The 288,358-nt window shown below is 40.1% G+C and overlaps 3 protein-coding genes, 4 non-coding genes and 2 pseudogenes across 7 annotated transcripts; 5 read left to right on the forward strand and 4 right to left on the reverse strand.

Moving 5' to 3' along the window:
* The first annotated feature begins 14,514 nt into the window (after nucleotides 1-14,514).
* Nucleotides 14,515-14,586, forward strand: trnaa-cgc (transfer RNA alanine (anticodon CGC)). Its single transcript has one exon. It is a non-coding gene; the product is annotated as a tRNA-Ala (tRNA).
* Nucleotides 14,587-18,619: 4,033 nt separating this feature from the next.
* LOC148825555 (antigen WC1.1-like) lies at nucleotides 18,620-238,609 on the reverse strand. Its single transcript, XM_088926325.1, has 16 exons — nucleotides 238,279-238,609; nucleotides 237,562-237,876; nucleotides 236,116-236,337; nucleotides 235,795-235,893; nucleotides 234,687-235,001; nucleotides 233,412-233,714; nucleotides 232,597-232,650; nucleotides 232,117-232,422; nucleotides 36,303-36,310; nucleotides 22,627-22,747; nucleotides 22,242-22,340; nucleotides 21,771-21,842; nucleotides 21,363-21,449; nucleotides 20,777-20,863; nucleotides 20,517-20,588; nucleotides 18,620-18,795 (listed from the first exon to the last, which is right to left on the reverse strand). Exons 1-16 carry the CDS (start codon nucleotides 238,607-238,609, stop codon nucleotides 18,620-18,622), a joined length of 2,667 nt encoding a protein of 888 aa, XP_088782451.1.
* On the reverse strand, nucleotides 50,839-50,910 carry trnaa-ugc (transfer RNA alanine (anticodon UGC)). The gene has a single exon. It is a non-coding gene; the product is annotated as a tRNA-Ala (tRNA).
* LOC148825557 (uncharacterized) lies at nucleotides 54,457-68,599 on the forward strand. The gene is made up of 2 exons (XM_088926202.1): nucleotides 54,457-55,036; nucleotides 65,439-68,599. Exons 1-2 carry the CDS (start codon nucleotides 54,457-54,459, stop codon nucleotides 67,424-67,426), a joined length of 2,568 nt encoding a protein of 855 aa, XP_088782328.1. The 3' UTR covers nucleotides 67,427-68,599.
* On the reverse strand, nucleotides 89,801-107,261 carry LOC148825558 (uncharacterized). The gene is made up of 5 exons (XM_088926136.1): nucleotides 107,114-107,261; nucleotides 94,519-95,549; nucleotides 93,762-93,945; nucleotides 92,805-93,258; nucleotides 89,801-90,068 (listed from the first exon to the last, which is right to left on the reverse strand). Exons 1-5 carry the CDS (start codon nucleotides 107,259-107,261, stop codon nucleotides 89,801-89,803), a joined length of 2,085 nt encoding a protein of 694 aa, XP_088782262.1.
* trnas-gcu (transfer RNA serine (anticodon GCU)) lies at nucleotides 161,415-161,496 on the forward strand. The gene has a single exon. It is a non-coding gene; the product is annotated as a tRNA-Ser (tRNA).
* trnat-cgu (transfer RNA threonine (anticodon CGU)) lies at nucleotides 168,119-168,190 on the forward strand. The gene has a single exon. It is a non-coding gene; the product is annotated as a tRNA-Thr (tRNA).
* LOC148825561 (uncharacterized) lies at nucleotides 203,712-210,211 on the forward strand (annotated as a pseudogene).
* Nucleotides 238,610-273,777: 35,168 nt separating the features above from the next.
* On the reverse strand, nucleotides 273,778-275,440 carry LOC148825562 (uncharacterized; annotated as a pseudogene).
* Nucleotides 275,441-288,358: the final 12,918 nt, after the last annotated feature.

Raw genomic sequence — 288,358 nt, forward strand, 5'->3', positions numbered from 1 at the left:
TTTTTTCTAATTGATCAATTTGTCCCAAATTTTTATCCAAGCTAGTAGCCACCTAGAACAAGGTTTTCAAATCATTCCCAGGCCCTTGACATGCATATAGTTGAAAAATCTGACCTCTGAAGACCAAAAAAAAAATGTTCGCCAGCTGTTTTTTGGTTTTTTTTTCATGTTTGTCTGCTGAGTGGACACATTAAGAAATATAAGAAACTTAAAGCCAGGGGGGTTAGCTTCAATTTTAATACCTGAACCAGGCTCCTGCTATGTTCTGCTGCAGAGATATAACAAATGTTTAAGGGGGGGAAATTCCAGGCGGACATTGGCTAAATATGTCACTGGTACTAACAGGTTAACAATGACATCAGAGATTGGAAGCAAGGTTGTTTTCCATTAAAGGTTCAAGGAAACCTATATATCTTTGCTAAAAGTATTTCAGAATCACAGTGAAATCTAGTCTGATTGCTGCACAGATCTGCAGTCTGCAATTAGAATACTGTTTGTGCGTTGTATAAAATATGCTGTTCAAACTTTTCCAAAACAGGAGAGGTTTCGAAATGCGTCTTCCTGTAAAAATAAAATATCTACACGAGCACTATAAGCAGAATCTTGAGCCTGTTCTGCAGAAGAACTGTATTCAGAGGGCCAAAGAAGAGAATATTGCACCAAGTGAGAGGAAGCATCTCTGAAAAAGGAGGTTGAAGCGTCATAGCACCACAGAGTCAGACTATGAGTGCTGAAAAGCCGCTATGAATGGTAACTGGTAATTGGCTGGATTAAAGCTCCAGTCTCTTCATGGGCGTGAGTTGGAATCCCACTGCTGCCCCAAATCTCCTTGTTAAGAATCACGGTATTGTTTTTGTTGCTTCCATGCATTTTATTAAACTTTCAGTAGAATTAATTTAAACAATCATATAATAATTATATTTGTTTTATTCCCTCATTGCAATTTGTACACACAGATTTATTTTCTTTTATTTTAAAAACGTGATAGCCTTGATGGGAAATAACATGGAGTGTGGTGTCCAAGCAGTAAGATGTTGCTCTTGTAAAGTGAAGAGTGCGGGTTTGAACCCTCTCCTTGCCTGTTGTGTTTACTATGACATTCCTTTATCTAAGTCATCGATTGTCTTGTAATGTAGAAATCTCTGTAATAAGAGGAAAAGAATTATCGGTAGTGGTAAATAATCCTTCTGTTGTTCTAGCATAATTTGCCCTGATTTTGAGTTGACAAAGCAACGGGTGCATTCAAAACACCAACCTCTGTTGCTTGTCAGGATGGCTGGGTGGTCTTAGGTGCCAGCCACAAGGACTCTTGTCTTTTCATGTTGCTTATGTGCACCTTGTGGCACAACGGTAACATGTCTAACTCCCCTTCAGAAGGTTGTATGTTCAAATCATGTCAAAGTCACCTGATGTGTTTTCTGGTTCTGTTGGTGCTGAACCAGGAAAATATACCAGGCCATTGAGTTTTATCTGTACACCACATAGGTAATCTGAACGAAATAACAGAGCAGTACAGAACATGCAGTCAGGAGCGAATCATCTTGAACACGACAAGAGAAAAGGCACACTGCACATCCGCGAAACACCACGTCCGACTTTAGAGACAGTTACATAACAGAATGGAAGTTCTGACCCCTTTTTTATCACAGGTTCAAGGAAACCTGAAAGTTAGGGAGTTTTAGGTCACTTTTGTATTAAAAAGTGTCTGAAGCCTGTAAATATAATTTGCCCTTTTTTAATTGTGGATGAAATTCACTCCCATGTACCAGGACCTTACAGTATATTCATGTTAATTAAAATGACTAACCCTATTGGACATTAGCTGGTGCTATTTGTAATGATTGCTATTTCATGCTGGAGAGAAAGGAAACCAGACCCAACGTTTGCTTTCAGGTGCTGTTCATTTATATAATGGACAAGTTTCCAACTCATTTCCTTAGTCTTGTTTACCTTGAATTTAAGCCACGAACCAGGTTTCTACTGTACATGTAAAGGCACAAGTAATAGATTCTGAGATCACAGGCAGAAACAATCAACACACTGAAAACACTAAGTTATTCCTGATCGTAGTCGAAGATGCGCAAAAATAAATTTCCTGATTACTAAAACCCAATAAAGTCCATGTAAAAGTCTATTTTCAATCCCAATCCCAAAATAAGCTACTTAAGGCACAAGAAAACAAAATAAATATAACAACCCTAAACCACCAACATAAAATATATTCTGATCTTATCTTTCTCTATTAGGAGACACCCCAACCTCAGAGCCTAAAGTACAGGTCCTCCTCTCGCAGTTCCACAAAGATGTTATTTTTTAAGAAGATCCTGCGAAAGTCGGCCATCCGCCTCTCAGCCCTGCAGTAGGCCAGGCTGAGAGAGAAGCAGTCCTTCACCCTGGCGATGTACAGCCTGACAAGGTCTGGCTTCAGGCTATTGTACATCACCAGGTTCCTCCTCTCCCAGACAGCTGCCCTCGCTAGGCTGAGGAGGAGGTTCGCTAAAATGGCATTAACCCCCTCCTCAGACCCGCGGTACCCAAAGAGGAACAGCTCTTTCCAGGGCACCCTGTCAAGAACAGCTCCTCGAACAGGCCATCCAGCAGATCCATCAAGTACACCTTCAAATCCTTCAAATCATCACAACTGACAAAGAGGTGCAGCAGCCCCTCCGTCCACTGTTCGCACACCGGGCAGAGGGAGTCCGGGCAGGAAAGGCAGCCTCAAATGTGCCCAGATCCATGCCAGCTCGGATCTGGGCACGTCTCACCCACAGCTCTGGCCAAGCCGGGCCTGCTGCCCCGTCTTATGGACAGAGCTTCTCCAGCCAACTGTCCGGAAGACCGAGTTTGAGCTGCTTGTAATCCTGATGGATCTTACTGTTTTTAATGTATAATCTTGCTTATCCTTTAATGGCAAAATAAAGTGGTTTCATGTTCTAAAAAGTTACTACAATTTTTTTTTTACTTTGAAAAATGGTCACTTTGTATTTATAGACTGAGAAAATACTGCAAAAAAGTGCAGTTAATATGTGAAAATGTGTTTGTACCATTGAATGTGTAAATGGGTATGTCTCATTAGTTAATTAATGAAGATCTAGTAGCTTCTAACATTATTTCTAATATAATATTATTTCCAGATAAACCAACTTCGGAGAGTAGGCGGCAGTGATGTCAGAGAAAGTGTGTTCACAGTCTTGTCAAGGTATTGCTTGTTGATTTTTAAAATGTTTTTACATTATATTTTTACTTTGATCAAGTTAACATATCCACAGAATTGAGCTTATAGATACCTATGTGTTAACCTCTGAATGTGCAAGGTGTAAAACTGCAAAATTGTCTTTTAAAATATAAGGATTACAGTACTACATTTGATCCTAAATATTTGAGTAAATAAATGCTGAGTGGAAACTTACTTGAAAAAATGTCTAAACTCAGTGAGAATTTGGTTTTCAGACTCATGACAAATGAACTGATGACAGAATTGAACTTTGCTGGCATAAGCCGAAAAGATAAACAACAAAAAAGTGGCCTGGGAGATACAACTCTTTATACAGTAATTAAAGGTACTCCTATTCTATGTTGTACTTTCAAACTTTGGGTACTCTTTAATTAGGACAGACTTTATTGCTCAACTGCTATGATGCAAGCCAAATTTTATCCGTTTATTTCAGCTTTGAGCTTAGTAGACCTTAGTAACCTTAGTAAATGGTTCATTTTTGAGATTATACTCAAGAAGATATTAATCATCATTTATTTGAGTAGTAATATTATATAATTTTCTCCTAGCTGCGGTGCTGAAGTCCCACCCTACATTGACAGAAAAAGAAATAAAGGAGCACGCAATGCGTTACTTGAAGAATGCATATGCAAGGCAGGGGGCCAGGAGATCTGGACACTGAAAATAATAGGTTTCTGGTCCTGTTAGGACAATTAGACAGGGTTTGCAAATGGTTGACAAAAACCATCTTAACTTCCATTGTAATATTTTTTTTTTCTTGGAAATACAGAAGTTGTACATTTTAAAATTTATATTTGAATCAAAATGTGGTTTTGAGTTAGTGTGTTAATGTAATTAGTTTGTGTTTGTCATTACTATACTGTTAATTGCCATGTTACCAGAATTTGTAGCTGAAGTTTAAGACTAACTAGTTATTTTTTTATGATTATTTCCCATATGTTGATTGTTGATTGATTGTATACAATGTATAATTTGAAATACATATTTTTCAGGTGTGAATGTGTATTTTCAGAATAAATTTCTAAACCAAATCATTTCTTGGTTTACTAGTTTCTACACCTATAAAACCTATCTTTGATGTATAATAGACCTCTAACCATGTATGTATAATAGTCCTCTAAAGTTATCCGTATAATAGTCCTCTAAAGTTGTCCGTATAATAGACCTCTAACTAGGGCTGGGCGATATGGCCAAAAACATTATCATGATAAAAAATTTCATATCAGTCGATATCGATAATTATCACGATAAATCTTAAATCATTATTTCTTTCAAGTTTAAAGGCAGATTTTTTCTCCTGAGTGAAAGTTGAAGAAACACTTAATTGGAAAATTAAACAACTCTTTATTTTAAGAACACAACAAACACTTGCCAAACAGCAGAAACATTAAACAAATGAATAGAGTGTATTCAAGTCTTTTTTATGTAAAAATATGCATGAGTAAAATTTACAAATATCTTAATAGAAAAATTAAATACTGCAGTGTGATAAAACACACATAGAAGATGGCTCAGACAGACTGCAAAGTTTAAAGTGCTCTGTTTTATGTCTGATCGTAAAAAGCCAAAATATCTCCAAATATCTCCAAGGTTGAATGACCTTTTCTGTTGACAATGTCATCGTCCTTCGAGCTGGTCGTTGGCAGCACTACATTTGCTTCAGTGTCGCTCATTTCTCCACTCTAACTACAATCCTGTCAGCCACCACCGTGTGGGTAAACAATGTGTGGGTAAACCATGTTAGCTGCCCGGTCTGCAACACGCACGCAGACACACTCGCGCAGTATTTTGTGCGCATACGCATACCATGCGCAAAGCATAAACGGATATATCGAACATTTATCGAATGTTAAAAAATGTTTTGTTAAACTTATATCGAGGAAAATTTCATCGCTATAATTATCGTTATCGAATTATCGCCCAGCCCTACCTCTAACCATATATGTATAATAGTCCTCTAAAGTTAACCAGAACACCAACCATATATGTATAATGGTCCTCTAAGTTTATCCGTATACTAGAACTCCAACCATTTATGTATAATGAACATCTAATCACAGACGTATAACGATAGACGTATATTAGAATTTCATTCTAGACGAATTGCGGACCACATTTATACGTCTAAGGTATGCGTTTAATAGACATATATTATATGTCTTTTGCCCACTGGGTAAATACTCTAAAGCAAGTACATCACTCATACGAATTAAATTGATATCAACTGGCATTGAGGTAACAATTGAATTCTCAAGCTGTAATGCAGAATGTTGAATACTCATCCGCTCTATAGGGATTCAGATCTCCCGCGGACGCAAAGAAGCAGTGGCAGGCTGTTGCCGTGTCCAATCGGCGCTCTGTGACCCGGTGCAAGGCAGTGCTGGTTCGACGTGAGAGAAGGAGAAGGAGGGAGAGATTTCTGCTGCGGTGCGCTGCTAATGCTCTCTGAAGACCGGCTAGTTAGTGTTGGCTGAAACTAGCAGAGTTTGCACACAGAAAAGTCACAATCTTTAGACAGGAAGAAGACTGGTTCGTTCCCGATGTAGCGCGAGTTCTGAATACTGATATACAGCTGTCCACAGTTCCGACCGTAGTTCACTCGTTGATCAGGTGAGCGTTTGCGGTGGGTTCACGAGGCTTGCTGCTGGGCTAACCTCGGGTGGATCCTTTGGTTACACGCTGGCAACCTCCGTTCTCAACTCTTAGAACACGGAAAAGTCCTGGCACTGGGACACACTGGCCGTTACGTGACTGTCTGAGCTGAGTCTGAGGATGTCCAGGAGGACCTGGAGTTTTACCTGGAGAACTACAGTCGCAAATTGGTTGCCTACATTTATTGGTGCCCCGTGTCAGGATGAGTAGCCATGAACTCTGACCTTGGGGTTGTAAACCACTTGGGATGAGACTCTCCCTTGGAATCTCCCAGACAGTGAGGCACCAGAGATTACCATTCATTAGGGTGGCTGATGTGTCTCAGCTTTGGGAGTTGTTCCTTATCAGGACACTCTATCAGCTACAAAAACACCTTAAATGTGAACCAAATGGAATGGCCTCTCTCTATCAAGCACCACTTGAGATGAGGGAGAGAGTAACCTTGCCGCTACAATGGTATCTCTCCTGTGTGAATGCGCTGGTGGGTTTTTAAGTCACTTGACCGACTAAAACTCTTCCCACACTGACTGCAGCTGAACGGTCTCTCTCCTGTGTGAATGTGCTGGTGGGTTATTAAGCTACCTGACTGACTAAAACTCTTCCCACACTGACTACAGATGAACAGTCTCTCTCCTGTGTGATTGCGCTGGTGGGATATTAAGTTACCTGACTGACTAAAACTCTTCCCACACAGACTGCAGCTGAATGGTCTCTCTCCTGTGTGAATGCGCTGGTGTGATTGTAAGTGGTTTTTCCGACTAAAGCTCTTCCCACAGTGACTGCAGCTGAATGGTCTCTCTCCTGTGTGAATGCGCAGGTGGGTTTTTAAGTGACTTGACTTACTAAAACTCTTCCCACACTGACTGCAGCTGAACGGTCTCTCTCCTGTGTGAATGTGCTGGTGGGTTTTTAAGTCATCTGACCGACTAAAACTCTTCCCACACTGACTGCAGCTGAAAGGTCTCTCTCCTGTGTGAATGTGCTGGTGGGTTTTTAAGTCACCTGACCGACTAAAACGCGTCCCACACTGACTGCAGCTGAATGGTCTCTCTCCTGTGTGAATGCGGTGATGTTGTTTTAAGATGTGTAATTGACTAAAACTCTTTCCACACTGACTACAGTGAAAGGTCTCTCTCCTGTGTGAATGCGCTGATGCCTTTTTAAGTGACTTGACTTACTAAAACTCTTCCCACACTGACTGCAGCTAAAAGGTCTCTCTCCTGTGTGAATGCGCTGGTGTGATTGTAAGTGGCTTATTTGACTAAAACTCTTCCCACACTGACTGCAGCTGAATGGTCTCTCTCCTGTGTGAATGCGGTGATGTCGTTTTAAGATGTGTGATTGACTAAAACTCTTCCCACACTGACTGCAGCTGAACGGTCTCTGTCCTGTGTGAAGGTGCTGATAGGGTTTTGAACTGCTAGACTGACAGAAACGCTGCTCCTCCCTGTGCCATAATGGCAGTTTGTCCACTCCATCTGAGCAAGGCCTTGAGTGATTCTTCCTCATCCTCTGATCGTGCTGGGGTCTCTTATTCTGCAAATGCTCCATGGAATGGTCTTGCTCTATGTGATGAAAGTGAGATTTGTTTTCTTCATTACATCCCTCAGTGTGCTGCTCAGCAGTGTGAATCATCTGGGACTCCATCTCCAGCTCTCTGAGACTTAAACCATCCAGTTCATTCAGTTGTTCCTCTCTTTGCCCAAGAACAGACACACTCTCCACTTCGTTAAAACTTTCAACGATTTTCTCAGTAACCAGATTATTAAACCTGTGTGTAAAGTCATCAGATGCTAAGGGATCATATGATTGTTTGAGACTGTGCAATGACAGTCTCTCCACTTGAACAGAACAAGGCCTAATTATCAAGCCCTGTAGGAGCTGCTGTTGCTCCTCCCTGTACTGACTCTCCTCTCGGTGCTGTATCTCAACACTGTTCTCTTCACCAGGTACATCAGTCTGCTGCTCTGCACAGTCAATCAACTGGGGCTCCATGTCCTGCTCTGTAAGATTAAAGACATCCAGTTCTTCACTGTGCTCTTGTACAGAGACACAGCCCAGTTCATTACAACCTTGTGTAATATTGTTCGAGTCCAGATTATTCATCTTCTCTGTAAAATCATCACATACTAAGAGCCCAGGTGTCTCACTCTCAGGGTCTGTCTTCATCGTGGGCACAGAGTCCAGATCCTTGACACTCTGTCTGCTCTCGGTGTCCTGCTCCCTGAGTTTCTCTTTCTCTTGTGCAGCAGTGAGCACTGTCTCCTGCATCAGACTGGAGCCCCACTCCTCCTCACTGTGCTGCTGTTCAAGAGGAGCCCTTTCCCCAGCTTCAGAGAGCGTACTGGCCTCTGAGCCTGTAAACACAGGACAAGAAAACAAGACCTTTATAATAATAATAAAAAAACTATTTTATATAGCACCTTCTCTGACCAGAAATACAGATAAAATGACTGAGCTAATCGTTTCATGTTTGTGCATAAGACCCCTGTAAATACAAACACGTGGATAATGCCAGTTTTTCCAAAGAACCTAGATATATGTTCACTTCTGTTCTGTGAAAATAAAAATAATTTCCAATATTGCCACGGTGTTCATGTGTGAGATGATAGACTCTTGTTTCTCGGTTGTGTTATGAACTGTGTAAACTTTGTACATAGTGCCCCTTTAAAAAAAAAAGTCCTGAAGTCCTGGTTCCTTTTCACTTTGGCTTTGCATAAAAAAGAGCAACAATGGTTCAGAATGTTCCAAATTCAAGTCTTTTTAAATACATGGCTCGACAGACAGGTCGAATCTTCACACGTCCCTTGATGCCTGTTTATTTAAGAAGGAGACAATGCGAAACTGATTACTTCTTATGATTTTTAAAAAAGCTCACCGCTACGAGGTATTAAGATGTGTTCGTTAAAGCCTTTTTGTAAGAACATACAATTTCGCTAATGTCGCTTTTTAAGGCTACACTTGAAACTCTTCTAATTCGGGTATGATATTGGAGACAAATTTAATTTTCTTGTTCACACAAAAGCATAGAAGATAATGATATTAAATGCAAAATCCACCACGGCCCCCCCGTACCTGGGCAAACAGAGGAACAAAGTTGCAGAATTGTTACTCTCGCGCTGGTAACAGAGCGCTTGAACTCGGTTGACGGATTTACTCGAGGTCAAAGTCACCATGCATGGTCACGTGATCAATGGAAAAACAAGGCGCTCTGGAATGAAAGCAGCACAAACGCTATTTTTAACAGCACAAACCGACGCAAACATAGCACTAACGAATGAGGTAAGTTTCATCGTTTGTGCTGTCTGTAGGGGGGCAGCTTTACGGAGCTAATTAACCCCCCTCTCAGTGCAGTGTTAATGTACTGGAGTGTCCAGTCAGTGTGTCTGTATGAACCCCTCTCTCACTCAGTGCAGTGTTCATGTACTGGAGTGTCCAGTCAGTGTGTCTGTGTGAACCCCTCTCTCTCTCAGTGCAGTGTTCATGTACTGGAGTGTCCAGTCAGTGTGTCTGTATGAACCCCTCTCTCTCTCAGTGCAGTGTTCATGTACTGGAGTGTCCAGTCAGTGTGTCTGTATTAACCCCTCTCTCTCAGTGCAGTGTTAATGTACTGCAGTGTCCAGTCGGTGTGTCTGTATTAACCCCTCTCTTTCTCAATGCAGTGTTAATGTAAATGTCATGTATTACTATTATTTCTGTAATCTTACTTTTTACACGGTAATTAGGTTTCTGACAAAGCTTGTATATCTAAAATCACGTATTATCAGAAACCCACTTAAACCCTCTTATTCCTCTGTGCTTAAACAACCCAAATTGATTGCAAGTATACTAGACGTGTGTTGTAGCAATTGTTTGCTAATGTCGCTTTTTAAGGCTACACTTGAAACTCTTCTAATTCGGGTATGATATTGGAGACAAATTTAATTTTCCTGTTCACACAAACGCATAGAAGATAATGATATTAAATGCAAAATCCACCGCAAACAGAGGAACAAAGTTGCAGAATTGTTACTCTCGCGCTGGTAACAGAGTGCTTTAACTAAGTTGACGGATTTACTCGAGATCAAAGTCACCATGCATGGTCACGTGATCAATGGAAAAGCAAGGCGCTCGGGAATGAAAGCAGCACAAACGCTACTTTCAACAGCACAAACCGGCACTATCCCAGCACTAACGAATGAGACCGGTCCGGTTCTCCTAAGACGTTGTAGGGGGGCTGAGTGACGTCACAACCCCCCAAAAAGAAGGCGCTATATCTCGTGAAAGAAAGTAGCTGGGAAGTTACTTTCAACGGCACAAACACAGCACTAACAATTGAGACCGTTCCGGTTCCCCAACGACGTTGAAGGGGGCTGAGTGACGTCACGACCCCGAAAAAACAAAGCGCTATATCTTGGGAACGAAAGCAGCACAGAAGCTACGTTCAACGGCACAAACATAGCACTAACGAATCACGTGTGTTTCATTGTTTGTGCTGTCTGTAGGAGGGGCAACTTCACGGAGCATACTATTTGAATGCAGAATCTCTTCCTGCGTGTTAAAGTGTTTAGAGAAAATTCCCACGACACTACTAAAAACTTTGCCCCTCTACTGAGCATATACTATATTTTCCTGATATAGGAAACAGAGCAAATAAAAGAATCACCATTTAATTACATGCAATACCAGATGCAATCTCTTACCATCTTAAGAGCAAGAGTTCACATGAAAGTACATCAAAACCTGATAGTTTCAACAAAAAAGTGTCTCTTGTGGGACAAATATTCAGGAAGCCGCTACAAATAATCATCTGGTACCAATTTTTCTATGTATATCACCATTCCCTCTTGTGTGTTAGACTTTCAGCGATCCACAACCTTGAATTACAATAGAAAATGGTTTTATATATATACTATGTACCAAGATCTCTCAGTAACAAAAACAAAACCACAATGATATTATAAGAAGAAGGAGACATGTTCTCCTGGTTCTGTGGCTGAACCATATATATACACACAAGAATATGCAAAAACTTTGTTTTAATCTGAAATTGTATATACAAAGATTTTAAAGTCACTACGTACAATAGATATTTATCATTAAAATCTTAAAATCATTCACTGATGATAACTTCTCAGTAATATGTATATTATATTGAAATTTATATTGGTTATATATACATATCACAGCGTGTTAAATATTCACTTTAAATTCATGAGCTCTTAAGCCCGTAGTGGTAGTGAGGACGAATCAGATGTTAAATCGAGGAAGGGAGACAGTAGATTGAGCCCCACCCCCCCAACAGTGCACTGAGAGAGAGAGGTTCATACACACACACTGACTGGACACTCCAGTACATGAACACTGCACTGAGAGGGGGGTTAATAAAGACACACTGACCAGACACTCCAGTACAAGAACACTGCACTGAGAGGGGGGTTAATAAAGACACACTGACCAGACACTCCAGTACATTAACACTGCACTGAGAGAGAGAGGGGTTCATACAGACACACTGGCTGACTGGACACTGCTTTAATGTACAATAAGGTACATAAACACTGCACAGAAGAGATAGTTACCGCCACGTCGATAAATAATCTGCCCACAACCATATTTCCAAGACTCCAAAGTCTCCTTTGAAAGAAAGTGTATTAGATGATGACAAATTCAATAATACTTAGACAAAACCGAGTTTCTGGCCACATTCAAAGAACAGCAATAACCTTAATGAGAATATAACTAGACCACAACTAGTTTAGTTCGCAGAAAAGAATCCCTCGGCAACATCACAAACCTTTCCTACTTCGCTCTGCATCTCTCCACTACAGATTCAACAGTGAGGAAGTTAAAAACACCGTTTTTAAACACAGACATTACTACGTAAGTCATCGCACTTACCCGACAGCTCCGTTTCTTCATTTGTTTCTGCAGTGATTTCACAGGGAGGCATGAGTCCAACATGATCCGTCTGTCCCTGATCTCCTCCTGCTCCCGACTCCTTCTCCCACAGCTGCAGTCGCACTTTAAAGGTCTCGTTTTCCTTCATTCGCGTTATTTCTGTCCCGAAACTGTCCTCCACACACTGTGTGATATTAATCACATTTTTCTTTTTACAACATTTCGAATACCGTTAATTTAATAGAAACATCTACCTTAATTTCTTATTTATTCCGCACATCTGCAGTCACTGTTTACATGTCTGCATTGTTTACTTGTACGTTGTCTACTGTTTGTACAGTATATTGTCTTGATGCACTGTCTGTACTTTGTGTAAAGTATCTATATCTATGTTCTCGCAGTCTCCTTCCTCACCGCTCCTGCTCGTTCGACACTCAGTCTCTATGCCTGGGTTAGTTGAATCTCTGTCCAAGTCTTTTGGATCTTAATGACTATATGAACAAAAAATAATTTCAGGTTTACAAATTTGACAATATTTCACCTATAAGGCTCTGCATGGCTTGGCACCTCAGTACCTGTCTGAACTATTATTGCCCTACTCCCCACCTTGCAACCTTCTCTCTTCTAATTCTGCTCTCCTAACTGTTCCCCAAGCCCATCTACATTGTGTGGGTGACAGGACCTTCTCCTGTTATGCCCCAAGCCCTGGAACTCTCTCCCCAAGGATATCACAGAGTCACCTTCTCTAAACTACTTCAAATCCAGACTCAAAACCCTCTTCTTTAGAAAAGCCTTTACTGAACTGTAAACTGTAGGGAGATTCTTCACCCCTCTGCTTTTCTTAGTACCACCATCCACGGTCTCCTCTATATATTGTAATTGTGTTTTATCTTGTGTATTTTTATTTATTGTTGTTGTCATTCTGTAAAGAGCTTTGAGAAGCCACTTTTTAAGGCGCTATCCCCATGTACCCCATGTATTAAGAAGACCCCCCTATTCCAGTATATTACCTGTAGTGTTATATTCAAAAAATCATAACAAAATAAAGAACACTTTCACAACCCAAAGCAAGGTTGTATGAGGTGAGGGGGGCTGTCTGCTGTGTAAAACACTTGGTTGTAGCATTGTGAATGTTGTGCTTCAAATGCTATTGAGTCATGAAGAGGACCTCCCTATCCCAGTGTATTGCGTGTCTAATAGGTGCCGTATTGAAAAAGTCATAACAAAAACTGAAAGAGGTTTCACAACCCAAAGCAAGGCTGGGAAAGGTCAGAGGACCTGCTTAGTGTGTAAAACACTTACTTGCAGCATTGTGGGTGCTGTGGTTTAAATGCTATTGGCGTGTGAACAGCATCCCCCTATCCTAGTGCACAGTGCCACATTCAATAAAACCATGAGAAAAAGAGATTCACAACCCAAAGCTCTGCCAGTCTTCTGTGTAAACAATCATGGACATCATGATTTGAACATCATGGGTGCTGTTTTTAAAAAGCTGTTGAGTAAAGAATAGGAATTTTCCTGCAGAATGAAAACAGGAAATAAAGAAAGGGTTTCAGAAATAAAACAAAGCTTTATTCCCGTGCTGACAGTCTGGGTAATTGTAAACTGCTGTTCTGCTTCCTATGGTCATATATGGGTTTTTCGCATGAAACTCTATTGAGCAGTATTTCTGCGTTGTGAACGTATGTATGTATACAGCGGTCCCCCAGTGTTCCAGATGGTGCGTAATTGCGCATCAATCAAAACCCCGACTGTCAGAAAAGGATAATTAGCTCACTGATATGTTTATGGAGGGGTTGTGAGTCGTGGTCTTTAAAATGCATTTGGTTTGAAGGCGTTCTGTGTTATATGATATGTGATATGGACACAAGAATATTCGTGCGTGGAATAAAAAAGACAAACTGAAGGCTGTGAGAACATTCACAATGTACTTTATACACAGAGCAATTGTATATACAAAGCAATTGTTTCATAAAAACGCTACAGGCGTGCCAAAATCGTTTTTGAACTTCAAGCTTACTTTACCCCGGTCAAAGTGATGAAGACACAGACATTCAATGAAAACGAATTTAATTCACTCAAGGCTCCGCTCTTTTGTTGTGATGTCATTTTAATTAATGTTAGCTGTGATTAGGCGTCGTTTTTGTCTCTTTTAACTTAAGAGTTAAAGAGTTTAAGAGTCTGCTCCTTTCTTCCTGGTATAGAAATAACATGTTCCATGTTTACAACCACCACTATAAATTATTTGTTCAGCTCTAACGCCTGTCTGCGTTGACAAGGCATCTCAAAATTACATATTAAATAAGAACACGATCCTTCTGGTTACCATTCCTGTGGTTGGAGCGTTGTTTCGCCCTTTTTCGTTCTTCTACAATATTTACAGACAGGGCTTTATCACTGTAGTTGTACAGAAGAAGTGTGCATCGGTCCATGAAAATCATCAGTACTGCTGTTGTTCTATGCGTAGTTTAACCGAGAGCACTTAAAAGATGCAAAAAGCTTTCAAAGAAAACAGAATTGAAAGACAGTAGAGTAAGGAGGTAAATAAGCACACCCCATCGAGGAATTAACCACCGTCGCCCGTGTGACTGGATATAAAAATAACTGATTCGTTTTTTGCCCAGTCTCTGGAAGCTTCAATGTGATTATTTTTCCTTCCTTATTTCTTCATTCCCATGAATTTACTCTGTAGTAGAGGAAACACGAATGTGGGAAATTGCAGGCATTCTCCATAAGCACACACCACTGGGGATGTAGCTCGGTGGTAGAGCGCATGCTTCGCATGTATGAGGTCCCGGGTTCAATCCCTGGCATCTCCACGTGCTTCATATTATTGTGCTCACATCGCAATCTTCTGTTGAGTGAGAACTCTTTGTCGGTGTTCATAGAGAGCCAGGTTTACACAATTAAGTTCAGTCACACATGAAGTGCTACAGTGTTGCTCTGCTGTTTTAAATGTACCTCCAAAGCATTTAGTTCTGTTAACTATAACAAATTATTTGAACTATTTTAACGTCATATTCAGGAAATCCAGAGAACGTCTCCACACTTGTCGTGGCTGTTGAAGAAATCACCTGTTAAATCTCACCTGGGATTTCTTGAGAAATCATTCAGCGAGCGAGTCCTCCCTCTGGACTCCGCACTAAACTAAAAGCTGCGCGAATTCCTCACTGCGTGTCCTGTACTGTTACAGGTGCTCTCGTGTAGATGTGGAGCACAGCCATAAGGACACTTTGAACTTTTTCCGTATGTGAAGGAAAAGGCAAAATAGCATGAATAGTATTAATCATATAAAATATCCATGGTACAACTCGAGAAAGTACTGAAGGACTAAACAACGACTTTTGATGATTACAAGAGATTCAAGAAACACAGCCGTCCGCACACAGGCTTGGATCCTGAACGCTTAAGTTAAGACAAAGCGAAGGATACGAACTGTAAACTCTCTTCACGTCTTACCGTTTGTGAAATAAAAAAAAATCTTACTTTCTTAATAATTTCTTACTGCTGATAGACAATTTATTGCATTTTAACAAAATCACAATTACAAACATTTTGGGTTAAACTGTTATTCACATACTCTAACGAAGATAAACGTTAGTGTCTTCCGGTGTGTGAGCCCATTTCTAATAAGAATAAAAAATAAGTTATATAAATTGAATTGTTCTACGTTTTATACTTACATAGTCTTATTAATATTTCAGTTAAATATTTTCTTCTGTAGTAATACTAGTCTCGATTTACAATTTTTGGACATGGTGCATCTTAAATAATTTTGTTATTAGTCTCGGTTTTGGAAAATCGCGCCTAGAAGCTACCAAAACTGGTAATGTTCACAAGATGTGTAATGCAATAGCAGCCTTCTGGATGGAAAACAAAAAGTATTTCTTGGTATGAATCCTAGCTCATTTATAGGCGGCATTCTAGGACTTCTCGCTTCAGAAATCCTGTCAACGCATCGTACGTTTCTACTCCATCAATATCAGCAGTGTTATCACTACCAAACGCTACGCACATGGGTCTTTTTCCGCTCTCCTGCTCCCCACGGTTAGTCCCTTTGGACGTCCGTGACAGAATGCTGAGCCACTTACTGACCCCGCGAGCGGCGCTTTTTGTCTTTCCGCAGTTTTTTCTTGTTCTCTGGGCTGTTTTTTTTTCAGTTCCTCTATTCTAATCGCTGGATATCACTCTGATCTTCCCTGCCTGTGAGCGGGTCCTGCACCTGGCTTTCCTCGGGTAGATCACTCCGATATCAGTGATTGAATGTTGAGCTGGCTTGCCTATTCTTATTACTGGATATCACTCCGAGCTTCTGTGTCTGGAGCGGGTTTTCGTGCCTGGCTCTTCCTGGTCTTGCTCTCTCCGATATCAGTGATAGAATGGTAAGCTTTCTGCCGTTCCTCCATTCTTTTCGCTGGATATCACTCCGGGCATCTGTGTCTGTGAGCGGACTTCGGTCTGGCTTTCCTCAGGTTGTCCACTCCGATATCAGCATTAGAATGTGAACGTGCCAATTGCCCAGTCTGCGGTATTTTTCCCCGGGGTTTTTTGCTGTTTTTTCTTGTTTTTTGCCTTTTGTTTTGATTTTTTTTTTCTTCCTGGTTTCCCCTCCTTTTTGTTCCCCCCTGCTCCCTGTGTCTCGGAACTTTGGTTCCTATCTGTTTTGTGTGGTTTGTCTCCCTGGTCTATCCCAGGTTTTTGTCTGTTGTGTTTGTGCTTGTGTACTTTTTTGTTTTAAGTCTCCGGAGCTCTTCTCTACCCCCCCTTCCTCCACCCAATAAAGGTTTATACCCCGGAGGAAGGGGTAGCTCTCAGCCGTGGATTCCCGGAGGTTTCCTTTCAGTTAAATGAGGTTTTTCCTCCCCCCAGTGCTGGGCAGCTCATTTATTTGTATGGGCGTCGGGAGCCGCCCATGAAGGGGGGGGTACTGTCACGCCCTCTGCAGCCAGAGGGCGCTCCTTCTCTGTCCTGTCCCTAGTTTCCGGTCTGCTGTCCTTCCTGTCCCTCTCTTTCCCTTGGGCTATATATTTCCGGGTCTTGCACTCTGTCCTCGCTCAGCATTGACGTTCGGATGTCCTGAGACCCGCCTAGCACCAGAGCGCCCCACGTCCGCTCCCTGAGGGCATAGGTTTCTATACGGCATTCCTGAACTCTTTGCACTATGAGCCCAGGCCTTTTTCCCGTCTCGCCGCTACGCACATGGGTCTTTTTCCGCTCTCCTGCTCCCCACGGTTAGTCCCTTTGGACGTCCGTGACAAATAGATCCTGGCAATACTTCATGAGATCTTCGTTGGAAAATTGTTTATTTTATTTGAAACAAATATTTTCAATACCATCCAAAAAGTCAAAAGTTTCAATTGCATGCAACTGATGAGATCTCTCTTCGATGGAAGTTATAAGTACATCCAAAACACGTTTCTTGTGGATCCAGAAGAGGATCATTATGAGGCTCAAAACATGCCTGTCTCTTCTTTTTTTGAGGACGATTATTGAGGTGTAATCATTGGTTCAAAACCCAAATCATCTGCTATTGCTGTTGTTTCTTTGATAGTTTCTTCAAATCCTTCAATTGATCTTCGATATCGAGGGATAATATCATACAAATTGTGGTTTTCTTTTACTCACCAATTTTATTAAAATTTCACCTTCTTTTACTGATGTCTTGCATTTATCACAAGATATAACAGTCCCCTTGCGTCCTCAGGTAAAATGTTTTAAAAAGTACAACAAAAGTACAATATACTGAACAGCATTTATGGTTAAAATGAAAGTACATATACCAAGATATTAAAATACAATTGTACAGATTTTTGAAGTTTTCCACCAAATCTGCACTGTAATTTTGAAGTATTACAGCTGAGAATGCAAGGTGAGTATGAAGATCAAATTCAATGAGTGAAAATGATTTTCTTGGAAGTTGCCGATGTTGCTCATTATTGATCATTCCAGGTGATATTGACTTAGGTCCTCAAATGTTTACTTGTTGTAGCTTGAAATGTGCAAAACACTCACATTTCTTTCAAATATGAAGATGTTTTACTGTATCTAGTGCTCTGTACTCGTCAATCTGGGTGCTATAAAATACCTATGGTTTGAGGTGCAGTATAAAGTGAATATTGGGGTGTCTCTAGTGCTGTGGGATGCTGCGTTTTAAATTGAGCAGCTCCTGAAGGCAGGACAAGGAGTCTTAGATAGATAGATGCAATTTCTTCTCATGGGATCAATAGAGTATCTATCTATCTTAACCTTTTGATTTGAAGGGAATGTAAATAACAGCCAGGTTGTCTCTTTGGTAGTGTTGTATCTGGCTCTGTCAACAGTGCCTTTTGCTCCTTGTGTGGATTAAGTCATACTTATGAATTGATCACAAACATTTAGGCATTCTCTCCTTCTGGGGTTGATTTTATCATTGTGAGTGGCCAAAGGTTCCTTATATATTTAATTAAAAGTCTTTAATTGTACAAAATTAAGAAATTACAAATGAATGACAAAATGGTTTTAAAAAGTTTATTTTTAAAAAGGAAACGTAAAGAATATGTCTATACATTTCTGCACATCAGAAATGTTACATTCAGAATTCTATATCAATTAATAGTTTTATTTCAGAAACATATTGTACAAGAAAAAAGACTGAGTGGAATAGGGAACTTTAAGGTCTCCCTGTTTTAAAACACAAACTGCAGGTCCTGTAGACAAAGTCAATGAGGACAGTGACTCACTGGTCAGAGCTCTCAGGTGACAGACAGTGTCAGTGTGGAAGCAGTGGAGTGAAGTGGACTCAGGTCACAGACAGTCTCAGTGCTCCGAGCTGCTGTAAGACTGTGTGACTCTGTTGGTGAAGCTCTTCTGTGTCTAGACCTGCTCGAGGAGGTTCTCCCAGACAGCCCTGTCAGTCTCACAGCGCCCATCCTCTCCCCGAGAGTCATCCCCAACATCATCGTAGTCAGTCCTGTCAGGGGCAGGGGCTCCTTCTTCAGAGGGCAATGTAGGCAGGACCCTGTTCACTCCAGGGCCAGGCTGGAGGACACCTGACAGAGAGACAGACTCATGATTTGTCAAATGAGCCAGTTATTGAAAAATATTGTTACATATAAGGATTATGAAAATTGTGAATATCAAAAATGACTGAGTAGATAAATTAAAAAATAAATTAATCATAACCCCCAACTTTTAAAGATTTTGCCAAGAATATACCCAAGCATTTGGTATAGTTAAAGGCACATAAGAGATTTGTTCTTTGGAACAGCTTTATTGAAAAAAGCACAATTAGTTAAATATTTGTTATTAACAACACTACACACACGAAATTACACACAACATAGATATACAGCACGCAATTACAAATTTGCTAACAAGGTGTTTTAGACACCTACATCCTAACCACCCAGAAAATCCTCAAACTGCTACCAAGTATTCAGCTTTTACAGAACACCTATATAAAAGAAAGAGAAACCAAACCTTCTAAACCTAAGACATTACAACCAACAGTTAAATCTCTCTTTGTGAACCCAATTGTTACAAAATGAATGGGAGCCTATCTCCCTGTTCTAAAGATGCTCTCACTAGCCAGGAGAGGCACTTTTTAACCAAGGGATTCTCTAAACAAGAAATTAAAGTTTCTAAAAACAACAGAAAGGCAAGCTCTCTTTATGAGGGTCAAAGACTAAACTCCAATCTGGTCTTTCCAGTTGATCTGGACAAGTAGTAGAAGCAAGAAGTAGCTCTCGCCTTCTATCATTCCCGGACAGTTGATTGACAATCATTTATCCAGAACTTAACTAAACTTTATGGTTGCTTTGATCACTGAATCTCACACCTCAACATCTCAGCAAACATCTCCTTGCTTTGCAGCCCCTAACCGTGTACTGTAATTGGAATTGGAATTGGAATTGATGACATTAGCCAGGTGTACCTAGATTTTTTAAAACACTTACGTAGTCACAATAGTGTAGTGAATGGGGATTTTAATTTTCTGTAACAATCAGAAATTATACCAGTATATTTTGAGAGTACTTGTAGACTTTTAGGAACTAGTCAAACATAATAATCTATAGTCTCACACGTATTCTAACCAAACAATATACAATTTATTGATATAGTCATAATTTGCATAACAAAAACAAGCATAATAGAACATATCTAAGAAGTAATCTGCTTTGATATCAATGGCTATTAGTGGACTAACGATTATAGTATACAGAATAGATGTTACAATATTGTAGTCAAAAGCGTTTAATAGGATCGTTTTAAAATTAAATTGTATCTTTTTGGAAGAATTGAAAATTCAGTGCAGAATTCACTTATACTTATGAAGTATCAATGCTCTAAAACCACAGTGAGGAAGACCTAGTAATTTCTGAGCCTAGTAATTCTCTCTGCAGTCAGAAAACAGAATTCCTGGTCTTGGGGAACCTAAAGCTTTGTTCTGCCCAGACCTCATTCCCTCATCATTAATCAGCTGCTGATCAATTTAAATCAATTTAAATCTGATTGGCTGGGTGTGTCAGTAGGTGGGTTTCAGTGACACTCTGATTTTTGTGATCTAACTTTGTACAATTCAGGTCTCTCAGCCTTTATTAGCTGTTATTGATCCTTGTAGGACATGATAGGGTGAAGCTACCGCTACTGCAAAATGCCTGATTCCCCCCTGTCTTGGATGACAGTGCAACAGAGATGGATTACTGGAGGTTATCTTTCCCATCCCTGAACTACCTAACCCACACTGCCCCCTGGGTGTAGCCCCTTTTACCTGAAGTGGGGTCTTCCTCTCTGTCGAACACATCACTGTACCCAGAGGGTGTCTCATCAGAGAGGAGTCTCCCTGTGAACAGAAGAGCAGGTCAGTAATGGCTCTGTCATTCTGACACAGACTGGCCAGTAAGAGACCTCTTCTCTTCCAGGTAGTGTTTATTTGCAGATATGAAATTAGGTTGAGACTAAGTTCTAATGACAAAGGCTACTGTGGGCTGGTACAGGGGGTACTCCTTAGTCTTATTTATAATAACTCACCTGACACAGTGTCTGGACTCTGGGGCACAGTGATGGCATCATCATAGTACTCAGGGGCCTCTTCTTTCACAGAGGACATAAGCTCTCCTAAAGCACACAGAGCACAGCATCACTGTCACACATCAGCACACTGAGTTATCTAGAGCACAGGACTGCTGGAGCTCATCAGAACACACTGATTAACTGAACATCACACAGGATCTAAAACTCCAGGCTCTAAGTACAGGAGATCAGGGGGAACCTGATTTCCAGTCCTATTCACAACTGTAATAAATGTAAAACAATTCCTAGATTTTCAAATAAGATGTTGAAGGAAAACAGGGCAGAGAAAGTTTGGCTGTATTTGGACAGAGAGGGTGATGATGTGAACCCTATGAGATACTGAATAGGAGCCGGACACTGGCAGCAGTGACCCAGACTGAGTGTGCAGGGCTGAGATCACAGAGAGAGAGTCAGATTCATGTAACTGGTGCAGAATAGTACAGACTCCGTATTCAGAGGCTGAGATAGAAGAGAGAGTAGAGAGATTCAGACTCAGTGGGATTGGTGCAGAGATTCCCCATGTGACTGGACTGAAATAACCCACCTGACAAGGCATCCGGACTCTGAGGTACAGTTACTGCATCATCATAGTACTCTGGGATCTCTTCTTTCACAGAGGCTATTGAGTCTCCTGAACCACACAGAGAGACAGAGAATGTACACTTCAGGACTCAGACTTAGTTTGACCATAGAGCTGCAAAGTAATTGTAAAGTGTGATCTTAAATGTTTTGTGGTGTATAGTTAAGCCAAAACTCTAGGGTCGCTGATTAATCTGATCTGAAAGGCAGTTTTTACAGCATGCTCTTCCGCAGTCTCCTTTTCTATCAAAACCAATTAAAGAAGCACCCTGTTTACCACCCCAGTATTGACCAGATCTAGTTTTGCTCAGCATCTGTGATTTGCTGAGATAAGGCTAGTGTGAGGCAACACTGAAGAGCAGACTCCCCTCACCCGGTATTGGGTCTCCCTCACTGTCCTCCAAATCATCGTATCCAGAGGGCAGCTCGTCAGAGAGGAATCTCCCTGTGAACAGGAGGACAGATCAATATTACCTGCAGTCAGACAGCAGACTCATTGTCTTCCGCTGGCTGTGGAAGAAGCCAGGGTGTGAACAGTATCTCAGAGTTTGTGTGTATAAGGCAGGTCAGGAACTGTGAACTGTGGTGTCAGTTACTTTGACACCAGTTGAGAAAAAAAACCCTACAGTCAGTCAGCACTGTCTCTTACTGGGAGAGAAGCCAGGTTGTCAACAGAAACACAGAGTTTATGATGCTTTTCTTCACTTACTTTGACAGCAGTTGAGAAAGAAAACTCTACAGATTTAAAACCAGTATGGTGAGATTTTCTACAAGTGTTAAGTCCTCAGATCTTCCTCAGAAGGAAGCTGGAGACTAATCACTCCTGAAGACTCTCTCCACTCACCTCTCCTGGGGGCGCTGTAGGTTCCCTCTCTGGCCAGTTTGTACTCTATTTCCTCGTAAACGGCATCATGATAGGGGACAAGTGCTCCCTTAGATAGGGCTTTGTGAGAAAACAGACATTCAGGGTTAACATGCAGGGAGAGGAGTATAAGATCAAACATTGACTACTAAACCTTCTTTGGACATTACAGCACCTAAATGTTATGCTTCTGGATTTGCAAATTTCCTGATATCTCCATCTTTAATTGTTGATAATCTTTCTTAAACTTCAAATGGTTTTCTCTACCAGGTTTATTCCTCAAGGTAATTATGTAAATATAAGTTCCATGTGAGTGACAGAACTGACCACTAGAGGTCACTATGTGGATGGATAGTTCCCTCCCTACCTTTCCTCAGATTCCTGTTCTGGATCAGCTGCCCCACTAACAGGGCCAGCACCACGAAGAGCAGAGCCCCCAGCAGCAGGAGGACCAGGGGCGAGGCAGACAGGCCTCCCAGTGGCTGTGTCTGGGGTGTTGTCCTGGTTCTGCCTGAGAGAGGGGGGAGACAATGGATGAACAGGGATCAGGAGAGGTGCTCTTGGGCTCATATACACTTCGACACATGTCCTGTTCTCCTCCTGTTCCGATATGTGGCTATCATGGCTTCAGGGTGAACCCAAGATCAATGAAGAATAGTTAAGGATTCCCAATCTAACCCATCAGGACTATCACTAAATCAATGAGGAAAGAGAGGACACTAGCACAAGATCTACACTGGAAATCTGAAAACACTGATCTTCACTCTGAGAGAGGAGAGGAGACACTACAACAACACTGGGAATCTGAAGAGACACTGATCTTCACCCTGAGGGAGGAGAGGAGACACTACAGCTACACTGGGAATCTGAAGAGACAGAAAGACAGGAGTTATCAATGACAAGGAAGATTTCTGTTCACCTGTACCTGTTGCTGGACTGGCTGTTGTCTCTGACAAACCTGTAAAAGAGATAGGAGAACTGTCATTATTTTGCCTTTGGTTTTAAACCAAGTTGAATCCAGAGTGGTCTTAATAAAAAAAAAATCTTTACATTTGTTCCTTGAGGTCAAATCTAGGATTGCAGGATGAATGGTGTCTTGCTCAGAATTAAAGCCTAGTGCTGTTCACACACACATGGCTACAAAACATCCAAATCTTGTGAATGATGATCTTAGTTGGATTAGTTAGATATTAAGCAGTGATAGAGTATGGGTGACATCAGTCTAACTTCTCCATTGATCTGCTACCTTGTTCATCTACAGTTCTAAGACTCTCCTCACCTGTACAGGTAACCCCTGCATCCTCCTTGTGTCGACAGTCGCTCTTATTCAGTCCAGAGTGACAACAGTCCCACAGGTGAAGCTCACTGCCTGTGCAGTTCACCTCATCCAGCCAGATTGGTGCCATTTCCTGGTCCGAATGAGGCCTCTATTGCTGCACTCACTGCATCCCCACAGCCCAGCTGTCTGCAGACCACCTGGGCATCCTGCAGGTCCCAGGAGTCGTCACAGACTGTCCCCCAGGAGCCCTCATACCGCAGCTCCACCCGGCCAGAGCAGTTAGTGCCTCCAGCCAGGCGCAGAGCCAGGGGGACTGAAGACAACAGTGAGGTTACTGAGTGTCATTAGATCTGTGACTGTAGACAAAAGCACAGAGGCTTCTGAGTTTCTTTAGCTCAATGACTGTAGTAGAGATTAGTGAGGTATTGAATGACTCTAGAAGAGAGCTGTAAGGTTCCTGTTCCTCAGCTCAGGGCTGCAGTGTCTCTGACTGTTTTACACACTGAACTCACCTGGGCAGTACAGCTGAGGCTGCTCTTCCTGAGGGGCTGGAGTGCTTCTGTCAGCTTCTTTTCTAGGACCTTCAAAGATTAATATTCATATAAAAACATTATTATTATAAAATGAAGAACAATGACATTGATTTCATTTTTATACGTTTGGATATACATTGATAATAATTTAGTTGAAAGCTCTTATTCTGTTCTGAACATGGCAAAACACTAATCTGCTGAGCTGCTCAAGATATAGACATGTCGAGAAAGCTCATGACCAGACAATCACTGCAGAGCTGCTCAAGAGGAAGATAGCATCACTCTTCACTTTCTACCTGAGCAGGTGATCTCAGCAACTTCCCTGTCTTCACACTCATTCTGACCCCAGGGGGAGGAGGGACACTGCCACAGGGCAGTTTGCGACAGGAGACAGAGTCCAGCCATTTGGGATCAGGGCTCAGCCTGGAGTTTGTCTCTCTGATGGTACCCTTGTCTCCACAGCCCAGCTGTTTACAGACCACTGCAGCTGTGATGTCTGTCATGTCGTTGGCACAGATGCTGCCCCAGGTGCCATTGTAGTAAACTTCTGCCTGTCCTGAACAGCCTGCAGACAGCCTCAGAAGAGTGTGAACTGCCAAGACAGCAGGGAAAGTCAAAGGAAACAAACCCTGACAAGACAGCCCAACGTTTCATTCTGAACTGGAAAGAAACAACAAGCAAACAATGTGAACAGCAACTAGTCTCATTTTCTGTACTAATCCAGTTATAACTGACTCACGTAATGAAACAAGGACAGCTGTACAATGACACAGCTGACATGAAGGTGACAGGAGTGTGTGGTTCTGTTCATTCAGAATCTGGACAGTGCATCACACAGAGCTTTAAAATCCCATTACATGTTCAGGTTCTGATCCAAAACGTCATTCTGATCAGCTTGGCTACTTAGCAGCAGCACAACTAAGAGACTGAGGCATGAAAGTAGAATGCGTGGCTCAGGGTGAGTGGTGCTGCGCTGTGAATGGAGATAACGAGGCTCAGGGTGACATTTAACACCGTGTGGGTCATCAGGATCTGACCGGAAGCCATTCTTGGAACAAATCAAAATGAAACATTTGAGGCAGAAAATCATGAAAGGCAATTGATGTGAGACGTTTGAAGATTGGATCCTAGATCTTACTGGAGGACTGAGATAAATATATCCCCATTCACTAGTGGAGGGGAATTTACGTTCAGTGCTAGAGTTTCTTTATTTCTTTTTTTTTATTTTTGCTGGGATGTGAATATGTGCATTCCCAGCTGTATCATAACTATATCTCAGTCTGTTTTTACAAAGCTCTATGTGATCCTAGCCCAAAACATTTGAGTGATCTTTTAGTCCCTTATAATCCCTCTTGTACACTTCAATCACAAGGAGCAGGTTACCTAATTGTTCCTAAAATTAAAAAAGTCACAGCTGGCAACAGAGCAATTTCTTATAGAGCTCCCCAATTCTGGAATAGCCTCCCCGCAGATGTGTGGAATTAAGACGCACTCCCAATGTTCAAATCTGAGTCAAAAACATATTTGTTTAGTCTAGCCTTCCGATATATATTTAGGAAAAGCAAGCCATGCAACCTACCAGTTTCTGCTTTCATTGTCATTCACTTTATTTCTTTTCTATCCATCCAATCTGAGGTGGACTTTTTGGAAGCCCAGGCCCAGAATCCAGCTCCTTCTACCTGTCGAACTCAACCTCCCAGAGAAATTTCAACCAAAGGAAACTACTGAACATTCTGGACATTTCTGGACTTTACCATACATTACTGAACTAAAAATACCAGTCTGCTTTTCCACCATGTAATATAATATAGATGACTTTCATATCTGTTCATTTTAATTAACCCGGTGCCGGCCAGAGGAGGATAGTGTCACGGATGTTGGAAGGGACGAACCGTGGAATGGCAGGAGAGCGAAAATAGACCCTATGCGTAGCAGCAGGACGGGCTCAGCTGTTCAGGAAATGCCATATAGAAACCTACGCCCTCAGGCCATGAACAGGAGTGACCTGGAGCTAGGTGGGTCTCAGGACATCCGAACCTCAATGCTAAGCGAGGAGCAGAGCAGAAGCAGGAAGTAAATAGGCTACACAACAAGACACACCAGAAAGACTTGAATAATCACAGGGAACTAGGAACAGGACAGAAGTGGAGTGCCCTCTAGGTGTACTGGGTGTGACAGATAGGCTCCCCCTTTCGAGCCTTGGTTCCTCTCAAGGTTTCTTCCTGCTTTAGTCTAGGGGAGTTTTTCCTTGCCACTTTCGCCTTAGGCTTGCTCACTGGGGGTTCAGGCCTGGAAATCTGTAAAGCTGCTTTGTGACAATGTCCGTTGTAAAAATACAAATAAAACTGAATTGTACTGAATTGAATTTTTCTCAGTAAGATATATTTAAACACTCTTAATGCAAACCATATCCACAATGTGGAATTCGAGAATATGGATATTTTATAAATAAAATATAAATAATATTTTTTTTACCTCGCTTACCAGAGCACAGGATTCTCACATCCTCCTTGTGTCCACAGTCATGCTGTCCCCACCTTGCTGAGGGACACTCCCACAGAGACAACTCGTTCCCCAGGCAGCCCACCTCGTCCAGCCAGATGGGTCCAGTTCCCTGGCTGAAGGAGGCTGGCACTGGGGCACTGAGGGCCGTCCCACACTGGAGCTGCCTGCACACCACCTGAGAGTCTGCCAGGTCCCAGGAGTCATCGCAGACTGTCCCCCAGGAGCCATTATGATAAACTTCCAACCTCCCAGCACAATCATCTCCTGCCCCAACCAGCCTGAGGGAGCGCTGGGCTAGGAGAGAGACATTATGCAGTGATACAGACACATATCTATAAACATTAATGACACAATCCCCTCCTACCTCTACCAGCCTGAGGGAGCACTGAGCTAGGAGAAACAATACCCAGTGATATAGAGACATATATCATTGTGGCTGGTGTGGTGCCATTAAAGCTAACATTAGGTTATTAGAAAAAAAAATTAAGAGTGTAAAATATAGTAGTTTAGAAAGATGCAGGACTGGTAAGCAAGAAGAACAAAGGGAATCTTTTGGCTTACTTTACCTCGTCATTAGAATTGTCATGAGTCGAAATTCACCGGATGAAATATAAGAAAAGACAGAGTAGAGAGAGGTAACAGGAGGAAGGAAGAGAGAAGAAGCATGTCAGATGAAAAGAACTGGAGTTCAGATTCTTGTTAAATAATGTGAACCTTGTTTAAGAGAGCTCTCAGTCTTGTAATTGTAAGAAGATCCTGGTTTTCAATATTGTGCAATCCTCAGGCTGAAGACATTCTCTTCTAGTTTGTGATGGAGGTTTAGAATAGAAATATAGTAGTTTTTCATTCACTTTTGGGCATCATATTAATGCTGTTCTGTTAATTTATGATGCAGGGTAAATCTCTGATTGCATTATAGAGGATTTCATATTATAGAGTTATAAGGGAAACATCTTTTCTATAAGAAGGGGAAAACTATGGATTTGTAGCCTATTATCAAAGTGACTGCCTACAGAAAATCTGAACAGACAGAAATAGCTGTCAGTCAGCTATTTCTGACCATTCACAGGCTTAGGGAGATTAGGGTTAGGGTTAGGGTTAAAACCGAGGTCCTGACTCTCTGTGGTCATTAACAATCCCAGGGAGTTTCTCAAAAAGAGTAGGGGTGTAACCCCGGTGTCCTGGCAAATATCCCACTGGCACTTACCAATCATGGCCTCCTAATAATCCCCATCTATGAATTGGCTTCATTATTCTGCTCTCCTCCCCACTGATAGCTGATGTGTGGTGAGCGTTCTGGCGCACTATGGCTGCCATCGCATCATCCAGGTGGGGGTGCACACTGGTGGTGGTGGAGGGGAGTCCCCATTACCTGTAAAACGCTTTGAGTGGAGTGTCCAGAAAAGCGCTATATAAGTGTAAGCAATTATTATTATTATTATTATTATTATTATTATTATTATTATTATTACAGATGTTCAGGGCAATTCTGAGCAAAAGCCAAGCTTTTCTTTACTTTTCTTTGTCAGCCTGTTAGTCAAGTGAAGATCAATCAGATTCTGATTAGCGATCAGTTAGTAAGAACCTTTTTTTTACTGCTTAAATGCTATATACTGTAGACGCTATCTAGCTCTGCCAGTGCTTTTTATATTTTTTATTTTTTTTATATATTTTTGGAAGGTGAAAAAACATTCCAGGTTCTGTCTCCATAAAAAATATGCAGATGATTTTTTAAATATTTGTTCAATCTGTCTCAAATTTCTATCCAAGGTAGTAGAGTCACAGGACCAGGCCTACATTCTCCGCTTTCTCAGAGTGCCACAACATGAAAAAAATAATTCTGAAGAAAGAAAAATGAAATGTGTTATGCATATTTCTTTTGAGTGAGTACACACAGTAAGACAGAAGAAATCTGATGATTCAGACTCATAGTAATACCCAATGGATAAGCTTCAATTCAAATTTGAACCAGACCTCTGTTGTCTATACTAAGCAAGATATTGCACCCCAAGATGCTTAAGATCCTTCCAGCCAGAAATTGCCCCTGGATTCTGTGACAACCAGAGACTCTCTCTCCAATACAGTTGTTAGGAATCTGAATGTTTTAATAGTTACTTTCCTGTCATATCCATGGAAGTCCAGATCATTCAATATAAAACATTACATATCAGTAATACAACTAAAAAGGTTTCTTATGGACCTAATGAACCAGTACTTTTCAATACTCTGCTCATGATGTAGTAAGTGCATCTACATCAATACCGGTATTGCCCATCAATTATTCTTTTTCAAAAAAAGAAATAGATAAAATGTTTATTTTCTTTAGGCTGGAAGCTTTCATTGTTCCCATCTTTTTTAATTAATCTATTGACTTGTCACGCAAATATTCTCAGTTTTCATCTCTGTTGCTCACAACTGCAAGAAAGGAGATCTTAATGAATTTGAATTACAGGCCTCACATCTGTGGTCTGCAGTGCATTAACCTGATGACTAAACACTGTATCTCTACAGAATGGGATGACTGGATTGAACAATATATGGAATCTCTTCTACAATTATACTCAAAATGTCAAACATTTATCCCTGGTTTATTACCAGTCCATATTAATGGACTTAAAATAAAAACAAATATTACTTCATACAATATATTAACTGTTGTTCACAGGTCCAGTTGTTAAATTCTGTGACAGATATTTTAGGGTTTGTGTTTTATGTCCTACATATCAATGTGCATATGTTAAAAATAAAAAAAAATACTTTGAATGGCTCCTACCTGAGCAGAGCAGGGCAACATCCTGTCCAGTGTTGCAGTTGACTGTCTGTGGAGAACTGCAGTTCACCAGGTGAGACTCATCCCCGGAACACTGAATACCTGTCAGACACACTGTCATTGTCCCATACACAGAGGAGTTATAGACTTGTACTAGCCAGCAGCCATATCACCCTGCAACTCAACAACAGGCAACCCACTGAAGTTAAGCAGGTGTGAGCCTGGTCATTACCTGTATGGGAGACCTCCTGGGAAAAACTAAGGTTGCTGCTGGAAGAGGTGTTAGTGGGGCCAGCAGGAGGTGCTCACCCTGCGGTCCATGTGGGTCTTAATGCCCCAGTATAGTGACGGGGACACTATACTGTAAACAGGCGCCGTCCTTCGGATGAGATGTAAAACGGAGGTCCTGACTCTCTGTGGTCATTAAAAATCCCAGGGTGTTTCTCAAAAAGAGTAGGGGTGTAACCATTGCGTCCTGGCCAAATTTCCCATCGGCCTTTATCAATCATGGCCTCCTAATAATCCCCCTCTATGAATTGGCTTCATTACTCTACTCTCCTCTCCACTAATAGCTGATGTGGGGTGAGTGTTCTGGCGCACTATGGCTGCCGTCGCATCATCCAGGTGGATGCTGCACATTGGTGGTGGTGGCGGGGATCCCCATTACCTGTAAAGCGCTTTGAGTGGAGTGTCCAGAAAAGCGCTATATAAGTCTAAGCAATTATTATTATTATTACTACAGAGCACTGAATACCTGTTAGACACACAGCACTGTCGCCTGTCTCAAACACAGAGGAGTTGTATATTTGCACCACTGAGCCACAGCCCAGCTGTCTGCAGACCACAGAGGCCTCTCTGTAGCCCCAGGAGTGCTGGAGGAGTCTCCCCCAGGTGCTGTTGTAGTGAACCTCCACCCGGCCATCACAGTGACTCTCTCTTCCTGACAGCCGGACTCCACCGTCTAGAGTTGACAGGGAGGAATCTGTAAAAATGAATCATCATGTTTACTGTCGTTCACACATCAGAATAATAACAGAAGGGTTATCAGGAACAACATTTTTTTCATATAAAATTAGCATGACACACCCCAGTTTATTAAATCAGAACATATTGTCATAAACATATTCCATATAATTTTCAAAATGGTTTCAGACATTTGGCAAGACAATCGAGTTCTAATGTCACACTTCCTCTCTGTTCAGTATAAATTCTGGCTGGCTGCCCACAACTCTGCACATCTTTTTTAGTTTCCCTTCCTTCACTTCAGCTGCATCCATGCAGCAGCTTCCTCATGGTTGAAGAGGATGTGCCAGTGCTGGGCAGGTCAGTTGAGCCCACATGTAAGGGGATGGAGGGATTCTCAGCACCTCAGCAGGTGACTTGAACACTAGATGGTGCACAAACTGCAGTGTGGACATCTGTGGAAGAAAGGGCTGTGAATGAGGAATGTGAATGTGGACTGACTTGGTGTTTGATAACACAAGGAGGGTGGAGCTGGGAATTAGCTGCAGGGCAGGCTCCTGTAGAACAGCATGAAGAGGTGGGTAATGGAAGGAAAAGAGAAAGCAGATAAGGATGGAGGAAATGATGGAATGAAGGGTGGTCTTGAGGTCTTGAGAAGTTGTGCTGGACCTCTGTGGAAATGAGAGAGGATTATGGGAATAAAGGTCTGGGTGAGAGGTGACTATGGTTGTGCTGGAAGTCAGGACAGTTTGAAAAGGAAGGGAGGCTTGGTGATTCCAGTAAGAGGACTGCTTTCAGTGGCACCTTGAACTGTTGGACTGGTGTAGCTGACTTGGATGTAAATGGATTCATGCTTCATGAGTAAGTGGGAGAGATTTGGATTTGACCTCTTACTGATCTTTTGTTTGAAGCTTTATTAATTCTGAAAATATAAATATGTGTTGATTCTTACTAGAACAAATGACTCCAGCGTCCTGCCCATGAGAGCAAGCCGCTCTGCCCCATGAAGAGACAGCACACTGAGAGAGATGTGTCTCATTGCCCCGGCAGTCAAACACATCAACCCCCCTTGATCCACTGCCTGGTCCAAACCAGGCCTGTCCTGGAGCTGCTACAGCCTCCCCACAGCCCAGCTGCTGGCAGAGAACACTGGCATCTCACAGGTCCCAGTACTGGTCACACACTGTCCTGTATTCACTGCGGTACTGCAGCTCCACCCGGCCAGAACAGGAGTCAGGGCCGCCCATCAGCCTGTAGCCACTGTATTCTGCAGACAGAACAGGTGACTCAGGAGCTGTAGAACATTAACACCACTCTAGACTTTATACAAAGGACGGGGGAGTCAGGAGCTGTACTGTATGAATGCAGTGTGATTTTAACAGTGTGTTCATTATACAATAACTTCTCATAGTTACACATAATTATTGAATATTTAACTTCAGTACACAAGAGTAATTATCTGTCACACTGTGACAAACAAAGATGAATCAAGCAATGTGGAAATCACATGACCACAAGGCCACTGCCTGCTGCAGCTCGCTGACTGATCCAAAGATATTAGTTTGGGGTGCAATATACGGTGGCCCGAAACGCAAAAGACAAACAAATAAACATTTTTTAAATATTCTTAAAATTACTAAATACCTTCAAAAAAGCAAGGACATACACACTAATGACTTTTGCCATTTTGTCTTTAGGTATTTAATTAAAAAAGATGATGTCACTGTAGAACAGACAATGCTCTCAAAGGTTAGTGGGCAAAGCTATGATGAAGAGAACTTATTAGCCCACACAGCCCAGAGTGAGATACTGAGGTATTTACATAAGTGGGGATCAGTATAGACAGCAGTGCTCTCACCTGTACAGACCAGGCCGATGTCATTGCTGTGAGAGCAGCTCAGAGTGAGATATTGAAGTGTTTATACAGCTGGGGATCAGTACAGACAGCAGTGCTCTCACCTGTACAGACCAGACTGATGTCACTGCTGTGAGTGCAGCTCTGATGCTCCCTGGTTGAGGTGGGACAGTCATGGATTCTGGTCTCATTACCCCAACACTGGATCTCCTCTGTCCTGATCAGCCTCTGCCCCTCTCCGAAATGAGCCCCTCTCAGCAACTCTGCTGGAAATCCGCAGTCTAGTTGGCGACAGACGACCTCCGCATCCTTCATGTCAAAGTCGGCTTCACAGATCGTACCCCAGGACGTCCCTCGCAGAACTTCGACTCTGCCAGAGCAGAGACTCCTGCCCCCTGCTAACCGCACTCCTGTACCTGAAGAGGCATTAACACTTAATCTTCACAAGGGCGCAAAATATAAACTAAGGTTCTTATTAGTTTCCTTTCTAGTATTTACTTCATTAAAAACACCAGAGTGAACCCTCTGTGTGTTTGATGTGTCTCATTCTACTCTGGTGTGACAGAAATGCCTGCTAGTTGTAATCTCAGTCTAGATTTACAGTTAGGGACACATACCTGTACATCTACGTCCAGTACAATAGACTTGATCAGACATGTGACAGATGTATAAACAAAGCATTTGACAAATTGTAGCAGTATTAAAGCACATTTACAGTGTGCGTAACATGATACAGTAAATTAAAGAGATAACTATGTGTAGATCTTCTGTATTAAATATTTTAATTCTAAACTTTAAACAGCTTGAAAACATCTTTTTTTATTCAGTCTAAAAGTTTCTGTAACATTTCTAAATGCTCAGAGACATAAATCGTTAAATTAAACTTTTTTTAATTTGAGATAATTTTACATAGTCACAGCACCCTCTCATCCAGGAGGGGGTGCAGAGGGACAGTCAGAGAGTTGGACTGGACTCTGTACAGACCTGAGATCTTGAGAGAGAATGAAGCAGGACTGAGATCTAGACAGACAGTAGGAGCAGCTCCTGGGGTCTCAACAGCAGTCAGAGAAACTGAAGCCTCATGCCCAGATCTACCTTGAGATATGAAGCTTTAGCAACAATTAAAATCATCAGATAATGTGTACAAGTTGTACAAAGCCTGTATTCTGTAGCTCTTGGGATGTGGTAGCTCATAAAACTGTCAGGTCTGGAGGTACATTGCTGGGTTTAAATCTACCCAAGTGAATCCAATTGACCTGCTTCTAGAAGAGCTGCATTAAATCAAACTTAAAAATGTCCATACTCCTGAGTCCCACAGGCTGTCCAATAAAAAAGAAAATGTCCAGTAAAAAATACAAAAACATCTTGTTAAATGATGAAATCAGTCTGTTCCCTTTCCTTGGATATGATGCTGCCAGGGTGTTGAGAGTTTGACAGATCTCTCACGTTCCCTCCAGCAGAAACATTTATTACTACAATATTAAAAATCTTTGGTTTATGGTGTTGTTTTGTTTTTAGTTTTCTGTAGAAAAGGTTAAGTGTTTAATCTTAAAACTGCAGTGTGGGGTGAGGCAGTGTGGAAAGTCTTTCCACCGCACACCACTAGAGGGCACTCCAGCTCTACCCTCTCTAACCAGTTTTGCATGAAAATGGGAATAAGTATCACCTGGGTCCTCATTAGAGAAACCTACAAAACATTCTCATGTGATTCCCCTTGTGTTTGCCTCAGAACCCCAGCATCAGCTGCAAGACAGCAGACATCTGTATTACTTCACGATCAGTGCCCAAGAGTCTCTCACTATTTGTTCAAACTTGAGGACAAGAAGAAACACATCTCATAGACTGTGTGTCAGCTCTCTGCTTCTACTAGAAGTATCAATCCTCCACTGGGCGAAAAGGCAGCCCGAAAACCCACTCTGACACAGGGGTCTTATTACAGCTCTTGAGTAAGAAATGAAAGAGACTAGTGTGTCTGAGTGCAGGATTTTCAAGTATTTCTCTTTGTCATCACCAGGGCCATAGATACTGCTGAGGAGTCCAGTGAAAATCTGTTAAATGTTTCCCAGAATCAGCTGAGACACAGGTCAGCATTCAAACTGGTGTCTTAACTAAGCTCCAGTTCCAACAAATTAAGCATTTAAACTATTATTATAATTCCTGCTGCTCAGCATGTCCATAGATATTACTGAACTGCTGAAAAAGAGAACTGCCCGTGGAAAAAAAAAAATTAAGAACAGTTCATTCTCATGCTGTCAGAGCAGCATGTTTTTCTAGGTGTCACACAGTCCAGAGACTAGAGCAGGGACTGTCTGACCTGGGCACTGACACACACACTGGACAAGACCAGGACTGTCACAGCCTCGCACTGGTGGAGCAGGACTGTCTGACCTGGGCACTGACAGACACTCTGGACAAGACCAGGACTGTCACAGCCTGGCACTGCTGGAGCAGGACTGTCTGACCTGGGGACTGACAGACACTCTGGACAAGACCAGGACTGTCACAGCCTGGCACTGCTGGAGCGGGACTGTCTGACCTGGGCACTGACACACACTCTGGACAATATGACAACACACACTAGCTGAGGGTAAGACACAGTAAAGAGAAACAAACCCTGAGGAAGTATAGGCTCAATTACCAAAGCTCACTTCTATTAAGATTAATAGAAATAGTATTATTCTTCATGTATTTACAGTATATATTGGCTACAGATGTGTGCATATGTGACCTTATTTCAGGTACAGTGCCTACATATTATTTTCTAATTTGTAAAGGGATGAGCATGTGGAGACAAGAGAAGATTGTGATTTCTGTCAAACCCATGAAGATTGATCTGCCATCCTCAGTCACCTGTAAGGTGACATTTAAAAGCAGGAAGCAGTTCACCCAGATGAGATGGGAGCAGAAGGAAGGGACTGATCACTTTTGAGAAAGATATTAAAGAGCTGGTAAGCAGCTTAACTACCTGTTGTATTCCTTCATGTGAAGATGCTCATTCAAATGTTTAGCTTTAGTTTTTTGTTCTTGGGTTGTTTTTATTGTTCTGTAAATAATGAAACACTACTTTGGAAATGAAGGCTTTATTTGTGTTCATCCAAATAGCCGCCTGTATACAGCAGCTGGCTTCTGGGTTTGACACTAACTTACAAAGCGTTTTTATTTTCTGAAACCTCAACCCTGGAAAACATAAAACAGAGGGGGAGGGACATTTTTCCCTAGAGAAACAGAGATGTTATATCAGATTGTTTAGTTATTTTTTAAGAATGTGAATGTATTCATGATGTATTTAAAACATTCCATACTGTATGTACACTGAGAACTGAGGGCACCTTTGCTAAAGGATTGTAGGAATATGGAACAGGTTACCAGATATCCCAGCTTTCTTGAAGAAACAGTGGATGAGATCCTTGGATCAATACTGACTACCAAATGGACCAGGAAGCTGAGAGATCTCCTCTACTTTGTATTAGATTAAATTTTGAGAATACATATCAGTCATATTGTTTTTATTCTATAGTTTTTATTTCTATAGTTTTTAGATATTGTTGTAACTAATTTGTTTCACTCAATCTCACAGAATGCGGTCGTTGTTGTAATGTTTGTAAATCTATCAGAGAAAAGCAACTGATGTTCAATGTCAATGCTGTACTTCTTTGATCAATACAGCTCTTTGAATCTGAATTTAAATAGAGAAAAGGGAGAAGTAAGAGAGACACAGCAGAACTGTAAGTGAAAATGATCCTGATGAATTACAAGGAGGACAAACTGGAGTTTTCAAATCAAGACCAAGAATAAATTTGTTTATACAGATCTATCGGTCACATACTGTAAATTTATTTGTAGATTTATAGCCTTATGATCAAACACTGTCCTTTGGCCTCTTTATTGATCAATTGTAAAACCTAACAGGAATCATACAGGTGGGGTTGGGGGTTTCAGACAGTTTTCAATATGTTTTCTACACACTGCAGGAAATACAATCCAGAAGGAGAAAAGACACACAGTGACTGTGAGGGGTGCTGTCACAGATTGTCGCAGCAGCAATGGGAGGATGGACAAATGATGAAGGACTCTAGATTGGTGCAGGAGTTTTAATTCTCCTCAGTGCTGGAGACTGGAGAGAGTCTGTGTCTCTTACCTGAACACCTCACTCCAGCATCATAGTCATGATCCTGATAATAGCTAATCTTTTTCACTTCTTGTTTTCCACAGTCCCTCAGAGCAGCCTCTGACCCACTGCAGGAAACCCCACTCAGCAGGACTGATCCAGACCCTGGTCCGAAGTGAGCTCCTCCTGGTGCTGAAACAGCAGATCCACAGCCCAGCTGTCTGCACACCACTGCAGCATCATTGATATCCCAGCCATCTTGAATTACTGTCCCCCACTTTCCACCATGATACACCTCCACTGTCCCCTCACAGGGACTGGCACCATTCACCAGCATCACATCAGCACTGCCTGCAGAGAGAGAGAACCAATCCCTATCACCATGTCTACAGGATATTTTTATATTAAGACATTTTAGAAATACACCTGGAATTTTTATTTTGTTTTACCTGTTTGATTGGATTGCTAGTCTCTCCCATGGGGAACAAGAGACAGTGGAGTGACAGGAAGTCCACCAGCAGCCATCTCACCTCTCCCTCCACACACCTGTGTCCAGATCCTGTTATAAATCTCTCTGTCCATATCACTGTGTGACTGCAGAGGGCTGTTCTGCTATGGTTACTACAGTGGACAGTAGCTGTAAAGACTGTGCTCATGTGTTTCTTAAAGCTGTGGTCAGTAGAGTGGACAGTGGTTGTAATGACTGTGTTCCTGTGTTTCTGGGAGCTGTGGTCAGTACAGTGGGCAGTGGCTGTAATGATGGTGTTCCTGTGTTTCTGGAAGCTGTGGTCAGTATAGTGGTCAGTAGCTGTAATTACGGTGTTCCTGTGTTTCTGGAAAATGTGGTCAGGACAGTGGACAGTGCCTGTAATGAGTGTGTTCCTGTGTTTCTGGGAGTTGTGGTCAGTAGAGTAGACAGTGGCTGTAATGACTGCATTCCTGTGTTTCTGGAAGCTGTGGTCAGTACAGAGGCTGTAATGATTGTGCTCCTGTGTTTCTGGAAGTGGTCAGTTGGCTGTAATGATGGTCTTCCTGTGTTTCAGGAAGCTGTGGTCAGTAGAGTGGACAATGGCTGTAAGGACTATGTTCTTCAGTTTCTAGAAGCTGTGGTCAGTATATTGGTCAGTTGCTGTAATGACTGTGTTCCTGTGTTTCTAGAAGCTGTGGTCAGTACAGTGGTCAGTGGCTGTAATGACGCTGTTCCTGTGTTTCTAGAAGCTGTGGTCAGTAAAGTGGTCAGTGGGTGTAATGACTGTGTTCCTGGGTTTCTGGGAGCTGTGGTCAGTACAGTGGTCAGTGGGTGTAATGACTGTGTTCCTGTGTTTTTAGAAGCTGTGGTCAGTACAGTGGACAGTGGCTGTAATGACGCTGTTCCTGTGTTTCTAGAAGCTGTGGTCAGTAAAGTGGTCAGTGGGTGTAATGACTGTGTTCCTGGGTTTCTGGGAGCTGTGGTCAGTACAGTGGACAGTGGCTGTAATGACGGTGTTCTGGGTTTCTGGAAGCTGTGGTCAGTATAGTGGTCAGTGGGTGTAATGACTGTGTTCCTGTGTTTCTAGAAGCTGTGGTCAGTACAGTGGACAGTGGCTGTAATGACTGTGCTCCTGTGTTTCTGGAAGCTGTGGTCAGTACAGTGGTCAGTGGGTGTAATGACTGTGTTCCTGTGTTTCTAGAAGCTGTGGTCAGTACAGTGGACAGTGGCTGTAATGACTGTGCTCCTGTGTTTCTGGAAGCTGTGGTCAGTATAGTGGACAGTGGCTGTAATGACTGTGCTCCTGTGTTTCTGGGAGCTGTGGTCAGTACAATGGAGAGTGGCTGTGGTGTCAGAAGGCTGAATCACTGAAACCAGGTTTGGTGTATCTGGTGTATCTGGGTCTCAGGCCCCCCATGTACTTAGCAGTGGGCACTGACCACATGTCTGTATCAAGTAAGAGATTTAAACACTGATAAGTCTTTTCAAAATTCTACTTTGAAAATAAGTTATAAAATCCAAAACAGAATCAATACAAATATTTTCTTAATACATGGATGCTTCACAACTTATGCTGAAATATGTGAACTGTAATGCTGCAGAAAGATGGAAAATCTGCAGCAGGAGATATAATTGAAGCCCAGAAGCAGGACTTTGAGCTCTTTCAGAGTTTGAATGATCAGGGAGTAACAGATCGAATGCAGGCTGCTGGGCTGAATTAAAAAGGTGAGCAGAAAGAAAAAATAAAGAGGGACACCCGTATCCCAGCTGAAATAAAGAAAAGAAAGGCTGGAGAGTCAGCGAGGAAAAGGAAAGAATTAAAACAGAGAAAATATTTCAGGATCGAAGAGCAGGAGTAGTGAGAAATTAAAATAACCGAGTGATAAACTTGACTATGAGAGGAATGTGATTGCTAGGTTCACAAGGTTTGGCTCTAATGAAGGAGATTCGGTGTTCTGAACAGTTTCAAATAAAAAGGTGATTAGTGTGACTGGGAGCCTGAATGAAAGACTGAAGGTTTAATTGAAAGACGTCCTGACCCAGTCTGAATGACAGGGTGAGCGCTCGAGGGAATGTTGCTGTTGAGTCAGTCCCAGCCCAGACTGTACGTGAAGTGTGTATACTTACTGTCCAGGGCACATTTACAGTAACTAGATTTGTTCTTTTTGATTTTCAATCACCTTCAGTTTGGAGTGTGAAATATTTTTTTTCCATTACACATTATATGCTACAATTCATTAAAATACTTCTTTTTATTCATATATTTTTTTGCTATTCTTACATTATAAATATGTGAACAATGTGTTTTAGCTTTTACCTCTCAAGATATTAGTACATAATTCACAGATTGAATTATAGTTGCACTTAATGATATATTCTAGAATCACAGTGCACAGGTTGTTTTTATTAATCTTTTTTTTTTAAATTCCATAATGTAAGAAAAATTATCCCTATCATTAGTTATCTAAGACTTACAAACAACAATTCATTTAGCTGTGAAGTATCAGTCAAATGCAGAATAAACATGGAACAAGAATTAACCTCTGAACAGATCCCAAAGTTTTGTTTAAAGTTGAAAAAACTACAAGATTTGCCTCAGGACTCCTGTGCTGTTACTGAAACTGGACATTGTTGTCTAAAAGCACCCAGTATGGATTCAAGTCAGAAAACTACAACACACTGCAATACAAATACCTATCACCTGAATGTGACTGTTATAACAAATAAACACAACTATATGTCTTGTCCTCAATCATGTTACAATGTTAGATCCTTCTGTAATATAATTACCATAGTATCTAAAACTACTGTAATCATTCTCAAAAATAATCATGGATCAAAAATATTTTAATACATTTACCTTCAGTACTCTTATTTGTATTAGCACATTCACCTGCAATAGTTACTAATATTATTTGTTAATCGGAAACGTGCCTTAAATATACTTTTATCTCTGATCACCTGTCTGTAATAGTTCTTTGCACTAAAATTGTCACCTTCTCTCAAAATACTCTATTTTTTAATAACATTTCCATAATGTTATAATGTTATCATTATTAATGTTACTTTAATAATACAGTAAATACAAAATGTGTCAATAGTAATAATACTGGAGTCTCAATAATACTCTAGTATTTAATAACACACTTATCTCAGTTAAAATATTAGTCTAAAAATACTCCAGTGTTTAATAACACATCAGTTAATTACTGTAATAAAACATATTAATTCATCAGTGTGTAAAATAAAATATCAGTCCGATCAATACAACAGTGTTTAAAAACACACTGATCTCTGTTAATACACTAGTCTGTTATTATACCTGTTAGAGAGGGCAGAATTGAGCACAATGAAATAAACAACCCCTGGTAAATATTTTGAAGACGTTGTATTATTGTTAAAACATTTGTATTCCTTTTTGTTAGCAAATGGGAAAAATTCCACAAGTCCTAGCACATGACCCAAATTACAACCAAAATTTGGTATTTTAATTTTTATGGTAATAGATAAGGGATTGTCAAGTTGTACAACATTTGTGATAAGGTTGCTAAATATCTACAATATTAATAGTTATAATAATTATATGTTAGTACTTAAAAAAACATTATCCTTAGACTGTGTTGTGTGTAATAGTGTATAACTGCATATAAAACTATTAATACAGCATTAATAAAAAATAGTTTAAAAAACATATAAGCTGAATTAATATTATGATTAATTGTCGAGGTGAAATTCTTGTTAATACTGCAAATTGTTTATTATTTTTCCTTATTTATAGCACCAGAAGAAAATCAATTATAATTTTAAGGAATATCCATAAAGCTGAGTTTTAAATTAAACAGAAAAGCACTTCTGCATGCTGTGGTCACTACGGTGGGCAGTGGCTGTAATGACAGTAGAACCTCAGATGGCTGGTCCTGGGTTCCAGGAGACTGTGGTCACTGTACTGGACACTGTACTAACTCTGTGGATTCCAAGTCCTGGGACCAGTGTTTCTGTGTTAGTGGGACCTGTGGTCACAACAGTGGTCAGAGGCTGACAGGTACTTCACATGTTGTGCTGAAATGTGTGTGAGGTGTATATTCCCATTGTCTGTATGTGAATTGTTGACAATGATTTTCTAGTCTTTACCTGCCAACATCTAAACTTAACACATGGTCATCGGATTAAATTATATTAAAGAACAACATTTTTCAAAAATACCAGACAGGTTTAACATATAGGCACAGATACATTTATTGTGATGTTGTCCTGAGCAACTGCTCAAAAATCTAAACTTGAGTCCTGTGATTACGAATTAATTTTTAAATATTGCATTTGTATGATAACATGTAATTAAATATTTAATTTGTATTACTCATACTTATGTAATTGCATTTGATAATAATTTCAGATTTCGAATGTAGTCAAAAACAATAAAGCATTCTTATTAAAACTTCACAATTCACAAAAAACCCTGTCATTAGATAACTAACCTAAAAACACCTAAAATTAAATTATTTAGCTGTTAAATAATAGACAAATACTGTATAAACACAAAACACAACTACCATTTTTTAATTCTTCCTGTAATGCCACAATGTCTTGTAGTTGTTAAATTATTAATGTTACACCTCAGTTTCTGATGAGACCCCAGTTAATAATAATACACCTACAATACTAAGAATTTCCACAATTTTGTTAATATTTTTCATTTTATAGCTTATAAACCAATAATGAATGTAACTTTTATCAGCCTGTGCTTTTCAATGTGAAAACAAGCAAACCTGGTCTTTATGAACCAGGTTATACATACAGTATACAAATTTTATTTTCCACTATAAAAATACAAGAGCTAATTGTCCTATGACTGAAAATGTTTTACATTTTCAAAATGTAATTGTACGTCTTTAAAATGAAGAATTCACATTCATAACTTCCTATCATATTGGAACACATATTCTTATAACACCTAGAGGAACTACTTGTTTTCACAGCAACTGAATATCACACAGCTTAACGATAGAAACCTGGACTGTCTGAATACACCAAAGATATAATGGCAGCATTAAAACTCCAGTCTTAATTCTCTAGCATAAACACTTTAGGTGGTAATAACACATTTACTGTATATCTATTAATACATCAGTCTGTAATAATTTAATATCAGTCTCAATAATAATTGACTATTTAATTAGAGATACACTAAAAACACGTGTATCTCTATTAATGCACCAGTCTGTAATAAGACAATACAGAGGAGTCAGAATTGAACACAATAAAACAATAAACAACCCAGGGTATTTCTGAATCATCCTGTATAATATGATATTATTCTAGAGACATTTTTTATTGCTCACACTTTTTTTGTTTTCGAGTAAATGAAGACTTTTTCACATGTCACAGCATATCACTCAAATTATCACTTATATATAAAGTTGATTATTACAGTAACGAGTAAGTTAAATAACTTTTTAAAGATTTTATACACTCCATGTTTTCACAAATTATCAATAGAGGGTGATAATGGCCAGCTTCTGCTGTATCCATCTATAACATTATTATTATATAATGTTTAGAAATCTTAAGAATATTTTTAAAAAATCCAATACAAATTAAAAGCAACTAATTATATTTAGACACAGCTAATTATATTTCCTTACTTACAGACCAAGATAAAATACAGTTATAATATTTTTGATGAATACCCACAAAGCTGAATGTAAATTAAACATTTAAAAATTGTTTAACCCACTTATTGCTCCATTTCCATCAAAACTTTACTTAATTTAATTCCAGTTGTTGTCTGTCTGTCTGGACAGGAGAAGACTGGTCACTTACTGGCTGAGCTGTGCAGCACCAGGACAGGGAGAGAGAAGATGGACAGGCAGCTCTCCATTGTCATCAGGACAGAGCGCAGCTGAGACCCCTGTCTTCACCCCTGAGCCCACAGGGCAACAGGGCTGCTGCTCCGCACCCCAGACCCCCAGTAACAACACAGCCTCCCGCCCCGCCAATCACACACAGCACTGCCTTTTCGGACTGACAGCAGGAACCTCTCACACAGGCGGGACGGCCAATCACACAGGGCCCTTTCAGTCTTCTCCATATATATCAGAGACACATCACTGTTTCCTCTCCCTGAAGACACTCCCAGCAGCGCGGAGGAGAGGAGAGACAGGAGCAGCTCTGTGTCTCACTGGAGGAAACACAGATACAGATACAGACAGCAGGGCCGCAGGTGCTACAGGGGCAGGAAGAGATCAGATATTAAACTAAAAAAATTGTAGACAAGTATTAAATTTTTAAATCAGTATCAAGATAATTATTATGTATATATGGTCCTGTAATTCTTGCTGTCTGTATCAGGAAGTGTCTAGAACGTGGTCCTGTCTTTCTGTCTGTGTAAGGCAGTGTCCAGTGACTGGTGTCCTGAATATGGTCCTGTCTTGCTGTCTGTGTAAGGCAGTGTCCAGTGACTGGTGTCCTGAATATGGTCCTGTCTTGCTGTCTGTGTAAGGCAGTGTCCAATGACTGGTGTCCTGCAGTGACTCACAGAGTTGTTGTGTCTCCAGACAGTAATGTCTTCTGGTCATGGTCAAGGGCAGTGTGAGGAGAGCCTGTGCTCAAGGTGGCAGTGAGGTCACTCAGGTCAGCACAGGAATACAGAGACAAGGTGGACTGAATAAGAACTGGCTGTCCTGTGACTGTGATCAATAATTTAAATGAAAAAGAAAGAAAAGCTCAACAGTGATTGTCCCCTCTGTACTGAGCCTGGTGGACAGCAGCTCTTCCAGTTGAGTCCCTCAGACCCTGTGTCTGTCTCTGCGCAGCTCCAGTCCACAGAGATGTTCCAACCCCTCCAGCTGTGGCCCCAGTGTCTCTCTGTGTGGAGCCAACTGCATGACTGAGACTCTCTAACAGCACAGTGGAGCTGAACTGATACTGATACACTGATACACCACCAGTCTGAACAGTGTGAGGGCACAGCTCACATCCTCTTCCTTATCATTATGGGTAGTAGGAGCAGCAGTAGGAGCAGCAGTAAAATATTAGTAGTAGCAGTAGTATCAGTGGCAGCAGCAGTTGTGATAGCAGTAGTAGTATTAGCAGTTATGCTGTATTTAAACTCTCCTGTTCAATATAGCAGAGTTCTTGTGTTACAGCTTCACCATAATAGCTGCAGCAGCAGGAGCCACAGAGCAGGAGTCAGTTTCAAATTTGAAAAAGCAACAAAATTATGAAATAAAAAAAAATCATAATTTTTGTTAATGGTTAATACAGCGGTGATTTAAGGCAGAGCTGTACTGGAGCCTCAGGTCAGACCCTGCAGTGAGACTGTGGTTTTTGCTCCTCCGAGCTCTTCCAGCACAGGAAGCCAGGCTGTACTGTGAGGCTGTGGGTGTCAGTGTGATGAGGCAGCTGAGAGCTGAGCTGTACAGGGAGACAGTATTCAGAGCTCCAGTGCTGCACAGGGAGACACAGGAGAGTCCAGTGTTCAGAGCTCTACAGGGTGACAGGTCCTCTCCCCACACAGCTCTCTCAGTGTGTCTCTCAGGGCTGAACAGGAGGGGCTGTTCCTGTCAGAATGGAGGCTGACTCTCAGAGCCCCAGTGTCAGTATGAGGAGAAGCTCTCAGACCTGACTGCTGCCAGAGCCTCTTACCCTGAGTGGCCATGAGCACTGAGCTCCTCAGCAGCTGAGAAAAGCCTCCTGTCTCCTGTGGTCAGTGTGGTTGAACACCTGCACTGTCTTCCTGCTCTTTCTCCTCTCTCTCCCCCATCCTGTCTCTCTCGCTGTGTGTGCTCTTATCTGTCCATCTCTCTCTCCTCTTCTCTCACTCTGACAGTCTGTGCAGAGTATCTGAAGGGGATGTTACATTGCTTGGCAAAGGAAAAGACTTCTCAGAGGCAGAATAAAACAAAAATATTTTCTCCTCTCTGTCAGATTCACAGCTCAGATTCACACACAGAGCTCTGAGTCCCTCAGTACTTTACCCAAACTCCTCCCTCCTGAACAGACAGAAGCTCATCTCCATCCTTCTCTTTATCCCGACAATTCAGAACCAGAGGACATTCAGACAATCAGTGCTGCTCCATGAATAATATCAGACAGAACAGCCTGGACTCAGGTCACATCTCCCCCTTTTCTCCTTCCTCACAGCCTCTTAGTGTCAGAAGTGTTTTACTGAAAATTGAGCAATATGTGTTTATCTATTATTATTATTTTTACTGATTTAATGAACAGCAGTATTGCTACTCTTATAAGTGTAATATGATTAGCAGCAGCAGCAGCAGACTGATGGTCTTGTCTACAATAGTGACCAGTTGACCAGTCTGTAGCTCTGAGCAGTGGGACTCAGATCACACAGAAGACCTGTCTGTGTGTTATTCCACACCAGCCCTGGGATACAGCGTCTCCCACACGTCTCTCACGGAGAGTCCTATAAATATACAGTTAAACAGAGTCTGATAACAGTTATACAGTTAATTAAATCATCAAACTGGCTGAGGAACTGAGAGCTCGAGTGGAAATAAAACCAGGAGATGCTCTTCAACCTCCAGGATCAGGAGTCTGATCCTCCTGGCTTCTGTTCTGTGGAGATTCGTGTAAAACGCTTAAAAACGCTTATTACAGGGACTTGTGCCCTTTCTCTTCTGCTCTACGGGAGTATGCTATACAACGCATTAGTCTGCGAAGTAAACTATTTTTTTTGTTTCATAAATTTTATTCCTCGGTTTTGTCGCTCTCCATTTCCAGCTGTTATGAATCGCCTTTATTTTTGGTGATGTTATATCTGTAAAAAAAGCCCCCCGGTCTCCGGACAGGAGTCTCGTCCAGCGGAGACGCGCTCTCTGCTCTGTCAGAAAGAGCGCTGTGACGTCACAGACACCAGCCAGAGCGCCGGGATCAGAGAGCGAGACCGCGGGAGGCGCGCGGAGCGCACGGATGAGACTTATTGATCACTTATCTATCGACAACCAATTAATTCAACTGAAGAACCGTAGAATAATCGATTAACTTCACTGATTGGTGAGTACTAATTCTTTTCCCGTTTTGACCCTGTTTTAAATATCTAGAAAACAGTCAATAAAGCCTGTATCGATCAATTACAATAGCGCCTTTAGTGTTAATAATGTTCAATCCGAAATTAAATAATTATTATTCAAATGATTGTTTAGGAATTGTATGCTAGAGCTTAAAAATTATATTCCAAGTTGATAAATTCTTAAAAACTATATTCCAAGTTGATAAATTTGTGTAAGTAAAGCTTAAATGTATTTTTCCACTGTTTACAAATCATAAGAATGGTAACCACGGCGACAGGCGCCACGTCACTGTGCACCGCTAGGTGTCTCGCCTTCGTCACAAAGAGCGGTGTGACGTCACGGATAGCAACTAATACTAATATTGTCTTCATGTTAATATTAGTGTGAGTACAATCAGTAGTTTTAACATTAATGCTAGTGTTCATGTGAGTATTAATGAGTGCTACTGATTCTTTTAATGCTAGTATTCTTGTTAATATTAGTGATAATTATATAGATAAGGTTAGATTATTTACACTAGTAGTCATGTTAGTTTTATTGATAGCATTACTGTTATTATTAGTATTATAAGTGTAGTAGTATTTTGTGTCAGTGTTGGTGATGATGATAGTGTAAGTCTTAGTGATAGTGTTACTGTTGCGATATAATTGGTATTTGTATTAGTGTTATTTATAGTGTATTTGTAGTTATGAGCGTATGTGTTTGTGAGTGTGTGGTGTTTGTGAGGAGTGTGTGGTGTCTGTCAGTGTGTGAATTTGTGTTTGTGAGTGTGTGGATGTGTGTCTATAAGTATTCGTAGTGTATATGTGTGTGTCTGTGAGTCTGTGTAGTGTCTGTGTGTGAGTGTTTGGATGTGTGTCTGTCAGTGTGTGATAATGTGTGTGAGTGTGTGGGTGTATATCTGTCAGTGTGTGTGAGTGTGTGTGTAGGTGGACTTGGGCTCCACTGGTGTGTCTGACAGAAGTGATCCATCAACAGGTCTTGAGGTCCAGAGCTGTTTGCGAATGGAACCACTTTCTAGAGTCCAGACCCACATCCACAGATCTGTGAGTGCCCTGTTTTATCACTATTACTAGTAATGACAGCAGTAGTAGTAGCAGGGGTATTAGTATCAGAATTAGTATAAGAATCTGAAGTCATGGTGGTAGTAGTAGTAACAGTAGTAGTATTAGCAGCAGAAGCAGTAACAACAGTGGCAGTTGGATTATCCAAGCAGTTACTTCAGAAACTACGGTTTTACACATTTATACTCTACTTTCCTATGCATGTTTTGTAAAGTGCCTTGATGCTCTGGATTAATTAAATTAAATTAAATTAATTTTTATATAGCGCCTTTCACAATAACCAGGTTGCCCCATGGCGCTTAACAAAGGAAGTGACTGTACAGTGCATATAAAAAGTCTACACACCTTTATTGAAATTGCAGGTTTTTGTGATGTTAACCCAGAAATCAAGATAAATCATGTCAGATGTCTTTCCATCCTTAATGTGACCTTGCAACCAATAAAATTCAAGAGAAAATTTTTGGAAAAATAATTGAAACTAATAAACCTACAACACCCTGGTTGCATAAGTGTGAACCCCCCCCAACCAATACTTTGTGGAAGATCCTTTTGCATTTATTACAGCAGTAGAGTTTGTGAATAAGTCTCCATGAGCTTTGCACACCTGGACTTTGCAATTTACTCTGTAGACAAGCAAATCTGTTCAAGGAAGAAACTCAGTTTAGTGAACTACTGGTGAATTCAGCACAGGTTTTGTCATTGCTTGTCAGGATGGCTGAGGGGTCTAAGGTGTCAGACTTGAGAACTGATGTCTTCCATCTTGGTTGGGTGTTCTGGTCTCTGAATGGAAACATGGGATTAAATCCTACTCTGACAGCTACTTTTTTTATTTTTTGTGCATTGTTCCTGTCTTATTGTGCTGACAATGACAATAGGAGGAAAACAGAGAAACCACTTTTCAAGAACATGATGGGCAGGAAAATGCTTCGTCAATACTTAAATGTGATTAGCAGAAAGGAACTTTTAGATGGGGTCCGATTTCTGCCTTAAGAACTTTTTGAGCTGTCTGTAAGTGAAGAAAGATTTCCGGTAAGGTATGTATTCAAAAGTCAAAGACCGAAATATAAAAGCAGCAACACCGTGATTTGTGAGTGTTCCGTACTGTTAAAATCCACGGGTTTCCATGTTTCTTGGATTTCTTAGCCCAAGAAATGATTCCTGTTTCATTTTCTATTCGCAAGCTCGATTTGCATTACGCTCCTCAAACCTCAAAACCGAATAACAAACGCTAATCAAAGTTGCACAAGGGCTACACTACTTTGCCTGTCTAAATACCATAATGTGAAATTAAGAAACAGCAGTATTTTGACAAAGTGCGGTCTTCAAACAGTAAACGCTCAAGTGTTTATATTTACTTGTGAGCACACCAACCTTGATTTAGGAAAGCCTTTGCTCGCCCCTTGCTTTAACAACGATATCTGAATCGAGCCCCAAAGTGGTAAGAAAGCTGAATTACACAAAGCACATAAGACATTGGGTTGTCACTGTATGCTATCACGTCTTGCTTGCACTGTCCTACTAAAAGAATAGAGGGATCAGAAAGGACACAAACAAACCTTGAATCCACAATTCTGAACTTAAGGGTCACCAGCTCTACTGACTGCACCTCTCTTGCTCCTCTACTACAACAGTAATATTACTAGCGTTGGTTGAACATGGTATAGTAGGCTGACAGCTGAAACACATGGCTCACAACCAGTGACAGTATCATCATCAGATATCGCTGCAGCATATTGGTTTGGGAGCAGGAGTAAATATCCCATGGAAACATGTATGCCTCCATTAACATCGTATAGTAGGTGGACATCTGGGCTATGAGAGTTCAAACCCTGTCCGTGCTTCTTCATTCTGCACCACGTTTCTTTATCTAGGTCTTCAAATTACTTGGCAAAACATTGGTTCTTGTTACTCTTTCTCTTAAGCGGAAGATTGGTAGTTCAAGCCCACCTAGAGGAGCACGTCTTGTGATTCCCATGTAAGCATAATATCTGCTCAAACTCGATTATTGTTCTCAGTGACACCTAAAACATCTTGATATTTGCAAGAAATGCAAATATTGTGCACGTTTCAAGCTACAAGAAGTAATCAATTTAGTACTTAAGTGAATATGATTTGGAATGCTCAATAATGACCAACATCAGCAGCTTCCAAGAAATTAATTAGAATTTGATCTTCATACTCACCTTGCATTCTCAGCTATAATACTTCAAAATTACAGTGCAGATTTGGTGGAAAACTTCACAAATCTTTACAATTGTATTTTAATATCTTGGTATATGTACCTTCATTTTAATATACATGTAACCATAAATGCTGTTTAGTAAATTGTACTTCTGTTGTACGTTTTAAAACATTTTACCTGAGGACGCAAGGGAACTGTTATATCTTGTGATAAATGCAAGACATCTGTAAAAGTAGGTGACATTTTAATAAAATTGGTGATTAAAAGAAAACCACAATTTGTATGATATTATCCCTCAATATCAAAGATCAATTGAAGGATTTGAATAAACTATCAAAGAAACAACAGCGATACCAGATGATTTGGGTTTTGAACCAATGATTACACCTCAATAATCAATTCATCCTCAAAAAAAGAAGAGACAGGCATGTTTTGAGCCTCATAATGATCCTCTTCTGGATCCACAAGAAACATGTTTTGGATGTACTTATAACTTCCATCGAAGAGAGATCTCATCAGTTGCATGCAATTGAAACCTTCGACTTTTGGGATGGTATTGAAAATATGTTTTAAAATAAAATAAACAATTTTCCAAAGAAGATCTCATGAAGTATTGCCAGGATCTATTCTTAGCGTTTGGTAGTGATAACACTGCTGATATTGATGGAGTAGAAATGTACGATGCGTTGACAGGATTTCTGAAGCGAGAAGTTCTAGAATGCCGCCTATAAATGAGCTAGGATTCATACCAAGAAATACTTTTTGTTTTCCACCCAGAAGGCTGCTATTGCATTACACATCTTGTGAACATTACCAGTTTTGGTAGCTTCTGGGTGCAATTTTCCAAAACCGAAACTAATATCAAAATTATTTAAGATGCACCATGTCCAAAAATTGTAAATCGAGACTAGTATTACTACAGAAGAAAATATTTAACTGAAATATCAATAAGACTATGTAAGTATAAAAAGTAGAACTATTCAATGTATATAACTTATTTTTTATTCTTATTAGAAACGGGCTCACACACCGGAAGACACTAACGTTTATCTTCGTTAGAGTGTGTGAATAACAATTTAACCCAAAATGTTTGTAATTGTGATTTTGTTAAAATGCAATAAATCGTCTATCAGCAGTAAGAAATTTTTAAGAAAGTAAGAAATTGTTTTATTTCATAAACTGTAAGACGTGAAGAGAGTTTACAGTTCGTATCCTTCGCTTTGTCTTAACTTAAGCATTCAGGATCCAAGCCCGTGTGCGGACGGTTGTATTTCTTGAATCTCTTGTAATCATCAAAAGTCGTTGTTTAGTCCTTCAGTACTTTCTCGAGTTGTACCATGGATATTTTATACGATTAATACTATTCATTACTTTTTTGCTTTTTCCTTCACATACAGAAAAAGTTCAAAGTGTCCTTATGGCTGTGCTCCACATCTACACGAGAGCACCTGTAACAGTACAGGACACGCAGTGAGGAATTCGCGCAGCTTTCAGTTTAGTGCGGAGTCCAGAGGGAGGACTCACTCGCTGAATGATTTCTCAAGAAATCCCGGGTGAGATTTAACAGGTGATTTCTTCAACAGCCACTACAAGTGTAGAGACGTTCTCTGGATTTCCTGAATATGACGTTAAATTAGTTCAAATCATTTGTTGTAGTTAACAGTACTAAATGCTTTGGAGTTACATTTAAAACAGCAGAGCAACACTGTAGCACTTCGTGTGTGACTGAACTTAATTGTGTAAACCTGGATCTTTATGAACATGAGCAAAGAGTTCTCACTCAACAGAAGATTGCGATGTGAGCACAATAATATAAAGCATGCAGAGATGCCAGGGATTGAACCCAGGACCTCATACATGCAAAGCATGCGCTCTACCACTGAGCTACATCCCCAGTGGTATGTATTCACGGAGAATGTCTGCAATTTCCCACTTTCGCGTTTCCCCTACTACAGAGTAAATTCATGGGAATGAAGAAATAAGGAAGGAAAAATAATCGCATTGAAGCTTCCAGAGACTGGGCAAAAACGAATCAGTTATTTTTATATCCACTCACACAGGCGACGGTGGTTAATTCCTCGACGGGGGAGTGCTTATTTACCTCCTTACTCTACTGTCTTTCAGTTCTGTTTTATTTGAAAGCTTTTTGCATCTTTTAAGTGCTCTTGATTAAACTACGCAAAGAACAACAGCAGTACTGATGATTTTCATGGACCGATGCACACTTGTTCTGTACAACCCCAGTGATAAAGCCCTGTCTGTAAATATTGTAGAAGAACGAAAAAGGGCGAAACAACGCTCCAACCACAGGAATGGTAACCGGAAGGATTGTGTTCTTATTTAATATGTCATTTTGAGATGCCTTGTCAAGGCAGACAGGCATTAGAGCTGAACAAATAATTTATAGTGGTGGTTGTAAACATGGAACATGTTATTTCTATACCAGGAAGAAAGGAGCAGACTCTTAAACTCTTTAACTCTTAAGTTAAAAGAGACAAAAACGATACCTAATCACAGCTAACATTAATTAAAATGACATCACAACAAAAGAGCGGAGCCTTGAGTGAATCAAATTTGTTTTCATTGAATGTCTGTGTCTTCATCACTTTGACCGGGGTAAAGTTAGCTTGAAGCTCGAAAACGATTTTGGCACGCCTGTAGCGTTTTTATGAAACAATTGCTTTGTATACAGTATACAATTGCTCTGTGTATAAAGTACATTGTGAATGTTCTCACAGCCTTCAGTTTGTCTTTTTATTCCACGCACGAATATTCTTGTGTCCATATCACATATCATATAGCACAGAACGCCTTCAAACCAAATGCATTTTAAAGACCACGACTTTGAAAATTTTCACAACCCCTCCATAAACATATCAGTGAGCTAATTATTCTTTTCTGACACTTGGGGTTTTGATTGATGCGCAATTACGCACCATCTGGAACACTGGGGGACCGCTGTATACCATGTTCACAACGCAGAAATACTGCTCAACAGAGTTTCATGCGAAAAACCCATATATGACCATAGGAAGCAGAACAGCAGTTTCCAATTACCCAGACTGTCAGCATGGGAATAAAGCTTTATTTTATTTCTGAAACCCTTTCTTTATTTCCTGTTTTCATTCTGCAGGAAAATTCCTATTCTTTACTCAACAGCTTTTTAAAAACAGCACCCATGATGTTCAAATCATGAAGTCTATGATTGTTTACACAGAAGACTGGCAGAGCTTTGGGTTGTGAATCTCTTTTTCTCCTGGTTTTATTGAATGTGGCACTGTGCACTAGGATAGGGGGATGCTGTTTACAAGCCAATAGCATTTAAACCACAGCACCCACAATGCTGCAGGTAAGTGTTTTACACACTAAGCAGGTCCTCTGACCTTCCCCAGCCTTGCTTTGTGTTGTGAAACCTCTTTCAGTTTTTTTTAATGATTTTTTCAATACGGCACCGATTAGACATGCAATACACTGGGATAGGGAGGTCCTCTTCATGACTCAATAGCATTTGAAGCACAACATTCACAATGCTACAACCAAGTGTTTCACACACCAGACAGCCCCCTCACCTTATACAACCTTGCTTTGGGTTGTGAAAGTGTTCTTTATTTTTTATGATTTTTTTGAATATAACACTACAGGTAATATACTGGAATAGTGGGGTCTTCTTAATACATGGGGTACATGGGGATAGCACCTTAAAAGGAGGCTTCTCAAAGCTCTTTACAGAATGACAACAACAATAAATAAAAATACAATTACAATATATAGAGGAGACCGTGGATGGTGGTACTAAGAAAAGCAGAGGGGTGAAGAATGGAACCAGTTCAGTAAAGGCTTTTCTAAAGAAGAGGGTTTAGAGTCTGGATTTGAAGGGGTTTAGAGAAGGTGACTCTCTGATATCCTTGGGCACAGAGTTCCAGAGCTTGGGGGCAGAACAGGAGAAGGCCCTGTCATCCACAGAATGTAGATGGGCTTGGGGGACAGATAGGAGAGCAGAATTAAAAGAGAGAAGGTTGCGAGGTGGGGAGTAGGGCGATAATAGTTCAGACAGGTACTGAGGTGCCAAGCCATGCAGAGCCTTATAGGTGAGCATGAGAAATTTCATGTGCATTTTTTCCCCTCTGTAACAAGAAACATGTGCACTCTGAATTGAGTGGGTGTCAAATTTGTAAACCAGAAATTATTTTTTGTTCATATAGTCATTAAGGACAGAGATTCAACGAGCCCAGGCATAGAGACTGAGTGTCGAGCGAGCAGGAGCGGTGAGGAAGGAGACTGCAAGAGCATAGATATAGATACTTTACACAAAGTACAGACAGTGCATCAAGACAATATACTGTACAAACAGTAGACAACGTACAAGTAAACAATGCAGACATGTAAACAGTGACTGCAGATGTGCGGAATAAATAAGAAATTAAGGTAGATGTTTCTATGAAATTAATGGTATTCGAAATGTTGCAAAAAGAAAAGCGATTTGTTTTGTAAAAAAATGAGAGATGATTTTTACTTTATACAGGAAAGGCATGTGCGTCAAGTTGATCTTTTTGGATTGCACCATTTGAAAATATAAATTGGAAGTTAGTTTGGACAACTCCTGTTGGATATTGTATTACAAATAAAGTTAAAAAGATATCATTTAAAATTGTTCATAGGTTTTATCCAGTTAAATGAGTACTCTCTAAAGTACTTATTTAAGCATAAGCAGGATGATTTGTGCATTGTTTGTCGGGCTGAAAGGGAACCTTTGGTACATTTAGTTGTAAGGTGTGTGTTTGTGAAGTTGGTTTGGACGGACTTGCACAATTTTGTTTGTAGGCATTTAAAGGTGTTTTTTTTAGGTTTAAGGACTTTGATATTGTACTGTGTAAGATAATTTTTTTTAAAAAGCATTTATTGATACCAAATTTATTAGTCATTCTTAGTAAATTTAACATTCATAAAATCAAAATGGTCCAATAATACTCCCCTTTTTAGTACTTTTCAGATGGAGTTGAAATATTATTTAAATTCTATAAAAATGAAAAAAATGCTAAAGCAAGGAAAACATTTGATATATGTAAAAAATATAATTTACATCGTTACCTCTGGCAGTTAATTTTTTTTTTCTGTCCGTGTTTTTTTTCTTGTATCCATTTCTGCTCCTGTAGTTGTATTTGTAAATTATTTACACATTTAATAAAAATAAAAAAAAATGTCGGCCGTATACGTTACACTATAATATAACACAAATATCTATTCTGGACTATTTTTTTCAGATTATTTTTATTCGACTAATATTTTTGTGGTTCATAGCAACGGTCACTAAGGAAAGTTCATCTGATAACCCGGAAGTCCTCTGTTTGACCACGTTTCGCTTTCTGTGTTCAAACCCACGTGTTTACAGTGACTGCAGCTGCAGGAATTGTTTGTGTTTTTCAGATCGACTCTGAAAAAAATGGAGAATCTGTTGCTTAATCTGGAAACTGAGGTGCACTCTTTCATGGAGACTGTGCTTAGATCGATCATGCACGAAGTTTCAGAAGTTTTCCGAAACCGGACAGATGATTCCGAGAAGTCGATTGAAGAAAAACTCCGCCGGATCTCCCAGGTTCTGGCGAGACAAGTCTTGATTAAAATCATGTCTGTCGACAATGTTTTCGGGGCCGAAATCGCGCAAATGAAGCAGGAAAACGAGCTTCACTGTTTCATGGAGGTTTTGCTCAAATCGTTCGTGTATGAAGTTTCAGAAGTTTTCCGAAACACGATGTCTGACTCCCAGGTCTCGTTTCAAGACAAACTCCGCAGCGTCTCCCAGATCCTGGTGAGTCGGGCCGTGATTAATATCACACAGTGTGTGGAGGACAGTTTCGGGACAGAAATAACGCGAATGAAGGAAAACGAGACCTTTAAAGTGCGACTGCAGCTGTGGGAGAAGGAGTCGGGAGCAGGAGGAGATCAGGGACGGACGGATCATGTTGGACTCATGCCTCCCTGTGAAATCACTGCAGAAACAAATGAAGAAACGGAGCCGTCGTGTAAGTGCAGTGACTTTTAATTAGTAACCTTTGTGTTTAAAAACGGTGTTTTTAACTTCCTCACTGTTGAAACTGTAGTGGAGAGATGCAGAGCGAAGTAGGAAAGGTTGGTGATGTTTCCGAGGGATTCTTTTCTGCGAACTAAACTAGTTGTGGTCTGGTTATATTCTCATTAATGTTATTACTGTTCTTTAAATGTGGACAGAAATATGTCGTCAATTGATACACTTTCTCCATGTGAAAGCCAATTTAGGAGACTTTGGAGTCTTGGAAATATGGTTGTGGGCAGATTATTTATCGACGTGGCGGTAACTATCTCTTCTGTGCAGTGTTAATGTACCGCATTGTACAGCAGTGTCCAGTCAGCCAGTGTGTCTGTATTAACCCCTCTCTCAGTGCAGTGTTAATGTACTGGAGTGTCCGGTCAGTGTGTCTATATTAACCCCCCTCTCTCTCAGTGCAGTGTTAATGTACTGGAGTGTCCAGTCAGTGTGTCTATATTAACCCCTCTCTCAGTGCATTGTTAATGTACTGAAGTGTCCAGTCAGCCAGTGTGTCTGTATCAACCCCTCTCTCTCAGTGCAGTGTTAATGTACTGGAGTGTCCAGTCAGTGTGTCTGTATGAACCCCTCTCTCTCTCAGTGCAGTGTTCATGTACTGGAGTGTCCAGTCAGTGTGTCTGTATTAACCCCTCTCTCTCAGTGCAGTGTTAATGTAATGGAGTGTCCAGTCAGTGTGTCTGTATTAACCCCTCTCTCTCTCAGTGCAGTGTTAATGTACTGGAGTGTCCAGTCAGTGTGTCTGTATTAACCCCTCTCTCTCTCAGTGCAGTGTTAATGTACTGGAGTGTCCAGTCAGTGTGTCTGTATTAACCCCTCTCTCTCTCAGTGCAGTGTTAATATACTGGAGTGTCCAGTCAGTGTGTCTGTATTAACCCCCCTCTCTCTCAGTGCAGTGTTAATGTAATGGAGTGTCCAGTCAGTGTGTCTGTATTAACCCCTCTCTCTCTCAGTGCAGTGTTAATGTACTGGAGTGTCCAGTCAGTGTGTCTGTATTAACCCCTCTCTCTCTCAGTGCAGTGTTAATGTACTGGAGTGTCCAGTCAGTGTGTCTGTATTAACCCCTCTCTCTCTCTCAGTGCAGTGTTAATGTACTGGAATGTCCAGTCAGTGTGTCTGTATTAACCCCCCTCCAGTGCAGTGTTAAATACTGGCAATTTAGACAGAACAAAAGTTTTCGCGAAATTACATCCCCGACTGTCCTCCGCTGCCCTTTTCAATTTTCTGGAGAGCACAAAAGAGTCTTAAGAAAATGATTACAACTTTGTTCGGTCAGCTTCTCCTCCTTGACCCTGTTAATTGCTATGATGAGTTGCTTTGTGCTCTGTTTTGCCGTCTTCTGAATATAGTCTGAGGAATACCCAATGAAGAGGTGATGTAGCTGGTGTAGTAAAGCAGGCTTAATTATTATAGAACCACTAATGTCAAGACAGCGCTCGCTTTCCCCCCACAATTGGAAACTAAAATATTATTTTTTACGGTTTTAAAACTTGCATATTTTATGTAAAACAAAATTACATAAATTCGACTACCTTCGGTTCAGGAACAAGTAAAGGTTTATTCCCTGCCGGAAAGAGAAGATACAACATTTCAGCTGTGGAAGAAGGTTTTGACGCCTGAAGAAGGCTCCACAGCCGAAATGTTTCTTTTTTTTTCTTTTCAGCACAGGAATATACCTCTACTTGTTCCTTTGCAGCCTACGCATACTGATGCAGCTCCCTACGTGAACTACTTTAGGTATTCATGCTGTATGTATTATTTACATCTGTAGATTATGTATTACTTTCAGATTCATCCTGTTTGTGTTCTAGGTACAATGTTTTGACGTACAGATTTGATTTCGCCACCCCATTTTGGTGAATATAATATTGGTTAACCTGCAGTATATTTTGTAGATGGAATATTTAATAGTAGACGTATTCAGTAGTACAAAGCTTTGAGGTTCAGCCTAGTTTGCATTGAAAGAAAGCGAATGAATGTTTTTCCTCCTACTGTCATTTGTGTACTGGGATAGTCGAGTTGAAATGTCTTTAGTAACACAAAGCCGCGGATAAACAGGGCGATATCACCGAGTTTTTCCTACTTTACTTTGCCCGTTTGGAGTCGAGTCTGCTCAACACGAATGAACACAACGCGTCACTCCCTTTTGGTTCAGGGATAGACGCGGTGAGATTCAAGTTCATCAGCCTGCGAATGGTGAAAGGATAAAAAACATATTTAAGAAATTCTGTCCACATGCACTCAGTCACTGCAAAAGCAGCAGCAACCACAGGAAGCGTTTTGACCCGCGTAACAAACCGGTGACGTCACTTGGGGGTTGTCCCATGCCCCCCTTTTTGTAACGGTGCCTCTCAAATCCTCATGTACTTGAAGTCCACACTTCTTATGCTGTGTCATGGAGGTGTGGACCTGGAGGAAGGACTTAGGGTACAGTTTGAAAATTGGGACGTGTTCTTATAATGTTAGTGAATAGGCAGGACAAGTTACGCCATGAATCAATAAAAAAATGTGTGTTGAATGTCTTATAAAACCTCTAACATTGACACAAGAGCAGGATTTGTGGCTTCTGCGGTTCGGAGCCTTGCATTGTCAAATGTGCTCATCTGTGTGACAGTGAACCCTTTCTCAGTCTGTCTGGAGGGTGGGGCTCAAGCTACTGTTCCTCAATTTAACATCTGATTCATCCTCACTACCAGATAGGGCTTAAGAGCTCATGAATTTAAAGTGAATATTTAACAGGTTGTGATATGTACAGTGGTGTGAAAAAGTGTTTGCCCCCTTCCTGATTTCTTATTTTTTTGCATGTTTGTCACACTGAAATGTTTCAGATCATCAAACAAATTGAAATATTAGACAAATATAACACAAGTAAACACAAAATGCAGTTTTTAAATGAAGATTTTTATAATTAAGGGAAAAAAAATCCAAACGTATATGGCCTTGTGTGAAAAAGTGATTGCATTATACATTTGTATAAAAAATTTCAGATTAAAACAAAGATTTTGCATATTCTTTGTTGTATGTGTATATATATAATTCAGCCACAGAACCAGGAGAATATGTCTCCTTCTTATAATAATTATTGTGGTTTTGTTTTTGTTACTGAGAGATCTTGCTACATAGTATATATATAAAACCATTTTCTGTTGCAATTCAAGGTTCTGGATCATAGAAAAAATACTTTTCCTTGCTGAAAGTCTAACACACAAGAGAGAATGGTGATATACATAGAAAAATAGGTACCAGATGATAATTTGTAGCGGCTTCTTGAATATTTATCTCGCAAGAGACCCTTTTTTTGTGGAAACTATCAGGTTTTGATTTACTATCATGTGAACTCTTGCTCTTAAGATGGTAAGAGATTGCATCTGGTATTGCATGTAATTAAATGGTGATTCTTTTATTTGCTCTGTTTCCTATATTGGGAAAATAAAGTATATGCTCAGTAGAGGGGCAAAGTTTTGAGTAGTGTCATGGGAATTTTCTCTAAACACTTAAACAAACGAGCAGATAGAGATTCTTCATTCGAATAGTAAGCTCCGTGAATTTACCCCCCCTACAGACAGCACAAACAATGAAACTCACCTCATTCGTTAGTGCTGGGATTGTGCCGGTTTGTGCTGTTGAAAGTAGCGTTTTTGCTGCTTTCGTTCCCGAGATATAGCGCCTTGTTTTTCCGTTGATCACGTGACCATGCATGGTGACTTTGACCTCCAGTAACCCCGTCTGCCGAGTTCAAGCGCTCTGTTACCGGCGCAAGAGTAACAGTTCTGCAACTCTGTTCCTCTGTTTGCCCAGGTAGGGGGCGGTGGTGTATTTTGCATTTAATATCATTATCTTCTATGCGTTTGTGTGAACAGGAAAATTACATTTGTCTCCAATATCATACCCGTATCAGAAGAGTTTCAGGTGTAGCCTTAAAAAGCGACATTAGCAAACAATTGTATGTTCTTACAAAGAGGCTTTAACGAACAAGTCTTAATACCTCATAGCATTGTCCTTTTTTAAAAATCTGAAGAAGTAATCAGTTTCGTATTGCCTCCTTCTTAAATAAACATAGGCATCAAGGGACGTGTGAAGATTTTTATCTGTGTTTCTGGTCAGACCTTGGTAAAGAATACAGCGTGAGGGCACACCTTGACCACTGAAGATACAGATTTGATTGTCTTTGTTAGATCATCAAATTTATCCCAGATGAAGTCGTGTCTTTTGCAGTATGCAATGTAATGACCTAGGACATGTTTGCTGGCAAGTGGGCAGACCGCAGTGACACCTCTTAATTTGAAGGTCTTCCCATTTAATTCTAGGTTATGTGGAAAATCTGAAAGTTGACTCTCAAAGATATTTTGAGACTGGACAGTGTTTTCTTCATGACTCAGCCAATCTCCCATGTCACCAATTTGAGAGAGACATTTGGATTGGCTTAATTTAATTTGTTTCTGTACAGCCTCCTATAGCCCTGTTACTCCTCTTGCTCTCAGCGTATTCAAATCTACAGAAACAAATGGGATATTGCGTGACTCCACAATGGAGGGGACAACTTGGCGATGAGCGCCGACTCAGTGCTACCACACTAGGCACTGTTAAGAACACTTTTGCTATGATTTCTGAAATGTTACATTCAGCCCTCACTTGTTGTAGCCCTGACTATTTTCGTTGCACCAAAAATGTCCCTCAAAATTTTAGCTCTTAGAACATAAACATCTTTGTGCACACCTTTCTGTGCCAAATGTTTCACCAGTTGAAATATTTCTATGCTATCTACAGCCTGATTAACATAGCTGCTAGAAGTCCTGCTACCACAATAGGCACTGCATAGGCACTGACATCAAATGCACAAGTGTTCAGTACACTCCACTCACTTTTACTGGGGGCAGGTCTCTGCTGCTTCCATTCCTCATCAGAGCCACTACAGCCTTTTTCACAGGAATAGAACAATCTATGTTGTAACCACTCAGAACGAGGCACAAGATAAGAAGATGGTTTCCATTTTTTAGGTGGTGCAGCAAGCCCTCTCCAATTTTCCAAACAACTCAGATTTGATGGATACACCAGTTCTTTGTCCTTTTTGAGCTCTGTCTGTTTTTCAGAACTCATAACAAGTGTTCCGCTCTGCTGTTCTAGAGAGCTGGATGTCTCTGCCTCACAGGTGGTAGCACTGATAACGGCCCTCTCACACTGCTGGGAAACACCATGAGCACCCATTGATATTCTCATACCTTCTATGGGTGCTAGGTGCTTCATAAGGAACCTTTCAACTCGCATTGGCAGAGTGTCATGCTTCAGCACTGATTGTATTAGGTTTTTGAAATCCGCCTCCTCATTGGCTGAACTTGCAGTGATGTTCACACTTTTGAAAAGTGGAACCATTAAGCCTATCCAGAGTGGGAGATAGCAAGCAAGCCTCGTGAGATGAGGAACAATCTCTGGTAGGAAATGCAGGTTATCTCTATCACCACTGTCCACAGCAAGCAACCTGCATTCTTCACAGATTTCTGTTACCCAGTCTTTCAATGCTGTCGGGCATGCATCAAGGGTACAGCTTGGCTCTTGGTCCCCAGTTACACCTATTTTTTCTAAAACTTCATCAGAAGGAAAAAACATCGTATCCTTGTGCTATTTTATTGTTCTAAGTGTGAGGTTTTAAGTGTGATTTTATCTGTTATGCATGTATACATTGATTCTTTGTTACCTTTGCAGCCCTGCAGCACTTGGGTATATTCTTTTGTCAGGTTATGTCTGGCAGCACAGCCTGAATGTTAGTACTGTTAAGTTCCTACCCTCCTAACAGTGCCTGTGGGTGATGAATCCTGGAATGAAGGGCAAATATGTAGAATGAGTACTATGGTGCAACAACATACATTGTTTAAAATACAAAAAAAAACAAATCCTGTCCTCACATCGACTTTCGTAACCAAACAATGTGTAAAATGTTTAACAATGTCAGAATAACAATGAACAATGCAGAGCTTTAATCCAGTACATTTCCTTGGTCTCTTAAGTGTGGTAACAGTGTAACACACCAGATGATGCAATTTTATACCAACTCTGTACTTTCTTAATATACTCTGTTGTGTGAGGGGATAACTTAATAAAGCTCACAAAACTCATTTTATCCTGTTCTATGCTCTGTGAAGGCAGACCTTAATCCATTGTCAAATGGTTAACTCTACTACATTTACTACAATAGTGGAATCACCAGTTTCGTGCCTGCTGCTTCTGGGACATGATACAATCAATGTAAACAGTGCAAACATTCCCAAAGATGCTCAGAACTTCACAGAGGCAGGTACTTCAACGTGCATTATAAACCCCCTCTCCCTCTCTACAGGTAATCGAACAATAGAAAGGCAACAGCTCCTTAATAAGCTATTGCATGCAGTAGGTCTGATATCTACTTTCATACACAATTAAGAATTAACAATCAAAAATCACAAATATGTAGTGCATTACCTGGAATCGGACCGCTCAAGGTTTTAAAAAAATCAAGCAATTGATGAGTAGTTTAAATCCCCAGAAAGAAATAAGGATGAATGCAAAACACTGTATATTGCTTAGAACTGAAGTCTCAAACAACAAATCGTGGCGAGCTTTACACTTCTCTTTTGTTAGCTCCATGATGTCACCCTTTAATCTTAGTGTTCATGTGATGGCCGAATCCCTAGCTAGACCCATGGCCCGGGTATTATGGGAAATGTTTAATGCAAAGTATAGAGAAGTCCGATTAACACTCAAAAATGTAACAAAAAATGAATTTCACCAAACCTGGCTTAAACTGTGCTTCTTCCCAATTTTTACGTGATTTATAATAATATCCTTTCAGTTACATAGTGCTTCTCTGGAAACCCCAGTGAAAGCGCTCTACAGGTAATGGGGACTTCCCTCCACCACGTAAATGAAAATAACTAAGTTTTTTACATTGTTATGGATTACAGTTTAAGTGCACATCAAAAGGTCTCTGTATATGTAGATAGAAATTGATAAATTAATATTTTTTAGACCTGCCTACTCACGTTAACTGCAATACCAAGGCCCATCACCACTTCTTTCGTTTATGATGTTTTTAAAGCATTGCATTCACCACTTAATCATTTCTGCTTTCACATCAGCAATTTGTAATATGTTAGAGATTTTTTGGGGTTCAGTTCTCCTTGTAAAACTTACAGAAACAAAACATTATAATTTAAATTCAGAAGTGTGACAAATCCTTTCAAGTTTCACTTGCATGTGTAGAAATATCATGATAACGACAAATGAAGCTTACTAATTTTTGTGGTATTCCCCGCGATATAAACAAGTTTCTCAAATATCTTTACTTTAAAATAAATTCATGGGAATGTCAACGTAGCATCATAATTACAGTATAGCATTTCTAGTTTGTAAAGTAACTTACGATTTGGAAGAAGAGGTCTTCGCCAGAGATGCAGATAATAAATCAAACATCAACTGCAAAGCCTGGGGTCAGCTGATCAAGAGATCACAATTGAAAGATCTGGTGGTCTTGAACTTACAGTTTTTGTATGGTGCCAACGGCACAGAGTGACGTCAAGGCCAGAAAAAGAAGGCGCTATATTAAAATGTAAAACATCCACCCCTGCCCGACCAGACAGAGTCGGAAAACAAATTGCATTCATTGTTTTCATCACATCCAGTAATTTTAGTACTGAGTGTGTTGGTACCTGTAAATGTCCTTGTAGTCATATTTGTGTATTCAGAGGTCAAGGTGTGCCCTCATGGTGTATTCTACTCCAAGGACTGACTAGAAACACAGATAAAAGAACTGTGAGCTAATCGTTTCATGTTTGCGCATAAGACCCCTGTAAATACAAACACGTGGATAATGCCAGTTTTTCAGAGAACCTAGATATATGTTCACTTCTGTTCTGTGAAAATAAAAATATTTTCCAATATTGCCGCGGTGTTCATGTGTGAGATGGTAAGACTCTTGTTTCTCGGATGTGTTATGAACTTGTGTAAACTTTGTACATAGTGCCCCTTAAAAAAAAAAAAAAGTCCTGAAGTCCTGGTTCCTTTTCACTTTGGCTTTGCATAAAAAAGAGCAATAATGGTTCAGAAAGTTCCAAATTCAAATCTTATTAAATACGTGGCTCGACAGACAGGTTGAATCTTCACACGTCCCTTGATGCCTGTTTATTTAAGAAGGAGACAATGCGAAACTGATTACTTCTTATGATTTTTAAAAAAGGTCACCGCTATGAGGTATTAAGACTTGTTTGTTAAAGCCTCTTTGTAAGAACATACAATTGTTTGCTAATGTCGCTTTTTAAGGCTACACTTGAAACTCTTCTAATTCGGGTATGATATTGGAGACAAATTTAATTTTCCTGTTCACACAAACGCATAGAAGATAATGATATTAAATGCAAAATCCACCGCCGCCCCCTACCTGGGCAAACAGAGGAACAAAGTTGCAGAATTGTTATTCTCGCACTGGTAACAGAGTGCTTGAACTCGGCAGACGGGGTTCCTGGAGGTCCAAGTCACCGTGCATGGTCACGTGATCACCGGAAAAACAAGGCGCTCTATCTCGGGAATGAAAGCAGCACAAACGCTACTTTCAACGGCACAAACACAGCACTAACGATTGAGACCGGTCCGGTTCCCCTAGAACGTTGTAGGGGGGCTGAGTGACGTCACCCCCTGAAAAAGAAGATGTTATATCTAAGGAACGAAAGTAGCTGGGAAGTTACTTTCAATGGCACAAACCGCCACAAATGCAGCACTAACGAATGAGACCAGTCTGGTTCCGCTACGATCTTGTAGTGGGGCTGAGTGATGTCACGACCCCGAAAAAACAAGGCTCTATATCTCGGAATTGAAAGCAACACAAATGCTACTTTTAACGGCACAAACGTAACACTAACGAATGAGATGAGTTTAATCATTTGTGCTGTCTGTAGAGGGGCCAACTTCACGGAGCCAATTAACCCCACTCTCTCAGTGCAGTGATAATGTACTGTAGCGTTTGGTCAGTGTGTCTGTATGAACCCCCCTCTCTCTCTCAGTGCAATGTTAATGTACTGGAGTGTCCAGTCAGTGTGTCTGTATGAATCCCTCACTCTCAGTGTAGTGTTAATGTACTGTAGTGTGCAGTCAGTGTGTCTGTATTATGTAAATGTAGTGTATTATTATTATTTCTGTATTCTTACTTTTTACACAGTAATTAGGTTTCTGACAAAGCTTGTATATCTAAAATCACTCATTATCAGAAACCCACTTAAACTCTATTATTCCTCTATGCTTAAACAACCCAAATTGATTGCGAGAATACTAGACGTGTGTTTGTGTAGCTTAAAGCTTACAGCTTTAGCTTGAAGCTTTTAAGATCACATGGCCTCAGCTATCATTACTATGTTAATGTTACTCATTTATACATCCATACCAAACCTTATGCTGATGTGGCTGTCTCTATTCTAATTGCATCTCTGACATAAGAACTTGGATGACTCAAAATGTCCTTTATCTTAACTGTGACAAGACTGAAGCCATGCTTATTGGCACCACCCATCAACTTTGTAAAATCAGTGTGAAACCCTATCTGTAGATGGTCTTGTACTTGAGCTTCAGTCTAAATTGAAAAACTTGGGGATGATATTTGACGTTCGACCCACATGTGCAGCGTGTTGTCAAAACATCTTTCATTCCCCTCACAAATATTGCTCAACTACGCCCTGTGTTATCACTAACTGTGACTGAAAAGTGTTGTCTAATCTTGAATCGACTACTGTAATGCTCTACTCTCTGGGGTTTCTAAATCCACATTGAACAAACTCCAGTATGTCCAAAATTCAGCAGCCAGAACCCTGACCACGTCTAGTGCAAATGATCACATTACTCCTATCCTGGAGTCCTAGCACTGGCTTCCTGTCAAGTTTCATATCCACTTAAAAATCCTCCTGCTCACCTATAAGACTCTCCATGTCTTGGCTTGGCACCTCCATACTGGTCTGATATTATCACCCTACTCCCTACCTTGCAATCTTCGCTCTTCTAATTGTGTTCAACTATTTGTTCCCCAGTCTGTCTACACTCTATGGGTGACATGGCCTTCTCCTGTTTAGCCCCAAGCTCTGGAACTCTCTCCCCAAGGATATCAGAGAGCCACCTTCTCTAAACTCCAAATCCAGACTCAAAAACCTTTTCTTCAGAAGAGCCTTTACTGTCTACTGTCTCCTTTAACTGTGTATTCTCATCATGCTAATTTTCTGTATTTTTTGTAATTGGCATTCTGTAAAATGCTTTGAGAAGCCACCTCTAAAGGTATAAAACTATAAAATAGTTTTTTCTTATAAAGGTCGTGTCTTCTTGTCCTGTGTTTACAGGCTCAGAGGCCAGTGTTCTTTCCGACGCTGGGGAAAGGGCTCTCCTTGAACAGCAGGAGGAGTGGGGCTCCAGTCTGATGCAGGAGACAGAGCTCACTGCCGCAGCAGGGAAAGAGGCACTTAGTGAGCAGCACACAGACAGCAGACAGAGTGTGAAGGATCTGGACTCTGTGCCCATGATGAAGACGGAGCCTGAGAGTAAGACACCTGGGCTCTTAGTATGTGATGATTTTACAGAGAAGATGAATAATCTGGACACAATCAATATTACACAAAGTTGTAATGAACCGGGCTGTGTCTCTGTACAAGAGCACAGTGAAGAACTGGATGTTTTAAATCTTACAGAGCAGGATATGGATCCCAAGTTGATTGACCCTGCAGAGCAGCAGACTGATGTCCCTGGTGAAGAGAACAGTACTGAGTTACAGCACCGAGAGGAGAGTCAGTACAGGGAGGAGCAACAGCAGCTCCTACAGGGCTTGATAATAATTAGGCCTTGTTCTGTTCAAGTGGAGAGACTGTCACTGCAGAGTCTAAAACAATCATATGATCCCTTAGTATCTGACGACTTTACACACAGGTTTAATAATCTGGTTCCTGAGAAAATTGTTGAAAGTTTTAATGAACTGGAGAGTATGTCTGTTCTTGGGCAAAGAGAGGAACAGCTGAATGAACTGGGTGGTTTTAGTCTCAGAGAGCTGGGGATGGAGTCCCAGATGATTCACACTGCTGAGCAGCACACTGAAGAACACGATGGAGAAAACAAATCTCAGTTTCAGCACACAGAGCAAGACCATTCCATGGAGCATTTGCAGAATAAGAGACCCCAGCATGATCACAGGATGAGGAAGAATCACTCAAGGCCTTGCTCAGATGGAGTGGACAAGCTGCCATTACGGCACAGGGAGAAGCAGTGTTTCTGTCAGTCTAGCATTTCAAAATCCTATCAGCACCTTCACACAGGAGAGAGACCATTCAGCTGCAGTCAGTGTGGGAAGAGTTTTAGTCAATCAACTAATTTAAAAACCCACCAGCGCATTCACACAGGAGAGAGACCGTTCAGCTGCAGTCAGTGTGGGAAGAGTTTTAGTCAATCAACTAACTTAAAAACCCACCAGCGCATTCACACAGGAGAGAGACCGTTCAGCTGCAGTCAGTGTGGGAAGAGTTTTAGTCAGTCAAGTACCTTAAAAACCCACCAGCGCATTCATACAGGAGAGAGACCGTTCAGCTGCAGTCAGTGTGGGAAGAGTTTTAGTCAGTCAAGTAAGTTAGTAACCCACCAGCACATTCACATAGGAGAGAGACCGTTCAGCTGCAGTCAGTGTGGGAAGAGTTTTAGTCAGTCAAGTAGCTTAATTATCCACCAGCGCATTCACACAGGAGAGAGACCATTCAGCTGCAGTCAGTGTGGGAAGAGTTTTAGTCAAATAAGCCACTTACAATCACACCAGCACATTCACACAGGAGAGAGACCTTTCAGCTGCAGTCAGTGTGGGAAGAGTTTTAGTCGGTCAAGTGACTTAAAAAGGCACCAGCGCATTCACACAGGAGAGAGACCGTTCAGCTGCAGTCAGTGTGGGAAGAGTTTTAGTCAGTCAAGTACCTTAATAACCCACCAGCACATTCATACAGGAGAGAGACCGTTCAGCTGCAGTCAGTGTGGGAAGAGTTTTAGTCACTCAAGTAGCTTAATTATCCACCATCGCATTCACACAGGAGAGAGACCGTTCAGCTGCAGTCAGTGTGGGAAGAGTTTTAGTCAGTCAAGTAGCTTAATTATCCACCAGCGCATTCACACAGGAGAGAAACCTTTCAGTTGCAGTCAGTGTGGGAAGAGTTTTAGTCAGTCAAGTCACTTAAAAAGGCACCAGCACATTCACACAGGAGAGAGACCATTCAGCTGCAGTCAGTGTGGGAAGAGTTTTAGTCAGTCAAGTAGCTTAATTATCCACCAGCGCATTCACACAGGAGAGAGACCATTGTAGCGGCAAGGTTACTCTCTCCCTCATCTCAAGTGGTGCTTGATAGAGAGAGGCCATTCCATTTGGTTCACATTTAAGGTGTTTTTCTAGCTGATAAGAGTGTTCTGATAAGGAACAACTCCCAAAGCTGAGACACATCAGCCACCCTAATAAATGGGCATCTCTGGTGCCTCACTGTCTGGGAGATTCCAAGGGAGAGTCTCATCCCAAGTGGTTTACAACCCCAAGGTCAGAGTTCATGGCTACTCATCCTCACACGGGGCACCAATAACTGTAGGGGTTTTTGCATTTACTGGGACAATTGTTAATTGTAGCAGTAAGTCACAAAATGATTCTCGAATGCCCATGGAACTTTCAACCAATGAGCAACCGTAGTTCCTCCAGGTACAACTCCAGCTCCTCCTGGACATCCTCAGACTCAGCTCAGACAGTCACGTAACAGCCAGTATGTCCCAGTGCCAGGACTTTTCCTTGTTCTAAGAGTTGAGAACAGAGGTTGCCAGCGTGTAACCAAAGGATCCACCCGAGGTTAGCCCAGCAGCAAGCCTCGTGAGCCCACCACGAACGCTCACCTGATCAACGAGTGAACTACGGTTGGAACTGTGGACAGCTGAATATCAGTATTCAGGACTCGCGCTACATCGGGAACGAATCGGTCTTCTTCCTGTCTAAAAATTGTGCAAATTCTGCTAGTTTCAGCCAACACTAACTAGCCGGTCTTCAGAGAGCATCAGCAGCGCACCGCAGCAGAAATCTCTCCCTCCTTCTCCTTCTCTCACGTCGAACCAGCACTGCCTTGCACCAGGCCAGAGAGCGCCGATTGGACACGGCAACAGCCTGCCACTGCTTCTTTGTATCCGCGGGAGATCTGAATCCCCATAGAGCGGATGAGTATTCAACTTTCTGCATTACAGCTCGAGAATTCAATTGTTACCTCAACCTGAGTTGAAAGCAATTTAATTCCTATGAGTCATGTACTTGCTTTTGAGTATCTAATGTACAAGTTGTAACAAAGTTTATTTACAAAACAGTCTAAATGAATGATATTACGGAATGTATGTCTCTTGTAACTCTTCGTGATTGAATATATACCTTTTGTATACTGCTAACCCCCTCTATAAGATCTGTTATGTTTATGCACATTTTTTGAATTAATAAATGTATTGTTGTGTATTAGCATTTGCGTGTGTACGTTGTTTGAGTTATCCTGCAAGGTTGATTCTAATAGCCATCAAAAGAATAATTTTTGTGACTTGCTGCTACAATTAATAATTGTCCCAGTTAAGCACAAAACCCCTACATTTACTAGTGCCTCGTGAGAGGATGCCTATAGAGTGAAGGACAGGAACATGTAAGATGATTAATATACATTAATATACCCATCCACTCGATTCAGGGTTGTGGTTGAACTGGAACAATCCTGACAAGCAGTTGGTGCAAAGCACAGTATCGCCCATAATGTGACACCAGTCCACCTGCAGCACCCAGGGGTGGTAAAGAACATGACAGTAAGAATACTTTCAAACAACAAAAAGAGTAAATTACATATATATGGGATTTTTACAGTTTGGTGTATTCATTTTTATTTTCTCACTATTACAGGTCGAGGTATGGATGCAAAGAAAGTGTTGTGTCAACACGTGGGCACAAAAATGGTAATAATTGCTTTTAAAGAGCACAAAACCTCAAACAGCAGCTATCTTCCTTTGCATTGAGTGAAGACGAGGAACATCTAAGTTGATGGCTACATTAATATACCCATCCACTCGATTCAGGGTTGTGTTGGAACTGGAACAGTCCTGGCAAGCAGTGGGTGCAAAGCACTATCGCAGATCATGTGACACCAGTCCATAACAGGACTCACTCACACCATGGCCAATTTTCATAGAAGCCCATTAAAACCCATTTCAATACAGAACAACAGACCTCCACCTCCATAGCTTCCATGTTGTACAGTATTTTGAGAAAATCTGGAATGTACCTTTCTTGCATTTTAATTGTGTTTTATCAGATGTTTAATCTTAAACTAAGCTGTAATGCCCAGGTCAGCAGCTGTAAAGGGAGACAGAGAAGTTTTTCATTTCATCTGCGGGAAAGCCAATTCACAGTCCTTCCAAAGACTTGAGAAGACTGCATGAGAAGTAAGCAGAATAATATATTACTTTAATTTCTGTGGTGTCATGCCCCACACTCTACCTCGGAAACGCCGTTCTATCCCTGTCACACCCCACACTCTCCCTCGCAAACGCCGTTGCATTCCCAGAACCACTGTTTCATAATCTCATCCCTGATTGAACCCATCACATTCTCACATGCACCAGATTCCTCAAATTCTCACTCCCTAACCAATTATACAATCACACCCCTTTCCTTTCAGTATTTAAACTCCCCTCACACACACATCCCTACGCTCTCTATTGAGAAGCCTCTTGTAGTATTCTCCAGTGCGTGTTTCCAAGCCTTTTGACTGATCTCCTGTTACGAATCTTCTGGCTCTGCCTTTTGACTTCACTTTCTGGATTTTGTCTTTTGGATTGTTTTTGGATATCTCTCGTTACCGGACCCTTTGCCTCCCTTAATGACCCAGCCTTTGGATTTCGTCTTTGGATCTTCACTTTGCTACTTTGTGTTCTGTGGGATTCTGGTCACGCATAAGGATCCTCCAGTTCTTTACCTATAGGTTCCCTGACAGACGAGGGGAGTTCTGGTGTCCGTGTGGCAGCGCAGCTGGTAAAAACGCTCCCTGTGCTGTGTGAGTTGGGGGCTGCTGGTGTTTCCGAGAGAAACGGGCTGTTTGTGTGGGAAGATGCTCTTTCCTCAGGAGGGGAAAAGTCCGTCTGGGGCTCAGCTGGAAGAACCGAGCGGAAGGAAAGTTCTGGAAGTGCACGTCTCCTCTTCATCTGCTTCAGTCCCAGTTACTGCGACACCAGGACAGAACAGGAGTGACGGGCGAGTCTTCTTTTGTACACGGGGTATTAGAGGGGTTTTTAGGAAACAGCATGGAGAGAGAGAGAAAAGGACACCAGTGGGAGAGAGTCCTGAGGCTTATTGATGAATCTCTCAGTTCTTGTCTTGATCCAACTTGTACCCCGTCCCAGTTTAAACTGGTTTACAATGTGGGATTTCTGCACTGACACAACCCTACATGTGTCTCCACAGGAGATGGGAGTCCTGTAACGTGTTTTTAGACAGAAACCCGCCAGAACAGACACATTAGAAGTGACCTGGAGGAGAGGTCAGAGCGGGGAGAGTTTCTGGACAAGTATAAAAACCGGAACTTCGCTTTTTATAGCCACACTTTCTGATTAAAGTGTCCCGTTACTTCAATCTCAAGAAAACTATTTAAAGTTTCCAGAAATGGATTAGTCAGGTGATTTCCAATTTTATTAGAAAGAGATATGATCTCCTGACTCTTACTCTCACTTATATAATAGTATGTGTTGTTATCATTACAGTTACTCCGACATCGGGACACATTACAGCTCATGACATTAATTACAATTAATTAACTCTTTATCCTGAGTGTCTTCAGTCGTGAACAGAGGTCCGTCCAGTTTCTATGCGCTGTATCCAGTACAGTGTCGTGTCTTTCACACTAATGAAATGTAAAGAATGAAAACACATTGAAACAAGCAGTAAAACGAGGGAATTTATTAAAATGAGACTGTATTAAATACGAGTGACCCAGTGGGCAAAAGATGTATAATATACGTCTGTTAAACGCATACCTTAGACATATAAATGTGGTCCGCAATTCGTCTAGAATTAAATATACGTCTATCGTTATACGTCAATTATACATCTATGATTATGTGTTCATTATACGTAAATGGTTGGAGTTCTATTATACGGATAAATTTAGAGGACTATTATACATCAGAGATAGGTTTTAAAGGTGTAGAAACTAGTAAACCAAGAAATGATTTGGTTTAGAAATTTATTCTGAAAATACACATTAACACCTGAAAAATATTTATTTCAAATTATACATTGTATACAATCAATCAACAATCAACATATGGGCAATAATCATAAAAAAACACAACTAGTCTTAAACTTCAGCTACAAATTCTGGTAACATCAATATACAGTATAGTACTGACAAACACAAACTAATTACATTAACACACTAACTCAAAACCACATTTTGATTCAAATATAAATTTTAAAATGTAAAACTTCTATATTTCCAGGAAAAAAAATATTACAATGGAAGTTAAGACGATTTTTGTCCACCATTTGCAAACCCTGTCTAATTGTCCTAACAGTTAGAACCAGAAACCTATTATTTTCAGTGTCCAGATCTCCTGACTCCCTGCCTTGCATATGCATTCTTCAAGTAACACATTGCGTGCTCCTTTATTTCTTTTTCTGTTGATGTAGGGTGGGACTTCAGCACCGCAGCTAGGAGAAAATTATATAATATTACTACTCAAATAAATGATGGTTAATATCTTCTTGAGTATAATCTCAAAAATAAACCATTAAGGTTTACTAAGCTCAAAGCTGAAATAAATGGATAAAATTTGGCTTGCATCATAGCAGTTGAGCAATAAAGTCTGTCCTAATTAAAGAGTACCCAAAGTTTGAAAGAACAACATAGAATAAGAGTACCTTTAATTACTCTATAAAGATTTGTGTCTCCCAGGCCACTCTTTTGTTGTTTATCTTTTCGGTTTGTGCCAGCGAAACTGAATTCTGTCATCAGTTCATTTGTCATAAGTCTGAAAACCAAATTCTCACTGAGTTTAGACATTTTTTCAAGTGAGTTTCCATTCAACATTTATTTACTCAAATATTTAGGATCAAATGTAGTACTGTAACCCTTATATTTTGAAAGATAATTTTGCAGTTTTACACCTTGCACATTCAGTGGTTAACACATAAGTATCTATAAGCTCAATTCTGTGGATATTTTAACTCGATCAAAGTAAAAATGTAATGTAAAAACATTTTTAAAAAATCAATAAGCAATACCTTGACAAGACTGTGAACACACTCTCTCTGACATCACTGCCGCCTACTCTCCGAAGTTGGTTTATCTGGAAATAATATTATATTAGAAATAATATTAGAAGCTACTAGATCTTCATTAATCAACTAATCAGACATACCAATTTACACATTCAATGGAACAAACACATTTTCACATATTAACTGCACTTTTTTGCAGTATTTTCTCATCTATAAATACAAAGTGACCATTTTTCAAAGTGAAAAAAAATTGTAGTAACGTTTTAGAACATGAAAACACTTTATTTTGCCATTAAAGGATAAGCAAGATTATACATTATAAACTAAAAATATGAACGTATGCCAGAGATGGATCATATTAATCAGATGTAGGCTATAAAATTATGACCTCTCTGAAACCTAGAACATTAGTAGTGAATGTTTTCTACACCACAGTGAGAATATAATATCATACCAGCAGGTTTTGATTGTCCATGCTGTCAAGTGCTTGCTAGTATGCACAGAACTCTTCCATTGTGGTCAGCCTCCTGATGTGGAATTGGGAGTCCACCGGTTCTGTGGACCTACCCAAACGCCTCAATTCATCCCTCATCTCTATTAGGAGGCCCAATACCCGCTTCTGAAACTCTGAAATTATTTACATTTTATATCAGCATTTAAAAGGAATTAGGTTAGGATTTTCTTACACTATTGTCACATTAGCATAACTGTAGTGTTGCTAATGTGCTACATGCAATTTATAATCTTAAAAAGTAAAAATTCCCACATCTGTAGTTCATTTTAACTGTACTTCCTTCTGAAATAGGATATCTCTCTCTCTTCTCTTCTGGTCTGGACGTGGTCTTCTGCCTGGGAGACTCTGAAAAGAATTCAGTTATGGAAAACATTTACTTTATCACACAACTTTATATTTCAATTTAGTCATTTAGTCTGTCATTGAACTAGGATTCTATAAACAATGTCAATTAAACTCCATTGGCGTACTTCAATTTTGAATATGTTTGTGTCGTTTGTAGCATTGCGGTTAAACACAACTTATTTTTATATTGTATACGAGCCTACACATAATTAAAATACATTCTGTGTAAAACTATAATATGGGTGGTTTTATTTATTACTTTATACAATAAAAAAGACGTACTTTTTGACAGTCTTCCAGGATCATTTCTGCTATCTGGCCAATCCTGGTTTGATACTAGAAATTAAAAAGTTAATAATCTCATACTTAACAAATCATTTGCAGAGGGATCATAAACTATTCTTAAATTTAATAATTTAATTAATATGATACAAGTAATGTACTAAGTACTTCGTTTGAAGACTTTGGTCTTATAACTTGCTTAGGGCTTCAAACTTTGCGTGGTGAGGTCCCAGTTTGGACTACCTGGGCTGTTAATATAATATTGCAGATTAATTTAATATTTAAGTATGGACGTAAAATGTTCACCAGTCCAATAATCTTTGAATATAATTTGCTTATGGTAGACAGTTCTCCAGACTTAGGAAAGTACAGTGACAAAACCTCAGATGTAATAAAAAAAATAACTTGTGAATTTCATCTCAATTTCATAGAGTAATTAGATGTAGGCAAAAAATGTAGTAATAACTTAAGGAATGTTGAAGCCAGAACTCAGCACCATTTTTTTTCCTTGGGGAAGTTCTCACCTTTGATGGTTGGGCTTCAATAACATAAAGAATGGTGTTAACTTGTCTTTAAATATGATTGATGATGGTTATCTTCTAAGGACATTAAGAAAACATTTTAACTTTGATTGCAATAACCTACCTTTAAGCGTACTTGAACAGCTGAGTGAGCTCTGGGAGACACTCTTCCTAGGAGAGAACCTCAGTTTGGGGGGTAGCACTGGCAGCTTCAGTGGCTTCTTCTTTTCTAAACAGAAAAGATATGGCAGTAAAATATTTCATATCAAATTAAATTATTTAATCAACTTGATCTGTAAGTTTTTACAATAAATTCATTTCCTTTATTTTGGGAACTTTGAAGGCAGAGAAATGGACGTACTTGGAGTACCAGGATCAGAATCAAAGTCTGTAATTAATAGAAAATTATCATATTTCAATATAATACTGAAAACTAGTTTAACAAAGCTAACCAAAATTCTTAGCAATTTCCATGATCAACAAATATGATAAGATTTTTAACATTTTCATACAGAACACCTGTATCAATCAAAATGACTTATTTTAAAGGGTTGTAAAAAAAATCAATAACAAGGTACAAGCTAAATGAGGCATCAGTTGATATTAATAACTGGTTAAAAATCTACCTATTGAGATTGTTACTTTTTCATACCATCAACGTAATCGGAGAACACCCGCTTCTTACTTTTGCGTTTTGGATTGGGTGTCTCATCCTCGTCTTCAGCATCCGTAACAGAGGTGGTTAAATCAAAGTGATCACATTCTGATTTCTTGTCTACAAATAATTAAATTTACATTACATATGATCAAATATGAAAAAGGTATTGTTGCACTAATACATGTACATAGACAGTTACTGTAAATATTCAATTGGAATTTATAATAATGAACAGGAATTTGCTCTTATTTTCAAAGAAAGCTATACCTGATGTATGTTTAACTTGAACGAGCTTGAAGGTAACCCAAGTATCTTTATTAGGGTTGGCCTTCTCTTTGTATAGTTTTGTGGCCTGCTTTGGATCATTCGGCCACCACACAAACTCTCTTCGGGCATCCACCCAGTTTGAGGGCAGGACTCCCTCAACCTCCCCCTCCTGCTCTATCCAAACAGCGCGTGTCCACATCACCTGAAACAGACATACACATTTTAATTTTGAGTCTTAATTCAGATTGTGGTGCTGATTACTACACTTGTGTTCACTTATAATGATTATACTCAATGAAACACATAATTCAATAATAAACATTCTGCTTTATTTATACATTTGTAGTTAGATGGTATTCACTACATGCAATTCCTCACAAACTTTAAAATTTAAACTTCACCATGAGAAAAGAGCAGACAGAAGCATCCTGTGTGAATCAAAGTTCTATGCCATGTAGAAGAGGGAAAAGGACATAACCAGCACCATACAGATGCAGCCATTCAAAATGCGCGGGCCATACCGCATTATTTTGCGGTGCGCTTTACGCAGTCTACCGCGAGTTACCGTAAATTCTCCTATAATACCGCAAGCAAAATAATAGTATCCGGAATTTCCACAAGGTGGAGCTAATAAAGCTCAACCTCTCATGTTTGAGCTGTCGCCATCAAAGTCTTTAACAAAGATATTACTGATAGTATTAATAATGAATGACCTTGGACAAGCTGTAAACTCAAAGTATTACCCTGGTCCACATTCTTTTTTTCATTGACCGTCTTTGTAAAAGTAACACCACAGCATTTCGCAATCACGCATTTTTTTCCAATCATGCAAAGTACAGTAATTTTTGAGAATCCATTCACCATACCTTTCACATGCTCATAAAAGAGATTGATTTAGGAACATAAACATATTACTGTATGCAAACTGTACTGTATACAGTATGTATATGTATATTTAATGTCTTAACTGTGCCCGTTTAAGTATTGAATATTTATATGGGATTTTACCACTAAGGGAAATCTTAGTGCCAAAGCATAAAAAGAATAGGAGCATACTGCAACGCGTGTGAAGGCCATAAACGATATTAATTTTGGAACATAAACATACAGTATATGGCTGGTCTCTGTACTTTAAAGAAAACATACAGATGCAGCCATTCAAAATGCGTGAGGTATTTCGCGGTATACCCCGGTGGGCGTGTCACAGTATCACGCGGTATGACGCAGTTAACGTGGTGTCACGTGGTTAACTATCCGGCGTCGCCTTGTAAAACCGCCAGGGGGAGCTTAACCTCTCATGTACAGCATTTGAGCCTTTAATTTTGAACTGTGTATTACAGCATGTTAATCATCAGTCATTAAAATGTTGGTATATTTTATGAAAGCAAGATTGCTCAGTTGGACAAAAGTACACAGCCTACCTTTATCATAAATATTTATGCATCAAAGCCTTTACTGAAGATATTACTAATAGTATTAATAATGGATGACTTTAGACAAGCTGTATACTCAAAGTATAATTTCTTTAGCACATTTGTACAAGCACTTGGAATCTGTCCAAGCCATACTTTGTCAGGCATTTTGTTTTACTTCAACGGGCATAAAAACTTCCTTGCTTTTAACAGGGCGTTTCATAATTTCTAACTACGAAAATGATTTAAAATGCGACACTTATCATTCAACTAGAGCTTAAAATATCACAAGGATCCTCAAGAGCACAGCAAAGAGTGTATTAAAAGACACTTGTATTTATCAACGCTTTCTTTTCCGTATACCAGATTTTATGGAACCACTTCAGAGGGGTGTCAGCCAGTCAGATTCCAGGATTCGGCACTTTAAAGGAAAAATACACACCGGTATTCCATTTCTCCCTAACGATTTTAAGCATCGAAGTATTTAACTAGCATGTGAAATAGCGTGTGAAAAAGTGGTAGTTTTAAGCTTTTCTGCTAATATAATATGGAATCGATATTGATTTAAATCGTGTTCTGATTTAAATCGCAAACGCGTGTTTAATTATATGTGTTTTTTAATCATAATCAGGCTAATGCAACATAAATTGATACAGTATCTTTGTCTTCTAAGCATCTTAATAAACTTTCAGCATAGCTTTCTACCCGTCAAGATTTATATTTCTTGGGATTTTGGGATCAAACGTGGAAGGATTAGATTATAATCGTTTTTATTTGTCAAATACGTGATTGTATTTCTGAATGTTATGTGACACCTACAGTAGTTCACTGCTTTAAATACATCGAATTAAGAAAGTTATGTGTAGCACTTTAGATCTTTTTTCTGAACCAGGGAAAATCTGATCATGTTTCTCTATAACAATAATAAAAAAAACTTTATTTTACATATCGCCTTTAAAAGTGGCATCTCAAAGCAATACAGTAGATCGAAAAACAGTTAAAAGGGACCAGATTAAATACCAGACAATCGCAAACGCATTTTCAATAAAATTATTTTATTCATTCAGCAGTTTGTGAGAGGAACATCCAGCAGGGAGAGACACACACACCGGTTTTCATTGACAAAATTGTTTTTTTTCAATTCCTTTTGTCTAACAGGAATGTTTTGTTTGTGGACAAACTGTTAGACAAGAGGAAAAGACCGCCTCCTCCTACGAAGCATTAATCGCGTATCTAAGGAAAATTGCAGTATACCTTTGTTCATGCACATCATTATACAGTACAGTATCTCAATTTGTATTTCGATAAAAAAAATCGTTTGCCCAGCCACTACTGTTGTTATTGTTTTTATCCTGTAAAGCGTTTTCTTTTTCTGCGTTTTCCATTTCCTTTTTCTGATCACTCGCTTTCTGGATACACATCTCACCTGTCCTGTTCTTTGTTTTCCTGGTTTGCTGATTATGCCTGCTGCGGTCCACTCCTACCCTCACACCTAAAGAATACTATTTTAAATTTCTTGGCGCAGTTCATTAACCCTTGTATGTGCTGTCCGCGCCCAAAATGCAATTAAAAAAAAGTAAAAAACCGCGCTCAAAATGCAATTTAGAGCTTAATAAGATACACTCCACAGGCAAAATTAAAGACAAAATTAAAGACGATTAAAATCTGTAATCTTTCCACTTGTACTGTGAGTCATCGGACAGTTTCTGCTTTGTGTAAGGATGGTGAGAAAGCTGTGTTCAATGTATTTAAGGGACTCAGAAGTAAAAGAAGATGCTTCATATTGCGTGACTAATTTTAAAAACCAAGTTATAAATGCAGACGCTCCCTCGGTGCCGCGCCGGGTGTAAATATCAAAGTATACATTCCCAACAAGAATTGTACCCATCTGTCAAACAAATAAAACACCTTGAATTGAATTGAGGGAGAGATGGGGGTAGTGGGACAGAGATACTGTAGACAGACTCAAGGCAAATAAGATACTTATGGGTACGCAGGCATTCACGACAGCAACATACGAAACGTTTGCACGTACTGTATAGTTAAGTTATTACTTGGTTTTCAAAGTGCAACGAAATACAATATTGTTGTTGCTGCTGTTCTGGTTGTTTTTATCCCGTAAAGCGTTTTGAGAAGCCACCTTTAAAGGCGATATATACTGTAAAACCACTGATTCTTATGGAATGTGCTCCGCAGGAGATTCAAATTTTTATTTATTTATTTTTTAATCGCGTATCTTAGGAAATCTCAGTATAACTTTGTTCATGAACAGTGGCATGTTACATTATCATTCGTTTTTTTAACAAGGCTCGCCAGCTAATGTGAATCGAAACCTGTCTTGCTAGCTTTTAAAGTCGTGCATGTGTAAACTGTACTAGAGGGCATGCAAGTTACTCTGCCCCTTTCAGCGGCAGGGAGTCCCTCTGCTGCAACACACAGCAGACAGAACGGGAGACTATTGCCTTTCATATCTGACACCAGTGAAGTAAAAGGGGTGTCTAAAGGGGTGATTTTAGACCACATTTTAGTTACTTTATTTTGTTTACTTTTAACATTTCTGTAATTTACAGTAGATGTCACAATAGAAGCCCGAAGCCTATTATACTCAGTCTAGCCTTGGATCCTCTGAGTCCCTTGACTCAGTTATTGCATATTAATTTCTTGAGATACGCGATTCCATATTATATTCCCTTTTAATCAAATTCTAAAAGTATGCTTGTTGACTCCGGTATCGCGTTACTTAAAGACTTCGATGCTTAAAATGTTTAGGGAGAAATGGAATACTGGTGTGTATGTTTTCTTTAAAGTACCGAGACCAGCCATATACTGAACGTTTAAGTTCCAAAATTAATATCGTTTATGGACTTCACACGCGTTGCAGTATGCTCCTATTCTTTTTATGCTCAGGCACTAAAATCTCCCTTCTGCTTTGTGTAAGGATGGTATCAAGAGCAATCTTAAGTGGTGAGAAAGCTGTGTTCAATGTATTTAAGGGACTCAAAAGTAAAAGAAGATGCTTCATATTGCTTGACTAATTTTAAAAACCAAGTTATAAATGCAGACGCTCCCTCGGTGCGCTGCTCTGGTGCGCCGGCTGTTACACAGTGCCTGTCTGCCGTAAGCGTTACAATATACATACCCAACACTGCTTGTACCCATCTGTCATGCAAATAAAACACCTTGAATTGAATTGAATTGAGGGGAGAGGGGGGGAATACTAAAGCCAATACTGGCTCAATACCCTCAATGGGCTTTGACGTGCTAATGCGTTGGTTTAACAGTCCGGGTGTGGCAGGCTTCCAATGTCAACTCGACTCGATTGGAAGACAATGAACGTATTTTAGCCCTAAATGAATTAATAGCAAACATGGTTTACATAAAATACATTTTTCCAAGAAAGTTTATAATAATACGATCTATAGTTGAAATCTGAGCCTACTTTAAAAATAAAGGAAAAGCATTTTCAGAGAGTAATCATGCTGTGTTTATGTAGAAAAAGCGATTAGGTTTACGAGCAATCTAATTACCTATTCGCTTAAAACGCTATTAAAAATTTACTCTGTTGCACACACACACACAATAGAAGCAGGCACCGCTGTCAGAAGGGAAGATATGTTCAAAATATCGCAAATATCGATCATGTTGCGATATTTTGAAATATAAAAGTCAATTGATTGTCCATAATATCGCTATTCTATTTTTTCGAAGAAATGTTTGTTAAAAGAAAAGACCAGCACCAGCTGGATTCGAAAACACAACCTGTCAGCTGGTAGTCACGTCTACAAGACAGCTCACATGAACAGGCAGGCGAAACAGCCCTACACAGCCCTGTCGCAGCACACGAATACCATTATTAAATTCTTTAGATACGCGATTCCATATTATATTCCCTTTTAATCAAATTCTAAAAGTATGCTTGTTGACTCCGGTATCGCGTTAGTTAAAGACTTCGAAGCTTAAAATGTTTAGGGAGAAATGGAATACTGGTGTGTATTTTTTTCTTTAAAGTACCAAGACCAGCTATACACTGTATGTTTATGTTCCAAAATTAATATCGTTTATGACCTTCACACGCGTTACAGTATGCTCCTATTCTTTTTATGCTCAGCTACTAAGATTTCCCTTCAGTGGTAAAATTCAATACCTACAACGGGCACAGCAAAGACGTTTACTGTCTTTCTACGACAGACCAACGGACCACGAGTGCCCCTGTCGGTCAACCAATCACGTACTGCGGTGCCCCGCGTCATCTTGCGTCATACTGAGCGACGTCACCTGCGGTACGTGTCTGTAACGCGCACTTTGAATGGCTGCATCTGTACACGAAACATGGTTTCATTATGACCAGAATCGGTCTTGAGATATTTTTAACTTGATTTACAGTATTTGAGAGGTATGTCTTGACACCGATACTACGTAAATACTGCTCACATATATGTTTCTAGGTTTATATTATGCATTTCATACGGTCAAATTACTTTTGAGCAACTGATAAGAAGCACGAAACGGTATGCCCAGGGTGTTCTAGTTTTCGTTTTGTTTTAATGCAGTGCAGTGGATTGATTAGAGATATCAAGTACATACAAGTCATTTTTTAAATGTTGTAGTTCGTCTTGTAAAAATGTTATGAGTACATCATCTGTCAACAATTACACTGGTTCTGTTTCCATATTGCGGATTTTGGTTACGTAATATTATTTTCTAATTTCACGTTGTGAATATATGATTTGGGCAAACAGAGCCGCAAGGAAGTACATTATGGGTTGTTGTTTTTTTTTTGCAGTTTTATCTAGAAAAAGCGATGCTTAAACCTTTGTCTGATTCTTGTGAAACTATCCACACGACAGTTACCTAGGAGTTGACTTCATTGATGTCACTGATGGGATGTTTCTAAAAATCCATCCTCTGTAAAACGTCTTCTCCAGTTGTCCTGCATATGTATTCACTAATGAAGCTGTGTGTTCTGAGCCTGGTTCTCTACATTTCTGTATGAACCAGCTTAGAGGGCTAAAGACAGCTTGTGTTTAAATTGAGTGTAAGGTAATTTATGCTTCTAAAGTCATGGTCAGCATTTATTATTGTACTGTGCTGTAAACTTGTTCTGTGCCTAATTACATTATTTTATAGCTTTATCAAATCTGTACATTGTCTGTCGATAATGTTTCTGTAGTGCTTTTTCAGCCCTCAGCATGTGACTGCGCTGGTGGCGCTGTGGGTTAGTTTCCTGACTCCCATGTCACATGGTCTGTGATTGAATCCCATGGAACTGTGACTTTATTTTTTAACAAACATTTCTTTGAAAAAATGAAACGTTTCCCCTGGTCAGAGATTAAATAAAACCTCACTCGCACCAAACAAATTTATATTTCTAAATATCACAACATGATCGAATTTAAGTCTTTTTGATAACAATGAATAGTCACCTATGCGTTTCAAAATAAACATTTATATTGATTTGAATCGTGTTTTGATTTAAATCGTAAACACGTATTTAAATATAGGTGTTTAAAGGCGATATACTGTATAAAAGCGCTGATTCTTATGGAATGTGTTCTGCCGGGGATTCAAAAAATTTATTTTTTTTAATCGCATATCTAAGGAAAATTGCAGTATAACTTTGTTCATGCACAAACAGTGGCATGTTACATTATAATTTGGGTGTCTCCTCTTGCCAGGAAGCTCTACATTGCATTTTGAGTGCGGTTTTTGACTTTTTCTAAATTGCAACCCATAAATAAAGCTGATACAGTTTAGACTTACTGTATTCTAAACTGTATTACAACAGCACATTGGACAATGCAACGTAAATTGCGAAAATGCACTTGGAATCTGTCCAAGCCCTACTATGAAAATTATTTAAACTGCGACACTTATCATTCATCTTTAAATAAACTTTATTTTATATAGTGTTTTAAGCGAATAGGTAATGAGATTGCTCATAAACCTAATCCCTTTTTCTACATAAACACAGCGTGATTGCTCTCTGAAAATGCTTTTCCTTTATATTTAGGCTCAGATTTCAACTATAGATCGTATTATTATAAACTTTCTTGGAAAAAAATGTCTTTTATGTAAACCATGCTTGCTATTAATTCATTTAGGGCTAAAATACATTCATTGTCTTCCAATCGAGTCGAGTTGACATTGGAAGCTTGCCACGCCCGGACTGTTAAACCAACGCATTAGCAATGTTAAAGCGATTTCATTGAGGAGCCTAGCTACTAGTTAACACTGTAGCTTCCTACTTTGAAAATACCTGTGAAACCGGTTTAATTCGTCACAGCCAGCACTCCGGCAGAGAGGGGGGTTGTACTCGTTAATGTCCGATGACATACAAGTGGAAAGATTACAGATTTTAATCGTCTTTTTTCTGAACCAGGGAAAATCTGATCATGTTTCTCTATAACAATAATAAAAAACTTTATTTTACATTATTTTACATATCCCGCTTACACATTGCACGACTTTAATAAATCTATTCTTTATTAATACTAAATAAATAATACTAAAGATACTACAGCAAAGAGGTCACTTGATTTTTGGAATAATTCCAAATAGCACAATGATCCACTGGCATCCCTGAAGTCTGTTTAGTCCATAATCTTCCAAATACAATCACTAAGCAATTATAAGAATTATACCATCCTATTTCTTTGTAATGTCCTGTAAAAACTAAACTTATTTTTATAAGGCTTTTACTCAAAAGATTTCCAAACACACAAAGCATTTGTGAAGTACTATAGTATTTCTAAAGGTTACTGGCACAACATCAATCATTAAAGCTTAACAATAAAGTTTAGATTGCTGACTATGGACTAACTACATTAACTAACTACAATGCAACAGTAGACATTTTACAAGTAAGAATATCTGGTTGAATTCTTGCATTTGTAGCCAATTTAATGCGAGAGATTTTAAGTTTTAACAGAAGAAAACTACGAATATGAAAACAGCCATAGCAACAAAAAAATACTATGCAAATATCAAAAGGCTACTTCAGTAATGAAATAATGATCACAGTAGAAACCAGAAATTGTTTACACCATATTGTTAAGAAAGACTCAAGACAGAAATGTTCATGTACAGCTGGAAAAAACAACTTCTAAAACAACAGTGAAGGCTGCAACATTACGCCCATGCTTTTACACACTTGTAAGGATAACCTTAAAACTTAGGCTGTTGAGTCCAATCAATTAAAGCTGGAGTTCTGCAGGTTGTACAGGCTTAAAAGGTAGATCGGTAGTTTATCTGCAATATAGTCCAGTACTTAAGGTGTTTCTTGGTTTAATTTTCCTGCTTATTAATGCTTACTTTCCTACATTTCCAATGCAGTTCACTATCATTATACACAAAAGCCAAACCATAAACTTTGAAGCTTATGGGCATACCGTTTCGCGCTTCTTATCAGTTGCTCAAAAGTAATTTGACCGTATGAAATGCATAATATAAACCTAGAAACATATATGTGAGCAGTATTTACGTAGTATCGGTGTCAAGACATACCTCTCAAATACTGTAAATCAAGTTAAAAATATCTCAAGACCGATTCTGGTCATAATGAAACCATGTTTCGTGTATGTTTTCTTTAAAGTACAGAGACCAGCCATATACTGTATGTTTATGTTCCAAAATTAATATCGTTTATGGCCTTCACACGCGTTGCAGTATGCTCCTATTCTTTTTATGCTCAGGCACTAAGATTTCCCTTCAGTGGTAAAATTCCATATAAATATTCAATACTTAAACGGGCACAGTTAAGACATTAAATATACATATACATACTGTATACAGTACAGTTTGCATACGGTAATATGTTTATGTTCCTAAATCAATCTCTTTTATGAGCATGTGAAAGGTATGGTGAATCGATTCTCAAAAATTACTGTACTTTGCATGATTGGAAAAAAATGCGTGATTGCGAAATGCTGTGGTGTTACTTTTACAAAGACGGTCAATGAAAAAAAGAATGTGGACCAGGGTAATACTTTGAGTTTACAGCTTGTCCAAGGTCATTCATTATTAATACTATCAGTAATATCTTCGTTAAAGACTTTGATGGCTACAGCTCAAACATGAGAGGTTGAGCTTTATTAGCTCCACCTTGCGGAAATTCCGGATACTATTATTTTGCTTGCGGTATTATAGGAGAATTTACGGTAACTCGCGGTAGACTGCGTAAAGCGCACCGCAAAATAATGCGGTATGGCCCGCGCATTTTGAATGGCTGCATCTGTATGGTGCTGGTTATGTCCTTTTCCCTCTTCTACATGGCATAGAACTTTGATTCACACAGGATGCTTCTGTCTGCTCTTTTCTCATGGTGAAGTTTAAATTTTAAAGTTTGTGAGGAATTGCATGTAGTGAATACCATCTAACTACAAATGTATAAATAAAGCAGAATGTTTATTATTGAATTATGTGTTTCATTGAGTATAATCATTATAAGTGAACACAAGTGTAGTAATCAGCACCACAATCTGAATTAAGACTCAAAATTAAAATGTGTATGTCTGTTTCAGGTGATGTGGACACGCGCTGTTTGGATAGAGCAGGAGGGGGAGGTTGAGGGAGTCCTGCCCTCAAACTGGGTGGATGCCCGAAGAGAGTTTGTGTGGTGGCCGAATGATCCAAAGCAGGCCACAAAACTATACAAAGAGAAGGCCAACCCTAATAAAGATACTTGGGTTACCTTCAAGCTCGTTCAAGTTAAACATACATCAGGTATAGCTTTCTTTGAAAATAAGAGCAAATTCCTGTTCATTATTATAAATTCCGATTGAATATTTACAGTAACTGTCTATGTACATGTATTAGTGCAACAATACCTTTTTCATATTTGATCATATGTAATGTAAATATAATTATTTGTAGACAAGAAATCAGAGTGTGATCACTTTGATTTAACCACCTCTGTTACGGATGCTGAAGACGAGGATGAGACACCCAATCCAAAACGCAAAAGTAAGAAGCGGGTGTTCTCCGATTACGTTGATGGTATGTAAAAGTAACAATCTCAATAGCTATATTTTTAACCGGTTCTTAATATTAACTGATGCCTCATTTAGCTTGTACCTTGTTATTGATTTTTTTTTTTACAACCCTAAGTCATTTTGATTGATACAGGTGTTCTGTATGAAAATGTTAAAAATCTTATCAGATTTGTTGATCATGGAAATTGCTAAGAATTTTGGTTAGCTATGTTAAACTAGTTTTCAGTATTATATTGAAATATGATAATTTTCTATTATATTACAGACTTTGATTCTGATCCTGGTACTCCAAGTACGTCCATTTCTCTGCCTTCAAAGTTCCCAAAATAAAGGAAATAAATTTATTGTAAAAAGTTACAGATCAAGTTGATTAAATAATTTACTTTGATATGAAATATTTTACTGCCATATCTTTTCTGTTTAGAAAAGAAGAAGCCACTGAAGCTGCCAGTGCCACCCCCAAAACTGAGATTCTCTCCTAGCAAGAGTGTCTCCCAGAGCTCACTCAGCTGTTCAAGTACGCTTAAAGGTAGGTTATTGCAATCAAAGTTAAAATGTTTTCTTAATGTCCTTAGAAGATAACCATCATCAATCATATTTAAAGACAAGTTAACACCATTCTTTATGTTATTGAAGCCCAACCATCAAAGGTGAGAACTTCCCCAAGGAAAAAAAAACGGTGCAGAGTTCTGGCTTCAACATTCCTGAAGTTATTACTGCATCTAATTACTCTATAAAAATTTAGATGAAATTCACAAGTTAATTTTTTTTATTACGTCTGAGGTTATGTCACTGTACTTTCCTAAGTCTGGAGAACAGTCTACCATAAGCGAATTATATTCAAAGATTATTGGACTGGTGAACATTTTACGTCCATACTTAAATATCAAATTAATCTGCAATATTATATTAACAGCCCAGGTAGTCCAAAATGGGACCTCACCACGCAAAGTTCGAAGCCCTAAGCAAGTTATAAGACCAAAGTCTTCAACCGAACCCAAGAGTCACCATGCCTCCTCAGTACTTAGTACATTACTTGTATCATATTAATTAAATTATTAAATTTAAGAATAGTTTATGATCCTTCTGCAAATGATTTGTTAAGTATGAGATTATTGTTAACTTTTTAATTTCTAGTATCAAACCAGGATTGGCCAGATGGCAGAAATGATCCTGGAAGACTGTCAAAAAGTATGTCTTTTTTATTGTATAAAGTAATAAATAAAACTACCCATATTATAGTTTTACACAGAATGTATTTTAATTATGTGTAAGCTCGTAAACAATATAAAAATATGTTGTGTTTTACCACAATGCTACAAACGACACAAACATATTCAAAATTGAAGCTATGTTTTTAAAAAATACGCCAATGGAGTTTAATTGACATTGTTTATAGAATCCTAGTTCAATGACAGACTAAATGACTAAATTGAAATATTAAGTTGTGTGATAAAGTAAATGTTTTCCATAACTGAATTCTTTTCAGTCTCCCAGGCAGAAGACCACATCCAGACCAGAAGAGAAGAGAGAGAGATATCCTCCTTCAGAAGGAAGTACAGTTAAAATGAACTACAGATGTGGTTGCATGTAGCACATTAGCAACACTACAGTTATGCTAATGTGACAATAGTGTAAGAAAATCCTAACCTAATTCCTTTTAAATGCTGATATAAATGTAAATAATTTCAGGAGTTTCAGAAGTGGGTATTGGGCCTCCTGATAGAGATGAGGGATGAATTGAGGCGTTATAGGGTAGGTCCACAGAACCGGTAGACTCCCAATTCCACATCAGGAGGCTGACCACAATGGAAGAGTTCTGTGCATACGAGCAAGCACTTGACAGCATGGACAATCAAAACCAGCTGGTATGATATTATATTCTCACTGTGGTGTAGAAAATATTCACTACTAATGTTCTAGGTTTCAGATAGGTCATAATTTTATAGCCTACATCTGATTAATATGATCCATCTCTGGCATACGTTAATATTTTTAGTTTATAATGTATAATCTTGCTTATCCTTTAATGGCAAAATAAAGTGTTTTCAAGTTCTAAAAAGTCACCACAATTTTTTTTTACTTTGAAAATGGTCACTTTGTATTTATAGACTGAGAAAATACTGCAAAAAAAGTGCAGTTAATATGTGAAAGTGTGTTTGTTCCATTGAATGTGTAAATGGGTATGTCTGATTAGTTGATTAATGAAGATCTAGTAGCTTCTAATATTATTTCTAATATAATATTATTTCCAGATAAACCAACTTCGGAGAGTAGGTGGCAGTGATGTCAGAGAGAGTGTGTTCACAGTCTTGTCAAGGTATTGCTTATTGATTTTTTAAAAATGTTTTTAAATTACATTTTTACTTTGATCGAGTTAAAATGTCCACAGAATTAAGCTTATAGATACCTATGTGTTAACCACTGAATGTGCAAGGTGTAAAACTGCAAAATTGTCTTTTAAAATATAAGGGTTACAGTACTAAATTTGATCTTAATTTTTGAGTAAATAAATGTTGAATGGAAACTCACTTGAAAAAATGTCTAAAGTGAGAATTTGGTTTTCAGACTTATGACAAATGAACTGATGACAGAATTCAGTTTCGCTGGCACAAACCGAAAAGATAACAGAAGAGTGGCCTGGGAGACACAAATCTTCATAGAGTAATTAAAGGTACTCCTATTCTATGTTGTACTTTCAAACTTTGGGTACTCTTTAATTAGGACAGACTTTATTGCTCAACTGCTATGATGCAAGCCAAATTTTATCAATTTATTTCAGCTTTGAGCTTAGTAAACCTTAATGGTTAATTTTTGAGATTATACTCAAGAAGATATTAATCATCATTTATTTGAGTAGTAATATTATATAATTTTCTTTTACCTGCGGTGCTGAAGTCCCACCCTACATCAACAGAAAAAGAAATAAAGGAGCATGCAATGTTACTTGAAGTATGCATATGCAAGGCAGGGAGTCAGGAGATCTGGACACTGAAAATAATAGGTTTCTGGTTCTAACTGTTAGGACAATTAGACAGGGTTTGCAAATGGTGGACAAAAATCGTCTTAACTTCCATTGTAATTTTTTTTTCTTGGAAATATAGAAGTTGTACATTTTAAAATTTATATTTGAATCAAAATGTGGTTTTGAGTTAGTGTGTTAACGTAATTAGTTTGTGTTTGTCAGTACTATACTGTATATTGATGTTACCAGAATTTGTAGCTGAAGTTTAAGACTAGTTGTGTTTTTTTATGATTATTGCCCATATGTTGATTGTTGATTGATTGTATACAATGTATAATTTGAAATACATATTTTTCAGGTGTGAATGTGTATTTTCAGAATAAATTTCTAAACCAAATCATTTCTTGGTTTACTAGTTTCTACACCTGTAAAACCTATCTTTGATGTATAATAGACTTCTAACCACATATGTATAATAGTCCTCTAAAGTTATCCGGAACTCCAACCATATATGTATAATAGTCCTCTAAATTTATCCGTATAATAGAACTCCAACCATTTACGTATAATGAACATATAATCATAGATGTATAATTGACGTATAACGATAGACGTATATTAGAATTTCATTTTAGACGAATTGCGGACCACATTTATACGTCTAAGGTATGCGTTTAATAGACGTATATTATACGTCTTTTGCCCACTGGGTCACTCGTATTTAATACAGTCTCATTTTAATAAATTCCCCCATTTTACTGCTTGTTTCAATGTGTTTTCATTCTTTACATTTCATTAGTGTGAAAGACGCGACCCTGTACTGGATACAGCGCATAGAAACTGGACGGACCTCTGTTCACGACTGAAGACACTCAATATAAAGAGTTAATTAATTGTAATTAATGTCACGAGCTGTAATGAGTCCTGGTGCCAGAGTAACTGTAACTGATAACAACACAGACAGTATTATATTAGTGAGAGTAACAGTCAGGAGATCAAATCTCTTTCTAATAAAATGGGACATCACCCGACTAATCCATTTCTGGAAACTTTAAATAGTTTTCTTGAGATTGAAGTAACGGGACACTTTAATCAGAAAGTGTGGCAATAAAAAGCGAAGTTCTGGTTTTTATAGTCGTCCAGAAACTGTCCCCACTCTGACCTCTCCTCCAGGTCACTTGTAATGTGTCTGTTCTGGCGGGTTTCTGTCTAAAAACACGTTACAGGACTCCCATCTCCTGTGGAGACACATATAGGGTCGTGTCAGTGCAGAAATCCCACATTGTAAACCAGTTTAAACTGGGACGGGGTACAACTTGGATCAAGACAAGAACTGAGAGATTCATCAATCAGTCTCAGGACTCTCTCCCACTGGTGTCCTTTCCTCTCTCTCTGTGCTGTTTCCTAAAAACCCCTCTAATACCCCGTGTACAAAAGAAGACTCGCTCGTCACTCCTGTTCTGTCCTGGTGTTGCAGTAACTGGGACTGAAGCAGACGGAGAGGAGACGCGCACTTCCAGAACTTTCCTTCCCGCTCGGTTCTTCCAGCTGAGCCCCAGACGGACTTTTCCCCTCCTGGGGAAAGAGCATCTTCCCACACAAACAGCCCATTTCTCTCGGAAACACCAGCAGCCCACAACACACACAGCACGTGAGCGTTTTCACCAGCTGCACCGCCACACGGACACCAGGACTCCCCTCGTCTGTGTCAGGGAACCTATAGGTAGAATTGGAGGATCCTTATGCGTGACTGGAATCCCACAGAACGCAAAGTAGCAAAGGGATGATCCAAAGACGAAATCCAAAGGCTGGGTCGATAAGGGAGGCAAAGGGTCCGGTAACGAGAGATATCCAAAAACAATCCAAAAGACAAAATCCAGAAGGCGAGGTCAAAAGCCAGAGGCAGAAGATTCGTAACAGGAGATCAGTCAAAAGGCTTGGAAACGCACTGGAGAATACTACAAGACGCTTCTCAATAGTGAGCGTGGGGATGTGTGTGTGAGGGGAGTTGAAATACTGAAATGAAAGGGGTGTGATTGGATAATTGGTTAGGGAGGGAGAATTTGAGGAATCTGGTGCATGTGAGAATCAGGGATGAGATTATGAAACAGTGGTTCTGGGAATGCAACGGCGTTTGCGAGGGAGAGTGTGGGGTGTGACAGGGATAGAACAGCGTTTCCGAGGTAGAGTGTGGGGCATGACAACACGGAAATTAAAGTAATATATTATTCTGCTTACTTCTCATGCAGTCTTCTCAAGTCTTTGGAAGGACTGTGAATTGGCTTTCCCGCAGATGAAATGAAAAACTTCTCCGTCTCCCTTCACAGCTGCTGACCTGGGCATTACAGCTTAGTTTAGGATTAAACATCTGATAAAACACAAATAAAATGCAAGAAAGGTACATTCCAGATTTTCTCAAAATACTGTACAACATGGAAGCTATGGAGGTGGAGCTCTGTTGCTCTGTATTGACATGGATTTTAATTGGCTTCTGTGAAAATTGGCCGTGGTGTGAGTGAGTCCTGTGATGGACTGGTGTCACATTATCTGCGATAGTGCTTTGCACCCACTGCTTGCCAGGATTGTTCCAGTTCCACCACAACCCTGAATCGAGTGGATGGGTATATTAATGTAGCCATCAACTTACATGTTGCTCTTCTTCACTCAATGCAAAGGAAGATAGCTGCTGTTTGTGGTTTTGTGCTCTTTGAAAGCAATTATTACCATTTTTGTGCCCACGTGTTGACACAACACTTTCTTTGCATCCATTCCTCGACCTCTAATAGTGAGAAAATAAAAATGAATACACCAAACTGTAAAAATCCCATATATATGTAATTTACTCTTTTTGTTGTTTGAAAGTATTCTTACTGTCATGTTCTTTACCACCCCAGGGTGCTGCAGGTGGACTGGTGTCACATTATGGGCGATACTCTGCTTTGCACCCACTGCTTGTCAGGATTGTTCCAGTTCCACCACAACCCTGAATCGAGTGGATGGGTACATTAATGTATATTATTCATCTTACATGTTCCTGTTCTTCACTCTATAGGCATCCTCTCACGAGGCACCAGTAAATGTAGGGGTTTTGCGCTTAACTGGGACAATTATTAATTGCAGCAGCAAGTCACAAAAATTATTCTTCTGATGGCTATTAGAAACAACCTTGTAGGATAACTCAAACAATGCACACACGTGGATACTAATACACGAAAATACATTTATTAATACATAAAATGTGCATAAACATAACAGATCTTATAGAGGGGGTTAGCAGTATACAAAAGGGATATATTCAATCACGAAGAGTTACAAACCAAGAGGGACATACATTCTGTAATATCATTCATTTAGACTGTTTTGTAAATGAACTTTGTTACAACTTGTACATTAGATACTCAAAAGCAAGTACATGACTCATAGGAATTAAATTGCTATCAACTCAGGTTGAGGTAACAATTGAATTCTCGAGCTGTAATGCAGAATGTTGAATACTCATCCGCTCTATGGGGATTCAGATCTCCCGCGGATACAAAGAAGCAGTGGCAGGCTGTTGCTGTGTCCAATCGGCGCTCTCTGGCCCAGTGCAAGGCAGTGCTGGTTCGACGTGAGAGAAGGAGAAGGAGGGAGAGATTTCTGCTGTGGTGCGCTGCTGATGCTCTCTGAAGACCGGCTAGTTAGTGTTGGCTGAAACTAGCCGAGTTTGCACGCAGAAAAGTCACAATCTTTAGACAGGAAGAAGACCGGTTCGTTTCCGATGTAGCGAGAGTCCTGAATACTGATATTCAGCTGTCCACAGTTCTGACCGTAGTTCACTCGTTGATCAGGTGAGTGTTCACGGTGGGTTCACAAGGCTTGATGCTGGGCTAACCTCGGGTGGATCCTTTGGTTACGCACTGGCAACCTCCGTTCTTGACTCTTAGAACAAGGAAAAGTCCTGGCACTGGGACACACTGGCCGTTACGTGACTGTCTGAGCTGAGTCTGAGGATGTCCAGGAGGAGCTGGAGTTTTACCTGGAGGAACTACGGTTTCTCATTGGTTGAAAGTTCCATGGGCATTCGAGAATCATTTTGTGACTTACTGCTACAATTAACAATTGTCCCAGTAAATGCACAAACCCCTACAGTTATTGGTGCCTCGTGAGAGGATGCCTACATTTACTGGTGCCCCGTGTGAGGATGAGTAACCATGAACTCTGACCTTGGGGTTGTAAACCACATGGGATGAGACTCTCCCTTGGAATCTCCCAGACAGTGAGGCACCAGAGATGACCATTCATGTGTCTCAGCTTTGGGAGTTGTTCCTTATCAGAACACTATCAGCTAGAAAAACACCTTAAATGTGAACCAAATGGAATGGCCTCTCTGTATCAAGCACCACTTGAGATGAGGGAGAGAGAGACTGGCAAGGGAGCAGCAAACTTCCTGTATTTTAATAAACCTTGCCACTACAAAGGTCTCTCTCCTGTGTGAATGCGCTGGTGAGCTTTTAAGTGACTTGACTGACTAAAACTCTTCCCACACTGACTGCAGCTGAACGGTCTCTCTCCTGTGTGAATGTGCTGGTGGGCTATTAAGCTACTTGACTGACTAAAACTCTTCCTACACTGACTGCAGGTGAATGGTCTCTCTCCTGTGTGAATGCGCTGGTGGGTTTTTAAGTCACCTGACTGACTAAAACTCTTCCCACACTGACTGCAGCTGAACGGTCTCTCTCCTGTGTGAATGCGCTGGTAGGTTTTTAAGTGGTTTTTCTGACTAAAGCTCTTCCCACACTGACTGCAGCTGAACGGTCTCTCTCCTGTGTGAATGCGCTGGTGCCTTTTTAAGTGACTTGACTGACTAAAACTCTTCCCACACTGACTGCAGCTGAAAGGTCTCTCTCCTGTGTGAATGCGCTGGTGTGATTTTAAGTGGCTTTTCACACTAAAACTCTTCCCACACTGACTACAGCTGAACGGTCTCTCTCCTGTGTGAATGTGCCGGTGGATAATAAAGTTACTTGACTTACTAAAACTCTTCCCACACTGACTGCAGCTGAAAGGTCTCTCTCCTGTGTGAATACGCTGGTGGGTTTTTAAGTCACTTGACCGACTAAAACTCTCCCCACACTGACTGCAGCTGAACGGTCTCTCTCCTGTGTGAATGTGCTGGTGGGCTATTAAGCTACTTGACTGACTAAAACTCTTCCTACACTGACTGCAGCTGAAAGGTCTCTCTCCTGTGTGAATGCGCTGGTGTGATTGTAAGTGGCTTTTCACACTAAAACTCTTCCCACACTGACTACAGCTGAACGGTCTCTCTCCTGTGTGAATGCGCTGGTGGATAATTAAGTTACTTGACTTACTAAAACTCTTCCCACACTGACTGCAGCTGAAAGGTCTCTCTCCTGTGTGAATGCGCTGGTGGTTTTTAAGTCACTTGACCGACTAAAACTCTCCCCACACTGACTGCAGCTGAACGGTCTCTCTCCTGTGTGAATGCGCTGGTAGGTTTTTAAGTGGTTTTTCTGACTAAAGCTCTTCCCACACTGACTGCAGCTGAACGGTCTCTCTCCTGTGTGAATGCGCTGGTGCCTTTTTAAGTGACTTGACTGACTAAAACTCTTCCCACACTGACTGCAGCTGAAAGGTCTCTCTCCTGTGTGAATGCGCTGGTGTGAATTTAATTGGCTTTTCACACTAAAACTCTTCCCACACTGACTACAGCTGAACGGTCTCTCTCCTGTGTGAATGTGCCGGTGGATAATAAAGTTACTTGACTTACTAAAACTCTTCCCACACTGACTGCAGCTGAAAGGTCTCTCTCCTGTGTGAATACGCTGGTGGGTTTTTAAGTCACTTGACCGACTAAAACTCTCCCCACACTGACTGCAGCTGAACGGTCTCTCTCCTGTGTGAATGTGCTGGTGGGCTATTAAGCTACTTGACTGACTAAAACTCTTCCTACACTGACTGCAGCTGAAAGATCTCTCTCCTGTGTGAATGCGCTGGTGTGATTGTAAGTGGCTTTTCACACTAAAACTCTTCCCACACTGACTACAGCTGAATGGTCTCTCTCCTGTGTGAATGCGCTGGTGGACTATTAAGCTACTTGACTGACTTAAACTCTTCCCACACTGACTACAGCTGAATGGTCTCTCTCCTGTGTGAATGCGCTGGTGGACTATTAAGCTACTTGACTTACTAAAACTCTTCCCACACTGACTGCAGCTGAATGGTCTCTCTCCTGTGTGAAGGTGCTGGTAGGGTTGTGAAATGCTAGACTGACAGAAACGCTGCTCCTCCCTGTGCCATAATATCAGTTTGTCCACTCCATCTGAGCAAGGCCTTGAGTGATTCTTCCTCATCCCCTGATCGTGCTGGGGTCTCTTATTCTGCAAATGCTCCATGGAATGGTCTTGCTCTGTGTGCTGAAAGTGAGATTTGTTTTCTTCATTATGTCCCTCAGTGTTCTGCTCAACAGTGTGAATCATCTGGGGCTCCTTCTCCAGCTCTCTGAGACTTAAATCGTCCAGTTCATTCAGTTGTTCCTCTCTTTGCCCAAGAACAGACATACTCTCCAGTTCATTAAAACTTTCAACAATTTTCTCTGTAACCAGATTATTAAACCTGTGTGTTAAGTCATCAGATGCCAAGAGATTACATGATTGTTTGAGACTGTGCAATGACAGTCTCTCCACTTGAACAGAACAAGGCCTAATTATCAAGCCCTGTAGGAGCTGCTGTTGCTCCTCCCTGTACTGACTCTCCTCTCGGTGCTGTATCTCAACACTGTTCTCTTCACCAGGTACATCAGTCTGCTGCTCTGCACAGTCAATCAACTGGGGCTCCATGTCCTGCTCTGTAAGATTAAAGACATCCAGTTCTTCACTGTGCTCTTGTATAGAGATGCAGCCCAGTTCATTACAACTTTGTGTAATATTGATTGTGTCCAGATTATTCATCTTCTCTGTAAAATCATCACATACTAAGAGCCCAGGTGTCTCACTCTCAGGGTCTGTCTTCATCGTGGGTACAGAGTCCAGATCCTTGACACTCTGTCTGCTCTCTGTGTGCTGCTCACTGAGTGTCTCTTTCCCTTCTGCGGCAGTGAGCTCTGTCTCCTGCATCAGACTGGAGCCCCACTCCTCCTCACTGTGCTGCTGTTCAAGAGGAGCCCTTTCCCCAGCTTCAGAGAGAGTACTGGCCTCTGAGCCTGTAAACACAGGACAAGAAAACAAGACCTTCATAATAATAACAAAAAAACTATTTTATATAGCAACTTTAAAGGTGGCTTCTCAAAGCGTTTTATAGAATGACAACAACAAAAAATACACAATATAAGCACGATGAGAATACACAGTTAGAGGAGATAGTAGATCGTGGTACTAAGTACAGTAGGAGCAGAGGGGTAAAGAACAGTTAAATAAAGGCTCTTCTGAAGAAGAAGGTTTTGAGTCTGGATTTGAAGGAGTTTAGAGAAGGTGACTCGCCGATATCCTTAGGGAGAGAGTTCCACAGCTTGGGGGGATAACAGGTGAAGGCCATGTCACCTATACAATGTAGACGGGCTTGGGGGACAGTAAGGAGAGCAGAATTAGAAGAGCGAAGGTTGTGAGGTGGGGAGTAGGGTGATAACTCAGACAGGTACCGAGCCATGGAGAGCCTTATAGGTGAGCAGGAGGATTTTTAAGTCGACAGGAAACTTGACAGGAAGCCAGTGCAAGGACTCCAGGACAGGAGTAATGTGAACACTTGCACTAGATCTGGTCAGGATTCTGGCTGCCGAATTGTGGACATACCTGAGTTTGTTCAATGGGGATTTAGAAACCCCAGAGAGTAGAGCGTTACAGTAGTCGATTCAAGATTAGACAACACTTTTCAGCCACAGTTAGTGATAACATAGGGCGGTCGAGGAATATTTCTGAAGTGAATGAAAGATGTTTTGACAACATTCTGCGCATGTGGGTCGAACGTCAAATATCATCCCCAAGGTTTTCAGTTTAGACTGAAGCTCAAATACAAGACCATCTACAGATAGGGTTTCACACTGGTTTTATAAAGTTGATGGGTGGTGCCAATAAGCATGGTTTCAGTCTTGTCACAGTTAACAAGAAGGACATTTGGAGTCATCCAAGTTCTTATGTCAGAGATGCAATTAGAATAGAGACAGCCACATCAGCATAAGGTTTGGTATGTATATATGAGTATCATTAGCATAGTAATGATAGCTGAGGCCATGTGATCTTAAAAGCTTCAAGCTAAAGCTGTAAGCTTTAAGCTACACAAACACACGTCTAGTATTCTCGCAATAAATTTGGGTTGTTTAAGCATAGAGGAATAAGAGGGTTTAAGTGGGTTTCTGATAATACGTGATTTTAGATATACAAGCTTTGTCAGAAACCTAATTACCGTGTAAAAAGTAAGACTACAGAAATAATAGTAATACATGACATTTACATTAACACTGCACTGAGAAAGAGAGGGGTTAATACAGACACACTGACTGGACACTCCAGTACATGAACACTGCACTGAGAGAGAGAGGGGTTCATACAGACACACTGACTGGACACTCCAGTACATGAACACTGCACTGAGAGAGAGATGGGTTCATACAGACACACTGACTGGACACTCCAGTACATGAACACTGCACTGAGAGAGAGAGGGGTTCATACAGACACACTGACTGGACACTCCAGTACATTAACACTGCACTGAGAGAGAGGGGTTAATACAGACACACTGACTGGACACTCCAGTACATTAACACTGCACTGAGAGGGGGGTTAATTAGCTCCGTAAAGCTGCCCCCCTACAGACAGCACAAACGATGAAACTTGCCTCATTCATTAGTGCTATGTTTGCGTCGGTTTGTGCTGTTAAAAATAGCGTTTGTGGTGCTTTCATTCCCAAGTGCCTTGTTTTTCCATTGATCACGTGACCATGCATGGTGACTTTGACCTCGAGTAAATCCGTCAACCGAGTTCAAGCGCTCTGTTACCAGCGCGAGAGTAACAATTCTACAACTTTGTTCCTCTGTTTGCCCAGGTATGGGGGGGGCGTGGTGGATTTTGCATTTAATATCATTATCTTCTATGCTTTTGTGTGAACAAGAAAAGTAAATTTGTCTCCAATATCATACCGGAATTAGAAGAGTTTCAAGTGTAGCCTTAAAAAGCGACATTAGCGAAATTGTATTTTCTTACAAAGAGGCTTTTACAAACAAGTCTTAAAACCTCGTAGCGGTGACCTTTTTTAAAAATCATAAGAAGTAATCAGTTTCATATTGTCTCCTTCTTAAATAAACAGGCATCAAGGGACGTGTGAAGATTCAACCTGTCTGTCGAGCCACGTACCATTCTGAACCATTGTTGCTCTTTTTTATGCAAAGCCAAAGTGAAAAGGAACCAGGACTTCAGGACTTTTTTTTTTTTTAAAGGGCACTATGTACAAAGTTTAAACAAGTTCATCACACATCCGAGAAACAAGAGTCTACCATCTCACACATGAACACTGTGGCAATATTGGAAAATATTTTTATTTTCACAGAACAGAAGTGAACATATATCTAGGTTCTCTGAAAAACTGGCATTATCCACGTGTTTGTATTAACAGGGGTCTTATGCGCAAACATGAAACGATTAGCTCACAGTTCTTTTATCTGTGTTTCTGTTCAGTCTTTGGTGTAGAATACAGCATGAGGGCACACCTTGACCTCTGAATACACAGATATGACTACAAGGAAGTTTACAGGTACCAACACACTCAGTACTTAAATTACTGGATGTGATGAAAACAATTAATGCAATTTGTTTTCCGACTCTGTCTGGTCAGGTGGGGGTGGATGTTTTACATTTTAATATTGCGCCTTCTTTTTCTGGCCGTGACGTCACTGTGCCGTCGGCACCATACAAAAACTGCAAGTTCAAGACCACCAGATCTTTCAATTGTGATCTCTTTGCAGATGATGTTTGATTTATTATCTGCATCTCTGGCGAAGACCTCTTCTTCCAAATGGTAAGTTACTTTACAAACTAGAAATTCTATACTGTAATTATGATGCTACGTTGACGTTCCCATGAATTTATTTTAAAGTAAAGATATTTGAGAAACTTGTTTTATATCGCGGGGAATACTACAAAAATTAGTAAGCTGCATTTGCCGTTATCATGATATTTGTACACATGCAAGTGAAACTTGAAAGGATTTGTCACACTTCTGAATTTAAATTATAATGTTTTGTTTCTGTGTTACAAGGAGAACTGAACCCCAAAAAATCTCTGACATGTTAGAATTGCTGATGTGAAAGCAGAAATGATTAAGTGGTGAATGCAATGCTTTAAAAACATATCATAAACGAAAGAAGTGGTGATGGGCCTTGGTATTGCAGTTAACGTGAGTAGGCAGCTCTAAAAAATATTAATTTATCAATTTCTATCTACAGAGACTTTTTGATGTGCACTTAAACTGTAATCCACAACAATGTAAAAAACGTAGTTATTTTCATTTACGCGGTGGAGGGAAGTCCCCATTACCTGTAGAGCGCTTTCACTGGGGTTTCCAGAGAAGCACTATGTAACTGAAAGGATATTATTATAAATCACGTAAAAATTGGGAAGAAGCACAGTTTAAGCCAGGTTTGGTGAAATTCATTTTTTGTTACATTTTTGAGTGTTAATCGGACTTCTCTATACTTTGCATTAAACATTTCCCATAATACCCGGGCCATGGGTCTAGCTAGGGATTCGGCCATCACATGAACACTAAGATTAAAGGGTGACATCATGGAGCTAACAAAAGAGAAGTGTAAAGCTCGCCACGATTTGTTGTTTGAGACTTCAATTCTAAGCAATATACAGTGTTTTGCATTCATCCTTATTTCTTTCTGGGGATTTAAACTACTCATCAATTGCTTGATTTTTTTAAAACCTTGAGCGGTCCGATTCCAGGTAATGCACTACATATTTGTGATTTTTGATTGTTAATTCTTAATTGTGTATGAAAAGTAGATATCAGACCTACTGCATGCAATAGCTTATTAAGGACCTGTTGCCTTTCTATTGTTCCATTACCTGTAGAGGAGGAGAGGGGTTTATAATGTATAATGTAGCATCTTTGGGAATGTTTACGTTGTTTGTATCATGTCCCAGAAGCAGCAGGCATGAAACTGGTGATTCCACTATTGTAGTAAATGTAGTAGAGTTAACAATTTGACAATAGATTAAGGTCTGCCTTCACAGAGCATAGAACAGGATAAAATGAGTTTTGTGAGCTTTATTAAGTTATACCCTCACATAACAGAGTATATTAAGGAAGTACAGAGTTGGTATAAAATTGCATCATTTGGTGTGTTACACTGTTACCACACTTAAGAGACCAAGGAAATGTACTGGATTAAAGCTCTGCATTGTTCATTGTTATTCTGACATTGTTAAACATTTTACACATTGTTTGGTTACGAAAGTCGATGTGAGGACAGGATTTGTTTTTTTGTATTTTAAACAATGTATGTTGTTGCACCATAGTACTCATTCTACATATTTGCCCTTCATTCCTGGATTCATCACCTACAGGCACTGTTAGGAGGGTAGGAACTTTACAGTACTAACATTCAGCCTGTGCTGCCAGACAACCTGACAAAAGAATATACCCAAGTGCTGCAGGACTGCAAAGGTAACAAAGAATAAATGTATACATGCATAACAGATAAAATCACACTTAAAACCTCACACTTAGAACAAAAAAATAGCAGAAGGATACGATGCTTTTCCTTCTGATGAAGTTCTAGAAAAAATAGGTGTAGCTGGGGACCAAGAGCCAAGTTGTACCCTTGATGCATGCCCGACAGCATTGAAAGACTGGGTAACAGAAATCTGTGAAGAATGCAGGTTGCTTGCTGTGGACAGTGGTGATAGAGATAACCTGCATTTCCTACCGGAGATTGTTCCTCATCTCACGAGGCTTGCTTGCTATCTCCCACTCTGGATAGGCTTAATGGTTCCACTTTTCAAAAGTGTGAACATTACTGCAAGTTCAGCCAATGAGGAGGCGGATTTCAAAAACCTAATACAATCAGTGCTGAAGCATGACACTCTGCCAATGCGAGTTGACAGGTTCCTTATGAAGCACCTAGCACACATAGGAGGTATGAGAATATCAATGGGTGCTCATAGTGTTTCCTAGCATTGTGAGAGGGCCGTTGTCAGTGCTACCACCTGTGAGGCAGAGACATCCAGCACTACCTAAAAAACGGAAACCATCTTTTTATCTTGTGCCTTGTTCTGAGTGGTTACAACATAGATTGTTCAGTTCCTGTGAAAAAGGCTGTAATGGCTCTGATGAGGAATGGAAGCAGCAGAGACCTGCCCCCAGTAAAGGTGAGTGGAGACACTGTGAGTGTACTAAACACTTGTGCCTTTGATGTCAGTGCCTATGCAGTGCATATTATGACAGCAGGACTTCTAGCAGCTATGTTAATCAGGCTGTAGATAGCATCTACAACTGGTGAAACATTTGGCACAGAAAGGTGTGCACAAAGATGTTTATGTTCTGAGAGCTAAAATTTTGAGGGACATTTTTGGTGCAACGAAAATAGTCAGGGCTACAACAAGTGAGGGCTGAATGTAACATTTCAGAAATCATGGCAAAAGTGTTGTTAACACTTGTTCAAATTACAGATGTGCATAACACTCTGATAGAAAAGCAAGTTTGTGACCCAGCTTTATCAGAACACATCTTGTGTAATGGTACTGTAGAGCACAGCTTGTCAACTGGGCAACATCCTGTCATTGACTGTGACGTGGGAGATTGGCTGAGTCGTGAAGAAAAAACTGTCCAGTCTCAAAACATCTTTGAGAATCAACTTTCAGATTTTCCACATAACCTGGAATTAAATGGGACCTTCAAATTAAGAGGTGTCACTGCGTTCTGCCCACCTGTCCTGGGACATTACATTGCATATTGCAAAAGACACGACTTCACCTGGGAGAAATCTGGCGATCTAACAAAGGCAGTCATATCTGTGTCTTGAGAGCTCAAGGTGTGCCCTCATGCTGTATTCTACACCAAGGACTGACCAGAAGTACAGATAAAAGAACTGTGAGCTAATCGTTTCATGTTTGTGCATAAGACCCCTGTTAATACAAATACGTGGACAATGCCAGTTTTTCCAAAGAACCTAGATATATGTTCACTTCTGTTCTGTGAATATAAAAATAATTTCCAATATTGCCACGGTGTTCATGTGTGAGATGGTAAGACTCTTGTTTCTCGGATGTGTTATGAAACTTTGTACATAGTGCCCCTTTAAAAAAAAGTCCTGAAGTCCTGGTTCCTTTTCACTTTGGCTTTGCATAAAAAAGAGCAACAATGGTTCAGAAAGTTGCAAATTCAAGTCTTTTTAAATACGTGGCTCGACAGACAGGTCGAATCTTCACATGTCCCTTGATGCCTATGTTTACTTAAGACGGAGACAATATGAAACTGATTACTTCTTATGATATTTAAAAAAGCTCACCGCTACGAGGTATTAAGATGTGTTCGTTAAAGCCTCTTTGTAAGAACATACAATTGTTTGCTAATGTCGCTTTTTAAGGCTACACTTGAAACTCTTCTAATTCGGGTATGATATTGGAGACAAATTTAATTTTCTTGTTCACACAAAAGCATAGAAGATAATGATATTAAATGCAAAATCCACCACGCCCCCCCCGTACCTGGGCAAACAGAGGAACAAAGTTGCAGAATTGTTACTCTCGCGCTGGTAACAGAGCGCTTGAACTCGGTTGACGGATTTACTCGAGGTCAAAGTCACCATGCACGGTCACGGTCACGTGATCAATGGAAAAACAAGGCGCTCGGGAATGAAAGCAGCACAAACGCTATTTTTAACAGCACAAACCGACGCAAACATAGCACTTACGAATGAGGTAAGTTTCATCGTTTGTGCTGTCTGTAGGGGGGCAGCTTTACGGAGCTAATTAACCCCCCTCTCAGTGCAGTGTTAATGTACTGGAGTGTCCAGTCAGTGTGTCTGTATGAACCCCTCTCTCACTCAGTGCAGTGTTCATGTAATGGAGTGTCCAGTCAGTGTGTCTGTGTGAACCCCTCTCTCTCTCAGTGCAGTGTTCATGTACTGGAGTGTCCAGTCAGTGTGTCTGTATGAACCCCTCTCTCTCTCAGTGCAGTGTTCATGTACTGGAGTGTCCAGTCAGTGTGTCTGTATGAACCCCTCTCTCTCTCAGTGCAGTGTTCATGTACTGGAGTGTCCAGTCAGTGTGTCTGTATGAACCCCTCTCTCTCTCAGTGCAGTGTTCATGTACTGGAGTGTCCAGTCAGTGTGTCTGTATGAACCCCTCTCTCTCTCTCAGTGCAGTGTTAATGTACTGCAGTGTCCAGTCGGTGAGTCTGTATGAACCCCTCTCTTTCTCAGTGCAGTGTTAATGTAAATGTCATGTATTACTATTATTTCTGTAGTCTTACTTTTTACACGGTAATTAGGTTTCTGACAAAGCTTGTATATCTAAAATCACGTATTATCAGAAACCTACTTAAACCCTCTTATTCCTCTGTGCTTAAACAACACAAATTGATTACGAGTATACTAGACGTGTGTTGTAGCAATTGTTTGCTAATGTCGCTTTTTAAGGCTACACTTGAAACTCTTCTAATTCGGGTATGATATTGGAGACAAATTTAATTTTCCTGTTCACACAAACGCATAGAAGATAATGATATTAAATGCAAAATCCACCGCCGCCCCCCCGTACCTGGGCAAACAGAGGAACAAAGTTGCAGAATTGTTACTCTCGCGCTGGTAACAGAGTGCTTTAACTCAGTTGACGGATTTACTCGAGATCAAAGTCACTGTGCATGGTCACGTGATCAATGGAAAAACAAGGCGCTATATCTCGGGAACGAAAGCAGCACAAACGCTACTTTCAACAGAACAAACCGGCACAATCCCAGCACTAACGATTGAGACCGTTCCGGTTCCCCAACGACGTTGAAGGGGGCTGAGTGACGTCACGACCCAGAAAAAACAAAGCGCTATATCTTGGGAACGAAAGCAGCACAGAAGCTACGTTCAACGGCACAAACATAGCACTAACGAATCACGTGGGTTTCATTGTTTGTGCTGTCTGTAGGAGGGGCAACTTCACGGAGCATACTATTTGAATGCAGAATCTCTTCCTGCATGTTTAAGTGTTTAGAGAAAATTCCCACGACACTACTAAAAACTTTGCCCCTCTACTGAGCATATACTATATTTTCCTGATATAGGAAACAGAGCAAATAAAAGAATCACCATTTAATTACATGCAATACCAGGTGCAATCTCTTACCATCTTAAGAGCAAGAGTTCACATGAAAGTACATCAAAACCTAATAGTTTCAACAAAAAAGTGTCTCTTGTGGGACAAATATTCAGGAAGCCGCTACAAATAATCATCTGGTACCAATTTTTCTATGTATATCACCATTCTCTCTTGTGTGTTAGACTTTCAGCGATCCACAACCTTGAATTACAATGGAAAATGGTTTTATATATATACTATGTACCAAGATCTCTCAGTAACAAAAACAAAACCACAATAATATTATAAGAAGAAGGAGACATGTTCTCCTGGTTCTGTGGCTGAACCATATATATACACACAAGAATATGCAAAAACTTTGTTTTAATCTGAAATTTTATATACAAAGATTTTAAAGTCACTACGTACAATAGATATTTATCATTAAAATCTTAAAATCATTCACCGATGATAACTTCTCAGTAATATGTATATTATATTGACATTTATATTGGTTATATATACATATCACAGCCTGTTAAATATTCACTTTAAATTCATGAGCTCTTAAGCCCGTAGTGGTAGTGAGGACGAATCAGATGTTAAATCGAGGAAGGGAGACAGTAGATTGAGCCCCACCCCCCAGACAGACTGAGAAAGGGTTCAATGTCACACAGATGAGCACATTTGCAAGACAATGCGAGGCTCCGAACCGCAGCAGCCACAAATCCTGCTCCTGTGTCAATGTTAAAAGGGTTTATAAGACATTCAACACACATTTATTGATTCATGGCGTAACTTGTCCTCCCTATTCACTAACATTATAAGACCACGTCCCAATTTCCAAACTGTACCCTAAGCCCTTCCTCCAGGTCCACACCTCCATGACGCAGCATAAGAAGTGTGGACTTCAGTGCATGTGGACAGAATTTCTTAAATATGTTTTTGTTTTCCTTTCTCCATTCGCAGGCTGATGAAATTGAATCTCATTGCGTCTGTCCCCGAACCAAAAGGGAGTGACACGTTGTGTTCATTCGTCTTTAGCAGACTGAACTCCAAATGGGCGAAGTAAACAAAGGAAAACATGGTGATACCGCCGTTTTTGCGTAACTAAATACATTTCAACTCGACTATCCCGGTACACAAATCACAGTCTGGGGAAAATAACTCATTCATTCGCTTTCTTTCAACACAAACTAGGCAGGACCTCAAAGCTTTGTACTACTGAATGCGTCTACTATTAAATATTCCATCTACAAAATATACTGCAGGTAAACCAATATTATATTTATCAAAATGGGGTGACAAAATCAAATCTGTACATCAAAACCTAGAACACAAACAGGATGAATCTGAAAGTAACACATAATCTACAGATGTAAATAATATATACAGCATGAATACTTAAAGTAGTTCAGGTGGGGAGCTGCGTCAGCATGCGTAGGCTGCAAAGGAACAAGTAGAGGTTTATTCCTGTGCTGAAAAGAGAAAAAAAGAAACATTTCGGCTGTGGAGCCTTCTTCGGGCGTCAAAACCTTCTTCCACAGCTGAAATGTTGTTTCTTCTCTTTCCGGCAGGGAATAAACATTTACTTGCTCCTGAACCGAAGGTAGTCCAATTTATGTGATTTTGTTTTACATAAAATATGCACGTATTAAAACCATAAAAATAATATTTTAGTTTCCTATTGTGGGGGAAAAGCAAGCGCTGTCTTGACATTAGTGGTTCTATAATAATTAAGCCTGCTTTACTACACCAGCTACATTAGTTCATCATTGGGTATTCCTCAGACTATATTCAGAAGATGGCAAAACAGAGCACAAAGCAATAACTCATCGCAGCAATTAACAGGGTCTAGGAGGGGAAGCTGATCGAACAAAGTTGTAATCATTTTCTTAAGACTCTTTTGTGCTCAGCAGAAGATTGAAAAGGGCAGCAGAGGACAGTCGGGGATGTAATTTCACGAAAACATTTGTTCTGTCTAAACTGCCAGTATTTAACACACTGACTGGACACTCCAGTACATTAACACTGCACTGAGAGAGAGGGGGGTTAATACAGACACACTGACTGGACACTCCAGTACATTAACACTACATTGAGAAAGAGGGGTTCATACAGACACACTGACTGGACACTCCAGTACATTAACACTGCACTGAGAGAGAGGGGTTAATACAGACACACTAACCGGACACTCCAGTACATGAACACTGCACTGAGAGAGAGAGGGGTTCATACAGACACACTGACTGGACACTCCAGTACATTAACACTGCACTGAGAGAGAGGGGTTAATACACACACACTGACTGGACACTCCAGTACATGAACACTGCACAGAGAGAGAGAGAGAGGGGTTCATACAGACACACCGACTGGACACTGCAGTACATTAACACTGCACTGAGAGAGGGGTTAATTAGCTCCATAAAGTTGCCCCCCTACAGACAGCACAAACAATGAAACTTACCTAATTCGTTAGTGCTATGTTTGTGTCGGTTTGTGCTGTTAAAAATAGCGTTTGTGCTGCTTTCATTCACGAGATATAGCGCCTTGTTTTTCTGGTGATCACGTGACCATGCACGGTGACTTGGACCTCCAGTAACCCCATCTGCCAAGTTCAAGCACTCTGTTACCAGCGCGAGAGTAACAATTCTGCAACTTTGTTCCTCTGTTTGCCCAGGTAGGGGCCGGCGGTGGATTTTGCATTTAATATCATTATCTTCTATGTGTTTGTGTGAACACTGCACTGAGAGGGGGGTTAATAAAGACACACTGACCAGACACTCCAGTACATTAACACTGCACTGAGAGAGAGAGGGGTTCATACAGACACACTGGCTGACTGGACACTGCTTTAATGTACAATAAGGTACATTAACACTGCACAGAAGAGATAGTTACCGCCACGTCGATAAATAATCTGCCCACAAACATATTTCCAAGACTCCAAAGTCTCCTAAATTGGTTTTCACATAAAGAAAGTGTATCAGTTGATGACAAATTCAATAATACTGTAACGCTTACGGCCGACAGGTACTGTGTAAGAGCCGGCGTACCAGAGCAGGTGACGTCACCGCCCTTCCCTGTGATAGCAGGACTACAGCTACTGGGCGGTGGAGAGTTCTCTCTTTAGCTCACGGGGCTGGGTCGCTGCAGAGAGACGCGGAAGTCCCGGGTTCGAGCCCCGGACAGTGTGGGGCCGACCTGATGCAGCAAGGGCGCCCGCCTGAGCCCCCGTTGCGTTACAATACTTAGACAAAACCGAGTTTCTGGCCACATTCAAAGAACAGCAATAACCTTAATGAGAATATAACTAGACCACAACTAGTTTAGTTCGCAGAAAAGAATCCCTCGGCAACATCACAAACCTTTCCTACTTCGCTCTGCATCTCTCCACTACAGATTCAACAGTGAGGAAGTTAAAAACACCGTTTTTAAACACAGACATTACTACATAAGTCATCGCACTTACCCGACAGCTCCGTTTCTTCATTTGTTTCTGCAATGATTTCACAGGGAGGCATGAGTCCAACATGATCCGTCTGTCCCTGATCTCCTCCTGCTCCCGACTCCTTCTCCCACAGCTGCAGTCGCACTTTAAAGGTCTCGTTTTCCTTCATTCGCGTTCTGTCCCGAAACTGTCCTCCACACACTGTGTGATATTAATCACGGCCCGACTCACCAGGATCTGGGAGACGCTACGGAGTTTGTCTTGAAACTCGTTCTCAGAGTCAGACATCCTGTTTCGGAAAACTTCTGAAACTTCATACACGAACGATTTGAGCAAAACCTCCACGAAACAGTGAAGCTTGTTCTCCTGCTTCATTTGCGCGATTTCGACCCCGAAACCGTTGTCGACAGACGTGATTTTAATCACGACCCGTCTCGCCAGAACCTGAGAGATCCGGCGGAGTTTTTCTTCAATCGACTTCTCGGAATCATCTATCCGGTTTCGGAAAACTTCCGAAACTTCATGCACGATCGATTTAAGCACATTCTCCACGAAAGAGTGCGCCTCAGCTTTCAGATTAAGCAACAGATTCTCCATTTTTTTCAGAGTCGATCTGGAAGACACAGACAAGTCCTGCAGCTGCAGCGGCTGTAAACACGTGGGCTTGAACACAGAAAACGAAATGTGGTCAAAGAGAGGACTTCCGGGTTATCAGATGAACTTCCTTAGTGACCGTTGCTATAAACCACAAAAATATAATTCGAATAATAAAAATCTGAAAAAAATAGTCCAGAATAGATGTTTGCGTTATATTATAGTGTAACGTATACGGTCGACATTTTTTTTATTTTTATTAAATGTGTAAATAATTTACAAATACAACTAGAGGAGCAGAAACAGAATCAAGAGAAAAAAAACACGAACAGAAAAAAAAATTAACTGGCAGAGGTAACGAAGTAAATTATATTTTTTACATATATCAAATGTTTTCCTTGCTTAAGCATTTTTTTCATTTTTATAGAATTTAAATCATATTTCAACTCCACCTGAAAAGTACTAAAAAGGGGAGTATTATTGGACCATTTTGATTTATGAATGTGAAATTTACTCAGAATGACTAATAAATTTGCTATAAATAAATTCTTTAAAAAAAAGTTCTCTTACACAGTACAATATCAAAGTCCTTAAACCTAAAAAAAACACCTTTAAATGCCTACAAACAAAACTCTGCAAGTCCGTCCAACTTCACAAACACACACCTTACAAGTAAATGTACCAAAGATTCCCTTTCAACCCGACAAAAAACGCACAAATCATCCTGCTCATGCTTAAATTTAGACAGTACTTATTTAACTGGATAAAACCTATGAACAATTTTAAATTATATCTTTTTAGCCTTATTTGTAATACAATATCCATCAGGAGTTATCCAAACTAACTTCCAATTTATATTTTCAAATGGTGCACTCCGAAAAGATCAAATTGACATGCACACCTTTCCTGTATAAAATAAAAATCATCTCTCATTTTTTTACAAAACAAATTGCTTTTCTTTTTACAACATTTCGAATACCGTTAATTTAATAGAAACATCTACCTTAATTTCTTATTTCTTCCGCACGTCTGCAGTCACTGTTTACATGTCTGCATTGTTTACTTGTACGTTGTCTACTGTTTGTACAGTATATTGTCTTGATGCACTTTCTGTACTTTGTGTAAAGTATCTATATCTATGTTCTCGCAGTCTCCTTCCTCACCTCTCCTGCTCGCTCGACACTCAGTCTCTATGCCTGGGCTCGTTGAATCTCTGTCCAAGTCTTTTGGATCTTAATGACTATATGAACAAAAAATAATTTCAGGTTTACAAATTTGACAATATTTCACCTATAAGGCTCTGCATGGCTTGGCACCTCAGTACCTGTCTGAACTATTATCGCCCTACTCCCCACCTCGCAACCTTCTCTCTTCTAATTCTGCTCTCCTAACTGTTCCCCAAGCCCATCTACATTCTGTGGGTGACAGGGCCTTCTCCTGTTATGCCCCAAGCCCTGGAACTCTCTCCCCAAGGATATCACAGAGTCACCTTCTCTAAACTACTTCAAATCCAGACTCAAAACCCTCTTCTTTAGAAAAGCCTTTACTGAACTGATTCCATTCTTCACCCCTCTGCTTTTCTTAGTACCACCATCCACGGTCTCCTCTATGTATTGTAATTGTGTTTTATCTTGTGTATTTTTATTTATTTTTGTTGTCATTCTGTAAAGAGCTTTGAGAAGCCTCCTTTTAAGGCGCTATCCCCATGTACCCCATGTATTAAGAAGACCCCCCTATTCCAGTATATTACCTGTAGTGTTATGTTAAAAAAATCATAAAAAAATAAAGAACATTTTCACAACCCAAAGCAAGGTTGTATGAGGTGAGGGGGGCTGTCTGCTGTGTGAAACACTTGGTTGTAGCATTGTGAATGTTTTGCTTCAAATGCTATTGAGTCATGAAGAGGACCTCCCTATCCCAGTGTATTGCGTGTCTAATAGGTGCCGTATTGAAAAAATCATAACAAAAACTGAAAGAGGTTTCACAACCCAAAGCAAGGCTGGGAAAGGTCAGAGGACCTGCTTAGTGTGTAAAACACTTACTTGCAGCATTGTGGGTGCTGTGGTTTAAATGCTATTGGCATGTGAATAGCATCCCCCTATCCTAGTGCACAGTGCCACATTCAATAAAACCATGAGAAAAAGAGATTCACAACCCAAAGCTCTGCCAGTCTTCTGTGTAAACAATCATGGACATCATGATTTGAACATCATGGGTGCTGTTTTTAAAAAGCTGTTGAGTAAAGAATAGGAATTTTCCTGCAGAATGAAAACAGGAAATAAAGAAAGGGTTTCAGAAATAAAACAAAGCTTTATTCCCGTGCTGACAGTCTGGGTAATTGGAAACTGCTGTTCTGCTTCCTATGGTCATATATGGGTTTTTCGCATGAAACTCTATTGAGCAGTATTTCTGCGTTGTGAACGTATGTATGTATACAGCGGTCCCCCAGTGTTCCAGATGGTGCGTAATTGCGCATCATTCAAAACCCCGACTGTCAGAAAAGGATAATTAGCTCACTGATATGTTTATGGAGGGGTTGTGAAAATTTTCAAAGTCGTGGTCTTTAAAATGCATTTGGTTTGAAGGCGTTCTTATATGATATGTGATATGGACACAAGAATATTCGTGCGTGGAATAAAAAGACAAACTGAAGGCTGTGAGAACATTCACAATGTACTTTATACACAGAGCAATTGTATATACAAAGCAATTGTTTCATAAAAACGCTACAGGCGTGCCAAAATCGTTTTTGAACTTCAAGCTTACTTTACCCAAAAGTGATGAAGACACAGACATTCAATGAAAACGAATTTGATTCACTCAAGGCTTCGCTCTTTTGTTGTGATGTCATTTTAATTAATGTTAGCTGTGATTAGGTGTCGTTTTTGTCTCTTTTAACTTAAGAGTTAAAGAGTTTAAGAGTCTGCTCCTTTCTTCCTGGTATAGAAATAACATGTTCCATGTTTACAACCACCACTATAAATTATTTGTTCAGCTCTAACGCCTGTCTGCGTTGACAAGGCATCTCAAAATGATATATTAAATAAGAACACAATCCTTCTGGTTACCATTCCTGTGGTTGGAGCGTTGTTTCACCCTTTTTCGTTCTTCTACAATATTTACAGACAGGGCTTTAACACTGGAGTTGTACAGAAGAAGTGTGCATCGGTCCATGAAAATCATCAGTACTGCTGTTGTTCTATGCGTAGTTTAACCGAGAGCACTTAAAAGATGCAAAAAGCTTTCAAAGAAAACAGAATTGAAAGACAGTAGAGTAAGGAGGTAAAAAAGCACTCCCCCGTAGAGGAATTAACCACCGTCGCCCGTGTGACTGGATATAAAAATAACTGATTCGTTTTTGCCCAGTCTCTGGAAGCTTCAATGCGATTATTTTTCCTTCCTTATTTCTTCATTCCCATGAATTTACTCTGTAGTAGAGGAAACACGAAAGTGGGAAATTGCAGGCATTCTCCATTATCACACACTACTGGGGATGTAGCTCAGTGGTAGAGCACATGCTTCGCATGTACAGATGCAGCCATTCAAAATGCGCGGGCGCTACCGCATTATTTTCCGATATGCTGTACGCAGTCTACCGCAAGTTACTGGTAAATACCGCAAGTTACCGGTAAATACCGCTAGCAAAATAATAGTATCCGGAATTTCCGCAAGGTGGAGCTAATAAAGCTCAACCTCTCATGTTTGAGCTGTAGCCATCAAAGTCTTTAACGAAGATATTAATAATAGTATTAATAATAAATGACCTTGGACAAGCTGTAAACTCAAAGTATTGCCCTGGTCCACATTCTTTTTTTCATTGACCGTCTTTGTAAAAGTAACACCACAGCATTTCGCAATCACGCATTTGTTTCCAATCATGCAAAGTACAGTAATTTTTGAGAATCGATTCACCATGCCTTACACATGCTCATAAAAGAATGATTTAGGAACATAAACATATTACCGTATGCAAACTGTACTGTATACAGTATGTATATGTATATTTAATGTCTTAACTGTGCCCGTTTAAGTATTGAATATTCATATCTAATTTTACCACTGAAGGGAAATCTTAGTAGCTGAGCATAAAAAGAATAGGAGCATACTGCAACGCGTGTGAAGGCCATAAACGATATTAATTTTGGAACATAAACATACAGTATATGGCTGGTCTCAGTACTTTAAAGAAAACATACACGAAACATGGTTTCATTATGACCAGAATCTGTCTTGAGATATTTTTAACTTGATTTACAGTATTTGAGAGGTATGTCTTAACACCAATACTACAGTGCTTAAGTACTGCTCACGTATATGTTTCTAGGTTTATATTATGCATTTCATACGGTCAAATTACTTTTGAGCAACTAATAAGAAGCGCGAAACGGTATGCGTTTTAGTTTCGTTTTGTGCTGGGACCCGTGGATTGATTAGAGATATCAAGTACATACAAGTCATTTTTTAAATGTTGTAGTTCGTCTTGAAAAAATGTTACGAGTACATCATCTATCAACAATTACACAGGTTCTGTTTCCATATTGCGGATTTTGGTTACGTAATATTATTTTCTAGATTTCACGTTGTGAACATATGGTTTGGGCAAACAGAGCCGCAAAGAAGTACATTATGGGTTGTTGTTTTTTTTTTTGCAGTTTTATCTAGAACAAGCGATGCTTAAACCTTTGTCTGATTCTTGTGAAACTATCCACACGACAGTTACAGTACCTAGGAGTTGACTTCAGTGATGTCACTGATGGGATGTTTCTAAAAATCCATCCTGCATATGTAATCGCTAATGAAGCTGTGTGTTCTGAGCCTGGATCTCTACATTTCTGTATGAACCAGCTTAGAGGGCTAAAGACAGCTTGTGTTTAAATTGAGTGTAAGGCAATTTATGCTTCTAAAGTCATGATCAGCATTTATTATTGTACTGTGCTGTAAACTTGTTCTGTGCCAAGTCACATTATTTTATAGCGTTTTTATAGCGTTATCAAATACAGTGGCGCTGTGTGTTAGTTTCCTACTTGAATCCTTCTAAACTAAAAATCAGTGTTAGTGAGTTCTAAATAAAGAAGTATCCAGGTAACAGTGAAACGGGCGGACAGTGTGGGGAGATCGCCCGTTTTCCATGTAAAAAGTTCCCTGGTTCCGCACCCCTTGGTGTTTCTCTCGCTCTCTCTCGGGTCACCTGATCATTAGCTCGAAAGATTTGAGTGCTTTGTGTATATTCTAATGGTAGTGGGGGCAGGGTGTGTGGGAACAGGTTTGGTTGAAATTGCATTGGAGATGTATGTTCTTCACACCTGAAACATTTTCTCTGAAAGCATTTTCTTCGCAGTTTAACCGATCTTGTTACAGCATGTTACAGTTTACTATTATTAACCATATTAATTTCAAGTGCTTAATGTAAAATCTTGTAAAAATATATTTTCATTGTTCAAATATACATTAAGTCTGACTATCATATAATAAGTTAAATACAAAACTAAAGAAAAAATAGGGTTAAATATAATTCAAAATATTTTGCTAACAATGTTAACTGTTTATGAATAATAAAATGTATTAACTAAGGAGTAGGATGGCACAGTTGTTAGTATGTTTTTTGTTTTGTTTCTTTTTCATAAATACAACAGTAGTACCTGATGTCTCAGTGACTTTCAAAATTAAATTATGCATGCAAACCTGTAAACTAGAAAGATAACTAAGATATCCATCCATTTATAATGGTGGCAAAGTGGTTAGCATTGCTATCTTGCAGCACTGGGGTCCTAGGTTCAATTCCTGCCATCCTGTGTGTGTGGGGTTTACATGTTCTCTCTGGGTTACATGGTTTTTCTCCATATGTGTGATATGACTCCCTCTCGCACTCCAAAACATACTGGTAAGTTAATTGGTTTATGGGAAAACTGGCCCTGGTGTGTGTGTGTTTGTGTCTGTCTGTCCTGTGATGGACTGGCGCTATGTCCAGGGTGTATTCTGCCTTGTGTCTGTTGCTTACTGGGATAGGCTCCAAATCCTCTGTACTGGATAAAGAGATTAGAAATGGAAGTAAAGGCACTGTGTGGATGGAACTATACACAGTGTTAGAAACCCACTATGAAATGGCAGCATCTCACTGAGAATAAAATATTTTATAGTGTTGGCTTAAGGAAACAGCCTTTCCACCTCTCTTGCACATCAGTATCCATACCTAGTTATTTAAACAAATTGCCTCTAATTATAAACATCTTAATATGCTGGCTCTGTGGATCCGCATCAGCTATGTTTGCCCATTCCTTCAATTCATGTGCATCCAACACACAGTTCAATGCCAGCAACTACACATAATCTAAAATACAATCCTTATTTCAGTATCTATGTAAACATATAGTCTGTTAACTTCATCATCTTCATCAAAAGTATGCCTAACCCCATTAGGAAGTGTTCTTGTTATAAGTGTATTCCTCAGCTTTCCCCAAATTATCTTCTTCTTGCCAACATCTCTAGTCTTTTATCCTGCAATAACTCAGCCAACACTTAAATCTCCAAAAGCTGCTTGTGTTAATTTCTTTAAATCACAAATATCATGTGTAAATACTGGCCATGTAATACTCTGCATTGTGGAATAATAGTTTATTTTAAAGGGAACTAGAGAAACTAAGAACTAGAGAAATCAAGAAAGGCTTTTTTTCTAGAATTAATAAATGCACATCCTGTTCACTGGGGAAATTAAATCCACACTGAGCATCTTTAATATGTTCAGAATTTGACAGCAAGAATCCTATCAGGGATGCATTACACCTGTTTTCAAGTCCTTGCACTGGTTACCTATCAGATTTCGAGTCAACTTCAAAATCCTTATCCTCCTTATATACTGTCCTACAACTGTTATTATTGATCTCAGAATTATTGTACTTGACATGACTTCATTCAGCCTTTCCTGAACGTCTATGACAGGCAGAGAGAGTGCTGTTTCTGGTGCGATCTTTTGCAGCTGACATTTCACTGTTTTAAACGAACAAGAAATTAGATTGCTCATAAATCACTTATTCTATATAAACACAGCGTAATTGCCCTCCGAAAATCTTCTTTTTCTTGTTCGTTTTAGAGACCTTGATCGAAACTGATTTTAGATGTCAGAAAGGATTTATTTTCTCTGTATTTCCTACATTGCTTTGTCGAGATTTTAACTTTATATCTAACTTTATATCTAGGCTCAGATTTCAACTATAAATCGTACAGTAATTAATAGCAGTAAATACTGATGTTTATACATAAAAAAGTCATGCCTTGGAGTATAGACCCCCAAAGGAATGCCATAGACTCAAACTGCAAAATAAACACATACAGAAAGAAAGTATTTGTATTGTAATTGCAAATCCTGGTACTGTATGAGTGATTGGTATGACTTTCCTCATTACAAAACTCTTATTAGAATTTAAATTTCTCTGTAACTCCAGGTCAGAACAGAGAAAATGTAACTGCCTTAAGGAGTTTACGATTATGAAAAATAGAAGGATAAGCATGATACGTATGTCTTCTGTCATTTTCTAAGTCATGTTACTGAGCACCAAATCTTATTGAGAATATGAATCCATTTAAGGTTTATACCATTCAAGTAATGGTTTATTCCATGCTGAAAATGTTTGTACCAGACTTTTTTGAGGCCTGTTTAATTGTGTCTGAAGTCTGATGTTGTAAATTTTATTGTTAAAAAGATCCATGAAAATGTCACTACTAAAGTTAGCTGGTACTGCTGGTACTGTAAGTGGCAAGTAGAGCTCATATTTTAGATTTTGTGTAGTTGCTAGCGTTGAACTGTGTGTTGGATGCACATGAATTGAAGGAATGGGCAAACATAGCTGATGCGGATCCACAGAGCCAGCATATTAAGATGTTTATAATTAGAGGCAATTTGTATGGATACTGATGTGCAAGAGAGGTGGAAAGGCTGTTTCCTTAAGCCAGCAATATAAAATGTTTTATTCTCAGTGAGATGCTGCCATTTCATAGTGGGTTTCTAACACTGTGTATAGTTCCATCCACACAGTGCCTTTACTTCCATCCATTTCTAATCTCTTTCTCCAGTACAGAGGATTTGGAGCCTATCCCAGTAAGCGACGGACACAAGGCAGAATACACCCTGGACATAGCGCCAGTCCATCACAGGACAGACAGACACAAACACACACACACCAGGGCCAGTTTAAATCTAACCTCAGAACCTTTCTTTTCAGAAGACTTAGTGTCTGTATCTGCTTCATTTTCTAATTTTGGTAGCACCTCTAACTGCTTGTCTTTCTTATATGCATTTACTTTGTAATCTGTGGTCCTTTTATCTGTTTTTACATCTACTGTATTGCTTTGAGATGCCACCTTTAATGGTGATATATCAAATAAAGTTTTTTTATTATTGTTATAGGGAAACATGATCAGATTGTCCCTGGTTCAGAAAAAAAGATCTAAAGTATACTAGTTTGTCACTCTTCTAATTCCCTTTGCTAAATGACTTTTCATACTAATCTGATCAATCTAACTGCAAGTTTTCTGTGCTTTCTCTATCCTGCTAGATTTGCAATTATTCTGAAAATTTTCATCTTGAAATAACTCATTTCTAAATACCTTTTTCACTGTTAACATCTTGCAGCAACTCTGAGACAAAATATACACTCTGACAGTTCATCCTGCTACCAACATTAAATAAAACAAATCTTAAGATTTCTATATTTATGTCTTTATTTAGTGGTTTCATTAGTGACAAAGGCTAAACTTTCTTGGAAAAATGTCTTTTATGTGTTGCGGAAAAAACTGACTCGCTTTAACAAAATATGTTTACAAATCCTTTCACCTGGCATTTTTGTAGTTAGAAATTATGGAACGCTCTGTTAAAAGCAAGGGAGTTTTTATGTCCGTTGCAGTTCTTTTGCAACATGAATATAATTATATCGTTATTAATTTCTTGAGATACGTGATTCCATATTATATTCCCTTTTAATCAAATTCTAAAAGTATGCTTGTTGACTCCGGTATCGCGTTAGTTAAAGACTTTGATGCTTAAAATGTTTAGGGAGAAATGGAATACTGGTGTGTATGTTTTCTTTAAAGTACCGAGACCAGCCATATACTGTATGTTTAAGTTCCAAAATTAATATCGTTTACGGACTTCACACGCATTGCAGTATTCTTTTTATGCTCAGGCACTAAGTAAAAGGAGATGCTTCATATTGCTTGACTAATTTTAAAAACTAAGTTAGAAATGCAGACGCTCCCTCGGTGCGCTGCTCTGGTGCGCCGGCTCTTACACAGTGCCTGTCTGCCGTAAGCGTTACAATATACATACCCAACACTGCTTGTACCCATCTGTCATGCAAATAAAACACCTTGAATTGAATTGAATTGAGGGGAGAGGGGGGGAATACTAAAGCCAATAGTGGCTTAATACCCTCGATGGGCTTTGATGTGCTAATGCGTTGGTTTAACAGTCCGGGTGTGGCAGGCTTCCAATGTCAACTCGACTCGATTGGAAGACAATGAACGTATTTTGTGATATTTAGAAATATAAATTTGTTTGGTGCGGGTGAGGTTTTATTTAATCTCTGACCAAGGGAAACGTTTCATTTTTTCAAAGAAATGTTTGTTAAAAAATAAAGTCATAGTTCCATGGGATTCAATCACAGACCATGTGACATGGGAGTCAGGAAACTAACACACAGCGCCACCGGATTTAATAATGCAATAAAAACGCTATAAAACAATGTGACTAGGCACAGAAAAAGTTTACAGCACAGTACAATAATAAATGCTGACCATGACTTTAGAAGCATAAATTACCTTACACTCAATTTAAACACAAGCTGTCTTTCTGTATGAACCTCTAAGCTGGTTCATACAGAAAATGTAGAAATGCATTAGCCTGATTATGATTAAAAAACACATAATTAAACACGCGTTTGCGATTTAAATCAGAACACGATTTAAATCAATATAAATGTTTATATTGTAACGCATACTGTCCAGCCTCCATTTCTCTATAAAAATTTACTCTGTTGCACACACACACACACAATAGAAGCAGGAACCGCTGTCAGAAGGGAAGATATGTTCAAAATATCGCAAATATCGATCATGTTGCGATATTTTGAAATATAAAAGTCAATTGATTGTCCATAATATCGCTATTCTATTTTTTCGAAAAAATGTTTGTTAAAAGAAAAGTCCAGCACCAGCTGGATTCGAACACACAACCTGCCAGGTGGTAGTCATGCACCTAGACCAGTCGGCTACAAGACAGCTCGCATGAACAGGCAGGCGAAACAGCCCTACACAGCCCTGTCGCAGTACACGGATATAATCATACCGTTATTAAATTCTTTAGATACGCGATTCCATATTATATTCCCTTTTAATCAAATTCTAAAAGTATGCTTGTTGACTCCGGTATCACGTTAGTTAAAGACTTCGAAGCTTACAATGTTTAGGGAGAAATGGAATACTGGTGTGTATTTTTTTCTTTAAAGTACCAAGACCAGCTATATACTGTATGTTTATGTTCCAAAATTAATATCGTTAATGACCTTCAGATGCGTTATGCTCCTCTTCTTTTTATGCTCAGCTACTAAAATTTCCCTTTAGTGGTAAAATTCCATATAAATATTCAAAACTAAGCGGATTGAAATGTGCACAGTAAAGACATTGAATGAATAAATCTTTTCACTACCAACCAATGCACCACGAGTGCCCCTGTCGGTCATTTTGGCCAGCCAATCACTTACCCCGGTGCCCTATGGTGTCTTGCGGGTTGGTTACTGCACCACGGGTTTTTACCGCTCATTTTGAATGGCTGCATCTGTATGAGGTCCTGGGTTCAATCCCTGGCATCTCCACGTGCTTTATATTATATTATTGTGCTCACATCGCAATCTTCTGTTGAGTGAGAACTCTTTGTTGGTGTTCATAGACAGCCAGGTTTACACAATTAAGTTCAGTCACACACAAATTGCTACAGTGTTGCTCTGCTGTTTTAGATGTACCTCCAAAGCATTTAGTTCTGTTAACTACAACAAATGATTTGAATTAATTTAACGTCATATTCAGGAAATCCAGAGAACGTCTCCACACTTGTCGTGGCTGTTGAAGAAATCACCTGTTAAATCTCACCTGGGATTTCTTGAGAAATCATTCAGCGAGCGAGTCCTCCCTCTGGACTCCGCACTAAACTGAAAGCTGCGCGAATTCCTCACTCCGTGTCCTGTACTGTTACAGGTGCTCTCGTGTAGATGTGGACCACAGCCATAAGGACACTTTGAACTTTTTCCATATGTGAAGGAAAATTCAAAAGAGCATGAAAAGTATGGATTGTATAAAATATCCATTGGACAACTCGAGAAAAAACTGAAGGACTAAACAACGACTTTTGATGATTACAAGAGATTCAAGAAACACAACCATCCGCACACGGGCTTGGATCCTGAACGCTTAAGTTAAGACAAAGCGAAGGATACGAACTGTAAACTCTCTTACAGTTTGTGAAATAAAACAATTTCTTACTTTCTTAATAATTTCTTACTGCTGATAGACGATTTATTGCATTTTAACAAAATTAAACTGTTATTCACACACTCTAACGAAGATAAACGTTAGTGTCTTCCGGTGTGTGAGCCCATTTCTAATAAGAATGTAGCATTTGCAGGTTCTTTTTCAGAACTAAAGAACAGTGGAGACGCTATTAACCTTTTTTCTTTGTGGGCTTGAACCCAGGTCCGCACTGCCCGCACATTAGTCTGGGGACTTGAACCCAGACTCTCACCGCCCGCAGACCAGCGCGCTACACGACGAGCCACAGCTCTGACTTAACCAAGCACTGACTTTATTTAACAACCACACCAAAACCAAACACAGGATCTACACACACATGAGGAGACTGACGGAACACGTACACATGTTTAGGGTGGTAATTACCTAACAACACACTGCACTTTTACAGGACTACACAGGGCACTAGAATTACTAGGACATTATTTACACAGGTAGGGTCAGCCGCTGGTCATCGTGCTGACCCTCAGACTCTTCCCGGCTACCACTCCCAGCATGCCCAGCGGTACTACGAGGTAGGGGCACTTCCTCCTCACCACCAGGCGAGGGCGTTACACTGCCCCCACCTGAAGCGCCTGGCGTCTCGCCGACGTCGAACACCCCCCTCAGGCTGTACTCGTATTCGGCTAACTGCTGCGGAACCCTGCGTGAGCGGCCGCTGCGCCGCGGTGACGGCTGGCGATCCACGGACGCCCCACTATCGGCCGGCTCCGGCCCCGGCTGCTCCTCTAGAGCCTCCCCACACGGCTCCTCCTCCCGGGCCCGGTAGGGGGCCAGGCGGTCTCGGTGCAGGACCACCACTCTCCCCCGTGTTCGCAACCGGACACGGTAGCAGACTTCGCCCACCACCCCGAGTACCTCAGCGGGCCCCTCCCACGACGGCGCCAGCTTAGGGCTGAGGCCTTTGCGACGGCGCGGGTTGTACACCCAAACCGAGTCCCCGGGCTGGAAGGTAGGCCCCCTGCAGCGCAGGTCGTAGTGCCGCTTCTGCCGGACCCCCGCCTCGTAGTCCGGTCCAGCCCGCAGTGCAGACCCGTCTCCAGGCGGCGGGCCGAAGACCAGGTCCACCGGTGTTCGCATTTCCCGGCCCAGTATGAGCGAGGCCGGGGTGCACCCGGTGGATTCCTGGACCGCGGTCCTGTACGCCCAGAGCGCAAGGGGGAGGTGGCGGTCCCAGTCCCGTTGGTGCCGGGACACCAGGGTGGCCAGCTGGGTGGCGAGCGTCCGATTAAACCGCTCTACCAACCCGTCACTCTGGGGATGCAGCGGTGTGGTCCACATCTTAGTAATCCCCAGGCGCTGGCACGCTCTGGCGAAGACCTGGGAATCGAAGTTACGTCCCTGGTCACTGTGTAACTCCTCCGGCACCCCCAGCCTGGCAAACATCCCCTCCAGCAGTGCATCGGCCACCGTGGGGGCACTCTGGTCCGGGAGGGCGTAGGCCTCTGGCCACTTCGTAAAGTAATCCATGGCCACCAAGACGTAGCGGTTCCTGGCCTCGGTGCGCGGAAACGGGCCCAAAACGTCCACTCCCACCCGCTCCATAGGAGCCCCGACCTGGTGTTGTTGGAGGGGGGCCCGAGAGCGCTCGGGGGGACCCTTCTGCGCCACGCACACCGCACACATTCGGCAGTACCGCTCCACGTCCTGGTGGCAAAGACCCCAATAAAAATGGCCTCGGAGACGCTGCAGGGTTTTTTTACCGCCGAAGTGCCCCATGCCCGGCTGGCCGTGCACCGCTCGGAGCACCACCCCGCGGAGCGACCGAGGCACCACCAGCTGCCACCGTACCTCGCCACTGGAGGGTACCCGCCACCCCCGGCGCAGCACCCCGTCCTTTACCTCCAAGGCCTCCCACAGGGCGCAGAGGGCCTTGACGGACTTTGGGTGCGGGGCGAGCTCCTCTCGCGTAGCGCAGCGGAGCACAGGCCCCACGTCAGGATCAGCTGCCTGACGCTGCGCCAGGTCTGGCAGGCCCACCCCCAGCGGCCCCTCCCGGGCTGTGGCCGTGGTGCTCACCCCCGCCACGGTGCGGACAGCCTCCTCACGCTGCTCCCGCCGGGCGCAGTGATGGCAGTCCGCGGCCTCGCAGGGGCGCCGCGAGTGAGCGTCGGCATTGAGATGGCGAGACCCTGCACGGTGCACGACAGTGAAGTCGTACTCCTGCAGGATCTCTATCCATCGCGCCATCTGCCCCTCTGGATCCTTAAAGTGGAGCAGCCAGGTGAGGGACGCATGGTCGGTCCTCAACCGGAACCGGGTCCCGAACAGGTACGGCCTGAAGTGGTGGACTGCAAAGGTTTTTACAGCGCTCTCCGGAGCGGGGGTTGAGGTGTTCAAGGGCGGCCTTCCCCGCGCTGAGCCGCCCCGTTCCCGTTTCCCGACGCCGATCGGGGAGTGCGAGGTTCGGGTGCCCGGCAGAACCGGGCTCGGTGTCCTCTCTTCCCGCAGGGGTTGCTGCATGGGCTGGCTCCTTTTCCCCCTCGCTGGATTCCTCCGTCGTCGCTTCGGTCAGCCGGCAGGGCGAACTGCGTCTGCTGGCGCTTCCAGTCACCCCGAACACTGCCTCAGCCCGTGTAGCAAGGGCCAAGGCCTGCTCCAGCGATGTTGGCGCGGCCAGTTGCACGTGGCGCCGCAGCTCCTCGGGTGAGAGGGCCTTGAGAAAGGCCTGGAGAGCCATCTCCCGTTGCGCCTCCCGGGGGAAAGTTGGGTATCCTCGGCGGGCGAGGAACATGACATCCGCGGCGACCGGGCCCAGTCGCTCTCCCGGTCGGCACCGCCGCAGGGCCAGCCTCTCCCGCATCAAGTCCGGCGCCTCCTCTACACCGAAGCGCAGCTGGAGGGCTGCTGCCAGCGCCGTGTAGTCGCCTCTGTCCTCCTCCGGGACGTCCAGGAGCACCTGGCAGGCCGCTCCTTCCAGCGCCGCCGCCATTCGTCCGGGCCGCGAGCTGGAACTGCGCCTCATAGGTCTTCCAAGGCGCTTCACCATCGTAGCGACCTGGTCGCACCCGCGCCGATGGGTGTGGGAATCGCTGATCGGCTCCGGCAGGGAGGGCATCCTCTCTCCGGGGCAGCCGCCCCAATTCTACTGGCGGGACCACTACTGGGTAGCCCTGGTAAGGGCTGTGGCCACCTGTTGCACCCAGGAGTTGCTCAGGCTCCCTCTGTGCGCCGCCGATGGGTTCTGCGTCTTTCAGTGTCAGCCGGCGCTTTACGGAATCGGGTAGTGTCTGCCACGAGTTGTTCATTCTGCCCGCTTCTGACACCAATGTAGCATTTGCAGGTTCTTTTTCAGAACTAAAGAACAGTGGAGACGCGATTAACCAAGCACTGACTTTATTTAACAACCACACGATCTACACACACATGAGGAGACTGACGGAACACGTACACATATTTAGGGTGGTAATTACCTAACAACAGACTATACTTATACAGGACTACACAGGGCACTAGAATTACTAGGACATTATTTACACAGGTAGGGTCAGCTGCTGGTCATCGTGCTGACCCTCAGACTCTTCCCGGCTACCACTCCCAGCATGCCCAGCGGTACTACGAGTGCCTAGGGGCGCTTTCTCCTCACCACCAGGCGAGGGCGTTACAAGAATAAAAAATAAATAAAAATAATTGAATTGTTCTACTTTTTAAACTTACATAGTCTTATTAATATTTCAGTTAAATATCTTCTTCTGTAGTAATACTAGTCTCGATTTACAATTTTTGGACATTGTGCATCTTAAATAATTTTGATATTAGTTTCGGTTTTGGAAAATCGCGCCCAGAAGCTACCAAAACTGATAATGTTCACAAGATGTGTAATGCAATAGCAGCCTTCTGGGTGAAAAACAAAAAGTATTTCTTGGTATGAATCCTAGCTCATTTATAGGCGGCATTCTAGGACTTCTCGCTTCAGAAATCCTGTCAACGCATCAGACGTTTCTACTCCATCAATATCAGCAGTGTTATCACTACCAAACGCTAAGAATAGATCCTGGCAATACTTCATGAGATCTTCATTGGAAAATTGTTTATTTTATTTTAAAAAAATATTTTCAATACCATCCAAAAAGTCGAAGGTTTCAATTGCATGCAACTGATGAGATCTCTCTTCGAAGGAAGTTATAAGTACATCCAAAACACGTTTCTTGTTGATCCAGAAGAGGATCATTATGAGGCTCAAAACATGCCTGTCTCTTCTTTTTTTTGAGGACGAATTGATTATTGAGGTGTAATCATTGGTTCAAAACCCAAATCATCTGGTATTGCTGTTGTTTCTTTGATAGTTTCTTCAAATCCTTCAATTGATCTTCGATATCGAGGGATAATATCATACAAGTTGTGGTTTTCTTTTAATCACCAATTTTATTAAAATGTCACCTTCTTTTACAGATGTCTTGCATGTATCACAAGATATAACAGTCCTCTTGGGTCCTCAGGTAAAATGTTTTAAAAAGTACAACAAAAGTACAACATACTAAACAGCATTTATGGTTACATGTATATTAAAATGAAGGTACATATACCAAGATATTAAAATACAATTGTACAGTCCAAACCTAATAATGCTTGTGAAGTTCTCCACCAAATCTACACTGTAATTTTGAAGTATTTTAGCTGAGAATGCAAGGTGAGTATGAAGATCAAATTCTAATTAATTTCTTGGAAGCTGCTGATGTTGGTCATTATTGAGCATTCCAGATCATATTCACTTAAGTACTAAATTGATTACTTCTTGTAGCTTGAAACGTGCACAATATTTGCATTTCTTGCAAATATCAAGATGTTTAAGGTGTCACTGAGAACAATAATCGAGTTTGAGCAGATATTATGCTTCCATGGGAATCACAAGACGTGCTCCACTAGGTGGGCTTGAACTACCAATCTTCCGCTTAAGAGAAAGAGTAACAAGAACCAATGTTTTGCAAAGTAATTTGAAGACCTAGATAAAGAAACGTGGCGCAGAATGAAGAAGCATGGACAGGGTTTGAACCCTCATAGCCCAAAAGTCCACCTACTATATGTTAATGGAGGCATACATGTTTACATGGGATAGTTACTCCTGCTCCCAAACCAATATGCTGCAGTGATATGTGATAATGGTACTGTCACTGCTTGTGAGCCATGTGTTTCAGCTGTCAGCCTACTATACCATACCTACTATACCATGTTCAACCAACACTAGTAATATCACTGTTGTAATGTAGGAGCAAGAGAGGTGCAGTCGGTAGAGCTGGTTACCCTTAAGTTCAGAATTGTGGATTAAAGGGTCATTTGTGTCCTTTCTGATCCCTCTAATCTTTTAGTAGGACAGTGCAAGCAGGACGTGATAGCATACAGTGACAACCCAATGTCTTACGTGCTTTGTGTAATTCAGCTTTCTTACCACTTTGGGGCTCGATTCAGATATCGTTGTTAAAGCAAGGGGCGAGCAAAGGCTTTCCTAAATCAAGGTTGGTGTGCTCACAAGTAAATATAAACACTTGAGCGTTTACTGTTTGAAGACCGCACTTTGTCAAAATACTGCTGTTTCTTAATTTCACATTATGGTATTTAGACGGGGCAAAGTAGTGTAGGCCTTGTGCAACTTTGATTAGCGTTTGTTATTCGGTTTTGAGGTTTGAGGAGCGTAATGCAAATCAAACTGGTGAATAGAAAATGAAACAGGAATCACTTCTTGGGCTAAGAAATCCAAGAAGCATGGAAACCTGTGGATCTTAACACTACAGAACACTCACAAATCGAAGTGTTGCTGCTTTTATATTTCGGTCTTTGACTTTTGAATGCATACCTTACCGGAAATCTTTCTTTACTTACAGACAGCTCAAAAAGTTCTTAAGGCAGAAATTGTAGCCCATCTAAAAGTTCCTTTCTGCTAATCACATTTAAGTGTTGACGAAGCATTTTCCTGCCCATCATGTTCTTGATAAGCGGTTTCTCTGTTTTCCTCCTATTGTCATTGTCAGCACAATAAGACAAGAACAATACACAAAAAATAAAAAAGTAGCTGTCAGAAGTGGGATTTAATCCCATGTTTCCATTTGGAGACCAGAACACCCAACCAAGATGAAAGACATCAGTTCTCAAATCTGACACCTTAGACCACTCAGCCATCCTGACAAGTGATGACAAAAGCTGTGCTGAATTCACCAGTAGTTCACTAAACTGAGTTTCTTCCTTGAACAGATTTGCTTGTCTACAGAGTAAATTGCAAAGTCCAGGTGTGCAAAGCTCATGGAGACTTATTCACAAACACTTACTGCTGTAATAAATGCAAAAGGATCTTCCACAAAGTATTAGTTGGGGGGGGTTCACACTTATGCAACCAGGGTGTTGTAGGTTTATTAGTTTCAATTATTTTTCCAAAATTTTTCTCTTGAATTTTGTTGGTTGCAAGGTCACATTAAGGATGGAAAGACATCTGACATAATTTATCTTGATTTCTGGCTTTACATCACAAAAACCTGCAATTTCAATAAGGGTGTGTAGACTTTTTATATCCACTGTACAGTCACTTCCTTTGTTAAGCGCCATGGGGCAACCTAGTTATTGTGAAAGGCGCTATATAAAAATAAATTTAATTTAATTTAATTAATCCAGAGCATCAAGGCACTTTACAAAACATGCATAGAAAAGTAGAGTATAAATGTGTAAAACCGTAGTTTCTGAAGTAACTGCTTGGATAATCCAACTGCCACTGTTGTTACTGCTTCTGCTGCTAATACTACTACTGTTACTACTACTACCACCATGACTTCAGATTCTAATACTAATTCTGATACTAATACTCCTGCTACTACTACTGCTGTCATTACTAGTAATAGTGATAAAAACAGGGCACTCACAGATCTGTGGATTTGGGTCTGGACTCTAGAAAGTGATTCCATTCGCAAACAGCTCTGGACCTCAACACCTGTTGATGGGTCACTTCTGTCAGACACACCAGTGGAGCCCAAGCCCACCTAAACACACACTCACACACACTGACAGACACACATCCAAACACTCACACACAGACACTACACAGACTCACAGACACACACATAGACACTACGAATACTTATAGACACACATCCACACACTCACAAACACAAGTTCACACACTGACAGACACCACACACTCACAAACACATACGCTCATAACTACAAATACACTAGAAATAACACTAATACAAATAACAATTATATCGCAACAGTAACACTATCACTAAGACTTACACTATCATCATCACTAACACTCACACAAAATACTACTACACTTATAATACTACTAATAACAGTAATGCTATCACTAAAACTAACATGACTACTATTGTAAATAATCTAACCTTATCTCTATAATTATCACTAATATTAACAGGAATACTAGCATTAAAACAATCAGTAGCACTATCATCATTAATACTCACATGAACACTAGCATTAATGTTAAAACTACCGATTGTACTCACACTAATATTAACATGAAGACAATATTAGTATTAGTTGCTATCCGTGACGTCACACCGCTCTTTGTGACGAAGGCGAAACACCTAGCGGTGCACAGTGACGTGGCGCCTGTCGCCGTGGTTACCATACTTATGATTTGTAAACAGTAGAAAAATGCATTTAAGCTTTTACTTACACAAATTTATCAACTTGGAATATAGTTTTTAAGAATTTATCAACTTGGAATATAATTTTTAAGCTCTAGCATACAATTCCTAAACAATCATTTGAATAATAATTCTTTAATTTTGGATTGAACATTATTAACACTAAGGCGCTATTGAAATTGATCGATACAGGCTGTATTGACTGTTTTCTAGATATTTAAAACAGGGTCAAAACGGGCAAAGAATTAGTACTCACCAATCAGTTAAGTTAATCGATTATTCTACGGTTCTTCAGTTGAATTAATTGGTTGTCGATAGATAAGTGATCAATAAGTCTCATCCGTGCGCTCCGCGCACCTCCCGCGGTCTCGCTCTCTGATCCCGGCGCTCTGGCTGGTGTCTGTGACGTCACAGCGCTCTTTCTTACAGAGCAGAGAGCGCGTCTCCGCTGGACGAGACTCCTGTCCGGAGACCGGGGGGCTTTTCTTACAGATATAACATCTCCAAAAATAAAGGCGATTCATAACAGCTGGAAATGGAGAGCGACAAAACCGAGGAATACAATTTATGAAACAAAAAAAATAGTTTACTTCACAGACTAATGCGTTGTATAGCATACTCCCGTAGAGCAGAAGAGAACTTATTGCTACTCTTATAAGTGTTATATGATTATCAGCAGCAGCAGACTGATGGTCTTGTCTACAATAGTGACCAGTCTTTAGCTCTGAGCAGTGGGACTCAGATCACACAGAAGACCTGTCTGTGTGTTATTCCACACCAGCCCTGTAATGAACGCTTTTAAGCGTTTTACACTAATCTCCACAGAACAGAAGCCAGGAGGATCAGACTCCTGATCCTGGAGGTTGAAGAGCATCTCCTGGTTTTATTTCCACTCGAGCTCTCAGTTCCTCAGCCAGTTTGATGATTTAATTAACTGTATAACTGTTATCAGACTCTGTTTAACTGTATATTTATAGGACTCTCCGTGAGAGACATGTGGGAGACGCTGTATCCCAGGGCTGGTGTGGAATAACACACAGACAGGTCTTCTGTGTGATCTGAGTCCCACTGCTCAGAGCTAAAGACTGGTCACTATTGTAGACAAGACCATCAGTCTGCTGCTGCTGATAATCATATAACACTTATAAGAGTAGCAATACTGCTGTTCATTAAATCAGTAAAAAAATAATAATAAGAGATAATCAATTTTTCCGTAAAACACTTCTGACACTAAGTGGCTGTGAGGAAGGAGAAAAGGGGGAGATGTGACCTGAGTCCAGGCTGTTCTGTGTGATATTATTCATGTAGCAGCACTGATTGTCTGAATGTCCTCTGGTTCTGAATTGTCAGGATAAAGAGAAGGATGGAGATGAGCTTCTGTCTGTTCAGGAGGGAGGAGTTTGGTAAAGTACTGAGGGACCCAGAGCTCTGTGTGTGAGTCTGAGCTGTGAATCTGACTGAGAGGAGATACTTTTTTTTATTCTGCCTCTGAGAAGTCTTTTCCTTTGCCAAGCAATGTAACATCCCCTTCAGATACTCTGCACAGACTGTCAGAGTGAGAGAAGAGGAGAGAGAGATGGACAGATAAGAGCAAACACTGCGAGAGAGACAGGATGGGGGAGAGAGGAGAAAGAGCAGGAAGACAGTGCAGGTGTTCAACCACACTGTGATCACAGGAGACAGGAGGCTTTTCTCAACTGCTGAGGAGCTCAGTGCTCATGGCCACTCAGGCTCAGAGGCTCTGGCAGCAGTCAGGTCTGAGGGCTTCTGCTCATACTGACACTGGGGCTCTGAGAGTCAGCCTCCATTCTGACAGGAACAGCCCCTCCTGTTCAGCCCTGAGAGACACACTGAGAGGTGTGTAGGGAGGGGAGAACACTGAGGGTCACCCTGTACAGCACTAGAGCTCTGAACACTAGGCTCTCCTGTGTCTCTCTGTGCAGCACTGGAGCTCTGAACACTGGACTCCCTGTGTGTCCCTGTACAGCAGTAGAGCTCTGAACACTGGGCTCCCCTGTGTCTCCCTGTGCAGCACTAGAGCTCTGAATATTGGGCTCCCTGTGTGTCTCCCTGTACAGCTCAGCTCTCAGCTGCCTCATCACACTGACACCCACAGCCTCACAGTACAGCCTGGAAGAGCTCGGAGGAGCACAAACCACAGACTCACTGCAGAGCCTGACCTGAGGCTCCAGTGAAGCTCTGCTTTAAATCACCGCTGTATTAACAAGGACTGAACTTTTTTTATAATTTTGTTGTTTTTTCTAATTTGAAACTGACTCTTGCTCTGCGGCTCCTGCTGCTGCAGCTATTATGGTGAAGCTGTAACACAAGAACTCTGCTATATTGAACAGGAGAGTTTAAATACAGCATAACTGCTAATACTACTACTGCTACCACAACTGCTGCTGACACTGATGCTACTGCTACTACTAATATTTTACTGCTGCTCCTACTGCTGCTCCTACTACCTATAATAATAAGGAAGAGGATGTGAGCTGTGCCCTTACACTGTTCAGACTGGGGGTGTATCAGTCTATCAGTATCAGTTCAGCTCCACTGTGCTGTTAGAGAGTCTCAGTCACACAGTCAGCTCCACACAGAGAGACACTGGGGCCACAGCTGGAGGGGCTGGAACATCTGTTTGGACTGTAGCTGCGCAGAGACAAGCTCAGGGTCTGAGGGAGTCAACTGGAAGAGCTGCTGTCCAACAGGCTCAGTACAGAGGGAACAGTCACTGCTTGGCTATTCTTGTTCGTTTAAATTATTGATCACAGTCACAGAACAGCCAGTTCTTATTCAGTCCACCTTGTCTCTTTATTCCTGTGCTGACCTGAGTGACCTCACTGCCACCTTGAGCACAGGCTCTCCTCACACTGTCCTTGACCATGACCAGAAGACATTACTGTCTGGAGACACAACAACTCTGTGACTCACTGCAGGACACCAGTCACTGGACACTGCCTTACACAGACAGAAAGACAGGACCTCGTTCTAGACACTTCCTGATACAGACTGCAAGAATTACAGGACCATATATACATAATTGATTATCCTGATACTGATTTAAAAATATAATACTTGTCTACATTTTTTTTAGTTTAATATCCGTGCTCTTCCTGCCCCTGCAGCAACTGCAGCCCTGCTGTCTGTATCTGTATCTGTGTTTCCTCCAGTGAGACACAGAGCTGCTCCTGTCTCTCCTCTCCTCCGCACTGCTGGGAGTGTCTTCAGGGAGAGGAAACAGTGATGTGTCTCTGATATATATGGAGAAGACTGAAAGGACCCTGTCTGATTGGCCATCCCGCCTGTGTGAGAAGTTCCTGCTGTCAGTCTGAAAAGGCAGTGCTGTGTGTGATTGGTGGTGGGGCGGGGGGCTGTGTTGTTACTGGGGGTCTGGGGTGCGGAGCAGCAGCTCAGTTGCCCTGTGGGCTCAGGGATGAAGACAGGGGTCTCAGCTGCGCTCTGTCCTGATGACAATGGAGAGCTGCCTGTCCATCTTCTCTCTCGCTGTCCTGGTGCTGCACAGCTCAGCCAGTAAGTGACCAGTCTTCTCCTGTCCAGACAGACAGACAACAACTGGAATTAAATTAAGTAAAGTTTTGATGGAAATGGAGCAATAAGTGGGTTGAACATTTTTTAAATGTTCATTTTACATTCAGCTTTGTGGGTATTCATCAAAAATATTATAACTGTATTTTATCTTGGTCTGTAAGTAAGGAAATATAATTAGCTGTGTCTAAATTTAATTAGTTGCTTTTAATTTTTATTGGATTTTTAAAAAATATTCTTTATTATTCTTTTTTCTTTAAAAAATAAGATTTCTAAACATTATATAACAATAATGTTATAGATGGATAGAGCAGAAGCTGGCCATTATCACCCTCTATTGATAATTTGTGAAAACATGGAGTGTATAAAATCTTTAAAAAGTTATTTAACTTACTTGTTACTGTAATAATAAACTTTATATATAAGTGATAATTTGAGTGATATGCTGTGACATGTGAAAAAGTCTTCATTTATTCGAAAACAAAAAAAGTGTGAGCAATAAAAAATGTTTCTAGAATAATATCATATTATACAGGATGATTCAGAAATACCCTGGGTTGTTTATTATTTTATTGTGTTCAATTCTGACTCCTCTGTATTGTCTTATTACAGACTGGTGCATTAATAGAGATACACGTGTTTTTAAATAGTGAATTATTATTGTGACTCATATTAAATTATTACAGACTGATGTATTAATAAATATACAGTAAATGTGTTATTACCACCTAAAGTGTTTATGCTAGAGAAATAAGACTGGAGTTTTAATGCTGCCATTATATCTTTGGTGTATTCAGACAGTCCAGGTTTCTATCGTTAGGCTGTGTGATATTCAGTTGCTGTGAAAACAAGTAGTTCCTCTAGGTGTTATAAGAATATGTGTTCCAATATGATAGGAAGTTATGAGTGTGAATTCTTAATTTTAAAGACTTACAATTACATTTTGAAAATGTAAAACATTTTCAGTCATAGGACAATTAGCTCTTGTATTTTTATAGTATTAAAACTGATATATGTACAGTATTACCTGGTTCATAAAGACCAGGTTTGCTTGTTTTCACATTGAAAAGGACAGGCTGATAAAAGTTACATTCTTTATTGCTTTATAAGTTATAAAATGAAAAATATTAACACAATTGTGGAAATTCTTAGTATTGTAGGTGTATTATTATTAACTGGGGTCTCATCAGAAACTGAGGTGTAACATTAATAATTTAACAACTACAAGACTTTGTGGCATTACAGCAAGAATTAAAAAATGGTAGTTGTGTTTTGTGTTTATACAGGATTTGTCTATTATTTAACAGCTAAATAACTTATTTTGTGTTTTTAGGTTAGTTATCTAATGACAGGTTTTTTTGTAAATTGTGAAGTTTTAATAAGAATGCTTTATTGTTTTTGACTACATTCGAAATCTGAAATTATTATCAAATGCAATTATATAAGTATGAGTTATACAAATTAAATATTTAATTACATGTGATCATACAAATGCAATATTTAAAAATTAATTCGTAATCACAGGACTCAAGTTTAGATTTTTGAGCAGTTGCTCAGGACAACATCATAATAAATGTATCTGTGCCTATATGTTAAACCTGTCTGGTATTTTTGAAAAATGTTGTTCTTTAATATAATTTAATCTGATGATCATGTGTTAAGTTTAGATGTTGGCAGGTAAAGGCTAGAAAATCATTGTCAACAATTCACATACAGACAATAGGAATATACACCTCACACACATTTCAGCACAACATGTGAAGTACCTGTCAGCCTCTGACCACTGTAGTGACCACAGGTCCACTAACACAGAAACACTGGTCCCAGGACTTGGAAGCCACAGAGTTAGTACAGTGTCCAGTATAGTGACCACAGTCTCCTGGAACCCAGGACCAGCCATCTGAAGTTCTACAGTCATTACAGCCACTGCCCACCGTAGTGACCACAGCATGCAGAAGCGCTTTTCTGTTTAATTTAAAACTCAGCTTTATGGATATTTCTTAAAATTATAATTTATTTTCTTCTGGTGCTATAAATAAGGAAAAATAATAAACAATTTGCAGTATTAACAAGAATTTCACCTCTACAATTAATCATAATATTAATTCAGCTTATATGTTTTTTAAACTATTTTCTATTAATGCTGTATTAATAGTTTTATATGCAGTTATACACTATTACACACAACACAGACTAAGGATAGTGTTTTTTAAGTACTAACATATAATTATTATAACTATTAATATTGTAGATATTTAGCAACCTTATCACAAATGTTGAACTTGACAATCCCTTATCTATTACCATAATAATAAAATACAAAATTTTGGCTGTAATTTGGGTAATTTGCAAGGAAATTTTCCCATTTGCAAACAAAAAGGAATACAAATGTTTTAACAATAATACAACATCTTCAAAATATTTACCAGGGGTTGTTTATTTCATTGTGCTCAATTCTGCCCTCTCTAACAGGTATAATAACAGACTAGTGTATTAACAGAGATCAGTGTGTTTTTAAACACTGTTGTATTGATCGGACTGATATTTTATTTTACACACTGATGAATTAATATGTTTTATTAAAGTAATTAACTGATGTGTTATTAAACAATGGAGTATTTTTAGACTAATATTTTAACTGAGATAAGTGTGTTATTAAATACTAGAGTATTATTGAGACTCCAGTATTATTACTATTGACACATTTTATATTTACTGTATTATTAAAGTAACATTAATAATAACATTATAACATTATGGAAATGTTATTAAAAATAGAGTATTTTGAGAGAAGGTGACAATTTTAGTGCAAAGAACTATTACAGACAGGTGATCAGAGATAAAAGTATATTTAAGGCACGTTTCCGATTAACAAATAATATTAGTAACTATTGCAGGTGAATGTGCTAATACAAATAAGAGTACTGAAGGTAAATGTATTAAAATATTTTTGATCCATGGTTATTTTTGAGAATGATTACAGTAGTTTTAGATACTATGGTAATTATATTACAGAAGGATCTAACATTGTAGCATGATTGAGGACAAGACATATAGTTGTGTTTATTTGTTATAACAGTCACATTCAGGTGGTAGGTATTTTCTATTGCAGTGTGTTGTAGTTTTCTGACCTGAATCCATACTGGTTGCTTTTAGACAACAATGTCCAGTTTCAGAGTCCTGAGGCAAATCTTGTAGTTTTTTCAACTTTAAACAAAAGTTTGGGATCTGTTCAGACTAGGGTTTTATTTGAGAAATGTGTCTATTATGTTGGAAGAAATTGTTTATTTGACCCGGAAGTCCTTCATTTTGAAGAGAGAAAGGTTTAATTATTTTTTCCATGTTTATTCTGCATTTGACTGATACTTCACAGCTAAATGAATTGTTGTTTGTAAGTCTTAGATAACTAATGATAGGGATTTTGATAATTTTTCTTACATTATGGAATTAAAAAAAAAGATTAATAAAAACAACCTGTGCACTGTGATTCTAGAATATATTATTAAGTGCAACTATAATTCAATCTGTGAATTATGTACTAAGAGGTAAAAGCTAAAACACATTGTTCACATATTTATCATGTAAGCATAGCAAAAAATATATGAATAAAAAATAGTATTTAAATGAATTGTAGCATATAGTGTGTAATGGAAAAAAAATATTTCACACTCCAAACTGAAGGTGATTGAATATTTAATCAAAAAGAACAAATCTAGTTACTGTAAATGTGCTCTGGACAGTACGTATACACACTTCACGTACAGTCTGGGCTGGGACTGACTCGCGTCAACAGCAACATTCCCTCGAGCGCTCACCCTGTCATTCAGACTGGGTCAGGACATCTTTCAATTAAACCTTCAGTCTTTCATTCAGGCTCCCAGTCACACTAATCACCTCTTTATTTGAAACTGTTCAGAACACAGAATCTCCTTCATTAGAGCTAAACCTTGTGAACCTAGCGATCGCATTCCTCTCATAGTCAAGTTTATCACTCGGTTATTTTAATTTCTCACTACTCCTGCTCTTCAATCCTGAAATATTTTCTGTGTTTTAATTCTTTCCTTTTCCTCGCTGACTCTCCAGCCTTTCTTTTGTTTATTTCAGCTGGGAGATGGGCTTCCCTCTTTATTTTTTCTTTCTGCTCACCTTTTTAATTCAGCCCAGCAGCCTGCATTCGATCTGTTACTCCCTGATCATTCGAACTCTGAAAGAGCTCAAAGTCCTGCGCCTGGGTTTCAATTATATCTCCTGCTGCAGATTTTCCATCTTTCTGCAGCATTACACTTCACATATTACAGCACAAGTTGTGAAGCATCCATGTATTAAGAAAATATTTTTATTGATTCTGTTTTGGAGTTTATAACTTATTTTCAAAGTAGACCATTAAAAAGACTTATCAGTGTTTAAATCAGTGTCTGATACAGACATGTGGTCAGTGTGCACTGCTAAGTACATGTGGGGCCTGAGACCCAGATACACCAGATACACCAAACCAGGTTTCAGTGATTCAGCCTTCTGACAAACACAGGAACATGATAATTACAGCCACTGTCCACTGTACTGACCACAGCTCCCAGAAACCCAGGAGCACAGTCATTACAGCTACTGACCACTATACTGACCACAGCTCCCAGAAACCCAGGAACACAGTCATTACAGCTACTGACCACTATACTGCCCACAGCTTCCAGAAACACAGGAACACAGTCATTACACCCACTGACCACTTTACTGACCACAGCTTCCAGAAACCCAGAACACCGTCATTACAGTCACTGACCACTCTACTGACCACAGCTCCCACAAACACAGGAACACACTCATTACACCCACTGTCCACTGTACTGACCACAGCTTCTAGAAATTCAGGAAGACCATAATTACAGCCACTGACCAATATACTGACCACAGCTTCTAGAAACACAGGAGCACAGTCATTACAGCTACTGACCACTATACTGACCACAGTTTCTAGAAACTGAAGAACATAGTCTTTACAGCCATTGTCCACTCTACTGACCACAGCTTCCTGAAACACTGGAAGACTATCATTACAGCCAACTGACCACTTCCAGAAACACAGGAGCACAATCATTACAGCCACTGTACTGACCACAGCTTCCAGAAACACAGGAATGCAGTCATTACAGCCACTGTCCACTTTACTGACCACAACTCCCAGAAACACAGGAACACCATCATTACAGGCACTGTCCACTGTACTGACCACAGCTTCCAGAAACACAGGAACACCGTCATTACAGCCACTGACCACTATACTGACCACAGCTCCCAGAAACACAGGAACACAGTCATTACAGCCACTGACCACTATACTGACCACAGCTTCCAGAAACACAGGAACACAGTCATTACAGCCATTGTCCACTGTACTAACCACAGCTTTTAGAAACACATGAGCACAGTCTTTACAGCCACTGACCACTGTAGTAACCATAGCAGAACAGCCCTCTGCAGTCACACAGTGATATGGACAGAGAGATATATAACAGGATCTGGACACAGGTGTGTGGAGGGAGAGGTAAGATGGCTGCTGGTGGACTTCCTGTCACTCCACTGTCTCTTCTTCCACATGGGAGGGACTAGCAATCCAATCAAAGAGGTAAAACAAAATAAAAAATCCAGATGTGCTTCTAAAATGTCTTAGTATAAAAATATCCTGTAGACATGGTGATAAGTCTTGTTTCTCTCTCTCTGCAGGCAGTGATGATGTGAGGCTGGTGAAAGGTGCCAGTCCCTGTGAGGGGACAGTGGAGGTGTATCATGATGGAGAGTGGGGGACAGTAATCCAGTTTGGTTGGGATCTCAATGATACTGCAGTGGTGTGCAGACAGCTGGGCTGTGGATCTGCTGTTTCAGCACCAGGAGGAGCTCACTTTGGACCAGGGTCTGGATCAGTCCTGCTGAATCAGGTCAACTGCAAGGGGTCAGAGGCTGTTCTGAGGGACTGTGGAAAACAAGAAGTGAAAAAGATTAGCTTTTATCAGAATCATGGCTATGATGCTGGAGTGAAGTGTTCAGGTAAGATACACAAACTCTCTCCAGTCTCCAGCACTGAGGAGAATTAAAACTCCTGCACCAATCTAGAGTCCTTCATCATTTGTCCATCCTCCCATTGCTGCTGCTCCTGTCCTGCTGAGAGCTGTGACATCACTCCTCCCTGTCACTGTGTGTCTTTTCTCCTTCTGGATTGTATTTCCTGCAGTGTGTAGAACAGATATTGAAAACTGTCTGAAACCCCCAACCCCACCTGTATGATTCCTGTTAGGTTTTACAATTGACAAATAATGAGGCCAAAGGACAGTGTTTGATCATAAGGCTGTAAATCTACAAATAAATTTACAGTATGTGACCGATAGATCCGTATAAACAAATTTATTCTTGGTCTTGATTTGAAAACTCCAGTTTGTCCTCCTTGTAATTCATCAGGATCATTTTCACTTACAGTTCCGCTGTGTCTCTCTTAAGTCTCCCTTTTCTCTATTTAATTCAGATTCAAAGAGCTGTATTGATCAAAGAATTACAGCATTGACATTGAACATCAGTTGCTTTTCTCTGACATATTTACAAACATTACAACAACGACCACATTCTCTGAGATTGAGTGAAACAAATTAGTTACAACAATATCTAAAAACTATAGAAATAAAAACTATAGAATAAAAACAATATGACTGATATGTATTCTCAAAATTTAATCTAATACAAAGTAGAGGAGATCTCTCAGCTTCCTGGTCCATTTGGTAGTCAGTATTGATCCAAGGATCTCATCCACTGTTTCTTCAAGAAAGCTGGGATATCTGGTAACCTGTTCCATATTCCTACAATCCTTTAGCAAAGGTGCCCTCAGTTCTCAGTGTACATACAGTATGGAATGTTTTAAATACATCATGAATACATTCACATTCTTAAAAAATAACTAAACAATCTGATATAACATCTCTGTTTCTCTAGGGAAAAATGTCCCTCTCCCTCTGTTTTATGTTTTCCAGGGTTGAGGTTTCAGAAAATAAAAACGCTTTGTAAGTTAGTGTCAAACCCAGAAGCCAGCTGCTGTATACAGGCGGCTATTTGGATGAACACAAATAAAGCCTTCATTTCCAAAGTAGTGTTTCATTATTTATAGAACAATAAAAACAACCCAAGAACAAAAAACTAAAGCTAAACATTTGAATGAGCATCTTCACATGAAGGAATACAACAGGCAGTTAAGCTGCTTACCAGCTCTTTAATATCTTTCTCAAAAGTGATCAGTCCCTTCCTTCTGCTCCCATCTCATCAGGGTGAACTGCTTCCTGCTTTAAAATGTCAGCTTACAGGTGACTGAGGATGGCAGATCAATCTTCATGGGTTTGACAGAAATCACAATCTTGTCTTGTCTCCACATGCTCATCCCTTTACAAATTAGAAAATAATAGATAGGCACTGTACCTGAAATAAGTTTACATATGCACACCTCCATAGCCAATATATACTGTAAATACATGAAGAATAATACTGTTTCTATTAATCTTAATAGAAGTGAGCTTCGGTAATTGAGCCTATACTTCCTCAGGGTCTGTTTCTCTTTACTGTGTCTTACCCTCAGCTAGTGTGTGTTGTCATATTGTCCAGAGTGTGTGTCAGTGCCCAGGTCAGACAGTCCTGTTCCTGCAGTGTCAGGCTGTGACAGTCCTGGTCTTGTCCAGAGTGTGTGTCAGCGCCCAGGTCTGACAGTCCTGCTCCAGCAGTGCCAGGCTGTGACAGTCCTGGTCTTGTCCAGAGTGTGTGTCAGTGCCCAGGTCTGACTGTCCTGCTCCAGCAGTGCCAGGCTGTGACAGTCCTGGTCTTATCCAGAGTGTGTGTCAGTGCCCAGGTCTGACTGTCCTGTTCCAGCAGTGTCAGGCTGTGACAGTCCTGGTCTTGTCCAGATTGTCTGTCAGTGCCAAGGTCGGACAGTCCTGCTCCAGCAGTGCCAGACTGTGACAGTCCTTGTCTTCTGCAGAGTGTGTGTCAGTGCCCAGGTCAGACAGTACTGCTCCAGCAGTGCCAGGCTGTGACAGTCCTGGTCTTGTCCAGTGTGTGTGTCAGTGCCCAGGTCAGACAGTCCTGCTCCAGCAGTGCCAGACTGTGACAGTCCTGGTCTTGCCCAGAGTGTCTGTCTTTGTAGAAGTAAAGGCTATTTCATTTCAAGTTCCAGGTCAGACAGATGTCCCAGCAATGCCAGTCTGTGACAACTCACAGTGCCTGTCTGTGGTCTTGTCCAGAGTGTGTACCAGTGCCCAGGTCAGACAGTCCTGCCCCAGTAGTGCCAGGTTGTGACAGTCCTGTTCACAGTTTTTGTCAGGGGGCAGGTCAGGCAATCCAGCTGCAACAGTAGCTGGACTGGGTATGTTAGGCTTGGTTTTCTATAACCTCTGCACCACTTTGGACGTGATGTCTAAAACAACTTTATTAAAAATAATTTACAATTTTTGAATCCAATTCCCTTTATTTTTTATATGTAAGTGTTCATTTCTGCTTTATATTGAAGGACATTGTTTAGTTCCCGGGTTTTCTTCAGGTTTATCAGGAAGCTTTGGGGTAGAATGTGTTCTTCATCTTGGTTCAGGGTCTCAGATATCTGCAGATTAATTAGTTGTGTTTCACAACCAAATTCCCACTTTGAAGCCCAGAGTTCTAGGATGTCAGCTCCAATGACACAGTGGGGTGTCCAGAGGTTCTGATCATTTAAATTATTTTTCATTGATCTCTCAGTGTTTCTGTGACAGTGACTTGATCTGCAGTGAATGTGTGCTTGATAATTTACAGATTAATTTTTGGCTGAGCAATTTCCCAAAATTCCAAAACAGTGTATAGTTTTAGTATTCTTTAGAATTCCTCACAATTTTGTTCAAATAATGAATACTCACTCTCTATTACTGCTCTCTTTTCCTATCTTTTCTTATATTCAAGCATATCGAGTGGTCAGGGACAGTGATCTCTGTTATTGTTCTGATATTCCAGCTCATCAAGGGGTCAGACTGGTCAGGGGCAGTGATCTCTGTTATTATTCTGATATTCCAGCTCATTGAGTGGTCAGAAAGGTCAGGGACAGGAATCTCTGTTATTGTTCTGATATTCCAGCTCATCAAGGGGTCAGACTGGTCAGGGACAGTGATCTCTGTTATTGTTCTGAAATTCCAGCTCATCGAGGGGTCAGAGTGGTTGGAGGCAGTGATCTCTGCTCTGGGAGACTGGAAGTGCAGCACGGAGAGACCTGGGGCTTAGTGTGTGACTCTGACTTTGACTGGCAGGATGCAGAAGTTGTCTGTCGAGAGCTGGACTGTGGGGTTCCCTCACAGGTGCTGAAGGGGGCTCATTTCGGGAAGGGGGAGGGACAGGTCTGGAAAGAGGAGCTCCAGTGCCAGGGAAGTGAATCGCACCTGTTCTTCTGTCCAAAGTCCTCCACAAAGACACAGAGCTGCACCCATGAGAATGATGTGGGACTGGAGTGTTTTGGTAAGAGGGGGATAATTCATTTCATTTTGTTTTTAATGGAGCTCAAAACTGAAGCTTAGAAGAGAAACAGATAAGTGTGTCTATAGCTCTGATTCAATACTGGGGATTGGTGTTTAACCATGAAAACTCAATATGATGATCTTCTGATCACCAGTAGCTTAATTAAACCATAAATTACTAGCCTTGCTGATGAATAAAGTACTTTAGATTGAATTGGGTTGAACAGTAACACGTTAGTGAGATACTTATATGACAGTAATTTAAAGCTCAGTATTGTAAGTATACTTGAAGATGCCATTGAATGAAATAGCTGGTTGTTATGTTGTGAATCTGGGTCTCTGCTCTCTCCCCTGTCCTATCTGCAGGATACACAGGGTTCAGGCTGGCGAACGGCTCTGACTCCTGCTCTGGCCGAGTGGAGTTACAGTGGCTCTTCGGGGACTGGGGGACAGTGTGTGATCTCTACTGGGACCTGAGAGATGCTAGGGCTCTCTGCCAGCAGCTAGGCTGTGGGGAGGCTGTAGCAGTGCCAGGACTGGCCTGGTTTGGACAGGGCAGTGGACCAGTAAGAGCTGATGTGTTTGACTGCAGGGGGAACGAGAGCCGTCTCTCACACTGCACTGTCTCTTCATGGGGGAGAGCAGGGTGCTCTCATGGACAGGATGCAGGAGTCATCTGCACTGGTGAGAATCGTGTGTTTAAAACACAGTGACACTCCCTCTGCTTACACACAGCAGCACACTGTTTTCATTATTAACTGAATATCTGCTCTGTTGCACACTGCCAGTTATGTAAGAGATGCAAAGATGAAAACACATATTCCTAAAAACGTGAGTGTGTTTTAAAAATATCATATCTAACTCAAATATTCCCTCAAGGGGTTATTAGGTTGTCATTTGCTTTCTGATGGATAGATACACAAATACACTGATGACTAAAAATCAGTTTTATATTTATATTGATTTCACTGATGGTTCTAAAAGATTAAAGAAAGTTCTGTACCTCAGTATCCTGTAATTAACATCTGACCTGCTTAATTAGTTTAATTAATAAAGCCTAACCAAACAGGAGCCTGAAAAGAAAGTGAATCTCAGAAAGTCAAGGTTTACAGATGTTATGTACACCTGAGCCCCACACACAGCTGACACTCCACTGGTGAAACATCACTCCTGTGGACAGAAATGAGCTGCTTCCTTCTCTTTTACAGACTCAAATATGACCAGAGATTCACCTGGAGCAGGTAATAATAATAATAATAATAATAATAATAATAATAATAATAATAATAATAATAATAATAATTGCTTACACTTATATAGCGCTTTTCTGGACACTCCACTCAAAGCGCTTTACAGGTAATGACAGGGACTCCCATCCACCACCACCAATGTGCAGCATCCACCTGGATGATGTAAAGAGTAAAGAGAGAATGAGGACTGTCTTAATCACATCAGTGCTGTTTTAATTGTAGTTTCATTTCTGGTGTTAAATTGCTCCTCTCACACACGGTTCACAGTCTGATTTCTCTCTCTCTGTTTGTTTTCCTTCTTCAGCTGTTCCCTCTTCCAAAACACCAGGTATGAATTAGCCCCTGTTTTGTTTCTCCAGGGCTCTCAGTGTGTGCTGATGTCTCTGTTGCTGAGTGGAATCCCAGCTCAGTCTGTGAGGCAACAGCTGTGTGTGATCAGTTTGTTCTGTGTGTCACAAACACACTCAGGTCTTTGGGATCTACGGCAAACACATCTATCTGTATACTGCAATACTGCTTATATATATATACTGCTTATTGAACTTGAACTTGAACTTTATTGCCACATGTAACCGGTACTGGTACAATGGAATTCTTACTTACAGAAAGTCTCTCGATTGTAAAACAAGTGTAAAAAACAAAACAAAGTGCAAACAGTGCATCAAGGCAATATACAAACAAACAGTAGACAATGTTCAAGTAAACATGTAGACAGTTTGAATGTAAACAATACAGACGTGTAAACAATGACTGGAGATGTGCAATAGATAAGAAATCATAATGAGGTAGATGGTGATGGTGTAGGTGTGGTCCGAGGGGGATGGCTAAATGTGTTCGCCAATCACACTGCTTGTGGGTAGAAGCTATTGAAGAATCTAGTGGTCAGTGTCCGTATGCTCTTATATCTCTTGCCTGAGGGTAGTGGGGTGAAGAGCTCATGCCCGGGGTGGTGACTGTCCTCTGTGATGGCCAGAATTCTACCACGGCAGCGGTCCTCATAGAGCTGTTTAATCTCGGTGAGGCCGCAGCCGATGCTGTTCTGGGCCATATTGACCATTCTCTGCAGTGCCTTTCTTTCTCGCGAAGAGGTGTTGCCATACCACACGGTGATCCCGTTGGAGAGGATGCTCTCGATGGTGCAGCGGTAGAAGTTCACCAACACATGTATTGGCATCCCCCATCGCTTGAAGCACCTCAAGAAATAAAGGCGCTTATGAACAATCTGTTACAATAAGTGTATATATTAAAATTAATCAAAAGTCAAGAAACACTGTACTTGAACTGTATCTGCTGTGCCTTGTAAGCTGAGCTACTCTTCAACTTGTAACAGCAGGTCATGGTGATCTCTTAAAACTGCACTGACCTCTGACCCCTGACCTCTGATTCTCTGCTCCTAGATCAGCTGTCCCTCAGGCTGGTTGGGGGAGGAGATGACTGTGCTGGGAGGCTGGAGGTTTATCATAATAGGTCCTGGGGGACAGTCTGCGATGACTCCTGGGACCTGGCAGACTCTCAGGTGGTGTGCAGGCAGCTCCAGTGTGGGACGGCCCTCAGTGCCCCAGTGCCAGCCTCCTTCAGCCAGGGAACTGGACCCATCTGGCTGGACGAGGTGGGCTGTCTGGGGAACGAGTCGTCCCTGGGGGAGTGTCCCTCAGCAGGGTGGGGACGACATGACTGTGGACACAAGGAGGATGTGAGAATCCTGTGTTCAGGTAGGGGAGATAATTAAAATTACAATGATTCAGATTCTTTAATCCCACATTGTGGATATGGCTTGCATCTAGAGTGCCTAGATATGTTTGACTTGTGAGGATGTGAGAATCTTGTGTTCAGTAAGTTAACTAAATAAAATAATCCACATACTGGAATTCCACATTGTGGATATGGTTTGCATCTGGAGTGCTTAAATACATCTTACTGAGGAAAAGACTGAGCTGGATGTAGAATTAATTTTAAAATAAATATTTATATTTATGATACAGTTGTGAATGCACATATTCACCTCCCAGCAAAAATAAATAAAGAGAGAAAGAAACTCTGGCATTCAAGATAAATTCCCCTCCACTAGTGTTTGGGGATATATTAATCTGAGTCCTCCAGTAAACTCTAGGGTCCAAACTTTAAACTTCTCACATCAATAAGACCTGTTGTCTGTTTGGGTGTATTTGTCTTGGCCATGATCTTTCATGATTTTCTGCCTCAAATGTTTCATTTTGATTTGTTCCAAGAATGGCTTCTGGTCAGATCCTGATGAACCACTTGGTGTTAAATGTCACCCTGAGCCTCGTTTTCTCCACTCACAGCGCTGCACTGCTCACCCTGAGCCACGCATTCTACTTTCATGCCTCAGTCTCTTAGTTGTGCTGCTGCTGAATAGCCAAGCTGATCAGAATGACGTTTTGGGTCAGAACCTGATCATGTAATGGGATTTTAAAGCTCTGTGTGATGCACTGTCCAGATTCTGAATGAACACACCTGTCACCTTCATGTCAACTGTGTTATTGTACAGCTGTACTTATTTCATTATGTGAGTCAGTTATAACTGGATTAGTACAGGAAATGAGACTGGTTACCATTCACATTGTTTGCTGGTTGTTTCTTACCAGTTCAGAATGAAACGTTGGGCTGTCTTCTCAGGGTTTGTTTCCTTTAACTTTCCCTGCTGTCTCGACAGATCACACTCTCCTGAGGCTGTCTGCAGGATGTTCAGGACAGGCAGAGGTTTACTACAATGGCACCTGGGGCAGCATCTGTGCCAACGGCATGACAGACACCACAGCTGCAGTGATCTGTAAACAGCTGGGTTGTGGAGACAAGGGCACCATCAGAGAGACAAACTCCAGGCTGAGGCCTGATCCCAAATGGCTGGACTTTATCTCCTGTCGCAAACACGACTCCACCCTGTGGCAGTGTCCCTCCTCCCCCTGGGGTCAGAATGACTGCACAGACCGGGAAGTGGCTAACATCACCTGCTCAGGTACAGGGTGAAGAGTAATGCTCTGTGAATTAGTGTTTTGCCATATTTAGAACAGACAAAAGCTTTAAACTGAATTCGTATTAATTTATATCCAAGCATGTATAAAAATGAAAGCAATGTCATTGTTATTCATTTTATAATAATAATAATAATAATAATAATAATAATAATAATAATGTTTTTATATGATTATTAATCTTTGAAGGTCCTAGAAAAAAAGCTGACAGAAGCACTCCAGCCCCTCAGGAAGAGCAGCCTCAGCTGTACTGCCCAGGTGAGTTCAGTGTGTAAAACAGTCAGAGACACTGCAGCCCTGAGCTGAGGAACAGTAACCATACAGCTCTCTTCCAGAGTCATTCAATACCTCACTAATCTCTACTACAGTCACTGAGCTGAAGACACTCAGTAACCTCTCTGCTCTCGTCTACAGTCACAGATCTAATGACACTCGGTAACCTTTCTGTTGACTTTCAGTCCCACTGGCTCTGCGCCTGGCTGGAGGCACTAACTGCTCTGGGTGGGTGGAGCTGCGGTATGAGGGCTCCTGGGGGACAGTCTGTGATGACTCCTGGGACCTGCAGGATGCCCAGGTGGTCTGCAGACAGCTGGACTGTGGGGACGCAGTGAGCGCAGCAATAGAGGCCTCATTCGGACCAGGAAATGGTGCCATCTGGCTGGACGAGGTGAACTGCACAGGCAGTGAACTTCACCTGTGGGACTGCTGTCACTCTGGACTGAATCAGAGCGACTGTCGACACAAGGAAGATGCAGGGGTTACCTGTACAGGTGAGGAGAGTCTTAGAACTGTAGATGAACAAGGTAGCAGATCAATGGAGAAGTTAGACTGATGTCACCCATACTCTATCACTGCTTAATATCTAACTGAATCAACTAAGATCATCAGTGACAAGATTGGGATGTTTTGTAGCCATGTGTGTGTGAACAGCACTAGGCTTTAATTCCGAACAAGACACCATTCATCCTGCAATCCTAGATTTGACCTCAAGGAAAAAATGTAAAGATTTTCTTTTTATTAAGACCACTCTGGATTCAACTTGCTATAAAACCAAAGGCAAAATAATAACAGTTCTCCTATCTCTTTTACAGGTTTGTCAAAGACAACAGCCAGTCCAGCAACAGCTACAGGTGAACAGAAATCCTCCTTGTCATTGATAACTCCTGTCATTCTGTCTCTTCAGATTCCCAGTGTAGCTGTAGTGTCTCCTCTCCTCCCTCAGGGTGAAGATCAGTCTTTTCAGATTCCCAGTGTTTGCAATAGTGTCTCCTCTCCTTTCTTAGGGTTAAGATCAGTGCCTCTTCAGATTCCCAGTGTTGCTATAGTGTCTCCTCTCCTCTCTCAGGGTGTAGATCTTGTGCTAGTGTCCTCTCTTTCCTCACTGATTTACTGACAGTCCTGATGGGTTAGATTGGGAATCCTTAACTTTTCTTCATTGATCTTAGGTTCACTCTGAAGCATGATACCCACATATGGGAACAGGAGGAGAACAGGACATGTGTCGAAGTGTATATGAGCCCAAGAGCACCTCTCCTGATCCCTGTTCATCCATTGTCTCCCCCTCTCTCAGGCAGAACCAGGACAACACCCCAGACACAGCCGCTGGGAGGCCTGTCCGCCTCGCCCCTGGTCCTCCTGCTGCTGGGAGCTCTGCTCTTCGTGGTGCTGGCTCTGTTAGTGGGGCAGCTGATCCAGAACAGGAAGCTGAGGAAAGGTAGGGAGAGAACTCACCATCCACATAGTGACCTCTAGTGGTCATTTCTGTCACTCACATGGAACTGATATTTATATAATTCCCTTGAGGAATAAACCTGGTAGAGAAAACCATTTGAAGTTTAAGAAAGATTATCAACAGTTAAAGAAGGAGATATCAAGAAATTTGCAAATCCAGAAGCATAACATTTAGGTGCTCTAATGTCCAAAGAAGGTTTAGTAGTCAATGTTTGATCTTGTACTCTGCTCCCTGCATGTTAACCCTGAGTGTCTGTTTCCTCACACAGCCCTATCTAAGGGAGCACTCACCCCTTATCATGATGCCGTCTACGAGGAAATAGAGTACAAACTGGCCAGAGAGGGAACCTACAGCGCCCCCAGGAGAGGTGAGTGGAGAGAGTCTTCAGGTGTGATTAGTCTCCACCCTCGGAGGAAGATCTGAGGATTACACTTGTAGAAAATCTCACTCAACTGGTTTCTGACAAAAAGAGTATTTTTTAGTTTTAAACCTGTAGGGTTTTTTCTCAACTGGTGTCAAACTAAGTGACGAAAATCAACACAGCACGAATCTGGATCTGCCTTATAAACACAAACTCACACCCTGGCTTCTCTTCCAGTAGAGGACACTGAGGCTGCTGTCCGACTGCAGGTATTGATCTGTCCTCCTGTTCACAGGGAGATTCCTCTCTGATGAGATGCCCTCTGGATATGACGATGTGGAGGACAGTGAGGGAGACCCAGTACCAGGTGAGGGAAGATGGAGTCAGGGGGCTCAGTGTGGGAGTGGGGGTGTCTTCAGTCCAGTACTCTCTCTCATCCCAAACCAGGCTGACATTTAGAGAACTTAAGTAGAAAATCCTGAATTATACAAATAGAACCACATGTGTTTGATACCTTATAAAGCCAACTCTTCAATGTTGCCTCACACTAGCCTTATCTCGGCAGATCACAGATGCTGAGCAAAACTATAGCTGGTCAATACTGGGGTGGTAAACAGGGTGCTGCTTTCATTGGTTTTGATAGAAAAGGAGACTGGGGAACAGCATGCTGTAAAAACTGCCTTTCAGATCAGATAAATCAGCGACCCTAGAGTTCTGGCTTAACTATACACCATAAAACATTTAAAATCACACTTTACAATAACTTTGCAGCTCTATGGTCAAACTAAGTCTGAGTCCGGAAGTGTAAATTCTCTGTCTCTCTCTGTGGTTCAGGAGACTCGATAACCTCTCTGAAAGAAGAGATCCCAGAGTACTATGATGATGCTGTAACTGTAGCTCAGAGCCCAGATGCCTTGTCAGGTCAGTTACTTCAGTCTAGTCACATGGGGAAACTCTGCACCAATCTCAGTGAGTCTGACTCTCTCTACTATGTCTTTGATCTCAGCTTCTGAATACGTAGTCTGTGTTATTCTGCACCAGTCACATGAATCTGACTCTCTGACTCTCTCTCTCTGTGATCTCTGCCCTGCACACTCAGTCTGTGTCACTGTGCTGCCAGTGTCCAGCTCCTCTTCAGTTGCACATAGTGTTCAAATCACTCTCTGTCCAAATACAACCAACCTTTCTCTGCCCTGTTGTCCTTCAACATCTTATTTTAAATTTTAAGAATTGTTTTAAATTTCTTACTGAAGTGAATAGGACTAGAAATCAGGTTCCCTGATCTCCTGTACTTGTCTGGAGTTTTAGTTCCAATGTGATGTTCAGTTAATCAGTGTGTTCTGAGGAGCTCCAGCAGTCATGTGCTCTAGATAAATCAGTGCTCTGATATGCGTCACTGAATCTGTACTCTTTGTGGTTCAGGACAGCTGATGTCCCCTGTGACGGAAGAGGCCCCAGAGTACTATGATGATGCTGTAACTGTACCTCAGAGCCCAGATGCCTTGTCAGGTGAGTTATTTCAGTCCAGTCCCATAGAGAAACACTGCACCAATCCCAGAGAGTCTGATTCTGTGCAGTGCATGGCACATTTGGATTATAGGGCTCACATCACTGCTCTCTGTCCAAATACATCCGTACGTCACTGCCCTGTTGTCCCTCAACATCTTAATTCAAAACCTAGGATTAGTTTTAAATGTATGACAGACATGAATAGGAGAGGAAATCAGGGTCCCTGATCTCCTGTACTTAAGACTCTGGTGTTTTAGTCGTAACTTGATGTTTAGTTAATCAGTGTGTTCTGACGAGGTCCAGCAGTCCTGCTCTTTAGATGAGTCAGTGTTCTGATGAGTGACAGTGACACATTGCTCTGTGTGCTTCAGGAGAGCTGATGTCCTCTGTGAAAGAAGAGGGTCCAGAGTACTATGATGATGCCATCACTGTGCCCCAGAGTCCAGACACTGTGTCAGGTGAGTTATTATAAATAAGATTCATCAGTACCCCCTGTACCAGCCCACAGTAGCCTTTGTCATTAGAAATTAGTCTCAACCTAATTTCATATCTGCAAATAAACACTAACTGGAAATGAAGAGGCCAGTTTGTGTCAGAATGACAGAGACATTACTGACCTGCTCTTCTGTTTACAGGAAGACTCCTCCCTGATAAGACACCCTCTGGATACAGTGATGTGGGGGACAGTGAGGGTTACCCTACTTCAGGTAAAGGGGGCTACAGCCAGGGGGCTCAGTGTGGGTGAGGTAGTTCAGGGATGGGAAGATAACCTCCAGTAATCCATCTCTGTTGCACTCTCATCCAAGACAGGGGGGAATCAGGCATTTTGCAGTAGCAGTGGCTTCACTCTGTCATGTCCTACAAGGATCAATAACAGCCAATAAAGGCGGAGAGACCTGAATTGTACAAAGTTAGATCACAAAGATCAGAGTGTCATTGAAACCCACCTACTGACACACCCAGCCAATCAGATGATTTAAATTGATCAGCAGCTGATCAATGATGAGGGAGTAAGGTCTAGACAGAGCAAAGCTTTAGATTCCCCAAGACCAGGAATTCTGTTCTCTGACTGCAGAGAGAATTACTAGGCTCAGAAATTACTAGGTCTTCCTCACTGTGGTTTAAGAGCATTGATACTTCATAAGTATAAGTGAATTCTACACTGAATCATCAAGTCTTCCAAAAAGATACAATTTAATTTTAAAAAATCCTATTAAACACTTTTGACTACAATATTGTAACATCTATTCTGTATACTATAACTGTTAGTCCACTAATAGCCATTGATATCAAAGCAGATTACTTCTCAGATATGTTCTATTATGCTTATTTTGTGTTATGCAAATTATAATTATATCAATAAATTGTATATTGTTTGGTTAGAATACATGTGTGAAACTATAGATTATTATGTTTGATTAGTTCCTAGAAGTCTACAAGTACTCTCAAAATATACTGCTATAATTTCTGATTGTTACAGAAAATTAAAATCCCCATTCACTGCACTGCACTCACAATTGGCAACCCACTGAAGCTAAGCAGGTGTGAGCTTGGTCAGTACCTGAATGGGAGACCTCCTGGGAAAAACTAAGGTTGCTGCTGGAAGAGGCATTAGTGGGGCTAGCAGGAGGCGCTAACCCTGTGGTCCATGTGGGTCCTAATGCCCCAGTGTAGTGACGGGGACACTATACTGTAAACAGGCGCCGTCCTTGGGATGAGATGTAAAAACCGAGGTCCTGACTCGCTGTGGTCATTAAAAATCCCAGGGTGTTTCTCGAAAAGAGTAGGGGTGTACCCTGGCGTCCTGGTCAAATTTCCCATTGGCCTTTATCAATCATGGCCTCCTAACAATCCCCCTCTATAATTTGGCTTAATTACTCTGCTCTCCTCCCCACTGATTGCTGATGTGTGGTGAGTGTTCTGGTGCACTATGGCTGCCGTTGCATCATCCAGCTGCACATTGGTGGTGGTGGAGGGGAGTCCCCATTGCCTGTGGAGTGTCCAGAAAAGCGCTATATAAATGTAAGCAATTATTATTATTGTGACTATGTAAGTGTTTTAAAAAATCTAGGTACACCTGGGTAATGTCATCAATTCCAATTCCAATTCCAATTCCAGTACATGACTAGGTGCTGCAAAGCAAGGAGATGTTTGCTGAGATGTTGAGGTGTGAGATTCAGTGATCAAAGCAACCATAAAGTTTAGTTAAGTTCTGGGTAAATGATTGTCAATCAACCGTCCAGGAATGACAGAGCTATTTCTTGCTTCTACTACTTGTCCAGATCAACTGGAAAGACCAAATTGGAGTTTAGTCTTTGACCCTCATAAAGAGAGCTTGCCCTTCTGTTGTTTTTAGAAACTTTAATTTCTTGTTTAGAGAATCCCTTGGTTAAAAGGTGCCTCTCCTGGCTAGTGGGAGCATCTTTAGAACAGGGAGATAGGCTCCCATTCATTTTGTAACAGTTGAGTTCACAAAGAGAGAGATTTAACTGTATGTTGTAATGTCTTTGGTTTAGAAGGTTTGATTTATCTCTTTCTTTTATGTAGGTGTTCTGTAAAAGCTGAATACTTGGTAGCAGTTTGAGGATTTTCTGGATGGTTAGGATGTAGGTGTCTAAAACACCTTGTTAGCAAATTTGTAATTGTGTGCTGTATGTTTATGTTGTGTGTAATTATGTGTGTGTTGTGTTGTTAATAACAAATATTTCACTATTGGGAATATATTTGGCAAAATCTTTACAAGTTGGGGGCTTATGATTATGACTTTATGATTTAATTATTAATTTATCTACTCAGTCATTTCTGATATTCACCATTTTCATAATACTTATTTGTATCAGTATTATGTTAATAACTGAGTCATTTGTAAAAATATGAGTCTGTGTCTCTCTGTCAGGTGTCCCCCACGCTGGCCCTGGAGTGGACAGGGTCCTGCCCACACTGCCCTCTGAAGAAGGAGCCCCTGCCCCTGACAGGACTGACTACGATGATGTTGGGGACGAGTCTCAGGGAGAGGATGGGTGCTGTGAGACTGACAGGGCTGTCTGGGAGAAGCTCCTCCTGTAGGTCTAGACACAGAAGAGCTTCACCAACAGAGTCACACAGTCTAACAACAGTTCTGAGCACCGAGACTGTCTGTGACTGTCTGAGTCCACTTCACTCCACTGTTTCCACACTGTCCTGCAGCTTGTGTTTTGCAAAATTGAGACTTGAACATTCCATTTCTGCTCAGCCTTTCTTTTAATACCTTTTGATGTTCCAGATATAGGAAATAAAATTGTTGATTGATGTACAGTTCTGAATGTACCACTTTTGATGGGAATATTTTTGACACGTTTTATTAAAGTTTTGCTTTGCAATAATCTTTGGTTTTGTTATGCTCATTTCTAATGTATGACGTTAAAGGTATCATTAAAAATTAAGGAGCCCTTGGTCACTCGCAATGATTAAATCATAAGAAAGAAGAAAGTTACTTGTTTGTTTCAAATCATAAGTATCAGGAGATCGACACAAATGTAAAAAAAACACTGTACACAAAGCTAGACACAACATGATACAACCTAAATGTTATTTAAATTTCCCTACAAATCAAGAGAAATCAAGGGTCCTGCAAGAAGACACTGTATAGCATCACTAATCCTAAACCTACAGAAAATGTATAGCTAAAGAGAGTTACAAAAGCATCTGGATTTAAATAACTGGAACACAGGAAAGTTAAAACTATAAACAGGAATGACTGACATTGTAAAACTCATGATCATAAAGGGTCAGGCCTTTTTAAACTAACTTGCTAAAATAATATCAGAATGTTTTTGGACTGTGGTAATAAAAATATAATTAATAATTGCTTGTACTTATATAGCACTTTTCTGGACACTCCATTTAAAGCACTTTACAGGTAATGGGGACTCCCCTCCACCACCACCAATGTGGAACCCCACCTGGAAGATGGGACCACAGCCATAGTGCACAAGAATGCTCACCACACACCAGCTCTCAGTGAGTAATGAGTAATGTGTAGTGAGTAGTGAAGCCAAATCATAGATGGGGATTATTAGGAGGCCATGATTGGTAAAGGCCAATGGGAAATTTAACACATCTATGTAGAACAGAGGGACAGTTAGTCCTCAGTAATATCCTCTACTTTGGCTTCTACTCTTTTTGAAAGACATCCCGGCATTTTTAATGGCCAAAAGGAGTCAGAACCTCAGTTTTACATCTTACCTGAAGGGCAGAGCCAGTTTACTGTATAGTGTCCCCATCACTATACTGGGGTATTAGCACCACCTGCTGGCCCCACTAACACCTCTTCTAGCAGCAACCAGTTTTTCCCAGGAGGTCTCCCATCCAGGTACTGGTCAGGCTCACACTTATTTAGTTTCAGTGGGTTGTTAGTTGTGAGTTGCAGAGTGATATGGCTGCTGGCAAGAAACTAGACCACCTGAAGGAAACTAATGCAAACATAGGGAGAAACCACTCTGCTCTACTCAAGGACAATTTTTATCTTCCACTTATGATTTCAACATTTTCCTTGGAAGATGTCAAGCCACAGAGCCTGTGATGCGCTTCATTGCCGGCTGTAGTGGACATCCTGTTGAACATAAAAAGCATATTGAGTTCCTCGGACATGAAATTACCAGATAAAAGCCATTCTCGTCACTTGCTGAGCGAGCAGGCTCGGCGCAAACAGAACGCAGGTGTCTCAGAGTGGTGTGTCCAAGTGGCTGTAAAAGGGCAGGCCTCCACCATGGCCACAGCTTAGCTGGTTAAAGTACCTGTCTAGTAAACTGGTGAACCTGAATTCAAATCCTGCCAGTGCCTTTCTTTCTCGTCGTGTAGAGTTTATCATTATGGACAGCAGCAGGCGTCTGCCTTACGTTTAATGTAAGTGTTCATTTCTGGAACAACTTGTTTTTCAAAAACTGCACACTAGTTGCGATAGATAAAATACTAATCTTCAATGTCAGTGCAGAATTACTACCAGCTGGCAAGAAAATAAAAACGATTTTTTTGTCTTTAGCCTTAAACCTATGAATGTAGAAGAAAAGATGATACAGAAGATAACCCTTAGACGTTCATCGAAAGCTCAGTAAACGATAAAGCAGAGGCTCGTGTTCTGAATTCTCCTCGCATCTGATTGTCTTCGACCATTAAAAATTACACTGTGTAGACATGTCACTCTTCCTAACACAATTAAAGAGCCACAGGCAAAAGTGCCTCTCAGGAGTTTCATTCGACAGTTCAAATGCGATCACCTGTTCCACTACTGAGCTACTAAAAACCTGTGAATAGGTGGTTTAAGTTAGTCTCCTACATCAGTAACATCTAATGGGCAGCAGATGTTATTTTAGGTTTGTTGCAATTGAGAACAGGTTTAGTACAGAGCTGCTGACAAATTTCAGCAGCCACGTTCGTTGCAATGACCTGTTGTAGGGTCATTGCCAATCAGCCGCAAGAAAAAAAAAACATAATTTGTGCCTTTATCAAAAAAAAAAGAAAAACAGATGAGTAGTTTATGTTGTAATTTCAGGTACAATGTAAGAACTTAAGTTAACTAGTCCTACAGTAATGCGTGGGGTCCTATCAACAGAAAAAAAATACTTGTACCCCGAAAACACAACAACCACAAAGCCAGAAGTCTTCCGGGAACCTAGTCTAACTACTACAGAAAATAAAATTTTAAAAAATTACTTAACGGAACAACTTCAAAACAAAAAGAACATTTAAAACAAATCTGGGGAACAACAAAAACACAGAATCTAATGCGAGAGCTTTTTCAAGTCTTCGGTACCCCATCGTGCTCCCTTAGTCCCAGTAGATCTCTCGTCTAAGAAGATATCTCTCATCTATCTGTGTACAGATCAGCAGGTGGTCCACTACTGATTGGAAATTAAGTAGGTAGCTGCGTCAGCTGCAAAGGAAAAAGTATAGGTTTATTCTATGCTAAAAAGAGAAGGAAACACGACGTGGACCCTTCTTCGGGTGTGATGTGGAATAAACCTGTACCTGTTCCTTTGATGTTAATTTAGACCGGAACTCCAGCAAATACCTAACAGACTACAATCCCACTAGATAAGGTGTTTAGGATGACCTATACGTAGCAGCATCTAAACTGGACAGTTGCTTTCAGTAGCTAAAGACCTGCGCAGACTGACATTGCACAAACACAGGGTGAAACAGGGTTTCGGCATGTTTTCCGTCTCCGCCTGGGGGGGGAAGGGACAGTAACAGAGCAAGGAAACTACAAGGGAAGAACATGAAAAAATAGTGCTCAGGTGGTCAGACACGTAAAAAAAACACAGAATCTAACTGCGAGAGCTTTTTCAAGTTTTTGATACTCCATCGTGCTCCTCTCGTCTAAGAAGATCAGTTGGAGGTCCACAGCTGATAGTAATGTAAGTAAGTAGCTGTGTCAGCATGCATGCAAAGGAACGAGTAAAGGTTTATTCCATGCTGACAACGTTTCGGCAGTGGAGCCTTGTTTTTTTCATGTTAATTTAGACCTGCAAATACCGAAGAGCACCTTAACTCATCACTTGATTTCAGTAGCTAAAGACACTGCTCCAGGTGAGGCTCGAACTCACAACCTCGACATGACTCTGCCGTGCACTGCTGTATAAGTACCACACACTGACCGATTGCGCTACATAATTTACTTTCCCTTCACACACTGACGTTGCACAAACACAGGGTGAAACGGTTTCGGAATGATTTCCGTCTCCGCGTGGGAGAAAGGGACAGTAAAAGAGCAAGGAAACTACAAGGGAAGAACATGAAAAAATAGTGCTCAGGTGGTCAGACAGTAAATCAGCCCAGCAGATTTACACTACAAATTTGTAATTTGTAACGATATTTATGAGTCAATCAGCACACGGATTTCTCTTCATGTGTCCGAAACTTTGCAGTTTGTATTTTCGTTTAAAAAATCCACCAAACTGACAATAATGGAGAGCTAACTGACGCCTTTGTGAACACTTTAAGTCGATTACATGTTTCATTTTCAATTCGCCTCCTTTACACGCATAGCAGCCCGGACACTAAGCGAAAGGTTGAGAAATTATCTAGCACGTCTCATGTTCAACAAATTCAATGTGAAGTGCAGTACATGGAAAATGTTGATCAATCAAAAAAAAATTGCAGTAAAGCGCTCGAAATAGATAAAACTGTATTGATATGTACGGGAAATTGAGGTGTTATAGCAGTCCAACCCAAGACAAGCAAAACCAGAATAGACGAAAAATTAAAATACGTAGAGTAATACAAAATAAATATATAGTTAGGTGTGTGCAAAATAGGCAATATTACTAGCGTTGATTCAACATAGTATAGTAGGCTAGCACCTTCCCTCTGAAGGAACGGTGTCCAAGAGGCAAAGCGTCGGGCTTGTAAACCAAAGATCATGGGTCCGAACCCCATCCCTTTTTCATTCACCTTTATCAAGGTCTGCAAGTAACATGGAAAGGTCTCTTCTTGTTACTCTTTCTGTGAAAGCGCACAGTTGTCTGTTAAAGCCTAAACGGATTGCGAAAATATAATATATGGAATTTGTTAAGAACTTTATCGTCTTTTCACAAATAAATAAAGAATAATAGAAAGAAGACGTTTTATATTCGTATGCTGAGACCAGTAACAGTATCTACGCACACATTCAGAAGACATTACAATGCCGATAGAAAAAAAGCATTTGTTCCAGTAAATTAGATCACGAATCATTTTAAATCATTTCTTTTTAACACAGCATTTGCTGGTGCTAGTTTCCGCGATTAACTAAAATACTTTTTTTTCTCTTACAGGATTTCTCGTTTACTTATCAACAAGTGTAGAAAGAATGGGGAATAAAGCAGTTTCGCAAATAACCCAGAGGTCTGTCACCCTTTGGGAGATGTCAAGCACATTGAGCTCCTTGGACATAAAAAGTGCCAGATAAAAGCCAAAGCATGACTGTGGAACCGACTTAGGGACGTGCAGAAACTCTCTGCACACAAGCAATCCACCACAATCGAAGAATGGCCGCAGATTCCCGCTCCTGTGTTTCCTTTACTACAGAGTTAATTCATGGGAATGAAGAAATAAGGATTGTGTTTCTGCAACATTTCGTGCACAGTACACCATTTCTATCTAACAATAAAACAACAGCCACAGCAAGGGCTTTACACGCAGTCTGGGGTATTTTCCCCTTTTATATTTTTGCCACTTTATATCGAACCTGTTATACTCCCAGAAGTGCACAGTAGATTGTACTTAATACAAATGTACAATTCACCACTGGTATAAACAGATGTGTGCCGTGTTTGCCTTTGTAAGCATTTGTTTAAAAAATAAGTTCACAATACGATAAAAACACAGAAAGCACAAACTTTATAATATAACAATACAAAATCAATACCAGATCATAAAGCCAATTAAGTACCTATCCTTTGAAAACAGAGAACACCTTTATATATACAAAAAAACGTGACATTTGTATACACTTTGAATTACAAAGAAGACAGAGTAGTCCCTGAATTCAAAGATCAGATCTTGGCCAAAACAAGAAAATCAGACGGGAACTGAATTAGGAACAAGAGCCTCTGCTTTGTTGTTTACTGAGCTTTTGATCAACGTCTGAGTGAAAAAGATTCGCTATTTTAACTCTTTGATTAAAGTACATAAAAAGCACCTTCCTTCAAGCCAGAGTCAAACAAGCAACCTAAGGATTCCCCACTGTTCTCACTACAGTCCTCTGCGCTACCAACTGAGCTATCAAAGGGATGACAGGAGCTTCTCTCTGGCACATACTGCCGAATGTAGTGAAATGTTCCGGATGATTTAAAACCCAGTTCGACATCAAGATTCCAGCTCGTTTCCTTAGTCCTGTTAACCTTGAAATTAAGCCATGAACCAGGATTCTTCTGTATAAACTTCCGGGGATATTACAAAATGTTTGATGGGGTATCAATCATTCCAGGAGGAAATTGACTCCTTTTTTTTTCTTGAGGGATCATATTAAACATTTCATTTGGATCTAGAAGAGGATCACCATGAGACACATAACAAACAGTTTTATTCTAACATACAGATTTATTAGATTATGTATCACAGCTAATGCATGTTCAAGTTCAAGTTTATTGTCATTATACTCATACACAGTTATATGGTATAACAAAATGCTCTCAGACGATAAGTAGTACAAAGAAAAAACAACAACAATACAATTGTATAACAAAAGAAAGACAGAGACAACAGGCAGTGTGCAAAACAACAAAAAGGTAACAGATAATGTGCAAAAACAACATCAGATGTGCAAAAACATGCATCAACAGAATGAAATAAAGGGATAGAAATTATGGGGAGTGAACCTTTTGACATGTAAGGTAGAGGTAGATTTCAATGTGTGTTTGAGTTTTTGGTAAGAAAGAAGGCACTGTGAGGTTCAGATCATAGGTGAGAGGTGAGGTGAGAGTGAGAGAGGCTGGGAGTTTAACAGTTTGATAGTGCGGGGGTAAAAACTGTCTCTGAGTCTGGTAGTCCGAGCCAGAATGCTCTGGTACCGTTTTACAGATGGTAGAGGGTCATACAGTCTGTAGCTGGGCTGTGTGGGGTCTTTGAAGATGCTTAGAGCTTTCCTCAAGCACCGTCTGTCATAAATGTCCTGTATAGATGGGAGGGCAATACCAGTGATGGACTGGGCAGTTTTCACCACCCACTGTAGGGCTTTGTGGTCAGCAATACTGCAGTTGCCATACCACACTGTGATGCAACCTGTCACTGTGGTTTCTGTGGTGCATCTGTAAAAGTTAGTAAGGATCTGGGGACATATCTTAGCCTTCTTCAACCGTCTTAGGCAGTACAGGTGCTGTTGTGCTTTCTTGATCAGACAGGTGGCATTGAAGGCACAAGTAATAGATTTATTCCATGCTGAATAGAGAAGAGAGAAACACAACGTTTCTGAAGAAGGCTTCACAGCTGAAACATTATCTTTTCTCTCTTCTCTTTTCAGCATGGAATAAACCTATTACTTGTTCTTTTGCAGACTATGCATGCTGACGCAACTACCCACCTGAACTAATGCATGTAAAGCCTTCAGTATGCAATAGTGAGAGTTCAGTTATCCCAGAGTGAAGAGAACTGATATTTAGTAAATTCATATTTAAATAGAATGTAAATCTTCAAAGTGTTCTGTCACTTCAAAATTATTACAGGAGGGGGGTGAACCCACGTGGACGCCTTAACCACTTGGTCATCCTGGTCTATAGTGATGCGTTTTTCGCTTGTTTAACATTTGAATATGAATCGGATTCAGACATTTGTAATTATTCACGTATAAAAAGACAACTCCAACTTATCAATTGCTCAGCCATCCTGGGTTCACCTTTCCAGCTCTGTGTTACACAGTTCATTAAATATATTTGTTTACTGAATATATTTCTTATATTTTTGAAGGGGGTGGGACTGTACATTGCTAGATCCAAGAAGAAAACAGGGTTATTGAGCCATTGGGCCTTCAGAGAATAAGTTGTGTGAGTGAATGTAACCGTGCGCTAAAGTAAAGAAAATCCTCTTAGATGAAGCGCTACAGATGCAGCCCCTGAAAGTGTATAAGTCTTACAATTATAGTACTGCTGACACAAATGTAGCCTCTACATCAGACCGAAATAGCGATGTCTTCGCCTAATCGTGTGAAGGATCTCCTCGTGAATCTGTCTCCTTCATCAATGGAAATAGAAGCCATTAGAATACGATACATGTTCACCTTCAACCCCGCAGCTGCCGGACGTGCTTGTTATGGGACTATTTGCAATAAGTATCGTATTAGTATTTGTGTGTCCTTACTGGTATCTTTTAAACTGTGCGGGGCATTCGGTAATATACAAACCGGACAGAGACACAGTAATAATCCTATTTTACCGTGTCCTTCATTTTAATTTACTGATCAGATAAATCGAAATTTTCTGATTCAAAGCCCCTGCAGTTCGTGCTAATTAGAACCACAACAATATTCCTGAGTCTTGAGCACACGTTCAGCTGGGCTCTGACTTTGTTCAGCACGATTTCTTGTTGCAGTTGAGCTCAGAGCTGGAGATGATCTCCATATTCTACCGCAATAACTACTCCGAAACGTAGTACACAGTAAACACGTTTTAAGTGAAGTCTGGTTGTTAAAAAAATTAAACCAGTGCCCTGTCACAGAAACGTACCCCGGTCTTCCGCGCAACAGCTTCCGCAGCTGAGCATGAGCTCTGTTTACTGTCAGTAGACATTTCCTCATTTCCAATGACGTTTTCGCCTGCTCTCAGTTTTTTAAAAACGGTCATAAACGCTCATGAAGTAATTAATTTCAGTTTGAAGTCTGTTTCTGTTGTCTCGGCTCTTGATGAAGAAAATCGTACCTGGGAGACTCCCTCTCTGAAGAAGTTTGCCGTCACCCTGCAAGGGAGAAGATCCATCATTCACCGAGGCAACCGCTGAGACAATTAATATTAACCACCGATTCCAATAACCTTAACTAAAGCAGGAAGATCAGTTTCTGCTCGAGTCAGCTGTTTTCTGACTGGAGACGCTGTGTGTCCGGGCTTAGAGGTTATATAAGAAAAGACTCAGAGAGCTGCGGGCGCGGCTCATTGCTCTGCGCTCCCCGTACTGAGTGCGCGTGTCCTCCCTCCTTTATTACCTTCGTACACTCCTCTTAAACCACAGAAAGTTCCCGGAATATTTCGATAAACAGCTACTGGGTCTTTCTTTCCGAGATCACAGGCAGAAACAATAAACACGCTGAAAACAGAAAGTTATTCCTAATCGTAGGCGAAGATGGGCAAAAATATATTTCCTAAAATCCAATAAAGTCCAGTCACGTTTAGGTACGATTCTGATGTACTATATCTGAATAGCTTTGGCACAGTTGTTACAACAAAGAAACAAATAATCTTTTTTTTTTATTTCATTCAAGCTGTAGTTTTAAAACTGTTTTTTTTTAATTCTCTAAATAATACAGAACACTATCACTCATTGTAAGCGTCTGACCATTGTTATTCCGGAATTGTAAACCAGTACACAGGCGTCGTGAAATTCATGCAAGAGTCACACGCTGGCGGGCAGTTCAGCGAATATGATTCCTTTCAGGGGCCGGATACTAGACAGAGTCATCGTTCGGAGTTTATTCCTCCTCTGCCGCAGTCTTTGCCTCGGACCACCCCTCTTGGCACATTTGCGCTGTATTTTCGATTTTCTGTATAAAACACCGAATGTCTTGAGGAAGTCTGGCAAGCGAAGACTGCTGGATTATTGATGTGCAAACATTGGTTCAAAATCAACATCCTCTGCTATTGCCGTTGCTCCTTTGATAGTTTCTTCAAATTCCTGATCTGACCTTCAATATTGAGGGATATTGAGCATAAAACCATACAAATTCAGGTGGGTCTGCGTCAGCATGCGTAAGCTGCAAGGGAACGAGTCATATATTTATTACAAAAAGAAAACAAAGTTTCGGCCGTGGAGCCTTCAGGTCTGCTAAGAACACTTCTCCACCCTTGAAGAAGGCCCAATGCATGAAATGTTGTGCTTTTTTCTTCTCTTTTCAGCATGGAATAAACCTACTCGTTCCTTTGCATACTGTACAATGCAAATTGTAGCTTTCTTTAGATCGCCAGTTTTCTTAAAATTCCAGCCTTTTTTACAGTTATTTTAGATGTTTGGCAAGGTGTAATAGCCCCTCTCGCATCCTCAGCTAAAATATTTTAAAAGTACAACAAAATTACATTATATTGAACAGCTCTTAGGTTAACATATATATTCAAATTAAGGTAAATATCCGAAAATATTGAAATACAACTCCGGCGATCTGTCGTTTTTGCTTGTCAAGTTCTCAAACAATTTTGCGTTGTATTTTAAATTACTTTAGCTGAGGATGCAACGGGAGTATAAATGAATTCTCCCGCCACCCATTAGAACATAAATTTCCATGGGTGAAAACTATCTGCTTGGAAGTTGCCGATGTCGGTAATTATTGGAAATTCCCGGTAATGTTGACTCTGGTACTCAATTGTTTACTACTGCAAATATCAAAATAGTTAAGGTTTCGCAGATAAATTAAATTTCTGCGGTGATGATGTTTTCTTTGGGTAAACATTTCACATTTCATCTTTCATAAGATATATGATTTAAAAAAGTTCCACAAAGGAAATGAATACATGCATTAAACCAAATCAAGCCCTCTGTGAGTGTCCCAAATGATCTGTTCTGTAAAACAAGACAGGAAGAAAGGTAACGCTAGAATTTAAACCCAGGTTTTCCTCTTTATTAAACAGGTGCTTTAACCAGCTAAACCACAGCGCCGGCAGAGCACTATTCTTACAGCCGCTTGGACACACCGCTCTGAGACATCTGCGTTCAGTATGCACTGAACCTGCTCGCCGAGCAAGTTGCCTCCTTTTCATGCACTAGCAGCCCCAATACTAAGAGACAGGATGAGAAATGGCTTTTATCTGGCACTTTTCATATCCAAGGAGATCAATGTGCTTTCCGTGTACAACAGGGTGTCCTCTATACTCGCCACTGAAGCACAGGACATGCCTGGTGGATTGACATCACTCAAACAAAATAGTGAAATGGCAGGTGGAAGAGGAAAATGACCATCAAGAATGAAGATGATCTTGAGCGCGCCAACTCATGTCCGAAGGGGCTATCTTTCTCGACGAGGTGGCTGAGTGGTTAAGGCGATGGACTGCTAATTCATTGTGCTCTGCACGCGTGGGTTCGAATCCCATCCTCGTCGTCTTGAGCTTCTTTCTTGTGATCTGTTTCTAAGTCTGGTTTGTGCAGTTTTGTGTAGAGCAGTAATATTTCTAGCGTTGGCTGAACATGGCTTACAGCAGTAGCGGACAGACAATAGTCTCTTAATATTTAGGTTATATTTATGTTTTGTACTGCTTTCACCTGATATTAATAGTAGTCTTGATGAACAATTTAGGGACATGGTGCATCCTGAAAAATATTCTTGTTATTTTCAATTTGGTAAAATTGCACTCACCAAAAGCTGAAACAGGTCGTGTTTACATAATGCGCAATGCAATAGCAACGTTTGGATTTGAATCTTGCTTGAGTCCCAACCTGTTACAGGAGGCGGTTTAGGAATTTTTTTAGCTCAGATACAGCTATCAATTCATCTTACATTTCTACTACATCAGTATTAGCAACGTTATCTTTACCTAGCACTAAATGTAGCTTTAAATAAGAGTAAACTTTAAAATATATGTTTGGGTTTAAAAAGATAGTTTGGGTAGCCTGTAATCGAGGAAAGATTTAATGCAAAGTATGTATTCAAATGTGAAAGACCGAAATATAAAACCAGAAGAAGATTTATTAAAACATATCTGTTGTCCTTGCGGTTTCTCCTTTATTTAATTAAATGTGGCATTGTGAAATCAACCTGTAGCTCTGCGGAAAGCAGTCACTCTCCTAGTGACAGCGGCAGGAGCAGAGAGATTATATCAGAGAGTTCGGAAATCGAGGGAAATTTATTTACGGAACATTTTATTAAACTTTCCTATCTGCTCGGCCTTACTGAAGTATTTTAGCTTTTTTGTCTATTTCTATACTATACAGTAGATAGTGTTTAGCCAGAGAAGAGAGATACAAGCACTATACCCCAAAGTAACCGCCGATTCCAATAACCTTAACTAAAGCAGGAAGATCAGTTTCTGCTCAAGACAGCCGTTTTCTGAACTGTAAATCAACACTGGCTGGAGACGCTGTGTCCGGGTTCAGTGGTTACACAATTCGCGTAATATTTCTAGCGTTGGTTGAACATGGCTTACAGCAGTAGCTGACAGACAATAGTCTCTTAATATTTAGGTTATATTTATGTTTTGTACTGCTTTCACCTGATATTAATAGTAGTCCTGATGAACGGTTTTGGGACATGGCGCATCTTGAAAAATGTTCTTGTTAATTTCAGTTTGGAAAAAATGCACTCACCAGAAACCGGAACTGGTCGTGTTTACATAATGCGCAATGCAATAGCAAAGTTTGGATTTGAAAAAAAATCTTGCTATGAGTCCTTAGCTGTTACAGGAGGCGTTTTAGGACTTTAAGCTCATAAATTCATCTTACATTTCTACTCCATCAATATTAGCAATGTTATCTTTAGCTAGCACTAAATGTAGCTCTAAATAAATGCAAATTTTAAAATGTATTATAAAATAAATGCTATTCCATATATTGTAACTTTGTGGTATTTAGAATTTGTATCTGAGGATGCAAGGGAAAGTATTATACAACTGCGAAAGAGGCTCGAATTTTAATACAATTTCGATCAAAAGAAAACCAAAATCCGTAAGATTTTACCGTCAATATCGCTCGATATTGACGTTCAGTTGAAGAAACTCTCAAAGAAGCAACTGCAGTATTGGAGAGATTTGATTTGAACCGATGTTCCATGTTTGCAACTCAATAATCCTCGAAAGAAGCAAAGACAGGTGTGTCACCATGATGCTCTTCTCAATCCAAAAGAAAGGTTTTGTATGATCCTGATCCCATCCAGAGTTTTATAAGAACTCTGGACGTTTATAGAGTAGAAGCCTGGTCCATTTCTTCAACTAAAGGAGACTATGCGAGTGAGTATTTTGATGTCGAACTGGGATTTAAATAAAGAGGAACACTACACTACTGTACATTGGGCTACGCGTGTGACAAAACGTTTCCTTTCCGACCTCTTGATAGCTCAGTTGCTAGCTCTTAAGACTGTAGAAAAAGCAGCGAGTATTTCTTATGTCCCTGGTTTGAATCCAGTTCAAAGGATGGTGTTTTCTTGTTCCTTAGTCAAAAAGTGAAAATTGCGAATTTGTCTTTCACTTTGATGTTCACCCGAAAGCTCAGTATACAAACCAAACAGAGGCGCAGGTTCAAATCGCACTCCCGACAGTCAAGCATTTTACCCTGACTTTTTTACTTGTCTTGACACTGTTCTTGTTGTGCTCGCTGACAATCACAATAGGAGGAAAACGGAGAAACTGCTTAACAAGAACACAATGGACAGGAACAAGTTTCATGAACACTTGAATGGGATTAGCAGCAGTAAGGTATGCATTCAAACACTGAAGCCTGAATTATAAAAACAGCAGAAGAAAGGTGCAGCACAATGCAATTTGTGAGAATTGGCGGGTTTTATGCTGCTTGGACTTCTTTCAAGCCTACGAAGTGACCCCCGTTTCATTTTCATTTTCAAACTTCAGAACCGAATAACAAAACGGTTTCATGTGTGACAGCATTCCATTGGAAATACCGTTTCCACGATGTATTCAGTGACGCGAATGACATATTTTAGTGCTGGCTCAAATGCGAGGAATTTCAGAAAAACCTGGAAAAGCAACGCTTTCAGTAAATGACAAATTTAAAGCGTGTAGTCAGCATGAACAGAACAACGCAATGCTCTGTAAAAACTATCTGAAGCCGCAATTCCTATTTTATCTAAGGCAGCTCATTCCGATACGATGTTTCTGCATAAGAAATGAGAAATGCCAAACTCCAAACACGTTGTTGCTATTATTGTTACCCCTGCTCCTGTAGTTTTAAACTCTAATCAGTGGGTATGCAATGTTGTCTAGGGTTTGGCCTACTTTGCTCCGTCCAAATTCCATTATGTGAATTTAAGCTTTTTTAATAACAGCATTAACAATACAATGCGTACAAACCGTTACTTATTAGCTTAAGAAGCGGCAGTGTTTAGACAAAGTGTGGTATTCGAACAGTTAATGCTGAAGTGTTTAATACTTGATCATGAGCAGATCTCCCTCGATTCAGACTAACTCTTGCTTGCCCAATACTTTCAGAGCAATATGTGAATCGAGGCTCAAAGTGGAAAGAAAGCTGAATTACGCAAAAGGTCATAAGACACTGGGGATCACTGTTACGCCATCAGGTCATGCTAGGAGGATTGGGGGGATCAAATTGACACAGAGGGACCCAACATGGTCTATCATGGACCCCACAAGCTCTATCGACTGCGCCTATTTAACTCTTGTGCTACAGCAGTAATGTTTCGGGCTGTGGATGAACATGGCATAATATAACAGCAGGAACACGTGGCCTACAAGCAGTGACAGTATCGTTATCACATTTGGCTGTAGACAGAGTAACAGGAACCGACCTAAAGTTTTGGCTGTGGATCTGTCTCATGCGAGAAAGAGACAGTAAAATAGCATGGAAAATACACGAGAAGATACCGAGAGAATTGTGCTCACTGCAAAGTAGGAAAGAAAGATGATCAGACACGTAAAACAGCTTGGTGATAATTTGCAGCGACAGTTTTATGTTATTTAGAACACGGATTTCTCTTCATGTTCCTTAAGATGTGCCATCTGTTGGTTTTATGAGAACAGTTTCTTCTAAAGTTCTGTCAATTGACAGTTGAGAGGTAGACAGTGCACGTCTTCAAGAAGACTCTTTAAGGTGATTACATGTTTCTGCGTCATAGTTTTAAAATAGTTTAGCTAAAGAGCAACGGGAGTATAAATGAATTCCCCCACCCTCTATTCGAAGATAAAACTCCATGTGCGAGTCTAAGTTTCCTTGAAGCTACTGATGTTCGTCTTTTTTGGACATTCCCGGTGATATTGTAACGCTTACGGCCGACAGGTACTGTGTAAGAGCCGGCGTACCAGAGCAGGTGACGTCACCGCCCTTCCCTGTGATAGCAGGACTACAGCTACTGGGCTCTGGAGAGATCTCTCTTTAGCTCACGGGGCTAGGTCGCTGCAGAGAGACGCGGAAGTCCCGGGTTCGAGCCTCAGTCGGGATGGGGCCGACCAGATGCGGCAAGGGCGCCCGCCGGAGCCCCCGTTGCGTTACATTGGTGTCACAAGTGGGATGGGATAGCCCTTCGCCGGGGATGGCGATTTAAGCGGGGGAGAGTGTAACGCTTACGGCCGACAGGTACTGTGTAAGAGCCGGCGTACCAGCGCAGGTGACGTCACCGCCCTTCCCTGTGATAGCAGGACTACAGCTACTGGGCTGTGGAGAGATCTCTCTTTAGCTCACGGGGCTAGGTCGCTGTAGAGAGACGCGGAAGTCCCGGGTTCGAGCCTCAGTCGGGATGGGGCCGACCAGATGCGGCAAGGGCGCCCGCCGGAGCCCCCGTTGCGTTACAATATTGACTAAGGAGCTCAATGTTTATCTGTTGTAGTTCGACATGTGCAAAACACACTTATTCCCTACAAATATCGGCCAGGTCATGATTTTCTCAACAGTTCGTGTCATTGCAATTTGAACCATACTTTTTTCCTAATGTATGCTGACCTGCCCAGTGGGCATTGATTCGTCGAATATATGTATATTCACGGCGAAAATACGGCTATACGTATATATACGTCGCCGCGACGTATAATCAACGTCGAATTGCAACCGTAAAATCGACGACATGAATAAACGCATATATAACGTCGAAAACACATCTAACACAGTTCCTGAGGCTTTTTACTGTATATATCGTGTGTGCCGCAACTAGGAGTATACGGCACTCTGCACAGTGTACGAAGTAAATTATTTTCGCAGTCATTAATTTACACGTGTATAATAAATAAATATTCTATATTTAGAATAACCTTTTTTATTCTAAATTTATTTAGAATAAATTAGAATTTATTTATTAAATTCTAATAATAATTTAGAATTTAGAATATATTTATATAACCTTTATAATAAAGGTTATAGAACAGACTTAGAGATGTGCAGATGCTCACTGATCACAATCCACCACTCACGAAGCATGCCTGCAGTTTCCCACTTTCGAGTTTCCTCTACTACAGAGTAAATTCATGGGAAGGAAGAAATAAGGAAGGAAAAATAATCGCATCGAAGCTTCAAGAGACTGGGCACAAATTAATCTGTTATTTTTGTATCCAGTCACACGGGCGACGGTGGTTGATTCCTCGATGGTGGAGTGCTTTTTTCAACCTTCTTACTCGACTGTCTTTCAATTCTGTTTTCTTTGAAAGCTTTTTGCATCTTTTAAGTGCTCTTGATTAAACTATGCATAGAAAAACAGCAGTACTGATGATTTAACGTAAAAGAATGAAACAACACCCCAACTACAGGAATGGTAACAGGAAGGATCGTGTTCTTATTTGAGATGTCTTGTCAATGCACACAGGCGTTAGAGCTGAATAATTTACTTTTAGTGGTGTTTTTAAACAAAGATGGAACATATTATTTCTATACCAGGAAGAAAGGAGCAGACTTTAACTTTAAGAGGCAAAAACGACACCTTATCAAAGCTAATATTAATTCAAATGACATCACAACAAAAGAGTGGAGCCTTGAGTGAATAAAATTAGTTTTCATTGGACATCTGTGTCTCCATAACTTTGTAGGTGAGAGAGAGGATTGTGATAATTTGCTGGTGCTTCTCAGAAGTGCGTTGGTGGTACAGGCGCCTTCCAAATAACTGAGTCGGGTTTGAATCCCAGCCAGTGCAAACCCAAATCTTTTGGAGATAATCTGTGGTCCGCTAACACATCTTTTGGAACACTACAACAGGTAACACCCCGTGTGAAACATCATGAGCATCTGTTAAACCTCTCTACCTGCCCGTTCCTTACAGTGACATGACGAGGGTCTAAAGGGACATTTTGAGCCGTAGAAACATTTTATCATTCCGTACTTTCCTGTGCAGTCAGGCCAGTTCCACTTCAACTGCGCCCGACAACGGAGGTCATTTTGAAAACAACGAGAGTAAAGGGACACTGCAGGTCTGCAGACCATCACGTCCGAGTTTAAGGACAGCAACATCAGAGACTGGAAGCTAGGGAGTTTCAGGTCTTCATTTTTATTATAGGTTCAAGAAAGTCTGAATACCTTTGCAAGAAGTATTTCAGAATCACAGTCAAATCCAGTACGAATGCCGCATAGATCTGCATTGTACAATTAGTATACTGTTTGTCCGTTGAATCAAACACGCCTTATAAAGTATTTCTAAAACAGGAGAGATCGTTAGGGAATGCGTCTACCTGTAAAACTAAAATAACTTCAAGGGCACTATAAGCAGAGGTGTGAAAGCCTGCTCTACAGAAGAACTATAGCCAGAGATGCCAAAGAGGTCGAGATTTCACCACGTGAGAGAAAGCATCTCAGAAAACGAAGTTGCGGTCGTTTCCACGCGTTATAAAACCACTAGGTCAAACAACAAGAGCTGAAAAGCCGCTGTCGAGAGTAACGCGGCCGATCGCTCTAAGGAGCTGGCTTAAACCTCCAGTCTCTGCAGGAGCATCTGTTGGAGTCACACTGCTATAGCGTATCTCCTTGTTAAGAATCCCTTTTATTGTTGTTGCTGCCTCTAGGCGATGTAAACCAGATTCAGAAAAAAAATAATTTGAATAACATTATTCCCATATTCACTTGAAGGCGCAGTGGCCAAGTGGTAAGGCGTCGATCTCGTAAACCAAAGATCGTGGGTTCAAACCCCACCCGTGCCTGTTTCATTTGTCACCGCTTTCCTTTAGTTTCAAAGTCTTCAAAAAACTCGCAATGTAGTATTTGTGCATATCCTGCCTTGTTTTTTAGACGACAAAGCCTGTCTCTCTTCACACCCATCTTCCGAATGATCGCCTCAGCATTGGGAAGAAACGTGCGTTTGGTACAGCCCCCGCTCCACGGTCTGATCACAAACAGATCGGGTGAGCTGTCAGTCCAGGTTGGAAGTAACGTTCGAAAGCACTAAAAATCTGACTTAGGAACGAGAAGACCGTGTTTTTTTAAACGAGTAAACGATAAAATAATATACTGCCTGCAAGACTATGTCAAGTTCAAGTTCAAGTTTATTGTCATTATACTAATACGCAGGTATATGGTATAACGAAATGCTATTTAGCTAGCTCTCGGACATAAGTAGTACAAAGAAAAAAACACAACAACAATACAATTGTATAACAAAAGAAAGACAGAGACAACAGCCGATGTGCAAAAAACAACAACAGGCAGTGTGCAAAACAATAAAAAGGTAACAGGTTATGTGCAACAACATGCATCAAAAGAATGAAATAAAGGGATAGAAATTATGGGGAGTGAACTTTTGACATGTATGGTAGAGGTAGATTTTCAATGTGTGTTTGGGTTTTTGGTAAGAAAGAAGGTACTGTGAGGTTCAGATCATACTGTAGGTGAGAGGTGAGGGGAGAGTGAGAGAGGCTGGGAGTTTAATAGTTTGATAGTGCGGGGGTAAAAACTGTTTCTGAGTCTGGTAGTCCGGACCCGAATGCTCCGGTACCGTTTTCCATGTCATGCTAAACGCCACAAATTGTGTTCGTCCAGTCGTATCAATCGTCCTAAAGTTACGGAAAATCGGATGCAACTGGTGCAATCACCACCCATTTCTTCAGGATAGTCGAGCGGTTTAAAACAGCACATTCACAAATTCGTGTCTTTTAAGGTTTGTGTTTCGCTCTCCAAATAGAGGCACGGGTTCAAATCCCACTCCCGACAGTCAGGAGTTTTACCCTGTCTTTCTTACCTTCCTTTATACTGTTTCAGTCTTCTTGTGCTCGCTGACAATCACAGTACGAGGAAAACGGAGAAACTGCTTAGCAAAAACAATAACGGACGGAAAAAAGCTTTGTAAACACGTGAATGTGATTAGCAGCAGTAAGGTATGCATTCAAATGTTTAACGCTGATTTATAAAAGCAGCAGAAGAAAGGTGCAGCCTTTGTGAGAATTCACGTGTTTTTATGCTGCTTGGACTTCTTTCAAGCCTATGAAGTGACCCCCGTTTTATTTTCATTTTCAAACTTCAGAACCGAATAACAAAAAGGTTTCATGTGTGACAGCATTCCGTTGCAAATACCGTTTCCACGATGTATTCAGCGACGGTAATGAAATATTTTAGTGCTGGCTCAAATGCGAGGAATTTCAGAAAAACCTGGAAAAGCAACGCTTGCAGTAAATGATAAATCTAAAGCGTGTAGTCAGCATGAACAGAACAACGCAATGCTCTATAAAAACGATCTGAAGCCGCAATTCCTCTTCTATCTCGGGCAGTTCATTCCGATACGATGTTTCCGCAGAATAAATGAAATGTCGAACTCCAAACATGTTGTTGCCATTATTATTACTCCTGCTGCTGTAGTTTTAAGCTTTAATCAGTGGGTATGTAATGTTGTAAAGGGGCTGGACTACTTTGTTCAGTCCAAATTCCATTATTTGAATTTATGCTTTTTTAATATAAGCGTTAACAACACAATGCGTGCTCAAAAACCGTTACTTATTAGCTTAAGAAGCGGCAGTGTTTTGACGAAGTGTGGTATTCGAATAGTAAATGCTGAAGTGTTTAATACTTGCTTGTGAGCCTTAGATAAATTGCCTGCTGCAATTTCAGCAAGCGGAGTTCTGCTCAGCTGCCTGTAGTACACATTGCTGATTCCTTTTGTGAGGGCACGGGCAATCTTTCAACGATAAGGCTGACGTGCCTGTCGAAATTTTGTTTCCCTTTCGCTGTGTTGTATTTGCCCTACTCGTACAACATCAATTGTGATGTCATCATTGCCCATTGGTTTGTGACTTGTTGTCATTATGTATTTTACATTACAGGAACTGAAAGTACTGAACTGAAGGTACTGAAGGTAGGAACTGAAAGTACAGACTGCTTTAATCATAAGAAAGTTTTTTTTTTCTGCTGTTCTCTTTCCTGATGTATTGGTATTTGAAGGCTATTGGGGAGCAAAGATTTTTCTTCCCGAACTCGCTATATAAGATATGGGTCCATGGTCATCTTAGTTTAGATGTACCTTTTAGAGGTGGTATTTTTCTCCATTGTTCAGCCTTCAGACATACTTGGAAAGTTTTAGGCACAGACATAGTCTTTCTTAATCCCCTTTTATCCTTAGGTGACGTCCCAGGCAAGCTTGCCCCCTGGGAATATTCACTGTGCTCTTCAGGCTTTTTTTCTGATTCTACACAGATGTTTTCTCCTTCAAACATGTCACCACTGTCTGTGCTGCCGTGTGCTGCCCATGCATCTTCTGTATCTCCTGATGAACTTCTGAGCTCTGTGTTGCCTTCCAAACTATGTCCCTCACTTTGACTTGAAATATTGACTATAGATTGTGTACTGTCATCTGGTTTTGAATCCTTACCAATACTCACCTCCTTCTGCGCCTTAAGCACTTGGATTCTTACTTTTTTTTATCTTCATGCCAAATCACTAATAAACATTTCCTGTTGCTGGAGTAATCCTCTCCAAGGACTCTGTTTGACAGTGTTGACCACATATTGTCATGCCACCTAATTTTTTTTTCTATCTTAGAAAACTTCAGAAATTCTTTGATCTCATTCCCTACTCCACCAGCCCTTGACCACAGGTCTGGCCTCCTACTCCTCTGTCCTCCTTTAAAATGTGGCATTGCCAACAATCTGAAAAATAGGGAACACATCTGAATGAAGTGGAAACATAATTGATATTCAACTCCCAATGGATGTTTATAGTGTAGGAGTGCAACAGATGTACAAATCCACTCAATGTTTTTATTTCTGTGTTTAATTTTTGAAGGACCCTATATTTTGATATAGCATCAATCACAAAACAGCATTCTGTCAATGTCATAACCACCAGCCAACTGGTGGAGATCACCTCACAAAAGAACTAACCAGTACCAGCAGCGGGTTAATAATAACGTGTTAATCCACCAGCACATGCTCTACTGTGCGGCAAGCAGCACTGTTTTAGCCATCCAAACCCGCTTCCTGCTACACGGTATTGAGTCTTCTCTTTGAGAGCTCTACCTCGCATTTACTCTGAATCTCGCTTACTGGTTACTGAACTCCCTTTTGCCTCTCGACCTTGGACCTCACCTTCTGTTTTGGATTGTTTGCTTTTCTGTACTTCCAGTATTTCGATCTACCTTTCACCTAACAATCTCGTCCTTTTCACTGAGGATTTCTGACTGTCACAGCCACATAAAAAACTAGAAAAGAAGTATGTGTTTCTTTAAAAAAAAATCTCTGGGTTGTGTTTGCAAGATTTTTAAAAATTGCAAAGTTTGTGTGGGTATGATTGTAAAAAATCAAATCATAACTGAAGAAGGCTCCATGGTCAAAACATTGTGTTTTCTTCTTCTCTTTTCAGCATGGAATAAACCTATTACTTGTTCCTTGGAGATTACCATGTGCCAATAAGATATGATCACTGTATTGACCATATACAATTTCTTGCATTAAGAATTCCTATTTTGCATACCCCAGCTTGCTCTACTTGAGATACACATACAGATGCAGCCATTCAAAGTGCGCGTCACAGACACGTACCGCAGGTGACGTCGCTCAGTATGACGCAAGATGACGCGAGGCACCGCAGTACGTGATTGGTTGACCGACAGGGGCACTCGTGGTCCGTTGGTCTGTCGTAGAAAGACTTACAGTAAACGTCTTTGCTGTGCCCGTTGTAGATATTGAATTTTACCACTGAAGGGAAATCTTAGTAGCTGAGCATAAAAAGAATAGGAGCATACTGTAACGCGTGTGAAGGCCATAAACGATATTAATTTTGGAACATAAACATACAGTATATAGTTGGTCTTGGTACTTTAAAGAAAAAAATACACACCAGTATTCCATTTCTCCCTAAACATTTTAAGCTTTGAAGTCTTTAACTAACGTGATACCGGAGTCAACAAGCATACTTTTAGAATTTGATTAAAAGGGAATATAATATGGAATCGCGTATCTCAAGAATTTAATAACGGTATGATTATATCTGTGTACTGCGGCAGGGCTGTGTAGGGCTGTTTCGCCTGCCTGTTCATGCGAGTTGTCTTGTAGCCGACTGGTCTAGGTGCGTGACTACCAACTGGTAAGTTGTGTGTTCAAATCCAGCTGGTGCTGGACTTTTCTTTTAACAAACATTTCTTCAAAAAAATAGAATAGCGATATTATGGACAATCAATTGACTTTTATATTTCAAAATATCGCAACATGATCGATATTTGCGATATTTTGAACATATCTTCCCTTCTGACAGCGGTTCCTCCTTCTATTGTGTGTGTGTGCAACAGAGTAAATTTTTATAGAGAAATGGAGGCTGGACAGTATGCGTTACAATATAAACATTTATATTGATTTAAATCGTGTTCTGATTTAAATCGCAAATGCGTGTTTAATTATGTGTTTTTTAATCATAATCAGGCTAATGCATTTCTACATTTTCTGTATGAACCAGCTTAGAGGTTCATACAGAAAGACAGCTTGTGTTTAAATTGAGTGTAAGGTAATTTATGCTTCTAAAGTCATGGTCAGCATTTATTATTGTACTGTGCTGTAAACTTTTTATGTGCCTAGTCACATTATTTTATAGCGTTTTTATTGCGTTATTAAATCCGGTGGCGCTGTGTGTTACAGTAGTTTCCTGACTCCCATGTTACACGGTCTGTGATTGAATCCCATAGAACTATGACTTTATTTTTTAACAAACATTTCTTTGAAAAAATGAAACGTTTCCCTTGGTCAGAGATTAAATAAAACCTCACTCGCACCAAACAAATTTATATTTCTAAATATCACAAAATACGTTCATTGTCTTCCAATCGAGTCGAGTTGACATTGGAAGCCTGCCACACCCGGACTGTTAAACCAACGCATTAGCACGTCAAAGCCCATCGAGGGTATTGAGCCAGTATTGGCTTTAGTATTCCCCCCCTCTCCCCTCAATTCAATTCAATTCAAGGTGTTTTATTTGCATGACAGATGGGTACAAGCAGTGTTGGGTGTGTATATTGTAATGCTTACGGCAGACAGGCACTGTGTAAGAGCCGGCGCACCAGAGCAGCGCACCGAGGGAGCGTCTGCATTTCTATCTTAGTTTTTAAAATTAGTCAAGCAATATGAAGCATCTCCTTTTACTTAGTGCCTGAGCATTAAAAGAATAGGAGCATACTGCAACGCGTGTGAAGTCCATAAACGATATTAATTTTGGAACTTAAACATACAGTATATGGCTGGTCTCCGTACTTTAAAGAAAACATACACACCAGTATTCCATTTCTCCCTAAACATTTTAAGCATCGAAGTCTTTAACTAACGCGATACCGGAGTCAACAAGCATACTTTTAGAATTTGATTAAAAGGGAATATAATAAGGAATAGCGTATCTCAAGAAATTAATAACGATATAATTATATTCATGTTGCAAAAGAACTGCAACGGACATAAAAACTCCCTTGCTTTTAACAGAGTGTTCCATAATTTCTAACTACGAAAATGCCAGGTGAAAGGATTTGTAAACATATTTTGTTAAAGCAAGTCAGTTTTTTCCGCAACACATAAAATACATTTTTCCAAGAAAGTTTAGCCTTTGTCACTAATGAAACCACTATATAAAGACATAAATATAGAAATCTTAAGATTTGTTTTATTTAATGTTGGTAGCAGGATGAACTGTCAGAGTGTATATTTTGTCGCAGAGTTGCTGCAAGATGTTAACAGTGAAAAAGGTATTTAGAAATGAGTTATTTCAAGATGAAAATTTTCAGAATAATTGCAAATCTAGCAGGATAGAGAAAGCACAGAAAACTGGCAGTTAGATTGATCAGATTAGTATGAAAAGTAATTTAGCAAAGGGAATTAGAAGAGTGACAAACTAGTATACTTTAGATCTTTTTTTTCTGAACCAGGGACAATCTGATCATGTTTCCCTATAACAATAATAAAAAACTTTATTTGATATATCACCATTAAAGGTGGCATCTCAAAGCAATACAGTAGATGTAAAAACAGATAAAAGGACCACAGATTACAAAGTAAATGCATATAAGAAAGACAAGCAGTTAGAGGTGCTACCAAAATTAGAAAATGAAGCAGATACAGACACTAAGTCTTCTGAAAAGAAAGGTTCTGAGGTTAGATTTAAACTGGCCCTGGTGTGTGTGTGTTTGTGTCTGTCTGTCCTGTGATGGACTGGCGCTATGTCCAGGGTGTATTCTGCCTTGTGTCCGTCGCTTCATTCATGTGCATCCAACACACAGTTCAACGCTAGCAACTACACAAAATCTAAAATATGAGCTCTACTTGACACTTACAGTACCAACAGTACCAGCTAACTTTAGTAGTGACATTTTCATGGATCTTTTTAACAATAAAATTTACAACATCAGACTTCAGACACAATTAAACAGGCCTCAAAAAAGTCTGGTACAAACATTTTCAGCATGGAATAAACCGTTACTTTAATGGTATAAACCTTAAATGGATTCATATTCTCAATAAGATTTGGTGCTCAGTAACATGACTTACGTATGAAGACATACGTATCATGCTTATCCTTCTATTTTTCATAATCGTAAACTCCTTAAGGCAGTTACATTTTCTCTGTTCTGACCTGGAGTTACAGAGAAATTTAAATTCTAATAAGAGATTTGTAATGAGGAAAGTCATACCAATCACTCATACAGTACCAGGATTTGCAATTACAATACAAATACTTTCTTTCTGTATGTGTTTATTTTGCAGTTTGAGTCTATGGCATTCCTTTGGGGGTCTATACTCCAAGGCATGACTTTTTTATGTATAAACATCAGTATTTACTGCTATTAATTACTGTACGATTTATAGTTGAAATCTGAGCCTAGATATAAAGTTAGATATAAAGTTAAAATCTCGACAAAGCAATGTAGGAAATACAGAGAAAATAAATCCTTTCTGACATCTAAAATCAGTTTCGATCAAGGTCTCTAAAACGAACAAGAAAAAGAAGATTTTCGGAGGGCAATTACGCTGTGTTTATATAGAATAAGTGATTTATGAGCAATCTAATTTCTTGTTCGTTTAAAACAGTGAAATGTCAGCTGTAAAAGATCGCACCAGAAACAGCACTCTCTCTGCCTGTCATAGACGTTCAGGAAAGGCTGAATGAAGTCATGTCAAGTACAATAATTCGGAGATCAATAATAACAGTTGTAGGACAGTATATAAGGAGGATAAGGATTTTGAAGTTGACTCGAAATCTGATAGGTAACCAGTGCAAGGACTTGAAAACAGGTGTAATGCATCCCTGATAGGATTCTTGCTGTCATATTCTGAACATATTGAAGATTGCTCAGTGTGGATTTAATTTCCCCAGTGAACAGGATGTGCATTTATTAATTCTAGAAAAAAGCCTTTCTTGATTTCTCTAGTTCTTAGTTTCTCTAGTTCCCTTTAAAATAAACTATTATTCCACAATGCAGAGTATTACATGGCCAGTATTTACACATGATATTTGTGATTTAAAGAAATTAACACAAGCAGCTTTTGGAGATTTAAGTGTTGGCTGAGTTATTGCAGGATAAAAGACTAGAGATGTTGGCAAGAAGAAGATAGTTTGGGGAAAGCTGAGGAATACACTTATAACAAGAACACTTCCTAATGGGGTTAGGCATACTTTTGATGAAGATGATGAAGTTAACAGACTATATGTTTACATAGATACTGAAATAAGGATTGTATTTTAGATTATGTGTAGTTGCTGGCATTGAACTGTGTGTTGGATGCACATGAATTGAAGGAATGGGCAAACATAGCTGATGCGGATCCACAGAGCCAGCATATTAAGATGTTTAAAATTAGAGGCAATTTGTTTAAATAACTAGGTATGGATACTGATGTGCAAGAGAGGTGGAAAGGCTGTTTCCTTAAGCCAGCAGTATAAAATATTTTATTCTCAGTGAGATGCTGCCATTTCATAGTGGGTTTCTAACACTGTGTATAGTTCCATCCACACAGTGCCTTTACTTCCATTTCTAATCTCTTTATCCAGTACAGAGGATTTGGAGCCTATCCTAGTAAGCAACGGACACAAGGCAGAATACACCCTGGACATAGCGCCAGTCCATCACAGGATAGACAGACACAAACACACACACACCAGGGCCAGTTTTCCCATAAACCAATTAACTTACCAGTATGTTTTGGAGTGCGAGAGAGAGTCATATCACACATATGGAGAAAAACCATGTAACCCAGAGAGAACATGTAAACCCCACACACACAGGATGGCAGGAATTGAACCTAGGACCCCAGTGCTGCAAGATAGCAATGCTAACCACTTTGCCACCATTATAAATGAATGGATATCTTAGTTATCTTTCTAGTTCACAGGTTTGCATGCATAATTTAATTTTGAAAGTCACTGAGACATCAGGTACTACTGTTGTATTTATGAAAAAGAAACAAAACAAAAAACATACTAACAACTGTGCCATCCTACTCCTTAGCTAATACATTTTATTATTCATAAACAGTTAACATTGTTAGCAAACTATTTTGAATTATATTTAACCCTATTTTTTCTTTAGTTTTGTATTTAACTTATTATATGATAGTCAGACTTAATGTATATTTGAACAATGAAAATATATTTTTACAAGATTTTACATTAAGCACTTGAAATTAATATGGTTAATAATAGTAAACTGTAACATGCTGTAACAAGATCGGTTAAACTGCGAAGAAAATGCTTTCAGAGAAAATGTTTCAGGTGTGAAGAACATAGATCTCCAATGCAATTTCAACCAAACCTGTTCCCACACACCCTGCCCCCACTACCATTAGAATATACACAAAGCACTCAAATCTTTCGAGCTAATGATCAGGTGACCCGAGAGAGAGCGAGAGAAACACCAAGGGGTGCGGAACCAGGGAACTATTTACATGGAAAACGGGCGATCTCCCCAGACTGTCCGCCCGTTTCACTGTTACCTGGATACCTATTTATTTAGAACTCACTAACACTGATTTTTAGTTTAGAAGGATTCAAGTAGGGTTTTAGATGAAAGGCAGCGACCTTAATCAAGCCCAAATCACAATTGAACCCATTCAGAGCCTACATTACATTTTAGCGTTTCATTCTGAGCAGAAGACCCTCACACCTGAAGAAGGGGGAGGTGTTTTTCGCTGGAAATCTCGCCTGCTTCTACTTTACAACCGGAGTGCTGGCTGTGACGAATTAAACCGGTATTACAGGTTTCAATCACAGACCATGTGACATGGGAGTCAGGAAACTAACACACAGCGCCACCGGATTTGATAACGCTATAAAAACGCTATAAAATAATGTGACTAGGCACAGAACAAGTTTACAGCACAGTACAAAAATGCTGACCATGACTTTAGAAGCATAAATTGCCTTACACTCAATTTAAACACAAGCTGTCTTTAGCCCTCTAAGCTGGTTCATACAGAAATGTAGAGATCCAGGCTCAAAACACACAGCTTCATTAGCGAATACATATGCAGGACAACTAGAGAAGACGTTTTACAGAGGATGGATTTTTAGAAACATCCCATCAGTGACATCACTGAAGTCAACTCCTACTGTAGGTAACTGTCGTGTGGATAGTTTCACAAGAATCAGACAAAGGTTTAAGCATCGCTTGTTCTAGATACAACTGCAAAAAAAAAAACAACAACCCATAATGTACTTCTTTGCGGCTCTGTTTGCCCAAATCATATATTCACAACGTGAAATCTAGAAAATAATATTACATAACCAAAATCCGCAACATGGAAACAGAACCTGTGTAATTGTTGATAGATGATGTACTCGTAACATTTTTTCAAGACGAACTACAACATTTAAAAAATGACTTGTATGTACTTGATATCTCTAATCAATCCACGGGTCCCAGCACGAAACGAAACTAAAACGCATACCGTTTCGCGCTTCTTATTAGTTGCTCAAAAGTAATTTGACCGTATGAAATGCATTATATAAACCTAGAAACATATACGTGAGTAGTACTTAAGCACTGTAGTATCGGTGTTAAGACATACCTCTCAAATACTGTAAATCAAGTTAAAAATATCTCAAGACCGATTCTGGTCATAATGAAACCATGTTTCGTGTATGTTTTCTTTAAGGTACCGAGACCAGCCATATACTGTATGTTTATGTTCCAAAATTAATATCGTTTATGGCCTTCACACGCGTTGCAGTATGCTCCTATTCTTTTTATGCTCAGCTACTAAGATTTCCCTTCAGTGGTAAAATTAGATATGAATATTCAATACTTAAACGGGCACAGTTAAAACATTAAATATACATATACATACTGTATACAGTACAGTTTGCATACGGTAATATGTTTATGTTCCTAAATCAATCTCTTTTATGAGCATGTGTAAGGCATGGTGAATCGATTCTCAAAAATTACTGTACTTTGCATGATTGGAAAAAAATGCGTGATTGCGAAATGCTGTGGTGTTACTTTTACAAAGATGGTCAATGAAAAAAAGAATGTGGACCAGGGCAATACTTTGAGTTTACAGCTTGTCCAAGGTCATTTATTATTAATACTATTATTAATATCTTCGTTAAAGACTTTGATGGCTACAGCTCAAACATGAGAGGTTGAGCTTTATTAGCTCCACCTTGCGGAAATTCCGGATACTATTATTTTGCTAGCGGTATTTACCGGTAACTTGCGGTATTTACCGGTAACTTGCGGTAGACTGCGTACAGCATACCGGAAAATAATGCGGTATCGCCCGCGCATTTTGAATGGCTGCATCTGTACAGGGAGAGTAGCTGAACGTCAGAGCGTAGGGTCAGCCATTTATATGGCACCCCTGGAGCAGTTGGGGTTAAGGGCCTTGTTCAGGAGCCCCATGGAGTAGGATTCCTCTGCCGACTGTGGGATGTAAACCAGCAACCTTCCAGCCACAGGTGCAGATCCTTAGCCACAGAGCCGCCGCTCTGCCAAATGTGCCAATTCTTTAAAAGAAGTCCAAAAAAATGCAAATTTATTTTTTAAAATAGCTGTTATAAATAACATCAGTGGCTATTGAAGAGTACATACAAGCACAGAGACAAGTTAATTAACTTGGAATGACTACTTACAGCTCTGGAAAGACCGAAGATATTGTTTCCGGTTGTTAAGGAACAAGTAATAGGTTTATTCCATGCTGAAAAAAATTAGAGAGAAAACAATGTTTCGGCCGTGGAGCCTTCTTCAGGTGTGAGAGAAAGAAGGCAGTAGGCAAAGGTAATGTAGTGGGAGAACAAAGGCTGGGAGGGAGGAGGGGTGAGAGGCGGGAGCAGGGGACAGAAAGAGAAGCCGATCAAGAGATGTGAAGTCAGAATAGGTGTTGAGAGGTGTGAAATGAAACTTCCAATGAATGGAAAAAATTTAGTAGAATAGTAGTCTGTCGTTTAGAGAAGTGGGAAGGTGTGATCCTAGCTGCAGGATAAGTTTGGTTTCGGTAGTCTTTCTAATGTATGAGTTCAGAAAACCATCTTTGAGAACACAGACGGTGAGATTAGAGTGGTCATGGCCATCAGAGGTGAAATGAGAAACAATGGTTTTTGGAGAGATCTTTAATCTTCACAGCCCTGACATGTTCTCTGAAGCGGTCTCCATGTCTCCTTCCTGTTTCTCCAATATAGAGAGAAACTGGGCATTTACTGCAAGAGATACAGTAAATAAGGTTGCTGGAGGTACAAGATGCCATCTCGGTGATCCAGAATTGTCCTGAGGGGCCTTGAATGAGTGTGGTGTTGGCTGTGTACTTTCAGGCGATACAGCGAGCTCTGTTGCAAGGGAAAGTACCTGGGGTGGATGGTTGCTGAGGGCGGTCAAGGGAGCTGTGAACAAGAAGGTTGCGCAGATTAGCTGATTGGCGATATGAGATGATGGGGCGGTAAGAAAAGATGGCCCCAATTGAGGGATCATCGTGTAGGATGAAAAAGTTGTCGTTAATAGTCCTTGGGATAGGAAGTGTGTTAGGGAAGCACCAAAGGAATGCGGTTGTTACGGTGGGAGTTCCTGATTGGGTTGATGGTCCGAGGGGTGTTTTTGGCTCGGGCAAGGGCCCTGTCAATAACACTGCTGGGGTATCCTCTGTTGATGAAAAAGGAGTACATTTTGAGGGTTTGGTTCTGGAAGTCGATGTCGTCGCTGCATATTTGTTGTAGCCGAAGGAACTGTGAAAAACTGAGAGAATTTTTAGTATGTTTGGGGTGAAAACAAGAGATAGCTGTGTGAATCCGTGGGTTTGTAATAAACAGAAGTGGAGAGTCTGGGGTAGTTGATGGAGAAGTTGATGTCCAGAAACGGAAGAGTAGTGGAAGATATGTTAACCATATATTTGAGGGACAGGTGGAAGTTGGTGAAATGGTGCAGGAAGCACTTAAGCTGATCGTTGGAGCATGTGGCGGCACTGACGCAGTCATCAATATATTGCTTGTAGAGGTCAGGGACATAGCCAGTGTAGGAAGCGAAGAAACGTTCTTCTACCCAGCCAACAAAGATATTAGCATAGCTGGGTCCCATTCTGGTGCCCATAGCAACTCCACTCACCTGTTGGTAAAAAAGATTATTGAAGGAGAATGTGTTCAGTGTGAGAACCAGTGTTTCTGGTTGTTGTCCTTTAATTGATCTGTCACCAAAACATTAATCCTAAACAGTCAAACAAGTCCATGTGATGAAAACCCTTATGCTCTTTAATGTTTTTTTTATGGATTGTGCATCTGCACTAATTTCCCCCCCTCCCACTCATCAGCTTTTGGATGAGAGATTCTGACCACTATATAAGATCAGAAGCAGTAGAATAAATGGGCTTCTTTTCTGCTTATTTAACACACTCCTAATGCAAACAACACATTACGAGTACAACGGAAAGGTTGCACCAAATGGGATCAAGCAATTTAAAACATATGTTCAGGGTACAGGAAAGTTGTTATAGAGATGAATGGTATTCGTGAAACAAATAATGTTGCAAAAAACTTTGCCAAAACTCACAACCCATTTAACATTCATCAGACAGGTTGAATCAGTTGGATATCTCTTAGGTTCAAAATCCACTCAACGGCTGTATAATGCAAGCTCAAGAGTCAAAAGAACAGTAGTGAACTACAGTTCTTAAAATAATAAACAGCCATTTGATTTTGTGAATGATCTATCATACACCCTTGGAATTATGTTACAGATTTGGAAGTTTGCACAGCTTGTAGTCTTTCTAACTCCATGAGACACGCAGACAGGGAGAGAAGCTGGGGGTCAGAGCGCAGGGTCAGCCACTGTGCTCTTGTGCCAAACAGGTCATACAAAGACCGCCATTCCTTATATCTTTCCCTGAACCTGTGCGTCACTTCCTCACCTTCCAGAAGCAAAATATTCAGCTTCCACACACCCTTCCCCACAGTAACAGCTGTTGGAATAGAAATTGTACATGACAGCAGACAATGGTCAGAGAAAAAAAAAACAGGGGTTAGGCCTGCGGTCGTGCAAGTAAAATCAAGTACCAAAACAAAATGCGTGAGGCTTGGGTCCCATTAGACTAGTGCCATGTGAAACCTGCCCTCCCCTGACTATGAAGTTTGAAGCCATCTTTCAGTTTAAAATCTTTACATAATGTTTGCAATAATATTGATGATTTATCAAATTGGACCCACCTCTCGCCCCTCATTCTGCCTTCTCTTTCTAAAAGAGAATTAAAATCCCCAGCTAAAACCACTGGTTCCCATCCCAATAAATATACTCAGTTCCTGAATTAGGACATATCTGTCATGTGAGCAACTCAGACAATATATATTTAAGAGTTTAAATTAGACATTCATGAAACCCAGATATACCACCAGTGCTCTCCCTGGTTTCACTACAAGGTGGTGACGTACCTCTACCATCTTATTTTTAATAAGAACAGCTATACCATCAGATTTATTTTCTTTGGACCCACTCCAGATTGATGGGCCCAATGTCCCCAGTTCTTCCATATCCTTATAGCAGTTTTGAAAGGGTAACCCACACTCCTGTAACAACACAATATCAGCATTTACCTTCCTCAGAAATGATAGTATATTCCTTGCCCTTAACTTGGAGCGAATGCTTCTCACATTTATTGACACAATATTAAGAGCCATACTTAAAGTAGGACCAGGGGAGACTAAAAGCTCTGGCTACAATCATTCAGTAGGTGACACCTACTATACAGGCCTCCCCCCCCCTTTTGCTTTAATTGTCTCCTCCTCCACCACCCCCACAATCCATAGGATATTTCTCCACCTGCCCTCCTTGAGTCTCTGGTTCTAAAGCTTGGTCAGTAAGATCACATATACTGTATTGGAGACATCTAAACCCATGGGAGAACCTACCTGAGGACTCGGAAAATGATCTTCCCTCACTCTACTGCTCGGAGTTAAATCATTTTCTAAATCCAATGTCTCTTTTAGACTGCACCCTCTGTTCTGTACATTTCATTTGAGCACTTTCAGTCTCCACAGGTGGCAGGCTATTGGAAGAGATGCTACCAATCAATTCAGATTCCACCTCACTTTTTGCAACATCATCATTCTCTTCTACCTCCCCCTCATCCCCTTCACTCCATTCTGAACCCTCGCTCTCTTTTCCACCACTTTCTTCAACGTCAACCACATCCAGTTCCTGATCCAGAACCACTGCTCCAGCCCTAAATGCCTCTTCAAACTCTTCCTGTTTTTGCATTGGTCTTCCCAGTTTTGTTCTATTTGCAAAGGAATTTGGACAGTCTTTAAACACATGACCTTCACACTCACAGAGATTACATTTCCTCACACTTGTACATTCAGTATATGCATGTCCAATTTCCTTGCACATACCACACGCCAGTACCCCAGCTCCCCACATCTCCTGCACAGTTTTGGCTGCCCTTGGTAGAACACAAGGCCTCTATTTTCACCTAATCCAATCAAAGAAGGAATGTGTTTAAATCCACCATAACCATTTTTTGTCTTCATGCAATGAAACAGGTACTCTCCATGCACAGTTCCAGATGCCATCATCATCCAAGAAGCTCACCTTTCACTAAACAATACTTAGACAACCATGTCACAACATCTTCCTTCATCACCATCTCATTAAACATGCAAAAAATCACAGTCCTATTAATTAATAATAATTGCTTACACTTATATAGTGCTTTTCTGGACACTCCACTCAAAGCGCTTTACAGGTAATGGGGACTCCCCTCCACCACCACCAGTGTGCAGCATCCACCTGGATGATGTGACGGCAGCCTTACTGTGCCAGAACGCTCACCACACATCAGCTTTCAGTGGGGAGGAAAGCAGAGAAATGTAGCCAATTCATAGAGGGGGATTATTAGGAGGCCATGATTGGTAAGGGCCAATGGGAAATTTGGCTGGGATGCCAGGGTTACACCCCTACTCTTTTCGAGAAACGCCCTGGGATTTTTAATGACCACAGAGAGTCAGGACCTCGGTTTTAAGTCTCATCCGAAGGACGGCTCCCGTTTACAGTATAGTTTCCCCGTCACTATACTGGGGCACTAGGACCCACACAGACCACAGGGTGAGTGCCCCCTGCTGGCCCCACTAACACCTCTTCCAGCAGCAACCTTGGTTTTTCCCAGGAGGTCTCCCATCCAGGTACTGACCAGGCTCACACCACATTAGAGAGATCCATCAGCTTCTGCCATTCAAACATTCTAATCAGGCCCACATCCTTTTTTCTCCTCTATTTTCATCCAAAATTGTTCCAGTAACTTCACCGATTGAAACTAATGTCAAAACCAATTCCCTTCAGCAAAGTGATTAAGCATTTGACATCTAATGCCTTAATCCTTTCTGTAACACCTTCCTTGAAAAGTCCAACCGTGAAATATCACCCGAGTGAGCCGAACCCTCACCACCCTTATACACCAAACGTCCGCAAAAGTAACGGCGCATGCCGACTCTACAGGCCACCATGGCCGTTACAAATGTGTCGAAAGCAAACTAAACCTAAACCGAAACCTCTTCTGTGCACCAAACCCCCCAAAACCCTATTCCCTTAATCTTACACTTATACAGAATCTCCACTTCTGGGTTTAACCCTTTACATCTCCAACACTGGTTAGAGACTCAGTGTTTCCCGGTCTCAGTGGTTACTCGGCGAGCTGCAGGTGAAACTCGTTGTTCTGCGCTCCCTGTGCGGAATGCGTGTCTCCTCCCTCCAGACTCATCAAACCGCCTTCATACTCTACAGCGGGAAAAAAAACTCCCTTTACTGTCTTCATACAGTACATCCCTCTTAAATCCCAGAAACACAGAAACTCTGGGGTGTTTCGGTGAGTCAGTACTGGGTTTCTCTGTTCGAGGTTACAAGAAGAAACAATAAAAGCGTTGAAAGCAGGAAGTTATTTCTGCTCGTAGGCATAAACATATAAAAATAAATTTTCTGATTCCTAAAACCTAATAAAATCAAGTCTCCTTTTCGTCCCCAATGCATATAACTGAATATAAACCAGTCAAGTTCAGCTACTTTTCTGATGTATATGAATACACTAGTTCTGGCGCAGCTGTTACAACAAAGATACTTAAGAACTTTTTTTTCATACGAGCTCTTGCCGTTTTTAAATTGAATATTTTTTTCATTTCGGTAAATCACACGAAACACCAGCAACACTCATCGTAAGGATCTGACCAATCACATTCCTGAATTTTAAACCCATTTAGTATTTATTTTTAACTTGTTTTATTTTTTTTTAATTTTACACACCTGTTTTAAGTATTCTTGCCATTTTTAGCATATTGTAAGTGGATTTTTTTCAAACATTTTATTTTTTAAATCATATCAACCCATTGTAACTTCCCATTGATAATTCCTGAGCTTTATAACTGTGTATTATTTCTTTTTACCTTGTTTTAATTATTTCATTATTTAATAGAGCTTTTTAATATATTGTGAGCATTTTAGTGTCATTTTAAAATAGCACTATCAATGCTCCTGACTTTTAAACCTGTATTTATTCTGACATTATTCTCTCCACCTGCAGATGAGGGAGGTATTTGATTTTAAATTTGTTGATTATGGGGGAAAATGTACATTCATTTCCTTGTATGTATCACCAGTGGGAAACTTTTTTTGGATGAATTGTATTTTTGGATGAATTGCAATCTTTACTTCAAGGCCTTCAGACTGATATAGAAATGACGGGAGATTTAAATGACACATTTGACAAATCAGACAGAAACAGCATAACATCTAAAATGGCAGAACCCTCTAAAGTACTGAAAAATTTCAGGCACATTCATAATAAATAAAATGTATTTAATTTGAAGCATAAAATTTGCTTTTATTTTTTACCTCACCTCACCTAATGCTATTGCATTAACGAGGCTGAAGTTGGCTTCTTATTCGCCAGCTTCTTCGCGTTTTTCATTCCATCTTAAATGCTGCTGTTGTGATGTTATGCCGCCTTTCGCCTGTAGATGGATCTCTACAGTCATTTTTAAAAATACTTATCCGGATGTATTACTGTACATATCCTCAGTAAAGGGGAATATGTAAGTAGAGACTGTCCAAATTGCATTTTTGTATGAAACACATTTCAGAAACACAACTCACAATAAAACAATCTGGCATGTTATACAACAAGTAAATAAGACAAAGGCAAAACATAAGTTCACTGGCACTTTCTGGATATTGTCCTCGACCTTGGCTTCTGATCATAAAAAGTCTCAAACTCTTGCATTTTGCAAGAAATTTTAATATAGCAGTTTTAAATGGGACATTTAGAACATGGCATATGAGAATATATGGTTAACTGAGGATGAGCAGGGCGTGAGCGCACTTTCATCTTATTGCTGTGAACCTACCTCCTGGTTATAAAAATGTCTAAAAATTCTGACACAGATGTGTGAGAGACAATGGAAAAGACTTTCAAAAGCCTGAACTTCAGGACATTGTACTGTACCGTTTTTTAAATACGACCCTCTGAACATGGCATGAGAGAATACATTGGCAAATGGTAAATGCAATGTTTGCTATATTGCTAGGGCCCTCCCTCCTGATTTTAAAATCGTCTCATATTTCTGACATCAAGGTGTGAGACACAATATAACAGACTGTCACAATCCTGAACTTCAGGACATTTTACTGTACCATTTTAAAAATATGACCCTCTGAACATGGCATGTGAGAAAATGGCATGTGAGAATACATTGGGAAAAGGTGAATGCAATTTCTGCTGATTACAAAATCGTCTCACAATTCTGACACTGAGGTGTGAGACACAATGTAACAGGCACTCATAATTTTGAAGTACAAGAGATTTTACTGTTATGTTTTTTTTTAATAATGACCCTCTGAACACAGCATGTGGGGATTTATAGTCAACAAAATAGCACACATTCTGCCAATTTGCTTTGTCCCTCCTTCCTCGTTACCAAAACATCTTAGTATACCGACACTAAGGTAAATATCGGAGTCAACCAATGCTGATCAGGTTCTGCTGCTGCTGAGCCCTCACCCTTCACCATAAGGTCCAATTCCCCAAGCCTGCTGACCATATATGTCCATCCCTTCTCGTCAAAACTCGTATTTTCACAGGGTAACCTTCAGAAATCGCAGTATAGAATGAAAAAAAAAAACTCCAATAGATCTCGGCCGCTGTTGGTGATTTTCCTTTAAAAACAAATGAATGTCAGGAAATTTTACGGAGTGTATCACTTTCACCGAGACCGAGAAGTCTCCACGACCAGTCTTGTACCGCAATGAAATACAGAGCCCGTAGGGGGCAGTAGGCTTGCAAATATAGCTCTCTGTGTATATAATGAAGAAGCAGAGATTAGTTCCTCATCTGCATGTTGCAGAGCCATACGCTACTCGTACCAGCAGCTGGGGTTTGATCCCTGCACGGGCGATTAGTTGAAAGACCATTTAGCCAGCTGGCTTTCTTTTGATCTCACTAAATTGAGATCTTGAAACCAAAATAGTTAATAAATATGTAACACAACCATTGTTTCCCAAGAAGGAAAGCTGTTTTGTACTGACGTCACTCCTTTTTATTTAACCCAGATTGTGAAGACAACTCCGCCCTATCAAAGAAAAATGTTACTCAAAAGTTGGAAAGCACACTCTGATTCCATCTGTATATTTGATTCCCGCGATCCGTTCAAAGCTTCTTAGTGTTTTGCAAGCAAATCATTTCAGGGAGGAAACTCAGTTTAGTGAATTACTTTTGTATTTTCACTCATTGAATTTGATATTTGTACTCTCTTTGCATTCTCAGCAATAATAACAGTAAAAAAGAAAGTGGTAAGATGGAAAAAAAGAAAAGTTTATTTTGACTTCTGTTCCGCGACTGATGAATACTACTGTGTGACTTTATTTCTTACATGAATTATGTTATTTTGCCCCGCAGAGCACACACCGCCTCAGGACACTCCATCCCGGCCTCTCAGTTCACCACCGCGCAGGAATCTGTTGATGCTGTCCCCACCGCCTATCTCCCCCCAGGAAGCACAGCAGAATTCACAGACGCCAGTGGGATGAATAATTCACACAGATATCCAACTGTTACCCATCACTCAGGAGATGGAGGGGGGGTTGTACTTGCAGTGCATCGGCATAGACGGGAAAGCAAGAGCTGACCGCTACGCCGCCCTCGTGTTTCGAAATCTTGTGACTTTTGAAATTTACTGGGGGTGGACCACGTCTGTAAATTTCGATGGGTCCAGAGGCAAAAGTGCCTTGCCTTGCAATCTCCGGGAAACCATTAGTACAATGGTGAATCGGAGATTCTCAACCCTTGCTGCGTACGACTGGAAAAGAATTCGTGATCGGATCAACGAAATGCTTCGTAGGAGGAGGCGGTCTTTTCCTCTTGTCTAACAGTCTGTCCACAAACAAAACATTCCTGTTAGACAAGAGGAATTGAAAAAAAACAATTTTGTCAATGAAAACCGGTGTGTGTGTCTCTCCCTGCTGGATGTCCCTCTCACAAACTGCTGAATGAATAAAATAATTTTATTGAAAATGCGTTTGCGATTGTCTGGTCTTTAAATTCTTGAGATACGCAATTCCATATTATACAGTGCCTTGCGAAAGTATTCGGCCCCCTTGAACTTTTCAACCTTTTGCCACATTTCAGGCTTCAAACATAAAGATATAAATTTTTTATTTTATGTGAAGAATCACCAACAAGTGGGACACAATTGTGAAGTGGAACGAAATCTATTGGATTTTTGAAACTTTTTTAACTAATAAAAAAATGAAAAGTGTGGCGTGCAAAATTATTCGGCCCCCTTGCGTTAATACTTTGTAGAGCCACCTTTTGCTGCGATTACAGCTGGAAGTCGCTTGGGGTATGTCTCTATCAGTTTTGCACATCGAGAGACTGAAATTCTTGCCCATTCTTTCTTGCAAAACAGCTCGAGCTCAGTGAGGTTGGATGGAGAGCGTTTGTGAACAGCAGTTTTCAGCTCTTTCCACAGATTCTCGATTGGATTCAGGTCTGGACTTTGACTTGGCCATTCAAACACCTGGATACGTTTATTTGTGAACCATTCCTTTGTAGATTTTGCTGTATGTTTGGGATCATTGTCTTGTTGGAAGATAAATCTCCGTCCCAGTCTCAGGTCTTTTGCAGACTCCATCAGGTTTTCATCCAGAATGGTCCTGTATTTGGCTGCATCCATCTTCCCCTCAATTTTAACCATCTTCCCTGTCCCTGCTGAAGAAAAGCAGGCCCAAACCATGATGCTGCCACCACCATGTTTGACAGTGGGGATGGTGTGTTGAGGGTGATGAGCTGTGTTGCTTTTACGCCAAACATATCGTTTTGCATTGTGGCCAAAAAGTTCGATTTTGGTTTCATCTGACCAGAGCACCTTCTTCCACATGTTTGGGGTGTCTCCCAGGTGGCTTGTGGCAAACTTTAGACAAGACTTTTTATGGATATCTTTGAGAAATGGCTTTCTTCTTGCCACTCTTCCATAAAGGCCAGATTTGTGCAGTGTAAGACTGATTGTTGTCCTATGGACAGACTCTCCCACCTCAGCTGTAGTTCTCTGCAGTTCATCCAGAGTGATCATGGGCCTCTTGGCTGCATCTCTGATCAGTCTTCTCCTTGTCTGAGCTGAAAGTTTAGAGGGACGGCCAGGTCTTGGTAGATTTGCAGTGGTCTGATACTCCTTCCATTTCAAGATGATCGCTTGCACAGTGCTCCTTGGGATGTTTGAAGCTTGGGAAATCTTTTTGTATCCAAATCCGGCTTTAAACTTCTCCACAACAGTATTACGGACCTGCCTGGTGTGTTCCTTGGTCTTCATGATGCTCTCTGCGCTTTCAACAGAACCTTGAGACTATCACAGAGCAGGTGCATTTATACAGAGACTTGATTACACACAGGTGGATTCTATTTATCACCATCAGTCATTTAGGACAACATTGGATCATTCAGAGATCCTCGCTGAACTTCTGGAGTGAGTTTGCTGCACTGAAAGTAAAGGGGCCGAATAATTTTGCACGCCCCACTTTTCATTTTTTTATTAGTTAAAAAAGTTTCAAAAATCCTATAGATTTCGTTCCACTTCACAATTGTGTCCCACTTGTTGGTGATTCTTCACATAAAATAAAAAATTTATATCTTTATGTTTGAAGCCTGAAATGTGGCAAAAGGTTGAAAAGTTCAAGGGGGCCGAATACTTTCGCAAGGCACTGTATTCCCTTTTAATCAAATTCTAAAAGTATGCTTGTTGACTCCGGTATCACGTTAGTTAAAGACTTCGAAGCTTACAATGTTTAGGGAGAAATGGAATACTGGTGTGTATTTTTTTCTTTAAAGTACCAAGACCAGCTATATACTGTATGTTTATGTTCCAAAATTAATATCGTTTATGGCCTTCACACGCATTACAGTATGCTCCTATTCTTTTTATGCTCAGCTACTAAGATTTCCCTTCAGTGGTAAAATTCAATATCTACAACGGGCACAGTAAAGACGTTTACAGTAAGTCTTTCTACGACAGACCGACCACGAGTGCCCCTGTCGGTCAACCAATCACGCACCGCGGTATTTTGCTTTATCGCGCGTCATCATGCACGACGCCGTAGCCAATTACCTGCGGTACGTGTCTGTACTTTGAATGGCTGCATCTGTATGGTTTAAATTGTACCTTGGTATTTCAAACTCTCTCTAGAATGTTATCCATTTCTATTTTATTTTGACAGGAACTGTTAAAAGGCTAATGACACTAGATGAAAAGAGAAGAAAGAAAACACAACGTTTCAGCCGTGGAGCCCTCACACCTGAAGAAGGCTCAACGGCTGAAATGTTGTGTTTTCTTTCTTCTCTTTTAAGCATGGAATAGACCTATTACTTGTTCCTTTGCTGCCTACACATGCTGACGCAGCTCCCCACCTGAACTGATAATGATACTAGATGCCTGGTAGTTTGTGGTACTTGGTTATTGTCTTATGTTTGCTCAAACTGCATATGTGTGATTGCACATTTTGGTGTATTTTCATATGTCAATATTTAATTCACTGGCATTCCTGTATGCTTGGAAGGAAGGCAGATTGGATTTGGCACAGGACGCCTGCTCATATATGTTGATCTTCCCCTTCTCTTGACCATGGTTACACTGCCCTTTCTTTCATCTTTGTCCTTCTACAAAGATTCCAGGACTCTTAATCCACCATAATATCAGAAGCCAAAATTAACCTTCTAACATGTACAAATCATTTGCAGTGAAAGGAGGTGGAAGGGTTTAAGAATGTTTGTAAGACCTGGTTGATTACCACACATAGACATACTTTGTTGTCAGTTTTTTTTTCTCTTTGAAAGGCTATAGGAGGGGTGTGATGGACTGTACCACTATCATAGAAGATGTTTTTCTTCTAAGGATACTTCTGTAGCGGCAAGGCTTATTTAAAATATAGGAATTAAGTTTGCTGCTCCCTTGCCAGTCCCTCTCTCCCTCAGCTCAGTGCAGCTGGATACAGAGAGGCCATTCCATCTGGTTCACATTTAAGGTGTTTTTCTAGCTGATAGAGTTTCCTGATAAGGAACAGCTCCCAAGGCTGAGATTCACCAGCCACCCTAATAAATGGTCATCTCTGGTGCCTTACTGTCTGGGAGATTCCATGGGAGAGTCTCATCCCAAGGTTTACAACCCTAAGGTCAGAGGTCATTGTTACTCATCCTCCACCTCAATCAGCCAATCAGGAACTGGTAGGGCAGGGTAACCCCACATGGGTCTCGAATGCCTGCGGAACTTTAAGTCATTGAACTACCATAGTTCCTCCAGATAAAACAGGCAGCACAATGCCCAGAAGGTGCCCCTCCAGGACGTTCTCAGACTCAGCTCGGACAATCACGTGACGGCCAGTGTGTCTGAGTGCCAGGACTTAACTGTGTTCTAAGAGTTGAGAACGGAGGTTGCCCGTGCATAACAAAAAGATCTGCCCGAGGTTAGCCTAGCTGACAGCCTCGTGAACCACCGGTACTCCACTGCCAAATCTCGCCTGATCAACGAGTGAACTACAGTTGGAACTGTCGACAGCTGAATCTCAGGATTCAGGACTAGTGCTACATCGGGAACGAACTGGTCTTCTTCCCATCTAAAGAGTGTGACTGGCTTGGACCCGCAGTCACTTTCCATGTGCACAAGCTCTGCTAGTTCAGCCGGGACTAACTAGGTCTTCAGAGAGCCCACTGCCTGTGCACAGCAGCAAGAATCTCTCTTTCCTTCTCCCACACTGAACAGGACTGGATGGCACCAGGCAGGAGGACACCAATCGGAAGAGAACAGCCTGTCGCTGTTCTCTTGTGTCCGTGGGAGATCTGAATCCACACAGATTGGATGAGTATTCAACATTCTGCATTACAGCTCGAGAATTCAATTGTTACCTCAACCTGAGTTTATATCAATTTAATTCCTTTCAGTGATGTACTTGCTTGCGAGTATCTAGTGTAGAAGTTGTAATCAAAGCTCATTTACAAAACGGTACACATGAATGGTATACTGAATGTATGTCCCTATTGGTTTGTAACTCTTCGTTATTGAATATATACCTTTTGTATTCTGCTAACCCTCACTATAAGATCTGTTATGTTTATATGCACATTTTATGTATTAATAAATGTATTGTCGTGTATTAGTATTCATGCTGTCACGATTGTAGTCCCTCCCCCTTAAGGGTGCTCCGGTTCTTTCACGTCTGACTTGATTTTGTGCACCTGCCTCCTTCCAGCCCCCCTTAAAAGCCAGACGCCCACTCAGTTCGGGTCTCTGCATTGATTCCTGCATCGTGCGAGCCCGGGACCTGGATGCGCCAATGAATTGAGTTATCTACTAGTGAAAATGATTTGCTGAAGTAGTGAAATCTACTGCTGGGATGCCTTGCTGAGTTGCTGATGATTTGCTGAAGTAATGAAATCCATTGCTGGTGGAAACAATGAGGGAGCATGTCTGGGAGACAGTGACTGAATCCTGGCTGGAATCAGGCTGGCTGCTAGTATTGATCTGTGGGGATCAAATGGGACACTTTAGAGTCACTTTGAAAGTGAAAATGAACAGCAACTGGTCGCCTTGATAGTCAGTTAGGGGGGATTCAGCTCTCTCATTATAACTTAGCCAATAATTTCTGCTGTTATATAACAATATAGAGATTTTCAGTTTTCTTCTCATCTGTCTCCAGAAAGAATTTTGATAGTGCTAATAACCTTGGATTAGTCCGTTTTCACTTTGTTAAAGAATCTTCCTTCCGTAAGAGGACTAATTGCAACCTGTAACCTGTAAATAAAGACCTTTTCACTCCAGTTAATTTTGTTCTCAGAATATTGCTGACAACACATTGCTTACAGGAAATGGAAAGTGAAATTAAAATTCCCCTTTGCTGCTTATTGTCTATCATTTGCGATAGGAGACCTGTGTACTGAAGAGTTGTTTTACAAAGGACTGAAAAAATGTACTGTAGCAGACATTTATTTAGGTTGTGTAGGAAATTTTGTGAATATGGTGCCTTGCAAAACTATTTGGACATTTAATATTAATATTCCAAAATTGTATTAAACTTAATATCTGAGGTTAAGATATGCTATAGAAAATGTCTGCAAAAAGTAAAGAGAAAAAAAAATAAATATGATGATTGACATGTATTCGGGTAGACCAGGCTACCCAGAGAACACAGAACCAGTGACCACAGCCTAGCCATGGAAACTGGACACACACAAACCTGACTGCTCAGACAGGACAGGCTCAGTGACCACAGTCTGGACACAGAAACTGGTCACAGACAGACCTGACTGTCCAGAGAGCACAAATTGTGCTCCCACTGCCAGCAGGGAGAAGCAGAGACAGAGATGCACTTTCTGCAGTACTGATGAAACACTGTACAATTGTTCCACATTGCTATCACACAGGTGTCATTCCAGTCTTTCTTAGCTGTAAAAAAAATGTTATGTAAATTTTTGTTTTTCCAGATGTACACTGTCTATTATCTAAAGGGGTTGTTTCCCATTGTTTTTGTCTATGAAATGGTCACTTCTTGTGCCCTAAATGTTCCCTGAGATTCAGAGATTTTCTCATTCCTGGATTGAGCAGTGAGAATTTTTTTTCCAACTTTTAAGTTCAAATACAGAACAAACACATACAGTATAAACCTTTACAGCATTATATATCTAAAATGGTAAATATGCACGCATGAGCAAAATCAAAACCAAAAGAGAAAATACATTTTGCTCTGGTCAATAAAAACAACATTTTCAGTTGGAAGCTTTTCACAGCATGTTTTTCTTCCTTTTTTTTCTAATTGTTTTCTCGCGGAACATTTAAGGGAAAGAGAGATGTAGTTGTTTAATAGAGCAGTTGTATCTTTCTTTCTCCTATTATGAGTGGCCCTGCCATCATTCTGCTCCAATTACTTCTTGCTATTTATGCGGCAATGGCGATTTAACAGCTCAGGCAGACTGAGTGGAGAAGAGGATCTGTGTCTTCGTAACATCTAATAGAAATTTATCCTGGAATGTCTCTTAAGTGGTTTAATCCCATGATTTCTTACCTGAGAAAAAAAGGATTCTGTCAGGAAAACACTTGAGTTGGAGAAGAGGTATTCACCCATTTTTCATATATTGTAAAGATTTTTTTTAAAAATGACATGGGATGAAATGTGTGACTTTCTTGACAAAGTCACACACACCACAGGGAACCACCACAGGATATAGTTTGCCACAGGAAATAAGATTTTATAACTGAATCCTACAAAAACTATAAAACAGAGGCCTATTGGACATTACTGTAGTTAAAGCTCACCTTAGAAATTGTTGGTGATTGGACAGCAGTCCTGAAAGTCTATTAGCTAAACTGAGACAGAATATGCAGGGTTTTCTTTTGTGTTTTTGTTGATGTTTGTTGTTCTTGTCAACAGCAGTACAGTATGTTACTTAAAATGACCGTTACATTGATTATCTTAAAAAGCAAAATACAGTCTGTATCATGTTATTTGAGGATGGATACATGACAAATAGAAAGTGAAACTGACAACCGGAAACTGAGAAACTCATGAATTATTCATCTGTGGGAATGTCACATGTTTTATACTGTGCAGAGTAGGGCAGATAAAAACAAAGTGAAAGAAAGAAGAAAGAAGAGGAGGAGGTAATGCCAATGCTAACCAAAAAAGGTTATTTAATCTCACTAAAACTGATTGGATGATGTGCTAGTGGGCAGTGCTACTGCCCACTAGCACAGATGCTGTGCTAGTTCATTAGCACTGTATATTTAGCATTTTTACCACAGAATTTAAGCATTTAATCCATGTTAAGGTAACATGGACAGGGGTGGTGTTCCAGGACACTTTGTGAGCCTCATTTAAACAAGTGAATCATATTGAAGGGTTAAGGGTTAAAAGTGCTACTATATTAACTAGATGAGGATAGGAAAATAGATTTGTTTGGAACTTTGTGTGGGAATGATTAAAAATAAGCAACTCTTTTTCTTTGTCTGTGGTCTGGTAGATTTGTGCCAATGTATGCCTTGGTAGCAAAATGTCACTGTAACTGTGCTAGAAAATTATTTCTTATTTGCAGCAGTCCTTTGATTATGAAAGTTAGACAGTAACCACAAATGATCAATTTACAGAACAGTCATTGCTGTTGTATTAATGAGTAAGGTACTGTACTCGGATTACTCAGATATTGGAAGTTGCTTTAGATGAAAAGTTTTTTGAATTTTAGAAGCAGCAATCTGTTTGTCTGCTAGTCTAAGTCTCTCAGTAAGTAAGTTTGGAGCACAGAAACAAAGTGCAGGAAGTGAATGGTTCAATATAAATCTAGAACAATTTCACAGGCAAATTGACTCCAAATTAGGTTGTTCAAGAAAAAAACAAAAATTATTAACCAAACATGTAAAGTTTTATTCCATACTCAAAAGAGAAGAAAACAAACACAATGCCGGCTGTGGAAACACAACGTGTTGGCTGACTGCCCTATCTTTCTTACACCCTAAGAAGGCTCCACAGCTGAAACTTTGTGTTTAGTTTCTTCTCTTTTCAGCATTGAAATAAACCTTTACTTGTTCCTTTGCTGACTAATTGTATTATTAAATGAAGTTTGAGAGGAATAACAGTAACATTTTAGTCTCACCCAGCTGTTTCTAAACATATTTGTTATTTAAATTAACTATTGTCACAGAAGTCAGAAGGGACAAACCGTGGAGAGGCAGGAGAGTGAAAAAGACCCCATGTGAAGTGGCAGAATGGGGGTTAGCCCGGGCTCAGCCGTGCAAAGAGTTCTGGAGTGACGTAAAGAAACCTAAGCCCTCAGGTCATGGATGGAGCCGCGACCTGGTGCTAGGCGGGTCTCAGAACATCCGAACGTCAATGCTGAGCGAAGCAGAATAAGTGACCCGGAAATATATCCCAGAGAGAGAGACACCGGAAGGAGAGCAAAGCACAGGAAGCTTGGGACAGGACAGAGAAGCTACAGAGGGCATGACAGTACCCCCCCCCCTCTTCATGGGCGGCTCCAGACGCCCAACGAATAAATGAGCTGCACAGCACTGGGGGGAGGAAAAACCTCATTTAACTGAAAGGAAACCGCCGGGAGTCCACGGCTGAGAGCTGCCCCCTCCTCCAGGGTATAAACCTTTATTGGGTAGAGGAAGAGGGGGTCAGGTAGAGCTCCGGAGGCTTAAAACAAAAAAAAAGACAAGTACACAAGCACAAACCACAAAAAACATAAACCTGGGAGACCAGGGTGACAACAAAAAACAGGTAGGAACCAAAAAGGGGACCAAATAGGAGGGGAAACCAGGAAATGAAAAATCAAAACACAAAAACAAAAAATAAAAAGACAAAAACCTGGGAAAAATACCACAAACTGGGCAAAACACGTTCAACATTCTATCACTGATATCGGAATGAACAACCCGAGGAGAGCCAGGCACGAAACCCGTTCACAGACATGGATGCTCAGAGTGATATCCAGCAATGAGAACAGGAAAGCAGGAAAAAAGCTCAACATTCTATCACTGATATCGAAGTGATCTACCTGAGGACAGCCAGGCACAGGGCCCACTCACAGGCACGGAAGAATGGAATGATATCCAGCGATGATGACAGGAGGGCCAGCTCAACATTCAATCACGGATGCCAGGAGAGACAACCCGAGGAAAGCCAGGTATTCAGGAGTATATGTCGGATAGGCATAACACAGAATGACCCGCTCACAGACACGGAAGTCAGGAGTAGCATCCCGAGATTAGAATAGGAGAACTGAAAAAAAAAGCCCAGAGAAAAAGAAAAAACTGCGGCAAGACAAAAAAGCGCTGCTCGCGGGGTCGTAGATGGGTCAGCATTCTGTCACGGATGTCGGAAGGGACATACCGTGGAGAGGCAGGAGAGCGAAAAGACCCTATGCGAAGCAACAGGAACGGGGGTTAGCCTGGGCTCAGCAGTACAAAGAGTTCTGGAGTTCTGAACACCTATGATTTTAGCAGGAATTGCGAGTGCTTTGCACATGTCGAACTTCAAGTACGAACTACTACAACAGTTGTAGACATAATTCAATATCACCGGCAAAGTCCAATACCGGCAACGTCGGAGAAAATCATGTTCACCCAAGGAATTTAGTCTTTGAATGGCTGGCAGGAAAATTCGTTTATACTCCCGTTACACTGTCAGCTAAAACATGTTAAAATAACAACACAGATTTGATGGAGAACCTGACAAGAATTATTAGGTTAGCACTGTATGTATGTTGATATTCTGGTATATTTACTTTAATTTTAATATAAATGTAAACAAACATGTTGTATAATCCATTGAATTTTTGTTGCAATTTTAAAATATGTTAGCTGAGGATGCAAGGGGGGCTATTATACCTTGTGAAACATCCAAGACAACTGTAAAAAAGGCTGGTATTTGAATAAAATTGGCGATCAAAAGAAAACCACAATTCACGTGGTATTATCATCAATATCCTTCGAAATCGATGGTCAAATGAAGGATTTGAAGAAACTATGAAAAAAGCAACAGTAATAGCAGAGGAGTTTGGTTGTTGCTCTTCAATTCATTAGATTTCCGTGGAGTCGCGCCGCTACAAACAGCACAAAGGATGAAACAGCTCCCTCGTTATTGCTACGTTTGTGCTGGTTTGTGCTGTTGAAAGCATCACAGAAGATGAAGTTGCAGTCACTTCCACATGTCATGATACCATTAGATCTGATGACAAGAGCTGAAGCCCCCAGCATTTTCCAAGCCAGCAACGTGAGGAAGAGCGGCCGTGCGGAAGGTAGTGTGACCAAGCTGTCTAAGATGCTGGATTTAGGCTACAGTCTAGCTACAGTCTCGGGCGTGGGTTTGAATCCCACCGCTGCCAAATGACACTGTTTTAAGACTTTGTTTCCACTGATTTGCAAGACGATCAGTAAAAGAGTCTGTTGAGATGCTGCCCAAGGTGTTTAGAGATAGACTTTCTAAAAGACAGGTCAGCTTAACATCAAGGATAAGAGTTCACTTATGAGCCAGTGTACATGGTAGTGTGCCGGCAAGTACATTTACTATTGGCTGTGGTGGCGAGCTGCTTTTCTGTGAAACTGTCTGTGAAACTTTTACTTCTTCACGCTGAATCATCAGCAGGGGTAAAGCTTATTAAATCTTTGCGCATAGCGCTCCATCAGAAATACTTTGTCCATGTTCAAAAGCAATCTGGGGGTTTACTTCATGCTTTCACAAAGCACACCTTACAGGAAAGATTTAAATGGGGAATTGATTGTGCTTCTTGATGTTGTTCCTGTGGTTGCCTTGGTTACAATGGTGACCGTTCTTTGACGTTAGGTTCGACACGTGCAAAACACTTACAATTACCGCAAATATCATAGGTGTTTACGTTTCACTGAGTCTAATCGACGGAATTGAAGCCGTTTTGTTATTCAGTTGTAAAACCCAAAACAGTAGTACAGTTAGAAGTTTGCTGTGCTTCCAGGATCATTTTCAGCCTTATAAACTGGTTATCACGCTGCTGATCACTATATTAAGCAGTTAATAGCCTGGAGCTGTTTAGACTGCTCTTGTCATTTCTTTTAATAAGAAGCACCGAACAATTTTAGAAAGCTTTTCAAGTTCTGACATAAATTTGTTTATTTCTGGCCATCAAATGAGAGACTCCAGAATATTAAAAAGTGCTTCGACCTTTAAGTCGTGGTTTTACAAACTAGGGTACTGAGGGAGTGCCCATACATGCTCTGCAATGGGGAAGAAATCGAAATTCTCATCTGTGCTGTGAAGGAGATTCTCAAATGCTTCCATCATATTGCTTTCATGCTAGGATACAAGTGTGTATAAGTGTTTGGTTTTCACTGATTCTTGTTGAAGAATTAGGGATTTACGGTGAAAGAATCAGTATCCTCGGAATGCAGAAGCTTTGTTTCTCAGCAATCGTAAGGATCCCGAAGACAGGTCTATGTAGAGCAGTGTGATGATTTGTATTAAAAAGACAATGTCAGCAATTCAAAGCATGTAGGCGGCATGAATAAAACAATAGTAGTTCAGGTGGGTAGCTGCGTCAGCATGCGTAGGCTGCAAAGGAACAAGTAATAGGTTTATTCCATGCTGAAAAAAAGAAGAAAGAGAACACAACGTTTCGGCCGTGGAGCCTTCTTCAGGTGTGAGAGAGACAGGGCACCTCTTTCTGTCTTTCTGTCCTCTACTCCTGCCTCTCACTCCTCCTCCCTCCCAACCTTTGTTCTCCCGCTACTTTACCTTTGCCTACTGCCCTGTCTCTCTCACACCTGAAGAAGGCTCCACGGCCGAAACGTTGTGTTCTCTTTCTTCTTTTTTTCAGCATGGAATAAACCTATTACTTGTTCCCATGAATAAAACAATGCAGAGCTCATTAAAAACAATCTGAAGCCATAATTCCCTTCATATCCCAAGCAGTGCATTCTGACACGGTGGCTGTGCAGAAGAAAATGAGAAATGCCAAACTTTACCCACCTCATTGCGGTTACTGCTACTCCTGCGTCAGTAGCTTTAAGATTCTCCTGACATCTGATTGTCTTGCATCTAACATTAAGAGGATTTCTCTGCTGGCCACGAGACACGAACTGGCAACTTTCCAGCCACAGGCACAGATCCCTAGCCACCACACCACCCCATATACTATGGATGGTACTATGGCGCTGAGCTCACTCTGGTGCAGTTCAGCAATGTGAGAGGAAGGGCAGTAACACAATGGATAACGCAGATCAGAAGATTGTAGGTTCATCTCCTGCTTGACTCGTGTTGCTTTTAAACCTATCAGGCTCCTCAGTAATAAATGTCCTCTGTGTAAGTGAACTGCACCTGAGAGCTATAGAACCACACATTGGGTCAATTGCAACAAACTTTCGAAAGGAGCACACAGCTGCGGACTAGTTAACACGGTTCTATCTAGAGATCATATCCAGCTCGGAGCTCAATTGCAACGAAAAACCATGTGGAACAAACCTGGAGAGCAGCTGAATTTATGCTCAGGTTTCAGCACTGTTGTTTTTTCTAATTAACACTAACTGCAGGGGTTCTGAATCAAAACTTTTCAATTATTCTGATCAATGTGTTAATATGTAGGTCATTATTGTTATTTTTTCTGTCTCGTTCAAGTATATAACTGGAAATCAATATTTTAATTTAGTTATTTCCAATTCAACAATGGCATATATTTTTAAATATTGCAGATCTGGGTAAGTTTGCTCTCAAAAGCAGGAAACTTAGAACAGGACTTAACTTCCACATTCAATTTATTGGTGATTCTTTGCTACGCACTGAACCTTTTTTATTTTTAGCTTGAACAGAGAAAGCTATAAAGGGGCCTGAATCAAGTGTTCAGAATCATGCGGATCAGAAAATTGTAGATCTGACTCCTGCCTGGCTTGTCAATCGGGCTCCTCAGTAATAAATGTCCTTTACGTAAGGGAACTGCACCTGACAGCTATAGAACCACACATTGGGTCAATTGGGTCAAATTTTTGAAAGGAGCACACAGCTGCGGACTAGTTAACCAGGTGTTAACCATACTGTCTGGAGATCATCTCCAGCTCTGAGCTCAATTGCAATGAAAAACCGTGTGGAACAAAGCTGGAGAGCAGCTGAACTTGTGCTCAGGTTGCAGCACTGTTGTTTTTCTAATTAACACTAACTGCAGGGGTTCAGAATCAAAGCTTTTCAATTTTTCTGGTCAGTATGTTAATCTGTAGGATATGAAGTATGTGGGTATATGTAATATCATAATCATTTTTTTTGTCTGTCCAAGTATATAACTGGATATTGTCGATAATTTAGTTATTTCCAATTAATTATTCCATATATTTTAAAATATTGCAGATCTGGGTAAGTTTGCTCACAAAAGCAAGAAACTTAGAACGGGACTTATACGAAGAGACTTTGTTTATGTTTTTTTTCTTATTCTACATTGACCCGATGGTGTGCTTAAGTCTTCCATAAAACGTCCATAGAAGAGAAGGGTTTTGCTGCATCAACTTCTGGGTTATGGGCCCAGCACGCGTCAGATGCGCCACTCTGCTGTGTGATGAGAGTGTCAACACAACTATTCTTTCTATGCCTTCTAAAAGTATACCTGAGATGAAAAGTTGCAATGGTAAAAGATGTCATATTAAACACTTGGTGTTCTTTAGTACAGATCTTCACACTGTGCTCTACATAGACATGCCTTCAAGATCGCTGAGAAACAGAGCTCCTGCTTTCCGACAGTACTGATTCTTTAATCGTAAATCACCAATTCTTCAACAAGAATCAGCTCATCGAAACCCAAACACATATTCACATTGGTGTCCTACTCTAATAACATTATGATGTAAGCATTAAAGAATCTGTGTGGTCTCGTGTTATTTTTCTTACCATAAGAACCATAAAATTGTTTCCCAACTTGTCGGGATCGCAGAGAGTAAATTCAGATTAATCCATTGGGATTGTACTGGATTTGATTGAGATTTGGAAATGTTCCTTGCAAAGTTATTCAATTTTGCTTGAACTTTTAATAAAAAGGTGATCTGAATTGTCTTAGCTTAAAATCTCTAATGTTGCTGTCACTAAACTTGGATGTGATGTCCCAAAGTTGTGCAGTGTGATTTTATTCTTCAAGAATTCTCACTGTGTGGGCCTTTACTGTGACATGATATTTATTTTACATTATCTACATGGATTATGTATGAGTACATATGATTATGATTAAATATAGTGAAATATAAACATATCAAATGCAGATGAACATTACAACAAGAAATCACGTTAAAATCTCATGGTAAACCAAGGTTTGAGTTTTACAACTTCAAGTACATAAATTTCATTACAAAAAAGAGCAGGATGAAGACATTAAACACAAAACAGACACATTAAAATACAGAATCAGGTATTTAAATTGCCACCTGGGCAGAAATGTTACTGGGTGTTAACAGGTGAGAACAGTCCTGTGACTCATCATTCATTCTGACAATGGAGCAGCAGGAGGTGAAACTCTGGACAGAAACTGCAGACAATGGAGCAGCAGGAGGTGAGACTGCAGACAAGGTGAGAAAGAGAGTGAATGAGACAGGAGCAGGTAAAGGTTTATTCCATAGTGAAAAGAAAAGAGACACAATGTTTTGGCTTTGGTGCCTCCTTCATGTATGAGGGGCAGCTGATAAATCAAACAAAAGAACAAAAGACGGTAGTGGAGAGGAGACAAGCAGGAGAGAAAGAGCATCAGCACTCAGGTGGTGTGAAGTCAATGAGACGGAGCTGGAGAGCTGTTCTCACACTGACAATACCAGCTAACAACTCTGACCTCTCAGTCACTCTGCTCCTCTGGACAACTGAGACAATGACAGTTTACAACTGCTCTTTCTGTCAGAATGCTGCTGCTTTGTCAGAGAGCTGCAAAATGTTAAATGTGGACAAAAAATGCTTCATTCAAATCAGTCTTTTAGGGACCTTTTTTTCTTATTCCATCAACATTGCAGTCTTTTTTCTGAAAAAAATGAAACAAAGGATTACTATAAATTATAGAAATCATAAATTATAATAAAACCAACCTTTATTATGAATAGAGATATAAAACTATCTATTGTAATCAGAAATATAATTTGTCTAACTAATTAAATCCCATAAAGCCCATAAAACTAATGGATGCACAGAACATGTAGTATGATGTGCTTAGATTATCAGAAGGCTTTTGACCTACTTTCCATTTCACATTTTCTGTTTAAAAAATGATTTTCAATACCTGATCTCTTGGATGTCTTGGAGATATCCAACCAATTGGCAACAGGAATTGTTCACATTACCGTCTATTAGCAGACATTGTTTAGATATGAATCCATTACATTAAAAGTTTGATCCCTTTATTTCAATACACGTTTAAGTACTGTTATTTATTTCAATACAGGCGAAGGATCTGTAAATATACGAAAATACAACATATATATTTGTATGTGTATATATGTGTATTTTTTACGTACATATATTTGTAAACAATGCTACATTATTTTTCATCGTATATTCAACAAGATATAACATACTGAAAGTCCTTCACGTGAAGTGCATAGCAACAATCACTAAGGAAGTGCGTCATGTGGCAGGATGTAGGAGGAGTGATCGCTCAGTTCCTGTTCCTGCTTCAGGTGTAAATTAAAACCTTTGCAGTAATATAGACCCGTAGGGGCGTAGGAGTTTTAGTGTTTGTCATTTCATAATCAGTACAGCACAGCACACTCTGTATTTGTGATCAACTTTGGTTAAATATGGCAATTTTACTGTTCAATCTGGAAACTGAGCTTCACTCTTTCATGGAGGTTTTGCTCAAATAGATCGTGTATGAAGTTTCACATGTGTTCCGAAACAGGATGTCTGACTCTGAGGATGAGATTGAAAACAAACTCCACAGCGTCTCCCAGACTCTGTTGAGACGGTCTGTGTTTAAAATCACACAGTGTGTGGAAGAAAGTGTCGGGAGTGAAATGGCGCAGCTGAAGAAGGAAAACGAGAGCCTGAAGTGGAAGTTGCAGCTGTGGGAGAAGGTGTCGAGAGCAGGAGGAGATCAGGGACAGACAGATCGTGTTGGACACCCGCTTCCCTGTGAAGTCACTGCAGAAATAAAAGAAGAATTGAACACGAAACTGGAGCTGTCAGGTAAGTGTGGTGACTTGTATGTAGTCAGAGTGTGTCTTTAAAACCAGTGTCTTTAACTTCCTCACTGGTGATAATATAGTGGAGAGATGCCGAGTGAAGTGGGAAAGACCTGTGTGACGTAGCAACGGGATTCTTTACTGGAAACTGAACTGTTGGCCGGTTATAAAAACAACTCGTTCATATCCAGCATTTGTTTCTCTAAATCAGTGTGTAATCCGACGTTATTATGAATATATATATATATATCCACGGCATATAATACTGTATTTGTATTATAATATAATTCTTTCACCGAATCAGTGCACAATCCGACGTCATTCGGGAAAATAAAAATCTTGTATTGTATTATAATTATTGTGTTATATCTTTAGATTTTATATTTATATAGATAGATTTAAACATTCCAGTCCACCAGGGTCTGTCTGTACTAACTCCTTTGGACTATTATGTCAGTCACTTTGTCTGTATTGACCCTTCTCACTCTCAGTGTAGTGTTCATGTACTGCAATGTCCAGTCAGTGTGTCTGTATTAACCCCCCCTCTCTCTCTCTCTCTCTCTCTCTCTCTCTCTCTCTCTCTCAGTGCAGTGTTAATGTACTGGAGTGTCCAGTCAGTGTGTCTGTACTAACCCCTCATTTTCAGTACAATACTGAACTGTTGTTTTCCAATTATGGTGCTGAAAACATCTTTATTTCAGAACATCTTGGAACATCTTCCTTATTTTTAACATTCTTGGCCAAACGTGTTTCCAGTGATCTAGGATTTACAAACGCAAATAAAATCTGGAAATAACCGTGAAATTGTAAACAGGATAAAAATGGTCGATCAGTCGACGGCTGTATGCATTCTTATGTTTTCCAGCGGTCAGGGGTTTGAGGTGCAGGAGCAAGTGAATATTGGATTGTCTCTGGTGAGGTGCAGTGTATTGGGGTGTTTGAAGTTTGGGGATTCTTCTGTGTTGATTGATCTTGGAGGAGAAGGAGTGTTGTGGATTTGGAAGGAATTAAAAGTCCAAACTCTGTTCCCTGGGTTTTTCTCATGGTGTTTTTGTGCTGACTGTCTGGCCAGTGTTGTCTGCTCTTACTGTTGAGTACCAGCACTGCAAGGTCCACTGTTCTCTTCCTGACCTCTTTGGATTAAGCACAAAGCAGAAGGTGTATGAGTCTTCTAGAGATACAGTCATTTCCTCTCAGTTGAATTCACTGCTCTACCCAGTACAGGGGTACGGTAGAGCCGGAGCCTATCCCAGCGTGCAAGTAGCACAGTGTGGGATACACCATGGACGGGATACCAGTTCATCACAGAAAATTGGTGACAGCTGTTACGTATAGGGGGTTTTGAAATTAGAGGAACAGCCTGAAATGGCCCAGAGGGTAAATCAACAATTAAACGAAATGATTATAACCCCCATATAACTGAGCGATAATAAGATTGAGAAGCACTTGTGTTCTTTGTGCTGACACAGAAAGAGGCAGAAGTAAGACACACATGGCTAACAAATATTTATTAACAGTGACAATACACACACTAATCTACACACACAATAAACATACAGCATGCAAGTTACCCAATTTATAAAGAAGGTGTTGCTAAGTATTCAACTCTTGTCTCAGTACAGTGTTAATGTCCTGTAGTGTCCAGTCAGTGTCAGTATTAACCCCCCTCTCTCAGTGCAGTGTTAAAGTACTGTAGTGTCCAGGCAGTGTGTCTTTATTAATCCCTCTCTCAGTGCAGTGTTAATGTACTGTTATGTCCAGTCAGTGTGTCCGTATTCACCCTTCTCTCTCAGTGCAGTCTTTATATCCTGTAGTGTCCAGTCATTGTGTCTGTATTAACCCGCCTCTCTCTGTGCAGTTTTAAAGTAATGTAATGTGCAGTCAGTTTGTCTGTATTAATCCTTCTCTCTGATTGCAGTGTTAATGTGCTGTATTGTCCAGTCGCAGTGCCTGTGTTAAGCCCTCTCTCAATGCAGTGTTAATGTACTGTATTGTGCAGTCAATGTGTCTGTATTAATCCCTCTCTCTCAGTGCAGTGTTAATGTACTGTTATGTCCAGTCAATGCGTCTGTATTAATCCCTCTCTCAGTGCTGTGTTAATGCACTGTAGTGTCCAGTCAGTGTGTCTGTATTAACCCCCCTCTCTCTCAGTACAGTGTTAATGTACTGGAGTGTCCAGTCAGTCAGCATGTCTGTATTAACCTCTCTTTTGGTGCAGTGTTAATGTCCTGTAGTGTGCAGTCAGTGTGTCTGTATTAATCCCTTTCTCTCAATGCAGTGTTAATGTAGTGTAGTTTCCAGAACGTGTCTGTATTAACCCCTCTCTCAGTGCTGGTTACATGTACATGTACTGTAGTGTCCAGTCAGCATGTCTGTATTAACCCCTTTCTCTCAGTGCAGTGATAATGTACTGTTATGTCCAGTCAGTGTGTCTGTATTCACCCCTCTCTCTCAGTACAGTGTTAATGTCCTGTAGTGTCCAGTCAGTGTGTCTGTATTAAACCACCTCTGTCTGCAGTTTTAAAGTACTGTAAGGTGCAGTCAGTGTGTCTGTATTAATCCCTTTCTCTCAGTGCAGTGTTAATGTACTATTATGTCCAGTCAATGCATCTGTATTAATCCCTCTCTCAGTGCTGTGTTAATGCACTGTAGTGTCCAGTCAGTGTGTCTGTATTAACCCCTCTCTCTCTCAGTACAGTGTTAATGCACTTTAGCGTCCAGTCAGTCAGTGTGTCTGTATTAACCCCTCTTTCAGTGCAGTGTTAATGCACTGGAGTGTCCAGTCAGTCAGTGTGTCTGCATTAACCCCTCTCTCTCTCAGTGCAGTGTTAATGTGCTTTAGTGTCCAGTCAATGTGTCTGTATTAACCCCTCTCTCTCTCAGTGCAGTGTCAATGTAAATGTAATGTAATAGTGATATTATTACAGTAGTCTTACTTTTTACATGGTAGTTAGGTTTCTGGCGAAGCTAAATCAGAACATGCCCTTATACCCACATATTCCGCTATGTTTAAACAACCCAAATTGATTGTGAGTGTACTTGTATGCATGTGTGTAGTTTAAAGCTTTTAAGATCACATGGCCTCAGCTATCACTACTATGCTGATGATACTCAGATATACATCCATACCAAACCTGACGATGATGTGGCTGTCTCTATTCTATTTATTTGCATCCCCGATATAAAAACTTGGGTGACTCAAAATTTCCTTCCTTTAACTGTGACAAGACTGAAGTCATGCTTATTGGCACCACCCATCAACTTTGTACAACCAATGTGTAACCCTATCTGTAGATGGTCTTGTACTTGAGCTTCAGTCTAAATTGAAAAACTTGGGGATGATATTTGATGTTCGACTCACATGTGCAGCATGTTGTCAGAACATCTTTCATTCACCTCATAAATATTGCTCGACTACGCCCTGTGTTATCACTAACTTTGACTGAAAATTTTTGTCTTCTCCCAAATCGACTACTGTAACGCTCTACTCTCTGGGGTTTCTAAATCCACATTGAACAAACTGCAGTATGTCTAAAATTCAGCAGCCAGAATCCTGACCAGGTCTTGTACAAATGATCACATTACTCCTATCCTGGAGTCCTTGCACTGGCTTCCTGTCAAGTTTCATATCGGCTTAAAAATCCTCCTGCTCACCTATAAGACTCTCCATGTCTTGGCTTGGCTTGACACCTCCATGCTGGTCTGATATTATCACCCTACTCCCTACCTTGCAATCTTCGCTCTTCTAATTCTGTTCTCCTATCTGTCCCCCAAGGCCATCTACATTGTATGGGTGACAGGGCCTTCTAATTTTATGCCCCAAGCTCTGGAACTCTCTCCCCAAGGATATCAGAGAGTCACGTTCTCTAAACTCCAAATCCAGACTCAAAAACATTTTCTTCAGAAGAGCCTTTATTTAACTGTTCTGTACCCCTCTGTTCCTGCTGTACTTAGTACCACTGTCTACTGTCTCCTAACTGTGTATTCTCATCGTGCTAATTTTGTGTATTTTTTGTTGTTGGCATTCTGTAAAATGCTTTAAGAAGCCACCTCTAAAAGTAAAAAACTATAAAATAAAGTTTGTTCTTATAAAGGTCTTGTCTTGTCTTGTGTTTACAGATTCAGAGGCCAGTGCTCTTATTGAAGCTGGGGAAAGGGCTCCTCTTGAACTGCAGCACAGTGTGGAGGAGTGGGGCTCCAGTCTGATGCAGGAGACAGAGCTCACTGCCGCAGAAGGGAAAGAGGCACTTAGTGAGCAGCACACAGAAAGTAGACAGAGTGTCAAGGATCTGGACTCTGTGCCCATGATGAAGACAGAGCCTGAGAGTGAGACACCTGGGCTCTTAGTATGTGATGATTTTACAGAGAATATTAATAATCTGGACACAATCAATATTACACAAGGTTGTAATGAACTGGGCTGCATCTCTATACAAGAGCACGGTGAAAAACTGGATGTTTTAAATCTTACAGAGCAGGACATGGAGCCCAAGTTGATTGACACTGCAGAGCAGCAGACTGATGTACCTGGTGAAGAGAACAGTACTGAGTCACAGCACACTGAGAAGAGTCAGTACAGGGAGGAGCAACAGCAGCTCCTACAGGGCTTGATAATAATTAGGCCTTGTTCTGTTCAAGTGGAGAGACTGTCATTGCAGAGTCTCAAACAATCATATGATCCCATAGTATCTGATGACTTTACACACAGGTTTAATAATCTGGTTACTGAGAAAATCGTTGAAAGTTTTAATGAACTGGAGAGTATGTCTGTTCTTGGGCAAAGAGAGGAACAACTGAATGAACTTGACGGTTTTAGTCTCAGAGAGCTGGAGAAGGAGCCCCAGATGATTCACAATGCTGTGCAGCACACTGAGGGACATAATGATGAAAACAAATCTCAGTTTCATCACACAGAGCAAGGCCATTCCATGGAGCATTTGCAGAATAAGAGACCCCGGCACGATCAGGTGATGAAGAAGAATCACTCAAGGCCTTGCTCAGATGGAGTGGACAAACTGCCATTATGGCACAGGGAGAAGCAGCGTTTCTGTCAGTCTAGCATTTCAAAACCCTATCAGCACCTTCACACAGGAGAGAGACCTTTCAGCTGTAGTCAGTGTGGGAAGAGTTTTAGTAAGTCAAGTCACTTAAAAACCCACCAGCGCATTCACACAGGAGAGAGACCATTTAGCTGCAGTCAGTGTGGGAAGAGTTTTAATCAGAAAAACCACTTACAGTCACACCAGCGCATTCACACAGGAGAGAGACCTTTCAGCTGTAGTCAGTGTGGGAAGAGTTTTAGTCACTCGCACCTCTTAAAACGACATCAGCACATTCACACAGGAGAGAGACCATTCAGCTGCAGTGATTGTGGGAAGAGTTTTAGTCAGTCAAGTAACTTAATTATCCACCAGCGCATTCACACAGGAGAGAGACCGTTCAGCTGCAGTCAGTGTGGGAAGAGTTTTAGTCAGATAAGCCACTTAAAATCACACCAGCGCATTCACACAGGAGAGAGACCGTTCAGCTGCAGTGAGTGTGGGAAGAGTTTTAGTCAGATAAGCCAATTACAATCACACCGGAGCATTCACACAGGAGAGAGACCTTTCAGCTGCAGTCAGTGTAGGAAGAGTTTTAGTCACTCGCACCTCTTAAAACGACATCAGCGCATTCACACAGGAGAGAGACCGTTCAGCTGCAATCACTGTGGGAAGAGTTTTAGTAAGTCAAGTCACTTAAAAACCCACCAGCGCATTCACACAGGAGAGAGACCATTCAGCTGCAATCAGTGTGGGAAGAGTTTTAGTAAGTCAAGTCACTTAAAAACCCACCAGCGCATTCACACAGGAGAGAGACCGTTCAGCTGCAATCAGTGTGGGAAGAGTTTTAGTAAGTCAAGTCACTTAAAAACCCACCAGCGCATTCACACAGGAGAGAGACCGTTCAGCTGCAATCAGTGTGGGAAGAGCTTTAGTCAGTCAAGTAGCTTAAAAACCCACCAGCGCATTCACACAGGAGAGAGACCTTTCAGCTGTAGTCAGTGTGGGAAGAGTTTTAGTCAGTCAAGTAGATTTATAGTCCACCAGCGCATTCACACAGGACAGAGACCGTTGTAGCTTGAGTTTGCTGCTCCTTTGCCAGTCCCTCTGAACTCGAACTCGAACTTTATTGCCATATGTAACCGGTACTGGTACAATGGAATTCTTACTTACAGAAAGTCTCTCGATTGTAAAACAAGTGTAAAAAACAAGACAAAGTGCAAACAGTGCATCAAGACAATGTACAAACAAACAATAGACAATGTGCAAGTAAACATGTAGACAGTTTGAATGTAAACAATACAGATGTGTAAACAATGACTGGAGATGTGCAATAGATAAGAAATCATAAAGAGGTAGATGGTGATGGTGTAGGTGTGGTCCGAGGGGGATGGCTAAATGTGTTCACCAGTCTCACTGCTTGTGGATAGAAGCTATTGAAGAATCTAGTGGTAAGTGTCCGTATGCTCTTATATCTCTTGCCTGAGGGCAGTGGGGTGAAGAGCTCATGCCCGGGGTGGTGACTGTCCTCTGTGATGGCCAGAATTCTACCACGGCAGCGGTCCTCATAGAGCTGTTTAATCTCGGTGAGACCGCAGCCGATGATCTTCTGGGCCATATTGACCATTCACTGCAGTGCCTTTCTTTCTCGCGAAGAGGTGTTGCCATACCACACGGTGATCCCGTTGGTGAGGATGCTCTCGATGGTGCAGCAGTAGAAGTTCACCAACACATGTATTGGCATCCCCCATCGCTTGAGGCACCTCAAGAAATAAAGGCGCTGCTGAGCTTTCTTCATGATAGAGTCAGTGTTCACAGTCCAGGTTAGATCTTTGGAGATGTGAATTCCCAAAAACCTAAAGCTGGTGACTGTTTCCACTTCCGTTCCATCAATACTGAGTGGGCTGTGAGTGTATGGCCTGTGTCTCCGAAAGTCCACTATTATCTCTTTCGTTTTCTTTATGTTCAAGTCCAGGTTATTGCTATGACACCACCTAAGCAGCTGTACAACTTCATCCATGTAAGTGGACTTGTCATCATCACTGATCAGTCCTGTTATAGTGGTGTCATCGGCAAACTTAATGATGTGGTTGTTGCTGTGTCTTGCTGTGCAGTCGTCAGTAAATAGGGAGTACAACCTTGGACTCAGACAGCAGCCTTGTGGGATTCCAGTGCTCAGGGTGAGTGGTGTTGATGTTTTATTGTCTGCACCACCTGTGGTCTCTCGATAAGAAAGTCCAGCAGCCAGTTGCAGACAGAGTTGCACAGACCTAATCCCCTGAGCTTTGTCACCAGTTGACTGGGTATGATGGAATTGAATGCTGAACTGTAGTCCACAAACAGCATTCTCACATACGAGTTCTTAGTGTCCAGGTGTTCCAAGGCTGTATGCAGAGCCAGGGAGACAGCATCATCCACTGCAAGGGGCGAACTGCAAGGGGTCCAGGGTAGGCGAACTGCAAGGGGTCCAGGGACTCTGTGATGGAGGAGTTGATGTGTGACAACACCAGCTTCTCCAGGCATTTCATCACCACAGATGTTAATGCTACTGGGCGGTAATCATTCAGGCATGTCACTTTTGTCTTTTTGGGGGTTGGAACAATAGTGTTTTTTTTAAAGCAGGTAGGGACCATGGACTGTGACAGGGAGGAGTTAAAGATGTCCATAAACACTGTGGTCAGCTGGGCTGCACATATCCTTAGGACTCGAGGTGGTATCCCATCAGGCCCTGCAGCCTTATGGATTTTCACCCTGCTCAGAGTCTTCTGCATGTCCTGCTCTGAGAGTTTCAGAACAAACTCGCCCTGCACACGTGTCCTCATGTGTGTGTAGATGCTGTGTTTGGTTTTGTGGTTGTTAAAGAATAAAAACAGTTGCTTGGTTAAGTTATCGCGTCTCCACTAGTCCTTTGTCCTGAGAAAACCTGACTACGCTACGTTGCTGTCAGAAGTGGGCAGGATGGACAAACCGTGGCAGACATTAGCTGATTCTGTCAAGCGCTGGCTGACTTTAAAAGAGGCCAAACCCACTGGCAGCACACATACAGAGCCTGAGCAACTCAGGGGCAGGATCCGACACGCTCGCTCCCCGGCGACTGCCTCCGCGGCCGCCACTGCCTCTTTTTCCCCCGGCTCTGGCAAGCCCGCGTCCCTCGGCCTTCGACGGGCCTGCCCTCCACCAGGTGAAGTCGCTCTCCTTGCCACACCAACTCCTGCTGGCCCAATTCCAAACTGGCCCCCCCTCGCTGCAGCAGGTCCAGCCCTAGGATGCAGTCCTCCTGAATAGGTGCAAGGTAGCAGGGGTGGCGCACCATTGCTGCACCTAGACGGAAGGCAAGCACCTGTTTCCCTCTGACTGCAGCAAGCTGTCCCGTTACGGTCCTTAGCCGCAGGCTGGAGGCCTCCCATCCTGAGGGGTTGGTGCCCTCGGTGTCAGGGAGGACGCCTGGCCGGAGTAGGGTTACCGATGAACCGGTGTCAAGCAGGGCCAGGCAGGGTTGGTCCTCGATTTGGCAGTGGAGGTACAGGCCCCGGCTACAGCCGACTCGCCCCATGGTGGTGTGAGGGGCGCCGGTCTTCACAGCGCTCTCCGGAGCTGGGGTTGAGGTGTTCAAGGGCGGGCGGCCGTCCCCACGCTGAGCCGCCCCGTTCCCGTTTCCCGACGCCGATCGAGGAGTGCGAGGTTCGGGTGCCCGGCAGAACCGGGCTCGGAGTCCCCTCTTCCTGCGGCGGTCGCAAAGCAGCATGTGGGGCTGTTCCGCAGGGGTCGCTGCAAGGTCTGGCTCCTCTTCCCCCTCGCTGGACTCCTCCGTCGCCGCCTCGGTCAGCCGGCAGGGCGCACTGTGTCTGCTGGCGCTTCCAGCCACCCCGAACACGGCCTCAGCCCGTGTAGCAAGGGCCAAGGCCTGCTCCAGCAATGCACGTGGCGCTGCAGCTCCTCGGGTGAGAGGGCCTTGAATAAGGCCTGGAGAGCCATCTCCCGCTGCGCCTCCCGGGGAAAAGTTGGGTATCCTCGGCGGGCGAGGAACATGACATCAGTGGCAACCGGGCCCAGTCGCTCTCCTGGTTGGCGCCGCCGCAGGGCCAGTCTCTCCGGCATCAGGTCCGGCGCCTCCTCCACGCCGAAGCAAAGCTGGAGAGCTGCTGCCAGCGCCGTGTATTCGCCTCTGTCCTCCTCCGGGACGTCCAAGAGCATTTGGCAGCCCACCATCTCCACTCGGCTCCAGCCATTCTTCCAGGCCGCAAGCTGGAACTGCACCTTGTAGGTTTCACAAGGCACTTCCCTGTCGTAGTGACTGGGTCGCACCCGCGCCGCTGGCCGTTTCCGGCAGGGAGGGTATCCTCTCTCTGGGGCACCCGCTGGCCAGGAGTAGCAGTCAGTCGCCCCAGTTCTACCGGCGGGACAACTACTGAGTAGCCCTGGTAAGGGCCGTGGCCACCGGTCGCACCCAGGAGTTGCTCAGGCTCCCTATGTGCGCTGCCGGTGGGTTCTGTCTCTTTTAGAGTCAACCGGCACTTGACAGAATCGGGTAGTGTCTGCCACGATTTGTCCATCCTGCCCGCTTCTGACACCGATGTAGCATTCACAGGTTCTTCTCAGAACAAAGGACCAGTGGAGACACGATTAACAAACCAAGCAATAGCTTTATTCTTTAACAACCACAAAACCAAACACAGCATATACACGCACATGAGAAGACTGACGGAACACATACACATCTTTAGGGTGGTAATTACTTAACAACATGCTATATACTTATAAGACTACACAGGACACTAGAACTACTATGACATTATTAACACAGGTAGGGTCAGCCGCTGGTCACCGTGCTGACCCTCAGACTCTCCCCAGCTACAACTCCCAGCATGCCAAGCTGTACTATGAGCTCCTAGGGGCGCTTCCTCCTAACCACCAGGCGAGGGCGTTACAATATATATATATTTTTTCTCTGGTTCTCAGCAGTATCATTGGGCTGAACTCCAGTTAAATGCTTGTCTTAGAAAGATCAAAAGTGAGCAAGGGAAGATGGGTGGAGATTAATGGAAGTTACAAAAGCAATGGGTTGGCTCTGCCTAAGCTTCATTCAGACCTTATTAGGGCAAACTCTATGGGTCAATTGCATCGAACTGAAAGTAGCATACTAACAGGAGTTCAACCCAACTAAACCTGTTCTCAATTGCAATGAACACAAAGTAACAACTGCAGCACTCCAGAGTAACTAAAGTAGCGGACTAATTTAAATGATGTCTTCATATGGCTTAGTACCGTACTCAGTGTAACGCAGGATTGCATTAGAAGGCTCCCAAATATAGTGGAAATAATCAGTTGCTTGGAAATGTATTGGAATATTAATTAAAATTACTTTACACTCATACCATATTTATTAATAATGAAGTTTATTAATGTGTGTATTTACAGAAGTGTCATTTACTATTTTTGTTTAATGTCAATCATTACTAGTAGCTGTGAGTTTTAAGATATGCTAGGAAGTGAAGAGAACAGAACAGAGCAAATGGTTATATAAATAGAGTGGGATCTTTTAATATGTTCTATAAAATTTGGGAGTCAACTGAATAGATTTGCTAAGTATTTTATTGTGATGGGTCTCTGTATTTGTGGTTATCAGTGGAAAGCAGGGATAATAAGGAAATGGGTGGCACCCAAGCACATGTTAAAGAAAAAAACTTGGCTTCTTAAAAGTGATTATGATAGCCACAGGACAGAAGAGACAGTGCACTGTGGTCCAATAATGACTGTGTTGAAACAGCCAGAGTGTGCTGCATGCCGTGGAGATGGAAAAGGTAGCTCATCCCAGTCAATCGCAAGGTTGTGTAGGACTGCACATGACCTGATGATGATGGTGCTGGCTCTTGATGGACTGGTATACAAACCAAATGACACCCAAGCAAAGCATTAGTTGTTTTACAATTCCAAATGATTGTTTAATGTGGCTTCTTGCATTTTTATGACTCCTGTTATAGCGCTTCTCTTGTAATGTTGTAGGATTGTGCACAGGTGTCAGAAGATATAGTCATAAAGAATACCCACAAAACAACACACCAGCTTGCTCCTCCCTACTTTGAAAGGAAGATATTGGAACTGATTAAAGAACTTAATTTGAAATGTAAGCTCCTACTGACACAGGAGAGAGAGAAAATCAAAGTTCTGAAAAGTAAGCACAAGGCACACCGTGGATAAATAAATGTATTAATTTAAAAAAAAATGCTGAGAAGGTCAGAGGAACAATAATTGTTGTATTTATTTGCTCAGGTAATTTTATAAGTAAAGTTCTGTTAACTTTCAGTAAAGTTCTGTTAAAAATAAAACTGGTCATTAGTTGGCGTCTTTTGTAACGATTTAGCAATAGTGACATGTCTGCTTGTTTTACTGGAGTGTTAAAATTAATACGGTAGCATCCTGTCTCAAGTGCACAGCTGCAGTTCTCATTTGTTTCGTGACAAATTGCAATTGCATTAGTCTGTGTAAAAAGAGACTTCTGCAGCTCCAGTGGTGTGATTGAATGCATGCTGAGATTGAGTTCAAGCCTCACCTGGAGCAGTGTGACCTGTATCTTCAACTATTTAAACTAACTGACCAGTTTAGGTCCTGTTAAGTATTTGCTGGAGATCAGGTCTAAATTAACATCAAAGGAACAAGTAAAGGTTTGTTCCTTGTCAGACCTGAAGAAAGCTCCAAAGCTCAAACGTTGTTTGTTTCTCTTTTCAGCATGGAATAAAATTTTACTTGTTCCTATGTAGTCCACACATGGTGACACAGCTCCCTACTTAAATTACCATCAGCAATGGACGTCCAGCTGACCTATACACAAATATATGAGAGAGGTCTACTGAGACGAGAGGAGCACGGTGGAGTACTGAAGACTTGAAAAGCTCTCGCATTAGATTCTGTGTTTTTGTTGTTCCCCAGATTTGTTTTTAATGTTCTTTTTCTCTTTGTTTTGAAGTTCTTTTGTTTTTTCTTTTTTGTAGTTGTTAGACTACTACAGGGATTTACCTAGGTTCTATGAAGACTTCTTTTATCAAAACATATTTTATTAATAAAAGCGTGATTTCTTAATAATCAACTTTAATGTTATCTTTATTAGTACCTGTATTACAGGTAATGCATGCACAGCCTTTATTATACTATAGTGAATTTTCAGGTATCCCATGGAGGGAAGAGAACTGAAATTAAGGAAATACTTATTTAAAGGGGTATAAGTCTTAAAAGTGTTCTGTCACATCTGGGTGTTAATTGAATAGATTTGTTGTACTATTTCATATGATTTGACTCTACACTTGTGTTTCTCAGGAGACAGCAGTAATATTGGGGATTTGCGGGTACAAATAATAAATTATACTATACAAGCAAATGTAAGGTTACCTTAATAAAAACTGTTATCATTACCCTTTTCAGCGTTATTATTTAAGACAGTCTTTCGGAACAGTATTCTCATATTAGGGGCTATAGTCTAATGATAACGGTGGTGAAACAGGCAATATGTGCAGAAAGAATTGGAGATGGAACAGGTGACTCATCCAGTCTATAGAAAGGTTTTGTAGGGCTGCACATGTTACAGTGAAGCGAGGCATGTGCTCTACCACTGAACTAAACTCCCGATAGGTACTGTTACCTGCAGCTCTTTGTGTTAGGAAGAGTGAGCAGTCGACATTTTAAAGGTCTAAACCAGACGTGATGAGAATTCAGAACAAGAGGCTGTGCTTCACTCAGCTTTTGATGAATGTTTAAGTGAACGACAAATTTGCTATTTTCACTTTTTGATTAAAGAACATAGAAAGCACCTTTCTTCCAGCCAGATTCAAACCAGAGGCCTGAGCATTCCCAGCTGTTTCTACTACGGTCTTCCACTCTAACAGCTGAGTTATCAAAAACACAGAAAGAAAAACGTTTGTCATACAGAAAGCACAATGGAGTGCAGTGTTCCTATTTATTTCAATCCCAGTTCGACATCAAATCTCATTCCAATAGTCTTGTTTAGTTTGAATTTAAGCATTTAACCAGGCTTCTACTGTATAAACTTCCAGAGATATTACAAAATGTTTGAGGGGACATTATTTCAGATGGAAATTGACTTTTTTTCTAGCGGGATCACATTAAACCTTTCTTTTGGTTTGAGAACAGGATCTTTGTGAGACTCAAAACATTTCTGTCTTTGCTTCTTTCGAGGACGAATGGATTATTGAGATGCAAACAATGGCTCAAATCAAAACACAATTGTGCTATACAGTACTTATGTTTTTATTTTTAGCTACCAAAATTTAGCCTTAGTTGTAAAATGTCATATTAATATTCAATATTAAATGGATTTAAACATGCACATTAGAGAAACAGATTGAATGAAGTAATCGTTTTAATAACATCTAAGTGCAACCTATTGATTGTCTTTGGCCAGTGAAATGCATAAGGCACCGCACAACTTTTATCCATATCTAGAAGAAATACCATGTGTTCTGAGAAGCTGCATCTGTATTTAATGTTATTCAGACATAAATTTAGGTGGAGGTCAAATTCTAATCTGGCACTTCTGGTTCCCTGCTGATAACAGCTCCCTGGCTGCAGAGGGCACTGCACAACTCTTTTCTATCCCCTCCCTCCACCGCAACACCACTGCAGCAGGATTTTCTCCCTGGAGAGGAGATGTGAAGACACTGATCTCTGACCTGCACATTATTTCTACAGTTCCATCACCATGGAAACATTATTTGTATAAGTATGTTGTGGAAACACAATGTACTTCCTTTCAAAAGCTCACAGCTGTAGTGCTCTAAAATGTCATTCTAAATCATTGCTAGAGAGAAAACAAATCTCAGCTTGATACATTGTTGTGCAAGATTCTACTGTCATTTTCACTATTTTATTACTGACCAGGAAAATGACTCTTACCAGATCAATGAAAGTAAAGCTTTATTTAAAATGTAAATCCAAAGTGATACAGTACATTCAATGTGTAGTAAATAATGAAGATTACCAACATATTAAAAATTTCCTCTGCAAATATAGAAAGCTAAACTGTATCAGAACCAGAAAAGTCAATAAGCAGGAATGATACTCCGATTTTGTGTGTTCAGATGCCTGCTCAATAATCGTCTAATCAACACTAGTCTAATAGTCATATCCGAGTAATTAAAAACATTTTAAAAAGACATTCAGCAAAAAACAACAACATATAGCTTACATTCAGTCTTCCAAAAGCTCATTAGAAAGGAAGGATCATCAGTTCAGATTGAAAAATGTAGAATTTGAGCCTCGCTGCTGTGTCCTGGGTTGGATGGTGGTAAGACTTATTTTTCTTCATTTTTCTGTGTGTGAGATGCTTTTATTTTTTCTTTTATCTTGAACTATTCATCTTCCACTCATTCTGATTGTTCTTATGCATCTAGGTATACAGATGCATATATAATGTACACAGATTGTTTTCCATATGTAGCACTCTGTAAGGGCAGTGTTTATGGCAAGTGCTACATGAAATCAGGCCAGATAAACTGATGATGAATTGATGTTGTATCTACGTGTTCTGATAATGACATACTTCTGGGAAACAACAATCACAATGTTCAGTTCTGGTCTCAGAATTGCTGGACAGGTAGACCTTCTGTAGCAATGCAGTGTCTCTCAATGTAAAGGTATAAATGTGCAGGTCAGTCTCACAGCCTTGTAGACACAGCAGGAGACACAGTAACAAGGTCACACTAGGCCAGTGACTGTGTGATTACTGTACAGGGTCTCAGCTGTACAGTGACTGAATAATCTCAAATCAAACACTTCATAACATACTGTATAGAACTACACACATTAAGGGAAAGTTAACAGTATTTTAACAGTATTTTAATCAGAAACACAAGGCATATCGTTATGGTGTTACTCAGTTAAAAACTCTAATCTGACTTGAGGACGAATCCTCTATAAAACTGCACAAACAGGTTCACAGTGCTCTGATATAATCATACTCAGATCCTTCTTCAGAGGGTGTTGTGGTCAGGAGACTCTGACATCATCATAGTCACATCCTTCTTCAATGGGCTGTGTGGCCAGGAGACTCCAACATCATCATAGTCACATCCTTCTTCAATGGGCTGTGTGGCCAGGAGACTCTGCACTCCAGGAGAAATGGGGGAGACACCTGCCAGAGACACACATTCAGCAGAAGAGGTGGACAGGGTACAGAAAACAGAGTCATTCATACAGAAACAGACCATATGTCCAAATTTCTCTTAACACGCTGTAATTTTCTTTTTTAGCCATTTACCTTATTCATCAGGATAAATACCAATAGCTATCTCATACTATCTCATACTAGCTGGATCTGCCTGCTGAGCTGGTGGTAAAGTTTGCTGAGGCAGTGACTTGTGGAATAAAATAAAATGTGTTAGAAAGGCAAATCGAGACAGATTTTTCCCTTCAATATCTCATTACTCAAAGAAACAAGCTTGTGGAAAATATATAAAATACATGGAGTGTGAAGATACAAAATACATGTGGCACTATCAATGCTGAGAACTTTGCAATGGGAATCCTTCCCATAATGTGAAAATGTAAGTGAAAGAAGTCAATTTAAGTCACTAGAATTTAATAATTATTAATTCTTTACTGAAAGGATATGTAGGAAATTATAGGTATTATTCCAAACAATCACTAGAAATTAGTGGTTGGTAGTGCTGTGCCACAAAAAAGGCCATCAGCTGAGAGTTTGTGTGTTGAAAGTCGTCTTTATTTCATATGCATATGGAAGTCTTGTGTTGTGTGGCACAAGACTTAAATACCAACGTTTACAGTGCTCCTTTATATAGCGAAATAAACAATACAAGATACACTCCCAGATGTGTCTCTGTTTGCCTTATGGCTATATATAGTCATTTGAAAAAGCTGACCAGTACATACATATATATATATAATATTTTCTTCTAGCTTATGTGACAAGCAGCCCCTTCTGCTGAATAGACCATTTGTTCCAGCAGAGGTCACTCGGTCATTTCCCTGAGAACTATGCCAGCTATTAGTAAAGACATTATGTGGCTATGTTATCTTTTGAGATGGAGATGGATTTAGTAAAATATAAGTAAAAAAGATACATGGTTAACAAGATATAATACAAACTTTTAGTTTATTAATTGATCTAGGATATTAAATAACCAGTTCTTCAAAAAGACCAGGGCATTGGCATTGAAACATAGTGTAGTTTGCCTCAGAGCTCATAACCATTTATGCAAAAAGTCCCAGAAATGTGTTAGAGCAAGAATATATTTAAAAAAAATACAGAATATGTGAACAGTGCATCCCACTAAAATAGATAAAAAACATCAAAAACAGATGTATGTCTTCGATGTATCTTGCTTAAAAACATCTAAAAATTGTATATTGTCATTTTTATAGTACTGTAAATAAAGTCCAGTAGGAGTCATATTACACTTACGGGACACCTCCTGTAATGGAATATGAGATTGTGGTACTTCTGAGGGGAGATTGTTTGGTGAATAACCTCATATGCAGTCTTCAGAGAGCTCTCTGACTTTATCCATGATGACACATTTGTTGTGTTTAATCCCCTATTCCAGATGAGTATAAGTATTGTTACACATGCCTGCCAGGGTTTTCAAATGCTCGGGTATTCCCTGCTGTATTAATTGTGAAAACATCCCAATACATACATTTAAATTTAGAAGAACAGGAAGTGAGATTAGAATCTAATCTTTCTTCCAAACATGTGTTGTAAACTCTATAGGAAACAGAATATATGAATAGGATACACTAATAAACTAATATATGTTTATGCAGATATGTAATGTTTCTCAGTAGTTCTTCAAGATGGGACTCCAGAGACTGAGTCAGACCCACTGTAAGAAACCCTCTTTCTCAATGTGCTGGGATTTAACCCTGAAGACCCCCTGACAGTTGAACCACAGTTAAGGTCTGGTCCTGGGTCTAGTTGACTTTGGAATGGTTCCCTGTGAACTACCTGAAGACCTGCTGAACCTCCCACGCCCACTGTGAGCTCCCCAGGCTTCCACAGCCCTCACCTGAGTTGGGATCATTCTCATTGTTCTCCACATCATCATATTCAGACTGCAGCTCATCACAGAGGAGTTTTCCTGGGAACATGAGATCAATTACTTACAGTGTTTCACCTAGAAAATTGATGCAATTTTCTTCTTCTGCTTCTTACTTCTTGTGAATGTGGTTAGATTCTTTATTATAATTCCTTTATTTACTCCTAACTACTTCAAAATAACTATTTCATCCTCTAAAATGAAAAGTTTACTCCTCAGTAGATATAGCTATCTGTTCCCCACTATATCTCAATAGGTTATAGGAAACCAGGAAAAAAAGGTTTGTAGATAAACTGTCCATTATTCAGATTAAAAATATTTTAATATCATTACTTATATGCAAAAAAAAGTGTTACACACTAAGTACTGTCTTGACACATATGAAGGCAAGTTGTCATCATTTGTGTGTGTGGCTGTATAATTGTGTGTTTGTGGAACTGTGTCTAGGAAGATACAAATGAGGAGGATCTGGGGAAATATGTATTATGTTGACCACAGAGTGGCACTGTTTCAGTTTGATTTCATACAAATGAATTTTTTTTAGATTATATTAAACACATAAAAGATGGAATGGTATCAATTTGTTATTTTAGCTGTGTGTGACACTTTTTCATGAGTAGTTATTTAGTTTCTTTGAAATAGACTTTCAAGACCTAAATGATTGATGTTTAGTGCCACTGTACTGTAATGCTTGAAACATTCTCATGGTGCGGGAAAATTTGGAAGACAGTGCATATTGGCCACAGAGCTGATGGGGACATGTCATCCCTGTATGACAAATATATGATTAGGTGATATAAGACTCACAAAGCCATGAGTGGCCCATATCATGTACTGCAATTTTAAAGAATTGTGACATTGGGGTTGAATGTGGGATTTTGATTTTGACATAGGGTTTTTTATAGCACGGAGTGAAAAGCAATTTTTTAAATGTGATCAAGTGAAAATGACAGCAAAAATTAACTAACTATTGAAGATGGCATTAATTTACCCAACAACATCATACTACCACTGCTCTGACATAACAAGCATGTTATAAAGACATCAGTGAGCCTTTTGCATTGCCAAATTGATTTACAGAGATTTCAAACAACAAACGTGTTTTCTTCTGAGGTTGTTGATAGAAACACATGTGCAAAGGGGCTATGTTTACCTGGGACTGGGTCTCCCTTACTGTCCTCCAAATCGTCGTATTCAGAGGGCAACTCATCAGAGAGGGATCTCCCTGTGAAAAGGAGGACAGAGCAGAGATACCTGCAGTCAGACAGCAGCCTCACTGCATCTAATGTCTTTTCCCACTGGGGAAAAGCCAGGTTGTGAACACTAACTCAGAGTTTGTGCTTTTAAAAAGTGACGAACGCTGCACTGAATTATTTCTATTCAGTTAAACAATGATAAGAGTAAATTCACTGTTGCTATGAGGTGTGATATTCAAACAGTGCTGTGCATCCATTGCTAATCAAGAAATTCACATCCAGTTATTAAAATAGGGAAGATTTTTCTCCAGCTGCTGTGAAGGCTTTGTGGTGGCTCTGTAGCTAAGGATCTGCACCTGTGGCTGGAAGGTTGTTGGTCGAATCCCATGGCTGGCAGAGGAATCCTACTCCGTTGGGCGCTTGGGCAAGGCCCTTAACCCCAACTGCACCAGGGGTGCCATATAAATGGCTGACCCTGCGCTCTGACACCAAGCTTCTCTCCCTGTCTATGTGTCTGTGTGATGTATGCGAAAAGACAAATTCCTAATACAAGTAATTGTATATGGCCAATAAAATGATCTTATCTTATCTTAAAATAATTGGTCCACAGAGTCAGTAATGACATCCTGGGCACACACATTCTGTGGCAGTGTGTTTCTTCATGTGTTGAGACTGTAGTACTGAGTGTTGAGCATGTTCTCTTGCCTCCTATACAAGAGAGGGTGCTGTCATGGATGATGGCCAGTGTGTGTGTCCACTCACCTCTCCTGAGGGCTCCCTCTGCAGTCAGTGTGAAGTCAATTTCCTGGTAGAGAGCTTCATTCATGGGCTTGACCTCTACTTCAGCTAAAGCTTTGGAAAAGAACAGAGAAGTAAACACATTGCTGCATATCTTAAGAAAAAGTTAATTTATTATTATTACTATATTTTTATGGGTATTTTTTTATCAGAAGGGAGACAAACTCAAAACCCCGAAACCTTGGCCTGTCACCTCACTACAGATGCAGCCATTCAAAGTGCGCGTCACAGACACGTACCGCAGGTGGCGTCGCTCAGTGTGACGCAAGATGACGCGTGGCACCGCAGTACGTGATTGGTTGACCAACAGGGGCACTCGTGGTCCGTTGGTCTGTCGTAGAAAGACTTACAGTAAACGTCTTTGCTGTGCCGTTGTAGATATTGAATTTTACCACTGAAGGGAAATCTTAGTAGCTGAGCATAAAAAGAATAGGAGCATACTGTAACGCGTGTGAAGGCCATAAACAATATTAATTTTGGAACATAAACATACAGTATATAGCTGGTCTTGGTACTTTAAAGAAAAAAATACACACCAGTATTCCATTTCTCCCTAAACATTTTAAGCTTTGAAGTCTTTAACTAACGTGATACCGGAGTCAACAAGCATAGTTTTAGAATTTGATTAAAAGGGAATATAATATGGAATCGCGTATCTAAAGAATTTAATAACGGTATTCGTGTGCTGCGACAGGGCTATGTAGGGCTGTTTCGCCTGCCTCTTCATGCGAGCTGTATTGTAGCCGACTGGTCTAGGTGCGTGCCTGCTAACTGGCAGGTTGTGTGTTCGAATCCAGCTGGTGCTGGACTTTTCTTTTAACAAACATTTCTTCGAAAAAATAGAAAAGCGATATTATGGACAATCAATTGACTTTTATATTTCAAAATGTCGCAACATGATCGATATTTGCGATATTTTGAACATATCTTCCCTTCTGACAGCGGTTCCTGCTTCTATTGTGTGTGTGTGTGCAACAGAGTAAATTTTTATAGAGAAATGGAGGCTGGACAGTATGCGTTACAATATAAACATTTATATTGATTTAAATCGTGTTCTGATTTAAATCGCAAACGCGTGTTTAATTATGTGTTTTTTAATCATAATCAGGCTAATGCATTTCTACATTTTCTGTATGAACCAGCTTAGAGGTTCATACAGAAAGACAGCTTGTGTTTAAATTAAGTGTAAGGTAATTTATGCTTCTAAAGTCATGGTCAGCATTTATTATTGTACTGTGCTGTAAACTTTTTCTGTGCCTAGTCACATTATTTTATAGCGTTTTTTATTGCGTTATTAAATCCGGTGGCGCTGTGTGTTACAGTAGTTTCCTGACTCCCATGTCAATGGTCTGTGATTGAATCCCATAGAACTATGACTTTATTTTTTAACAAACATTTCTTTGAAAAAATGAAACGTTTCCCTTGGTCAGAGATTAAATAAAACCTCACTCGGACCAAACAAATTTATATTTCTAAATATCACAAAATACGTTCATTGTCTTCCAATTGAGTCGAGTTGACATTGGAAACCTGCCACACCCGGACTGTTAAACCAACGCATTAGCACGTCAAAGCCCATCAAGGGTATTGAGCCAGTATTGGCTTTAGTATTCCCCCCCTCTCCCCTCAATTCAATTCAATTCAAGGTGTTTTATTTGCATGACAGATGGGTACAAGCAGTGTTGGGTATGTATATTGTAACGCTTACGGCAGACAGGCACTGTGTAAGAGCCGGCGCACCAGAGCAGCGCACCGAGGGAGCGTCTGCATTTATAACTTAGTTTTTAAAATTAGTCAAGCAATATGAAGCATCTCCTTTTATTAGTGCCTGAGCATAAAAAGAATAGGAGCATACTGCAACACGTGTGAAGTCCATAAACGATATTAATTTTGGAACTTAAACATACAGTATATGGCTGGTCTCGGTACTTTAAAGAAAACATACACACCAGAATTCCATTTCTCCCTAAAAATTTTAAGCATCGAAGTCTTTAACTAACGCGATACCGGAGTCAACAAGCATACTTTTAGAATTTGATTAAAAGGGAATATAATATGGAATCACGTATCTCAAGAAATTAATAACGATATAATTATATTCATGTTGCAAAAGAACTGCAACGGACATAAAAACTCCCTTGCTTTTAACAGAGCATTCCATAATTTCTAACTACGAAAATGCCAGGTGAAAGGATTTGTAAACATATTTTGTTAAAGCAAGTCAGTTTTTTCCGCAACACATAAAAGACATTTTTCCAAGAAAGTTTAGCCTTTGTCACTAATGAAACCACCAAATAAAGACATAAATATAGAAATCTTCAGATTTGTTTTATTTAATGTTGGTAGCAGGATGAACTGTCAGAGTGTATATTTTGTCGCAGAGTTGCTGCAAGATGTTAACAGTGAAAAGGGTATTTAGAAATAAGTTATTTCAAGATGAAAATTTTCAGAATAATTGCAAATCTAGCAGGATAGAGAAAGCACAGAAAACTTGCAGTTAGATTGATCAGATTAGTATGAAAAGTCATTTAGCAAAGGGAATTAGAAGAGTGACAAACTAGTATACTTTAGATCTTTTTTTCTGAACCAGGGACAATCTGATCATGTTTCCCTATAACAATAATAAAAAACTTTATTTGATATATCACCATTAAAGGTGGCATCTCAAAGCAATACAGTAGATGTAAAAACAGATAAAAGGACCACAGATTACAAAGTAAATGCATATAAGAAAGACAAGCAGTTAGAGGTGCTACCAAAATGAAGCAGATACAAAGTCTTCTGAAAAGAAAGGTTCTGAGGTTAGATTTACAGATTTTAGTTGGATGCACATGAATTGAAGGAATGGGCAAACATAGCTGATGCGGATCCACAGAGCCAGCATATTAAGATGTTTATAATTAGAGGCAATTTGTTTAAATAACTAGGTATGGATACTGATGTGCAAGAGAGGTGGAAAGGCTGTTTCCTTAAGCCAGCACTAGAAAATGTTTTATTCTCAGTGAGATGCTGCCATTTCATAGTGGGTTTCTAACACTGTGTATAGTTCCATCCACACAGTGCCTTTACTTCCATTTCTAATCTCTTTATCCAGTACAGAGGATTTGGAGCCTATCCTAGTAAGCAACGGACACAAGGCAGAATACACCCTGGACATAGCGCCAGTCCATCACAGGACAGACAGACACAAACACACACACACCAGGGCCAGTTTTCCCATAAACCAATTAACTTACCAGTATGTTTTGGAGTGCGAGAGGGAGTCATATCACACATATGGAGAAAAACCATGTAACCCAGAGAGAACATGTAAACCCCACACACACAGGATGGCAGGAATTGAACCTAGGACCCCAGTGCTCCAAGATAGCAATGCTAACCACTTTGCCACCATTATAAATGGATGGATAGCTTCGTTATCTTTCTAGTTCACAGGTTTGCATGCATAATTTAATTTTGAAAGCCACTGAGACATCAGGTACTACTGTTGTATTTATGAAAAAGAAACAAAACAAAAAACATACTAACAACTGTGCCATCCTACTCCTTAGCTAATACATTTTATTGTTCATAAACAGTTAACATTGTTAGCAAACTATTTTGAATTATATTTAACCCTATTTTTTCTTTAGTTTTGTATTTAACTTATTATATAATAGTCAGACTTAATGTATATTTGAACAATGAAAATATATTTTTACAAGATTTTACATTAAGCACTTAAAATTAATATGGTTAATAATAGTAAACTGTAACATGCTGTAACAAGATCGGTTAAACTGCGAAGAAAATGCTTTCAGAGAAAATGTTTCAGGTGTGAAGAACATAGATCTCCAATGCAATTTCAACCAAACCTGTTCCCACACACCCTGCCCCCACTACCATTAGAATATACACAAAGCACTCAAATCTTTCGAGCTAATGATCAGGTGACCCGAGAGAGAGCGAGAGAAGCACCAAGGGGTGCGGAACCAGGGAACTATTTACATGGAAAACGGGCGATCTCCCCAGACTGTCCGCCCGTTTCACTGTTACCTGGATACCTCTTTATTTAGAAGTCACTAACACTGATTTTTAGTTTAGAAGGATTCAAGTAGGGTTTTAGATGAAAGGCAGCGACCTTAATCAAGCCCAAATCACAATTGAACCCCTTCAGAGCCTACATTACATTTTAGCGTTTCATTCTGAGCAGAAGACCCTCACACCTGAAGAAGGGGGAGGTGTTTTTCGCTGGAAATCTCGCCTGCTTCTACTTTACAACCGGAGTGCTGGCTGTGACGAATTAAACCGGTATTACAGGTTTCAATCACAGACCATGTGACATGGGAGTCAGGAAACTAACACACAGCGCCACCGGATTTGATAACGCTATAAAAACGCTATAAAATAATGTGACTTGGCACAGAACAAGTTTACAGCACAGTACAATAATAAATGCTGACCATGACTTTAGAAGCATAAATTGCCTTACACTCAATTTAAACACAAGCTGTCTTTAGCCCTCTAAGCTGGTTCATACAGAAATGTAGAGATCCAGGCTCAGAACACACAGCTTCATTAGCGAATACATACAGTGCCTTGCGAAAGTATTCGGCCCCCTTGAACTTTTCAACCTTTTGCCACATTTCAGGCTTCAAACATAAAGATATAAATTTTTTATTTTATGTGAAGAATCACCAACAAGTGGGACACAATTGTGAAGTGGAACGAAATCTATTGGATTTTTGAAACTTTTTTAACTAATAAAAAAATGAAAAGTGGGGCGTGCAAAATTATTCGGCCCCTTTACTTTCAGTGCAGCAAACTCACTCCAGAAGTTCAGCGAGGATCTCTGAATGATCCAATGTTGTCCTAAATGACTGATGGTGATAAATAGAATCCACCTGTGTGTAATCAAGTCTCTGTATAAATGCACCTGCTCTGTGATAGTCTCAAGGTTCTGTTGAAAGCGCAGAGAGCATCATGAAGACCAAGGAACACACCAGGCAGGTCCGTAATACTGTTGTGGAGAAGTTTAAAGCCGGATTTGGATACAAAAAGATTTCCCAAGCTTCAAACATCCCAAGGAGCACTGTGCAAGCGATCATCTTGAAATGGAAGGAGTATCAGACCACTGCAAATCTACCAAGACCTGGCCGTCCCTCTAAACTTTCAGCTCAGACAAGGAGAAGACTGATCAGAGATGCAGCCAAGAGGCCCATGATCACTCTGGATGAACTGCAGAGAACTACAGCTGAGGTGGGAGAGTCTGTCCATAGGACAACAATCAGTCTTACACTGCACAAATCTGGCCTTTATGGAAGAGCGGCAAGAAGAAAGCCATTTCTCAAAGATATCCATAAAAAGTCTCGTCTAAAGTTTGCCACAAGCCACCTGGGAGACACCCCAAACATGTGGAAGAAGGTGCTCTGGTCAGATGAAACCAAAATCGAAGTTTTTGGCCACAATGCAAAACGATATGTTTGGCGTAAAAGCAACACAGCTCACCACCCTCAACACACCATCCCCACTGTCAAACATGGTGGTGGCAGCATCATGGTTTGGGCCTGCTTTTCTTCAGCAGGGACAGGGAAGATGGTTGCAATTGAGGGGAAGATGGATGCAGCCAAATACAGGACCATTCTGGATGAAAACCTGTTGGAGTCTGCAAAAGACCTGAGACTGGGACGGAGATTTATCTTCCAACAAGACAATGATCCCAAACATACAGCAAAATCTACAAAGGAATGGTTAACAAATAAACGTATCCAGGTGTTTGAATGGCCAAGTCAAAGTCCAGACCTGAATCCAATCGAGAATCTGTGGAAAGAGCTGAAAACTGCTGTTCACAAACGCTCTCCATCCAACCTCACTGAGCTCGAGCTGTTTTGCAAGGAAGAATGGGCAAGAATTTCAGTCTCTCGATGTGCAAAACTGATAGAGACATACCCCAAGCGACTTGCAGCTGTAATCGCAGCAAAAGGTGGCTCTACAAAGTATTAATGCAAGGGGGCCGAATAATTTTGCACGCCCCACTTTTCATTTTTTTATTAGTTAAAAAAGTTTCAAAAATCCAATAGATTTCGTTCCACTTCACAATTGTGTCCCACTTGTTGGTGATTCTTCACATAAAATAAAAAATTTATATCTTTATGTTTGAAGCCTGAAATGTGGCAAAAGGTTGAAAAGTTCAAGGGGGCCGAATACTTTCGCAAGGCACTGTATGCAGGACAACTAGAGAAGACATTTTACAGAGGATGGATTTTTAGAAACATCCCATCAGTGACATCACTGAAGTCAAATCCTAGGTACTGTAACTGTCGTGTGGATAGTTTCACAAGAATCAGACAAAGGTTTAAGCATCGCTTGTTCTAGATAAAACTGCAAAAAAAAAACAACAACCCATAATGTACTTCTTTGTGACTCTGTTTGCCCAAATCATATATTCACAACGTGAAATCTAGAAAATAATATTACGTAACCAAAATCCGCAATATGGAAACAGAACCTGTGTAATTGTTGATAGATGATGTACTCGTAACATTTTTTCAAGACGAACTACAACATTTAAAAAATGACTTGTATGTACTTGATATCTCTAATCAATCCACGGGTCCCAGCACGAAACGAAACTAAAACGCATACCGTTTCGCGCCTCTTATTAGTTGCTCAAAAGTAATTTGACCGTATGAAATGCATAATATAAACCTAGAAACATATAAGTGAGCAGTACTTAAGCACTGTAGTATCGGTGTTAAGACATACCTCTCAAATACTGTAAATCAAGTTAAAAATATCTCAAGACAGATTCTGGTCATAATGAAACCATGTTTCGTGTATGTTTTCTTTAAAGTACCGAGACCAGCCATATACTGTATGTTTATGTTCCAAAATTAATATCGTTTATGGCCTTCACACGCGTTGCAGTATGCTCCTATTCTTTTTATGCTCAGCTACTAAGATTTCCCTTCAGTGGTAAAATTAGATATGTATATTCAATACTTAAACGGGCACAGTTAAGATATTAAATATACATATACATACTGTATACAGTACAGTTTGCATACGGTAATATGTTTATGTTCCTAAATCAATCTCTTTTATGAGCACGTGTAAGGCATGGTGAATCGATTCTCAAAAATTACTGTACTTTGCATGATTGGAAAAAAATACGTGATTGCGAAATGCTGTGGTGTTACTTTTACAAAGACGGTCAATGAAAAAAAGAATGTGGACCAGGGCAATACTTTGAGTTTACAGCTTGTCCAAGGTCATTTATTATTAATACTATTATTAATATCTTCGTTAAAGACTTTGATGGCTACAGCTCAAACATGAGAGGTTGAGCTTTATTAGCTCCACCTTGCGGAAATTCCGGATACTATTATTTTGCTAGCGGTATTTACCGGTAACTTGCGGTATTTACCGGTAACTTGCGGTAGACTGCGTACAGCATACCGGAAAATAATGCGGTATCGCCCGCGCATTTTGAATGGCTGCATCTGTAGACTGCAATCCCTGGACCATTGTTTATTGTTTATTGTCAGGTAAGAGCTCTGTGAAGGCCAGCACACATCTCACTGCTTGATTGTGAAATGATGAGAGCTGAATTCTGAATAGCACAGGTCTGGACACCCAGTCTGGAAGCTCTGATTTCCTGACCTCTCCTGGGAAGAATCTCTCACCTTGTAAGGTTGATGTATAGTTTGAAATGCAACTTGAATATATTATTTCTCATTAAGATTGAGCATCCTTTAATTATCAGGATATACAGTGGCAAATAAATGGATGTTATAACTCCAGATTGGACATAGACAAGCTCTTGCATGAGCTTATCACTGTAATAAACACAAAGCTCTTCTCAGGGTTTTCTCAATTGGACTCACTCCTTACCTTTACGCAGTCTCCTGTTCCATATCAGCTGCCCAACTAGCAGGACCAGCAGCACAAAGACCAGAGCTCCCAGCAGGAAGAAGACCACAGCTGGGACAGTCCAGCCTCCTGGCTCCTGCTCTGGCTGTCTGGGTAATTTAGTGACCCCTGGTAAAGCCAGAAAAGGAGAGGAGCTCAGAAGAGGAGATGTAGTGTTGGTTAAATACAAACACTCGAAGCTTAGATCAGACGTCTCTTACTATCTGTTAAGAAGTTTCAACTGTCTCGGTTTTGTAAGTGTAAGTGATGTCAATAAAACCTAACAGAAGGTCAACCCACCACCTTCACCAGACCAGTAAAACTGTTAGTGTCATGCCAGGAAGAGAGAGAAAAGGTTTCTGCACTGCATATGTGAAGACGCATAAGTATGGAGAATAAGGATAAATTGGAACAGGAAAGCCTTGTAATTTACTTGTTGCTGCTGCTGGAGTAGCTGTTGTAACTGTTGTAGTTGTCAAACCTGGGGAAGAGAAAAGAAAACCTTGTTTTAGAGAAATCAAGCATGTGGTCTAGCTGTCTGTCCAGATTTAAATCCCTTTACATTTGTCAGAGAAGTCAAGAGAATTCCCAAATGGAGATCAGGGCAGGAGAACCTAGATAGGCCTGGGCTAATCACTTCCTGCAACTAAATTAATTGGCTTAACAAGAGCTGAATGTTGCCCCTGCTTAGAATGATCATGAAATAAAGGAAATGACATGGCAGAACACGAAACTCCTTCAGAGATAAGTAAATCAAGCATGTGGTCTAGCTGTCTGTCCAGATTTAAATCCCTTTACATTTGTCAGAGAAGTCAAGAGAATTCCCAAATGGAGATCAGGGCAGGAGAACCTAGATAGGCCTGGGCTAATCACTTCCTGCAACTAAATTAATTGGCTTAACAAGAGCTGAATGTTGCCCCTGCTTAGAATGATCATGAAATAAAGGAAATGACATGGCAGAACACGAAACTCCTTCAGAGATAAGTATCCCTGTTTGTAATGGATTGAAAATCCTCCATCCCTCCAATCTTACCCGTACAAGTAACCCCTGCATCCTCCTTGTGTCGACAGTCACTCTGATTCAGTCCAGAGTGACAGCAGTCCCACAGGTGAAGCTCACTGCCCCTGCAGTTCACCTCATCCAGCCAGATGGTGCCACTCCCTGGTCCGAATGAGGCCTCTATTGCTGCGCTCACTGCGTCCCCACAGCCCAGCTGTCTGCAGACCACCTGGGCATCCTGCAGGTCCCAGGAGTCATCACAGACTGTCCCCCAGGAGCCCTCGTACCGCAGCTCCACCCGGCCAGAGCAGTTAGTGCCTCCAGCCAGGCGCAGAGCCTCTGATGATGAAAAACCAGAACAATGTAAGAACCTCAGAGATCTGATTGGATGCAGACTTTAAAGGAGCGGTGCCTGTTGGTTAATCATGGGGAGTGTTTGCTTTGCAACGTTTGATTGAATCATCCCATGCTAAGATGATTCCGCTTCTGGGGTCACAGCGGCTGTAAACTAACCTGTGCAGTGCTGCTGAGTGGGGTCCTCAGAACAGGGCCTGTGGTTGCTGGAGGCTGGAAAAACAGGATTTTGTTGAGGCTGCAGAATGGAGACCTGGAAACTGTACCTGACAAGACCTTTTATAACACTTCAGTTATTACTGCTATACTACATTACATTACAATACATTACAATAGCAGCATGTACAATAATAAATGAGGGTTAAACTGCTGCTGACTCACATATTTAGACTGAAAGTTTTGCTACAGCTATAGGTGACTAGGAAGTGTCTCATTTTTAGATACACTTTGTGATATCTGGCAGAGTAAACACTTCTAGCTGAGATGTGGAGGATCCCCTGATCAATAATAATTGCAATTTTAACTTGGTATACCTAGGTAATTAAGTCACGGGTTAATGATTGTCAATGAGCAGTACAAAAACACACCATATAAGATCACATGAAGACCACAGGGAGTCATATTACTATTCAATATAACATATGACTTCTATGTGGTTAATTCTTCTTTGTGGTTAATTTTTTCATCATGGTTGCTTGACCCTGGATAGGCTACAGCTCCCATGTGACTATAAATTGGAAGAAAGTATAAGAAAACGGATGGATGGAGAGATGATTTATTGAAGTTGGCCTTTGATGAATTGTTAAAGCAGAAGGCAAAACTGTTTATTAAATTCTTAACATGTCCTTTGAATTCCAAAGCCTATATTCTACTCCCTCATTAGTCTCTCATTCCACATAGTTCATATAAGTTCTAGCATGGAAGAATCAATATGGACTTCTTTTATGACAGGGAAAAGCATGAGATCTTTTTACCTGAGCAGGTGACCTCAGCCACTTCCCGGTCTTCACACTCATTCTGACCCCAGGGGGAGGAGGGACACTGCCACAGGGTGGAGTCGTGTTTGCGACAGGAGACAGAGTCCAGCCATTTGGGATCAGGGCTCAGCTTGGAGTTTGTCTCTCTGATGGTACCCTTGTCTCCACAGCCCAGCTGTTTACAGATCACTGCAACTGTGATGTCTGTCATGCTGTTGGCACAGATGCTGCCCCAGGTGCCATTGTAGTAAACCTCTGCTTGTCCTGAGCAGCCTGCAGACAGCCTCAGCTGCTTGTGCTCTGGGAAGAAAGTGAGAAACCGAGAAAGAAATCACTCTTACTCTTACTTTTTTCACTTTTATGGATCAACATTTTCACACCTGTGAAAATAATGGCAAATATAATAATACAATATTTTAATAATATTTTAAGTTCTCATAGTCTACATGTTGGTGATTTATTTCATCAAGTGGCACAATCAATTGTTGATATCCAATCCAAAACGTATATATATATAAATGTATGTCACTTAGCACTGACACCAAATATAAATGATCTCCAGAGTGAGTCTGTGCCATGATTGCCTCCATCATCTGATATTCTTTCTCTCCCCACTCACTCCTGTCAGCACTGGTGGCTCCACATTGACCGAGAGTCCACTTTCACACATTACTCTCCACCTCTTCAGCCCCAGAAGCTTCAGTATGTTTTCTGAGGCCCAAATGAAATTAAAATTTTTGCCTCAGTTTTAAATCTTAAGCTTTTTTTCAGTTTTCCTCTAGTATTTGTTTGTACTTGGCTCTGTCCATTTTTCCTAAGTTCTTAATGATTTCCTAGTCCCTGCTGTAGAGAAGAAACACTGCCATGCTTGACTGGTTGGTAGTGTTTACTGGGGTATGTTGGATCTGTGCATTGTATTTAGACCAAATGTCCACATTTAGTGTTATCTAACCTCCACACATTGTGCTGCATTTTTTGCATGCTCAATCATTTTTTTTGGAAATCCCTTATGGGATTTGAGATGGGTTTTTGAATTCTATCCAAACTCCCTATGTTGAGGAACAGGGATATTTTCTAACTCATAGACATTTCCTCCCATCACAGCCTATTAAACTTCAGTTCTTTCAACTTTGATCCCTAAAAGGGATATGTACTGTATATTTTTTAAAGACTGAAAACATGTAATAACAATTTCTTATTTTACACAATTTTATTCTTTTATTTATTACTTCTTTGCACAGATTTCAAAACATAAAAATATAGCCCTCTTACCTGAACACAGGATTCTCACATCCTCCTTGTGTCCACAGTCATGCTGTCCCCACCCTGCTGAGGGACACTCCCACAGAGACGACTCGTTCCCCAGACAGCCCAACTCGTCCAGCCAGATGGGTCCAGTTCCCTGGCTGAAGGAGGCTGGCACTGGGGCACTGAGGGCTGTCCCACACTGGAGCTGCCTGCACACCACCTGAGAGTCTGCCAGGTCCCAGGAGTCATCGCAGACTGTCCCCCAGGATCCATTGTGATAAACCTCCAGCCTCCCAGCACAGTCACCTCCTTCTCCAACAAGTCTAAGGGACAGCTGGTCTAGGAGCAGAGAGTCAGAGGTCAGGGGTCAGAGGTCTGTCTACTACTAAGATGTGAATATGACCTCTAGAGGGACACAATTTGCTAAGAGTTATGGTCTAAGAGGAACAGACAGTATTAGCAATAATACCTTTCTTTCCAGTATTAGAGTTAATAATAATAAAATTAAAATTGCATTAAAACGGCAAATTACAAATATAATTTTCTATCTACTTGGTTTTTTATACTGCCGGGTGTGTACTTGGGAGAAATATTAACATCTGTGAAAAATAGACCCTTAATAAAAAAAAAATATTTAAAATGTAACAGTTGCATCACTGAGTGGAAAGAAAACTGACTGAATTTATTCAATGAACACAAAAAAGGGACAGTAAAAATTAAATCTCATTCATTATCAATTGGTTTAATAATTTATCGACTTTTTATTTCCATTACCTTGAAGAAACTGATGATTTGTAAAGGAGGGATTTTACACACAAAGCCTCATGTGCACTGATTTGTATACTATAAATGCTAAACAACTGAGATCCTGTCCAGTGCTACAGTCCAATTAGGAAAATAATTTGATGAAAACGGTGACCCTGAATATTAGTGCATGACACAGCTTCTAGAAAACAATTTTCCTCTTCCTCTCAATACTGCAAGTTCATAAGTAATGTTTATTAAATGGGATATCAGATATTTGGATGATTTAAACCAACATTCACATTCTCAAGCCATTTCAAAGTGTATTGATTAAACTGTTCTCACCTACAGCTCTAGATTGCTAATGAAAAAGAAGCTTAGCACTCACTAGAGCAGAGCAGGGCCACTTCCTGTCCAGGGCTGCAGCTGACTGTCTGTGGAGAACTGCAGTTCACCAAGTGAGACTCATCCCCAGAGCACTGAATACCTGTCAGACACACAGCACTGTCACTGTCCCATACAGAGAGGAGTTATAGACTTGTACTACAGAGCACTGAATACCTGTCAAACACACAGCACTGTCACTGTCCCATACAGAGAGGAGTTATAGACTTGTGCTACAGAGCACTGAAAACCTGTCAGATACACAGCACTGTCACTGTCCCATACAGAGAGGAGTTATAGACTTATACTACAGAGCACTGAATACCTGTCAGACACAGAGCACTGTCACCTGTCCCATACAGAGAGGAGTTATAGACTTGCTCTACAGAGCCACAGCCCAGCTGTCTGCAGACTACAGAAGCCTCTTTGTAGCCCCAAGAATCCATGAGAATGGTCTTCCAAGTCCTGTTGTACTGAACCTCCACCCTGCCTTCACAGTGACTCCTTCCTCCAGTTAGCCGGACATCCTGGGCTGAAAGCACAGGCCCTGAGATAAAAATGTCCAGAAAAGTATTTATTCTCTTAATTCTTACACTGTTGCAGAAATTATCTTGTGGTAGCACAACATTTAGGAGAAAACACAATATTTCATTATTCTGGAAAACCCATGTTAGATATTTCCCAAATTGTAGTATATATTTTGCTTCTATTTTTTTCTAACAATTAATTCATTTGTGTAGCATGAGGGCTATATTAACAAGAATTTCTCAGAATAAATACAAGTCCTCTTTAAAAAAATAAAAGCTAAGCTTTACTGTCATGATCCAAATTGTGATTTTAAAGATCTTTTTGATACAAAGTATTTGAGATATTTTAGTATATTGACTGACACAGTGGAAGGAATCCTCCCCTGTTCACCACTAGAGTGGCCCTAACACCACCAAGGCAGTCCCCTAAATTGTTTCTCTCTCCCTGATTGTCACTATCATCAGCATCCTCATCTATCATCAGCACCACCTGAGCTTCTAATTGAGAGTCCTACATTACATTCTTATGTGAACTAATTTGTCCTAGAACCACGCCGTTACAGGTATACAGGTAAGGCACTCTTTTCATGTATAAAACCCTTAGTGAAGTTTTCTCTTGATCATTACCACACCCCCTATCTCACCTTAGTGAAGAACCCTAATTTTTGAGCGACTACACATTGGCTCTCTACCTCCTCTCAAGGTGTCGACCCCCTAGCCCGTGAAAAGGTAGTTCCTAGTGTTCTTGTGATACCATGAGGGGTGTAATCCTTGTAGAATGGTACTTTACCCAAAGCATCATCCATTTTACACAGGCATTTGCTCATACCAAGATGGCAGAGAGTGAATGCCAGCACACAAAAATATTGTTAGACAGCAGGGATCAGCTGCTATCAACTACCAAGCATGAACATGGCCAATAGAAAAGGTCTGCTTTCTTCATAAATCAGTGTCACAACGTACAGCAAAGACAATTAAACACACCAGTAAGCTTGGCTTTTTGAGTTGAGTTGAGGGAAAACACAAAGTCAGTTAGGAGCTAGGTTTATTTTGATTTATTTTCTGTTGATAAACAAACCAAACACTGAATATCAGTTTTTGGGTGTGTCTGTGTATTTTTATCTGTCTATTTTTCATGACCAGTGATGACTACGCCCCCACGACATCACACTTGACCTTTATAAACCCTGGGACTAGCCACCTTTATAAATGCTTCTGTTTTTGCCACCATACTCCAAACTCACCAGAGCAAACAAGCCCTGCATCGTTCCTGTGAGAGCACAGAGCTCCCCCCAGGGTGGATGTTGCACACAGAGATAAGTGAGCCTCGCTGCCATCACAGAGGAAATGATCTTTCCACACTGAGCCCTCTCTGTGTCCAAACCAGGCCTGTCCTGGAACTGCTACAGCCAGTCCACAGCCCAGCTGCCGGCAGAGAACACTGGCGTCTCTCATGTCCCAGTACTGGTCACACACTGTCCCCCACTCGCCGTCATACTGCAACTCCACTCGGCCAGAGCAGGAGTCTGAGCCATTAATCAGCCTGAATCCTGTGTATCCTGCACAGGAGAAACAACAGGAGGAGGATTAAGACTCCTTGTGAGAGAAAGGAGTTGGTAAATTAGCCTACCTTCTCCTGTGCTGACCACACTCTTATTTCCAAACTGGAAATTTCAAGAACACAAACAATGATTGTACAAATCAGTGTTCCTATAGTGTAAGTTGGAATTTGGAGAGACTGTTTTTACAGGTCATGTTTTGAGACTCACCACTACTCCTGTGCTCTAATTCTAAGGTTTCTCCACCGATCTCCAAGCAAAATTCATCAAAAACACTGGGACCAAATTATAATTTTTAATAGGGAAAATTCCAGCTAGCACAAAACCTTGCAATCACAAAACTCCTATTGGCCCCACAAAGTATTTTCATTTTTTTGAGTAAGTGTGAACTGATGCTCTCACCTGAACAAACAATGCTCACATCATTTTTGTGGGTGCAGTTCTGGTGCTGTCTGGTGGAGATTTGACAGAAGGTCAGGTGGGTTTCATTGCCCTGGCACTGGATCTTTTCCGACCAGACAGGACCCTGCCCCTCTCCGAAGTAAGCTTCACCCAAGACAGCTTTGGGAATCCCACAATTCTCTTGTCTACAGATGACCTCTGCATCCTTCCAGTCAAAGTCATTCTCACACACTGTGCCCCAGGTAAGATCAGGCATAACCTCAACACGCCCTGAGCAGGGATTACTACCATCCACCAGCCTCACTCTGTAAAGATCTGTAATTACAACCATGATCACTTTAAAACTGAAGGATGGTAAAACAAGTGTAAGCAACTTTTGAGATAAAAAAATCTGAGTATCTCACATAAAGTGAGCTGTGAGATATATCAGTTGCATAAATAAGTTAAAATTGCTTTTAAGGAGGTGAGGTGTGTTGGTGAATGACAAGATGAGGTGTATTAGTAAGTGATGTTGTGTTGGTGAATGATGAGTTGAAGTGTTTGGAATTGACTGGTATATTTTGAGATGAGACTTGTTGTTGTGTTATCAGGTGAATCTCCTTGAGTCTCTCATCAAAAATGGTTCAACTCACCATCATAACAGAAGAAAGGATAAGGGACATTGCAAAAATTATCATTCCATTTTCCCCTATTACTATCATCTGAGAACACAGCAGCACAGTCTTCAGTTCCACCATAATTGTTGGGTTCACCTCTAGCCCAGTTCTGGAATGACAAGTTCTCCTGGTCTGACCATTTCCAGTTCCCCCTGTAGAGGCCGATCCACACTTCATTGCCCTTTGCCGTGTTTTTGATCTTCTCATTCTCCCTCTGGCTCCTCACACTGACCAGATCTTTGGGCCTCTCTCTACAGAATCTCTGAGCCTGCTGCCAGCTTCTTTGTTCCCGAATCAGAATGTATGTCAGTGCATCGACTGTTTCATCTGAATAGACAAAGGGTATATGTAAATATTATGTTTGTTTTTAATTATATGTAGTATTTTTGTTTAAAAATATAGTTGAAAAAATCATTTCTTATTTTGTATATTTATGTTTCTTAGATCATTTTTTAAGTAGCCTTTAATGAGTTGGATATATTAGTATCGTCAAGCAGGCTGGTAGATAGTTCCAAAGTACAAGCAGCTGTCTTTGTGTCTTGTGCATCATTTTGAAACTCTGTAACAATCGCTGACACAAACACTTCCCTAATTCAAACATGGCCAGCCTGTCACCCTGTCAGGAAAGACCATGTGGTCATCTTCTTCCTTGGTTGTTATTCACTTGATTCTGGTCACCAACTCTTCACTTTCTGTCTTCATTAGACATCAGGCACTAGAATAGTCAACCCCATTAACTTTGTGTTGAACAATACTTGATCTACAATACTTGATCTACACTTTACTAATCACTACTCACAGCCAGGTTTTCAATAGACTCTTCAATTAGACTAGTCCATGCCACCCAGTCCCAATCTTCACTTCAACTCAGCTCTTCAGCTCTTACTCTACATCAAACACCAGTTTTTCACAAAGCAATTAGTAACTTTGCCCATTCTTATTTCTCTCTGTTCATCGTGTTTGGGCCACAGCTCTATAATCAAGTGATTTATTGTTTTCTCTTTCTCAAACACTCTGTGATCTCTCAACTGGCTGCTAATGTCAAGACGGAGAGAGTCTTTAGGACTCAACCAGTGTCAATTAGACTCCTCTCTCTTTTCTGTGGGAGGAAAATGAACTGTCACACTAACATGCAATGCACACTCCTTGAGGTCCAGTTCCAGGACCATTTTTTTTCTCAGGCCTTCCTCATTTAGTCCCCCAGGTCTATAAGCTAGCCCAATGCATTCATAATAAAATCTCACTCTTCCTCCTTCCAGCCTGGAGTTTAGACACAGACTCCCTCCTACCTGGTCTTATAAACCTCTCAGTTAGCACAGAGGAGTGGTTACTTCCACAAAGTCTTTATCCCAACAGCTCCTGTTTCTCACATGGACTAACATTGCTAATGGGAAAATGTATCAGCCAGGAAATTCTCAGCTTTCTGTGGCAGAGACTGCAAGGCAGGTAACCTGGATTGAATATGAATGTGTCATTAAATAAGGAAATATTTTGTGACAGAGGACGAGTCAAGCATTACTACAACTGTGTGAAACATTAATCATTTTAAGGGTCTTAGTAATTAAAAAGAGACAGGGGTGGTTACCTTGATAGCAGATGAAGTATTTGGTGTAACTGCAGGGCATATCATTCCATGTACCTTGACTATCCATTGCCGCACAATCTTCATTCTTTGACTGGTGATTGTTTGGTTGCCCACTACGCCAGTTGCGGAAATTAGCCTCACCCTCACTGTAGAAATCGCTGCCTGTCAGGGACCACTGCCATTCTACATAAAGTCCTATCCAGGCATAGAATGTCTTCTCTGCATTGCTGAGAAGCCTGTCTAGTTGTTCCCTGCTGTGGATGGAGGCCAGGTCAATGTGTTTGTCTCTGCAGTAACGCTGAGCATCGGCCCAATTCAGCGGTGTGCTCACAAAGTGATACTGACGTGTGCGACACAAAGAGACTTTACAGAGCCCTGGAAACACACAACACAACACAACACACAAGGAGTTTCAGACAAGCACTGCAACCACACAAAAGTCAGGATAACATCAGTAAATGAGGTTGGTTCAGGGCAGAAATCCACTTTTCCACTTGTCTAATACTGAGTCATGTCAATGGGCTTTATATGTGCCTTCCACAGAAAGAAATTTGATATCTGATCTTTTGGAAAGTTTGTTTAATATGTTCTTCACAGACACATTGTTTCCAGCTGCAGATGGTTGTCCATTAATGGCATTAGTGCTTTTTCATTGCCAAGTAATTCTAACCTGCTTTTAACCTTCATGTTGGCTCTTGTTTGTATCTCTTAATTATCTAACAATATTATCTATATTGTGTGAAGGGAAATATATTTTTAAAGTAATTAATAATTAATTTTAAATAATGTATTCTATATTTGTATAATTTAATACTATATTTATTATGTATTTAAATAAATAATCATTATTTTTAAACTATTATTTAAAGTTAATAAACAGATAATGGAGATCAAGATATGCAGCAGAAAACACTGACCTGAGAACAGCAGGATGAGAAACACACTCTTCTCCATGCTTCTGGATTTCCAGTCTGGAATGTATAGAGCAATAAAGATATCAGGAATATAGAAAGAGGGGAAAAAAACAATAACATTTTGACTTCAGAATCTAAACCAAATTCCCTACAGAATTACCCAGGTTAACTGTGTTTGTATCCCAACAATACAGGAGATGATGCTGATACCAATAGGCACTGGTATCACTCCAGAGCTGCTAGCCTCCTGCTGTCATGAACACTTGAAGGCAACATGAGATGTTTATAGTGTTATAAAGTAAAAGGAAGTTTAGTAAATTCATTTAGCAAGAAAAATATGCATGGTTTGTAAAGATACTGTAACAAAGGACTGGTTGGATAAAAGTTGCACAACTAAATTGGAACAATGAATATACAGATGTAGCCATTCAGAATGCGCAGTAAAACCCTGTGATGCGGGAGTGGGGCAGCAGGTTGCCGCAGCACGTGATTCGCTGTTAAAGGTGATTGACAGGTGGCACTAATGGTGCATTAGTTGTTAGTGAAACGATTGCTTTATTTAATCTCTCTACTGTGCATGTTTAAATGTGCTTAATATGGAATTTTACAACTAAAGAAAACTTTTGGTAGCTGAGCATAAAAACAACATGAGCATAATGTCTCTAAACATCAAAAACTATATTAATTTAGGAATATAAATATTATACACAAACTGTATATGGCTAGTAGTGGTACCTAAAAAAAATACACAACAGTATTCCACCTTCTTCATAAACATGCATCAAAGTCTTTAACTCAATCACTTACTGTATTTATTTTGAAAAAGATTTTATATGTGCTCGTTCTAACTATATTACATTGATATACAGATGCAGCCATTCAAAACGAGGGGGGTACGCTGCGGTAAAACATGGTGGGCATTTCACATCACAACGCATCATATCGCGTCAAACCATACAATACCACAGTTATGATAATAGTATCAGGAATAACCATGAGGTTGCGCTAATAAAACTTAACCTCTCATGTACAGCAGTTGAGTTATCGCCAGAAAACACATGGTTTCAAATCCTGGTCACTGCTTAAGGACAGTCTTTTTCCAATTAAGAATTTAAGTTGTTTGCTCTTTAGACTTTTAATCATTTTAAACTGTGTATTACAGCATGTTAATCATTAAACATTAAAAAGTCTGTAAATTTTATAAAAGCAAGATTGCTCAGTTGGACAAAAGTACACAACCTACCACCTTTATCATAAATATTTTAATTATGCAGAAATATTTTATGCATCAAAGTCTTTAAGGAAGATATTACTAATAGGTTTAATAATGAATGACCTTGGACATGCTGTAAGCTCAAAGTATTACAGTGGTCCACTTTCTTTGTAACTGTCTTTGTAAACGAAAAGACTTTATTTTTTCATTGACAAAAAGTAACACCACGATAAACCACCATAAACAATATTAATTTAGGAACATAAACATTTAATGTAAACTGTCTATGGCTGGCATTGGTAGTTTAAAGAAAAATATTCAGAAATGTTTTTATGTGCTCCTTCTGAGCATATTAAGTTTATATACTTTGTGAAAAGTCATAATGTTTTAACCTTTTCTGTGAATACGCTCATTATCGGAGAAAACAAAAGCATAGTTTTAGAATTTGATTAATAGGGAATATAATATGTAATTGCGTATCTAAAGAAATTAATAACGATATAATTATATTCATGTACTGTAGCTCGAATAGTAGTATAATACACTTTCTATGGATATGTGTGCTTCTACGGAACGCGGAAACACAGCCACAAGTAACATTAGCTAGCAAAGAGAGGACATTAGCTAGCCAATATGATAAATATAATGGAAAAAAGCAATTCGGAAAGAAGACCTGCTGATCTGTTCTACATACCAGGAAGAGAACAGAATATTATTTTTTGTGTTCGAAATGTGTGTTGTCTTTATGAAATTCATATATTTTAAATGTTTAATTAAGAAGAAAAAAACGTACAGCGTACACAAAGATTCTAAGCTGATCATGAGGAAGAAAGATCACCCGTTTTTCGCGCATAAAAAGTGGTTATTAAATGGGTGAGCTGTTAATAACTGGAGTGAACTGGCTGAAAACTCCAGCTGAATCCCCAAATTTAAATCCACTAGAGATGGTATGGCATTCCCTGAAATGGCATTCGGAAAACGGCTAAACCCAGCACAAAGCAAGAACTGATCAATCCGATTTACAAGTTCTGGGAGGAAGAACTGACAGAACAAAGTTCAACAATTTTATTAACAGGCTGTTTCGTGTTCTTCCTAAGATTGTTGATTAACGGAGGGGGGGCATTCAGGAATGTGAGTTCTGTGGTGCATTGTCTGATTGTGAATAAATAAAAGCATTTTATGAAACACACGTTAGTGATTTTAATCAAGATGGGGTAAATGGGGACTCTCTATTATACTCTCTTTTATAAAATTAACAAGAAACAAAACAAAAAATAAAAAAAAGATACAATCTACAGACATATCACAGAAATTTACAACAAAGACATATCATAAAACATTTACATATACTGTTAATTTATTACTTTAAATATATACTTTAAATTACTGTAAATATATGACAAATATATTACTTTATTTTGTATAGCACCTTTAAAAGTAGCATTTCAAAGCAAAACAGGATTCCGGCTGTCAAATTCTGAACATATTGGAGATTACCAATTGATTACCAATTTTGTGGAGTGGTGTCATCTTAACCATCTCCAGCTTAACACCAGCAAGACCAAAGAAATGATCTTTGACTTTCGAAGGAATAAGTCTCCGCTGAACCCTGTTTCCATCCAGGGTGAGGACATAGAGGGCGTACATTCCTACAAGTACTTAGGGGTACACCTGGATGATAAGCTGGAGTGGTCTGGTAACACTGACGCCCTGTACAAGAAAGGTCAGAGCCAACTCTATTTTCTTAGGAGACTCAGGTCCTTTGGTGTGCGGGGAACACTGCTACACATTTTTTATGAATCAGTGGTGGCGGCGGCCATCTTCTTCTGTTGTGTGCTGGGGCAGCAGCATCATGACAAAAGATGCAAATAGGCTCAATAAACTTATCAAGAAGGCTGGCTCTGTGTTGGGGCTGAGCCTTGACCCCATGGAGGTGGTGGCTGAGAGGAGAATGCTGACCAAGCTCACAGCCATCATGAACAACACCTCTCATCCGCTTCATGGGACTGTTACTGGGCAGCGGAGCACTTTTAGCAACAGACTGCTCCAGCTACGGTATTCAAGGGAACGTTTCCGCAGGTCTTTCCTCCCGGCGGCTGTCAGGGTGTATAACGCTGCCCTAGTCTAGGACTGTTAGCCCTTCATTTGCTCGTCTATGGACAACATGTTTACTCCATTGTACTTTTTGGACAATCAGTCTGTATAAACCTATGCATATTTTGCATACACCTATATATTTATTTATTTTTATTTATTTTGTTCTCTTTTGTTTTATAACTATTCTGATGTCTGTTTTGTTTGTCTTGGGCTGGACTGCTGTAACACATCAATTTCCCTACGGGATTAATAAAGTATTATCTATCTATCTATTACTCAGTGTGGATTTAATTACCCCAGTGAACAGGATGTGCATTTATTAATTCCTAGTTTCTCCAATTCCCTTTAAAAGAAACTATTATTCCTCAATGCAGAGTACTACATGGCCGGTATTTGCATACTGTATGATATTTGTGATTTAAACAAATTAACACAAGCAGCTTTTGGGGATTTAAGTGTTGGCTGAGTTATTGCACGAAGTAAGACTAGAGATGTTGGTAGGAAAAAGATAATTTGGGGAAAGTTGAGGAATACACTGATAAAAAGAACACTTCCTAATGATTTTAGGCATAGTTTTGACAAAATGATGGGAGATGTTATAGACTGCAGAGGAAGATGATGAAGTTAACAGACTGTATGTTTACATAGATACTGAAATGAGGATTGTATTTTAGATTTTGTGTAGTTGCTAGTATTGAACTGTGTGTTGGATGCACATGAATTGAAGGAATGGCCAAACATAGCTGATGCTGATGAACAGATCCAGGATCTTAAGATGTTTATATTTAGAGGCAATTTGTTAAAAAAACTAACTAGGTATGGATACTGATGTGCAAGAGAGGTGGAAAGGCTGTTTCCTTAAGCCAGCACTATAAAATTATTTATCCTCAGTGAGATTCTGCCATCTCATAGTTGGTTTCTAACACTGTGTATAGTTCCATCCACATAGTGCCTTTACTTTCATCCATTTTCTAATCTATTTGGATCCTATCCCAGCAAGCAACGGATGCAAGGCAGAATACACCCTGGACATAGCACCTGTCCATTACAGGACAGACAAACAGACACAAACACACACACACCAGGGCCAGTTTTCCCATAAGCCAATTAACCTACCAGTATGTTTTGGACTGCAAGAGGAAATCATATCACATGTATGGAGAAAACCCACAGAAATCAGAGAGAGCATGCAAACTCCACACACAGAGGACGGCAGGAATTGAACCTAGGGCCCCAGTGCTGCAAGATAGCAACACTAACCACATTACCACTATTAGAAATGGCTGCATAGCTTAGTTATCTTTCTAATTCACAGGTTTGTATGCAAAATTTAATTTTGAAACCCACTGAGACATCTGGTACTATTGTTGTATTTATGAAAAAAAATGCAAAAAGCATACTAACAACTGTGCCATCCTATTCCTTAGTTAATACATTTTATTTTTTAAGAACATTTTACATTGTTAGCAAAATATTTTGAATTACATTTTACCCTATTTTTTCTTTAATTTTGTATTTAACTTATTTTCTGATTTAATGTATATTTGAACAATGAAAATATATTTTTACAAGATGCAGGGAAAAGTGCAACAATTTATTACAGTGCTAAATTTAATATTATTGATTACTAATAGTAAAACAACTTTCAGCGTACACAAAGATCCCCAATTCAATTGCAGCCTAAATGTTAGGCATAGTTTTTGCCTTATCTGTCTGCTGCTAAAAAATCATGCCCGGCTTTTCAATAGCAGCAGACAGCTCAGCTTAACAGGGAAGAAAACAATTATCTGCTGTCTGCCGCTGAGGCTGGGAGAGAAAATCACCCCTGGCTTTTCAATAGAATTGCATTAACTTGCTAATGCGTCTATCACATTTCCTGGTGTATTGTGTTAATTTTCAGTATATTATATTGTGTTCGATTCAAGTAAAGAAACATTTCCTAGATATTAGCTCATCAGTAAGTATAGTAGACATTTATCTGTACGATTGTCGGGACAGACAACTTACTACACTATAGCTTTGGTAAAGAAATGGACTATGGCCAAAATCAAGAAGACTCTCTCACACCAAATAATGAAGATGAAAAGAAATGGGAAGTCAACAAGAGACATTGTACAGCATTTTTCTTCCATGGACATCTTTGTTTGTGAAATCACAGTGAGACGACATTAAAAGGGGAAAGCAGACAAAGGGAGCACTTTGGATCAAGGCATCGTTTCTTTCAGGACAACGATCCGAAACACACAGCAGCAAAGGTGAGGCTTAACGCAGAGGGAGTAAACTGGGTGAAAACTCCAGCTGAATCCAATAGAGATGGTATGGCATTCCCTGAAAGACTATATTTGGAAAAAGGCAAAACCTAGCAAAAAGTGAGAACTGATCAATTCTGGGAGGAAGAACTGACAGAACAAAGTTGCAACAATTTTATTGACAGACTGTTTCATGTTCTTCGTAAGATTGTTGAGCGCAGTGGAGGACATTCATGAATGTGATTTCACAGATGCTTTTGTAGTGTCTTGCATTGGCAGATTGTGAATCAAATATTTAATTAAACACGTGTTTGCGATTTTAATCAAAATGGGGGTAATGGGGACTCTCTGTTATAAACGTAAATGTAAAGGCCAAAAATAAATACACACTAATAAATAACATGTTCTACATTGACCTTGTTATTAAGTGATAGACAAAAAGCAGGGCAATGACTTTCTCTGCAAGCTAGTCGAAGAAGTAAGTAGGCAACTCAACGCTCGAAGCCCAGCAGCAACAATAATTATTACAGTGTGTATTCTCCTGTCATGGCATAAAATAGTACAATGCAGGGTACATAACATGGTTATGTATCAGGAATGTTTGCAAATGTTGAGATAATTGTGCAGCATATGTTTTTGGGAACACATTAGTTTCCGAGCAGTTAATTGCTCACTTCTGCTGCCGTACAGTGGTTTGGAATCTACATGCTCTCCCCGCATCGTTATCGACAATGAAAATGTCTGTGGAATAAGCATACTGTATAAATGATAAATCAGAGTGTATGAATATAATTATATCATTATCAATTTCTTTAGATATGTGATTCCATATTGTATTCCCTATTAATCAAACTCTAAAAAGTATGCGTTTTTTTTACTGTGATAACGAGCGTAAGCATTTGCTGAAAAGGTTAAAACATTATAACTTTTTACAAAGTATATAAACTTAGTACAGATGCAGCGGGGTATGCTGCAGTATAACTCGGTGGGCGTGTAGCAGTATACCGCATCATACCGTATGCAAATTAGATTATGTTAATAGTATCTGGAATCACCTTGTAAAACTGGCAGGTGGAGCTAATAAAGCTTAACCTCTCCTGTACAGCATTTGAGCTGTCACCAGAAAACATCCGTTTCGAATCCCGATCACTGCTGAGGGACAATCTTTATTCATTTAAGTTGTATACTCTTTAGACTTTTTAATTTAAACTGTGTATTACATCATTCATCATTATACATTAAAAAGTTGGTATATTTTATGAAAGCAAGATTGCTCAGTTGGACAAAAGTACACAACCTTCCACCTTCATCATATTACTAATAGTATTAATAATTAATGACCTTGGACAAGCTGTAAGCTCAAAGTATTACCCTGGTCCACATTCTTTGTAACCATCCTTGTAAACAAAAATACTTTATTTTTTTATTTACAAACACCACCGCATTTAGTTTTTCCGATCACGTATTCGTTTCCAATCATACAAAGTAAGTCTTGAGATTCTCTGATTAAGTGTGCCTTTCACATGCTCATAAACGATATTAATTTTGGAACATAAACATATTATGTAAACTGTACTGTATATTGCTGGTCTTGGTAGTTTAAAGAAAAAATACACACCAGTATTCCATTTCTCCCTAAACATTTTAAGCATCAAAGTCTTACATGTGGTTATTTCGGAAATGTTTTTACGTGCTCCTTCTGTGCCTGTGGGCACTTTTCTTGTCCGTGGGGGAGGGTGGACTGTCTTTCATTAGAAGGTTAGCCTATTCTACACTGAGAATATAGAGGGGGTGGAGGCGGTCTTTTAATTAGTATTACAATTTGCACTGATTCCCTTGCGAAGATATGGACATAAGAATATTTGTGCATGGTAAAAAAAATGGCATTAAGGATTTAAACTTAATATGGTCAGTAACTGTAAACAGTAACATGCTCAGAAGGAGCACGTAAAAACATTTCCGAAATAACCACATTTATTTTTGATTGGTTTATTATTTTGGCTTTGATGCTTTGTCTTTGATTTGAAACAAATGTGTGATCAGATCTACTAAATGCTGTGGTGTTACTTTTTGTCAATGAAAAAATAAAGTCTTTTTGTTTACAAAGATGGTTACAAAGAATGTGGACCAGGGTAATACTTTGAGTTTACAGCTTGTCCAAGGTCATTCATTATTAATACTACTAGTGATATCTTCGGTAAAGACTAACAGCAGGAACATTTCTATTCTTTACTCAGCAGCTTATTAAAAACAGGGTGTTCAAACCGTGTTTTTACACAGGAGAGTGACACAGCTTCGCGTTGTGAATCTATTTTTCTGTGTTTACAAAAAAAGTGGAATACAGTAAAACTACCTGCTATATAGACACATATTTTTAGATATTTAGATCCTTAAATTAATATCATTAGTAATTTCTTTAGATACGTGATTCCATACTATATTCCCTATTATAAAACTGATAATTCCGGTCCTGAAATCTGATTGGCTGACACACATTCGAAGAAGTGCTATATTCTCTAATATACACACACCCAGGAATTTTGACTTCACTGTGTGATACAGAAAGTTTAAAGACTACTTCGTAGCATAGATAAAAAAGCTTGGATTCTCATGTATCTGATATCTTTTTCTGCTGTCTTTGTTGCACACTTGAGGATCCTTGTGATATTTTGAGCTCTCGTTGAATGATACATGTCGCATAGTTTAAATCATTTTCATTCTTAGAAATTATGAAACGCTCGGTTAAAAGCAAGGGAGCTTTTATGTCTGTTATAGTAAAAGAAAATGCCTGACGGAGTAGGGATTGGACAGTTTTTCAGTGCTTGTACAATCGATGGAAATCTTCAAATAAATGTACTAAAGAAATAAACAAAAAAAAGTCATTTATTCCTTTATCATATTGGCTAGCTAATGTCCTCTCGTTGCTAGTTACTTCTGACTGGGTTTCTGCATTGCATAGCAACGAGGGACTATATTCTCAGGTGGAGGAACGTAAACAGCTTAATTTTCATGTTAAATAAATTTAAAAAATTAAAATTAATTCTATACAGCAATCACATATTTGGGGACTGTTTTATAAAACTTTGATGCTTAAAATGTTTAGGGAGAAATGGAATACTGGTGTGTATTTTTTCTTTAAATTACCAAGACCAGCCATGTACAGTACAGTTTACATACAGTAATATGTTTATGTTCCTAAATTACTATTAGTGATATCTTCTGTAAAGACTTTGATGCATAAAATATTTCTGCATAATTAAAATATTTATGATAAAGGTGGTAGATTGTATACTTTGTCCAACTGAGCAATCTTGCTTTCATAAAATATACCAACTTTTTAATGTATAATGATGTATAATGATGAACATGCTGTAATACACGGTTTAAATTTAAAAGTCTAAAGAGTATACAACTTAAATTCTTAGTTGAATAAAGATTGTCCCTCAGTAGTGATCAGGATTTGAAACTGGATGTTTTCTGGTGACAGCTCAAATGCTATACAGGAGAGGTTAAGCTTTATGAGCTCCACCTGACAGTTTTACAAGGTGATTCCAGATGCTATTAACATAATCCAATTTGCATACGGTATAATTTGGTATACTGCTACACGCCCACCGAGTTATACCGCAGCATACCCCACTTGTTTTGAATGGCTGCATTTGTAGAAGTAAAAGAAAATGATTAATGTTGTTTTATTTTAAACACTAAGTTATGAACGCAATTGGTGCTTTAAAGCCATTGTGCATTACTGAGCTCCGCACTTTCTCCTTTCCAATGCGGGCAGCACGCTGTTTTCAAAGCCTCTGATTGGGGAAAAAAGACCTGCTGATATGTTCTAAATACCAGGAAGACAACAGAATATGATTTTTTTTCTATTCGAAACGTGTGTTGTTTTTATGAAATTCGTGTATTTTAAACGTTTAATTTAGAAGTAAAAACCTTCCAGCGTAGACAGAGATTCTAAGCTGATCACGAGGAAGAAAAATCACCCATTTATCGCACATAAAAAGTGGTTATTAACTATCAAAACCTGTTTTTATAGCTTTTAAAGTCGTGCAATGCCTAAGTAGGAACACATCATTATATCTTGTTTTTTATTTATTTATTTATTTATTTATTTATTAAGAACTAAAATAATCGTTTGCCCAAACTAATTTTAAAAAACTCTACTTGTGAAACTTTTCACAGCCTGTACATAAAATTATTATTAAAAAGCTTATTAAAAACAGCCCTCATGGTGTTCAAACCAATTTTTTTTTACACAGAAGACTGAAACAGCTTAGCGCTGGGAATCTGTTTTTCTAAGAAAACATGTGTCCGTGGGGGAAGGTGGAGTGTCTTTCACTGGAAGACTTGTCCTATTCTACTTTGAAAATGCCTGTGAAACCGGTTTAATTCAGCACAGCCAGCACTCCCAGAGAGAGAGAGACAGATGAAAACCGCACAGTGCCAGGCAAATGCACAACATTAATGTAGGGTTTTCGGGCTCACGTGGATTTACGCCCTACAACCTGCAGTACTACATACAGTACAAACATGTTGTGATATGTAGAAATATAAAAAATGTCAATATACAGATGCAGCCATTCAAAGTGCGTGTTACAGACACGTACCGCAGGTGGCGTCGCTCAGTGTGACGCAAGATGACGCGTGGCACCACAGTACGTGATTGGTTGACCAACAGGGGCACTCGTGGTCCGTTGGTCTGTCGTAGAAAGACTTACAGTAAACGTCTTTGCTGTGCCCGTTGTAGATATTGAATTTTACCACTGAAGGGAAATCTTAGTAGCTGAGCATAAAAAGAATAGGAGCATACTGTAACGCGTGTGAAGGCCATAAACGATATTAATTTTGGAACATAAACATACAGTATATAGCTGGTCTTGGTACTTTAAAGAAAAAAATACACACCAGTATTCCATTTCTCCCTAAACATTTTAAGCTTCGAAGTCTTTAACTAACGTGATACCGGAGTCAACAAGCATACTTTTAGAATTTGATTAAAAGGGAATATAATATGGAATTGCGTATCTAAAGAATTTAATAATGGTATTCGTGTGCTGCGACAGGGCTGTGTAGGGCTGTTTCGCCTACCTGTTCACACGAGCTGTCTTGTAGCCGACTGGTCTAGGTGCGTGACTACCAGTTGGCAGATTGTGTGTTTGAATCCAGCTGGTGCTGGACTTTTCTTTTAACAAACATTTCTTCAAAAAAATAGAATAGCGATATTATGGACAATCAATTGACTTTTATATTTCAAAATATCGCAACATGATCGATATTTGCGATATTTTGAACATATCTTCCCTTCTGACAGCGGTTCCTGCTTCTATTGTGTGTGTGTGTGCAACAGAGTAAATTTTTATAGAGAAAAGGACATTATGGACAGTATGGACAGTATGCGTTACAATATAAACATTTATATTGATTTAAATCGTGTTCTGATTTTAATCGCAAACGCGTGTTTATGTGTTTTTTAATCATAATCAGGCTAATGCATTTCTACATTTTCTGTATGAACCAGCTTAGAGGTTCATACAGAAAGACAGCTTGTGTTTAAATTGAGTGTAAGGTAATTTATGCTTCTAACGTCATGGTCAGCATTTATTATTGTACTGTGCTGTAAACTTTTTCTGTGCCTAGTCACATTATTTTATAGCGTTTTTATTGCATTATTAAATCCGGTGGCGCTGTGTGTTAGTTTCCTGATTCCCATTATTTAAACTGCGACACTGATCATTCATCTCTAAATAAACTTTATTTTATATAGCGTTTTAAGCGAATAGGTAATTAGATTGCTCATAAACCTAATCGCTTTTTCTACATAAACACAGCGTGATTGCTCTCTGAAAATGCTTTTCCTTTATTTTTAAAGTAGGCTCAGATTTCAACTATAGATCGTTTTATTATAAACTTTCTTGGAAAAATGTATTTTATGTAAACCATGTTTGCTATTAATTCATTTAGGGCTAAACTACGTTCATTGTCTTCCAATCGAGTCGAGTTGACATTGGAAGCCTGCCACACCCGGACTGTTAAACCAACGCATTAGCACGTCAAAACCCATTGAGGGTATTGAGACAGTATTGGCTTTAGTATCCCCCCCCTCTCCCCTCAATTCAATTCAATTCAAGGTGTTTTATTTGCATGACAGATGGGTACAAGCAGTGTTGGGTATGTATATTGTAACGCTTACGGCAGACAGGCACTGTGTAAGAGCCGGCGCACCAGAGCAGCGCACCGAGGGAGCGTCTGCATTTATAACTTAGTTTTTAAAATTAGTCAAGCAATATGAAGCATCTCCTTTTACTTTTAAGTCCCTTAAATACATTGAGCACAGCTTTCTCACCACTTAAGATTGCTTTTAAAACCATCCTTACACAAAGCAGAAGGGAGATCTTAGTGCCTGAGCATAAAAAGAATAGGAGCATACTGCAACGCGTGTGAAGTCCATAAACGATATTAATTTTGGAACTTAAACATACAGTATATGGCTGGTCTCGGTACTTTAAAGAAAACAAACACCAGTATTCCATTTCTCCCTAAACATTTTAAGCATCGAAGTCTTTAACTAACGCGATACCGGAGTCAACAAGCATACTTTTAGAATTTGATTAAAAGGGAATATAATATGGAATCGCGTATCTCAAAAAATTAATAACGATATAATTATATTCATGTTGCAAAAGAACTGCAACGGACATAAAAACTCCCTTGCTTTTAACAGAGCGTTCCATAATTTCTAACTACGAAAATGCCAGGTGAAAGGATTTGTAAACATATTTTGTTAAAGCAAGTCAGTTTTTTCCGCAACACATAAAAGACATTTTTCCAAGAAAGTTTAGCCTTTGTCACTAATGAAACCACTAAATAAAGACATAAATATAGAAATCTTAGGATTTGTTTTATTTAATGTTGGTAGCAGGATGAACTGTCAGAGTGTATATTTTGTCGCAGAGTTGCTGCAAGATGTTAACAGTGAAAAAGGTATTTAGAAATGAGTTATTTCAAGATGAAAATTTTCAGAATAATTGCAAATCTAGCAGGATAGAGAAAGGACAGAAAACTGGCAGTTAGATTGATCAGATTAGTATGAAAAGTCATTTAGCAAAGGGAATGAGAAGAGTGACAAACTAGTATACTTTAGATCTTTTTAAATCTGATCATGTTTCCCTATAACAATAATAAAAACCTTTATTTGATATATCATCATTAAAGGTGGCATCTCAAAGCAATACAGTAGATGTAAAAACAGATGAAAGGACCACAGATTACAAAGTAAATGCATATAAGAAAGACAAGCAGTTAGAGGTGCTACCAAAATTAGAAAATGAAGCAGATACAGACACTAAGTCTTCTTAAAAGAAAGGTTCTGAGGTTAGATTTAAACTGGCCCTGGTGTGTGTGTGTTTGTGTCTGTCTGTCCTGTGATGGACTGGCGCTATGTCCAGGGTGTATTCTGCCTTGTGTCCGTCGCTTACTGGGATAGGCTCCAAATCCTCTGTACTGGATAGAGAGATTAGAAATGGATGGAAGTAAAGGCACTGTGTGGATGGAACTATACACAGTGTTAGAAACCCACTATGAAATGACAGCATCTCACTGAGAATAAAACATTTTCTAGTGCTGGCTTAAGGAAACAGCCTTTCCACCTCTCTTGCACATCAGTATCCATACCTAGTTATTTAAACGAATTGCCTCTAATTATAAACATCTTAATATGCTGGCTCTGTGGATCCGCATCAGCTATGTTTGCCCATTCCTTCAATTCATGTGCATCCAACACACAATTCAACGCTAGCAACTACACAAAATCTAAATATGAGCTCTGCTTGCCACTTACAGTACCAACAGTACCAGCTAACTTTAGTAGTGACATTTTCATGGATCTTTTTAACAATAAAATTTACAATATCAGACTTCAGACACAATTAAACAGGCCTCAAAAAAGTCTGGTACAAACATTTTCAGCATGGAATAAACCGTTACTTTAATGGTATAAACCTTAAATGGATTCATATTCTCAATAAGATTTGGTGCTCAGTAACGTGACTTAGAAAATGACAGAAGACATACGTATCATGCTTATCCTTCTATTTTTCATAATCGTAAACTCCTTAAGGCAGTTACATTTTCTCTGTTCTGACCTGGAGTTACAGAGAAATGTAAATTCTAATAAGAGATTTGTAATGAGGAAAGTCATACCAATCACTCATAAATACAAATACTTCCTTTCTGTATGTGTTTATTTTGCAGTTTGAGTCTATGGCATTCCTTTGGGGGTCTATACTCCAAGGCATGACTTTTTTATGGGAACATGACTTTTTTTTAAAGTCTTTTAATGCAAGCTTCATATAAACCCTTAGCAGTGGTTACTGTCTGGAGCAGGTACTTGAATGGCACAGATTAATTGAAATGATTCAATTTCTTTTGAAAATATTTGGGATAATACATATTCCAGAAATCACAGCCGTTGAATTATCCAGAAATTAATTTCTCTCAGTGTGTATTTAACCCCTCATGGATGGCATTGTATGAAATGAGTTTGTAGTTCCCCATTTGCCTCTATTATGAGATGCTGTGGACACTATTTTATATATTTTAGGAGTGTCCATAGGAAGGTATGTTCTAGAAAGAGTGAACTTCTGTTTTGCCATTATTTTTAATAGGGACGTTACATGTTTACACTTGGTGCTCCTACTAGAGGAGAGGATATGATTAATCTAGGCTTATCACAGAAACTGAAACACATCTGGTTGGTGAGTCTACTGTGGGTAAAATGTTACTGGTACCGCATGTTGTAAAGCTCGGTATTTTCTCTCTTGGCCTGACTTTTTTTAATGTCTGAGTTTTAGAATCCATGTTGTTGCTGGTAAGGGAACGGTAGGTGCTGTGATTGACACAGTCAAAGCCTTGTACAGAGATACCATTGTAGCTGTTTGACAGTATTTTAGATGCCCTTAGTTAAAAGCATGGGAGGAAGTACTGCCAAGGGGAGGGGGGGAGCAAGGAATTTTTCTTTGAGTTTGTGAGGTTATTTTTTGTTATATTGTGTTTCAGAAAGCAAGAAAATAAAATTTACTGTATGATAAAAAGAGAAAGAGCTGGAGTAGATCCTCAGATCAGTTTGCTACCAGCAATCAAACAAAAAAAATGGAAAGAATTGTCTCCTCCTGATTGGAACCTTTCTTACTGTCTTATTATAATTTATCAGGCTACCTTTTAATTTCCACTGAGAGAAGGAAGTCACTTGTCATGCAGCTATTTTATTCTTCATTGCACAATATGCTCTAAGTTAGCAAATGAAACATGAACACTTATTGAAATAAATCAAGAATACGATTAACATGAATGTATAAACATCCAAACTATACTTAATCACATTTAATTATTGGGTTAGCTTTCTATTGAGCCAAAATGTTATAAATGTGTGAACGTCTGTAAAATGGAAATATTTATATTTTTCTCTTTTCTGTTACCTGCCTGACAGCATTTTGTATCCCATTCTGTATATTACTGGAAAATATTAGACCCAACCTAAAGAATTCATGGGGGTAGTGGGACACAGTACTGCAAAGAGTCTCCTAAAGGTACAGAGCTATTAGTACTTATGTGTTTGAGTCTGGAGAATATAGTAAACTCTAAACATTAAGGGAATGCATGGAATCGGAAAATATAAATTGCATAGTACACAAGACTTAACTGGTTTTATTCTAGGAAAGCAGACAAGACTGAGTCATGGGACTCAGAGAATCCAAGGCTAGACTGAGTATAATAGGCTTCGGGCTTCTATTGTGACATCTACTGTAAATTACAGAAATGTTAAAAGTAAACAAAATAAAGTAACTAAAATGTGGTCTGAAATCACCCCTTTAGACACCCCTTTTATTTCACTGGTGTCAGATATGAAAGGCAATAGTCTCCCGTTCTGTCTGCTGTGTGTTGCAGCAGAGGGACTCCCTGCAGCTGAAAGGGGCAGAGTAACTTGCATGCCCTCTAGTACAGTTTACACATGCACGACTTTAAAAGCTAGCAAGACAGGTTTCGATTCACATTAGCCAGCCTTGTTAAAAAAACGAATGATAATGTAACATGCCACTGTTCATGAACAAAGTTATACTGAGATTTCCAAAGATACGCGATTAAAAAATAAATCAATAAAAATTTGAATCTCCTGCGGAACACATTCCATAAGAATCAGCGGTTTTACAGTATATATCGCCTTTAAAGGTGGCTTCTCAAAACGCTTTACGGGATAAAAACAACCAGAACAGCAGCAACAACAATATTGTATTTCGTTGCACTTTGAAAACCAAGTAATAACTTAACTATACAGTACGTGCAAACGTTTCGTATGTTGCTGTCGTGAATGTCTGCGTACCCATAAGTATCTTATTTGCCTTGAGTCTGTCTACAGTATCTCTCTCCTACTACCCCCCTCTCTCCCTCAATTCAATTCAATTCAAGGTGTTTTATTTGCATGACAGATGGGTACAATTCTTCTTGGGAATGTATACTTTGATATTTACACCCGGCGCGGCACCAAGGGAGTGTCTGCATTTATAACTTGGTTTTTAAAATTAGTCAAGAAATATGAAGCATCTCCTTTTACTTTTAAGTCCCTTAAATACATTGAGCACAGCTTTCTCACCATCCTTACACAAAGCAGAAACTGTCCGATGACTCTCAGTACAAGTGGAGATTACAGATTTTAATCGTCTTTAATTTTGTCTTTAATCTTGCCTGTGGAGTGTATCTTATTAAGCTCTAAATTGCATTTTGAGCGCGGTTTTTGACTTTTTTTTAATTGCATTTTGGGCGCGGACAGCACATACAAGGGTTAATGAACTGCGCCAAGAAATTTAAAATAGTATTCTTTAGGTGTGAGGGTAGGAGTGGACCGCAGCAGGCATAATCAGCAAACCAGGAAAACAAAGAACAGGACAGGTGAGATGTGTATCCAGAAAGCGACTGATCAGAAAAAGGAAATGGAAAACGCAGAAAAAGGAAATGCTTTACAGGATAAAAACAATAACAACAGTAGTGGCTGGGCAAACGATTTTTTTTATCGAAATACAAATTGAGATACTGTACTGTATAATGATGTGCATGAACAAAGGTATACTGCAATATTCCTTAGATACGCGATTAATGCTTCGTAGGAGGAGGCGGTCTTTTCCTCTTGTCTAACAGTCTGTCCACAAACAAAACATTCCTGTTAGACAAGAGGAATTGAAAAAAAACAATTTTGTCAATGAAAACCGGTGTGTGTGTCTCTCCCTGCTGGATGTCCCTCTCACAAACTGCTGAATGAATAAAATAATTTTATTGAAAACGCGTTTGCGATTGTCTGGTATTTAATTTGGTCCCTTTTAACTGTTTTTTGATCTACTGTATTGCTTTGAGATGCCACTTTTAAAGGCGATATGTAAAATAAAGTTTTTTATTATTGTTATAGAGAAACATGATCAGATTTTCCCTGGTTCAGAAAAAAGATCTAAAGTGCTACACATAACTTTCTTAATTCGATGTATTTAAAGCAGTGAACTACTGTAGGTGTCACATAACATTTAGAAATACAATCACGTATTTGACAAATAAAAACGATTATAATCTAATCCTTCCACGTTTGATCCCAAAATCGCAAGAAATATAAATCTTGACGGGTAGAAAGCTATGCTGAAAGTTTATTAAGATACTTAGAAGACAAAGACACTGTATCAATTTATGTTGCATTAGCCTGATTATGATTAAAAAACAAATATAATTAAACACGCGTTTGCGATTTAAATCAGAACACGATTTAAATCAATATAAATGTTTATATTGTAACGCATACTGTCCAGCCTCCATTTCTCTATAAAAATTTACTCTGTTGCACACACACACACACAATAGAAGCAGGAACCGCTGTCAGAAGGGAAGATATGTTCAAAATATCGCAAATATCGATCATGTTGCGATATTTTGAAATATAAAAGTCAATTGATTGTCCATAATATCGCTATTCTATTTTTTCGAAGAAATGTTTGTTAAAAGAAAAGTCCAGCACCAGCTGGATTTGAACACATAACTTGCTAGCTGGTAGTCACGCACCTAGACCAGTCGGCTACAAGACAGCTCGCATGAACAAGCAGGCGAAACACCCCTACACAGCCCTGTCGCAGCACACGAATACCGTTATTAAATTCTTTAGATACGCGATTCCATATTATATTAGCAGAAAAGCTTAAAAGTACCACTTTTTCACACGCTATTTCACATGCTAGTTAAATACTTCGATGCTTAAAATCGTTAGGGAGAAATGGAATACCGGTGTGTATTTTTCCTTTAAAGTGCCGATTCCTGGAATCTGACTGGCTGACACCCCTCTGAAGTAGTTCCATAAAATCTGGTATACGGAAAAGAAAGCGTTGATAAATACAAGTGTCTTTTAATACACTCTTTGCTGTGCTCTTGAGGATCCTTGTGATATTTTAAGCTCTAGTTGAATGATAGGTGTCGCATTTTAAATCATTTTCGTAGTTAGAAATTATGAAACGCCCTGTTAAAAGCAAGGAAGTTTTTATGCCCGTTGAAGTAAAACAAAATGCCTGACAAAGTATGGCTTGGACAGATTCCAAGTGCTTGTACAAATGTGCTAAAGAAATTATACTTTGAGTATACAGCTTGTCCAAAGTCATCCATTATTAATACTATTAGTAATATCTTCAGTAAAGGCTTTGATGCATAAATATTTCTGATAAAGGTAGGTTGTGTACTTTTGTCCAACTGAGCAATCTTGCTTTCATAAAATATACCAACATTTTAATGACTGATGATTGACATGCTGTAATACACAGTTCAAAATTAAAGGCTCAAATGCTGTACATGAGAGGTTAAGCTCCCCCTGGCGGTTTTACAAGGCGACGCCGGATAGTTAACCACTTGACACCACGTTAACTGCGTGATACCGCGTGATACTGCGACACGCCCACCGGGGTATGCCGTGAAATACATCACCCATTTTGAATGGCTGCATCTGTACTGTAGTGTCCATAGTATTTGCTATTTTAGTTTTTCAAAGAAATGTTTATTTGTTAAATGAAACCTCATAGCAACTGCTGGATTTGAACACCTGACCTCACACTTATAAATCAGTCACTTAAGCTGTCACACCACCAAGGTAAGTCACATGACACATACTGAAACAGCAATACACATATCAATATAGAAATATAGTTATACTGTTATTAATTTATTTAGATACGCAAATCCATATTATATTCTCTATTAATCCAGTTCTAAAAGTATGCTTTTGTATATTCCGATAACGAGCGTATTTGCAGAAAAGGTTAAAACGATCAATTTTTCATGAAGTATATAAACGTACAGTAATATGGTCAGAAGGAGCAGGTAAAAAAGTTTCAAAATAACCACATGTACTGTAAGACTTTAATGCTTAAAATGTTTAGGGAGAAATGGAATACTGGTGTGTATTTTTTCTTAAAAATACCAAGACCAATCATATACAGTACAGTTTACATACAGTAATATGTTTATGTTAATAAATTAATATCGTTTATGACCTTCAGATGCATTATGCTCCTATTCTTTTTATGCTCAGCTACTAAAATTTCCCTTTAGTGGTAAAATTCCATATAAATATTCAATACTAAGCAGATTAAAATGTGCACAGTAAAGAGATTAAATGATTAAATCTTTTCACTACCACCCAATGCACCACGAGTGCCCCTGTGTGTCATTTTTTCCAGCCAATCACGTACTGTGGTATGGCGCGGTGGCGCACGCGTAGATGCCCATGGTATGGGTTTGTACCATGCATTTTGAATGGCTGCATCTGTATAGTCAGAAGGAACACGTAAAAACGATTCCAAAATAACCACAGTATATAAATGAATAAAATACTTTGATGCTTAAAATGTTTAGGAAGAAAGTGGAATACTGGTGTGTATTTTTTATTTAAACTACCAAAACCAGCCATATCCAGTTTTTATAATATGTTCATGTTCATAAATTAAAATTGATTATGACCTTCAGATGCGTTATGCTCCTCCTCTTTTTATGCTCAGCTATGAAAATGTCCCTTTAGTTGTAAAATTCCATATAGATATTCAATACTAAGCGGATTCAAACATGCACAGTAAAGAGATTAAATGATTAAATCATTTCACAAACAACCAATGCACCACAAGTGCCCCTGTCGGTCATTTTGGCCACCCAAGGCATGTACTGTGGGTAACTGTGGGTAATTTAGCGCAGTACGGGGTTGTACCTTGCATTTTGAATGCCTGCATATGTACTGTGCCTGTCCTCTTTGGACAGCCATGTCTGTTTGATTCCAATTTCAATGGCCAGGCTGTGGTCACTGAGCCTGTCCTCTCCGGGCAGTCACATCTCTCTGTGTCCAGTTTCTATGTCCATGCTGTGGTCACTGAGTTTGTCTTGTCTGGACATTCTGGTTTGTCTGTGTCCAGTTTCTATGTCCAGGCTGTGGTCACTGAGCCTGTCCTCTCTGGACAGTCGTGTCTCTCTGTGTCTATTCTGAGGCCAGACTGTGGTCAATGAGCCTGTCTTCTCTGCACAACCAGGTCTGTCTCTGTCCAGTCTCTATGGCCAAGCTGTTGTCACTGAGCCTGTCCTCTCTGCACAGCCATGTCTGTTTGTGTCCAGTGTCTATGGAAAGACTGTGGTCACTGAGCCTGTTCTATCTGAACTGTATGTGTCCAATTTCTACATCCAGTTTGTGGTCTCTGAGTTTGTCCTGTCTGGACAGTGAGGTCTGCCTGTGTCCAGTTTCTATGTCCAGGCTGTGGTCACTGACCCTGTCCTCTCTGGATAGCTGGATCTATCAGGTCTTGTCAGTGTCCGTTTCTCATTGTTTTCTCTTTCGCTGGTAATATATCTTGACTGTGACTTTTTCCTACATTGAATCTCTGTCTTAAGGAATATTGTTCACTGGCAACCTAAATACGCTGAATCTCTTTAGTCTTGAACAGAAAATACTATAAGTACATCTTATACAAGTATATAAGAACTTCAAAAGCATTGAGACAGTCAACTTAGACAATTTCTTCACAACTAACAATAACACACAAACCTGAGGCTGCCTGCAACACATTTAAAACTAAGAGGAGGTAGGTTTTTTTTAATGGCAATAGTTGACACCATGACATGAATACAGTAAGAACGAAATGTCAAAATTTGACATGATCTGTTATCCTTTTACTGCTTTCCCTCCTATGTTAATTTATCATTAATGCTGATAAATTTACTCTGGGGTTTACCATATTTTACATGTAGTGCATTTCTATAGACATCACATACAAATCTATCAGTGGATTTTGACCTTTAAATCTTTACTACAAGGTCTGGTTTTCTGAAACTGTGACCGTAACATTGAGGTTTTACTTTTAAATGCAAACAACGGTATCTGTCTGCCTTTTAACACCATAGCTAATTTTATAATCGAAAGAGTAGCTAAACTGAAACAATAATTAAATGTAAAAGCACCATAAATTGAATGGTATAAAACTTAATGCATTTCTTGAATTTTAAAATAAAGAGTGATTCTTTGAATTGAGTTTGCAGTTGTGCTGAATAAAAAATGTTGAGATATTTTATGAGTGAAAATTCTTACATTAATAAATTGTACATTATTTCCCATTCCAGGCATTACAGTAAATGCTCTGTAGCCTGTTCTCTTCTGTTTTAAAGAAGAAATACTATGTCTAGAAAGCTGCTAATAGTAATAAAAACAATGTTATAATTACTGATATACATTTGGTTCATACATATTTTTGCTAATTATATATAATTAGTATTATCAGCAATAGCTACAAAATACTGTAAAAAGAGCTACACAGCTACACAAGGGCTAGAACACAATAAAGCAATGATGAATTTTTATTTTATATATAACACATACAGTTAAATGAAATACATTGTTAATATAAAATGTATAGTTGCATGTTGTGTAATATTTTGATATCCTGCTATTAAGTTAAATTTGTATTATCTTTAAGTAGTGCAGATGGAATTTAACACCTGAGTTCTTCTAGAGGTGCAACACACAAATCATTTCACAGACAGTTTACTGAAACTGTACACATTCAAATATATTAAATCATCGTCTGACTTAATTTAAACCCAGAACTCTACACAAAGATCAAATTCTGCATTAACTGTAGTAGTATCCGTAATTGAAAGAATAGCGAGTAGAACATCAGAATTTCGTAAAACTACCAATATTCTATTATTATTTTGAGCTCTTCTGATTCTTTTTGTATTTGTCTTGTGTCTCTAAAATGACTTTTAGAAAATTGTCACACTCAGAAAATCAAAATGGAAATAAACAAATTATGTCTTGGAACATATATAAAAGCAACATCTGCCTTATCTACTGTCACTGTTTCATATAATGTGGACTTTCACCCTGATTCTCTGTTTAATTTTACTTCAAAAATTTAAGAGGCTTTACCCAAAAGCACACAGACATTAATACATCAAATGTATCTGAAAAAAATGGAACACCAACCACCTATGACACAACCTCTGGAAATCCTCATCCTGACTGCCTGTCTGAAACAGAATCAGTGCCTTCTTCTGACCAAGCTCGGAGGACAAATAATAGTGGAACACTTACTAGCAGGAGAGAAGATGGACAGGCAGCTCTCCATTGTCATCAGGACAGAGCACAGCTGAGACCCCTGTCTTCACCCCTGAGCCCACAGGGCAACTGAGCTGCTGCTCCGCACCCCAGACCCCCAGTAACAACACAGCCCCCCGCCCCGCCAATCACACACAGCACTGCCTTTTCAGACTGACAGCAGGAACCTCTCACACAGGTGGGATGGCCAATCAGACAGGGCCCTTTCAGTCTTCTTCAGTTTTCTCCATATATATCAGAGACACATCACTGTTTCCTCTACCTGAAGACACTCCCAGCAGCGCGGAGGAGAGGAGAGACAGGAGCAGCTCTGTGTCTCACTGGAGGAAACACAGATACAGATACAGACAGCAGGGCTGCAGGTGCTGCAGGGGCAGGAAGAGATCAGATATTAACACTGAAAAATCTTTACAGTTGTAGACAAGTACTATAATTGTAAATCAGAATCAATTATGTATATATGGTCCTGTGATTCTTGCTGTCTATGTCTGGCAGTTTCCAGTGACTGGTGTCCTGAATATAGTCCTGTGTCTCTTGCTGTCTGTGTTAGGCAGTGTCCAGTGAATGGTGTCCTGCAGTGAGTCTTCTGGTCCTGGTCAATGACAGTGTGAGGAGAGCCTGTCCTCAAGATGGCAGTGAGGTCACTCAGGTAAGCACAGGAATACAGAGACAAGGTGGACTGAATAAGAACTGGCTGTCTTGTGGCTATGAACAGATAATTTAAATAAAAAAGAACGAAAATCCCAGCAGTGACTGTCCCCTCTGTACTGAGCGAGGTGGACAGCAGCTCTTCCAGTTAAGTCCCTCAGACCCTGAGTCTGTCCCTGAGCAGCTCCAGTCCACACAGATGTTCCAGCCCCTCCAGCTGTGGTTCTAGTGTCTCTCTCTCTGTGGAGCTGACCTTTTGAATGAGACTCTGTAACAGCACAGTGGAGCTGAACTGATACTGATACCCTGAAACACCCACAGGCTGAACACAGTGAGGACACAGCTCACTGACCTCCTTATTATTAGTAGTGGTAGTAGCAGTAGTGTTAGTCGCAGCAGTATTAGTAGCAGTAAGAGTCCTACTTGCAGCCGTAATAATAGTAGTAGTAGAAGCTTTAGTAACAGCAGCAGGAGTAGCAGTAAAAGCTTATCAGTTGCTGTTGTATCAGTGGCTGCAGTAGTAGTAGCTGTAGTAGCAGTAGTAATAGCAGAAGCATTAGCAGTAATAACAGTAGTAGTATTAGTAGTTATGCTGTATTTAAACTCTTTAGTTCAACAATTTAGTAGAGTTGTGTTGCAGCTTCACTATAATTACTGCAGCAGCAGGGGCAGAAGAGCAGGAGTCAGTTTCAAAAGTCAGAGAAACAACAAAATGAAAAAAAACAGTCCTTGTTAATACACCCAGGCTGAGCAGTGAGAACACAGCTCACCTCCTCCTTATTAATAGTAGTAGCAGTAATAGCGGTGGCAGCAGTAATAGAAGTTACAGTAGTACCTGCAGCAGTAGCCACAGTAGTACTAGTAGCTTTAGTAGCACTGGTAATAGCACCAGTAGCAGCTGTCATAGGTGTAGTAGCAGTAGTAGCTGTAGTAACAGTAGCAGTATTAGCAGTAGTAGTAGTAATAGCAGCAGTAGTATTTGTTGCAGATTCACCATAATAACTGCAGAAGCAGTATTAAAGTATTAAAAAACAACAAAATGATTAACTAGAAATATTCAGTCCTTGTTAATACAGCAGAACAGCTGTGATTTAAGCCATCAATCCCTTAGGCCAGGATGAAATATTTTCATATAATGACATGACAACATAATTTTACAGAGGGACATATTATCTTCAGTAAAACTGCACTATCTCTTCACTCCCCTGTTCTTAGGAAATGGGCCTGTTTTGTCAGAGCTTTACTGGAACTGCAGGTCAGACTGCAGTGAGTCTGTGGTTTGTGCTCCTCTGAGCTTTTCCAGCACAGGAAGCCAGGCTGTACTGTGAGGCTGTGGGTGTCAGTGTGATGACTGAGAGCTGAGAGCTGAGCTGTACAGGGAGACACACAGGGAGTCCAGTGTTCAGAGCTCTAGTGCTGCACAGGGAGACACAGGAGAGTCAAGTGTTCAGAGCTCTACAGGGTGACAGGTCCTCTCCCTACACAGCTCTCTCAGTGTGTCTCTCGGGGCTGAACAGGAGGGGCTGTTTCTGTCAGAATGGAGGCTGACTCTCAGAGCTGACTGCTGCCAGAGCCTCTAAGCCTGAGTCGCCATGAGCCCTGAGCTCCTCAGCAGCTGAGAAAAGCCTCCTGTCTCCTGTGGTCACAGTGTGGTTGAACACCTGCACTGTCTTCCTGGTCCTTCTCCTCTCTCTCCACCTTCCTGTCTCTCTCGCTGTGCATGCTCTTATCTGTCTATCTCACTCCTCTTCTCTCACTCTGTCAGTCTGTGCAGAGTATCTGAAGGGGATGTAGCATCACATGACAAAGGATAAAAATTCTCTGAGGTAGAATGAAAAAAAATCCCCTTCTCAGTCAGATTCACAGCTCAGACTCACACTCAGAACTCTGGCTCCCTCAGTACTTTACCCAAACTCCTAACTACTGAACAGACAGAAGCTCATCTTCATACTTTTCTGTCCTGACAATCCAGAACCAGAGGACATTCAGACAATCAATGCTGCTACACGAATAATATCAGACAGAACAGCCTGGACTCAGGTCACATCTCCCCCTTTTCTGCTTCCTCCCACCCCTCTTAGAGACAGAGAGGAGCTCCTGGTTCTCCTCTCTGTGAGAGGGCTCAGGGGTCACTGATCTGGCAGCTGTGGGCTCTGTTCCAGGTCAGAAGCAAGAAGCTTCTATTAACCCTTTCCAGGACCTCCAGCCCCTCAGTATTACTGTCCTGATTCATTGTCTTTACTGTAAGTCAGGCTCCAATCCTCTGTCATAAGTGTTTGACTGACAATTGAGCAATATGTGATTATTTCTTATATAATTTTTACTTATTTAATGAACAGCAGTATTGCCACTCTTACCAGTGTCTTACCAGACAGTCTTATAAATACACAGTTAAACAGAGTCTGATAACGGTTATACAGTTAATTAAATCATCAAATTAGCTCGAGTGGAAATAAAACCAGGAGATGCCCTTGAGCTTCCAGGATCAGGAGTCCGATCCTCCTGGCTTCTATTCTGTGGAGATCCGTGTAAAACGCTTAAAAGCGCTTATTACAGGGACTTGTACCCTTTCTCTTCTGCTCTACGGGAGTACGCTATACAACACAATAGTCTGTGTAGTAAACTATTTTTTTCCTGCTTAATGAATTTCATTCCTCGGTTTGTCGGTCTCCTTCTCCAGCTGTTATGAATCGCCTCTCTTCACAGCCTGGTGTTTTTTCTTTTGGAGATGTTACAGTATATCTGTAAGAAAAGCCCCCCGGGCTCCGGACAGGAGTCTCCTCCAGCGGAGACGCGCTCTGCTCTGTCAGGAAGAGCGCTGTGACGTCACAGACACCAGCCAGAGCGCCGGGATCAGAGAGCGAGACCGGGGGAGGCACGCAGAGCGCAAGAGGAGAGTTATTGATCACTTATCCACCGACAACCAATTAATTCAACTAAAAAACATAGAATAATCGATTAACTTCACTTATTGGTGGGTACTGATTCTTTTCCCGTTTTGACCCTGTTTTAAATATCTAGAAAATAGTCAATACAGCCTGTATCGATCAATTACCTTAGTGCATTTAGTGTTAATAATGTTTAATCCGAAATTAAATTATTATTACTCAAATGATTGTTAAGGAATTGGATGCTAGAGCTTAAAAAATATATTCCAAGTTGATACATTTGTGTAGATAACAGTTTAATTTCATTTTTCCAAGGTTTACAAATCATCAGTATGGTAACCACGGTGACAGACGCCACGTCACCGTTCACGGCTAGGTGTCTCACCTTCGTCGCAAAGAGCGGTGTGACGTCACGGACAGCAACTAATACTAATATTAGTGTGAGTACAATCGGTAGTTTTAATATTAATGCTAGTGTTCATCTGAGTATTCATGATGATAGTGCTACTGATTGTTTTAATGCTAGTATATAGTATATACAGAAATAAGGTTTGATTATTTACACTAGTAGTCATGTTAGTTTTAGTGATAGCATTACCGTTATTATTAGTATTATTAGTGTAGTAGTATTTTGTGTCAGTGTTAGAGATAATGATAGTGTAAGTCTTAGCGATAGTGTTACTGTTGTGATATTAGTAGTATTTGTATTTGTGTTATTTATAGTGTATTTGTAGTTATGAGTGTATGTGTCTGTGAGTGTGTGGTGTTTGTGAGGAGTGTGTGGTGTCTGTCAGTGTATGAGTGTGTCTGTGATTGTGTGTGTCTAAAAGTAATTGTAGTGTCTATGTGTGTGTCTGTGAATGTGTGCGAGTAAGTGTGTGAGTGTCTGATTGTGTGTTGGCTATGAGTGTGTGAGTGTTTGGATGTGTGTCTGTCGGTGTGTGATAATGTGTGTGAGTGTGTGGATGTATATCTGTCAGTGTGTGTGAGTGTGTGTGTAGGTGGGCTTGAGCTCCACTTCTGTCACGATCGCTACTCCTCCTCTTAAGGGCGCTCCAGCCCTTCCTCGTTCTTTCCCATTACCTGCACCTGTTCCCTATTTCCGTTCCACCTTAAAAGCCAGACGCAGACGTCACTCCTGGTTCATCATTGAATTCCGCGTCGTGAGAGGTCCTGCTGCGTCTGGCTCCATTATGGTTTTAACCTTCTGTTCCTGATTCCCCGCCCTGCCGGTCCCGACCCGGTTCATGGTTTTATTCTCTGGATGGATCCCCTGGCCTTGGACTCTACCTTCTGTCTTGGATTACCTGTTTGGATTTCTTCATGGATTGTTCACCCCGGACTCACTCCCCCTGGACACCTGCACACCAAGACACGCCCCCGTCTCCATACCAGTCTCCTGCATGACTGTCTCCCTCGTGTTTCCTCACTAATCCGGATCGTGTCGTCTGCACAGGGCCTGGAAAGAACTGTTCATGACACTTCTGTGTCTGACAAAGGTGACCCATCAACAGGTGTTGAGGTCCAGAGTCGCCTGCGAAAGGAACCACTTTCTAGAGTCCAGACCAACATCCAGAGATCTGTGAGTCCTCTGATTTTATCACTATTAGTAGTAATGACAGCAGCAGCAGCAGCAGTAGTAGTAGCAAGAGTATTAGTATCAGAATTACGGATGCAGCCATTCAAGTGCGCGGCACAGACACGTACCGAAGGTAATTGGCTACAGCCTTGCGCAACGTGCCGCGCGATTTCGCAAAACACCGCAACACGTGATTGGTTGACCGAAAGAGATTATTTGAACATTTCCATCGATTGTACAAGCACTAAAAAACTGTTCAATCCCTAGTTCGTCAGGCATTTTCTTTTACTATAACAGATAGAAAAACTCCCTTGCTTTTAACAGAGCGTTTCATAATTTCTAACAACGAAAATTATTCAAACTGCGACACTTTTATCGTTCAACGAGAGCTCAAAATATCAGAAGGATCCTCAAGAGATCAACAAAGACAACAGAAAAAGATGTGTATAAGATACTTATACCATGGGATATAGCTTTTTTATCTATGCTACAGTAAGTAGTCTTTAATATTTCTTCATTACACAATGAAGTCAAAATTCTGGGATGTGCCTATGTACGCTGGGCAAATGTTCTGAAGTAAAATTATTCCAGCACAGGGGTACCTTTAAAGTGGAGATGATGGCACCAAAATTTTTTGGCATGCATAAAAAACAGCAATTCTGTCAGTAAGCCCTAAATGAATTAATAGCAAACATGGTTTACATAATATACATTTTTCCAAGAAAGTTTATCCTTTGTCACTAATGAAAGCACTAAATAAAGACATAAATATAGAAATCTTAAGGTTTTTAAAATACATGACTTTGCTAAAATTACTTTAAAAAGAAAAACGATTACAAACGCCAGCGGAGAGAGAGAGTGCTTAATTTGTCAGCACCCAGACAAAAATACAATGCTTTTATTCATTCTTAATCAGATGGTGAGAGTAAAGGAGGAGCGATAAGGTTGAAGGTGAGGAAAAAGAAGTGAAAGAAGGGGAAGCTTAATTGACTAGAACTGGGGAGGGATGTTGGTTTTGCATAAGGGGTGGTGCTATGGAAATGAGGTATATTTGTGAATGTGGAGATGCATGTTCTGGCTGTTGGTGAATTATCATTGTTGAGTATGGAGTGTTGAGTGGTTTTGTGTAATGCTTTGTTACCAGCCCCCTGAGAGAGAGAGAGAGAGAGAGAGAGAGACTTCTTTTTAGTTTTGTAGCCAAAGGGTCTTGCAGATCAAATCGGATTCCCTTTGCCCCACGGAAAGACAGACACATGTTTTCACAGTTTAAAAGTCACTATTCAGATGCAGGCAAGCAGCCCCTAGATAAAATATCAACTTTATTTAAACTCCAACAAAAGCATTAATGGATTTCAATTACCGTACTCTTATGGAACATGCCACCAGCCATCTGCATTGAACGATTAAAAATAAAAACGATTACGATTGGCACTCCTGTAGCTTTTTCACGAAACCTCCAACAGAGCTGTTCAAGCGGTTTTTATCGGGCACCTCTTATGTCAGGCGTAAGCGATAAATAAACAGTATTTAGCTGAAAAGCTGTACAATGCAAGACATTTCGTTACTCTAGGAGGTTTCGAGAAAAAGCACATTGTGCTGCTGTAATAGTTTAAAATAATTAAAAGTCTAAACAGTATCAGCTTATTTATGGGATGTAATTAAAAAAAAAGTCCAAAACCGCACTCAAAATGCAATTTAGCACTTTCTGGCAAGAGGAGACACCCAAATTAATAATGTAACATGCTACTGTTTGTGCATGAACATAGTTACTGTATACTGTTATTTCTTTAGATACGCGATTCCATGTTTTTTTTAATCCCTGGCAGGACCGGACGTCCAAAAAGAATCGAATAATAGGTTTCATTGTGCTTTGACAGATCGTCTTTAAATCAATTGTTGATTTAAAGTTTGACAGTAAATGTTTATATTATAACGCTTACTGTACAGCCTCTATTTCTCTATAAAAATCTAAAAGATCGTTTGCGCAGCCTAAGAGGGGGGTGAATGCACTACAATAGATTAGCATACTGTAGAGGAAAACAGTATAGGCATCATTGATATGAGGACTTTTGAAAACAAATTTCCCAATTTTAATATGTGCTTTTCTATATTAATTGTGTTAATAAATATATATTAAAATATATATTAATTGTCCATAGTATTACTATTCTATTTTTTCAAAGAAATGTTTGTTAAAAGTCATAGCACTGGCTGGATTTAATCAGCCAACCTGGGGGGTTACTAATCCAGCACCTAAACCACCATACTACCAGAACAGTCACATGAAGAGTGGTGAAGCAGCGTATACTTTTCGTGTGTTGCAGTACATGAATATAATTATATCGTAATTAATTTCTTTAGATACGCGATTCAACATTATATTCCCTATTAATCAAATTCTAAAAGTATGCTTGTTGACTCCGGTATCGAGCGTATTTGCAGAAAAGCTTAAAACTACCACTTTTTATACACACGATATTTCACATGTTAGTTAAAGACTTCGATGCTTAAAATGTTTAGGGAGAAATGGAATACTGGTGTGTATTTTTTCTTTAAAGTACCGAGACCAGCCAGATACAGTTTATGTTTATATTCCAAAATTAATATTGTTTATGGTCTTCACACGCGTTACAGTATGCTCCTATTCTTTTTATACTCAGCTACTAAGATTTCCCTTCAGTGGTAAAATTCCATATAAATATTCAATACTTAAACGGACACAGTAAAGACATTAAATATACATACTGTATACAGTACAGTTTTGCATACAGTAATATGTTTATGTTCCTAAATCAATCTCTTTTATGAGCACGTGAAAGGCATGGTGAATCGATTCTCAAAAATTACTGTACTTTGCTTGATTGGAAACAAATGTGTGATTAGATCAACGAAATGCTGTGGTGTTACTTTTACAAAGATGGTCAATGAAAAAAAGAATGTGGACCAGTGCAATACTTTGAGTTTACAGCTTGTCCAAGGTCATTCATTATTAATACTATTAATAGTATCTTCAGTAAAGACTTTGATGGCGACAGCTCAAACATGAGAGGATGAGCTTTATTAGCTCCACCTTGCGGAAATTCCAGATACTATTATTTTTCTTGCGGTATCATGCGGTACTATGCGAGCATATACGGTATTAATACCGTAACTTGCGGTACACTGCGTCAAGCGCACCGCAAAATAATGCGGTATCGCCTGCTTGTTTTGAATGGCAGCATCTGTAGTATCTTAGCATCTTGCACTTTTCTAATTATCTCCTTTCCATCCAGTTCTCCAGCTCTTTCCATAAGCCTTTCTGTTTGTATCATTGTGTTCCTAATAAAATCCCCTATTTTTATAAAACGAAGCAGTCCTGATTTGAATTCACACAAATCAACCTCACCGCTACCTTGAATTCGGGCTGTTAAGCATTGTGTCAATTGTCACATTAGCCTGATTGTGTTTTCAGAGAACAGTATCACTCAAGGGTTGGTGTGGTGATTACTACCAGATCACAGGACCTGTTTCATACCTGGCGTATCAGTGACACATGGTCTGGGTCTTACAGTTGAAAGTGCTTGCAACAGGATCTAAGGTTTAGTCACATGTGCTATTCTCTTTATTCATGTGTTCTTTAAGTAGAATCTCTTTATCCATTTTCCACTGATTTCATTCCTATCACATCAAATTTGACATCTCTTAAATGTTGTCTTATTCTTTCAAAGCCTGCTTCCAGAAATGTAGTTTTCTTTTTATTTTGCACTCAACTCAAAGAACACTAATTCTGATGATAGTACCCTAAATCTCCAGGTTTTTCACCTCTGCTTGCCTTACTACATCCTGGTTATCTGAAAAGAAAAGATCAAGGCAAGCACTGGCTTATGGGTATGAAATCTGTCATTAAACATGTCTCTTATTTCAATTTCTGCTGTTGAAATTCCTATTGGTCTTTCATAGTCTATGCTGGAAATGTTGAAGTTTCCCATCAAATGCTTAATGTTTTGCACAAGAGTTGTTTTATTATGAAAAAAAAATGTTGAATCATAATCAATCATAATATATATCTGAATTTGTTGGCTTTTAATGAGTTTGACCCACATACTGTAGATTCAGGGACTTGATTCCTCTTGCTGAAGTTCCTGTACCTGAATAGTCTGTCTTACAGTTTATATATATATACAGTATAGTGTTCCACCTCCCCCTAAATCCATCTTACCTGTCTCTCTGAAACAATGTGGTGGATTCTATTTCATCTCATTTATTTCTGATACTCGTGGCCCTGAAGTACAGTATGAGAACTAAACTATCCACTCATTTGTTTTGAACTCTCTTTAGTTTTGTCTTGGTCTTTGTGAAAAGGCAGTGAGACCAGTCAAAATGGAGAAACAAACCCCAGCAGTTAATGGATGGGTGCTTACAAAAAACAACGCAAAGTTTACTGCCATTGTCCTAATTGAACTCCCAGATCCACATTGACACATCGGCCATTTTGGTAGGAGAACAGTCAAAAACCTGTGACAAAAGCTACCACTGGCCTTATTCAATTTTTACATCGACTGATGTCACAAAGTCTTCTCTTGCTTGTCAGTGATTCTTACTGCTTTTGAAGGAACAGGGGAAGGTTTATAAACAGGGTTTATTCTGTGCTGAAAAGAAAAGAGACCTAATGTGTCGGCTGTGGAGCTTCTTCAGGTGTCATTTATTGCTTCTGTCCATCATTACACGAGTTCTTGGGCTGATTCTTATTTGTGAGTCAGTCGTGCATCCAGGCTTCACTTTCACAATGAACACAAAAACACGGCTTTCATTTCAGGCATTTTGAAATGTTTTTTATTCATATCTATTTTGAAAATTGGCTCCATCTTGATAAGTACAATGTGATGGTTTGAATTGATTAAAAAATAGGAAATACAAATTGGAAAAAATGGAAATAATGTGTTTGAATTTATTTTTTAAAAAATGGAAATAAAAAATAAACATAGTTGAAGTTGGAACAATAAATATTTCCCAACTCTGCTATTAGCCCCACTGTAAGGAATGACCAGGGCAAAGAAACCGTCAGGGAGCCTGACCTTGTCTATGACACTAAACTTCACTAAACCAGGTTCATTTCTGTATGCATGGCTTCACATTAATGATCAGTCTGTGAAAAGTGGGGCTTGGTTTCTTTTAGGGGAGAGATGTCTTCAGTTGAGATGGGGAGATTTCAGTCACAACACAGACTCTGAACACTTTGAATTATTTGAGCTTGTTCCTTCTTCTTCTGAAGATTTCCAATTCTCTCCTTGAATCCAGGTTTATGTTCCTCCATCTCCTTGGAAATCAGGAGCTCAATGTAATCTGTTGCAGACAGAGGATTGGGCTTCAACGCAATCTCTTCTAATCTGCTTACACACTCATGTGATTTCTGAAGAAACATCTCGACTTTCTTTTCGGTTTCATCCAAATCACGCTGCAATTCTGCTAACACCATTTCTGCATTCATTGTCGCCCCGCACGTTTGCTCATACTGTGCTTTTTGTTCTTGATAGGTGCATTTCTCATGTTTTACTGTCTGGATGTAGTTTGCTTTTTCTCTGACGTGCAGGTCCACACTGCACATTCCAGGACAGACTATACATTCAGAGTCCTCCATTACATCACACCACTTTAGGACAATAGCCCAGGAACAGTCATCATGGCAAGTCATTTTGCAGCGGTTGCAATTATTTAAGTAGTGGTCCGTGTCCTTCTTTTCCTTCACTGATACTGGTACTGTGTAAGTGAAATTTTTGTTTTCCTCCATCTTGTCTGTTTTTTTCGAATTCTTGCCAAGTCCGTCTGAGCTCCTCTTGTTTATTTAATGCAGCATTGATCTGGGGCTGCAGTCCCTCCACACAGGCCTGCAGCTGTTTTGCTCTTTCAGAACCTCCTGGGTTAACTGAAAACTCTTTGGCTCCATTTCATTCACTGCCTCAAAAAATGTTTTCATGCTTTTTTCACCTAATTTCCAAAACATTTCGTCAAAGCTCTCATCATCATCATCGCTGTCTTTACTGGATTGTTTCTTGCTGTTACAAACAGAGTACAGGGCAGAGTTGTTGAATTTGAAGTGAACCAGTTTACCCTTCTTATCTTTAATACAAGGAATAGCTGCAGCGTTTATGGCTTCAAGAACAGCAGGAGGTTTTCCATCTGCAAATGTTACAATTATCATGATGTTTTTCTTGATGTCCTTTCCAAATATTGACAGGATAGAGTCAAAAATATATCTCTGGGTAGGTGTGAGACGGGCTTGTGATGCCTGGACCACAAAGCACACCGCATCGATCATGTGAACACCCTTTGGCGATTTGAACAGCTCGCGCAAACTTTCAGTGATAATTCTGTCTTGCTCAATCCTTCTAGTGTCTCCAAACCCTGGAGTATCAATTATAGTCAGGGAAAATAGAACTCTAAAATTGTCTTGTTTGTTGATTTTGTAAACAGTAACTGCTGTGGTCTGAGATTCAGCTTGAGATTTGCTCTTTATGCTCTCATTTATAATTTCAATCCGGAAGTCGTCTTCCTGTTTAACTCCCAGGATATAATTGACTATTGAATTAGTGTGGGTGGATTTCCCAGAGCCTGTGGCTCCAACCATCATTATTGTCCTGTTCTTGATCCTTGGGTCATTTTTACCAAAGGTACACCTTCTGATCATCCCCTTCGGATTAAGATTCTCAGTTTTTGTCTTTAGTAAGTAAACTTGTGGTGATCCACGTGTTTTCACTGTACTTTCATTAATGATTTTATATAGATCATGTGGATGTGCATGTTTTTCTTCTTTTTGTGCTGTCCTAAAAAATAAATAAATAAAAAATCAAAATGAATATAGAAGTAGCAAATATGTAGCCAACATACCAAAAAAAAACATGGTTCTTTTAACAAAGGTTCACGAGAGCTTTAAGTCTTTCATTTTCATTGTTCAGTTTCTTTTTTTTCACATCTTGATGCACATTTGAATTTAGTGAATATGTCATTGCGGGATACTCACACAGGCTTTTCTTAGAGAAAGCAAAAGCCATCTTACTGTAGGTGCTTAAATAATGAACAATTGCTGGAATTTCATTGTAACTACAGTGCTATGAAAATGTACTCAGTTCTTGCACATTTCTTTACATTTTGTTTCAGTCAAATGCCTTTGAGTTCACATTTATACACACCAATTTCAAGTAAAGTGAGCACTTAGGTTGTTGCAATTGACCCATAGTTGCCAACATACCTCATTATAAATAGCAAATGTACCATGAATCAACATAAATGTTTATAGTCAACAAGAGATACAAGTCTCTTGCTTTTCATTAGAATTATGTGCTTTGAAATACGCCATCGATGAGTGTAATTCAATAGAAAAAATAAACCTCTGTTGTTGCCATAAACTGTTGCAGTAAGCTTGCTGAACAGCTAAATTGAGCTTGTTGAAGAACTCTTATTCTGGATCCTAGAAAAGATAAACACATACAATTATTTGCAAGGGTTTGCAAATCACAACTACGTGTAGAGGTTCAGCATTTTTTTCCCAATGAGTAATTGATTTTAACTTTATGAATGGATTCAGCAAACACCGACAATGTCGATGGCTGCTCTTGATGTATTTCCTCTGTCATGAGACTCCTTCTTCCACGTACATGGATTGGGACAGGTGTCAGAGTAAATCCAAGACAAATGCCAAGGAATGAAATAAGGAGCAGATCTGGTGTGGATGTTTGGTGATTATTTCCCTCCCCTGTGACACAAGGACAGCAGATGAACCTTCACCTTTGTTTTCACTAACTGTACTTTCATCAATTTCCCTACGGGATTAATAAAGTAGTATCTATCTATCTCTACTTCCCACCTGGCTTGGAAGTCAGCCTTTTAATTTTCAATACAGACCACAAGAGGGCACCATGGAACAGCTCCACATCCTTCTAGTGACTATTTTCCATATAAAATAATGTATTTGTCTGGTTAATACATTTATCCCAATACACTTACAGATATTTTACTTGTTCAGTTCAAGTGAAGTATCTTGCTGAAGAGTAGAATCACAGCATCTCACCTGGGATTTCAACCCAAAACCTTCCCTTTCCTTCTTAACTCCTTACTGCAGATAAGAGATTGATTTATATCTCTCTTCTTTTGTGCAGTGGCCAGTTGAGGACAAGGTAGTGGTGTTCAAAAAAGCTACCTTTTGAAATGATAAGGAGTATTGCATCAATCCTGTACCACTGTAATCCTGCAAACCTGTAATTATTACTTAATTCTTAATTAATTAAGTCCTTATATTACCTTAATTGAAGGTAAGGGCTAGGGGCAGTAATATGTCATTCTTATCTCTCAGGAAACTTAAGTGACAGGAATACCTCTCTTTAAATTCATCCCATTTTTATAAATCATATTTCCCCCCACATTTGCTGAAAAACAACAAAACTGTCATGGAATTGGGTTTATACTAGATCGAAAGCAGAACTCATTACACTGACCCAGGAAAACAAAAGCAATGTTGTTAGTAACCAGCTGCCAGCATATCAGAACAACTGCCATCTACTTGACATGCAAAAGCTTATCTATTTCATACTCACATGTTAAATAGGTATATTTCAGAATCATATTCCTAATTAACTTGCTTAGTGAATAATGCAAAGCTTAGTAAAGTTTACCAACTTAATCTGATGTGTATAGTAACAGCATGGTTAATACAGTGAAATACAAAGCTAAAATATGTTAGTTATGTTAACAGTGTATTAATATTAATATGAGATCTGTAAATAGTAGTTGAGTTTTATTTTGTATCTGTCACGCTCTCTGCAGTGTTGCTCTCTCCCTCTGGGACTATATATTTCCGGGTCTTGCACTCTGCCCGGGCTCAGCATTGATGTTCGGATGTCTTGAGACCTGCCTAGCACCAGGTCGCCCCACGTCCGCTCCCTGAGGGCATAATTTTCTATACGGCAATCCTGAACTCTTTACACTTGCGAGCTCAGGCCTTTTTCCCATTACGCCGCTACGCATAGGGTCATTTTCTGCTCTCCTGCCTCTCCACGGTTCGTCCTGTTTTCAGACTTCCGTGACAGAATGCTGAGCCCTTTTTTTGACCCCGCCAGCGGCGCCTTTTGTTTTTTCGCAGTTTTTTCTTGTTCTCTGTGCTGTTTGTTTTTCTCAGTTCCTCTATTCTAATCGCTGGATATCACTCCAAGCATCTGTGTCTGTGAGCGGGTTTTAGTACCTGGCTCTCCTAAGGTTGTTCATTCCAATATCAGTGATTGAATGTTGAGCTGGCTTTCCTATTCTTATTGCTGGATATCACTCCGAGCTTCTGTCTGGAGCGGGTTTTCGTGCCTGGCTCTTCCTGGTCTTGCTCTCTCCGATATCAGTGATGGAATGGTAAGCTTTCTGCCGTTCCTCCATTCTTTTCGCTGGCTATCACTCTGGGCATCTGTGTCTGTGAGCGGACTATGGTCTGGCTTTCCTCAGGTTGTCCACTCCGATATCAGCATTAAATTGTGAACGTGCCTATTGCCCAGTCTGCGATATTTTTTCTCAGTTTTTTTTGCTTTTTTATCTTGTTTTTTGCCTGTTTTGGTCTCCCTGCTCCCCGTGTCTTGGAATTTTGGTTCCTAGCTGTGTTTTGTAGCTTGTCTCCCTGTTCTCCCTGGTTGTTGTTTTTGTGCTTGTATTTGGATCCCCCTGTTCCCTGTTTCTTGGAACTTTTTGGTTCCTTCTTGTTTTTGCAGTCTGTCTCCCTGGTCTCCCCCCAGTGCTGTGCAGCTCATTTATTTGTATGGGTGTCAGGAGCCACCCATGAAGGGGGGGGTACTGTCACACTCTCTGCAGCCAGAAGGTGCTCCTTCTCTGTCCTCTCTCTCATTTCCGGTTATTTGCTGTCCTTCCGGTGTTTCTCTCTCTGGGGCTATATATTTCTGGCTCTTTCAGTTGTCATGGCTCAGCATTGGTGTTCGGATGTCCTGAAACCCCCCTAGCAACAGGTCGCCCCATGTCCGCTACCTGAGGGCATCGGTTTCTATACGGCACTCCTGAACTCCTTGCACTAATGAGCCCGGGCTAACTCCCCGTCTCGCCTTTTTTCGCATTTATAATTTAGTTTTTAAAATTAAACTACGTAAATCATTATCTTTGTCTTCTAAGTTCCTTAATTAACTTTAAGCATAGCTTTCTCACCATTTAGATTTATTTTTCATACCATCGTTAAACAAAGCAAGAGCCTATTGTACTTCCTAATGGCATCACATGTGGAAAGATTAGATTGTAATCTGTTGTCATAACAATCAGAAATAAAATAGTATGTGATATTTGTGTAGATGAAATGTTTCTAAAATTTATTTTTTAAATTAAAAATGATTAAAATGTATAATCTTTCCATGTGAAATGTCATTAGAAAGTACAATAAGCCCCTGTTTTGTTTAACAATCATTTCAAAAATAAAACGAACTGGTGAGAAAGCTATGTTTAATAATAAAATATTTCAAGTTAAAATAAATTATTTACACTCTATTATTAAGTTTTAAAGGCAGGGGCACTCAGAGCCATAAACACTGCGCTGCAGAATGGTGTCCTTACGGCGCCCTCCTTTTCTCTGACTGAGCTCAGTGGGTACAGCGTTTTCTCAATCTCCTGCTAATTCATTTCACACCACGGGAAAACAGGAGAATGTGATTGTTCTGTATCTGTAAGAAATTTGTGTTGCGTTTACAATATTAAAGTCTTTAAAATGTTTAATTAAAACGTTTTAAAAATGTACAGCTTGCACAAAGATTCTAAGCTGATCACACAAAAGAAAAATGTTTTTTTTAACTAAACCAGTTTTTATGGGTTTTAAAACCATGCAATGTCTAAAAAGTATGAGTTTTTTTACTGCGATAACGAGCACAAGTTTTCATAGAAAAGGTTAATCACTTAGCTCAGTTAACTTTGAATGTGTTGTGATATTTAGAAATACCATCAAATTCAATATATTGTCAATAATATTCACTATTTTAGTTTTTCAAAGAAATGTTTATCTGTTAAAAGAAAACTCATGGCAAGAGCTGGGTTCAATCCCCCAACTTACAGCATACAAGTCAGATGCCTAAGCCATTATACCAACACACTGCTTGACAGTTCAAGTTATAACTGAACAGGGCAGGCCAAAAGTTTCCAAGTAATCGTGGGTGAATGAGTCAAATTGATGCAGGTGTTTACAAAGAAAGCCTACTACTGTAATATTTTGAGCTATATGAATATAATTATATCGTTATTCATTTATTTAGATACACGGTTCCATATTATATTCCCTATTAATCAAATTATAAAAAGTATACATTTTTTACTGTGATATCGAGCCCAATTAAATATGAATAAATATTATTGAAGTTAATACTTATACTTTTACTTAGTATATACTTTTATATACTTTTTATGAAGTTCTGTATATAAACTTAATACAGTCAGAAGTACGTAAAACTTTTTCCAAAATAACCACAGTATGTAATCGAATGAAAGACTGATGCTTAAAATGTTTATGAAGAAAGTGGAATACTGGTGTGTATTTTTTATTTAAATTACCAAAACCAGACATATACATTTTACATAATATGTTTATGTTCCTAAATTAATATCATTTATTACCTTCAGACGCGTTATACTCCTCTTCTTTTTATGCTCAGCTACTAAAATTTCCCTTTAGTTGTAAAATGTCCATATTAATATTCAATATTAAGCTGATTTAAACATGCACAGTAAAGAGATCAAGTGAAGCAATCGTTTCACTAACAGCCAATTCATCATGAGTGCTGCCTGTCAGTCATTTTGGCCAGCCAATCACTTACTGCGATACAACTCGGTGAACTGTAGAAAATTTCCACAGTACAGGGTTGTACTGTGCATTTTCAATGGCTGTATCTGTATATATAAAAATTATAAAAGCCAACCACTTTTATCATCATATTCTCGCTGAGAGGAAGGAATCAGTGTAAATATATCATTACAAGTGATAATAAGAGCAGCTTTATGATAACCCTAAGAAAATACTACTACTATATTGGTAGTTGGGGGAATGTATATTACATATATCTAGAATATAAAATTAAGGAAAAGGAAATGTATCACTCAAAAGGAAAAAAACAAGAAAATCATTAGTTAATGAACTATTAGAATACTATATATTTAATATTTCTGAGTACGTGATTATGTAAAGTTAAAAATTACTTATGATGTTGAAAAAACTGCAAAAACACAATAATATGCAAACAATGCATGGGATAGTGAAAAAATAAAACTTTTCTGACATTTGGAATAGAAATTATACAACAACTGAAAATGAGACAACAATTTTATATTGTAAAGTAAAGAGACAGGTGAGTTTATAAAGAGCAACATGAAAGTGAAGCTCCCAGAGTTAAAATTGCAGCAACTTAAACCCTTAATCAAACTAGGAGAAGCCTAGACAAAGAAGAACCAAAACAATGAAATGAGACTTTTGTAATGGTCTAACACAACATAAGAATACATTTAGATGAAATCTTTACTATTTTACAGGAGAACCTAATAGGGAAAGTTATAAAAGCGTGTATGTGTCAGAAACCTAGAAAGAGTTCACGTGCAGTATCATTTTGCTTAAAGTTGAACTGAGCACAAACAATACAGTTGCATTGTATACTTGTATGTGCAATACACTATTTCAAGTCTAAACTATAGGACAACTCACTCTGCTGTGACTCCTTGCATCTCTACGCTATAACTTCCATCGAAGAGAGATTTTATCAGCAGCATGCAATTGATTCTTCCGACATTTTGTTTAATACTGTAATGTGAATGTAAGAACTCATGAAGTATTACCAGGATCTACATTTAGCACTGCTGATATTGATGGAGTTGAAATGCATGATGTATTTATTGACAGCTATATCTGAGCCGATAATGATTAAAATACCTCCTGTAAAGTGTTAGAATTCATAGCAAGGCATATTTCTCCCCCCTAAACGTTGCTATTGCATTGCACATTATATGAGCCTTACCAGTTTCAGTAGCTCCTGGTGTGTGCGGTTTTTAAAAACCTAAAGTAATAAGAAAATTACTTGTACACAGCAGTGTGTCTGTGGAGATTACCTAGGAAACGCTGAAGCTCTCTGCACACAAGCAATCCAACATAAATGAAAAATGCCTGCAGTCTGCCACTTATGCGTTTCCTTTACTACAGAGTAAATTCATAGGAATGAAGAGAAATGGAAGGAAAAAATAGCACATTAAAGTTTCCAGTCACTTGGCACTAATGAATCAGCTGTTTTTATATCCAGTCACACAGGAGACGGGTTGATTCGCCAATGGGGATATGTTGTTTCTCTACCTTCTTACTAGACTGTCGTTCAATTCTGTCTCCTTTGAAAGCTTTTTACATCTTTTAAGTGCTCTCGCTTAAACCACGCATAGAAAACCATCACTGCTGATGATTTTCATGGGCCGATGCACACTTGTTCTGTAGAACTCTAGTGGTAAAGCCCTGCCTGTGAATATTGTACGAGAATTATAAAGGGCGAAACAACAGCCCCAACCACAGGAATGGTAACAGGAAGGATTGTGTCCTTACTTAATATGTCCTTTTGAGACATGCCTTGTAAACGCACTCAGGCGTTAAAACATCGACAAATAATTTATAATGGAGCTGTGAAAACAAAGATTGAGTTTTTCCTATACCAGCCAATAGTAAAAAAGGGAGCAGACTCTTAAACTTTGAGACACAATGACACCTTATCAAGGGAAATATTAATTCAAACATCATCACAACAAAGTAATTAGTGGGGCTTTGAGTGAACAAAAATCGCTTTTATTGAACACTTTTGTCTACATAACTTTTGAGTGAAAATTTGCACATATCTTCCATGCGCGTTGGTAAAATAATGATGAGCATAGCTGCCTCCCAAGCAGGTGATCGTGGTTCAGTTCCTGAAACAACTGGCAGCCGTGGGATTCCAGCCCCTGAAGAGACTGGAGCCTTAATCCAGCGCCTTAGACCCTCGGTCACACTACCCTATACCCTGTGTCTGTTCTTCACATTACTTGCTCGGAGAATGCTGGGTGGCTTCAGCTCTTGTTGTCCATCCTAGTGGTTTTATGACGCCTGGAAGCGACTGCACCTCCATTTTCTGAGATGCTTCTCCCTCTCCCCTCTCCCCTCTCAACTTCTCTGGCACCTCTGGATATAGTTCCTCTGTTGAGCAGTCTTCAGATCTCTTCATACAGCGCCCTTGAAGTCATTTTATTTTTACAGCAGGATGCATCCGGAAGGTTGTTTTTTTACTTTTTATTTGAACAAAAATTAGATACAATACAAACAAGAACACATATAAAGTATCAATAACATTGTCAGGGATACATACTATAATAAATTATACCTTATTAAAAAAAAGATTGAACAAGGCATATTAAAGACATTTCAAAGTAGTCTGTAAATACGCCTTTACATCTATTTTGAACTGTTCAAACAAAAGACTCTTCCCAGACCATTTCACTCTATGTATATCACATTCTGAAATCAGAATGTGTCTCCTGTTTAAGAACTGTTTTGGGCAGTATGTCTTATACAACGCACCCACAGTATTCTAACTGTGGACTGCAGATCTGTGCTATAGTTCAGCCGAATTCGAAGGATCCAGCAATCGTACTGGAATTGACTGGGATTCTGAAATGTCTCTTGAAAAGGTTTTCAGGTTTACTTAAACCTTTCATTAAAAAACTATCTGAAACTACCTAGCTTACAATCTCTGAGGTAGTTCTCACTAAACTTGGACGTGATGTCTGCAGATGTGCAGTGTACCTTTACTCTTGTCGTGTTCAAGAGTATTTTCACTGCGTGAGCTTCTCACTGCGTGTCCTGTACTGTACTGTGATTTCGTTTAGATTATCTATGAGGAGTACAGGGACTAGAACATCTTGAACTACTTTCGTTATATAAAAAAACGCAAAAGAATATGCAAAGTGATTAACATTACAATTATGTCGATTTTCTGATTATGTCTCTGCTTTACTTAATGAATTTCCTTAGTGACAGGCCATTTCTTTCCAATATTTTTTCTGGTGCGGTTATTGATCACATACAAAATCTTATTTTCATAAAGAACACCAACAAAGTCACTGTGAAACTGGTATCGGGAAAAGTTTCATAATATTTCTTTTTATTAGAATACAAGTAAATCTTATCATTACCTATGGAGTTTCTTGCCAGTCTGGCGCTTGAATTCACAACCCTGAGATTCAGAGTTTCATGCTAGTTGCACCAGAGAAAACTGAAATCTTTTATTTATATTAAACACTGCGGCTCCTGTCCTCTACTTTTCGTCACTGAAGAGGTGGATCTGGTCTTCAGTTTGCCAACAATAAGCTCAGGCAGTGCTCCTTTGTAAAGCAGTGTTTGTTCAGATTGGTTATGTGGGATGGCACATCAGCTCTATGACCGTTTTCCCCTTCACTCAAATATCATAGATGAAGGCAGCTCTCTTGTCTTGGGTTGCTGTAACCCAGTTTCAAAGCAGGAGTACTGTGGTCTCAATACAAAGTACTGGCCACTATACCATTAAGGCAAGCAGCCCAAACGTACACGCATTTTGTCATGCGTGTGTGAAGCTTTATTGTCTGGGGCTGCTGTCAGTTTTGATAAACCTTGTATCCTACTGTTCTGCACTTCTCCAGGAGCCAGTTCAGCACACAAATACCCTCCTTCAAACAAAGGCTGTAATTGCTTGATAAAAGCCATTTCTCTTCCTTTCTCTTAGTGTCAGTGCTGCTATTGCATGTAAAGGAGGCGACTTGAAAATAAAATATGTAATTGCCTTACAGAGAGTCTTCATGAAGGCGTGCGTCGCCTAGCTCTCTACTGCCAATTGACTGGACTTTTGAAGATACCAATGTCATACAATGACTGCACAAAATGCACATCTTAAGGCACACGAAGAGAAATCTGTATGCTGATTGACGCAAAACATGTTGCTACAAATTATCCGCCGAGCTGTTTTACATGTCCGACCACCTCTTTCCTTTTTAATTTGCAGCGAGCACAATTCTTTCGGTTCTTCTTTTGTATGTCCCTTGCTATTTTACTGTCTCCTTCCCCCACGTGGAGATGGATCCACAGTCAAAACCCTATGTTTCACCCTGTGTTTGTGCAGCGTCAGTCTGTGTAGAGAGAGAAACTTACGCAGCTCCAGGGGTGCAATCGGTCATCAGTGCACAGCGGAGTCATACCGAGGTTATGAGTTTCAGCTGGAGCAACACCACTTATGTCTTTAGTTACTGAAATAGTTGAGTTTAGGTCAGTTTCTTGCGACACATTCTGCTCAAAAGAGCTGTATTAAAGCAAGCTCACCTGTTTCCACAGAATCGTTACTGCTTCTCGTCAACCAATATACTGCAGCCAGATCTGATACTGATACTGTCATTGCTTGTGGGTCACACGTTCCTGCTGTGAGCCTGCTATAGCATGTTCAGTCCAGATATACTGCTGATGTACTACAAGAGCAAAAAAGGAAATGAAAGCATACCCAGCTTTTTTATTAAAAAAAGGCACATCTGTGAGCTTGGTAATGATGAGGTTTGAACCCACAGGTGCAGTGCATAATGAATTAGTAGTCCATCGCCTTAACTACTTATCCACTTCGTCAAGAAAACTAGCACCTCCAGGCATAAGGTGTCATGCTCTAGATGACCATTTTTCCCTGTAGGCGAGGGTCATTTTCCTCTTCCAACTGCAATTTCAAATTTTTTCTTGGGAGCTGTCAAGCTACCAAGCCTGTGCTGTGCTTCAGTGGAGGGTGTACAGGACATCTTGATGTACACAGAAAGCACATTGAGCTCCTTTAACATGAAAAGTGCCAGATAATAGCATTTTCTCATCCTTTCTCTCAGTTTCAGTGCTACTATTGCTTGTAAAGGAGACAGCTTGCTCAGCGAGCAGGCTCAGCGCACACCGAACTAGGGTGTCTCAGAGCGGTGTGTACAAGTGGCTGTAAAAGGGGAGCACTATGTTGCTTAGCTGATAAAGCACCTGTCTAGTAAACATCCCAGATCCTACACTCAAATCCCAGTGGTGCCTTTCTTTCTGTCTTGTTGTACAGAATTTATAGTCATGGACAACATACGTCTTGATTTAGCTTAATGCAAATATTCATTGAGTGGGTGGCAGAAGAATTCATTTATACTCCTCTTGTCTCTTCAGCTAAAATATTTTAAAAATACAGTACAGATTTGTTAGAGAACTTGACAAGTAAAAATGACAGCTCGCCGGCGTCATTAGGTTAGGACTGTAGAGTTCTATTATAATCTTTTGGCATATTTATCTTAATTTTAATGTGAATCTAAAGACAAATGCCATTCAATATTTTGTAATTTTTAAAAAAAAAATATTTTAGCTGTGGATGCACGAGATACTGTTATACCTTCCAAACATCCAATACAATTGTAAAAGAGCCTGTTTTTTTAATAAAATTAGCGAATAAGAGAAAACCACAATTTTTATATTATCACTAAATATCAACGTTCAGAGCAAGGATTTGAAGAATCTATCAAAGGATAAACAATGACAGGAATGGATTTTTTATTTTGAACCAATATTTGCATCTCAATAATCCACTCATTCTCAAAAGAAGAAAACACGGGTATGTTTTGAGTCTCACCATGATCATCTTCTCGATCCCCCCAAAAAAGCTTAAATGTGATAGTTTTATTGTATTTTGGATGCAACATCCCTCGAAGACAGTTTCACCTTGAGACAATGACTCTCTCACCTGGTAAAATGTACTACCTCTCTTCTGTGATTGAGACCTGTGTTAAAGCCCAGAGCCCTGGCACAGTGACTCTCTCCCAGTTGCATGCTGTAGCTATCTCAGATATCTGTTTACAGGGCACTCAGTACTTGCACAGCCTCACCCAAACTTCCCGCCATTCTGACATCTCCTGTCCAGCCCCACCTCCACCTCTCTCCCATCACCAACCTGTCATCTCAACCAAAACACAGTGCACCCTGTTCACTCTTCACTTTAAACTGTTCCCTTTCGACAGCAAACACTTTAAATCAAGTCTTCACCCCTGAGGTCCATAGTGCAACATGCAGGCCCGTAGGAAAGCATCTAGTAAACCAATACTCAGTCACTAACATGCAGCATTGCTTGCAAGCCTCAAATATTAAAGTCTGATTAATTTTATTGAAGACCTTGGTGACACAAAGTATTACAATACAAGTTTCAAAACATATTCCTGCAAAATTCTCAAACAGACAGACTAGAAAGGCTTTAGAGAGCTGAGAAACATGCAATTAGTTCTTAGATTCTCTTCTTGGTGCATTTAATGTGCTACAATATGGATTAAATTAATATAAAATGAAAAGCATATTCAGGTGCAAACATGTTTTTCCATGTTCCACTCACTATACCATTGTCAACTTATCGCAAATCATCTTCAAACATGGTCAAATACACTAAGTATGCTAAATAATACCCAGAAAGAAAAGAGGAAATTTCATATTATGATTTTAAATTCAAATTTCAGTAGTGCAACAGTGACCAAGCCCCAGTGCTCAAGTCTCACTGTAGCTGGATTCCTGTATCATCAGCTGTTGGCTGGTTTGTAAATCCTCTGATTCTCTGATCTCCTCATGTCCTCCTCTTGGGGTGCAGGGAAGACGGGGAGGTTGTTCCCCTAGTCCTGTCTTGTCTCCGTTCCCAGATTATTGACCGCTTCCTGGCACAACAGTGCCTCCAAGAGGAGGAGCCCTGAACAACGCAGTGTCTCAGATATATCAGGATAATTAGCCTGAAGCAACTATGCCAGTTTCATATCTCACTGAGACAGTCACCCAGATACAATACAACCCAGAAACCTAGATACAATCACAGGCCTAAAAAAACAAACATTAAAGAACAAGCAGAATAAGTGAAGAAGGGCATGAAAGATTACTGGTGAAAATGTCTTGGCACAGCTGACTTTAAACCTGCTTCTCTGCTCTGGCACACATTTCTCTCAGTGCTGGAGGAGCTGAGTGTGTGTTTAAGCATTGTGTTTCACTGCTTCTTGATGCTGCTGTCAAGACACTGGTGAAACTGTGTAGGTCAGTGTGTATAAAACACCTGTGACATTATATTGTGTGAACTAGGGGTCACAAATTATATTCCAGCATTATTTGCTTTGTCTCAGCATCACTGTTTAGCTTCTGGCTTTTAGGGGGCAGCATGGGGTGAAATTCTTCAGCCTGATCGCAAGCTCCTCTATCTGTCACACTGGAACTGGTACTCCCCTCCGAACTGATGTGTGAAGAAACACCTGATAGACCAACAACAGACACACTGGCCATCACCAATTCTCCGGCCACCGACTCCTGACTACTGCCAACAACAATAACAACAGACACACCGGTCATCACTGATCCCTCACCCAACGACTCCTGACCAACAACAACACCAGACACACTGACCATCACCACTCCCACAGATACTGACTACAGACCACCACCAACAACAGACACACTGGCCATCACCGATCCCACAGCCACTGACTACTGACAAACAACAACAACAGACACACTGACCATCACCGCTCCCACAGCCACAACTACTGA

The sequence above is a fragment of the Atractosteus spatula genome, chromosome 10 (genome assembly GCF_055471065.1).
Source record: "Atractosteus spatula isolate fAtrSpa1 chromosome 10, fAtrSpa1.hap1, whole genome shotgun sequence".
Classification (NCBI taxonomy): domain Eukaryota; kingdom Metazoa; phylum Chordata; class Actinopteri; order Semionotiformes; family Lepisosteidae; genus Atractosteus; species Atractosteus spatula.

Excerpts from the sequence above, each read along its gene's own strand:
- LOC148825557 (XM_088926202.1), top strand. The coding sequence starts at position 54,457 with ATGGAGAATCTGTTGCTTAATCTGGAAACTGAGGTGCACTCTTTCATG. Across the intron at positions 55,037-65,438 it reads TGAAGAAACGGAGCCGTCGT|GCTCAGAGGCCAGTGTTCTT; the intron begins GTAAGTGCAGTG and ends CTGTGTTTACAG.
- LOC148825558 (XM_088926136.1), bottom strand. The coding sequence starts at position 107,261 with ATGAAGGAAAACGAGACCTTTAAAGTGCGACTGCAGCTGTGGGAGAAG. Across the intron at positions 95,550-107,113 it reads TGAAGAAACGGAGCTGTCGG|GCTCAGAGGCCAGTACTCTC; the intron begins GTAAGTGCGATG and ends CTGTGTTTACAG. Across the intron at positions 93,259-93,761 it reads TCGGTCAAGTGACTTAAAAA|CACACCAGCGCATTCACACA; the intron begins CCACCAGCGCAT and ends GCCACTTAAAAT.
- LOC148825555 (XM_088926325.1), bottom strand. The coding sequence starts at position 238,609 with ATGGTTGTAATTACAGATCTTTACAGAGTGAGGCTGGTGGATGGTAGT. Across the intron at positions 237,877-238,278 it reads TGTGAGCATTGTTTGTTCAG|GATACACAGGATTCAGGCTG; the intron begins GTGAGAGCATCA and ends TCTCCTGTGCAG. Across the intron at positions 233,715-234,686 it reads TGTGAGAATCCTGTGTTCAG|AGCACAAGCAGCTGAGGCTG; the intron begins GTAAGAGGGCTA and ends CTTTCTTCCCAG.